We start from the raw sequence: 288,358 nt of genomic DNA, 5'->3' as shown, positions 1-288,358 counted from the left end.
ATAGGACAAATGGCATTCACAATTTAAATACCGGTATATCCTTACTTCCAAATTTGGTAACAATTTTTCTGTCACTCCACCTTCTATTAATAGTCTTCACCTCTATCATCTAGAAGTGGGCACCCAACTTAAACCTAGCCAGTCATGAAATGGCACGGCCAAATTCAAAGGGATTGACCCAGAGATAAGCTCATGGTCCAAGCTGGGCCAACTAGCTTTCTTCTCTGAGATTTTTTTGCTGGAACAAGAAAGGAAAAACCTCATATTCCTTTATTATCAGGGTGTTATAAGGCAATAACCCACAACTGCTGGTAGCCATGTCAACCATCTAGACAGAGAATCCTAACAGAATAAAGCAAGTACCCAAAAGAAAGTCATACAGTCAACAACTATTTATTTTTTATTTTTTAATTTTTTTTTAATTTTTATTCATTTTAGAGAGGAGAGGGAGAGACAGAGAGAGAGAGAGAGAGAGAGAGAGAGAGAGAGAGAGAGAGGAGAGACAGAGAGGGGGGGGAGGAGCTGGAAGCATCTACTCCCATATGTGCCTTGACCAGGCAAGCCCAGGGTTTATGAACCGGCGACCTCAGCATTTCCAGGTCGATGCTTTATCCACTGCGCCACCACAGGTCAGGCAACAACTATTTATTAAAACACCTATGTGTGTCACAAACTGTATCAGGAGAAGCTGGAGATACCGAAGCGAGCAAGATTAATACTATAGAGGAGAGTCTTGGTGGCATCAAGTCTCTGGAGTTGCTGAAGCTAATGGCCTCTCTGGATTGTATGAACTACTATACCTGAAACTGTCACTTTGCAGTTCATATCCTCTAGGTACCTCTCCAGGTCTAAGGCAGTTTACTGCTCATCAGTAATTCTTTGCTTAAGGGCTTTTTTCTGGCTATGGAAACACATTGGGCAAGCCAAAACCCTATAATCAACCCTCAAGAGATGATGGATGGGGAGATGGGAGATGAATGCCCCAGTCCCTTAACCCAGTGGTCCTCATCCTTTTTTGGGCCACGGACCGGTTTAATGTCAGAAAATATTTTCACACACTGGCCTTTAGGGTGGGATGGATAAATGTATCACCTGACCAAGACAAGTATCAAGAGTGAGTCTTAGACGGATGTAACAGAGGGAATCTGGTCATTTTAAAAAAATAAAACATCGTTCCCTTCCGCTCAGGCCCGTGGCGTCGCCGGTATGGGCAAGTGTCGCGGCCTTCGTACTGCCAGGAAGCTCCGGAGCCACCGGCGAGATCAGAAATGGCACGATAAACAGTACAAGAAAGCCCATTTGGGCACAGCCCTGAAGGCCAATCCTTTCGGAGGCGCTTCCCATGCCAAAGGGATTGTGCTGGAGAAAGTAGGGGTTGAAGCCAAACAACCAAATTCTGCCATCAGGAAGTGTGTCCGAGTCCAGCTGATCAAGAATGGCAAGAAAATCACAGCCTTTGTGCCCAATGATGGTTGTTTGAACTTTATTGAGGAAAATGATGAAGTTTTGGTTGCTGGATTTGGTCGCAAAGGTCATGCTATTGGTGACATTCCTGGAGTTCGCTTTAAGGTTGTCAAAGTAGCCAATGTCTCTCTTTTGGCTTTATACAAAGGCAAGAAGGAAAGACCAAGATCATAAATTTTGAAGATGAAAACAAGTAATAAATTTTCATATGCCTAACGTATAAAAAAAAAAAAAAAAAAAAAAAAAAAAAAAAAACATCGTTCAGACTTAAATATAAATAAAACGGGAATAATGTAAATTATTTATTCTTTCTCTGCGGACCGGTACCGGTCCATGGCCCGGGGGTTGGGGACCACTGCCTTAACCTATTAGTTGAGATCATTCTCTCTTCCCGTGTTACCCAGCAGAATGGAGGAGCCCAGCTGCCTGATCAGTAACTGGCTTGCTCATTGCTTTATTGCCTTCCTTATTTTCTCTGTCTTACTCTTCCTTCCTTTACAAGTGTTTTCCTGAGATCACCTCCAAAATAAACTACCTCCACCCAAGCCCTCATCTCAAGGTCTGCTGCGGTGCAAACCCAAACTAAGATACCTACCAGAAATTCTTCCAGCCTGATCAGAAAGTGTCACAGTGGATAGAGCGTCACCCTGGGATGCTGAAGACCCAGGTGCGAAACCCTGGAGTTGCCAGCTTGAGTGTGGGCTCACCAGCTTTGAGTGCAGGGTCACTGGCTTGAGCGTGGGATCATAGACATGACCCAATAATGGCCGCCTTGAGCCCAAATGTTGCTGGCTTGAAGCTCAAGGTTGCTGGCTTGAGCAAGGGATCACTCGCTCTGCTATAGCCCCCACCCCAACCCCCATCAAGGCACATGTAGGTCAAATAAGTTTGTAAATATGATATATATCTTTGTTCCCTTATAGTTTGCCTTGTGTGTGGGGAACAGGCTGTAAGCAGCCAGGTCATTATAGCCTAAGGCTTAGTTTTAAGGCTAAGCTTTTCCCCACACATTTGACTGATTGTATGATGTGGGGTGGTGCACTCTTATGAGAAATCTCATTATGCCTCAGATAAGTGACTTTGTATCAGAGACTTCCTTATTTGTATATTGGATTAAAGGTTTTGATTTCTACACTATAAAATGGGGCAGACCGGGAGCTTGCTCTCTCTCAGTTCCTGAGATTAGTATTAGAGGAGACAGCAGAGAAAGGCCACGTGGAGGCAAGGAGAGGCAGCCAAAATGGTGAAATGCTGAAAGAGAAGCCAGTTAGTGCACAGTTTGTGCAGAGAGGGGAAGGTATAAAGCCAGTAGTCACAGCCACCATCACAGCCGCTTAGCCCATGCAGGTTCACATTAGATTTGGACAGATGGTAATGAAATAATGGAGCCCAAAACTGGTGAGCCATCAGCTTTAATTCTACCTTGCACCTGGCGGGCAAGCAATACACACAGTGGGAAGACACTTCCCTTTCCATTCAGGGCTCCCAAAGCCACTGACTTATCCGAGTTTCCTAGAATCAAAGGTTTCTACCTCACCAGCCTTATTCACCTCTGTTCCATCTCCTTCTCTCTGCACAAAGTCTGCACAAACTGGCTTCTCCTTCAGCACCCCACCATCTTGGCTGCTTCTCCTCTCCTCCACATGGCCTTTCTCTGCTCTCCTTTCTTTGCTCTCCCCTCTAATACTAATCTCTGGAACCGAGAGAGAGCAAGCCCTGATCTGCCCCACTTTATAGTATAGAAATCAAAACCTTTAATCCAATGTACAAACAAGGAAGTCTCTGATACAAAGTCACTTATCTGAGGCATAATGGGATTCCTCATGAGAGTGCACCACAGTACATCAAAAAGGGTGGGAAGCCTGACTAGGCTGTGGCACAGTGGATAGAGCATCAGACTGGGATGCAGAGGACCCAGGTTCGAGATCCCGAGGTCGCCAGCTTGAGTGCGGGCTCATCTGGTTTGAGCAAAAGCCCACCAGCTTGACAAGGTCGCTGGCTCCAGCAAAGGGTTACTCGGTCTGCTGAAGGCCCGCGGTCAAGGCACATATGAGAAAGCAATCAATGAACAACTAAGGTGTCACAACGTGCAATGAAAAACTAATGACTGACGCTTCTCATCTCTCTCCGTTCCTGTCTGTCTGTCCCTGTCTATCCCTCTCTCTGTCTCACTCCCTGTCTCTGTAAAAAATAAATAAATAAAATTAAAAAAAAAAAAAAGGGTGGGAAGGTAGAGTGTCGGCCTGGCGTGCAGGATTCCCGGGTTCGATTCCCGGTCAGGGCACACAGGAGAAGCGCCCATCTGCTTCTCCACCCCTCCCCCTCTCCTTCCTCTCTGTCTCTTTCTTCCCTTCCCGTAGCCGAGGCTCCATTGGAGCAAAGTTTGCCCAGGCGCTGGGGATGGCTCTGTGGCCTCTGCCTCAGGTGCTAGAGTGGCTCTGGATGCAACAGAGCAACGCCCCAGATGGGCAGAGCATCGCCCCTGGTGGGCATGCCAGGTGGATCCCGGTCGGGCGCATGCGGGAGTCTGTCTGACTGCCTCCCCGTTTCCAGCTTCGGAAAAATGAAAAAAAAAAAAAAAAAGGGTGGGAAAGGCTTAGTCCCAAAACCAAGCCCCAGGATATAAGGATCCTGCCTTCCCAGAGCCCGCCCCAACACACATTAATATAATCACACCCATCCCAAGCAAGAAGGGCAACCAATACCATCACCTGGGTGATGGGCCTCCACGTGGGCAGTGCCATTGTTAACAAAGTGAGCATAATATATTTTATCTGCCCAACAGAAGGAGATGGGGAGCAAAGGAGAATGAGGCTGGTGAGGTAGACACCTTTGATTCTAAAAAATTCGGGTAAGTCAGTAGCTTTGTGAGCACTGAATGAATGGGTTTTGGAGCCCAGTGTGTGTTTTTACTTGCCTGCCAAGTGCAAGCTAGGATTAAAGGTAATGGCCCACCAGTTCATGGCTCTGTTGTTTTATTACCAACTGTCCGAACCCAGTGTGAACCTGCATGGGCCAGGCAGCTCTGATGGTGACCGTGGATACTAGCTTTACATTCGGCCTAGTTTGTGGCAGGATTTGATGCAGATCAGTATGAAGCCACCACCACCTTTGAGCGGTGGAGTAGAGGACTGACTGCTGTCATGGTTCCCCATGGCTGTCCTTTTGGGGGCCGTAGACTGGCTAACTTTTACAGCCATGTGTGAGTCAACCGAGAGCTCTGTGGAAGAGGCTGCCCAGGACCTGCAAACCAAGCAGTGGAAGGAGCTGGAGCAAACTTGGGAGAAAGAGATGCCGACCCTGGAGCTGGAGGAAGTGCTAGAGAAGGAGGCTGACTAGGTTCGCCTGGAAATGGAGCAGCCGCTGGAGAAGGAATCACAGGTTCATGAGTTGCAGATTGCCCTGGACCTTGTGGAGAGCCAGCAGTGGCAGGAGGCGGAGGCCAGAGCTGCAAGGTCTGTGGAGAAGAAGGTGGCAGCAGCCCAGGGCTCGAGCCCGGCAGTAGGAGCTGGTGTTTTCAGTTTCTCTTTGGAGGATGAGGAGAATCGGGCTGGAGTTGCAATCTGCAGTCTCCAGAAGATGAGAGCCCAGCAGCAAGGAGTACTTGCTATGTCCCTGGTAGGTCTGCGATTTGGAGACATAGGGGTGAATGCCATAATGCTCTCTGGAGCAGAGATGAAAATGCTGACTGCCATTGCCACGTGCTCCTTCTTAGGACAGTGTAAGACCTGCCAGGATGGCAAGGATAGGGGGGTGGCTGAGGCCCCATATGCTTGGACTGATTTCTGGACTATGACCGGAGTGGGCACTGGCTCCTTTGTTGAATGGACTTATGAATTTTGGACAATGTGCAATACCCTGATGGGGGTGGGGGGCAGCTTTGCTGGAAGCCCTTCCCCTGCCCCGGGAAGCTTTTCCCATGCCTAGAAAGAAGGCCGAGGACATTTTGCGCTTTTGGCAAAGTGCTCAGAGACTGGTGAAGTGTGTCTTTGTAATTGTTGAAATTGTATGATTTGTCATGTTGTTGTAACTTGTGTAATGTGCCTAGTTTCCTTGTGCAGGAATACCTGTGCTTTAGATTGTGAAGTTAGCAAAAGGGGTGGAATGTTGGTCAAATAAATTGGTAAATATGATATGTATGTTTGCTCACTTACAGTTTGTATTGTGTGGGGGACAGGCTATAAGCAGGCAGGGTCGTTATAGCCTGAGGCTTAGTTTTAAGACTAAGCTTTTCCCCACACCCTTGATTGATTGCATGATGTGGGGTGGTGCATTCTCATGAGGAATCCCATTATGCCTCAGATAAGTGACTTTGTATCAGAGACTTCCTTATTTGTATATTGGATTAAAGGTTTTGATTTCTACACTATAAAGTGGGCAGACTGGGAGCTTGCTCTTGCTAGGTTTCTGAGATTAGTATTAGAGGAGAGAGCAGAGAAAGGCCACATGGAGGAGAAGAGAGCAGAGAAAGGCCACGTGGAGGAGAGGAGAGGTAGCCAAGATGGTGGAGTGCTGAGGAAGAAGTCAGTTTGTGCAGAGAGAAGGAGATGGAGAACAGAGGTGAATAAGTCTGTTGAGCTAGAAACCTTTGATTCTAGGAAACTCGGATAAGTCAATAGCTTTGTGAGCACTGAATGAGTGGGTTTTGGAGCCCAGTGTGTGTTTTTACTTGCCTGCTGGGTGCAAACTAGGATTAAAGGTAATGGTACACCAGTTCTTGACTTCGTTGTTTCATTACCAACTGTCTAAATCAAATGAGAACCCGCACGGGCCAGGCAGCTGTGTTGGTGGCCGTGGCTACTGGCTTTATGCTGAGCAAAGGCAGTGGCCCCAGAAGAGCAGAGCATCGCCCCCTAGTGCCTTGCTGGGTGGATCCTGGTCAGGGAAGTCTGTCTTTCTGTCTCCCCTCCTCTCACTAAAAATAAAAAATAAATCTTTTGTGCACACTTTATTCAGATGGCTGGTGACCTGAAGGAACAGGGGTTATGTTCCCAAAGCCATCTCAACCCCCTATCCAGAGCCAACCTTTCTATAAGGGGAACTAAAGGGTAGGTAAGGGTTTTGGAATTTCAGGGGAGGATTAATCAGATCATAGTAAAAGTTAATTGGATCATAGTCAGCAGGAATTCAGTCCTTGAAACACAAAGGCTGAAAGGTAGATCTTGCAGATCTCCTGGGGCACAAAAGTCGACTACTTCAGTTTCCTTATCATTTCAAAGACTTAAAATGTATGTGGTCCAAATTCAGATATTCTATTGTAAAGCCGGAAGCCACGGACACTATCAAAGCAGCCCGGCCCATGCAGGTTCGCATTGGATTCGGACAGTCGGTAAAGAAACAACAGCCAGTGACTGGGTTAGTTCAAGTGAGGCCCCAGGTGCTGACGATAATGCTATAAGAGTGCATCAGTTTGAGGTGCTAAAAGTAGCTCTGTACTTGAACATTGGCCCTAGATTGGGTTGCCAGTTGCGTCCTGGTTAGGGTGCATGCAGTAGTCTGCCTCACTATCTCCCGTCCTCTCATCTAAAATAAATAAATAAATAAGGTTTATGTTATTATATACAGAACCATCAGGGTGTTCTGATTCACAAAAAGAAGTCACCCTCAGGTTTCAGAACTTTGTTATTAGTAATGAATTACTTGTGTTACTTCTCATTCAGACCTCAAGTGCTATTTGTGTTAAAACACTATAATAGAGAGTGACTGGAATGAAAAAATATCACTCAAAAAAGAAAACTAGTCACAAAACCGATTCACAAAATTTGTGACAAAACTGGTCACAAAATTAGGGTAATTTTGAGCAACTGAGTTTGTAAAATTTCTGTTATTTGATTTTGCTCACTTTTATTATTAAAAATGGCCGCTTTCTATGTGAATTGCGCTGCCAAGTGAAACTGCTGATTACCCTCCTGCCTGAGAAGGGGCTTTGTTATGCTAATGCATGCTGGAGGAGGGGTTTTCCAGCCAAAAATTTTAAGAGAAGAAGGGGAAAGAAGGAAGCCATGTTTTTGCAGAGAGGACAAAGGAGAAGGTGTGCAGAAAAGAAACAGAGGTGAGGGCTTTTGCAGGCTCCGCTAAGACTGGTGGGGGCCTTTGATTCTAGAGAAAACAGGAAAAGATTCTCTTGGTTGTGGAACCAGAGAATTTGTGAATGGGTTTTGGAACCCTCCGTGTGTTTGTCTTTACTCGCCAGCCGGTTACAAGGCTAGAATAAAGGAATGGCCCACCAGTTTTTGGCTCTGCTGTTTCATTACTGTCTGTCCGAATCTAATGGGAACCTGCATGTGAATGGCTATGATGGCAGTGGCCCCTGGCCTTACTGGTAAATACATTTTACTTGGTCATTTTTTAAAGACATGATAATATATAGAAAGCTTGAGGGGTTTTTATTTTCAAGCTTTTGGAAACCGAGTCCATTTTTGAGATGAGTTGTCCAGAAACTGATAAAATATGATAAAGATGTCCTCAGAGAAGCCTACACATAAAAAGATGAAATCCCTGCTTTCAGTAAGCTTGTGGATGAAAAAGGAGCCACATGCTAAACCCGACAAGCTTGGGGAGGCCTGCGTGGTGGCCTTACAGACTCAGAGACCTAAAGTAACCACACAGGGTGGTCTGAAATGAACACTTTTGAACTAAAAGTAGTTCGTGGTGGGTAGTCATGGCCTAGCAGTGGTCGGCAAACTGCAGCTCTTTGGCCCCTTGAGTGTGGCTCTTGCACAAAATACCACGTGTGGGCACTACCTCGATAAAGAATATATCTACCTATATAGTTTAAGTTTAAAAAATTTGGCTCTCTCCTGACCTGTGGTGGCACAGTGGATAAACATCGACCTGGAATGCTGAGGTCGCTGGTTCGAAACCCTGGGCTTGCCTGGTCAAGGCACATATGGGAGTTGATGCTTCCTGCTCCTCCCTCCCCCTTCTCTCTCTCTCTCTCTCTCTCTCACTCACTCTCTCTCCTCTCTAAAAATTAATAAAAGTAAAAAAAAAAATTTGGCTCTCAAAAGAAATTTCAATCATTGTACTGTTGATATTTGGCTCTGTTGACTAATGAGTTTGCTGACTACTGGGGGGAGGTATTTTTACTTTTTCTCTAACAAAGCTCAGTGCTTACCTCAATCTCGCCTTGCATATACAATAACATACCTGATAACAGGCCTTTGAAATGAAGGGGTAATCTTCTTTTCCTGCCCCCCTCTGGGCAGGCATCCCTCTAGAGCAGGAGCCAACAAACACCCTTTTCATTGTTATTATCATCTGAATTAACTATTCACTATCTTTTTCCTGCTTATGTGAAAGAAGTTTCAGTATATAAGGTGAAACTTATATACTCCTGTTCTTTCCTTCAACAGTGATTTCCTCACCCCTCTCATCCGGTTTCAGGCAACAATTCTCTCAAGCTATCCCCACCTCTCCCTTCCCCCTTTGCATGGCCATTTAAACTAGTCAATCAGTTTTGGGTAAACAAATTTTTTTTAGGCTTGAATTAGGGCAGCGCCGTGTGTGTACAGTCTATGGAAGACTGTGGGTGCTTGCCCTCAGGGCGGCAGATGACAGACTGCAGGTTGCTTTCTTGCTTGGGAGGGGCCATTGTTTGCTAGAGAAGGGTTTTTTTCCCTCAGAGGAGTGCAGAGAGAATAGAGAGAGAGAGAGAGAGAGAGAAAATGCTGAGGGGTTTTAGAAGCCCTGCTGAGGCTGGTGGGGAACTGTGAGTCTGGGAAAGTCCAGACAATGAGTAGGGGCTTTGAGAGCCCTGAAGAGAGGGAAGAGGTTTGCTGTTTGCTCTTCCACTGTTACAAGACTTTAATAAATGGAATGACCCACCATTTTCTAGCTCCACTATTCCTTTACCGTCTGCCCAAATCCAATAAGAACCTGCATGGCCATGGCAGCAGCCACTGGCCTTACAATCAGGAAAGAGTAAGATTGTATAGTCACCACCCCAGCCAATGGGTCAAGACCCAGCCTAGGGCTAGGGTTAGGATTCAAAATAGAACCTAACACCTGTTATTGTTAAGCCTAATCCGGAGGGACTCGAAACATTGAAGACACGAACAAAATCCATGCATTACACACCAAAGCTTTATTGTCTAGCTTGGCCAAGCGGCAGCAACTCCGACAGAAATCAGAGGGAGAGCACGCCGGCCCTTTGTTCTACTTAGTTTTTAGAGTTTTGCAAGTGGGAAGTATAGAAGCAAAAATTGCAATTATGTGCCCTTTACCACTATTGGTTAACATGATAGGACCATGTTCAATTTGCAAGCCATACATCATTTTGGAGAAAACAAAATTTACAAGTCAACACAATGATAGAAAGATGTCTCTTTACATATTAAGAGACATTCCTATATTTTCTAATGTTTATCCGCCATCTCTTTGCCCAGAGTCACATACATTAACTATATGCATTCATGTGAGAGAGGTAGTTTCCGTGGGGACAAATGCCCGCAAATGGCTCATTACTATAAGAAAAGGTTTATTTTGGCTTTTCTCTCCCTGCACCTGGCTAGCCATTCACCCCTTTCCCCACAGGTGTGGTGGAATGTCAGGGAATCCATGTTTTCCTTCCTTTGCATTTACAATACAATGCCAAGGGCTATCCTGGTTTTATGCCAATCACACAGTACAGAGATTATTCACAAAATTTCTCTGCACACCTTAACCCAAATTAATAAAATGTTCTTTAAGCATCTCAAAATATTTTTTGTGTGTGTGTGTATTTTTCTGATGCTGGAAACGGGGAGAGACAGTCAGACAGACTCCCGCATGCGCCCGACCGGGATCCACCCGGCACGCCCACCAGGGGCCACGCTCTGCCCACCAGGGGGTGATGCTCTGCCCCTCCGGGGTGTCACTCTGCCGCGACCAGAGCCACTCTAGCGCCTGGGGCAGAGGCCAAGGAGCCATCCCCAGCGCCCAGGCCATCTTTGCTCCAATGGAGCCTTGGCTGTGGGAGGGGAAAAGAGAGACAGGAGGAAGGAGGGGGGGATGGAGAAGCAAATGGGCACTTCTCCTATGTGCCTTGGCATGGAATCGAACCCGGTTCCCCCGCATGCCAGGCCGACGCTCTACCACTGAGCCAACCGGCCAGGGCCTCTTAAAATATTAATTCTGTAGCTTTTGGTACTTTACAACACCTGCAGGTGAGGTGGCGCAGTGGCTCCTCAGGGCTCCTCATTATAAAGTACCGCACCCCAGATTCTGAAAGGCACTGTAACTCATTTCATAGAGTTCATGTAGAGACACCCAGTCCAGATAAATTTTGAAGAGTTTTATTAGAGGAGGAGATTTATTAAATATGCCAGCCCCATACGGCTGACATGGGGCATCTGCAGGCCCAAATCGTGCAGTTCCAAAAATAGTTCAGGGGCTGTTTATATACCCTTGCTCACACACAGGCAGGGGAGAGCATGACATCATAGTACGAGCTGGCAACATTTGTTTAGGGCAGGGGTCGGGAAACTTTGAACGTCACATATTTTAAAATGTAATTCCGTGAGAGCCGTACAATGACCCGTGTACGTTATGCATTATCCAATAAAAATTTGGTGTTGTCCCGGAGGACAGCTGTGATTGGCTCCAGCCACCCGCAACCATGAACATGAGTGGAAGGAAATGAATGGATTGTAATACATGAGAATGTTTTATATTTTAACGTTATTTTTTTTGTATTAAAGATTTGTCTATGAGCCAGAAGTAGCCATCAAAACAGCCACATCTGGCTCGTGAGCCATAGGTTCCTGACCCCTGGTTTAGAGGCTACACAGAAACATTAAGACCTTTAAGGCAGTGGTTCCCAACCTTTTTTGGGCCATGGACCAGTTTAATGTCAGAAAATATTTTCACGGACAGGCCTTTAGGGTGGGGCGAATAAATGTATCACGTGACTGAGACAAGCATCAAGAGTGAATCTTAGATGTAACAGAGGGTATCTGATCATTTTTTAAAAAATAAAACATTGTGCCTGACCTGTGGTGGTGCAGTGGATAAAGTGTTGACCTGGAATGCTGAGGTCGCCAGTTCGAAATCCTAGGCTTGCCTGGTCAAGGCACATATGGGAGTTGATGTTTCCTGCTTCTCCCCCTCTTCTCTCTCTCTCCTCTCTCTCTCTCTCTCTCTCTCTCTCTCCTTCTCTCTCTCTCTCTCTCTCTCTCTTACTCCAATAAAAATGAATAAATAAAAATATAAAAAAAATAGGTCTAGGGGCCAGGGGACTGGCCACTGCCCTGTCTTATAAAAAAATAAAAAATAAAACATTGTTCAGACTTAAATATAAATAAAACAGAAATAATGTAAGTTACTTATTCTTTCTCTGTGGACTGGTACCAAATGGCCCACTGACCGGTACCGGTCCACAGCTCGTGGTTGGGGACCACTGCTTTAAGGTAACACAATCAAAGATGTTTACAAATCTTTCAGGGTTCATCTTCCCTCACTAGCCTAGAGGTATTTTACCCTCAAGATTCCAGGAAGGCCTGACCTGTGGTGGTGCAGTGGATAAAGCGTCAACCTGGAAATGCTGAGGTTGCCGGTTCAAAACCCTGGGCTTGCCTGGTCAAAGCACATATGGGAGTTGATGCTTCCTGCTCCTGCCCCCCCCCTTCTCTCTCTCTCTCCTCTCTATAATGAATAAATAAAATCTTAAAAAAAAAAAAAAAAAGATTCCAGGAAGGGGGAGGAACCACAATCAATGCAAGGTGGTATATAAATTCTGGCTCCTATTGAAAGAGAAGAAGTTTCTAGGTTAACCTTTATTTTAGTTTTAAAACTGAATGAACTATTGTTCTTGAAAGCCAGAAACTTCTTAATTCTTCTCCCTCTGCTCCCTAAAGGAAGGACAATACAGGAAAGCCTGACCTTTTCTCTCAGAATTTCAAAATCAATTTTCAGCTTTTTGGTACCTTACAACACACCCTGCCCGTGCACTTGCTGGCTGGCTTCCAATAGCGGCAGCACGCCGTTCTGCAGAAATTATTAAAGTTGCCTTGCTGAGATATTTTGTCTCCATGAGTTTTGCTTAATTGTAACTCTAACATAGACAATTGTCGATAGTTTGGCTGAAATAAAGTCATAAAAATGAGAAGCATCAAATCTTCTATGCAGCACTGTTGGTCAAATAAGTTTTAAAATATAATATATATGTTTGCTCCCTTATAGTTTGTATTGGGTGTGGGGGACAGGTTGTAAGCACGTGGAGTGGTTATAGCCTAAGGCTTAGGGTTTTTTTTGTTTTTTTTAATTTTTATTTTTTACAGAGACAGAGAGAGTCAGAGAAAGTGATAGACAGGGACAGACAGACAGGAACAAAGAGAGATGAGAAGCATCAATCGCCAGTGTTTCATTGTGACACCTTAGTTGTTCATTGATTGCTTTCTCATATGTGCCTTGACTGTGGGGCTACAGCAACCAAGTAACCCCTTGCCCAAGCCAGTGACCTTGGCTGCAAGCTGGTGAGCCTCACTCGAACCAGATAAACCCATGCTCAAGCTAGTGACCTCGGGGTCTCAAACCTGGGTCCTCCGCATCCAGTTCGACTCTCTATCCACTGCGCAACCACCTGGTCAGGACTAAGGCTCAGTTTTAAGACTAAGCTTTTTTCCCACACCCTTGACTGATCACATCAAGTGAGGTGGTGCACTCTTATGAGGAATCCCATTAAGCCCCAGATAAGTGACTTTGTATTGGAGACTTCTTTATTTGTATTTTGGATTAATGGTTTTGATTTCTACACTATAAAATGCGGGCAGACTGGGAGCTTGCTCTCTCTCAATTCCTGAGATTAGCATTAGAGAAAGGAGAGCAGAAAAAGGCCACAAGGAGGAAAGGAGAGACAGCTAAGATGGCGGATTGCTGAGGGAGAAGCCAGTTTGTGCAGAGTTTCTGCAGAGAAAAGGAGATGGAGAACAGAGGTTGTAAAACCAGTATCCACGGCCACTATCACAGCCCCCTGGCCCATGCAGGTTCGCATTGGATTCAGACAGTCAGTAAAGAAACAACAGAGCCAAAAACTGGTGGGCCATCATCTTTAATCCTAGTTTGCACCTGGCGGGCAAGTAAAAACACACTCTGGGCTCCAAAACCCACTCACATTCAGTGCTCACAAAGCTACTGACTTATCCAAGTTTCCTAGAATCAAAGGTTTCTAGCTCACCAGACTTATTCACCTCTGTTCCTGTTGGGCAGATAAAATGTATTATGCTCACTTTGTTAAAGAGGCCGTTGCCCAGGTGATATTAATGTGTGTTGAGAATTGTTGTAGCCTGAGGCTTGGTTTTGGGATTAAGCCTGTCCCACCCTTTTTGGTGTGAGGTGGTACAATCCTATCATGCCTCATAGAGGTGATTTTGTATTAGAGACTTCCCCATTATGTATATTGGATTGAGGGTTTGGATTTCTACACTATAAAATGGGAACGGAGTGGGAGTTTGCGCTCTTGGTTCCTGAGGTTAGCATGAGAGAGCAGAGAGAATAGAGCCAGCAGCGGGAGGAGGCCACGTGGAGAAGGCCAGGAAAAGCAGCCAAGATGGCGGAGTACTGAGTGAGATGCCAGTTTGTACAGAGTTTGTATCTGGGATAAGGAAGGAAATGGGGAACTGAGGAGAATAAGGCTGTTGAGCTAGAAACCTTTGATTCTAGGAAACTCGGATAAATCAGTAGCTTTGTGAGCACTGAATGTGACTGGGTTTTGGAGCCCAGTGTGTATTTTTACTTGCCCGCCGGGTGCAAGCTAGATTAAAGACTATGGCCCACCAGTTTTTGGCTCCATGGTTTCTTTACCGACTGTCCGAATCCAATGCGAACCTGCATGAGCCAGGCAGCTCTGATGCTGGCCATGGCCCTGCCTCTTGGCTTTACAGTTCCCCATCTCCTTCCTTCTCCCTGCACAAACTCTGCACAAACTGGCTTCTCACTCAGCACTCCGCCATCTTGGCTGCTTCTCCTGGCCTACTCCACATGGCCTCTTTCTGCTCCCCTCTCTGCTCTCCTCTAATGATAATTTCAGGAACCAAGAGAGAGAGAGAGAGAGAGAGAGAGAGAGCAAACTCCTGGTCTGCCCCCATTTTATAGTATAGAAATCAAAACCTTTAATCCAATATACAAAATAGGGAAGTCTCTAATACAAAGTCACTTATCTGGGGCATGATGGGATTGTACCACCCCACTTCAAAAAGGGTGGGAAAGGTTTAATCCTAAAACCAAGCCCCAGGCTACAAGAATCCTGCCTGCCCACAGCCCGCCCCTAACACACATTAGTATCACCTGGGCAACAGGCTTCCATGTGGGCAGTGCTATCTTTAACAAAATGAGCATAATATATTTTATCTGCCCAACAGAGGTGAATAAGGCTGGTGAGGTAGAAATCTTTGATTCTAGGAAACTTGGATAAGTCAGTGGCCTTGGGATCCCTGAATGGAAAGGAAAGTGTTTTCACACTGTGTGTATTTCTTGCCCGCCAGCTGCAAGATAAAGATGATGGCCCACCAGGTCTTGGCTTCGTTGTTTCATTACCATCTGTCTGAAACAAATGCGAACCTGCATGGGACAGGCAGCTGTGATGGTGGCCATGGCTACTGGCTTTCCAAGTGTTGGGCAGATAAAATAAATTATGCTCACTTTGTTAAAGATAGCGCTGTCCATGTGGAGGCTGTTGCCCAGGTGATATTAATGTGTGTCTCTGTGGGCTGTTAGCAGACAGGATCCTTGTAGTCTGGGGCTTGGTTTTAGAATTAAGCCTTTCCGGCCCTGGCCGGTTGGCTCAGTGGTAGAGCGTTGGCCTGGCGTGCAGAGGTCCCAGGTTCGATTCCCGGCCAGGGAACACAGGAGAAGCGCCCATCTGCTTCCTCACCCCTCTCCCTCGCCTTCCTCTCTGTCTCTCTCTTCCCCTCCTGCAGCCAAGGCTCCATTGGAGCAAAGATGGCCCGGGCACTGGGGATGGCTCCTTGGCCTCTGCCCCAGGCGCTGGAGTGGCTCTGGTGGCAACAGAGCGACGGCCCGGAGGGGCAGAGCATCGCCCCCTGGTGGGCAGAGCATCACCCCCTGTTGGGCATGCCGGGTGGATCCCCGCCGGGCGCATGCTGGAGTCTGACTGTCTCTCCCCGTTTCCAGCTTCAGAAAAATACAAAAACAAACAAACAAACAAAAAAAGAATTAAGCCTTTCCCACCCTTTTTGATGTGGGGTGGTACAATCCCATCATGCCCCAGATAAGTGACTTTGTATTAGAGACTTCCCTATTTTGTATATTAGATTAAAGGTTTGAATTTCTACACTATAAAATAGGGGCAGAACGGGAGCTTGTTCTCGTAGTTCCTGAGATTAGCATTAGAGAGGAGAGAGCAGAGAGGAGAGCAGAGAAAGGGCATGTGGAGGAGGCCAGGAGAAGCAGCCAAGATGGTGGAGAGTTGAATGAGAAGCCAGTTTGTGCAGAGTTTGTGCAGAGAGAAGGAAGGAGATGGGAAACAGAGGTGAATAAGTCTGGTGAGCTAGAAACCTTTGATTCTAGGAAACTCGGATAAGTCAGTGGCTTTGTGAGCACTGAATGTGAGTGGGTTTTGGTGCCCAGTGTGTGTTTTTACTTGCCTGCCAGGTGCAAGCTAGGATTAAAGATGATGGCCCACCAGTTTTTGGCTCTGTTGTTTCTTTACCGACTGTCCGAATCCAATGCGAACCTGCATGGGCCAGGTGGCTGTGATAGTAGCCCTGGCTACTGGCTTTACAAGAAGCACCTTTAATTGTTCATTGATTGCGTTCTCATATGTGTTTTGACCAGGGGGCTCCAGCTAAACCAGTGACCCCTTGCTCAAGTCAGTGACCTTGGGATGATACCAGTGACCTTGGGTTTCAAGCCAGCAACCTTTGGGCTCATTCCAGTGACCATGAAATCATGTGTATGATCCCATGCTCAAGCTAGCAACTTTGGGGCTTTGAACATGGGTCCACCGTGACCCAGTTCGATGCTCTATCCACTGTGCCACTGCCTGCTCAGGCAAGTTGGAAGTTTATTATATTGACAGGCTCATAATCCTGAAAAAGAATAGATAAAAAGAATTTTATAGCAAAAAATACAAACAATAAATTAAATATACAAATATATTCATTCTCACCCATCAAATTAGCAAAGCTTTTTAAAAAACAATACTCCATGCTAATAAAGAAAAATTATAATAGGCACTGTAATATACTATCTTGTAAAATGTAAATTAAAATGGCCATTACTGAACACAATTTGGCAATATTAAGAGCCTTAAAATGTTCTCTTTAACTCAATAATTTTATTTATAGGAATACCACTTACAAGATTATCAAGGGAAAAATTCAGCATAGACAATAATTTATGTACAAATAAATTTTATTTATTTTACCAGAGTAGTGCTTATTCTAATTGAATTTAAAAACAACTAAAAGTTCAGCAATAGCAGAATGATTAAATAAACCATGAACAACTGTTTAAAATCATTTTTAAACAATTACTTTTTTTTTTTTTTGTATTTTTCTGAAGCTGGAAACGGGGAGAGACAGTCAGACAGACTCCCGCATGCACCCGACCGGGATCCACCCGGCACGCCCACCAGGGGCGATGCTCTGCCCACCAGGGGGCGATGCTCTGCCCCTCCGGGGTGTCGCTCTGCCGCAACCAGAGCCACTCTAGCGCCTGGGGCAGAGGCCAAGGAGCCATCCCCAGCACCCGGGCCATCTTTGCTCCAATGGAGCCTTGGCTGCGGGAGGGGAAGAGAGAGACAGAGAGGAAGGAGGGGGTGGGGGTGGAGAAGCAAATGGGCGCTTCTCCTACGTGCCCTGGCCGGGAATCGAACCTGGGTCCCCCGCACGCCAGGCCGACGCTCTACCGCTGAGCCAACCGGCCAGGGCCAAAACAATTACTTTTTGAACACCTACCATACATCGTATTCTTCAAATCATTGGGGAGCAATGGTAAACAAATTATATTGTGAAAAGGTACCAAAGAATTGCAAAAATTAATATTAATATTTTAGAATGAGGGTCAGGTTTCTTGCCCCCTCTTTTCTGTGGTGAATGTGGAAGAAGAATGTGGGAGCTCCTGGCTTACAAGGACATACTATGTACTGAAATAAGCAACCCTCTTTTACTAAGAGGCTTAAAAGGCATTTTATGATTTAGGCCAAGCATTCAGAGAGATTTTGTAAATATGATTTTTATACTTGTGTGTGATTTACACCAGCTGAAGATGGCCGATAGCATTCATGCTTAGGAAGGGTTATTATATTGTAAATAGAGATGTTTTTATATTAGGTTTTGAATGAAAAGAGGAAGAAGGTAAACAGCCAGGAATGTGGGAGAAAGAAGAAAGATTTAAGAAGCCCTTTCCTCTCCCTTTTCTTCTCCTTAATGGGCGATTTACAAACACTTATCCTCTGACATCATGTAAACCCCCTCCTTTCCCCCACAACCTGTATGTAATCAAGTGTATATAAATAACCTCAAAGCTATATTCAGGATTACATGATTTGGGTTAGCTATACCCTGTGTGTCAGGCCAGTAGCCACAGCCACCATCACAGCCACCTGGCCCATGCAGGTTCAAATTTGATTCAGACAGATGGTAATGAAACAATGGAGCCAAGAACTGGTGGGCCATTAGCTTTAATCTTAGCTTGTACCTGGCACGGAAGAAATATACACAGTGGGAAAACACTTCCTTTTCCGTTCAGGGCTCCCAAAGCCACTGACTTATTCAAGTTTCCTAGAATCAAAGGTTTCTACCTCACCAGCCTTATTCACTTCTGTTCCCCATCTCCTATCTGTACAAACTGGCTTCTCCAAATCTTGCCTGCTCCTCCTCTCCTACCTGTGGCCTTTCTCTGCTCTCTTCCAGCGTGGGCTCCTCTGCTGCATTTTATACTGTATATAAATCAAAACCTTTAATCCAATATACAAACAAGGAATTCTCTGACACAAAGTCACTTATCTGAGGCATAATGAGATTCCTCATGAGAGTACACCACCTCACATCATGCAACAGTCAAGGGTGTGGGGTAAAGTTAGTTTTTTGTGTTTTTTTTCTTTTTTCTTTTTGTTTTTTTTTAAGATTTTATTTATTCATTTTTATTGGTGAAAAAGAGAGAGTAAAGCGAGAGAGAGAACAGGGGGAGGAGCAGGAAGCATCAACTCCCGTATGTGCCTTGACCAGGCAAGCCCGGGGTCTCGAACTGGCAACCTCAGCGTACCAGGTCGACGCTTTATCCACTGCGCCACCATAGGTCAGGCTAAAGTTAGTTTTGAAAAGATCTTAGTATTAAAAGTTTGGAAAGATCTTAGTATTAAAAGTTTGGAAAGGCTTAGTCTTAAAACTAAGCCTTATGTAATAATGACCCTGCCTGCTTACAGCCTGTCCCCCACACCCAATGCAAACTATAAGCAAGTATATATATATATATCATATTTACATATATGTAATGTAAATATTACATTTATTAATGGGGAACATATTTAAATATATATATATATCATATTTACATATATATCATATTTACAAATTTATTTGACCAACACCATGTAAGTCATATGCAGCCAGTTTATTAATCTCCTCTTAAAAATTCTTCTGTATCCTGCCATGGTGTCTCTACATAACCCGTGGAATTAAGGTACTCTACATTAGGGGGCTTTTCTGGGATACCGGTGTTCTGCATCACCGGGTAGAGACACCCGGATTGGCTGGCCTCTCCAGAGGGTTGCCTGACCCCTCTGGAATCTCAAAGAGTGGTGCCACCTGAGACATTCCAGGGCTTCCATTTTCCTGTGCGGTTCGGACAACTCTTCGGCAGACACCTCCAGTTCCCAAATTTGACAATTTGGCAGAGAGATCGAGGAGTGTAAAATTTTGACCTCTGGAGGTAGGTGAGGCAAATCATTTGCTTTACTGAATTCTAGATTTTTGTCTGTTCTGAATTCTAGCTTTTCTCTTTGTGATTAGTCAATTTGGGACTAATGCGTGGGGATCAGACGCGATCTAACTCACCCAATAGGCTCTTCAAGACTGAGATGTCGGTGGAGAGTTTTGGGTCCTGCCTTGGGCTTTTCTGGGACGCATTTATTTGTGCTCTCAGGAAAAGACATTAGTGGGGACATTTGTTGGTGCTCTAGGAAGACAGTTAGTTGGTACTGAGTTAATCAGTCCTGCATCGGACTTCCAGGGACACCTTTGTGCTGTCTTGATATCTCATTCTTTGCATTTAATGTGTCTGTCTAAAACCCCTGAGTGATTGGTGTGTGAATGGGGATCTCTGGTGCCTGATCCTAAGCTCCCATAAGGAACGTGGCTAGGTGAACACCTGAGAAGCCCCTGGCGGGGAACCCCTTCCTTTTGTCTGTTGAACTGTGTGCCTAAAAGTCAAGTGTAAATGTAAATAGTAAATTGTCTGTTTTGTCAGTTCTCTTTGTCTCTCAGGAAAAACTGTGGTGTAATTTCAGTTGGAAATTTTTGGCTTTAAACCAGAGGACAAAAGTAAAGGAAAATTTGTAAACTTTATATGGTTTAGCAGCTGTCTGCCAGAGCCTGCAAATTATAAAACTAGCAAAATTTATGGAAGTATTAAAAATTCTTCAATGGTGAATTGTCTGTACTGTAAATTCTCTCTGTTTGTCTGAGAAATTTCTCGTGATATTTTGTGGTATGGGCCTCTTTCCCTGGACCCACTAAAATCTTTTTTTTTTAAATAAATAAAATTTTATTTTAATGGGGTGACATCAATATATCAGGGTACATATATTCAAAGAAAACATATCCAGGTTATCTTGTCATTCAATTCTGTTGCATACCCATCACCCAAAGATCAGATTGTCCTCCATCATCTTCTATCTAGTTTTCTTTGTGCCCCTCTCCCACCCCTCCCCCTCTTCCTCCTTCCCTCCCCGCACCTCCTATAACCACCACACTCTTGTCCATGTCTCTTAGTCTCGTTTTTATGTCCCACCAATATATGGAATCCTGCAGTTCTTGTTTTTTTCTGATTTACTTATTTCACTCCATATAATGTTATCAAGATCCCACCATTTTGTTGTAAGTGATCCAATGTCATCTTTTCTTATGGCTGAATAGTATACCATGGTGTATATATGCCACATCTTCTTTATCTAGTCTTTTATTTTTTTTACAGTGATTAAAACCTTTAAGCAAACTCTTGGCCAATACAGCAAGAATCCATAAAAGAGTAGTGTCCTTAATATGTTCACCAAGTCCAAGTTGGCTCCAACACCATGCCAAATCCCTGAAAAATGCAACCCAACCCCAGTTCAGTCTGTTAGGAGCTGTCACAAGGAGAAGGAGTCCAGGAAAAGTCCACCTCCAGGAAAAGTTTGCATGGCACTGGAATTGTTGTCACAATTCTATACTTTGCAGCTCACGTCCATATCCCAATGACCGCTGCTTCTAGCTGGTAATGATTCAGGTAGACTGGAAAAGCCATCTGCAGCATGTGTGGATATGGAGCTTCTGTTCTCTCTGCCTGGAGAGATGAGACCAGGTTGCTTTTCCCTGGAGCTCTGCAACTGTGGCTTGGTAAAGAGAACCTTGGGATACACTAAGTTCCCGCCATGCGAGTTTCTCCCGGCTGCCGTTCGCTCCGGGGAGCTGGGCAGCCCTCTCCACATTTCTGCTTTTCCTACCAGTCTCAGTGTGGCTTCTTCAGTGTTCCTTGGTTGAAGAGTCCTCTTAGTTTAGTCCAAAGTTGGTTTTTCCAGATGATAGTTCTTAAAATTAGTTTGTAATTCACTTTGGTTCTGGGAGGTGGATGTTGGTATGTTCGCTTACTCCAGCGCCATCTTGTCTTCCTAAAATCTCTTTTCTTGAATCCAAGACCTCTGACTTCAGGGCACTCCATCTGACTTCTCTCCTGAAGAAACTGTTTTCTTCAGCCAGCTCCTGCCTCTATTCTTGTGTGATGATTGACACCTCTATAGTCAAACATCCTTTATTCTGAGAGCTAGTTATATCTGTCTTATCTTTCTTGCCTTTTATTGGTGTGCTGATTCCTATATTCTCCCGGACAGTTGCAATTTTATAGATCAGTGCCCCAGACATTAAATATAGGAGGAGGGCCCAGTACACAAAAACCCTGTTGGGCAGATAAAATGTATTATGCTCACTTTGTTAAAGAGGCCGTTGCCCAGGTGATATTAATGTGTGTTGAGAATCATTGTAGCCTGAGGCTTGGTTTTGGGATTAAGCCTTTCCCACCCTTTTTGATGTGGGGTGGTACAATCCAATCATGCCTCGGAGAAGTGACTCTACTAGAGACATCCCTATTTTGTATATTGGATTAGAGGTTGTGAAGCTACAATATAAAATGGGGGCAGAACAGAGTTTGGGCTCTTGGTTCCTGAGATTATCATTAGAAGAGAGAGCAGAGCCAGCAGCGGAAGGAGGCCACGTGGAGGAGGCCAGGAGAGGCAGCCAAGATGGCGGAGTGCTGAGTGAGGTGCCAGTTTGTGTAGAGTTTGTATCTGGGATAAGGAAGGAGATGGGGAACTGAGGAGAATAAGGCTGGTGAGCTAGAAACCTTTGATTCTAGGAAACTCGGATAAGTCAGTGGCTTTGTGAGCACTGAATGTGACTGGGTTTTTGGAGCCCAGTGTGTATTTTTTACTTGCCCGTCGGGTGCAAGCTAGGATTAAAGGCTATGGCCCACCAGTTTTTGGCTCCTTTGTTTCTTTACTGACTGTCCGAATCCAATGCGAACCTGCATGGGCCAGGCTGCTCTGATGGTGGCCCTGGCCCCTGGCTTCTGGCTTTACAGACCCCATTAGCTTGTCTCCTAAAGCACTTCCAAGAAGCCTATGGAGACGACCGTGGGTATGAAATTAAATGGTCCAAAGGAAGACTTCACACTCTGTGAATCAGAATGTCCCACCTTTGGTGTTGGATGGCCACAAGCTGGGAATTTTAATCCCTGGTTGGTAAGGGTAGTCTGAAATACTGTGATCAGGGATCCAGGCTACCCTGACCAGTTCCCCTACATTAATCAATGGCTAAACTTAACAATGAACTAGCCACAATGGCTAAAAGCATGCTCAATACAGAAAGGGTGCTATGTCTTCCTAGTCTGGCCAGATCTACATCTAGGACAAAAAGGGAATGTTGGTCAAATAAGTTTTTAAATATGATATATATGTTTTCTTGCTTATAGTTTGTATTGGGTGTGGGGGACAGGCTATAAGCAGGCCAGGTCATTATAGCCTAAGGCTTAGTTTTAAGACTAAGCTTTTCCCCACACCCTTGATTGATTGCATGATAGGGGTGGTGCATTCTCATGAGGAATCCCATCATGCCCCAAATAAGTGACTTTGTATCAGAGACTTCCTTATTTGTATATTGGATTAAAAGTTTGGATTTCTACATTGTTGGGCAGATAAAATGTATTATGCTCACTTTGTTAAAGAGGCCGTTGCCCAGGTGATATTAATGTGTGTTGAGAATTGTAGCCTGGGGCTTGGTTTTGGGATTAAGCCTTTCCCACCCTTTTTTGATGTAGGGTGGTACAATCCAATCATGCCTCAGAAAGTGACTTTGTATTAGAGACTTCCCTATTTTGTATATTGGATTAAGGGTTTTGAATCTACACTATAAAATAGGGGTAGAATGGGAGCTTGGGCTCTTGGTTCCTGAGATTAGCATGAGAGAGCAGAGAAAGTAGAGCCAGCAGCAGAAGGAGGCCACATGGAGTAGGCCAGGAGAAGCAGCCAAGATAGTGGAGTGCTGAGTGAGATGCCAGTTTGTGTAGAGTTTGTATCTGGGATAAGGAAGGAGATGGGGAACAGAGGTGAATAAGTCTGGTGAGCTAGAAACCTTTGATTCTAGGAAACTCGGATAAGTCAGTAGCTTTGTGAGCACTGAATGTGACTGGGTTTTGGAGCCCAGTGTGTATTTTTACTTGCCCGCCGGGTGCAAAGCTAGAATTAAAGACTATGGCCCACCAGTTTTTGGCTCCGCTGTTTCTTTGCTGACTGTCCGAATCCAATGCGAACCTGCATGGGCCAGGCTGCTGTGATAGTGGCCCTGGCCGTGGCTTCTGGCTTTACATACATTATAAAATGGGGCAGACCGAAGGCTTGCTCTCTCTTGGTTCCTGAGATTAGCATTAGAAGAGTGATTACATTCTAGGAGGACCCATGCTGTAAGAGAGCATAGAAAGGCCACATGGAGGAGAGGAGAGGCAGCCAAGATGGCAGAGTGCTGAAGGAGAAGCCAGTTTGTGCAGAGAGAAGGAGATGGGGAACAGAGGTGAATAAGGTTAGTGAGCTAGAAACCTTTGATTCTAGGAAACTCGGATAAGTCAGTAGCTTTGTGAGCACTGAATGAGTGGGTTTTGGAGCCCATTGTGTGTTTTTACTTGCCTGCTGGGTACAAGGTAGGATTAAAGGTAATGGCCCACTAGTTCTTGGCTCCATTGTTTCATTACCGTCTGTCCGAATCTAATGCGAACCTGCATGGACCAGGCGGCTGTGATGGTGGCCGTGGCTACTGGCTTTACAGGGGATTTGAGAAAAAAGGACTAGGACTCTGCTAGGAAAGAATCAATGTGCATATTGCAAAGAGGAGAGGATGCGCTCCAGGAAATGTTTCTCTAGCCTTTGGGGGCGAAGGGCTGGCAAGTAAGTGGTTTGGGTGAGGGAAGAGCGGGAGGCTGAGCAGGAACACGCTGTGTGCACAGTGGTGGGGGAAGGGTGCTGGAGTAAGGTGGCGGGGATGACTACGAGTGGGGTGACTGGAGGAAGTATAGAATAAAAACTAGTATCAGATATTCAGATATCCACCTACTGACCCAAAGAAGTTTTACCCATTTGGAAAATACAGGATAGGAATAGTATTTTAAAAAAGTATTAGAACTTTTCTTTAGAATCTTAGAAAAAGAAAAGGAAACAGGGCCAGATGGAAATGTTTGGAAAATAACAAACCACAGGTGTGGCACTTGTTGATTATCAGTTTCTTGAAATGAATTACAGCTCCACAAGGAGAATGAGTGATAGGATTATGAGGGAAGGGCTAATGTCTTACTAATGTTTTGCAGAGAGAGCAGAGAGAATGCAGAGTGCTGAAGGAGAAACCAGTTTTGCAGAGAAAAAAAAATCCATGTTTGCAAAAAGAAAAAATATTTTCTATGTTAGAAATGTACATCTTATTTTAAGAGTCTTTTGTTAATTCTTCTTTTTTATTTGCTATTTCATAGCCCTGTGATGTTGAAGTCTTGGTTTAAATGTTAGGGGATATATAATAATGTAAAGCCAGTAGCCACGGCCACCATCATAGCCACCTGGCCCATGCAGGTTTGCATTGAATTCGGACAGATGGTAATGATACAATGAAGCCAAGAACTGGTGGGCCATTAGCTTTAATCCTAGCTTGCACCAGGCAGGCAAGTAAAAACACATACTGGGCTCCAAAACCCACTCATTCAGTGCTCACAAAGCTACTGACTTATCCGAGTTTCCTAGAATCAAAGGTTTCTAGCTCACTAACCTTATTCACCTCTGTTCCCCATCTCCTTCTCTCTGCACAAACTGGCTTCTCCTTCAGCACTCTGCCATCTTGGCTCCTTCTCCTCTCCTTCACGTGGACTTCCTCTGCTCTCCTTTCTTTAATGCTAATCTCAGGAACTGAGAGAGCAAGCTCCCATTCTGCCCCCATTTTATAGTGTAGAAATCCAAACCTTTAATCCAATATACAAATAAGGAAGTCTCTGATACAAAGTCACTCATCTGAGGCATGATGGGATTCCTCATGAGAGTGCACCACCTCACATCATGCAATCATTCAAGGGTGTAGGGAAATGCTTAGTCTTAAAACTAAGCCTTAGGCTATAAGTACCCTGCCCGCTTACAGCCTGTCCCCCACACCCAATAAAAACTATAAGCGAGCAAACATATATATCATATTTTAAAACTTTTTTGACCAACAAATAATTGTTAACGTAATGATTATTAATGAAATATTTTTATATGGTATATAAATGTTTAGCTTATCATAATTGTTGAAACAATATTGTTCAATGTTAGGTCACCAACCCAGAGTAACAAATATTACTATTGATTGGCTTAACAGTAGAATTCTCAACATAATAGATAAAAAGAAAAAATAGAAAATAGATAACTAATTGTGGTAGTAAGAGGCATTTAAATTTTTAACCCAGATTAAAAGTGCTAAAGGATGTGAACAGAAATCTCTTTCTCTTGAGCTTTTTAGACATTATCTGTTAGGGTGCATAAAATTACAGCATAAATAAGGTATATTTTCTTGGAATGTAAAAGGAATTTGTGATTAAGTAAAATATAAAATTTGTTTATGAAATATTGGTCATTTCAGTTGGTGCCTCTAACTAAATATTTAGAATTTAAGACATAAATGTAATAGAAAATAGTTTAAATCCTTTTTTCCCAAGTGCCCTATAGAATTAGAAAACTCAGAATCCTCTTTTCTCAATGTAAAGCCAGTAGGCAGGGCTACCATCACAGCTGCCTGGCCCATGCAGGTTCACATTGGATTCGGACAGTCGGTAAAGAAACAACGGAGCCAAAAACTGATGGGCCATTTTCTTTAATCCTAGCTTGCACCCGGCGGGCAAGTAAAAACACACACTGGGCTCCAAAACTCACTCACATTCAGTGCTCACAAAGCCACTGACTTATCCGAGTTTCCTAGAATCAAAGGTTTCTAGCTCACCAGACTTATTCTCCTCTGTTCCCCATCTCCTTACTTCTCCCTGCACAAACTCTGCACAAACTCGCCTCTCACTCAACACTCTGCCATCTTGGCTGCTTCTCTTGGCCTCCTCCACGTGGCCTTTCTCTGCTCTCTCATGATAATCTCAGGAACCAAGAAAGCAAGCTCCTGTTCTGCCCCCATTTTATAGTGTAGAAATCCAAACCTTTAATATACAAAATAGGAAAGTCTCTAATACAGTCACTTAACTGGGGCTTAATGGGATTGCACAACCCCACATCAAAAAGGGTGGGAAAGGCTTAATCCCAAAACCAAGCCCCAGGCTACAAGGATTCTGCCTGCCTTTAGCCCACCCCCAACACACATTAATATCACCTGGGCAACGGCCTCCTCATGGGCAGCACCATCTTTAACAAAGTGAGCATAATATATTTTATCTGCTCAACAATTCACCCCTATGCTCACTTTACTACCCACAATTTACATCACCAGCATCCCCATGCAAGGAAATTAGGCATATTACACAAATTACAACATGACAAATCATACAATTTCAACAATTACAGAGGTACACTTCACCAGTCTCTGAGCACTTTGCCCAAAGTGCAAAATGTCCTCGGCCTTTCTAGCCATGGGAAAAGCTTCCCGGGGCAGGGGAGTGCTTCCAGCAAAGCCACCCCCCACCTCCATCAGGGTATTTCACATTGTCCAAAATCCATAAGTCCATCCAACAAAGGAGTCAGTGCCCACTCCAGTCGTAGTCCAGGAAATCAGTCCACGCAATTGGGGCGTCAGCCACCCACCTCATCCCTGCCATCCTGGCAGGTCTTACACTGTCTCAAAGAGGGGCACATGGCAATGGCAGTCAGCATTTCCATCTTGGCTCTGGAGAGCATGATGGCGTCCATCCTATGTCCCCAAAATCGCAGACCTACCAGGGCCGTAGTAGGTACTCCTTCCAGCTGGGCTCTCACCTTCTGGAGACTGCGGATTGCAACTCCAGCCCGATTCTCCTCATCTTCCAAAGAGGAACTGAAAACACCAGCTCCGGCTGCCGGGCTCAAGCCCAGGGCCCCTGCCGCCTTCTGCTCCGCAGACTTTGCAACTCCGGACCCGGCCTCAGCTTCAGCCTCAGCCCTGGCCTCCTGCCACTGCTGGCTCTCCACAACATCCAGGGCAATCTGCAACTCACGAACCTGTGAATCCTCCTCCAGCAGCTGCTCCATTTCCAGGCGAATCTCGCAAACCTGGTCGGCCTCCTCCTCCAGCGCTTCCTCCAGCTCCAGGGTCCGCATCTGTTTCTCCCACATTTGCTCCAGCTCCTTCCACTGCTCAGTTTGCAGGTCCCGGGCAGCCTCTTCCACAGAGCTCTCAGTTTCCTCACGCATGGCTGTAAAAGTCAGCCAGCCTACGATCCCCAAAAGGACAGCCATGGGGAACCATGACAGAAGCCAGTCCTCTACTATGCACATCAAAGGTGGCAGCTCCATATCGATCTCCGAATCCTGCCACAGACTACGCCAAATGAAAAGCCAGAAGCCATGGCCCCCATCTCTAATGCTAATCTCAGGTACCAAGACAGCAAGCTCCTGTTCTGCCCCCATTTTAAAGTGTAGAAATCCAAACCTTTAATCTAATATACAAAATAGGGAAGTCTCTAATACAGTCACTTAACTGGGGCTTAATGGGATTGCACCACCCCACATCAAAAAGGGTGGGAAAGGCTTAATCCCAAAACCAGCCCCAGGCTACAAGGATTCTGCCTGCCTTTAGCCCACCCCCAACACACATTAATATCACCTGGGCGACGGCCTCCTCATGGGCAGCGCCATCTTTAACAAAGTGAGCATAATATATTTTATCTGCCCAACACTCAGGAAGCGTAGAGCCCTAACAGGACTGTTAGAATCTGTACTGTACTTACGCTGCCTACTTAGGATAACCAAGATCACCTCAAGAAAATGTTTCTGGTTACCTCGCTTAAAGTGGGACCCTAAGAACCAAGCAAGTGAGGAAGGTTTAGACATTTTCCACCCAGTTCTGTTAGCCAGGATCAGAGAACATACTAAGAAAAAGAACCATAAACTTGTCTAAGGTGTCAGAAGTTATTAAGAATCCTCAGAGTCTGACCAGGTGGTGCAGTGGATAGAGCGTCAGACTGGAATGTGATAGACCCAGGTTTGAGACCTTCAGGTTGCCAGCTTGAGTGCGGGCTCATCTGGTTTGAGTAAAAAACTCACCAGCTTGGACCCAAGGTCACTGGCTCGAGCAAGGGGTTACTTGGTCTGCTGAAGGACTCTGGGCAAGGCACATATAAGAAAGCAATCAATGAACAACTAAGGTGTTGCAACGAAAAACTGATGATTGATGCTTCTCATCTCTCTTTGTTTCTGTCTGTCTGTCCCTCTCTATTCCTCTTTCTGACTCTCTCTCTGTCTCTGTAAAAAAATAAAAAGAATCCTCACAAAACATCCACAGCTTTCTTAGACTACGGAAAACTTAGAGTCTATACACCTCTAGACCCAGAGGCACCAGAAAATACTAAGGCAGTAAGCTTAGCCTTTACATAGCATTCAGCTCTAGAAATTAGAAAAGAATTATAATATAAGTTTTAAAAAAGGTAACATCATCAGCTGCTAAAAATAAATAAAAGCATTTTGAAAAAAGGACTTTGCTCCTCCCTCAATCACATAACTCTGTTTGGCCCCTAAGATGGCTGGTTAGTCAAAGACGGGTATGATTCCTGAAGGCAGGAGCAACCTAAGACAGGCACAGTCGAACAGGAGCCATCAGGAAAAGGCTTAAGAACTAACAAATGTGAGGCTCAAACCCTCACCCCAACAATGTGGGAGCCTACTCCCCTGAAATAGTGGCCTTCATCCACTGTCCAGGACAGCAAAAGGGGGGGCTCCCTAGAAACTCAAGAAACACCAAGCAGCTGATAACACTACCAATAAGGTAGCCCTAAAACCAGTGGAGTTTTTAGGAAATTCTAGTGACTTTACTAGAACCCTTTTTGCCAAAGGTTTATTCACGACCAATTAAAAAAATATTTTGCCAATAGAAAAGGAATAATTAAGAATAAGAAATAATTTGAGCCCTGGCCGGTTGGCTCAGCGGTAGAGCGTCGGCCTAGCGTGCGGAGGACCCGGGTTCGATTCCCGGCCAGGGCACATAGGAGAAGCGCCCATTTGCTTCTCCACCCCTCCACCGCGCCTTCCTCTCTGTCTCTCTCTTCCCCACCCGCAGCCAAGGCTCCATTGGAGCAAAGATGGCCCGGGCACTGGGGATGGCTCTGTGGCCTCTGCCCCAGGCGCTAGAGTGGCTCTGGTCGCAACATGGCGACGCCCAGGATGGGCAGAGCATCGCCCCCTGGTGGGCAGAGCGTCGCCCCCTGGTGGGCGTGCCGGGTGGATCCCGGTCGGGCGCATGCGGGAGTCTGTCTGACTGTCTCTCCCTGTTTCTAGCTTCAGAAAAATGCAAAAAAAAAAAAAAAAAAAAAAAAAAAAAAAAAAGAAATAATTTGAAAAGCCAGACTTAGAATCTATTTATTACAGAAGGCATAATGTCCAAGTGTTTAGTCTGTGCCCAAATAAACACCAAGCAAAATGAAGAAATTATATATAGAAACAGGGGGAGAAAAACTTTCCCAGATAAACATTTAAAAATAGATTTTACTAAAGTAATTGACAATTAGGTAGAAGCTTTTCCTACTAGAAATGAGGCCACAATAACAGTTGTTAAAAAAATTGCTATATGAAATTCTTTCCAGATTTAGCTTGCCCATTCTAATGATAGGCCTACATTTATATGCAAGGTCTCATGGCTAGTGGGAAATGCACTCAATATTAATCAAAAATTACATTGTGCCTACAGGACCCAAAATTTCAGGGCAGGTAGGACGCATGAATCAAATCATAAAGAAAACTTTAAGCAAATTTGTTTTTTAAACCGGTGAAAAGTGGCCCTCCTTAGGGTGAGGTGCACCCCCTCTCACCCCTCTAGCACCAACAGCACTGCCTTTACTTCAGTCCGGCACGAGTCCTCGGCGCATTCCTAACCAGCAGCTGGGGAAGCGGTGCTGACGACCAGGACCCGGTCGTACACAGCTTGGCCCTCTTTTGTTCGCTCAGTACAGAGCCAGGCGAGGCTCTTGCAGAAGTGCAGACACAGGAGCTCAACCTACTGCACGGTGACTGAGGACAAACTTGTCACCCCCAAATGCCCCTGTCACAGCACACCCCAGCTTGCAGTCCAGCGTGAGGCAGCAGAGATGGCTCTGAGCCCAGAGCCTATAAGCAGGTCCCCTGTGCTAGCTATGACAGGCAGCCCTGTGCCCAGACCATCCAGCCGCCCCTACACACCCCTCAACAGCTCGTGGGCCAGCCTGACGGAACCCAGCTCCCTGCAGGACCTGGTGGCCACGGATGCCATTGGAACAGTGCTCTTGGTCATGGGCATGGTAAGTGTGGAAGACAACAAGTACACGCTTGTTGCCGCTTCCTGCGAACCTCAGCCTCCATGTACATCTGTGTTGTCAACCTGGTGCTGCTGGTGGTGCTGCCCATAATGCTGGCTATCCGGCTGGTGCACAGGGAACACAAGAGCCTCTGCCTGCAGGCCTGGGGCCAGAACACCTACCGTGCCTACCTGACACTGCTCTTTGGGACCAGCATTGTGGGGCCTGGCGTGCTCATCGGGCTGCTCTACGTGCACCTGGGCTGGGCCTACTGACTGTCGCAGCAGGCCTTCTTCCCACAGACACAGCAGCAGCCCAACCCCAGAGTGCTGCACTTTATCCTGGGCATTGTGCTACTCTTCTGGGCATGCTTCATGCCCTTCTAGATATAGCAGCTGCTGGCCCAGTACCTTGGCGTCCAGCCGCTCACACCCCGCATCTCACACATCATTAAATACCTGACCACTTGCCTCACCTACCGCAACAGCTGCATCAATCAACCCCTTTCTCTACACACTGCTCACCAACAACTTCTCTAACTTCTGCCAGCGCTCACCCCGTGGCAGGAGCACCAGTGGGCATGTGGGCACCCAAGAATTCTGGCAGTGCTCCACCGCTCCCAGCATGCCATTGGCAGCTTGCTATCCTCCAGCAGCCAGCTTGGTTGTCACTAATGGTTAAGATTCTTAAAATTAAAAGTTTTGACTAGCCCTGGCCAGTTGGCTCAGTGGTAGAGCATCGGCCTGACATGCAGGAGTCCCGGGTTTGATTCCCGGCCAGGGCACACAGGCAAAGTGCCTATCTGCTTCTCTACCCCTCCCCCTCTCCTTCTTCTCTGTCTCTCTCTTCCCCTCCCGCAGCCAAGGCTCCACTGGAGCAAAGATGGCCCGGGCACTGAGGATGACTCCATGGCCTCTGCCCCAGGCGCTAGAATGGCTCTGGTTGCAACAAAGCGATGTTTCATATGGGCAGAGCATCGCCCCCTGGTGGGCGTGCCGGGTGGATCCCGGTTGGGCACATGCGGGAGTCTGTCTGACTGCCTCCCCATTTCCAGCTTCAGAAAAATACAAAAAAAAAAAAGTTCTGACTAAAAAGAATTATATAATTTTAATAATAAAAGATATAAGAAGGCCCTGGCCGGTTGGCTCAGCGGTAGAGCGTCGGCCTAGCGTGTGGAGGACCCGGGTTCAATTCCTGGCCAGGGCACACAGGAGAAGCTCCCATTTGCTTCTCCACCCCTCCGCCACGCTTTCCTCTCTGTCTCTCTCTTCCCCTCCCGCAGCCGAGGCTCCGTTGGAGCAAAGATGGCCTGGGCACTGGGGATGGCTCTGTGGCCTCTGCCTCAGGCGCTAGAGTGGCTCTGGTTGCAACATGGCGATGCCCAGGATGGGCAGAGCATCGCCCCCTGGTGGGCAGAGCGTCGCCCCTGGTGGGCGTGCCGGGTGGATCCCGGTCGGGCGCATGCGGGAGTCTGTCTGACTGTCTCTCCCTGTTTCCAGCTTCAGAAAAAAGAAAAAAAAAAGATATAAGATATAAAAATACTTTTAAAAGAAAAAAGAAAGTAAGTTATAAAAGCCAGTTAATTTTACATAAGTTAAAGAAGGTTTGTACAGGTTGTAAGAAATTAATCAATAACAATTATTTCTTCAATAGACTGTATTACTGTTAATGAAAACATCAAGTCTACCTGTTAAATATCTGTTACATGTTACAGAGTGATATTCCTACTTACAGAATCTGAAAATCACTGATCCTAGCCTTAACTTCAAGGCCCTTGCCTACTCAACAGCCTCATACACCTCATTAAAATGAGTCAAAGATTTGACTCAGTATATAAAACCAGTGGGGAATGTGATAAGGTACCGAAGAATTGCAAAAATTAATATTAATATTTTAGAAGGGAGGGTCAGTTTTCTTGCCCCCTCCTTTCTGTGGAAAATGAGGGAGAAGAATGTGGGAGCTTCCTAGCTTACAAGGACATACTATGTACTGAAATAAGCAACCCCTGTGGACAAGGCCCACCAGGGGGTGAGGACAACAGAGATGCAGAGACCTGACTCTGGGGACCAGGTTCAGTGATGCAGATCCGATTTATTCAAGAAGTAAGCTATCTTATATACACAGGTTCAGACTATATAGGGTGTTACAGCGTGTCCTTCACAGCCAATGGCTGAAAAGGTCAGGGAGCTGCCTGGTTGGCACTGAGTTATCTCCTTAGAGCAGGCGAGCTCCCTCCTGGGTGTGCCTAGGAGGGTTTCAGGTGCTGGAGTATTCTCACAGCATTGCATCAGCCACAGCTGCTAGGAATGCGCTCTGCGCTCTACCAACAAACCCCTTTTACTAAGAGGCTTAAAAGGCATTTTATGATTTAGGCCAAGCATTCAGAGAGATTTTGTAAATATGATTTTTATACTTAAGTGTGATTTACACCAGCTCAAGATGGCCGATTGCATTCATGCTTAGGAAGGGCTATTATATTGTAAATAGAGATGTTTTTGTATTAGGGGTTTTTTTTTTTTTTTTTTTTTTTTTTTTTACAGAGACAAAGAATGAGTCGGAGAGCGGGACAGACAGGAATGGAGAGAGATGAGAAGCATTAGTTTTTCATTGCGACACCTTAGTTGTTCATTGATTGCTTTCTCATATGTGCCTTGACCGGGGGCCACATCAGACTGAGTGACCCCTTGCTCGAGCCAGCAACCTTGGGTACAAGCTGGTGAGCTTTGCTCAAACCAGATGAGCCCGTGCTCAAGCTGGTGACCTCAGGGTCTCGAACATGGGTCTTCGGCATCCCAGTCTGATGCTCTACCCACTGCGTCACTGCCTGGTCAGGTGGAAGAAAGATTTAAGTAGCCCTTTTCTCTCCCTTTTCTTTCTCCTTAATAGGCGATTCACAAACACTTATCCTCTGACATCATGTAAGCCCCCTCCCCCCCAACCTGTATGTAATCAAGTGTATATAACTAATCTCAAAGCTATATTCGGGACTACATGATTTGTGTTAGCTATACCCCATGTAAGTCGTATACAGCTGGCTTATTAATACATCTCCTCTTAAAAATTCTTCTGTATCCTGCCTTGGTGTCTCTACATAACCTGTGGAATTAAGATATGCTACTTTACAACAATATAAGGTTTACTTCTCACAGTGCTTACATTGAAATAGTAGGGGATAAATAGTATGTAAGTGCATAAATGAACAAAATAAGTTCAAGTTGTATGAGGGCTATGAAGAAAATAAGTACAAAGTGAAAGAGGGCTTGGAGGTGGCCTGTGAGCCCTGGCTTAAACTGGGTTGTCAGGAAGGCTGTTTTAGAGGATATTCTTGAGCTAAAATATGAAAACCAAGAAGGAGGCAGCTTTGTGCAAATCTAAGAGCAAAATAACCACCACAACAACTAAATCCATGGCATTAGATAAAACTTAGGGGGAATAGTATAGATTTCAAAAAGAAAAAGAGAAAATTCTTCTCTTATTTGTAAGTGAGGCAAGGATGCAGGGCAAACAGCCACTCCCAAAATTAGGTAGAAACACAAGTGAATACAGGGTGTCTCAGTTTCCTGGAGCAGAGAGGACCAGCAAGGGAACCTGAGCGGGGGAGGAAACCTTGAACTGTAATTATGAACTGCTAGAGGCTCAGGGTGGAAATCTCTTAGCATTAACTCCAGGGACACCCAGTCATGAGGGGTACCCCACAATATTGTGAGATTTACCTCCAGGAGCTCCATTTGGTTCCTAGAGTAAATATTGTATCAGAGAAAAGTTTCCTTGGGCTTCCTGCTGAGGGATGGGGAAAGAAACCATTTAGAAATCCAGAAGATCCTTGAATAATGTAATTTCATTATATGACACATTTTGCTTAAAGTTACAGAACTTATTCAAGAGGTTAAGTGAGGACTTTTTATATAGTTCTACAACCAGGTCTGCTCTCAGGAGAAACGAGATAAGCAAAGTCTAACCTGTTGGATTATTATCTGTGCCTTATTGACCTGGGGAAAGAAAATACTCAACTCCGGCTGGCTCTCGCCATTCCATCCCACAAATGGGAGTGGGGGAAGGAAGAATGAGAAACACTTGTGAAGTTCACAGTTAAAAGGCATAGGCTCACTAATAGACTGAGACCTAATCAAAGAGCTATAGAATTGCCTGCCCCCCTTCCTCACCAACACATCACTAAATGCCTCTTTACAGTAGTTCGTTTTATACAGTACATCATGTCTGGATATCAAGAAAAAATAACAAGGCATACCAGAGGGCAAGAAACACAATTTGAAGAGTCAGAACAAAACACAACAGGGAAAGATGTTAAAATAATTAGACAAGGAATTTAAACAACTGTAATTAACATACTAAGGGCTCTTTTTGGAGAGTAGGTAGCATGTAAGAATAGATGGGCAATGTAAGCAGAAATGGAAATCTTAAGAAAAAAATAAAGAAAAGCTAGAGATAAAAAGCACTGTAACAGAAATAAAGAATGGCATTGATGGGCTTATTAGTAGACTGGACACAAGAAGCAATTTCTGAGCTTGAGGATATATAAATAACCTCCTCGAAAAACAAGAGGTGGAGAAGAAAGACTGAAAAAAGAAAAAAATGATATCCAATGGCTGTGGGATAACTTCAAAGGGTGCAACATAGGCATAATGGAAATACCGGAGGCAGAAGAGAGAAAGGAACACAAGAAATATTTGAAACAATACTGACAGAATTTCCCTAAATGAATGTCAAACACCAAATCATAGACCTTGGAAGCTCTGAGGACATCAAGCAGGACAAAAACCTCAAAGCAAAACAAAAAACCCTACACTTAGGCATATTATTTCCAAACTACAGAAAAACACCTTGCTATTCAGGAAATACAAGCAAAAAGAAAATGAAATGAAAATTAAAGTATTGAGAGAAAGAAACTACAAGCTTACAATTCTGTACTCTGTGAAATGATCTTCCAACAGTGAGAAAAACACACTCACACAAACAAAAACTGAGGTAATTTGTTGCCAATAGGCCTGCCTTGGAAAATATATTGTCTTGAAAAAAATGTAAAAGACGTTGTTTAGAGGGAAGAAAAATAATATAGGTCAGAAACTCAGCTCAACATAAAATAAGAAGGTGCATCAAAAAAAATAATAATAACTAAAGGGACAGTTTTACAAGAGGAACTGATAAAATGTGTGGCAAGCTTTGAACAGCGGCCAGAAGGGAAGCAGAACTTCCCAAAGTCCTATTTTGAGAGTGTGATGAAAGCAACACAGAAATTGTAAATAGAGAAAGAGAGGATAATAACAATTATTCTAGCAGAGAGAGTATTACACTGTGCCTATCATTTCTGTTCTTTCACTGTCTTTCGTGACAACCATATGTTGCTCGTCACCTCACCTGTGGCCTCAGGATCAGCCAGATACTTAACCTGTATATCGACTAATTTTTTTTTTTTTTTTGTATTTTTCTGAAGCTGGAAACGGGGAGACACAGTCAGACAGACTCCCGCATGCGCCCGACCGGGATCCACCCGGCACGCCCACCAGGGGGCGACGCTCTGCCCACCAGGGGGCGTCGCTCTGTTGCGACCAAAGCCACTCTAGCGCCTGGGGCAGAGGCCAAGGAGCCATCCCCAGCACCCGGGCCATCTTTGTTCCAATGGAGCCTCGCTGTGGGAGGGGAAGAAAGAGACAGAGAGGAAGGAGAGGGGGAAGGGGTGGAGAAGCAGATGGGTGCTTCTCCTGTGTGCCCTGGCCGGGAATCGAACCCGGGACTTCTGCACGCCAGGCCGACACTCTACCACTGAGCCAACCGGCCAGGGCCTATATCGACTAATTTTTACTGCACTGATAACTAATACCTTTTATTGACTCAACTGTAAGTTCCTTCTGGACTCCTACCATTTGGCTATGCCTGATCAATGGTAATTAAGGTTATTATTTTCTACTGACTGCACTGGAATCCACTGGATTCTGCTTAGTGATGATATTTTACTGCTAACCACAGTCAACCAGATGGAGGAACCAACATAAGATGGTAGTTTTGTACAAGAAAATAAATAAATTTGTATAAGAAGCAACTGGGAAAGTGCACCTGGTCTTTGGCCCAAAGCTGGGAGCTTTGCTCAGAAAGCATGATGTGCCACCTCTTTCAATGAGCTAGTCTATAAGGATCCATTTAATCCCGTGTCACATATCTAGAGGAAGTTTAAAATTCAACTGTGTAATATAGCTTGCTAGTATCTAGTGAGAGATGCCACTTTTTAAAATTTAGACAAAATTCTGAACACAAAGTTTCCACAGCTTTTACCAACTGGTAAGTATGTGTTATTTTTCAACAGCCAAGCTACTCTAGTCTTTACTCATTTATCAAAACAGCCAGACAGGCTATTCCCAGTTCATGCCTACATGAGTGTTCTCCGGGACTTCAGTGTTTACTCTGGCTTGAGCAAGGGGTCCCTGGCTTGGCTGGAGCCCCCGGTCAAGGCACATATGTTCCAGTCAATCCAGGGACCCTTTGCTCAAGCCAGGGATCTTGGGCTCAATCCAGGAACCCTAGAATTTTATAGGCTGAAATAGCATCTGATAGAAATACAGCTTATTTCTACTCTATCAAAAAATAAGTTAGGGCCCTGGCTGGTTGGCTCAGCGGTAGAGCGTTGGCCTGGCGTGCAGGAGTCCCAGGTTCGATTCCCGGCCAGGGCACACAGGAGAAGCGCCCATCTGCTTCTTCACCCCTCCCCCTCTCCTTCCTCTCTGTCTCTCTCTTCCCCTCCCACAGCCAAGGCTCCATTGGAGCAAAGTTAGCCCGGGCACTGAGGATGGCTCTGTGGCCTCTGCCTCAGGTACTAGAATGGCTCTGGTCGTGGCAGAGCAACGCCCCCTGGTGAGCATGCCAGGTGGATCCCTGTCCGGTGCATGCGGGAGTCTGTCTAATTGCCTTCCCGTTTCCAACTTCAGAAAAAAATAAAAATTAAAAAATAAAATAAAATAAAAAAGGCCAGACTTAGCCCTTCTCCTGCCAATTTTGTTTTTTTTGTTTGTTTGTTTCATTTTGTTTTTGTGTTTTTGTTTTGAGAGAGGGAGGAAGAGGGAGGGAAATATGACATCATAGAAATGAAGAGTTCCTAAAAGAAAACACTGGAGCCTATGTTTCTGGGAGACTGATTAGTTGAAGACAGAAGACAATGATTAGATTTGGAAAGGTCAGATTTCTGGTTAATTAAAACAGTATTTTAATGAGAGGGAGATAGAAATTTTGTAAAAATGTGATGATGGGAAAATGGTATGTGAAAGTATGCAAATGGTGACTATACACAATTCTTAAGAAACTGCTTTGAGACTGACCTGTGGTGACACAGTGGATAAAGCATCGACCTGGAATGCTGAGGTGGCTGGTTCAAAACCCAGGGCTTTCCTAATCAGGGCACATAAGGGAAGCCATTTTCCCTCACCTCTTTTTCTCTCTCTCTTAAAAAAATTACTTTGAGGAGGCACAGAAAAAGAAATAATTGCAAGAGTGTGATGTTTGAGAAGGCATCATCCTTCTCAACTGTTCTATAACCAATCTTTTGAACTTTTTTTTTTTTTTTGTATTTTTCTGAAGTTGGAAACGAGGAGGCAGTCAGACAGACTCCCACATGCGCCAGACTGGGATCCACCTGGCACGCCCACCAGGGGGCAATGCTCTGCCCATCTGGGGCGTTGCTCTGTTGCAACCAGAGCCATTCTTGTGCCTGAGGCAGAGGCCACAGAGCCATCCTCAGCGTCTGGGCCAACTTTGCTCCAATACAGCCTGGCTGCAGGAGGGGAAAAGAGAGACAGAAAGAAAGGAGAGGGAGAGGGGTGGAGAAGCAGATGGGCACTTCTCCTGTGTGCCCTGGCTGGGAATCGAACCCAGGACTCCTGCACGCCAGGCCGACGCTCTACCACTGAGCCAACTGGCCAGGGCCTGAACATTTATTTTACTGATTGATTTTATTTTTATTTTTTTTTATTTTATTTTTTTTAGAGAGGAGAGAGAGAGGGAGAGAGAGAAACAGAGAAAGAGAAGGGGGAGGAGCTAGAAGCATCAACTCCCATATGTGCCTTGACCAGGCAAGCCCAGGGTTTCGAACCGGCAACCTCAGCATTTCCAGGTTGACGCTTTATCCACTGCGCCACCACAGGTCAGGCTTTACTGATTGATTTTTAGAGAGAGGGAGAGTGACAAAGAGGGGGAAGAAGCAAGAAGCATCAACTCGTAGTAGTTGCTTCCTGTATATGCCTTGACCAGGCAACCTCAGCATTTTAGGTTGACATTTTATCCACTGTGCCACTATAGATCAGGGTATAGCCAATTTTTATTTTTATTTATTTAATTAATTTATTCTTTAATTAAGTGAGAGTAGGGTAGGAAGAGAGACAGACTCCCGCATAAGCCCCAACCAGGATCCACCCAGTAAGCCCCTATAGTACGATGCTCTGCCCATCTGGGGCATTGCTCTGTTGCTCAATAACTGAGCTAAGCTATAGCCAATTTTTAAAAAAGACTTTATTAATTTTTTTTTTTTTTTGTATTTTTCTGAAGCTGGAAACGGGGAGAGACAGTCAGACAGACTCCCGCATGCACCCGACCGGGATCCACCCGGCACGCCCACCAGGGGCGACGCTCTGTCCACCAGGGGGCGATGCTCTGCCCCTCCGGGGCATTGCTCTGCCATGACCAGAGCCACTCTAGCGCCTGGGGCAGAGGCCAAGGAGCCATCCCCAGCGCCCGAGCCATCTTTGCTCCAATGGAGCCTTGGCTGCAGGAGGGGAAGAGAGAGACAGAGAGGAAGTGGGGGGGGGGGTTGGGGGGGTGGAGAAGCAAATGGGCGCTTCTCCTATGTGCCCTGGCTGGGAATCAAAAACCGGGGTCCCCTGCACACCAGGCCGACGCTCTATCGCTGAGCCAACCGGCCAGGGCGAATTATTAATTTTTTTGAGAGAGGAAAGGGGAGGGAGGAGCAGGAAGCATCAACTGTCAAATTATTTTAATGATTTTACTTACTGATTTTACAGAGAGAGGAAAAGGACAGGAACAAGAAGTATCAACTCATAGTTGCTTCAGTTTAGTTGTTCATTGCTTTGCTTGTTTGTTGTATGTGCCTTGACCAGATAACCCAGGGTTTCTAACCAATGACCTCAGTGTTCCAGGTTGACCCTCTACCTGCTGCGCCATCATAGGTCAGGCACTATAGCCAATTTTTAAGAGCATGGGTATAGTAGATGTTGTCAGGTCCTGGCCATAGCCCTGGGGCCTTATCATTTCACACTACCTGACTTCTGGCAACTCTGACTGAGGGCTTTCTCCACCACCAGAGCCAGCTCTGCCCAAGTACAAGATAGTTCAGAAGTTCCAGGGAATGTTTCCCTCCATCTTCTCCCACAGCAGTCTTCAATCAAGAGAATGACAGTGTTGGTCAAATAAGTTTATAAATATGATGTATACGTTTGCTCGCTTTGGGTATGGGAGACATGCTGTAAGCTGGCAAAGTCCTTATAGCCTAAGGCTTAATTTTAAGACAAAGCCTTTCTCTTCCTTCTAATACTAAGATCTTCTTAAAACTAAGCTTCCCCACACCCCTGACTGTTGCATGATAGGGGTGGTGCACTCTTATGAGGAATCCTATTTATGCCTCAGATAAGTGGCTTTGTATCAGAGACTTCCTTATTTGTATATTGGCTTAAAGGCTTTAATTTTCTACACTATAAAATGAAGCAGACCAGGGGCTCTCACTCTCGGTTCCTGCCATTAACATGGCAGAGGCCTCCCTGATCCTTGCCCTCCATGGGTTTTCTTACGGCTTGCCTGTCTTGGTGAGACACCAATAAACAGAATGGCCCACCATCCTCAAACTCCGTCCTTTCTTTACCGTCTGCCAGAATTCAATGAGATCCTGTATGTGAATGGCCACAATGGCAGCCCCTGGCCATACAGGCAGGAACTGGTGTATAAATACCCTAAACTCACTCACTCTTCAGGTAAATTAACTGTGAGGTTTGTGTGCTAGTGTCACCTAAATTTTCCTCATAGGTTTAATACTCAAAGTTCATACTGGGGATGTGCTTGATAACATATTCTTTTTCTCTTTCTTAAGTGAGAAGCAGGGAGGCAGAGAGAGACTCCCACATGCGCCCTGACCGGGATCCACCCAGCAAGCTCCCTACAGGGTGATCCTCTGCCCATCTGAGGCTGTTGCTCCATTGCTCAGCAACTGAGCATTTTAGTGCCTGAGATGAAGCCATGGAGTCTTCCTCAGTGCCCAGGGCCAGACTACTTCAACCGAGCCATGGCTGCAGGAGAGGAAGAAAAAGAGAGAAAGAAAGAGAGAGAGAAGGGAGAGGGGAAGTGGAGAAGCAGATGATAGCTTCCCCTGTGTGCCCTGACCAGGAATTGTACTCGGGACTTCCATACGCTGGGCCAACACTGAACCACTGAACAAACTGGCCAGAGCCTGATAATGTTTTCTTTACTGGCTTCAGTGCCATTTCTGTCTCACTATCCTTCGCCGTTACGAGTGTTTCCTGGGATCACCTCCCAAATAACCTATTTGAATTCAAATTCTTGTCTTACGGTTTAGTTTCAGGGTACACAAACTAAAACAACAGAAAATATTCATATAATTGTTACTTTGCCAAAGGAGGGACTCACAAGGCCTGGCAACTTTTATAAGAAGTTTATTTATGTATCCGCGAAGAGACAGCTGAGACCCCAGTCTCAGCAGTGACAGGATGAAAAGCCTCAGCTTGTATAGGACTGAGTTTGGGTGCATTTCTCACTGCAGGGGGAAAACTTCTGTTACCTGTGGCAGATTAAACGATGATAAAAGGAGGGTGGTGCTTGTTGGAATCCATGGGAGTCTGAAAAGACCAGAGTAACAGGCTTTATTGAAAGGAAGAAAGGAACCCTGCTGGGCTGACTCGTAAGGGAGAGTTGCTATATTTATAGGGTTCAGATTTTTCTGTTTTGCGAGGGCAGGTTTCAGGGTTAGTGTGTAGAGTTAGGTAGATTTTTCCAATTTTCTGACTGGCAAAGGTCTGCATGTGGTTCTGTAAGAAACTAGTGAACAAACATAAGAGGTAGGGTCCAAAAGTTAGAAAAATAAATAGGAGAGTTGAGTGGACTAATGAAAGGCAATAGTTAAGACACCCAGCTTGTGCAAAACCACTGATTCCATGACTTGGTTTGATTTTTATGAATTCACTGGGCTTTAGAGAGGGGGAGGGAGAATAAGACAGGGCAGTGGCCAGTCTCCCTGCCCCTAGACCTATTTTTATAGAAATTTTTAAAGCAACAAGGAGAGGAATTACCTGTATAGCTTATTTGATCCTTAAATGGATAGGTAGTGTATTAGGAACTGGCAGAGGCTCATGGGGTGGGATTAGGTTGATATTTGGGGTGAGATAGATTAGGGTACAGGTTTATGTCCAATTAGTAGGGAGACACATATAGGTGTTGGTCACACACAAGTAGAAAGTCCCTGATTGGTTGATACAGGATGAGAGGTGGATAGAGAATTGATGGATAAGGGGTTGGTTTTGTTTCTTTGTTTCTGAGCTCCAGATAGTCAGGGTGGAGGAAAGAGCTGCCCCAATAAGTGGGGAGAGTAGAGGATTGTTAGCTAGGGTGACTAATTAAACATTTTTTGAAAATTAGTTTTCTGACTGTTCAAATCCTTTTTTCTCTCTACAAACCTCCTACAACCTGCACAAACCTTCTACAACTTACATAAACCCTCAGCTTTCATGCACTTTCTTATCCAGAAATAACTGGCCTTCATAACAACTTGCTTTTTCCTTTTTCTTTCAAAAGTATTTCCATACCTTATACCTTCTATTATCAAAACCATACAATTCCTTTCTAGTCAGAACTCTTAGTTTAAAAATCTTTAACCTTTAGTGACAATTTTTAAAATATTTTTTTATTTATTCATTTTAGAGAGGAGAGAGAGTGAGAGAAAGAGGAGAGAGAGAGAAGGAGGGAGGAGCAGGAAGCATCAACTCCCATATGTGCCTTGACCAGGCAAGCCCAGGGTTTCAAACAGGTGACCTCAGCATTCCAGGTCAATGCTTTACCCACTGTGCCACCACAGGTCAGGCCGCTTTAGTGACAATTAAGTTGACTTTCTTTTTACCCTAGTTTCCCTTTCCCAAAAGTCTGATTAAAAGAGTCCTTAGTTTCTTCATATAAACGCCATACATAGACCAACCAGCTTACAGATTGTGGTTGGAGCAAGGCATGCCATTTTTCTACTTTAGCAGCAGTGGGAGTTGTCAGGATCAAGGTGTGTGTACCTGTCTATGTGAACATCAGTCCTTGGGTGATGTACTGCTGGAAGCGCCTCTTGGACAGTCTTTGAACAGTTTGTTGAGTATCTTGTAAATCCTGCAAGTAGTTAGGGGAAGGGTGGTTATATTTCTACACGTTGCAGCTAGAGTTTAAATACTAGTGACTACTGCTTTTAGCTGGAATTAGCAGCAGGTCCCAGCCTTCAATAGGCATGGGCATTGAGACAAGAGGAATAAAGGAGATACTATACATTAAATAAAGCAACAAAATTAGACAGTCAATACCCACAGTAGAGATCTTCGAGGGATAAATAAAACTAAAATATTCAGGCAAGGCATAGTAGATGGCCCTTGTGTTCACAAGAAATGAGATTAGTTTATCTGCTACTTGGAAGAAATACACTTGTAAACGATGTCCTTGGGCCTTCAGTGGCGATTCCCAACATGCTGGGCAAGGTCAGGTCACAGATAGCTAGAGCAGGGCTAGAAGAGACTGAACCCTCCCTCCATGGAGCAAGTGGGCAGCTTACCTTCTTGTGTCCCTCTTTCCACAGCAAAGACGTGTCCCCTGGTGGGACTGGGAAGCCTGGCAGGCTTCAGTTCAATGACCTTTCTTTCCACTCTTGAAGCAGGGCCCTGATGGAATTCTATGAAGCCCTTTAGGGCACTGGAGCCTTTAAGAGTGTATGCCAAAAGCTGGTATTTCCTGACCTCTTTTGGGCCTTATTTGCCTTTTCTGTTACTCCCTTAGCCATTATAGACCTTAAAAGCCATGCTCAGAAGATCTCACTGAGGGGTTTGAATAAGAGAGCAAAATTGGGAATCCAGTGTCTAAAGAAGCCTATTAGACTGAGGAAGAAAGGATTTGATTTGCGTTGGTAGGTGGTTGGAGACTGCAGAGGGTCTGAGTTCAATTTAGGGTGAGACCTCAGGTGGTGGGGGTTAAGGTGATGCCCAGATAGGCTACAGACTAAGAGTAAAGTTGAGCCTTAGCAGAGAAGATGTGATATTTCTTCATGGTGAGGAAGTTAAGAAGGGTGGCAGTGTGTCTTCTTGAGGCAGGCAGGGAGGGGCTGTAGAAGAGTAAGTTCTTTATATATTGTAAGAGAGTACTAGTTTTGAGATTGCATGCTGCTAAATCCTGAGCTAATGCCTGCCCAAACAGGTGTGAGCTGTTACTGAACCCCTGGGGTAAGACAGTTCAGGTAAGTTGCTGGGCTGCTTTAGTGTCCCGGTCAGTTCAAGTACAGGCAAACAGAAAGTAAGAGTCAGGGTGTAGAGGAATGGTAAAGAAGGCATTCTTTTTTTTTAATTTTAGAGAAGAGAGAGAGAGAGAGAGAGAGAAAGGGGGGAGGAGCAGGAAGCATCAACTCCCATATGTGCCCTGACCAGACCAGTGCAGGTTTCAAACCGGTGACCTCAGCATTCCAGGTCGACGCTCTATCCACTGCGCCACCACAGGTCAGAAGAAGGCATTCTTGAGTCTAGGATTGTGAAGTGAGTGGTGTTTGAGGGAATGTGTGACAGTAACCAGTAGAGATTAGGGACTATTGGATGGAGAAGAATTACTGCCTCATTGATTAGATGTAAGTCTTGTATGAGGCAATAAGACCCTGCAGGTTTTTGAACAGAAAGGATGGGGGTATTGTAAGGAGAGTCCATGGGGATGAGTAAGCCTTGATTTAAGAGGTGGTTAATTATTGGTTTAAGGTTTTAGAAACAGACACAGTTCACACAGCTTAATAGACAACTCTGCTTTTTTAAGCTTTTCGAGGTGGTAGGGTGTTGTCAGCATAGAGGGGAGGAAGAGAGAAGGTAGACAGATGGACAGCGTGAACAGCAGGATGGAAAGAAGGAGGGTCAGAAACTGCAGGAGGAGGAGGAGGAGTTTAAAGTGCTGATGGTGGCACCACGTGGTCAGAGGAGTCAAAAAGATTTAGAGCTCTGAGGAGAGGGTAGAGGACAAGAGGAAGTGGAAGGCACAGTCAGTCTCTGAAGAGGGGGAAGAATGGGTCAAAGAATAAAAAGAGACAGCCGAAGCTGGTGGGGAGCAGGGAGAGACAGCCAAAGCCGGTGGGGAGGGGGGAATGGGTCAAAGAATAAAAAGAGACAGAGCTGCTCATCTGTAAGGAGGGAGGAGGGGTTTAAGAACACAGTGGAGAAGTGAGGGGCCCCTGGCCAGCAGGGGAGGAGACAGAGAGACTGGTATTTGCAAGTGAATGAGAAACAGGATTTAGCAAAGAGAGGGGAGGGGGCTTTTAGAGAAAAGAGACTTAAGTGGAAGAGATCTGCAGAGGGACCAGAGAGGGGTCCCGAGAGAGGGGCGCCCCTGGGGGGTCAGGGAGGAGGATAAGAGAGTTGGGGGTTTGTGGAGAAGGAAAGATTAGGAGCGGAGGTTTTAGGTGAGGTTTCTTGGGCCAAAACAGCCTGCATGTAGAACAGGCAGCACAGAGATTAAGGACAAGAGCAAAGGCAGAAGAAAGCCTGCACGTGAGGAATTTCTGAGGCTTTTCCAGTCTGGTGGCAGAAATTATTGAGATTTTTTTAAGAGGCATGCTGAAGGAGTAGTCCTGAAGGAGTAGAGGAGTAGTCTCTGAGGCCTGAGATTGGGAGGAACCCATGTTAGGCTGAGAATAAAGAAAGAGAAGAGCATCCTCAAACTCTTTCAATTATTCTGAGTAGAGTAGAGGGTGAGGGACATGAGGAAACCGATCGTCACCGGAGACCTTAGTTCCCAAGTAGTAGAAAGCAACCTGGCTGGCTCCTAGACTTTTGAGGAAGTCCGTAGAAGCAGGCTGCTCGAAGTAGAAGCCTCCCAAACTCTGAACCTCAGAGAGTAGAGTGAGGGTGAGGGACAAATAGGGGCCTACCAGAGATGGGAAAGAGCAGAAATTCCTTACCTTCTGGTTCAGTGGGGTGGGGTGGGGTGGGGTGTCAAGACAGGGTCAGTAGCCAGCCAATCAGCCTACATTCACACAGCCAAACAGAATTAGGGAGTTAGGCCGGGACGAGCTGCCACTGCCTACTGCTTCCCTGGTAGTAAGTTTGCCTGGTGAAGGGGATCATCCAGGTGTCCAGTACCCTGTCTTGGGTTTCCACACCAAATGTTAGAATCCATGCAAGTCCGAAAAGACCAGAGTAACAGGCTTTTCTGAAAGGAAAAAAGGAACCCTGCTGGGCTGACTCAAAAGGGAGAGTTGCAGGCCAGGCACAGCCTGGGATTGGGTTTTAAGGGTTTAGGGGAGGGGGAGTGAGAAGGGTCATGGGGCATTTAGCCCATTGGCTGCTGGACCAAGGAGGGTCTTTTATGGAAGTTTGCCAGGACTTTTTGGCTTGTGACATCAGACATTCCTTTACGATTAGTCATTTGCTGCAAGCCCTGAAAGGAGACTTATTGGCAGGGTTAAAGAAATGAAACGTAAGAGTGCTGACTAAGAATATTCAAATATGGAGACCTGAAGATGGCAGCGGAGTAGGCAGATGTACAGACTCCCAGCTCACACCTCCAAACTGGATTATAAACTAATTTATGAACAATCAGCATGAAAAACCAAATCTGGACTACAAGAACAGCTTTCAAAAATCAAGGAGCAAAGAAGAAGCCACAACAAACCTGGTAGAGAGCACCTGAATCTCCCCTGCTTACAGGAACAGGGCAGGGGAGGTGAGACTGGGCTCTCAATTCCAAGGAAAAGAGCAGTAAATACTGCTCACAGCCACTTACCTGGTGACCAGGGAATGAGGTGTGTTGAAAGGGCCCGCTTGTCTTCCAAAAAGAGGAGAAAGAGAGAGACGGATGGTGAGGGGGAGAGGAATATAGGTGATGACATAAAAAGCTGACTCATTCAGTGCTGGAGGCAGCCATAACTGGGAGAGGGGCTGATCCTTCCACAAAGCAAAATACAAAAGTACTTCCAGGTCACAGAGATAAGACATCTCTCTAGGTCCAATCAGCACAACAAGACACAGCTGAAAACAAGAAGTGGGGAGGAGGGGCAGTAACTCAGGTCTCCTTAGAGATCTGAGATACATGTCCCCCTACTGAAGCTGAGAAAGCAACCCACCCCTAGAGAGATTAACTGGCAGAAGAAGACTTCAGAGCCTCAGGTCACACCCACCGCATTCCTGGATACACTTTCAAATAAGCCCCCTGCTGAGATCAGCAAACAAGACAATCACCTGTTAAGAAAACAAACAAATCAAGACTTCAAAGTGGCCCAAATCCTAAAGTGGATTACAAATAATAGCTGATGCCAACCCAAGAAGACTTAGAAACAACACAAGTAAAAACTAGAGGCAGACAACACCAAGCCTAGACTCAACCAGCTCTACAAAGAAAACACCCTGGGTAGGCACAATGAGAAGACAAAGAAGTGCAATCCAAATGAAACCACAAGAGAGACCTTCAGGAGATGAACTGAGTGATATGGAAATAATCAAACTTCCGAATGCGGAGTTTAAAATAATGATTGTAAGGATGCTTAGGGATCTTAGAACAACAATGGATGGTCATCACGAACACCTAAATAAAGAAATAGCAAGTATAAAAAAGGATATTGAAATATTAAAAAAGAATCAGTCAGAGATGACAAATAGAATATCAGAAATGAAGACCACAATGGACGGAATTAAAAAGGATGGATACAGCTGAGGATCGAATCAGTGAGTTGGAGGACAACTGGAATGAAGGCATGAAAGCAGAGAAGAAAAAAGAAAAGAGGCTCAAAAAGTCTGAGGAAACTCTTAGAGAGCTCTATGACAACATAAAGAGAAATAACATCCGCATCATAGGGGTTACTGAAGAAAAAGAGAAAGAACAAGGGATAGAGGCTTTGTTCAATCATATCATAGCTGAAAACTTCCCTAAATTAATGCAGGAGGAATTCTCACAAATTCAAGAAGCACAGAGAACTCCACTAAAAAGAAACCCAAAGAAACCTACACCAAGACACATCATAATTAAAATACCAAAGCTAAGTGATAAAGAGAAAATATTAAAAGCTGTGAGAGAAAAAAAAAACTATCACCTACAAAGGAGCCCCCATAAGGATGACATCAGACTTCTCAACAGAAACACTTGAAGCCAGAAGGGAATGGCAAGAAATATTCAAAGTAATGCAGAACAAGAACCTACAACCAAGACTACTTTATCTAGCAAGGCTATCATTTAAGATTGAAGGAGAAGACCCTGGCCGGTTGGCTCAGCGGTAGAGCGTCGGTCTGGTGTGAGGGGGACCCAGGTTCGATTCCCGGCCAGGGCACATAGGAGAAGCGCCCATTTGCTTCTCCACCCCCACCCCCTCCTTCCTCTCTGTCTCTCTCTTCCCCCCCCCCACAGCCAAGGCTCCATTGGAGCAAAGATGGCCCGGGCGCTGGGGATGGCTCCTTGGCCTCTGCCCCAGGCGCTAGAATGGCTCTGGTCGCGGCAGAGTGATATCCCGGAGGGGCAGAGCATCGCCCCCTGGTGGGCAGAGCGTCATCCCTGGTGGGCGTGCCGGGTGGATCCTGGTCGGGCGCATGCGGGAGTCTGTCTGACTGTCTCTCCCCATTTCCAGCTTCAGAAAAATACCAAAAAATAAAAAATAAAATTGAAGGAGAAATAAAAAGTTTCCCAGACAAAAAAAAAAAAACTCAAGGAATTCATTACAACCAAACCAATGCTGCAGGAAATGTTAAGGGGCATAGTGTAAACAGATCAAAGTGGGAAAAGAATATAGCAAAAGAGGAATACAGCTTTAAAGAATAAAATGGCAATAAACAACTACATGTCAATAATAACCCTAAATGTAAATGGATTAAATGATCCAATCAAAAGATATAGGGTAGCTACATGGATAAGATAACAGGACCCGTACATATGCTGTCTACAAGAGACACACCTTAAAACAAAAGATGCACATAGGTTGAAGGTAAAAGGATGGAAAAAAAAAACATTTCATGCAAATGGAAATGAAAAAAAAAAAAGCTGGGGTAGCAATACTTATATCAGACAAAATGGACTTTAAAACAAAGAATATAGTAAGAGATAAAGAAGGCCACTACATAATGATAAAGGGAGCAATCCAACAGGAAGATATAACTATTACAAATATCTACGCACCTAATATAGGAGCACCTAAATATATAAAGCAGACTTTGATGGATATAAAGAGCAAGATAACAGCAACACTATAATAGTAGGGGATTTTAATACCCCACGAACATCACTAGATAGATCCTCAAGAAAGAAAATTAACAAAGAAACAGCAGACTTAAAGGACACACTAGATCAACTCAGTTTAATAGATATTTACAGAACCTTTCACCCTAGAGCAGCAGAATATACATTCTTTTCAAGTGCTCATGGTACATTCTCTAAGATAGACCACATGTTAGGGCACAAAAGTGGTCTCAACAAATTTAAGAAGATTGAAATCATATCGAACACTTTCTCTGATCACAATGGCATGAAACTAGAAATCAACCACAACAGAAAAGCATGGATTAAGAATGAGATCAAAGAAGAAATAAAAAAATTCCTAGAAATGAATGATAATGAGCATACAACAACTCAAAATTTATGGGACACAGCAAAAGCAGTACTGAGAGGGAAGTTCATAGCACTACAGGCACACTTTAAGAAGCTAGAAAAAGCTCAAATAAACAACTTAACCCTGCATCTAAAAGAACTAGAAAAGGAACAGCAAGTAAAGCCTAAATGTAGTAGAAGGAAGAAAATAATAAAGATCAGAGCAGAAATAAATGACATAGAGACTAAAGAAACAATACAGAGGATCAATGAAACTAGGAGCTGGTTTTTTGAAAAGGTAAACAAGATTGATGAACCTTTAACTAGACTCACCAAGAAAAAGAGAGAGAGGACACAAATAAATAAAATTAGAAATGAGAGGGGAGAAATAACAACTGACACAACAGAAATACAAAATATTGTAAGAAAATACTATGAAGAACTGTATGCCAAAAAACTAGACAACCTAGATGAAATGGACAAATTCCTTGAAATATACAATCTTCCAAAAATCAGTCTGGAAGAATCAGAAAACCTAAACAGACCGATTACACCAAATGAGATCAAAACAGCTATCAAAAAACTCCCAACAAAGAAAAGTCCTGGGCCAGATGGCTTCACAGGTGAATTCTACCAACTATTCAAAGAAGAACTAACTCCTATCCTTCTCAAGCTATTTCAAAAAATTCAAGAGGAAGGAAGACTTCCAAGCTCCTTTTATGAGGCGAGCATAATTCTGATTCCAAAACCAGGCAAAGAGAACACAAAGAAAGAAAATTATAGGCCAATATCCCTGATGAATATAGATGCTAAAATCCTCAACAAAATATTAGCAAACCAGATCCAACAATATATGGAAAAAATCATATACCACGATCAAGTGGGATTTATTCTGAGGAGGCAAGGCTGGTATAATATTCACAGATCTATCAATGTTATTCATCACATAAATGAAAGGAAGGAGAAAAACCACATGATAATTTCAATAGATGCAGAAAAAGCATTTGATAAAATCCAGCACCCATTTATGATCAAAACTCTCAGCAAAGTGGGAATACAGGGAACATAACTTAACATGATAAAGGCCATTATGACAAACCCACAGCCAACATCATACTCAATGGGCAAAAATTAAAAGCAATCCCCTTAAGATCAGGAACAAGGCAGGGGTGCCCCCTTTCACCACTCTTATTCAACATAGTCCTGGAAGTCCTAGCCACAGCAATTAGACAAGAAAATGAAATAAAAGGCATTCAAGTTAGAAAAGAAGAAGTAAAGCTATCATTATTTGCAGATGATATGATATTGTATATAGAAAATCCTGAAGTCTCAAGTCAAAAAACTACTGGACCTGATAAATGAATTCAGCAAGGTGGCAGGATATAAAATTAATACTCAGAAATCAGAGGCATTTTTATATACCAACAATGAACAATCAGAAAGAGAAATTAAGAAAACAATCCCCTTCACTATTACAACCAAAAAAATAAAGTACCTAGGAGTACATTTAACCAAGGAGACTAAAGACTTGTACTCGGAAGATTATAAAACATTGATAAAAGAAATCAAGGAAGATACAAACAAGTGGAAGCATATACCATGCTCATGGTTAGGAAGAATAAACATCATTAAAATGTCTATATTACCCAAAGTAATTTATAAATTCAATGCAATACCAATTAAAATACCAGTGACATACTTTAAAGATATAGATCACATATTCCAAAAATTTATATGGAACCAAAAGAGAACACGAATAGCCTCAGCAATCTTAAAAAAGAAGAATAAAGGGGGAGGTATCACACTTCCTGATATCAAGCTATACTACAAGGCCATTGTACTCAAAACAGCTTAGTACTGGCATACGAACAGGCACATAGATCAATGGAACAGAACAGAGAACCCAGAAATAAACCCACAGCTCTATGGACAACTGATATTTGACAAAGGAGGTAAGGAAATACAATGGAGTAAAGACAGCCTCTTCAACAAATAGTGTTGGGAAAATTGGACAGCAACCTGCAAAAAAATGAAACTAGACCACCAACTTACACCATTCACAAAAATAAACTCAAAATGGATAAAAGACTTAAATGTAAGGCGTGAAACCATAAGCATTTTAGAATAAAGCATAGGCAGTAAGCTCTCCGACATCTCTCGCAGCAATATATTTGCTGATTTATCTCCTTGGGCAAAGGAAATAAAAGACATGGTAAACAAATGGGACTATATCAAACTAAAAAGCTTTTGCACGGCCAAAGACAATAAGAACAGAATAAAAAGACAAACTACACAATGGGAGAACATATTTGACAGTATGTCTGATAAGGGGTTAATAACCAAAATTTATAAAGAACTTGTAAATCTCAACACCAGAAAGACAAAAAATCCAATCAAAAAATGGGCAAAAGAAATGAATAGACACTTCTCCAAAGAGGATATACAGATGGCCAATAGGCATATGAAAAAATGCTCAACATCATTAATCATTAGAGAAATGCAAATTAAAACCACAATGAGATATCACCTCACACCAGTTAGAATGGTGCTCATCAACAAAACAACACAGAATAAGTGCTGGTGAGGATGTGGAGAAAAGGGAACCCTCCTCACTGCTGGTGGGAATGCAGACTGGTGCAGCCTCTGTGAAAAACAGTATGGAGATTCCTCAAAAAATTGAAAATCGAACTGCCTTTTGACCCAGCCATCCCACTTTTATGACTATACCCCAAGGACACCATAGAACGGTTCCAGAAGGAGAAATGCACCCCCATGTTTCTGGCAGCATTGTTCACAATAGCGAAGATCTGGAAACAGCCCAAGTGTCCGTCAGAGGACGAGTGGATTAAAAAGCTTTGGTACATATATACTATGGAATACTACTCAGCCATAAGAAATGATGACATCGGATCATTTATAATAACATGGATGGACCTCGATAACATTATACGGAGTGAAATAAGTAAATCAGAAAAAAACTAAGAACTATATAAACCCATGCATAGATGGGACATAAAAATGAGACTCAGAGACATGGACAAAAATGTGATGGTGCCTGACCAGGTGGTGGCGCAGTGGATAGCGCGTTGGATTGGGATGTGGAGGACCCAGGTTCGAGACCCCGAGGTTGCCAGCTTGAGCGCGGGCTCATCTGGTTTGAGCAAAAGCTCACCAGCTTGGACCCAAGGTTGCTGGCTTGAGCAAAGGGTTACTCCGCCTGCTGAAGGCCTGCGGTCAAGGCACATATGAGAAAGCAATCAATGAACAACTAAGGTGTCGCAATGTGCAACAAAAAAGCTAGTGATTGATGCTTATCACCTCTTCGTTCCTGTCTGTCCCTGTCTATCCCTCTCTCTGACTCTCTCTCTGTCTCTGCAAAAAAAAAAAAAAAAAAAAAAAAGGAATGTGATGGTAACAGGGAGTGCGGTGAAGGGGTGGGTGTAGGGGGTGAGGAAAGAGAGGGAGGGAGTAGGGGGGAAGGTAGAGGCACAAAGAAAACCAGATAGAAGGTGATGGAGGACGATTTGACTTTGAGTGAGGGGTATGCAGCATAATTAAAGGTCAAAATAATGTGGAGATGTTTTTTCGGAACATATGTACCCTGATTTATCAATGTCACTACATTAAAATTAATAAAAATAAGATTAAAAAAAAGAGTATTCAAATAAGTGATTTGGGGATGACTAACTGTCAGAATGCCCCTGGGTTGGGCGGGAGTAAGATATCAATCAGGACTGCTCAATCTGGCTAGTTGAGGCTTTTGGTAAGGGGCTCAGGATTCAAACCTAACAATAATGACATGGAATCATTATATCAGTTATTAACAAGGATACATGATACTAAGAAACATCAGAAAAATATATTCCAAAATGTTAACAATGACTATTTCTGTATTGAGGGATTATAAAAACCAAAACAAATTTTTTTTCCAAGAAAAAATAGTTGTTTTTCTTTTTTTATAAAGAGTGCTTCAGAGAAAGAGTAATACCATATGATCTCATTTATATGTGGAATCTAATGAACATAATAAACTCAAGAACAAAATAGAAAAAGAGGCATAAACACATGGAAAAAATGGACATCTATCAGAGGGGAGGGTTTTGAGAAGACTAGACAAAGAAGGTGAAGGAATTAATCAAAAAACTTATATACATAACACATAGATACGGATAATAGAGTGGCAGTAGCCAGAAGGAAAAGGTGGGGCAGAGGTAGGGAGTGAGGGCAAAGGGGAGGGAATGGGGAAGGAAAAACTTTGCTTGGGCCTGACCTGTGGTGGCGCAGTGGATAAAGCGTCAACCTGGAAATGCTGAGGTCGCCGGTTCGAAACCCTGGGCTTGCCTGGTCAAGGCACACTTGGGAGTTGATGCATCCAGCTCCTCCCTCCTGTCTCTCTCTCCTCTCTCTCTGTCTCTCTTCTCTCTAAAATGAATAAATAAAATAAAAAAGTTTAAAAACAAAACAAAACAAAAAAACTTTGCTTGGGGTGAAGTGTGTGTAGATGGTATTATATTGAGTTGTACATTTGAAACCTGTATGGTTTGATGAACCATGTCATCCCAATTAATTCAAATATAAATAAATAAATATTGAAGAAAAAGAGCCTGGCCAGGTGGTGGCGCAGTGGATAGAGCATCAGACTGGGATACAGAGGACCCAGGTTTGAAATCCTGAGGTTGACAGCTTGAGCACAGGCTCATCGAGTTTGAGTGCAGCCTCACCTCAACAGCTTGAGCATGGGGTCACTGGCTGTAAGGCCAGCGCCTGCCACCTTCGTGGCCATGCAGGTTCACACTGGATTCGGGAAGATGGTAAAGTAACAGTGGAGTGAAAAAATGGTGGGCCATTCCTTATTGAAGTCTCGCACCGGCCGACGAGCAAACAGGCAGGGAAAACGCTTCCCTTTCATTCAGGGCCCCTAAAGCCCTGACGCATTCTCTGTTCCACAACCAGAAAAATCTTCTCCGATTCCTCCTAGAATCAAAGGCCCTACCATCTCAGTGGAGCTCCCAAAGCCTCTCAGCTCTGGTTTCCTATCTGCACACCTTCTTCCTCTCTTCCTCTGCAAACTGGTTTCTTCTTCAGCGCTCTACATTCTCTCTGCTCTTGCTGCAAAACTGGCTGGGGCCCACAAAGACTCCTACTCCAGCAAACATTAGCAAATCAATGGCCCCTCCTAAGCTTTCCTCTTAGTCACATTGGCCTCACACTCAAATAGGCCTGGGCACACAGCATCAAAACCTCAGACGTTAACTATCTTACCTCACAAATCCAACACTTTCCAAAATACTGGCCAGCTTGAGTCTGGAATGTTCTAGAGTCAGACCAGATCAACACTCCCTCCTTCCTGCACAGCAAAGATTTGAAGCCACTCAAAAGAGAATTTTTTTTTTTTTTTTTTTTTTTTATATTTCTGAAGCTGGAAACAGGGAGAGACAGTCAGACAGACTCCCGCATGCGCCCGACCGGGATCCACCCGGCACGCCCACCATGGGGCGACGCTCTGCCCACCAGGGGGCGATGCTCTGCCCATCCTGGGCGTCACCATGTTGCGACCAGAGCCACTCTAGCGCCTGGGGCGGAGGCCACAGAGCCATCCCCAGCGCCCGGGCCATCTTTGCTCCAATGGAGCCTTGGCTGCGGGAGGGGAAGAGAGAGACAGAGAGGAAGGCGCGGCGGAGGGGTGGAGAAGCAAATGGGCGCTTCTCCTGTGTGCCCTGGCCGGGAATCGAACCCGGGTCCTCCGCACGCTAGGCCGACGCTCTACCGCTGAGCCAACCGGCCAGGGCCCTCAAAAGAGAAATTTTTTAGTTAAAGTTTACTCCCTGAAATGTGAGTCTAAACTGAGCAAAGTTACTGCAAGATAAATCATGTTACAGGATTCAGAGGCCTACTCGCAATACGTTTATATAATGAAGAGATGCAAGTCACATCACTCTTCCCTGCACAATGGAGATAATTCCAAGGTCTCCCTCCCAGGATAATGGAGCCTACTCATTTATCTAAAGAGTAACCTTTCCATGCTGGACCAAGCCACCATCAGATATCACAGACAGCCCTTGTCAGTAATCTGGAATGGAATTTATGGCCTACCTGAAACAAAAATTCCAAGAAGAAATTTAAGGGCTTAAGGCAGGGGTCCCCAAACTACGGCCCGCGGGCCACATGCGGCCCCCTGAGGCCATTTATCTGGCCCCCACCACACTTCGGGAAGGGCACCTCTTTCATTGGTGGTCAGTGAGAGGAGCATAGTTCCCATTGAAATATTAGTCAGTTTGTTGATTTAAATTTACTTGTTCTTTATTTTAAATATTGTATTTGTTCCCGTTTTGTTTTTTTACTTTAAAATAAGATATGTGTAGTGTGCATGGGAATTTGTTCATAGTTTTTTTTATAGTCCAGCCCTCCAACAGTCTGAGGGACGGTGAACTGGCCCCCTGTGTAAAAAGTTTGGGGACCCCTGGCTTAAGGAATAAATGTGCTTAAAGAGAAGATAAAATAAAGTTGACAACTCAGAGAAGAAATAAAAAACCTATGCTAAAATAATTAAAGTAGATGGCACCAATGTAGTAATGAAATAAAGGACTCCAATTTTGCACAGCAATACGCGAACAAATTTAGTGTATGAAAGAAGCAGCGATTCAAAATGTAAAAGAACGAATACAGTTTTCAATAAATGATGCTGAGGTTATAGGCTAACTATTTGGAGAAGACAAAGTTTGAGACAGACGTCACACCTTACACCAAAGGAGTACGTGTGATTCTGTCAGGGAGGAAGAAATGTTACTCTATAATTCCAGGTTCTTCTGGCTCATCTAAGAATTTAAAAAAAAGGCCCTGGCCGGTTGGCTCAGTGATAAGTCCTGGGTTCGATTCCTGGCCGGGGCACACAGGAGAGGCGTCCATCTGCTTCTCCACCCCTCCCCCTCTCCTTCCTCTATGTCTCTCTCTTCCCCTCCCGCAGCCAAGGCTCCATTGGAGCAAGGATGGCCCAGGCGCTGGGGATGGCTCTGCCTCAGGCGCTAGAGTGGCTCTGGTTGAGACATAGCGACATAGCGACGCCCCGGATAGGCAGAGCATTGCCCCCTGGTGGGCAGAGCATTGCCCCTTGGTGGGCGTGCCGGGTGGATCCTGGTCGGGTGCATGTGGGAGTCTGTCTGACTGTCTCTCCCCGGTTCCAGCTTCAGAAAAATGCAAAAAAAAAAAAAAAAAAGAATTAAAAAAAAAAAAGAAAAGTTAACCAAATTTAACTTTTTTATGTACATATATAGAGGGGTCCCATATGAATATGGGGGCCCAAGGCAGGCAGTTGAGACTTATATGCCAAAAAAGAAGGACGTCATTATTTGGGACTTCAAAAGGGAGGAAGGCAATTCACGTCAAGATTAAAAACAAATGTTTAATGAACAAATGTTTGCTGCTCTACGCTAAGCCTTCCCACCACACCTAGTTCACTTTATACTACAGTTATCTACGGTGATAACTCCCTCCCTGACACAGGCCCTCTGACTAAATTATTTGATGCAGTAAGGAGGAAGGTCACCGTATTTTCCTGAGTCTTTTGTTTCTTGAAATAATCTTCATTGCAGAAAGACACATTTTGGGTGGCAAATTTGCTTCCCTACAGAAAAAAATATATAAATATTAAAAAAAATTAATCTATAAAACTCCTAGAAATAAATATAGGTGATTTCTTTCTAGTAATCCTGGCTCAGAAGACTTTCTAAAAAAGGCATAAACCCAGACACCATGGAGGACAATTATCCATGTTAAAATGGCTTGACTCAAAATAAGTTTGTTGCTGGGCAAAATTACACTCACACAAAATCAAAATACAAATGAAAAGCCAGAAAAAAGTAACTGCAAACTAGGCTACAGAGTAAAGGGGTTATTTCTTTACTTTACAATAATATTATAAAAATCAGTAAGAAAAATACAACAACCCAAGTGAAAATTAAACAAAAGATCCAGAAGGCTGTTCATGGGGGTGGAGGTGGCGAATGCAAATTACTTATTAACTAAAGAAAGGATGCCTCACCTTGCTTATTATTAGGGGAATGCAAATTAAAACAACAATAAGATACAATTTTTCACCGCACAGAGTGCACAAGACCAAAAATGTATAGGGTTAACTGGGCTGTAGAAACAGGCACTTTTCTATGCCTTGGTGAAAATGTTTGAAAAAAATTTATCAAAATTTTAATAGACATGTTTCAACACAACAGTATACTTCAGGGATATATCTATAGATACAGTCATGTGTCAACATAGCTGAAGAAAAATGTTATCACAGAATTGGTTGCAATAGCAAAGACTGCATAAAAATATGTGTGCTTATCAATGAAGGGCTGGTTAAATAAGTATGGGGCATTAACACAATGGAATACCAGAGAAACAAAAAGAATGACGTAGATCACTATGTGCTGATATAAAAGGCTGTCCAAACTATATCATGAAGTGAAAAAAACAAGAGGGAGAATAGTATTTATGTATGTCCCCTTTGTCAAAGAAACAAAAATAATACCATACATCATCCATGCATGTATATGCACAAATAATTTATTTATTGATTTTTTTAATTGATTTTTAGAGAGAGGGGAGAGAGAGAGAAGGGGGAGGAGCAGGAAGCATCAACTCCCATATGTGCCTTGACCAGGCAAGCCCAGGGTTTCGAACCGGCAACCTCAGTGTTCCAGGTCGACGCTTTATCCCACTGCGCCACCACAGGTCAGGCCCTGCACAAATAATTTAATACTTAATAGTAACTGTCCCTCGGGAGGGAGACTAGGGGGCCTAGGATGTAAGTGAAATTTTCCTTTCCTTTAATAATTTCCTTTGATGAACTCAGAAGGTCTAAAGTAAACAATCTTTTTAATTTAGAAAGAATTGGGAATGTGTCTTTTTCTTAAACCATTTTGTATTAACTATGCAGATAAGATTATTTTTTATCGGCCCTGGCTGGCTGGCTTAGTGGTAGAGCATTGGCCCGGTATGTGGAAGTCCCAGGTTCTATTCCTAGCCAGGGCACACAGGAGAAGCACCCATCTGCTTCTCCACCCTTCCCCTCTCCTTCCTCTCTGTCTCTCTCTTCCCTTCCCACAACCAAGGCTCCACTGGAGCAAAGTTGGCCCGGGCGCTGAGGATGGCTGCATGGCCTCTGCCTCAGACCCTTGAATGGCTCTGGTTGCAACAGATCAATGCCCCAAATGGGCAAATCATCGCTCCCTAGTGGGCTTCCTGGGTGGATCCTGGTCCAGCACATGCAAGAGTCTGTCTCTCTGCCTCCCCGCTTCTCACTTCAGAAAAATAAAACCAACAACAACAAAAAAAAAACCCAATTATTTTTTATCATGCCTTTCTCAGAAATGTGTGTGTGGAGAGGGCCGGGACAGATTGAGTGGGGTGGGGTGGGTTGAAACATATGTCAAGAAGACAAAAGAAATATGTTGCAAAATAACTACAGCTAACCAGACACCAGACAATATCTTATAATTACATTTATCTGCATCCTACAAAATTTGCCATATAATATTTCTTTTTTAAATTTTTATTTATTTATTTATTTAAAAAAAATTAAAAAAAAAATTTTTTTTAATGTATTTTTTTGAAGCTGGAAATGGGGAGAGACAGTCAGACAGACAGACTCCTGCATGCACCGGACCGGGATCCACCCGGCACGCCCACCAGGGGGCGACGCTCTGCCCACCAGGGGGCGATGCTCTGCCCCTCCGGGGCGTCGCTCTGTTGTGACCAGAGCCACTCTAGCGCCTGGGGCAGAGGCCAAGGAGCCATCCCCAGCGCCCAGGCCATCTTTGCTCCAATGGAGCCTCAGCTGCGGGATGGGAAGAGAGAGACAGAGAGGAAGGAGAGGGGGTGAGGTGGAGGGATGGAGAAGCAGATGGGCGCTTCTCCTATGTGCCCTGACCAGGAATCGAACCCGGGACTTCTGCACGCCAGGCTGACGCTCTACCACTGAGCCAACTGGCCAGGGCTATTTTAAAAATATTTTTAAGACTTTATTCATGTGAGAGAGAGAGATAGAGAAGGGGGGTGGAGCAGGGAGTATCAACTCCCATATGTGCCTTGACCTGGCAAGCCCAGGGTTTTGAACTGGCAACCTTTGTGTTCCAGTTTGATGCTCTATCCACTGCATCACCACAGGTCAGGCTAATATTTCTTTAAAAAAAAATTCCACTGATTTGAGAGAAATAGAAGAAAGGAGAGGGGAGAAGAGAGAGAAAGAGAAGCATCAACTTGTTTCACTTAGTGCTTTCACTTAGTTGTGCATTCACTGATTTCTTCTCATATGTCCCCCGACCAAGGGTGGAACCCATGACCTGGACACACTGGGACAACACCTTATCCACTTAGCCACCCGACCAGGGCAATGAAATATTTCATTTTTATTCAGATGTTATTTTATTTTATTTATTTAAATTTTAAAGATTTTGTTTGAGTTTAGAGAGAGGAGTGAGAGAGAGAGAGGAGAGTGGAGGAGCGGGAAGCATCAACCCATAGTAGTTCCTTCTTGTATGTGCCTTGATTGGCTGAGACTAGGGTTTCGAGCTGGCATCCTCAGCATTCCAGGTCGTTTTATCCATTATGCCACCATAAGTCAGGCATTCAAATATTACTTTAGGGATAAAATTTTTTGTATGGCTACTGCTTTCTTTTAGGTAGTATTGCCTGGTATGTAACTACTGTTTTGTTTTGTTTTTCTTCAACCTTATGGGTCTTTATGGTTTAGTTTTGTCTCTTGTAAACAATATATGTCTTGCTTTTGTTATTCATGCAATATAACAATTTTCTTGCTCTCATTTGGTAAAATTTATCAATTTTAACTTATTATGATAATTGATGTATTTGAACGTATTCCAATCATCTTATTTTTCACTTTTTAAAACTCTGATTGTGGCCCTGGCCAGTAGTTCAGGGGATAGAGTGTCGACCTGATATATGGACATCCTGGGCTGAATTCCTGGTCAGGGAGCCCATGAGAAGCGACCATCTGTTTCTCTCTCCCTCCCTCTCCCTCCTCTCTCTTTTCTTTTCCATAGCCCGTGGCTCAGTTGGTCTGATCGCCACCCTGGGCACTGAGGATAGCTTGGTTGGTCCGAACATCAGCCTCAGGCACTAAAAATAACTTCATAACTGAGCATTGGCCCAAGACAAAGTTTGCTGGGTAGATCCTGGTTGGGGCACATTAAGAATCTTTCTCAATCTCCTCCCTCTCACTTTATTCGTTTTTAAGGGAGAAAGAGCAAGAGAGAGGGACAGACAGACAGCAAGGGAGAGAGATGAGAAGCATCAACTTGTAGTTGTGTCATTTTAGTTGTTCATTGTTTGCTTTCTCATATGTGCCTTGATAGAGGGGAGCTCCAGCTGAGCCACTGATTCCTTGCTCAAGCCAGCAACCTTTGGGCTCAAGTCAATGACCATGGGGTCACATCTATGATCCCATGCTCAAACCAGATGAGCCTGCACTCAAGCTGGCAACCTTGGGGTTTTGAACCTGGGTCTTCATCGTCCCAAACTGATACTCTATCCACTATACCACTGCTTGGTCCCCTCTCACTTAAAAAAAAATCTTGATTGTGCCTGACCAGTGGTGGTTCAGTGGATGGAGCATCAACCAAAGACGGTGATGTCTGGGTTCAAAAACCTCAAGATCACTGGCTTGAGCATAGGCTTGCCAGCTTGAGTGTAGGATCATCAACATGATTCCAAGATCATTGACTTGAGTCCAAAGATTGCTAGCTGAAGCTGAAGGTCACTGGCTTGATCAAGGGTTCACTGGCTGGGTTTGAGCCCCGGCCAAGGCATGTTAAAAAAGAATCCTACCTGAAACGCTGAGGTTGCTGGTTCGAAACCCTGGGCTCACCTGGTCAAGGTATAGGAGTTGAAGCTTCCCGATCCTCCTCTTTCTCTCTCTCTCTCTCTCTCTCTCTCTCTCACTTCTCTCTAAAAATGAATAAATAAAATTTTTTAAAAAGAATTTAACAGGCAGAGGACAGACTAGAAAAAATATCCTGATTATGCTGTGACATTTAAGTAGTAAAAGAACACAAAATTATAAACATATCCATACACACACACATATATATATGTGCCATCATGTAAAAAATAACAATATCGTGAAAAGAGAACAGAAGGAAATATATCCAATTATTAATGATGTGATGACTTTTAAAAATTAATTTTTAGAGAGAGAGATAAAGAAAAAGGGAAGAGAAGTGGGAAGCATCAACTTGTAGTAGTTGCTTCCTGTATGCTCCTTGACCCAGCAAGCCCAGGGTTTCAAACCTGAGACCTCAGCGTTTCAGGCCAACACTTTGTCCACTGTGCCACCACAGGTCAGGTATGTAATGGTTTTCCTTTAAGAAGTGGAATTATGAGTGATTTCTTCTATTTTTTTTCTTTTATTTTCTAAATCTTTCATGATGAGCAGAAATTATTTTTAGAGAAAAACTGTGGTCAAGAAAATGAAAATAACTTTTATTTAAATAATAAAATTGAGGATGATGTTGAACAACAGCGTTCCCAAGGGCTATCCTTCCCTTCAAACTTTCCAGAGAGCACTGGGGCCTTCTAGGGTGCATGTACCCACTCGCCAATCCTTAGATTGAACTTCCTTTTATGTCCACAACTGGCAATGTCCTCACCTGGCCCTTGACTCCTCAGGGCGTGGGAGGAAAGGGGAGGGTCAAGTGTTGGTATGTGCCTACCACAAACACTCAGGGCCTTATCCTGCCATTGAATCTCCTAGGATATCAGCAGGATGTGGCCCTGAGGTTTTTCCTCTCCTGGTTTCCCCAATCAAAAAACACAGTCCTTTGTCTAGACAAATCTTTGATGGATTATGGATACAACCATTTAAAACTTTATCTGAACTAGATGAAAATGTCCTGCAGCCACTTAAAACGTAATTTGTGGAGGTGATTTTTGTTCACTGTTGATTCCTATTCTAGATGCAATTTGGCATCCAATACCTTTCAAAATGCTTAGTCTGAATTTAATTTTAAAGTACTCTTTGTTTTTCGTAAATACTTGGGAGTGTATGTAACGCCTTCAGATGTTGGTCTATCTGGTTAATGGGAGTGGTTCACCTAAAACTAAGAAGCCAAAATGAGAGGCAACACACATTTATTTGGAATCAAAAAGAATTGCAATTTGGGGGTTACAGATTCAGGCAGAAACCAAGTGTCCTGATTAAAGGGTGAAGGCAAAGGATTTTATGGGAAAAGGAAGGGAAATAGTTCTATGAATAGAAGAAAGGCATTTCTGTTGGTGTTAACAAGCTGGATTACTCTTTAGGTATACATGGCCCATTACTGATTCCAAAGAATGCGCTTCATCATCAGTCTTTGTTGTCAGGATGCCTATTTTTCTGATGGCTTTACGAAAAGTTGCTTGAAAGACAATGTTAGTTTGACCCAATCCAAAGGTTATTTTACCCAGTTCAAACATTCAAAAACTTAAGGAACAAGACATGAATTCCTGGAATGCTTGCTCTGGCTTTCTTTTTTAACCATTTATTTTATTTATTTATTAATTTTTTTACAGAGACAGAGAGAGAGAGACAGAGAGAGGGATAGATAGGTACAGACAGACAGGAAGGGAGAGAGATGAGAAGCATCAATCATTCGTTTTTCGTTGCCACACCTTAGTTGTTCATTGATTGCTTTCGCATATGTGCCTTGACCTTGGAGCTACAGCAGACTGAGTAACCCTTGCTTGAGCCAGTGACCTTGGGTCCAAGCTGGTGAGCTTTGCTCAAACCAGATGAACCCACGCTTAAGCTCTGTCCTCGGGGGTCTTGAACCTGGGTCCTCCGCATCCCAGTCTGACGCTCTATCCACTGCGCCACCACCTGGTCAGGCTCTGGTTTTCTTTTTTAAAATGGCTCCACTTATGTCTCACAGAGTTTCATGGGATATAATGTTATCTTAGCTTTTAAAATTTAGGCTGTCCTGGCTGGATAGCTCAGTTGGTTAGAGCATCGGCCTGAAACTTGAAGGCTGTGGGTTTGATCCCCAGTCAGAGCACATACAGGAACAGATCAATGTTTCTTTTATTTTAAAGATATATATAATACATATATACACACATATATATATAATATATATACATTATATATACATATATATAATATATATTTATTTATATATTTATATGTATATAATATATATATTTAGATCTTTTTATTGAGTCTGACCAGGCAGTGGCACACTGGATAAAGCATAGGCCTGGGAGGCAGAAGACCTAGGTTCGAAATGTCAAGGTAACAGGCTTAAGCGCAGGCTCGTCCGGTCTGAGCACTAGCTCACCAGCGCAGGGTTGCCAGCTTGAGTGTGGGGTCAGAGACATGACCCCATGGTCGCTGGCGTTAGCACAAAGGTCGCTGGCTTGAAACCCAAAGGTCACTGGCTTGAGAAGGGGTCACTGGCTTGGCTGTAGCCTCCGGTAAAGGCACAAATGAGAAAGCAATCAATGAACAACTAGGGTGCTACAATGAAAAATTGATGCTTCTCATCTCTCTCCCTCCCTGTTGGTCTTTCCCTATCTGTCCCTTTCTCTGTTTTTCTCTCACTTAAAAAAAAAGAGTCTTACTTATTGACTTTTTTTTTTAATTTTTTTTTAATTTATTCATTTTTAGAGAGGAGAGAGAGAAACAGAGAGAGAGAGAAGGGGGGAGGAGCTGGAAGCATCAACTCCCATATGTGCCTTGACCAGGCAAGCCCAGGGTTTTGAACCGGCAAACTCAGCGTTTCTAGGTTGACACTTTATCCACTGCGCCACCACAGGTCAGGCCTTATTGACTTTTAGAGAGAGGATGGAAAGGAAAAAAAGAGAGAGAGGAGAGAGAAGCAGGAAACATCAACTTACAGTAGTTGCTTCCTGTATGTGCCTTGACCAGGCAAGCACAGAAATTCAAACCGGCAACCTCAGTGTTCCAGGTCAACACTTTATCCACTGCGCCACCACAGGTCAGGCAATCAATGTTTTTGTTTCTGTCTCTCTCTCCCTACCTCTCACTAAAATTAATAAATTTATTTTTAAAAATTAAAAATAAATAAATAAATAAAATGTAGGCTACTCTGTATGAAATACACACATCTCATACATTTTTCAAATGAATTTAACATAGAACTTAAAAACAAACCAAAGCAAAGAGAAGCAGCAGCTATGTTGTTTTAGAATGATACATAGTTACACCCAGGCATGTCTTAAGATCTTACTAAATTCTACAATCCCAGTTCTATAATTTGTAAGGCCCAGTACAAAATAAAAATGTGGGGCTCATTGTTCAAAGATGATTAAGACTTTCGAAATGATCAAGCAGAGCATTAAAACAATTACAGGGCCCTTCTAAACAAGGGGGTCTGTGCCAACGCACAGGTTGCATGCCCACAAAGCCAGCAGAGTTCCAGTGGGTCTCACCCCACATTAGATAAACGTGTTAAAATACATAAAATATGTTTTTTAGTTAGAACCATTTGTTGAAAAGATTTTGCTTTTGAAATTATGAGGCTACAAATAACTCATTTACTTTATGATTGGCTCTGATATCTCTATCTATAGATAGCTATACAAATAGTCTATGGTTAGTAATTCCTGCACAGTAAGAAAACCAGACCCATTCCTTTCAATAATGAAACATTTGTGAACACTAAAATTAGCAATTAATGGAATTGCCACCAGTGATATTGTATGAATGTTTAATTAAACAATTCATATAAATCTCCATATTGCAGTATTCTTTTGAGATTTTAAGGCTGAACATTATATTTTGGCCCCAAATATTGGTGTAGACCCTTGAAAGACTCAAGGCTCCATGTGACTAGACTACTTAATGGGGGGGAAAAGGATACTAAGCACATTGGTCCTATTCTGATACAGCCCTATGAGAGCAGACCAGCCCTCTTCTAATATATCCTCTACTACACACACACAGAAGTCATTGATAAAACACATGGGATTGCAGCCTGACCAGGAGGTCGTGCAGTGGATGGAGCATTGGACTGGGGCACAGTGGACCCAGGTTCGAAACCCTAGGTCACCAGCTTGAGTGTGAGCTCATCTGGTTTGAGCAAGGCTCATCAGCTTGAGCCCAAGGTCACTGGCTTGAGCAAGGAGTCACTCGGTCTGCTGTAGTCTCTTGGTCAAGGCACATGTGGGAAAGCAATCAATGAATAACTAAGGCCCCGCAGTGAAGAGTTGATGCTTCTAATCTCTCTCCCGTCCTGTCTGTCCCTATCTGTCTCTCTATCTGTCTCTGTGTCTCTGTCACACACACACACACACACACACACACACACACACACACACACACAAAAAGAAGAAGAAGAAGAAGAATGAAAAGCATCAATTCATAGTTTCTTTCACTGATGAGCTCACATTTAAGCCTGAGACCTCAGGATTTCCAAACAGCAACCTCAGTAGCCTGGATCATTTACTGCACCACTGCTAGTCTCACTAAGGCTGTGTTTTTAAATTTTTTTTTTTCTTTCTGTATTTTTCTGAAGCCGGAAACGGGGAGAGACAGTCAGACAGACTCCCGCATGCGCCCGACCGGGATCCACCCAGCACGCCCACCAGGGGGCGACGCTCTGCCCACCAGGGGGCAATGCTCTGCCCCTCTGGGGCGTCGCTCTGTTGCGACCAGAGCCACTCTAGCGCCTGGGGCAGAGGCCGAGGAGCCATCCCCAGCACCTGGGCCATCTTTGCTCCAATGGAGCCTCGCTGCGGGAGGAGAAGAGAGAGACAGAGAGGAAGGAGAGGGGGAGGGATGGAGAAGCAGATGGGCGCTTCTCCTGTGTGCCCTGACCGGGAATTGAACCTGGGACTTCTGCACGCCAGGCCGACGCTCTACCACTGAGCCAACTGGCCAGGGCCTGTGTTTTTAAATTTGAACGTGGGCCTGATCTGTGGTGGCGCAGTGGATAAAAGGTCAGCCTGGAATGCTGATGCCACCAGTTTGAAACCCTGGGCTTGCCTGGTCAGGGCACATAGGGGAGTTGATGCTTCTGTTCCTTTTCCCCTTCTTTCTTTCTCTCTTCTCTAAAATGAATAAATAAATAAAATCTTAAAATAAAACTATTATAAATTTGAACTTGGCCATTTTATTTAGTTACCATGACTAGGTTGCTTATTCAAAGAATATTTCTTTACCTATAAAATGGAGATCTTACTATGTACAGGCCTCTTTGAGTTATGAATGAGATAGGTTCCATAGGTTTGAAAATGTTTATGTATTTATATGCACAGAAAGGTAAAAATAAATACTATGTTAAGACAAAGATCTAAGTAAGTTGCATTTAATAGGCAAATGAACCTGTTCCAACTTATATATAATTTCAACTTAAGAACAAACTTACAGCCTGAGCAGTGAATAAAGTGTTGGCCTGGGATGCAGAAGACCCAAGTTCGAAACCCCAAGGTCACCAAATTGAGTGTGGGCTCATCTGGATTGAGTGTGGGTTTACTAACTTGGGTGTGGGGTCACCTGCTTGAGTGTGGGATCAGAGACATGACCCCATGGTCGCTGGCTTAAGCAAGGGATCACTGGCTCTCCCTTCCTTCCTGTCTGTCTATCTCTCTCACTAAAAAAAAAAAAAAAAAAGAACAAACCTACAGAATCTGTCTCTTTTATAACCCAGGGACTGTCCGTACCTCACAATCCTATTATGAGGTTTAAAAATTATATATATGTAAGTAGATATATATTTGTGTGTATCTATTCATATGTATGTATGTATACATATACACACACATATACATTTTGGCCCATAGGCATTAAATAAATAGCAGTTTCTACTATTGCTGGTGTTACTATTTTATTATTAATCATAAAGAGTATGAATTTATGGCAACTTCCCTAAAAAAAAAGGACTCTGTAGGATATTTAAAATTTTAAAGATTATCCCTAGATTGTGTCCTAGCTTCCCAGTGGTTTAACCGTTTGAGCTTGCAAAATATCTCAGGGGAGTTTGGGTGTAACAGAAAGTTGAAACAAATGGCAGCTTGTCACTCCCAGTTTTTTTTTGTTTGTTTATTTGTTTTTTACAGAGACAGAGAGAGAGTCAGAGAGAGGCATAGATAGAGACAGACAGGAATGGAGAGAGATGAGAAGCATCAATCATTAGTTTTTTGTTGGGACACCTTAGTTGTTCATTGATTGCTTTCTCATATGTGCTTTGACCATGGGGCTACAGCAGACCGAGTAACTCCTTGCTCAAGCCAGCGACCTTGGGTCCAAGCTGGTGAGCTTTTTGCTCAAACCAGATGAGCCCACGCTCAAGCTGGTGACCTCAGGGTCTTGAACCTGGGTCCTCCACATCCCAGTTCGACGCTCTATCCACTGCGCCACTGCCTGGTCAGGCGTCACTCCCAGTTCTTTGGGACTTTTTCTCTTTTTGTTATGTTTGTTTACTAAAGTAACAAATGCGAAGGAATTAAAATGTAGAATTTCATCAAAAGTATGACTTTTATGAAATGAATAAATAATACAAGCATAGTTTCATCAAAAGTTTTTCACCTATAGACGGAACGAGCATTACTATGGGTGCTTAGAATATGCTATTGTGCAGATGAACATTAAAAAAAGTAAAGAATAGCCTGACCAGGTAGTGGCTCAGTGAGTAGAGTGTTGGCCTGGGATGCTGAGGACTCAGGTACGAAACCCTGAGGTCACCAGCTTCAGCATGGGAACACAGACATGACCCTATGGGCACTAGCTTGAAGCCCAAGGTTGCTGACTTGAGTCAAAGGTCACTTGCTTTAGCAAAAGGTCACTGGTTTGGCTGAATCCCCGCCTCTCCCAGTCAAGGCACATATGAGAAAGCAATCAATGCACAACTTAAATGCTGCAGTGAAGAATTGATGCTTCTCATTTCTCTCCCTTCTTGTCTGTCTCTCTCTCTCTCACTCTCTCTCTCTCACTCTCACTCTCTGTCTTTAAAAAAACAAAACAACTTCTACTGCTGTCATCAATAAATATGTACCTTTATTATTTATAATAATTTTAAAGTTGCATAGATTTGTGTCTTGCAAGCTTTTCCTGTTTACACAAATCACCTGGGGATCTTGTTGAACTGTTGATTCTACTTCAGTATGTCTCGGTAGCTTTCTGAGAATCAGCATTTCTTACCTTTTCCCAGTTGAAGCAACTGCTGCAGGTTTGTGGGCCATGCAGAAGAGAGAGCATTTAATGTTAGCTTTAATCATTATTTCAGTTGGATTTTTAAAGAAACTCTCCAAAAATTAAAAATGGTGGCTATTAATGTTTTCCTTTGGCTACAAGGATGCCTTATTGTGTTTAGAATATGTCAAATAAATGTTTTTGTTTCTGTAGTTACCCATGTCTTGCTTAGATTAATTGTACTTATTAGCACAGGAATCTGGGAACTTTATCTGGTAAAGAAAACCTTTGTTTATTTGATCTCAGAAATTAGGCCAGGGGCCAGCATCTGGATGGCTGGTTCAGGTCTCCATGGCAATTTCAGAGTTTTGCCACAAGGACGAACAGGAACACTCCAGAGAAAGATAAACTTACCAGGTAGCTTCTGTTTTGGTGGCTTCCTCAGTCCAACCTGGTAGGACACAACAGCTGATGTCCATAGGGTGCTTATGAGCTCACACAGGGCCAAGGTGCACACTGAAGGCCCTTTCTGAGCTAAATCCTATTTGGCAGCTTTTCAACGCCCTATTGTGTGTTGCTGTATCCGAGAACTCCTCTTCCCCTTCAACAGTTTCTTTCTTTCTTTTTTTTTTTTTTTTTTTTGAGCAAGAGAGAAGGGACAGAGAGAGACAGAGTGAGGGACAGGCAGGAAGGGAGAGAGATGAGAAGCATAAATTCTTTTTTTTTTTTTTTGTATTTTTCTGAAGCTGGAAATGGGGAGAGACAGTCAGACAGACTCCCACATGCACCCGACCGGGATCCACCCGGCACGCCCACCAGGGGCAATGCTCTGCCCACCAGTAGGCGATGCTCTGCCCCTCCGGGGCGTCGCTCTGTCACAACCAGAGCCACTCTAGCGCCTGGGGCAGAGGCCAAGGAGCCATCCCCAGCGCCCGGGCCATCTTTGCTCCAATGGAGCCTTGGCTGCGGGAGGGGAAGAGAGAGACAGAGAGGAAGGGGGGGGTGGAGAAGCAAATGGGCACTTCTCCTATGTGCCCTGGCCGGGAATCGAACCCGGGTCCCCCACACGCCAGGCCGACGCTCTACCGCTGAGCTAACCGGTCAGGGCCGAGAAGCATAAATTCTTCATTGCAGCTCCTTAGTTGTTCATTGATTGCTTTCTCATATGTGCCTTGACTGGGGGCTACAGCAGAGTGAGTGACCCCTTGCTCAAGCCAGAGACTGTGGGGTCATGTCTATGATCCTGTGCTCAAGCCAGCAAGTTCATGCTCAAGCCAGCGACTTTGGGGTTTCAAACCTGGGTCCTCTGCATCCTAAGCTGCTGTTGTACCCACTGCACCACTGCCTGGTTAGGCCCCTTCACCAGTTTCTGACAGGATCTTCTGCCTCCTTGAACAATCCTTGGGCCTGTTGTCTGATCCCATGTGTCGTACACTTATCCTTATAATCTCTTTTATATTCTTGAGTGTCAGTGGGAATGGCCTCACGTCCAGACCTTTCATATTACTGAAAGGAAAGAAGCCCTAATATAACAGCACGATGTCATCTTTGCATCCCTCTAATGCATTTGTTACTAGGTCACCCTTCCTCTTCTGCCCCATGACATGGAAGAAACAGGAGGCCACACAAAGTGCAAAAAGTAGAGAAAGAATGGAATTCTTAAGTTTTTAGTTTGACAGGGACTGGTGCTGACACAAAGAGCGTAATTAGCAAGAATATTTAGTCAACATGAGAGGAATTAAGACCCACGCTGGAGGAGACGAAGGTTTGGGAATGAGAGCCAGAGAATGGGAGATTTCTGTCACCAGTGTCACCACCCCCAAGCTTCCGTGACAAGGGCAAGGAATGAGGGATATGCTAGAACCTCTCTCAAGTACAGTTTATGCTTTGCCTCCGTGGAGAGGCCAGGTAAGCTGGCAGCTTTGTAGAGGAGACCCCCATGCCATCAGCGTGTTACAAGTAAAGTAGAAAAGCCCTGATTGCCCACTTGGTATCTGGAATATTCAGAGAGGGGGAGGCAGCAGGCTTATAGAGACATGAGACTGAATAAGAGAAAGCCATTGAGAAAGATGAAACATTTACTACCCAGCGGGGGAGAAGACCCAGTTACATCCTTCCTTTAAAACTCCATCACAGAGTTGACTTTAAAAGCAAAATAAAGTTTAAAAACACCTGCTTAGAAAAGCTTAAAAACAACTTCGCTGAAGTTTAGGGGACAGTGATGGGAAGATAAATGAGAGCTCTTCTTAGATCTCAGTAATTTGATTTATAATCAGGTTAGAACTACAATTCCTAGTCTTTGTCCTCCACTTTACAAGCTTATAGGCACTGTTTCCATGCTGATGATGTCATCACTGCCCAGTACCCAGGTGCCTAGACCTGGTTCTCTATGTACCCTAATATCTAGGCCCTTTTATTTCTCCTTTAACTATTATCCAATTATGTTCTTCAAATGAAGGACACCAGGCATTACAGCTCATATCAGAAGAAACATCAAGGCTCTACCAAAAGGATAAAAGAATAACACAAAACAAGCAAGAAATATTATATCAATACCTTCCCTATATGAAACCTTCAGATATAAGGAAAGAAATTGGTCTCTTTCTCTTAATCAGGATTGTCTCCAACATTACAAAATAAGTATGTATTAAGGTAAGGGAATCCCCTTAATATTCTAGCAGGCCATGCTGTGATGGAACAGGAAAAAATCAAACCCATTTCTGCCGGATAATCAGGTGTGATATTTCCAAGAGACCTAGATAAGTGAGAAGTGCTGGGCTATTAAGTTAAGGAAATTATTTGTTTCTTAAATATGAATATAGTCTGTATTTTTCCCTTGAAAAGTGATGTCTACCATTGGAAACTTGTAGTTCACCTGCTAGAAGCCAGGAGTATTTTATAGACCTATTTGTTCTATCAGATCAAAGACGTAAAGAAACACACCCTCATAAACCTCTCAGAGATGGGATTCTTAAAGGAAACTCATCATCCTGGAGACTGAGCAGCCAACAGCAGCAGAGCATTATTTATTCAGACCCTCCTACCCTACCAACCTGTGCCGTAAGGAACACCTCACCACTCTAGACAGACGAAGAGTGAAGACTAGCAGGACTGGCTAGGGAAATGGAGAGTGATTCAGATGGCGTGAACTTCATAGAAATGAGGTTTTCCTATTAGGATGGGTTTCCCAAAGCAGATTGGTAGAGATTCATGTGAAGATTGGAGGAGGGCCCTCAATAAAATACCAGGGCAATATGAAATATTGTCAGCCCTGGGGAGTCCCCACAGAGGGACCTTTTTGCAAAGGCCTAATTTTTTTTTTAAATCTGGGAGAAGCCTGACCTGTGGTGGCGCAGTGGATAAAGCGTCAACCTGGAATGCTGAGGTCACCAGTTTGAAACCCTGGGCTTGCCTGGTCAAGGCACATATAGGAATTGATGCTTCCTGCTTTTCTCCCATTTCTCTCTCTCTCTCTCTCTCTCTCTCTCTCTCTCTCTCTCAAATGAATAAATAAAATCTAAAAATAAAAAAGAAGACAAGTTGTGAAAAACTTCAGCTATCCCCCTCCTGCACTGAAATACCCTTTTGAATTTATTCAAAACTCTTAACTAAATTAGAAGATCTCAGCTCAGTGTAGAGTTGCGGTTTTAGGGAGGCTGACAGGACAGGATGGTGAAGGCCCGTGGCTGCCGCCACTGTGGCCATGCAGGTTCTTGTTGGATTCAGGAAGATGGTAAAGAAACAGTGGAGCCAAAAAATGGTGGGTCATTTCGTTTATTAAAGTCTCGCACTGGCCGATGAGCAAATGGGCCGAGAAAACACTTCCTTTTCATTCAGGGCTCCAAGCCCTGATGCATTTTCCAATTCCACAACCAGGAGAATCTTCTCCACTTCCTCCTAGAATGAAAGGCCTCACCAGTCTCAGTGGAGCTCATAAAGTCCCTCAGCTCTGGTTCCCCATCTGCACACCTTCCTTCTCTCTTCCTCTGCCAGACTGGCTTCTTCTTCAGCACTCTGCATTCTCTCCACTCTCTCTGCAAAACTGCCTGGGCCCACAAAGACTTCTCCAGCAAACATTAGCAAAACAACACTCCCCCTCCCCCCAAGCAGGAATGCAATCTGCAATTTGCAATCAACTGCCCTGCTCTGAGGGCAAGCACACATGTGACTGCCCAGTGCCATTTTTTAACAATAAAAGTGAGCAAACTCAAAAAATACAAATTTTACAAAGTCATTTGACCAACAAATGGTGACAGAGAAAGAGAGTACAGTCTTCCTCTGTCTGCTTACTAACCTGCCTTGTGATCAGAAATTTGAGTGATACATACCTATCATAACCTACTTGCTTGAAAGGCATAGCCTAGGAAATATGACCTGAGATAAAGGTCTATGCCATTCCTCTTCTTTCCTTCCTTTCTTCCTTCCTCTCTCTTTCTCTCATTGCCTCCCTCCTTCCTTTTCCCCCCAGCTCTCTTGCTATCTATCTATCTATCTATCTATCTATCTATCTATCAATCAATTTGTCATTTACCAATGGTTGGCTAAAATTTTAGGCAGATGGTGGGAACTAATGGTTGGAAGACTAGTTATAAGGAAGAGATATATAAACGAATGAATGGATTTTTCAACACAGTCCCACAGTGAGATAATATTTTTGCCCCATGTAAATGCTCACTGGAAGTCTCTCACTGTTGCGTATGTATTCAAGTCAGGTATTTTCACTTTACAACAGCTCTTTGCCAAGCCTCTTGTAAACTTGCTCAATGAGTTCATGAATAAAGTGGCAGAGGTTCTGGGGATGGAAGACATGCTTGGACTCAATAAACAGATTTCTTGTCATCAAGTGTAGGGAAGTGGTCACGGCCGTCATGGCCATGCATGTGTAGAGATTCTCATCTAATTTGGACAGATGGTAAAGAAACAGTGGAGCCAAAATATGGTGGGCCATTCTTTTATTAAAGTCTCACATCGGCTAACGAGCAAGCACACAGGACTCCCAAAGCTACTGACACATTCTCCAGTTTCACAATCAGGAGAATCTTCTTTGGTTTCTCCTAGGATCAAAGGTCCCACTAGTTTTAGTGGAGCTCGCAAAACCCCTCACCTCTGCACACCTTCTCCTCTCTCACCAACTGGCTTCTTCTTCAGCACTCTGCATTCTTTCTGCTCTCTCTGCAGAACATGGCTTCTCTCTGCCTCTTCTCCTTATTCTTTTCAAAACTTTCTGGCATGAAAACCTCTCCTCCAGCAAACATTAGCAAAAAAATAGCCCTTCCCATGCAGGAAGGTAATATGCAATTTCACAGACCACATACACCTGGCGCTGCCCAGCCCCAATGCAAATTATAAGCAAGCAATATGAAAATCATATTTTACAAACTTATTTGACCAACATCAAGCTAAGTTGGCTGCCGTACTACTCAGTGTCTAGCTTGTTCAGAGCTTGTCCAGCATTGTACTTCAACTCGGTACCATATCTTGAGTATGCAAAGCCACCCCAACTACTTTATAGCATGTTCACAGCGTGGACCTTTCTATTATACCTAGGGCAGCAATTTGTTCTCAGTGGAATAAATACATTCTAGATATGAATTTGTCTCCCTTGTGCACCATACTTGTATGAGATTTACTAAATGCCTTATTTAAGGTCATGTATTTCATTCCAACGTTGATTGTGGTCAAGAATCTCATTGAACCTGACCAGGCAGTGGTGCAGTGGATAGAGAGTCAGACTGGGACACAGAGGACTCAGGTTCAAAACCCCGAGTCACCGGCTTGAGCATGAGCTGCTGGCTTGGGTGTGGGATCATAGACATGACCCCGTGGTCATCCTGCCTTGAGCCCAAAGGTCACTGGCTAGAAGCCCAAGGTTGCTGGCTTGATCAAGGGGTCATTGACTCAGCTGGAGCCTCTTGGTCAAGGCACATAGAAGAAAGCAATGCATGAACAACTAAGGTGCTGCAACAAAGAATTGGTGCTTCTCATCTGTTGGGCAGATAAAATATATTATGCTCACTTTGTTAAAGATGACACGAGGAGGCCATCGCCCAGGTGATATTAATGTGTGTTGGGGTGGGCTAAAGGCAGGCGGAATCCTTGTGGCCTGGGGCTTGGTTTTGGGATTAAGCCTTTCCTACCCTTTTTGATGTGGGGCGGCACAATCCAATCATGCCTCAGAGAAGTGACTCTACTAGAGACATCCCTATTTTGTATATTGGATTAGAGGTTGTGAAGCTACAATATAAAATGGGGACAGAACAGAGTTTGTCCTCTTGGTTCCTGAGGTTATCATTAGAGGAGAGAGCAGAGCAGAGAGCAGAAGGAGGCCACGTAGAGTAGGCCAGGGGAAGCAGCCAAGATGGCGGAGTGCTGAGTGAGATGCCAGTTTGTGTAGAGTTTGTATCTGGGATAAGGAAGGAGATGGGGAACTGAGGAGAATAAGGCTGGTGAGCTAGAAACCTTTGATTCTAGGAAACTCGGATAAGTCAGTAGCTTTGTGAACACTGAATGTGTGTGGGTTTTGGAGCCCAGTGTATATTTTTACTTGCCCGCCGGGTGCAAGCTAGAATTAAAGACTATGGCCCATCAGTTTTTGGCTCCGCTGTTTCTTTACCGACTGTCCGAATCCAGTGCGAACCGGCATAGGCCAGAAGGCTGCTGTGATAGTGGCCCTGGCCCCGGCTCCTGGCTTTACATCATCTCTCCCCCTTCTTGTTTGTCTGTCCCTCTCTCTGTCTCTGTCTCTTACACACACACAGAATCTCATTGATAGTGTGGATGAAAAAAATAAAAAATAAAAAAAATTTTTTTCTTTTTCTCTCAAAAAAAATTTTTTTTAAATAAATCAAGATGTGGCCACTAACTTAACCTGAAAAGCTCCGGGAAAGCCTACACAATGGCTTTGCAAACTTAGGGAACTAAGGTAAACACAGGATGGTCTAAATCAAACCTTCTAACTAAAAGCAGTTTATGGTGGGTAGTCATGTCCTAGGGAAGAACTTTTTCTGAACAAAGGTAACATTTGCTTTTACTCAAGCCTGTCTGTTGTCTTTTGCATCTATGATAATGTACCTGATAACATTCCTTTGGTATATAAAGGAGTCAGACATTCCACCAGAGAAGAAGCCAATAGACTTCTCATTGTTATTGTTATGTGAACCATTAACTATTAACTCTCTTGTTCCTGCATATGTATAGAAGATTCAGCATATACATTTTTAGTTTTTACCCAGGCCCAGAGATTTCCTTTCCCACTTTGCCTTCTTCCACTTCCCTAATCTATCACCAATCAATTTCATGTGACCCCTTTAAGTCTTCCCCTCTTATTCTGATGTATAAAATAAATGGTCAAACTGCCAGTTTTTGGAGCGCGTTCTCAACAAGTTGAGGCTACGTCCCAGCAATTGTCGACAGTTTGGCTCAAAAAAACTCATAAAAATTCTTACAGGTTTGGCAGTTGTTTGACATTGACAATAGTAAAAAAGTAATGCAATTGGTCTTAAAGAACAGATTGTTGAAAATTCAGTTCTGTCCTCAGCTGAGAGATGCCTTTACCCAATTCTGCTGCCTGTACCTTGTGCATGAGCTTTGGGCTGCAAATTCACTGTTTCACTAGATTAGATCCAGTGCCTAGGGCCATGACTGCCTTACTACATACTTTCTTCTAGTTTCAATCTACCATCACCCAGACCATTTACCCCCTCACCTGGTAGCTTTGATACCTCCTGAGAGGGTGTGGGAGAAACGTCATCCATATTTCTACCTCCCTACCCTCATGTTGAGAATTGCTGCTGCTTTGAGCCTCCAGAACTACAAGAGAATAATAACTATAAAATGAATACAATAAATAGAATAGCACCTCTTTTTATAAGGCTACCAGTCATTGGATTTAGGGTCCACCTTGATCAAGTATGACCTCAGCTTGATTACATTTGCAAAGACCTTATTTCCAAGTAAGGTCACATTCACAGGTAGGGGTAGAGGTGTTTGAACTTCAATATTCTTTTGGGGGAGATAGTATCTCTGTCAAGATAAGTAATCAAGACAGAAATGATAAACCTTGTTACACAATTGTAAGGCCAAGGGCCACCACCATTGTGGCCATTCACGTGCAAGTTCTCATTGAATTCAGGCAGATGGTAAAGAAACAGCAGAGCTGAGGATGGTGGGTCATTCTGTTTATTGGTGTCTCACCAAGACAGGCAAGATCCCCAAAATCCAAGGCCCCTGGAGGACAAGGGATCAGGGAGAAAGAAAAAATCCTACTGCACCTCTCAGTGGTGGGGGCAGAATCTCTCTTCCCCTCCTGCTCTTTCCTTTCAAAACTTTTGTTTGTCAAATAAGTTTGTAAATAGTGCTATATATGTTTGCTCGCTTATAGTTTGCATTGGATGTGGGGGGACAGGCTCTAAGCAGGCAGGATTCCTATAGCATAGGCTTAGTTTTAAGACTAAGCCTTTCCTACCCCTTTTGATGTAAGGTGGAGCACTTGCATGAGGAATCCCATTATGCCTCAGATAAGTGACTTTGTATCAGAGACTTCTTTGTTTGTATATTGATTTAAGGTTTTGATTTCTGTACTATAAAGTGGGGCAGACTGGGAGCTTGCTCTCTCTTGGTTCCCGAGATTAGCATTAGAGAGGAGAGCAGAGAAGGCCACTTGGAGGAGGCCAGGAGAAGCAGCCAAATGGCGAAGTGCTGAAGGAGAAGCCAGTTAGTGCAGAGTTTGTGCAGGGAGAAGGAGATGGGAACAGAAGTGAATAAGGCTGATGAGCTAGAAACCTTTGATTCTAGGAAACTCGGATAAGTCAGTGGCTTTGTGAGTACTGAATGTGAGTGGGTTTTGGAGCCCAGTGAGTGTTTTTACTTGCCTGCCAAGTGCAAGCTAGAATTAAAGCTAATGGTTCACCAATTCTTGGCTCCATTGTTTCATTACCGTCTGTCCAAATCTAATGTGAACCTGCATGGGCTAGTTGGCTATGATGGTGGCTGTGGCTTCTGGCTTTACATTTGGCATAGTCTGTGTCAGGATTCAATATAGTTCGGTATGGAGCCACCACCACCTTTAAGCGGTGGAGTAGAGGACTGGCTGCTGTTATGATTCCCCATGACTGTCCTTTTGGGGACCATAGGCTGACTGACTTTTATAGCCATGTGTGAGAAAACCGAGAACTCTGTGGAAGAAGCTGCCCAGGACCTGCAAACTGAGCAGTGGAAGGAGCTGGAGCAAATGCGGTTAAAAGAGATGCTGACCCTGGAGCTGGAAAAAGTACTGGAGGAGGAGGCCGACCAGGTTTGTGAGATTCACCTGGAAATGGAGCAGCCGCGGGAGGAGGAATCACAGGTTCATGAGTTGCAGATTGCCCTGGATGTTGTGGAGAGCCAGCAGCGGCAGGAGGCTGAGGCTGAGACCAGGGCCGGGGCTGCAAGGACTATGGAGCAGATGGCAGCAGTGGCCCAGGGCTCATGTCCAGCAGCAGGAGCTGAAGTTTTCAGTTCCTCCTTGGAGGATGAGGAGAATTGGGCTGGAGTTGCAATCTGCAGTCTTCAGAAGATGAGATACCCAGCAGCAAGGAGATCATACTATGCCCCTGGTAGGTCTGTGATTTTGGGACATATGGGTGAATGCCATCATGCTCTCCGGAGGACAAATGGAAATGCTGACTGCCATTGCCATATGCTCCTCTTTGGGACAGTGTAAGACCTGCCAGAACAGCAGGGATGGGGGTGGTGGTTGAGGCCCCACGTGCGTGGACTGATTCCTGGACTACGACTGGAGTGGGCACTGGCTCCTTTGTTGGATGGACTTATGGATTTTGGACAATGTGAAATACCCTGATGGGAGTGGGGGGTGGCTTTGCTGGAAGCACTCCCCTGCCCCGGGAAGCTTTTCCCATGGCTAGAAAGAAGGCCAAGGACATTTTGCGTTTTAGCAAAGTGTTCAGAGACTGGTGAAATATACCTTTGTAATTGTTTTAATTGTATGATTTGTCATGTTGTTGTAACTTGTGTAATGTGCCTAATTTCCTCGTGAAGGAATATCTGTACTTTAGATTGTGAAGTGAGTAAAGGGGTGGAATGTTAGTCAAATAAGTTTGTAAATAATGATATATATGTTTGCTTGCTTATAGTTTGCATTGGATGTGGGGGACAGGCTGTAAGCAGGCAGGATTCTTATAGCATAAGGCTTAGGCTTAAGACTAAGCCTTTCTCACCCCTTTTGATGTAGGGTGGTGCACTCTCATGAGGAATCTCATTATGCCTCAGAAAAGTGATTTTGTATAAGAGACTTCCTTGTTTGTATATTGATTTAAGGTTTTGATTTCTATACTATAAAGTGGGGCAGACCGAGGGCTTGCTCTCTCTCGGTTCCTGAGATTAGCATTAGAGAGGAGAGCAGAGAAGGCCACGTGAAAAAGGCCAGGAGAAGCAGCCAAGGTGGTGGAGTGCTGAGTGAGAAGCCAGTTTGTGCAGAGTTTATGCAGAGAGAAGGAGATGGGAACAGAGGTTGTGAAGCCAGTAGCCAGGGCCACCATCACAGCCTCCTGGCCCATGCAGGTTCGTATTGGAGTCGGTAAAGAAACAATGGAGCCAAAAACTGGTGAGCCATCATCTTTAATCCTAGCTTGCACCCAGTGGGCAAGTAAAAACACACACTGGGCTCCAAAACCCACTCACATTCAGTGCTCACAAAGCCACTGACTTATCCGAGTTTCCTAGAATCAAAGGTTTCTAGCTCACCAGACTTATTCAACTCTGTTCCCCATCTTTTCCCTTCTCCCTGCACAAACTCTGCACAAACTGGCTTCTCACTCAGCACTCCACCATCCTGGCTGCTTCTCCTGGCCTCCTCCACGTGGCCTCTCTCTGCTCTCCTCTCTGCTCTCTCCTCTAATGATAATCTCAGGAACCCAGAGAGCAAGCTCTCATTCTGCCCCCATTTTATAGTGTAGAAATCAAAACTTTTAATCCAATATACAAGATAGGTAAGTCTCTAATACAAAGTCACTCATCTGAGGCATGATGGGATTGTACCACCCACATCAAAAAGGGTGGGAAAGGCTTAATCCTAAAACCAAGCCCCAGGCTACAAGGATCCTGCCTGCCCACAGCCCACCCCCAACACACATTAATATCACCTGGGAGACAGGCTTCCATGTGGGCAGTGCCATCTTTAACAAAGTGAGCATAATATATTTTATTTGCCCAACCGAGGTGAATAAGGCTGGTGAGGTAGAAACCTTTGATTCTTGGAAACTCGGATAAGGCAGTAGCTTTGTGAGCACTGAATGAGTGAATTTTGGAGCCCCATGTGTGTTTTTACTTCCCTGCCAGGTGCAAGCTAGGATTAAAGCTAATGGCCCACCAGTTCTTGCCTCTGTTGTTTTATTACTGTCTGTCCAAATCAAATGTGGACCTGCATGGACCAGTTGGCTATGATGGTGGCCGTGACTACTGGCTTTACAACTTTCTGATGCAAAAACTTCTTCTCCAGCAAACATTAGCAAAACAATGGCCCTCCCCAAGCAGGAAGGTAATTTGCAATTTCACAGATCATATATATACCTGGTGCTGCCCAGCCCCCAATGCAAACTGTAAGCAGGCAAATATAAAAATCATATTTTACAAACTTATTTGACCAACAACAATCTACTGGCGTTTAGAAACCAAGTTGTAATAGCCCTGATAGACAAACAAATTTAATGTTAATTAATGTGTTTTCATTTGGTTAAATAAATATTTTATAATTGGCATACATGGCGCCAGAAATAGACACTCATTGATAAATCAGTGGTATTCAAACTATGTGAGTAGACTACGATATTTTAGACAGTATCCAGTATCATAGCTTATGTGAGTGGGGTATATGTAAGACTTTGAAAGATGTCTCCATTGTTCTATTGGGATGGATCCCAAGGCATGGTTCTGAAATGGGCCTGTGTGTTCATCCATTATTTCGAAGAATTTTGATTGCCAGTGGGTTTACTACATTGTGGGTCAAATAAGTTTGCAAATATGATGTATATGTTTGCTTTCTTATAGTTTGCATTGGGTGTGGGGGACAGGCTGTAAGTGTAAAGTATTTCCTCGTGGAGAAAGAAGGAAGGGCATAGCCACGAAGTGTGGAACAGCAAAAGCTTTATTTAGTAGAACACTTCCTGGATGATGTTCCCTGGAGTGCTCCCTGGGGAAACAGGGGCCAGGGAAATCATGCCGCCTCCCCTGTTTGGGGGTAATTTATAGAGTCAGTAGGGTGGTCGGGTTGATATGACATGGCAAAATTTCATTGGCTGGCAGACAGTCGTTCTTTTTCAAAGGGCTCCTGGCTGCCTTTTGGAGGGCATGGGTGTGGGCAGTTCCAGCCAAAGTTCCCGGTCCTGGTTCCTCACGTGACCTTCCCCCATTGCCAACCAACCTCACAGTAAACAGGCAGAGTTCTAGCAGGTGTCCCCAAACTACGGCCCACGGGCCGCATGCAGCCCCCTGAGGCCATTTATCCGGCCCCCACCGCACTTCTGGAAGGGCCACCTCTTTCATTGGTGGTCAGTGAGAGGAGCACTATATGTGGCAGCCCTCCAATGGTCTGAGGGATAGTGAACTGGCCCTCTGTGTAAAAAGTTTGGGGACCCATGGTAAGGCTTAGTTTTAAGACTAAGCCTTTCCCACCTTTTTAATCCTAAAATTTTCTCAACACTAAGCTTTTCCCCCACCCCACACCCTTGTCTGTTGCATGATGTGGGGTGGTGCACTCTTATGCGGAATCCCATTTATGCCTCAGATAAGTGACTTTATTTATTTATTTTTTTAATTTTTTAAAAATTTTATTTTATTTATTCATTTTTTAGAGAAGGAGAGAGAGAGAGAGAGAGAGAGAGAGAGAGAGGAGAGAGAGAGAGAGAGGGGAGGAGCTGGAAGCATCAACTCCCATATGTGCCTTGACCAAGCAAGCCCAGGGTTTCAAACCGGCGACCTCAGCATTTCCAGGTCAATGCTTTATTCACTGCGCCACCACAGGTCAGGCAGAGAAGTGATTTTATATCAGAGTCTTCCTTATTTGTATACTGGCTTAAAGGTTTTGATTTCGACACTATAAAATGAGGCAGAATGGGGGCTCATTCTCCCTCTCTTAGTTCCTGAAATTAGCATGACATAGGAGAGGCAGCCAAGATGGTGGAGTGCTGAAGGAAAAGCCAGTTTGTGCAGAGAAGGAGATGGGGAACAGTGGTGAATAAGTCTGGTGAGGTAGAAACCTTTGATTCTAGGAAACTCGGATTTAAGTCAGTGGCTTTGGGAGCCCTGAATGGAAAGGGAAGTGTTTTCCCACTGTGTGTATTTCTCGCCAGCTGGGTGCAAACTAGGATTAAAGTTAATGGCCCACCAGTTCTTGGCTCTGTTGTTTCATTACGATCTGTCCGAATCAAATGCGAACCTGCATGGACCAGGTGGCTGTGATGTTGGCCGTGGATACTGGCTTCATATATATCCTGCCTGTTAGAATCCTGTATCTGTCTCAGGTCAGCCTTTTAATTAAGGGGTAGCAAGAGCACCTACAAAGACAGAGAGCTGGGACTTCCTGGAATTATAAGTTAAGCAGACTGTTTTTATGCTTGCTGGCTCATAAGTGTTTGCCTAATAAGTTACTCTATTTGTGGCAGAATTCCATCTGAGATCAGCTGTCATTAAAATTCAATAACAAGGTTGTGGGGGAGTAGTTAGACTTTCTCTTTCTTAACTTTTGGCAGCTACAGAATCTATCAAAAAGAATCTAATAGCTGTGCACAACCAAACTGCCTTGGGCGGTTCTCAGTACCATGGGAACAGTGAAAGGCAAGGCATGTGATCTAGTGGCTCAGGGGTTCTCCACTGGCCCTGACCATAGCCTCCGTTTTGAACTCTATTATTTGGGCCTGATTGTAACCATTTCTGACCTCACCTTTGATCTACAATTTCTTTTGTTTTTCTTCTGGTCTCTTTGATTGATGTCTTGGATTGTGCTGTCTGCCCTGTCCCCTTTTAAATTTTTGTTTACTCATTTTAGAGAGGTGGGGGTAGGGAGAAAGAGAGGAGTAGTGGGAGGAGCAGGAAGCATCAGCTCCCATATGTGCCTTGACTAGGCCAGCCCAGGGTTTTGTTTTTTTTTTTTGTTTGTTTGTTTGTTTTTTGTATTTTTCTGAAGCTGGAAACGGGGAGAGACAGTCAGACAGACTCCCGCATGCACTCGGCAGGGATCCACCCGGCACGCCCACCAGGGGCGATGCTCTGCCCACCAGGGGCGATGCTCTGCCCACCAGGGGGCGATGCTCTGCCCCTCCAGGGTGTCGCTCTGCTGAGACCAGAGCCACTCTAGTGCCTGGGGCAGAAGCCAAGGAGCCATCCCCAGCTCCCGGGCCATCTTTGCTCCAATGGAGCCTTGGCTGTGGGAGGGGAAGAGAGAGACAGAGAGGAAGGAGGGGGTGGGGATGGAGAAGCAAATGGGCGCTTCTCCTATGTGCCCTGGCCGGGAATCGAACCCAGGTCCCCCGCATGCCAGGCCGATGCTCTACCGCTGAGCCAACTGGCCAGGGCCCAGCCCAGGGTTTTGAACTGGTGACCCCAGTCTTCCAGGTCGACGCTTTACCCACTGTACTTCCACAGTTTAGGCTGCCCCTTTTTTATTTCAGTTTCCTTATAGATGTTGCCTCCTGGCTCATCCTTGGCTCCAGGTGCCGCTGCTGAAATTAAGTCCTGTCCACCTAGGAGCTTAACCCAGTTCCCAGGAATCCCATCTGGGACCAGTGCCCCTACTTTACATTCTGGTCAGATCATTTGGACATTTTTTACGGAGTGACAAGAAACTGTAAGGCCAGTTTCTATTCGAGTTGTTATATATTCCACATTAGAATAGTCAGCATATTATGACACACTTATTAACTTGCAATTCAAATTGAATTGGGAAAACCAAGAGAAACTGACTTTAAATTGTAAGCATCAAAAGTTTACTGAGGAAGGGCACAGATTAAAAGGCACTGTGACCTGTGGCTACACATTAGAATCTGAATAGTTACTTTGATCTGAGCCAACAGCTCACTCTCTGAGTTACAAGACTATATTTGCCTTGAAGCTCACCCCACTTGGAATTTGGAACCAAACTAAGTAAGAAATTACAGAAAAGACTCTATGTCAGCAAGAGCTACATTATGTTTTTCTTTAAAAATTCAAAGGTAAGGGTGACTTAGCAAAAACATTTTGATGAAATACTTTCTTTTAAATAAATGATCAAGACTTATTGATTTATAATGAATTAATAGATTTAAATCACTGTCTCCTATAATATATCAGGAGAAAGCCAACACCATTTAAAGAAGACAAATTATAGCCCAATATCAAATGTGTTAACGAGGATATAAAGTAAAAAACAACATTGCTAAGATGTAGGCAAGACTATCTTGCAGATTCCATAAACTGTGAATTCTTTAATATCTGAAAATAGAACCAGGTGGTCCCATGCCACTGAAGGGGTCAGGGAGAGATCTTCAAGGCTGAGATTAACCTTGGACTGGGGACCCAGGATCTCCTCACAAGGGCCACAGAGTGAAACCTGATTCCTTCTATTGTTTAGAAAATACCCTGTACAAGCCTCCCTTAGGGAAGGAGGTTCAAAGATCTTCCCTCCAAGTCATATCAGTGAAATCAAGGACAGCCCTAGAAGTGCCAAGACTTCACAAGAAGGCGATTTGAAGGAGGATGTAGAAGGAACAAAGGCAGATCACATTTTTCCTGGGCAATAGTGGAAAGGTTTATGGAAATATTGGTTGCAATAAGGTCCCAAAGAGAGTGACCATATGGAGTCCCAGCCAAGACTTGAGTCAAGTCCTAGAATGTCTGAGAGGAGGTGATGGAGGTGACGGGAGAGGCCTGAAGGGCAGAGAACAGAGTGAGAGACATTGATCGCTGGCCCCAGAGCTAAAACGTTAAGGGGTGGCCTTAGTTTCCTGTGCATGGGGAAGTTTGCTCTTCTGGGAGAGAGAATCTAAGTGTACAAGCTGTTTCTGAATGAAGAAGGCGATGTGGAATGCAACATGGTATGGTGTTGCAATGCAGATGGTATCCTAGCCCAGCCATTAGTGCCTCTGACTGTTTTTTGGGAGATGACATTGACTAGGAAAATAAAATGCTGCACTGCCCCAAAGCACCAGGCAACCACCATCTGAGTGACCTCTGGCAGAGGCTAAGGCAGTGACAGAAGTATGGTTCCCAAACCCTGAGGTTTTCCTGGAACTGCTCAGAACTGGAATCTCTGGATCATAAAGTAGTTCCAATTTTAGTTTTTTGAGGTAACTCCATACTGCTTTCCACAGTGGCTGTACCAGTCTGCATTCCTACCATCAGTTCATGTTCATGAGGATTCTCTTTTCTTCACATCCCAGACAGCACTAGTTTGTTGATTTATTGATGAGCGCTATTTTGATTTGAGGTGTGAGGTGATATCTCATTGTGTTTTAAATTTGCATTTCTCTGATGATTAGTGACACTAAGCATCTTTTCATATGTCTATTGGCCATTTGTATGTCCTTTTAGGGAATTGTCTATTCAAGTCCTTTGCCCATTTTTCAATTGGACTGTTTGTTTTTCTGGTGTTGAGATGTATAAGTTCTTCATAAATTTTAGATATTAACCTCTTATCAGATGTGTCATTGGCAAATATGTTCTTTCATTCAGTGGATTATCTTTTCACTTGTTGATGCTTCCTCTGCTGTGCAAAGACTGCTCGGTTTGAAGCAGTCCTTTGATTGTGGAGGCCTCCACTTTGAAGAGGTATCTGCTTCAAAGTTGGCTATCTAGCCAGCCAGGTGTAGGTAATCAGCCAGGCAATCTCCCCCACTGAGGCATTTTTGTTTTCGAGATCTTGTTTAATTTCATAACTGATCATTTGGTTACTTGCTTTTTTTCTCTTCCCATGCTTTAAATTCTCACTCTTGTGTTTTAAATTCACCATTAAGGAGTAAACCCAAAAAACCCTAGGCATTAACCCTGGACCCCAATTAAAGCAGAACCCCAGGCCCAGGCCTGTTCTCATTGTTTCTCCCCCTTCCCCTCTCCCACCCTCACTCCTTGAGTCCTCACTGTATGCCCCCGGGCATGCTTTGTACACTTTAGGGCCTATAAGAACTAAAGTTTTTTTTCTTCAAAGTTTTCTAATGTTATTGCTAGAAAGAGTATGCAAAAATGATGTTTACCTAGAGGTTTAACAACTTCATCAATATTCTCAAAGAACCAACTTTGATTTCCTTTCCACTAATTTTTTTTGTTTGCTATTTCATCAATTTACACTTTGATTTTCACTATTTCCTTTATTGCTTACCCTGGGTCTGATCACTCCACTTTTTCTAGTTTTTGTTTGTTTGTTTTGTTTTATAGTGAGAAGAGGGGAAGCAGAGACTGATTACCACATGCACCCCAATTGGGATCCATCCAGCAAGCCCACCAGCAGGTGATGCTCTGCCCATCTGGCTCTGTGGCTCCATTGCAACCAGAGCTATTTTTTAGCACCTGGGGTAGAGGCCATAGAGCCATCCTCAGCGCCTGGGGGGCCAACTTGCTTCAATCTAGCCATGGCTGCAGGACGAGAGGAGGGAGAAAGAGAAAGAGAGAAGTGAGAGACAGAGAGGTGGAGAAACAGATGGGCACTTCTCCTGTGTGCCCTGACCAGGAATCGAACCAGGGACTTCCACAGGCCAGGCCTGAGCCAATGGGACAGGACTTACTTTTTCTAGTTTATTAAAGCAAAAGTTGAAACCAATGATTTAAGACCTTCCCTTTTCTTTTCTAATGTAGGCATTCAGTGCTGGAAAGCTCTCCCTAAGTACTGCTTTACTAGCATTCCACAAATTCCAATACGATTTGTTTTCATTTTCATTCAGCTCAACAGATTTTTAATTTACATTTTGATTCCTTCTTTGGCCTATATGTTATATCCTTTTTTGTTTGTGTGTTTTGTTTTTGGTTCATAGGTTATTTAAAAGTATATTATTTAAGTTCCAAATGCTTGGGCATTTTCTAGATATGTTTCCATTACTGAACTTCATTCTATAATATATTTCTTGGAAATTTGATTCTTTAAGGTCTTGCATATTTTATTAGAAAGTTCTAGCATAGTGCTTGGTCTAGAACAGGGGTCCCCAAACTTTTTACACAGGGGGCCAGTTCACTGTCCCTCAGACCGTTGGAGGGCCAGACTATAAAAAAAAAACTATAAACAAATCCCTATGCACACTGCACATGTCTTATTTTAAAGTAAAAAAACAAAATGGGAACAAATACAATATTTAAAATAAAGAACAAGTAAATTTAAATCAACAAACTGACCAGTATTTCAATGGGAACTATGGGCCTGCTTTTGGCTAATGAGATGGTCAATGTGCTCCTCTCACTGACCACCAATGAAAGAGGTGCCCCTTCCGGAAGTGAGGAGGGGGCCAGATAAATGGCCTCAGAGGGCCGCGTGCGGCCCGCGGGCCGTAGTTTGGGGACCCCTGGTCTAGAACTAATTATTCCCTAGAACTGAAGCCAGGTCTTGCTGCATACAATGCCCATGCATTATGAGTTTTCCGATCGGACCAGTAATCATAGACGTGCTTCCTCGCCCTATGTAAGTGGCAGTCCTTGTTCCTGCTCATGCGTGTGCTAATCAGTATTCTGGTGTACGTATTCTCCAGGGATTCTTTCTCTGTGCAGGTCTCTAGTCACCTTGGTCTCCCTGGGCTTTTGGCTCTATCTCCTTCTCTCAGAGAGTCCAGTGGGTTCTGCATGGATGTCCACTTTCTGCACTGTGGCCTGGAAACTATTTCAAGACAGTAAGCTGGATGAATTTGGGGGCTCAATTTCTTAGTTTTCTGCCTGACCAGGCGGTAGCACAGTGGATAGAGCGTCAGACTGGGATGCAGAGGACCCAGGTTCGAGATCCCGAGGTTGCCAGCTTGAGCGCGGGCTCATCTGGTTTGAGCAAAAGCCCACCAGCTTGAACCCAAGGTCGCTGGCTCCAGCAAGGGGTTACTCGGTCTGCTGAAGGCCCATGGTCAAGGCACATATGAGAAAGCAATCAATGAACAACTAAGGTTCATTGCGCAACACGCAATGAAAACCTGATGATTGATGCTTCTCATCTCTCTCCATTCCTGTCTGTCTGTCCCTATCTATCCCTCTCTCTGACTCACTCTCTGTCTCTGTAAAAAAAAAAAAAAAAAAAAAAAAAATTTCTTAGTTTTCTGTTTCTCAGGAGTCAGTGCCTTCATTGCCTGTGTCCAGTGTCTTTAGTCATACATACCTTTCTGATATGTTGTTCTTCTCTCAAGTGGGAGGGTAAATCCAGTCCTGTTATTCCATCTTGACTGGAAGCAGAAATCTGTCAAAGTTATGTTGTTGAAAATTAAAATTTAGTTAAAGACAATAATAATAAGCAAAAATGAAATGAAACTTCCCCAAAAACCCTTTTGGGCTTCTTTATTTAAATAATCTCCACCAATATCTGTTTCTCTAACATTAAATTAATTTCTTAGGATTGCTAGGGATCTGGATAGAAATTAGTGAGACCAAAAGGTAAATGGTAAAACAGTTTCCTCAACTAAGCATCTTTCTTTATTATTTAGAGATGATTTCTTAATCAAATATAAGATGGTTCTTGTGGGCTTGTTCTCCCTCTCCTAGAGTGTCAGAAGCAGAAAATCTTCCCCACTCCCACTCACCAGCCCCAGAAAGCACATGTGATTGAAATTCATCTATCAGAACATTCAGCTGGCCCGACCTGTGACGGCACAGTGGATAAAGCGTTGACCTGGTATGTTGAGGTGGCCAGTTCGAAATCCTGGGCTGGTCTGACCAAGGCACATATGAGAAGCAACAACTATGAGTTGATGCTTCCCACTCCTTCCCCACCATCTTTTTCTCTTTCCTCTATCTAAATCAGTAAGTAATATCTTAAAAAATAAGTGTTCCCGTTGGTTTAGGTAACATCCTACGGAGTCTCACATGGCCAAAAGAAACTTTGGCAGCTGTGTTTTCTGAAGCCTCAGGAACTGCACAGAGGAGGACAAGAAAAGAGGGAGTGATTCGCTGGTTCAGCAATGCCCTGGTTGCCTGCGTGCTAGGCTCGGAGACGGACACATATCCTTGGGGTAGTTTTTCAGGTAATTGGTTTAACCTTGGGCAAGTCATTTTCTCCCATTTCTATCTACAAACACAAATCTGCTCAGTTGCATTGCTTTGAGAATAAAACGTACAGAGGCTTGAACTTAAAATCTGTATTCTTCATCCAAGTAATTAAATCATTGCTTTGAACATTTAAAATAAATTGACACCCACTCACCTCCAAGGCTAATATTTAATATTTTTTATTGCTTCTGTTATTATAGCACTCAACTTATAAAAATTGCCTGTGTATTGGCTTAGCAAACAGCAATTTGTTACATGAAGACCAATTGTGTAATATTAATTGAAAACTGAGTAGATAACAAAAATAAACAAGGAGTGAGACTTTTCTTTCCCTAATAAACAAAAATCTCTAACTCATTTAACTTTAATAAACCACTTTAGGCTTGCTTTCTGCTAATCATTTACTACTTTCTAAGTTCTGTTACTTAATTTGTTTTAAGTCTATCCTTTCTGCTCTCTGAGATCAAAGGGATGAGCAATGGGGTGAATGACTTCACCTCTTGTCCCCTTGGACATCACTGTGCTTTAAGGTTACAGGACACGATAGGGAAATAATTCCTGGTTGTTGTCTTCAGAGCTTGAAGTTCACCATGTCACCATGGCCTCCAGTTTAGGAGACAGATCATGTAAGCCCATCAGTATGACCTGCTTCATCAAGGCCAAGGCCAAATACAGTTACTTACTTTCATTTTTCCAAGGAAACACTTGAGTACCCACTTTCCCCATTCACAAAAAATGCAGTGTACTCTCTTGTTCTTGTAGAATCACCACATACATTTCCCTCTACCCCCTGTTGCACTGTTTTTAAAACCTGGGTCTCTAGTGGGGATAAATAGTGATGGAGGGAGACTTGACTTCAGGTACTGAACACACGATACAGTGTATAGGTGATGTATGATAGAATTGTACACCTGAAACCTATATCATTTTATTAACTAATGTCACCCCAATAAATTCAATTTAAAAATAGCCTGGGTCTCACTCAGTCTTCCACAGTGCAGAAGAATGGTTTTGAAAACTCAGAGTCGTGTTTCTGGATGGGATAGTGGCTGTTGTAGTATTTGGTACAGGAATTATATCACACACACACACACACACACACACACACACACACTCTCCCTCAAGAGGGAATTTCATGACCAATCTGAGATTGGTCATGAAATTGATTGGGCTGGAATATAGTGATAACCTCACGGCCAGTGAAAAATAGGACACAGTAGTCTATGGCATGCAGTCACAAAACAGATGTTTAATTTATGGCTTGTGATTGCCTAGGTGAAGTGCTTTTTAAGACAAGGCTTTGAGACATGGAATGGTTACCACATTTAAAGTTTCTGTTGTGAATAACGATGCAAGGACCATGAAGTTGGATGGCCACTTCTGACTATACTGAAGAGCCTTATATAAAGAAAATAACAGGCCCTGGCCAGTTTGCTCAGTGGTACAGTGTTGCTCCTATGTGTGGATGTCCCAGGTTCCATTCCTGGTCAGGGCACACAGTAGAAGCACCCATCTGCTTCTCCACCCCTCCCCCTCTCGCCCTCTCACTTCTCTCTCTCTCTCTCTCTCTCTCTCTCTCTCTCATTCTCTCTTTCTTCTCTTCCCCTCCTGCAGCCATGGTTTGATTAGAGCAAGTTGGCCCAGGGCACTGAGGATGGCTCCATGGCCTCTGCCTCAGGTGCTAAAGAAATAGTGCCAGTTGCAATGGAGCAAAGTCCCCAGATGAGCAGAATATCGCCCCCTAGTGGGTTTGTGGGGTGAATGGCGGTCGAGGTGCATGCAGGAGTCTATCTCTGCCTCCCCTCCTCTCACTAAATAAAAATAAATAAATAAATAAATAAATAAACAAACAAACTAACTAACTAACTAACTCATGCCTGACCTCTGGTGGCGAGGTGGATAAAGCGTCAACCTGGAACGCTGAGGTCTCCAGTTGGAAACCTCAGGCTTGCCTGGTCAAGGCACATATGGGAGTTGATGATTCTTGCTCCTCCCCTCATCTTTCTTTCCCTTTTCTAAAATAAATAAATAAAATCTTGAAAAAGAAATAACAAACTTAAGACTTGAAACACTCACCTTAAGGTAGTCAGAGAATCTGAGAAATTTTATGATGGCCCTAACAGAGTCACTGATCCCTTCGTAGCCGCAGGACTGAATCAGACCCACATTTGGATGGTTTGGGCTACAGAATTACAAAAGAAACTGATTTAGTGGCCTCTCCAGTTTTCTGATGTGAACCTTAGGTCATTAACTGAGAAGAAGTGGGATTCTGAGAATTGAAGTAGGGACATTTGTGTAGATTTGGACAAATAAAAAACTTGTGAAACAACTTGTGTAATGTCACCATTACAAGTAGAATCACTCTGTTCTCCATATTCAAGGAAAGCAGACTGTGTTTCCTGGTTATAAACACACTGCTCGGTTGGAGTGTTGTTCTAGAGGATGAGATGTATGCTTTGAAATGTATGAAACTAGAGGTATAGTAAGAGAAAATAGGTAAATGGCAATTTTTAAACAGAAATTGGCTAAGAATTTTCCAGAATTGGATAAAATAGGAGCCTCACTCTCAAATAGAATACAAAATGATAATAAAATATAAATGTATTGTTTTCTACTTATCATATGTGTAATATATGTATTATGTTATTATATTCATCAGTCATAGATTTTCAGGTTGAACAAGAAACAGCATCTAAATATACACTGTTTATAATAAATACTCTTTAAATGTCAAAGGTTTAAAGTGAAGGTAAATGGTATATCAAGAAAATGTTTTCCCAAATAAAGTTGAAATTAAAATATTATATTAAATGTTGCCTGACCAGTGGTGGCGCATTGACCTGGGATGCTGAAATTCCAGGTTCAAAATCCCAAGATCTCTGGCTTGAGTGCAGGCTCACCAGCTTGAGCACAGGGTTGCTGGCTTGAGTGTAGGATGACCAACATGATCCCATGATCACTGGCTTGAAGCCGAAGGTCACTGGCTTGAGCCCAAGGTCGCTGGCTTAAGCAAGGGGTCATTGGCTCAGCTGGAGCCCCCTGGTTAAGGCACCTATGAGAAGCAATCAATTAACAACTAAAGTGCTGCAGCTATGAGTTGATGCTTCCCATCTTTTTTCTTTCCTGTCTCTCTCTCAATTAAAAAAAAATTAAGTGTTATGAACTAAATGTTTGTATCCCCCCAAATTCTTATGTTGAAGCACTAACACTCCATATGATTGTATTTGGAGGCAGGGCCTTTAGGGAGACAAAGTTAAATGAGGTCATAAGGGTAAGGTCTTGATCTGATTAGACAGTGTCCTTATAAGAAGAGAGAGACCAGAGCTCTCTCTCTTTCTGGGAGCATACACTAGAGAAAAAGAAAGGTCAGGTAAACTCATAGTGAGAAAGCAGCCCCTTGCAAGCCAGAAAGAATACTCACCAGAAACTAAGCACACTGGCACCCTGATCAAGAACTTCCAGCCTCCCGAACCATGAGAAAGTAAGTTCCTCTTGTTTAATACATCCAAGTTATGGTATTTTGTTATGGCAGCCCAAGCTGGCTAATACAGTAATAGTAGATGAAATAGATCCTATAGGAAATAAAAAACATTAAGAATAAAGAGTCTCAATATTACAGGATATTTTTTTTTTTTTTTTTTTTTTTTACAGAGGCAGAGATAGACAGGGACAGACAGACAGGAACGGAGAGAGATGAGAAGCATCAATCATCAGTTTCTCGTTGCGCGTTGCGACTTCTTAGTTGTTCATTGATTGCTTTCTCACATGTGCCTTGACCGCGGGCCTTCAGCAGACCGAGTAACCCCCTGCTGGAGCCAGCTACCTTGGGTCCAAGCTGGTGAGCATTTTGCTCAAGCCAGAGGAACCCGCGCTCAAGCTGGCGACCTCGGGGTCTTGAACCTGGGTCCTTCCGCATCCCAGTCTGACGCTCTATCCACTGCGCCACCACCTGGTAAGGCCAGGATATTTTTTTAAATCCCAATTTTGTACACATCTAATGATTTGACATCAACATCAAAGTATATAGAACAAAAATATCATTTGATAAATTCACACTTAATAATTAGATATTTTAACACATTCCTCTTAGAAACTCTAGATCAAATACAAAATTAATATGCATATAAATTTATCAAGTTTGATCTAATAGATATACAGTGGTACCTCGACACACGAGTTTAATTCATTTCATGGCCGAGCTCGTGACTCAATTTGCTTGTGTGTCAAATCGAATTTCCCCATTTAAATGAATGAGAATGCAATTAATCCGTTCTGGCCCCCCAAAACCACTTAAATTTTTTGTTTTATATGCTTTTAAATAAGAAAATGTAGTTTATAAATAACAAATATATATAAATATACACATAATAAGAGATAATATAAAGAAATAAACTGGTTTATGAAGTGTATTTACCTTGAAGGTCAGGTGAAGATGCTGGTGGAGGGGAAGGAGACTGCTGGAGAAGGTTTTCATTTTGTGCACTCTTGTTTAACATAGTTACTCTCTACACACTTAATGCTACATTTAATTGCAAAATTTAACTTAGACACTATGTATATGATATGTAACTTTATCACTAAACTTAAGTGCTATTTTTTTACTTTGCTTAATCATCATCATTTTCTTCACTAACTTTTGGCTTTTTCACTACACTTTTCTTGCTTTCACTTAGAGGCTGTTTCAACAAAAACCTTTCCACGAAAGCTTGTTTCTTCCTCCATTTCAGAACGTTTGGCAGGCCATCTAGTGGAGGGTGGCGGAAGCTCGTGATTCAAATATCTTCTTATGACTTAAAGCAAAAACTCCCATGAGTAAACTGCTCGTCTCTCAAATTGCTTGTGATTTAAAGTGCTCATGTGTCAAGGTACCACTGTATAAAACTCTGTCTAACAAATAAAGAATTAATTAAGAGCCTATGATACATTTTAATGAATTTATTAAGCCACAAAAGAATTAAGAGAATATCATATATTAAACTTTTTTTTACCATGATGTAGCAAAGGTAAAAACAAATTGCAAAGGAATAACCCCCAAGGCATACAGTGGGAAACTAAAACTGATTCTTTGAAAAGGATAATGGCATAAGTAAAGGTTTGGCAAAACTATTCAAGGAAAAAAACAGAAAAAGAGAGAAGGCAAAAAAATTAAGATTGAAATAAGATGTGTAAAAATCATTAAAGAATACTAAAAAACAATTCAATGAAAATGAAAATGGGCAATATATTTTAATAATGCACAGTACGTTTACTTCAATAATCAAAAGATGGTCTAATACCAGAAAATATAACTTATCATATAACAACTATAAGAAGAAAACCTACATGATTATATCAATAGATTATAGTACCATTTGTTAACATTGAGTACCAATGAACAATCAAGTCTCCTCACTCCACCCAAAAATGTAAACTATGATTACAGAGTCAATCCCTTAATCTATTTAAAAAAAAACCTATAGGAAACATATATCAACATTGGATAAATAGCTTCAGTCTTATCTTGATACCATTCCTTTTTTGTCATGGCTATGCACTAGCCTATTCAGATAGCTTTCCACTAATATTTTTTTCTTTTCTTTTTTTTTGTGGCAGAGACAGAGAGAAGGACAGATAGGGACAGACAGACAGGAAAGAAAGAGAGATGAGAAGCATCAAGTCTTCGTTGCAGCACCTTAGTTGTTCATTGATTGCTTTGTCACATGTGCCTTGACAGGGGTGGGGGGAGGGGGCTCCAGCAGAGCAAGTGACCCCTTGCTCAAGCCAGCAACCTTGGACTCAAGCCAGTGACCATGGGCTTCAAGCCAGCAACCTTTGGGTTCAAACCAGTGACCCCCACACTCAAGCTGGTGAGAACATGCTCAAGCTGGTGAGCCTGCACTTAAGCCTGAAACCTTGGGGTTTTGAACCTGGGTCTTCTGTGTCCTAGTTTGATGCTCTATCCACTGCATCACTGCCTGGTCAGGCCCACCAATATCTGAAGTTGGAATAAAAAAAACTTTATTTAGAAAATTTAATTTAATAGAATGACATTGATAAATAAGAGTACATAGATTTCAGGTAAACATTTCTTTTTCTTTTTAAAAAAAAATTCTATCCCTAGGTTTTGTTGTTGTTGCGATTGTAAAAGGAATTATTTTTTTTAGTTCATTTTCTGAAGTTTCATTGTTGGCATATAGAAAAGTAATAAATTTTTGAATATTGATTATTTTACTTTACTGTATTGGTTTATTGTTTCTAAAAGTTTTCTGGTGTAGTCTTTGGGGTTTTCTATATACAGGATCACGTTATCTGCAAAAAGTGATACCTTTACTCCTTCTTTGGTGATATAAATGCTTTTTATTTCTTTCTCTTGCCTGATTGCTCTGGCTAAAACTTCCAGAACTATGTTGAATAAGAGTGGAAAGAGTGGCAAATTTGTCTTGTTTTAGATTGTAGAGGTAAAGCCTTCATTTTTTCATCATTTAATATGACGTTAGCTGATAATTTGTTATATAGGCCTTTATTATGTTGAAGTATTTTCCTTCTGTACCCATTTTATTGAGTGTTTTAAACATAAAAGGATGTTCCATCTTATCAAATGCCTTTTCTGCATCTATAGATAGGATCACATGATTTTTGTTCTTTGTTTTGTTGATGTGGTGTATTATGTTGGATCAATTTTTATGTTGTACCATCCTTGTGCTCCTGGAATGAGTCCCACTTGATTGTGATGTATTATTTTTTTCAATGTGTTGTATTCGATTTGCTAGTATTTTGTTTAGGACTTTTGCATTTGTATTCATTAGAGATATTGGTCTGTAGTTGTTTTTTTATATATATTGATTTAAATTTATTGTGTTTGCGTAGATTCAAGATTAAGTGTCCCACTGACTATATCCCCCCACCCCCGTGTTCCCCTCAACATCCCCCTTGCTCCCCTCCCCCTAACGCCCTCCCCCCTATAAGGCTGTGTTATGTGTATATAATTTCACCAATCTCTTTCCCTTCTCTGATCCCATCCTCTCATCCCCTTTCCCTCTGTCCACTTTCTCTCTGGGCCCTTTGATTTCGCCTCTGCCTCTATTCTGTTCCTCAGTTCACATTGTTCATTGTGCTGTCTTTGCCAGGTTTTGGTATGAGGGTTATGTTGGCCTCATAAAATGTGATTGGGAGTATTGCTTTTTCTTCTATTTTTTGGAAGATCTTAAGAAAAATAAGAATCAAATCTTTGCATCTGGTCCTGAACATTTATTTTTGGGGAGGTTTTTGATAGTTGTTTCTATTTCCTCTCTGCTTATGGGTCTACTTGGGTTTTCCACTTCTTTGTGACTCAGTCTAGGAACATTGTGTAGTTCTAGAAATATATCCATTTTTTCTACGTTGTTAAATTCAGTGGCATATAATCTTTCATAGTATTCTACTGTGATCATTTGTACATCTATGCTGTTTGTGGTAATTTCTTCTCTTTCATTTCATATTTTGTTTATATGAGTCTTTTCTCCTTTTATTTTCATGAGTCTTGCCAGGGTTTTGTCAATTTTATTGATTGTTTCAAAGAACCAGCTTTTTGTTGTATTAATTTTTCTATAGTTTATTATTATTATTAATTTTAATGGAGTGACATTGATAAATCAGGGTACATATGATCAGAGAAAACATCTCCAGATTATTTTGACATTTGGTTATGTTGCATACCCCTCACCCAAAGTCAAATTGTCTTCTGTCACCTTCTATCTGGTTTTCTTTGTGCCTCTCCCCTCCCCCAACCCCTCCCTTTCCTTTCTCCTCCCCCCCCCTTACCACCAAAATTTATTTAAAAACTTGTAAAACTCAACACCAGTAAGACAAGCAATCCAATCAAAATATGAGCAAAAGAAATGAATAGACACTTCTCCAAAGAGGACATACAGATGGCCAATAGGCATATGAAAAAATGCTCAACATCACTAATCATTAGAGAAATGCAAATTAAAACCACAATGAGATATCACCTCACACCAGTCAGAATGGTGCTCATCAACAAAACAGCTCATAATAAGTGCTGGCAAGGATGTGGAGAAAAGGGAACCCTCCTGTACTGCTGATAGAAATGCAGACTGGGGCAGCCACTGTGGAAAACAGTATGGAGATTCCTCAAAAAATTAAAAATCAAACTGCCTTTTGACCCAGCTATCCTACTTTTGGGAATATACCCTAAGAACACCATAGCACTGTTCCAAAAGGAGAAATGCACCTCCATGTTTATGGCAGCGTGGTTCACAATAGCGAAGATCTGGAAACAGCCCAAGTGTCCGTTAGTGGACGAGTGAACTAAAAAGCTTTGGTATATATATACTATGGAATACTACTCAGCCATAAGAAATTATGACATCGGATCATTTACAATAACATGGATGGACCTTAAAAACATTATACTGAGTGAAATAAGTAAATCAGAAAAAACTAAGAACTATATGATTCCAAACATAGATGGGACATAAAAATGAGAATCAGAGACATGGACAAGAATCTATAGTTTTTTATTCTGTATTTCACTTAGTTCTGCTTTAATTTTTATTATTTCCTTTCTTCTGCTGACTTTAGGTTGCTTTTTTCTTATTTTTCCAGTTCCTTAAGGTGGATGTTAGGTGTTGTTTACTTGGGATCTCTCTTGTTTCTTGATATAAGCCTGAAATAATATAAACTTCCCTCTTATTACTGTTTTCGCTGGATCCCAGGAATTTTGATATGTTGTGTTGTCATTTTCATTTGTCAGTATATATCTTTTGATCTCTGTTTTTATTTCTTCTTTGACCCAGTCATTTTTTTAGAAGTATGCTACTTAATTTCCACACTTGTGTGGGTTTCTTTACTTCATTTTGCAGTTGAATTCTAATTTCAAAGCCCGTGGTCAGAAAATATGCTTGGTATAATGTTAATCTTCCTGAATTTGTTGATGTTAGTTTTGTGGCCTAACATATGGTCTATCCTTGAGAATGTTCCATGCACACTGGGAAAGAATGTATAATCTGATGTTCTGGAATGAAATGTCCTTTAAACGTCTATTATGTCTATTTGGTCTAGTGTGTCATTTAATGCTGGTATTTCTTTATTGATTTTTTTTGTTTGGATGATCTATCTAGAGCTGTCAATGGCATGTTGAAATCTCCAAGTATGATTGTGTTTTTGTCTGCTTCTATTTTTATATCAGTTAGTAGATGTTTTATATATTTTGGTGCTCCCTAATTTGGTGCATATATATATATATATATATATATATTAAGAAGTGTTATGTCTTCTTGACTCAATGTCCCCTTTATCATTGGAAAATGTCCTTCCTTGTCTCTGATTACCTTTGTTAACTTGAAGTCAGTATTGTCAGATATGAGTATGGCTACACCTGCTTTTCTTTGGGTATTATTTGCTTGAAAAATCATTTTCAAACCTTTCACTTTGAGACTATTTTTATCCTAGCAGCTTAGATGTGTCTCTTAAAATGAGCATATGGTTGGGTTTTGCTTTCTGATCTAATCTGCTACTCTGTGTCTCTTTATTGGTGAGTTCAATTCATTTATATTTAGGGTAATTATTGATCCTTGAGGATTTCCTATAGACATTTTATGTTTTGTTTTCTGGTTGCTCTGTGTCTGGTTTGGTTCTTCTCTTTTGTATTTTTGTCAGTTGTTTTTGTTTGGTGGTATTTCATACTTCTTTTCCTTGTTCATTCTTTTTTTTAGCAATGCATTTCAGTAGTGGCTTTTTTGTGGGTGGTTGCCATTAAGTTATTAAGATAAAAGTTTTCATATGTACAAGATTCCTTTGTCTTAGGAGTACTTCTGCACTCCATCCTCTTTTGCAATTGCATAACTTTATCCTCTCTCCTTTTATGTTATTGATGTCACATCTTGTTTTTTAAAATTTTTTAAGAGGGGGGACAGATAGGGACAGACAGACAGGAAGGGAGAGAGCTGAAAAGCATCAGTTCTTTATTGTGGTACCTTAGTTGTTCTTTGATTGCTGTCTCATATGTACCTTGATAGGAATCTCTAGCAGAGCTAGTGACACCTTGCTCAAGCCAGTGACCTTTGGGCTCAAGCCAAGAAACTATAGGGTCATGTCTGTGATCCTACACTTAAGCCAACAACCCTGTGCTCAAGCTGGTGAACCTATGCTCAAGCCAGATAATCACATGCTCAAGCCAGTGACCTTGGGATTTCAAACCTAAGTCCTTATCATCCCAGTCTGATGCTCTATACACTGTGCCACTACCTGTTAGGCTATTCTGGATTTTACTGTGACCTTGCTGGAGCTTTTACTTGTAGTTTTTATTTGTTTTTTTTTCTTTATATCTGATCAAATAACCCCTTTGAGTGTTTCTTGCAATGGGGTTTTCTGGTGATAAATTCCCTTAGCCTCTTATGTCTGCAAAAGCTTTTATTTCTCCTTTATACTTGAAGGGTAGCTTTAATGGATATAGTATTCTTTGCTGGTAATGCCTCTCTTTCAGTAGTTTGAATGTTTTGGTCCACTCTCTTCTAGCTTGGAGAGTTTCTGCTGAGAAGTTTGATAATAACCTAATGTGCCTTCCTTTATATATGTTCTTCTTTTCCCTATCTGCCTTGTAGATCTCTTCTTTGTCATTGATTTTTGACAATTTTATTGTTTTATGCCTTGGAGAAGGTCTGTTTGGGTTGAGGTAACTCAGCATTCTGTTTGCTTCTTGGGTCTGAATATCTAGCTCTTTCCATAGGCTTGGGTAGTTCTCATCAATTATTTGTTGGAATAGGCTCTTCATTTTGTTCTCCTTCTCTTTTTCTTTAGATATACCCATTATTCTTATATTGCTCTTTCTAATGGAGTCTAACAATTCTTGTAGAGCTCTTTCATTTTTTTTTCAGGTTGTATATCTATCTTTTTATTTTTATTTATTTTTTATCTAGGCAATTAATTTTAACAGGGTGACATCGATTAATTAGGGTACATAGATTCAAAGAAAACATCTCCAAGTCATTTTGACATTTGATTATGTTGTATACCAATCACCCAAAGTCAAAGTGCTCAGAGACTGATGAAATGTACTTTAGTAATTGTTGAAATTGTGTGATTTGTCATGTTGGTATATAAAAAAAAAAAGAAATGATGACAGGATCATTTATAACAACATGGATGGACTTTGATAACATTATACTGAGTGAAATAAGTAAATCTGAAAAAAAACTAAGAACTATATGATTCCATACATAGGTGGGACACAAAAATGAGACTCATGGACACGGACAAGAGTGTGGTGGTTACCAAGGGGAGGGGAAGGGAAGAATGGGAGTGGGTGGGGGTAGGGGAATGGCACAAAGAAAACCAAATAGAAGGTGATAGCTCTCTCATTTTTTTTTGATGCATGAGTCTCTTTCTTCTTCTCCCTGTAACATCTCTGGTTACCTGTCTTCAATGTTACTTATCTTCTCCTTTATCTGCCTGTTCTATTAGTTAAACTTGCTACCTCAGTTTTTAATTCATGTGTTGAGTTCTTCATCTCTGTATTTCTACTTGGTGAAATACTCATTTAGTTCATTAATTTTTCTTTTGAGCTCATTAAATTGCTTATCAATGTTTTCTCACATCTCATTGAATATTTTCAAAACTTCAAATTTGAATTCTCCATCATTTAACTCCAAGGTTGCCATGTAATTGAGATTGCTTTCTGGAGATTTTTTATTTTCTTTCTGAATTACTTGCCTGTCCTGATTAGCCATGGTATTTGATTTCTTCTTCCTTGATGGCATTTGAGAGTGATATTGTTAAGAACTCTAAAAAAAAACAACTAAAGGCCTTGGCCTGTTGGCTCAGTGATAGAGCCTCAGCCAGGCATATAGATGTCCTGAGTTCAATACCCAGTCATGGCACACAGAAGAAGTGATCATTTGCTTCTCCACCTTTACTCTTTACTCTCTCCCCCCACCAACACAGCTATGGGTTGATTGATTCAAGAAAGTTGGCCCTGGGTGCTGAAAATGGCCCCATGTCCTCCACCTCAGGTGCTAAAAATAGCTCAGTTGCTGAGCAACAGAGTAATGCCCCATATGAGCAGAGCAGAGCCCCATGAAGGGCTTGTCAGGTTGATTCCAGTTGGGGTGCATGTGAGAGTCTGTCTCTCTGCCTCCTCTGATCTCAATTTAAAAAATTAAAAATAAAAATTGAAAACAAAACAATGAAAAATATAAAAATTTAAAAAATAATGACAAGAAAGAAAAACCACAGAAATCAGAAAGCAAAAACTGCCTGACCAGGTGGTGGCACAGTGGATAGAGTATCAGACTGGGATGCGGAGGACCCAGGTTCGAGACTTCGAGGTCGCCAGCTTGAGCATGGGCTCATCTGGTTTGAGCAAGGCTCACCAGCTAGTACCCAAGGTTGCTGGCTCGACCAAGGGGTTACTTGGTCTGCTGTACCCCCACAGTCAAGGCACATATGAGAAAGCAATCAATGAACAACTAAGGTCTTGCAACAAAAACTTATGATTGATGTTTCTCATCTCTCTCTGTTCCTGTCTGTCTGTTCCTATCTATCCCTCTCTCTGACCCTCTCTCTGTCTCTTTAAAAAAAAAGGAAAAACTAAAAAAAAAAAAAAAACAAAGGAAACACCCACAAAAAATAAGAATAGAAAATATAAAAATCAAAGAAAATGAATTATAAAAGAGAAAAAGTAAAAAATAAAATAAGAAAAAAAGAATAGAGAAAACAATAAAGGAAATTTTGTTTTAAGAGTTTACTGTTTTCTTCCAGTAGGTGTCTCTATACTATAAGTTTTAACTCTCTGAAATTCCTGGGCTGACCTCTGCTGAGCTGTTGCTGTCTCAATGATGTAGTTGGGGCAGCCATCACGTTGGTGGGTCAGGCATCTTGTGAGGGCTTTATAGCTTTAGCAATGGCAATCTCAGGCCTCCAGGAACCCCTCCTTATGTCTCAACAGACCAGGGAATGAGATGCAGAGTTCCTCTGTTCTTCATGGGATAGAGCATCTCTGGAGAGTTAGCTATGGGGTCTGTCTCTGCCACTCTCCTGCAAGGAGAAGAAAGCAGGATCTAGGAAACTGGAGGGCTGCACTTTGGTTTTCTCTGTTTCTGTACTGATACAGGCTGCAGGCACATTGCGGGAACACTGGCCATGACACCACGCTCTGCCACTGCTTTGGTATAATATCACCATCTCTGCCCTGCTATCTCACCACTCCTTCCAGCAAAGGAGAGCCAGTCACTGTGGGTTTTCTTCTCCATATTCCCACGGACAAAACCCAGACAGCCTGAGCTTTCTAAAAAAATAGTTACTACAGCTTCTCTCCTCTCCATAGCTGACTGCGAGTACATATTATTTTCTGCCCCTTCTTTCAAACCTTCCCACCTTTAGTCAGTTTGGTGCACAGATCTTTCAGGTGCACCTGCAAGCCAGCTGGGCTTCCTTTACCATGTTATAGTTGTTCAATTTGTTAAAATTTCAAGGGGAGAAATCAGGAGTATCTCTCACACCGCCATTATTCTGTGATCATCTCTTCTGAAGTTGGAAATTAAATATAATTTTGAAGAGGGTTGTGAACTTACCAAAGGCTTGGGGTGATGGGAGGGGTTAGCAAATGGAGGTTGTGATGCCAAAGGTAATTTTTCCAATCTTTTACAATTGTAGGGGAACTAGTTCTGGTGCAAAAGCTGTAATGTATGCCATTGTTGCATGTGATATATCCTAGTTTAAAAGTTAAGAGACAGTTACTAAATTAAAAAATAAAAAGCTGAGAGAAGTAACAAATCAATATGTCAGACCCTCTTGCCATGTCCATTCTCAGCCCTTTTTCTTGCCCTTGTGAGTAAAGCCACTCAATTATCAAGGGATATATTTTTAAACAACATAAAGTTAGTTTGAGAAAGATTTAGACTCTGATTTAGAATTTTGGGGAAACCTAAGTGGATTTAAGAGGAAAGTTTAGTGCAGTTGGAGGGGTAAACTGGACTAGAAGGGTTGAGGTAAAGGCAGGGGAGGAGCAGCTGTAGGACTGGAGAATACTCAGTTCAGACTCTTTTCATCATCTTTCTTATCTCTCAGTCATGAGCTCTCTCAAAAATTAGAGGGCTGGTTATATAGAAATGGCAAGCCTTCTCTTGGCCTCAGCCCTACTCTTCTGGAGGAAATGAGTGAAGAATTCACTATGTCTCTGTTGGGAAAGCATGGTTATAATGTGTACGCAGCAATGCCTCCCTTCAAGTTAGGAATAGCCCTTGAATAGGTCTGTAGGGAGAGTTTCTTCTCTATTTTAGGTCTAGGAGGCATTCTGTGGCACCTACCAGCAATGTCAAGGATAGATTTTAGGGGGAATTTATTATGATTAATAACAATAGAAAATAATCAAGGCAAAACCAAAAGGGGCTTGAACTTATGTAACTTAAAGTAGAATAAAGGAAATAATCAACACAATAATAAGCTACACAATGTTACAAAATGGAGAAACATTAGCCTGGACTCTGGAGTAATAGCTCTACACAACATCACCAGATGGAGAACATCAGCCTGGGCTCTGGAGTAATAGTTAGTTAAAGCAATAGACTAAGAAGAAGATAATTATGAGTATGTACAAATCTCACCACACTGTGGAGGAGCACATCACCAGACCGGGAAGCCTCAGTCTGGGCTCTAAAGTCGGCCACCTGCCATGCGCATTTTAGAGGAAGAGTTCTCTAGAGCTACAGGGGAAGTCTGAGACCCTACTTATTTTATGGGAAAATTTTGACTGGGGGCTGTTACAGGAGTCCTTCAGTTACAACATAGTTGTATTCCTATGGCAGTGACATAACCTGAATTTTGGTGAAGCTGAAACACAACCTAGCGTAAGTCACTTATCTATCTTAACACAGTTGTAAAATCCTAATCTAGAACATAAAAACACAACTAAGCCACAGAAAAAGGACATAAATACACTATACTGTACACTGTACTGTAGTAACAGAAAAAATGACAAAAAATTAGTAAAAAAAAAATCCTTGTCTTTATTCCTGTGGTTGGCTTGCACACTGGAAGGGACATTGCAAGGTGGGAGAGAGTGACCTATTGTGAGGAGGAAGCTGGAGAGGCAGGAGAACCTGCAGAAGGTGCTGGAGATACTGGGTCAGGTGAATCAGGATTGCCTAAGGAACATGCAGGAGACACTGGAGATGATTCTACCTGTACTACAGGTGTTTCATCTTGAGAACCCTGATGTAGAGGGTTCAGGATCTGTTGCAGGCCTCTCTACCTTCTTAAAGAATTTTTCCAGGCTAGTCTGGAAGGTTGATGACTTCTAATCAAACTAGTTTTCCCACATAGTCCCTAAGTACAATGCTAATGGTGTACGCCGAAGCACACATCTCAATTTTTATAAGTTTTTATGGGAGTGAGTGTAGTAAACTCAAAATGTTTTATGTCAAGACTGTCATAACCCAAGGACCCCCTACACATGAGAGCCCTTCACGTATAGCCTCTTGGAACAAAGAAAGGTCATCACATTCCAGAATAATTATCTGAGCCAGTAGTCAAGTGATAAGAACATCCTCCCTGGAGCACAGGCTCACCAGCTTGAGCACAGGGTCATTGGCTTGAGTGTGAGATCATAGATATGACCCTATGGTCTCTGGCTCAAGCCCAAAAGTCACTAGCTTGAGTTCAAGGTCAGTGGCCTGAGAAAGGGGTCACTCGCTCTGCTGGAGCCCCCCAGTCAAGTATATGTGAGAAAGCAATCAATGGACAACTAAGGAGCCATAATGAAAAATTGAGGCTTCTTGTCCCTGACTTTCTCACTCTCACTAAAAAAACCCAAAACATTCCTCTTGACTTCAGGGGAAATTGCACACCTGAGCAGCCCTGGGAAAAGCAGGATGTTTTATCCCATCCTGAGCACATGACTCAGTCCTTCCTGTAACCATTTTTGTGACCCTTATTGTTCATGTTCAGTTGAGTTCAAATTCATATTTCTCTATGTAGTGTTCCTCCACACATGTTCCCCTGTGACCTCTAGGGAAAGTTTTTAATTCATTTCATCTGCTTCCCCAGGAGGCTGCCCTGAATGGCTTTTTGTCTAACCTGTGTTCTTCAAGAGATGTATTTCTATCTTGACAAACATTCCTGAAGCCAACTTAGGCTGAAGCCAAAGGGGACTTCAATTAATTCCATCTTTCTAATGTCTTGGCTTTATCATAGAAATCAAAACCTCTTTTCCACAGGGAAATCGGAAACTCTGTTTATTATGAATGAAAACAGAAGTCTTGTTAATGGCACCAGTTCTTAATTACCTGTTCTTTGCTTTGTGGGTTGGGAAGTTTTCCTGACCTGAAAGAGAAGGAAAAAAATAGACATCTTTGTAAAGACAAAAAAAAGAAAGAAAAAAAAAGGAAATAAATAAATAAATATAGAAATAAAAAGGAAAAAAGGACTGTGCTCTTAATAGTTCTTTGATACACAATTGTTGTTAATGCTCGCCTTCTCGGGTGTGGAACCCAGCTTTGTGGGCCTTTTAGTATTGGACTGAATAAACTCGAGGTCAGGAACTATTGGGATGCAGTAGTGATTTGAATGAATAAAACGAGGGCTTATAACTTGTATTCTTACTGCTCTTTGGTATTTAATCTGCCATCTAGAAAAATGTTTTGAATAACTGGGCTAGAAATGTTAGAACTCACATCCTAGAGTCCCTCTGGCACAGCAAGACACACAAATGTCATCTCCAAACTGCCTAGTACATCCTTTGATGTGACCTAATTCCTCTCATCGCTTTAAATCCATTCATTGAGTCCCCTCAATACATCTGCTCTGTATTCCAGGAATGTTCACACAATTCCACCTTTTCTTCCCCAGACACCCCCTGCCCCCTGCCCGCACCTCCTTTCCCCAACAGGCACTTCCCCCATAATTTCCAGCAAAGATTCTCTGTGTTTCTATACACACCATTCATCTGAGATTCTAATCTGGGTTCTATGCCTTTTCCCAGACCTTTTCCCTTTTCCTTCTTGCCAAATGATCTCAGCTATTCTGATGCTCAGACCACCGCTCTCTCTTCCACTTTCTGCTATCAAGTAACCTACTCACCACCCCCAAGTCACTTAAAAGGAAAGTCCTGACTCAGGCTTTTCACTCCAGTTATCATCAGCATTTACAGGCTGCCCTCTCCTGTCCTTAGCAATCTCATCTACAGGAGCCTTTCCTCCAGTCCCCTTTTTTAGTCTCCTGATTGCAACACCAAACCCTAGATCTTGTCATCACCAGAAAGCATGCCACCAAATCTCAAATTCAGAATTCCCTTCTCCAAACCCATCTCCTATTCTTTCTGCTTATTGGCTCCATGATGCCCCTGGGAACAATTCTGGCCTCCCTGAGACCCCTATCTGTGAGTCCTGTCACCCCTGGTCTCCCGTGTCCCCCCAGGATTCCACAGCCCAGAATCATAGTCACTCCCTGGAAAACAACCATGACTTTCTCTATTTCTTTCAGCTATAGCATCTGGAAAAAAACCAACTCAAGGTAGTGGCGGCCACACCTCCTCCATGCTTGCAGCTGGGCATTACTGAAGAATTCACCCACCTCGGCACACTGATCTAATTTGAGATGTTATCACAAACTTTAAATGGATTTTAAGGAGCCAGAAATTGTACTCTGTTTCACTCCCTAAAATAACTACCTCAGGCCCTTTCTTCTCAAGCTGTCAAACACACACACACACACACACACACACGCGCGCGCGCGCCTGCCTCCCAAGTTATAATATCTGCAATTCACTTTTTAAACTTCAGTATAATTATTTGTGTATTTGTCAGTTTAAGCTTTTACTCTAAGTATGGTCAAGAACATGCCATCTCATGGTCAAGGGCCCCAGTTTTGGGTATGGTAGGCATGGGGATCCCGTGACGGGATGTGGCAGAGGGGAGGACACATGCAGGGGCCAAGATACACAGTCATGTGGTTTGCTGGAAGCATGTAGGGCCTCGGGCTTCAAAGCCCTGCCAGAGTCATTACCTCTCCCCTTATGCTGCCTATGTTTACAGTGGCACGGATTCATCCATCCCTGACCTGGAGAATTTTTATGTATGAGGCTTCCCACTCTCTCTCTCTCTTTCTCTTCCTTACCATGAGACTCTCTCTCTCTGTATGTCCTACTGATCAAAAGGTTTAAGAGAAATGTACCAAAACTTGGATGGCTTAAAACAATAGAAATTTATTTTCTCACAGCTCTGGAGACCAGAAATCTGAACATGAGGTGACAGTAGGGCCATGCTCCCTCTGAAGCTGCTGGGGACAGCCTTTCTTACCTCTCCTCATTTCTGGTGACCCCTGGTGCTCCCTGACTCACAGATGCCTCACCTCAGTCCCTGTCTTCATCTTCCCATGTGTCTTTACACCATCTTCCTTCTGTGCTTGTAGGTATCCAGATTTCCCTCTTTTTGTAAGGACACTGGTCATATTGGATTAGGTCTCCCTACCTCTCATTAACCAATAATATCTACAACTATCTTGTTTTCAAATAAGGTCACATTTTGAGGTAATGGGAATTTGGACTTCAACATATCTTTTGGAGTACACAAATTAAACCCATTACAAAGGCAAACACACTGTTGAAGTGCATTTTCTTCCTCAGCTAAAGCCATGGGAAAGATGCAGGGATGGATTTACCCTTATTTCTGTACTGGGTGGAGCTCAGCAAGAATCAGAGGAGTAGGATTTATGAAAGTCTTCAGTAATTCTCTGGAGATCCTAATAAGCTTGTTGAGGTTTCTTCTGATATTTGCCACTGAGGTCAAACATTCCTCACAGTTAGAGGATCAGACCCAGGGAGAGAGTGAAAGATGCATTGAACATCTAGGTAAAATGAATAATGGAACAGTAAGGTTCTGTATTATTCAACGATTACTTAAAAACATACCAAATATAATTTGTGGAAGGAATCCAATGGAGATGTTATTAAATGCTATCATGGAAATCCAGTAGAAATAGATGCACACAAGTTTCTGTTTCTTGAGTTACGCCAGGCAAGTCCGTGGAGAAACTGGTTAGACAGCTCTGTGGGTTGTGCAGAAGAAGCAGAGTCCATGGAGGCTCTGGTCCCTCCAGGATGCCACCTGAACATCCTCACACTAAGACTAGGACCCCAGCACAGCCCTCATAGGACAGCAGTCCTGCTTTTGGAGAATGCCCAAACCTTAATAAAATGGATATACTATTAGGCACTTAATTTTTTCTTTCTTTTTTTGTGTGTGTGACAGAGACAGAGAGAGACAGAGAGAGAGACAGATGGAGACAGACAGACAGGAATGAAGAGACATGAGAAGCATCAGTCCTTTGTTGTAGCTCTTTAGATGTTCATTGGTTGCTTTCTCATATGTGCTTGACTGGGGGCTCCAGCAGAGCAAGTAACACCTTGCTCAAGCCAGTAATGACCTTGGGCTTTAAGCCACTGACCTTTGGGCTCAAGCCAGCAACTATGGAGTCATCTCCATGATCCCATGCTCAAGCCAATGATCCCACACTCCAGCTAGTGAGTTCGTGCTCAAGCTGGATGAGCCTGAGCTCAAACTGGTGACCTCGGTGTTTCAAACCTGAGTCATCTGTGTCCCAGATCAATGCTCTCTCCACTGCACCACCACCTGGTCAGGCGAGCAGTTATTCTTTTCAAGGCGTAATCCTTTTTAAATGTCAACTCCTTAAAAAATGCTGCATAATTTAAGACAGAGAGAGGAAGACAGGCATCAAAATGTTTTGATTTTTAAAGTAATGGATGGCTTAATCTGTGGTGGAGCAGGGGATGAAGTGTCAACTTGGAACACTGAGGTCACCAGTTTGAAACCCTGGACTTGCCTGGTTAAGGCACATACAGGAAGTAACTACTACAAGTTGATGCTTTCAGCTTCTACCCTCCCCTCTCTTTCTCTCTTTTTTTCTCTCTCTCTCATCTCTCTAAAAAAATCAATAAATAAAATCTAAATAAATAAATAAAATAATGGATGAAAAGCTTCAGCTGTGACAGATAGTCTTTTGAATGGAACTTTTAAAGAATTTATCACATCCCATATTTGTATTATTAGAGACTTAGGAATAATATATTTTTATAAAGAAATTACATTTTAAAAATTATCTGTGTCAAAATATAGAGTAATAAATCTAAAGTATTGTCAATTACTATGCAAGATATACAATAGAGACTTCTATTTTTGTTACTGATAAAGGGTTATAGAACTCAAAAATAAAAAAGTCTGGTCCAGGATGTCCAGCATTATATTAGAGAGGATTATACTCCAAGACACGATAAATCTTTATATTGTCTCTATCTTAATCCAGAACTGGTCTTTCACTTATTAGTATATTGGATGTCAAGAAATTGGTTTTTATTAGCAAAACTATTGGCCTATTAATTAGAGTTAAATAAATTAGAAAGGGCTGCTTCTTGGGGACATTAAAGGTATTTGAGATGTGTGGATCAGTTAAAATAGTTGTAAAACACCCTTTCTCTCTCTTTCTCTCTCTCTTTCACACACACACACACACAAACACACACACACACACCTCTGACTTCTGTATCCACTGAAGCCCCTAGTCTGTGCCACTGACAAATGGGGCTTGTGGCTTCCTCTGTCCAGTCATTGGTTTAGAAGGATTTCTGATACCAAAGAGAATCCACAGAATGTTTCCTGGGGAAAACAAATCCTCTACAGAGTTGAAAATGTAGGTTGGGGTTTCTATGTATATCAAACATAGCTAGCTTATGCTGTGGTAACAAAGTTCCCTGACTCTCAGTGACTAACAACAAACAAAGCTTATTGCACACTGGTTGCAGGTCAGCTGAGGCCTTGCTCCACATCTTTCTCACTCTATGAGGCTGAGTGAGCAGCCCCTCTCTGGTATATGCTGGTTTCAAGGTAGAGGGCAAAGAATGATAGTGGAACCAAGGGAAGGACCTTAAAGCTCTACTTTAGAAGGGAACACACATCATTTCCAGTCACATTTCATTGGCCAAAGAAACTATATGGTCAAGGCTGAGGCTGCCAGGACAGTAGCAAGAAACATGGGCAAATATACACCTATCAAACCTACAAAGTGATAGATAAAATGGCTACTCAGTTGCTAATCCGAGAATAGAGCAGGCCCAAAGGAGGAGGAAGGGCTTGAAACAGAACAGTCTCATCCCCCACTGTAATTTTGTAGTTAATTTGCTTGTTATTCTCTCTTTTAATGGCTTCCTGGCCTTTACGTTGAAATGTAGTAAAAAGTTTACCTTTGCAAGAATGCCAGGAAAAGCTCACATTGGGGAGGGACCTGACAATTAGGGGAGTTTAAATCACAATGCTTGTTTGTAAAAGCCTAGCCACTGGCTCTGGGGCATCAGGACCCAGTTGTTCCTGGGAGACACCTGACCTTAGCTATCTTGAAAATTTACCAAGGATACCAGATAGTACCATACTGATTAGGCCTGTGCTACATCAAAAGAACTTGCAAAGGAGGTGTTTCTGCAGCTGAATCCCCTCTTCCTTCTGCTCATCATCAGGTCAGTGACCAAAACCATAAACCAAGATATACTAATCCACCCCTAGTTCCTATATCTACGGTCCCTCCCACACCCAGGGGCTGACACCCTTTGCTAATTTCTGCTCTTCTGTACCCAGGCATTTTTTAAAATAATATTTTCTTCTTGGAACACACTAGCTTTGTGTTTTTGGTTCGGCCTGCAGTTTCTGCCTTTCACCAGGTTGGAGAGGTAGGAGTGGGTTGAGTTTGCAGAACGGGTTCATATAAATTATGTTGTACCTTCTTTTTAAATAACTGTTTGCACTGCAAATAGAACTGCCTTATGACCCAGCAATCCCTCTACTGGGTATATACCCCAAAACCTCAGAAACATTGATACGTAAAGACACATGTAGCCCCATGTTCATTGCAGCACTGTTCACAGTGGCCAAGACATGGAAACAACCAAAAAGCCCTTCAATAGAAGACTGGATAAAGAAGATGTGGCACATATACACTATGGAATACTACTCAGCCATAAGAAATGATGACATCAGATCATTTACAGCAAAATGGTGGGATCTTGATAACATTATAAGGAGTGAAATAAGTAAATCAGAAAAAAACAAGAACTACATGATTCCATACATTGGTGGAACATAAAAACGAGACTAAGACACATGGACAAGAGTGTGGTGGTTACCAGGGGTGGGGGGAGGGAGGGAGAGAGTTAGGGGGAGGGGGAGGGGCACAGAGAAACTAGATAGAGGGTGACGGAGGACAATCTGTCTCTGGGCGAGGGCTATGCAACATAATTTAATGACAAGATAAACTGGACATGTTTTCTTTGAATATATGTACCCTGATTTATTAATGTCATCCCATTAACATTAATAAAAATTTATTTAAAAATAAATAAATAAATAAATAACTGTTTGCCTAATAAATATCTTCATGCAATACTTGTATCATTCTGAGAACCAAGATGGCAGCGAAGAAGGCAGACGCACAGACTCCCAGCTCATACCTCCAAACTGGATTACAAATTAATTTAGGAACAATCAGTGTGAAAAACCAATTTTTTTTTTTTGTATTTTTCTGAAGCTGGAAACAGGGAGAGACAGTCAGACAGACTCCCGCATGTGCCCGACCGGGATCCACCCGGCACGCCCACCATGGGGCGATGCTCTGCCCACCAGGGGGTGATGCTCTGCCCATCCTGGGCATTGCCATGTTGCAACCAGAGCCACTCTAGCACCTGAGGCAGTGGCCACAGAGCCATCCCCAGCATCCGGGCCATCCTTGCTCCAATGGAGCCTTGGCTGCGGGAGGGGAAGAGAGAGACAGAGAGGAAGGCACGGCGGAGGGGTGGAGAAGCAAATGGGTGCTTCTCCTGTGTGCCCTGGCTGGGAATCAAACCTGGGGAAAAACCAATTTTGGATTAAAAGAACAGGTCTCAAAAACTAAGGAGCAAAGAAGAAGCCACACCGAGGCTGGTAGGGAGTGCCAAGGCATGGTGGGTCTCCCCTGCTTCCAGGAACAAATATGGGGTGAGACTGAGAGCCCAGAAGGGCTCTCATTACAAGGAGAAGAACAAAGAGTATCGCTCACAGCCACTTGCCTGGGGACCTGGGAATGAGGCTGGCTCGTCTTTCAAAAGGAAAGTAGGAAGAGAGAGACAGATGGTGATGGGCAGAGCAATGCATGGGATGACCTGAGAAGTTGACTTATCCAGTGTGGAGGTGGCCATAGCTTGGGGAGGTGTTGAATCCTCAACAAAGCACAAGACTAAAGTGGTTCTGGGTGACTCACCTCCAGAAAGTTCTCCAACTCCAATCAGAGTAACAAGACACAGCTGAAAACAGGAAGTGGGGAGAAGGGGCAGCAACTAAGGTCACCATGAAGATCTGAGATACACCTCTCCCTACTGAAATGGAGAAAGCACCCCACCCCCAGAGAGAAGCTGGCAGATTGGGCCTTCAGAGTCTCAGGTTACACTCACCGCATTTCTGGAGATAGCTCCAAATAAGTCCCCTGCTGAGATCAGTAAACAAGACTACCACTGAGTTAAGAAAACTGAAAAGAAAACAAACAAATCAAGACTTCAAAGAGGCTCTACTAGGTAAGGAGATCACAGCTGGAAGAAGCCTACAAGTCATAGAGAATAATGGGTAGGCAGAGAAGCATAAGTAATATGCTTCAACAAGGTAAACCCTCTGATAAAGTCTTGGACGAATAGGAAGTAATCAAATTACCAGATGCAGAGTATAAAATAATGATATTTAGAATGCTTAAAGATCTCAAAGCTACAGTGGATGGACTTAATGAACACTTCAGTAAAGAAACTGAAAGCATCAAAAAGGACGTGGAAATCATAAAGAAGAACCAGACAGAAATGACAAACACAATATTAGAAATGAAGACTACACTGGAAGGAATTAAAAGCAGGCTGGATGAAGCAGAGAATTGAATGAGCGATTTAGAGGACAAGATAAGTGAAAGCATGGAAGCAGAGCAGCAAAAAGAAAAGAGACATGGCCTGACCTGTGGTGGCGCAGCGGATAAAGCGTCCACCTGGAATGCTGAGGTCACCAGTTTAAAACCCTGGGCTTGCTTGGTCAAGGTACATATGGGAGTTGATGCTTCCTGCTCCTTCCTCCTTCTCTATCTCTTTCCCTCTCTCTCTCCCTCTAATGAATAAAAAAAGTCTTAAAAATTTTAAAAAAATAAAAGAAAGAAAAGAGACTGAAAAAATCTGAGGAAACTCTAAGACAGCTCTGTGACAACCTTAAGAGAAACAACATCTGCATCATAGGGATTCCTGAAGAAGAAGAGAAAGAACAAGGGTTAGAGACCTTGTTCCGTGAAATCATAGCTGAAAACTTTTTTAAATTGATGCAGGAAAAAGTCACACAAGTTCAAGAAGCACACAGAATTCCATTAAAGAGAAACCCGAAAGAATCTATACCAAGACCCATCATAATTAAAATAATAAAGCTAAGAGATAAAGAGAAAATATTAAAAGCTGCTAGAGAATAAAAGGCTATCACCTACAAAGGAGCCCCCAAAGGGATGACATCAACTTCTCAACAGAAACACTTGAGGCAAGAAGGCAATGGCAAGAAATATTCAAAGTAATGCAGAACAAGAGCCTACAACCAAGACTTCTTTATTCAGCAAGGTTATTGTTTAAAATTGAAGGAGAAATAAAAAGCTTCCCAGACAAAAAAAAAAACAAACCAACTCAAGAAATTCATTACAACCAAACCAATGCTGCAAGAAATGTTAAGAGGCCTGTTGTAAACAGAACAAAGGGGGGAAAGAATATAGTAAAAGAGGAATATAACTTTAAAGAATAAAATGGCAATAAACAACTACATATCAATAATAACCTTAAAGGTAAGTGGATTAAATGCTCCAATCAAAAGACATAGGGTAGCTGAATGGATAAGAAAACAAGACCCTTACATATGCTGTCTACAGGAGATGCACCTCAAAACAAAAGATACACATAGGCTGAAAGTAAAAGGTTGGAAAAAAATATTTCACACAAATGGAAATGAAAAAAAAACTGGGGTAGCAATACTTATATCTGACAAAATAGACTTTAAAACAAAGATTATAGTAAGGGATAAAGAAGGTCACTACATAATGATAAAGGGAACAATCCAACAGGAAGAGATAACATTATAAATATATATGCACCTAATATAGGAGCACCTAAATATATAAAGCAGATTTTGATGGATATAAAGGGAGAGATAAACAGCAATACAATAATAGTAGGGGATTTCAATACTCCACTAACATCACTAGATAGATCCTCAAGAAACAAAATGAACAAAGAAACAACAGAATTAAGGGATACACTAGATCAACTGGATTTAATAGATATCTTCAGAACCTTCCACCCTAAAGCAGCAGAATATACATTCTTTTCAAGTGCACATGGTACATTCTCTAGGATAGACCACAAACTAGGGCATAAAATGAGTCTCAACAAATTGAAGAATATTGAAACCATATCAAGCATCTTCTCTGACCACAATGTCATGAAACTAGAAATCAACTACAATAGGAAAACTGAAAAACACTCAGACTCTTGGAAACTAAACAACATCTTATTAAACAATGACTGGGTCAACAATGAGATCAAAGAAAAAATAAAAAATTTCCTTGAAACAAATGAAAATGAGCATACAACTCAAAATCTGTGGGACACAGCAAAAGCAGTCCCGAGAGGGAAGTTCATAGCATTACAAGCATACTTTAAGAAGCTAGAAAAAGCTAAAAAAAAAACCAAAAAAACTTAATCCTGCAACTAAAAGAACTAGAAAAAGTATAGCAAGTAAAGCCTAGAGGAAGTAGAAGGAAGAAAATAATCAAGATCAGAGCAGAAACAAATGACATAGAGACTAAAAAAACAATATAGAGGATCAATAAAACCAAGAGCTAGTTCTTTGAAAAAGTAAACAAGATCAATAAACCCTTAGCCAGACTCACCAAAAAAAAAAAAGAAAAAGGACTCAAATAAATAAAATTAGAAATGAAAGTGGAGAAGTAACAATGGACACAGTAGAAATACAAAATATTGTAAGAAAATACTATGAAGAACTGTATGCCAAAAAATCAGACAACCTATGTGAAATGGACAAATTCCTTGAAAAATGTAATCTTTCAAAAATCAATCTGGAAGAATCAGAAAACCTAAATAGACCGATTACAACAAATGAGATCAAAACAGTTATCAATAAACTCCCAACAAACAAAAGTCCTGGGCCAGATGGCTTCACAGGTGAATTCTACCAAACATTCAAAGAAGAACTAACTCCTATCCTTCTCAAGCTATTTCAAAAAATTCAAGAGGAAGGAAAACTTCCAAGCTCCTTTTATGAGGTGAGCATAATTCTGATTCCAAAACCAGGCAAAGACAACACAAAGAAAGAAAACTATTGGCCAATATCCCTGATAAATTTAGATGCTAAAATTCTCAACAAAATATTAGCAAACCAGATCCAGCAATACATGAAAAAAATCATACACTATGATCAAGTAGGATTTATTTTGGGGAGGTATAGCTCCAAATCAATCAATGTGATTCATCACATAAGCAAAAGAAAGAAGAAAAACCACACGATAATATCAATTGATACAGAAAAAGAATTCGATAAAATCCAGCACCCATTTATGATCAAAACTCTCAGCAAAGTAGTAATACATGAAACATACCTCAACATGATAAAGGCCATCTATGACAGGCCTACAGCCAACATCATACTCAATGGGCAAAAGTTAAAAGCAATCTCCTTAAGATCAGGAACAAGGCAAGGGTACCCCCTTTCACCACTCTTATTCAATATAGTCCTGGAAGTCCTAGCCACAGCAATTCAGACAAGAAGAAGAAATAAAAGGCACTCAAATTGGAAAAGAAGAAGTAAAACAATCATTATTTTCTGATGATATGATACTGTACCTATAACACCTTAAAGTCGCAGTAAAAAAACTACTGAACCTGATAAATGAATTCAGCAAGGTGCAGGATATAAAATTAATACTCAGAAATCAGAGGTATTTTTATACACCAACAAGGATCTGTCTGAAAGAGAAATTAAAAAAACAATCCCCTTTACTATTGCAACAAAAAAAATAAAATAAAATACCTAGGAGTAAATTTAACCAAAGAGGTTAAAAACTTGTACTCAGAAAATTAAAAAGCATTGATAAAAGAAATTAAGGAAGATACAAACAAGTGGAAGCATATACTGTATTCATGGCCAGGTAGAATAAACATTATTAAAATGTCCATATTACCCAAAGAAATTTATAAATTCAATGCAATTCTTATTAAAATACCAAGAACAGCCCTGGCCGGTTGGCTCAGCGGTAGAGCGTTGGCCTAGCGTGCGGAGGACCCGGGTTCGATTCCCGGCCAGGGCACATAGGAGAAGCGCCCATTTGCTTCTCCACCCCTCCGCCGCGCTTTCCTCCCTGTCTCTCTCTTCCCCTCCCGCAGCCGAGGCTCCATTGGAGCAAAGATGGCCCGGGCGCTGGGGATGGCTCTGTGGCCTCTGCCTCAGGCGCTAGAGTGGCTCTGGTCGCAATATGGCGACGCCCAGGATGGGCCGAGCATCGCCCCCTGGGGGGCAGAGCACCACCCCTGGTGGGCGTGCCGGGTGGATCCCGGTCGGGCGCATGCGGGAGTCTGTCTGACTGTCTCTCCCTGTTTCCAGCTTCAGAAAAATGGAAAAAAAAAAACCCCCCCAAAAAAAACCAAGAACATACTTCAAAGAAATAGAACAAATATTTCAAAAATTCATATGGAACCAAAAAAGAACACAAATAGCCTCAGCAATCTTGAAAAAGAAGAAGAAAGTGGGTGGTATCACACTTCTGGACATCAGGTTATACTACAAGACCATTGTACTCAAAATAGCTTGGTACCGGCATAAGAACAGGCATATAGATCAATGGAACAGAACCCAGAACCCAGAAATAAACCTACACCTTTATGAACAATTGATATTTGACAAGGGTGGTGATAGCATACAATGGAGTAAAGACAGTCTCTTTAACAAATAGTGTTGGGAAAATTGGCAGCTACCTGCAAAAAAAATGAAACTAGACCACCAACTTACACCATTCACAAAAATAAACTCAAAATGGATAATAGACTTAAATGTAAGTCATGAAACCATAAGCATCCTAGAGGAAAACAGAGGCAATAAGCTCTCCGACATCACTCGCAACAACATATTTGCTGATTTATCTCCATGAGCAAGGAAATAAAGGACAGGATAAACAAATGGTACTATATCAAACTAAAAAGCTTTTGCACAGTTAAAGACAATATGAACAGAATAAAAAGGCAAAGCACACAATGGGAGAACATACTCGACAATATGTCTGATAAGAGGTTAATAACCAAAATTTATAAAGAACTTATAAAACTCAACACCAGGAAGATAAATAGTCCAATCAAAAAATGGGCAAAAGAGATGAATAGACACTTCTCCAAAGAGGACATACAGATGGCCAATAGGCATATGAAAAAATGCTCAACATCACTAATCATTAGAGAAATGCAAATTAAAACCACAATGAGATATCACCTCACACCAGTCAGAATGGAGCTCATCAACAAAACAACACAGAGTAAGTGCTGGCGAGGATGTGGAGAAAAGGGAACCCTCCTGCACTGCTGGTGGGAATGCAGACTGGTGCAGCCACTGTGGAAAACAGTATGGAGATTCCTCAAAAAATTAAAAATCGAACTGCCTTTTGACCCAGCCATTCCACTTTTAGGAATATACCCCAAGAATACCATAGCACAGTTTGAAAATGAGAAATGCACCCCTCTGTTTATGGCAGCATTATTCACAATAACCAAGACCTGGAAACAGCCCAAGTGTCCTCAGAGGACGAATGGATTAAAAAGCTTTGATACATATACACAATGGAAATCTTTGGGGCCATGAAAAAGAAGGAAATATTATTTTTTGCGACAATCTGGATGGAACTGGAAACTTATGTTAAGTGAAATAAGCCAGGCAGAGAAAGAAAAATATCATATGATCTCACTCATATGAGGAATCCGACGAACAATATGAACTGAGGAGTGGATAGAGACAGAGGCGGGATCAAAGGATCCAGAAGGAAAGCGGACAGAGGGAAAGGGGATGATAGAGTGATAGGATGGGATGAGAGCAGAAAAGCAAATCCTGGAGGGAAGGGGGAGGGCGTTATGGGGAGGGAGACAGGGGAGATGTACTGGGGAACATGGGTGACATTAGAATCTATGTGAACACAATAAATTAATTAAAAAGTACTTGTATCATTCTAACAGTAGCAAGAGTGTGTGTGTGTGTGTGTGTGTGTGTGTGTGTGTGTGTGTGTGTTTGGGGCTGGGGTGGAAGACATCTGGTTAACCCTGATCTTGTGTAATTTTTTTGACAGCTACACTTATCCAACACTAAACAACCTAAACTGTGCATACCTTTTCCCCAGATTCCTTGACAGAGGCCTATGGCTCCACAAATGCTCCCAAGGTGAATCTCATCTCTTCAAGACTTTCCAAATCTTGGCTTCTATAGTTTTCCTTAATCTCTCTTCTGCACCATCAAATTCTTCCTTTTTACTGACTCTTTGCCATTAGCACATAAACATGGAGAAGTTTTTCTCCTCTTAAAATCTAAACTTTTAATCTAAATTTAGATTAAATCTAAATTTAATCTCCTATTAAAATCTAATACCTTGAGGGTATTATGCTAAGTGAAATAAGTCAGACAAAGAAAGACAAATATCATATGATCTCACTTGTATATGGAATATTTTAAAAAAAGAAAAAGCTCTTCCCAGAAAAGGATTTTAAAGAAATTGTTCACACTTACTCTTTGTAAAAAGTAATGACTAAGCCTGACCTGTGATGGCGCAGTGGATAAAGCGTTGACCTGGAATGCTGAAGTGGCCAATTCAAAACCCCTGGTCAAGGCACATAGGAGAAGTAATTATGAGTTGATGTATCCCACTCCTCCCACCTGACCCTCCTTACCTTTCTCTCTTTCTCCTTTCCTAAAAATATATATATATAGTGACTAAAAGTTGAAAGACTTTTGGTCTTTCAACTTTTAGTCATTTTTTTCTCTTGAGCAAGCTCATGACAAGTGTGTTAGGCTTGCTCGCTTATACTCTGCCTGAGTGGAGCGTGAGCACAGGGCAGCACCATGGTGTGTATAGTCTATATAAGGCTGCAAGTGCTTTCTCTCAGGGCAGCAGAGTGTACGTTGTGGATTGCCTGCTACTGCAGGAGGGACCATTGTTTGCTATTGTCTGCCAGAGAAGGGGTTTTTCTCCTGGCTTGTTTGCTCGTGAGTCCTGGGGGGCGGGAGGGAGAAGCAGTTTTTCCCTGCCTGCTTGCTCATTGGCCATTGTGAGACTCTAATAAATGGAATGGCCCACCATTTTCCAGCTACACAGTTCCTTTACTGTCTTCCTGAATCCAGTGTGAATCTGCATGGCCACAGTACTTGGCCTTACAGTTACCAACTCACCTCAGTCTACCTTCTATCTCCACAAAATGCCACAAAACCCACAATTGAAGAGATCACCAGGAATCTTCATGTTCTAAATCCAGTAGCCATTTTCTAGTCCTTACTTTTTTTTTACAGTGAGAGGAGGGGAGGCAGAGACAGACTACCACATGTGCTCTAACAGGATCCACCAGGCAAGAAGCCCACTAGGAGGTGATGCTCTGCCCATCTGGGGCGTTGCTTCGTTGCTCAACAACTGAACTCTTCATAGTGTCTGAGGCAGAGGCCATGGAGCTATCCTCAGCACCCAGGGCCAACTCGCTCCAATCAAAGCCAGGGCTGCAGGAGAGGGGGAGGGAGAGAGAGAGAGGGAGAGAGAGAGAGAGAGAAAGGGAGAGGGAGAAGCGAGAGGAGGAGAGGTGGAGAAGCAGATGGGCGCTTCTCCAGAGTGCCTTGACTAGGAATTGAACCCGGGACATCCACATGCTGGGCTGACACTCTACCACTGAGCCAACTGGCCAGGGCCTTTTCTAGTCCTCATATGTTGGGCTCTTCATGGCGTTCAACACAGTTGCCCACAGTCTGCTGAAACACCCTCCTCCTCTAGCTTCCTTAACATGGTCTCTTGCCTTTCCCTCTTGTCTCTGGTCAATATCTTAAAAAGGAAACCCTGACATCTTTTTAGAGTTCTGCACATTTATATCCAACTGAGCATTTGACCTGTCCCGGGACATAGCACAGGCATGTCACACTTCTTAGGTCCAAATTTATGTACTTGGTCTCCACTCCAAAATGTGTTCTCTGTCATTTTTCCTCTTATCAGTAAGTGGCACTGCTATGCGCCCGAATATGCATTCCCAAAACATTGTAACTATTATTGACATTGGCTTCTCTAGTCCATTTCCAAATGCAAAAGTTTCCACCACTAAGCAATGTCTTGACTTTGTCTGTCTTTCTAGTGCCACCACATAGTCTAGACTACAGAACTACACAGGCCTTCTCCAAAAGGGCTTATTTAACTATTAGTTAAAGAGGATTTAAAAAACCCTAAGAGGTTTGTTTTGGCCAGAATTTGAAGAGCTTACGATAATAGCACTCTTTGGAATTTGAAAGAAGGAAAGATTAAATACAGTTGTACTTTATTCAACAATTCCTAGTTAAGCTCCTTTAAAACACATCTTGAACACACATACACCCACAAAGATGCATACAAACAGCTGTGTGTTACAGGTATGGTTTTCACTGAAACACAAGAGGAAGAATTCTGGGTGTGCTGGACTGGAAGGAAGAGAAAGTAGTTCAGGTCTTCCCCAGGTGATGGGGGCACACCTCCATCCCAGCAGGGGTCTTGGGGTTCTAGCTTCAGGTATTTAGTGTCAGGCCCAAGGGCAAACTAGAGGATAGAGTTCTTGCCTCCATCTGCGCCCTGACCATCATGTGAGTCTCGGACAAAACCCAGAGCACGCGTGGAGATACCAGTGCAGTATAGGAGGGAAAGATTTATTTTTCTTCCTACATATATTATTATAATTTGATACACTTTCCTATTGCCTCCACCTGACAAAAAAAGTGTCAAGCACTCTAGTCAGCCCAGCAGAACTTACAATTGAGCAAGTAAGTATCTTGAAGTATAAAAATTGGTACTTTTTATTTTTTTAATTAAAAAAAATTTTTTTTTATTGGTTTTAGCCAAGAGGAAGGGGAAAACAGAGAGACAGGAACGTCAATCTGTTCCAGCAGTGGTCCCTAACCTTTTTTGGGCCATTGACCGGTTTAATGTCAGAAAATATTTTCACAGACTGGCCTTTAGGGTGGGACGGATAAATGTATCATGTGACCGAGACAAGCATCAAGAGTGAGTCTTAGACAGATGTAACAGAGGGAATCTGGTCATTTTTTAAAAATAAAAATGACCAGATTCATTCAGACTTAAATATAAATAAAACAGAAATAATGTAGGTTCTTTATTCTTTCTCTGCGGACCGGTACCAAATGACCCACGGACTGGTACTAGTCCACGGCCCGGTACTAGTCCGCGGCCCGGGGGTTGGGGACCACTGTGTTCCAGTATGTGCCCTGACCAGGGATCGAACCGGCAACCTCTGCACTTTGGGCTGACGCTTCACCCAACAGAGTTATCCGGCCAGGACTGTACTTTTTATTTTTGAAAAAATGTAATATCATTCCTAAATGACAGCTTTCATTCAAAATAATTGACATCTCAGCATGTCCACCAAATTACAGCTCCAACTAGTTTTTCTTATGAGTCTCTGCTTCTGATTGTTATTACAGCCTATGATACTATTCAATTTTTAAGGGGAAAGAAAAATATTTTAAACTTAATTTTAAAATGGGAAAAGACTATAAATGATCCAATTATTTCTTTGCTTTTATGTACATATATAAAGGAAAAAACAAGTAAGAATAGTCACACCTGGGGCATGGACTTTCTTTTCCTAACTCTTCTTAAAAATAAATGAATCACGAACTGCTGCCCTGAAACAATGTTCCTGGAGCAACTCTCTATTGTCTTTAATAAGAGATGAATCGGTGTGGCATGCTGGCTGGGGAGAGAGGAGCGAAACCCAGTCTTCAGCAATTTGGGGCTGACCCTGAGGAATAAGCATCTCATCTTGGCAGTATTTTCTCCAGCAGTGTTGCCGACAGATGGAGAGAGAGAAGAGGGATACATTTCAAGAGCTTTATGAAATGAGTATGGGTAAATCCGATGGATGGATTAGGTTTCATTTCCCTTTTATACAAAATGAGAAATAATAGAGATAACTGAGTTAAAAGAAAAGTCTTTTGTGTATACCATATCTCACTGGTGTTTTCCCATCAACAAATATAATATATAGTTTCAAAGTTCTACTATGTCCTAGGTCCCCAGAGGAGTACTGTGTGCTTAGTGCATTCAGGGTGCTGTGCTTGGTGCTGACCAGCATCAGTCTGTTTATTTTCCACCAAAAGATCTACCTTGAATAAGGTCTTTTACTTTCTCATAAGAAAACTAAAGTTTCAAGTGCCTAAGGCCCTGGGGGCTAGGAAGGTGGTAGACTTGAGATTGGAAAGCAAGCTATTTGATCCCAAAGTCAACATTCTTAACCACTCCCTGTTCTCAGCCCTCATTTAGTTGCTTGGGTTTATCATTAAGGTTGTGTTCCTTTTCAGAGTCACTACCCCTCCACCTGACCTGCCTGCAACAGACCCTCGCTCGAGGAATAGCCTGACTCTGCGCAGCCAGTGTTTTCTAGTGCATGGTGCCATCTCGTGGCTAAATTAGGCAATGGTAAGGATCAATATTACAGCTATTTGGAACAAGTCAGTGCTTTATTTTGGGTGGCAACAGAACTCTGTTATGTTTGTTTTGTCTGTTTTTGTTTAAACAGATAACATTAATTCACATCTGATTATCGAATTTCATGTTTCTGTTTTAACTGACTCGTGGCAGGAACAAGAAGTGCACATGCCAATAGAAATAGAAAAGGGGAAGATCGCAGGAACAACGAGCTGCAAGGAGCATTTTATTATTAATGTATTTCAGGTGGCTCCTTTTCAGTGTTATTCAAAGACACAGAAGTACAAGCATGCATGAATGAAGTACTGTGATAGTAGTACTTTTCAGAAGTATATAGCATTGTAAAAACAAATCCTCTCATTTACAAATGGAGCACAAGTAGGTTTTTGGTTGTGAGCATGCAAAACAGTTTATTTATTTATTTATTTTGAGAGAGAGACAGATAGATAGGGACAGACAGGGACAAACGGACAAAAAGGGAGAGAGATGAGATGCACCAGTTCTTCACTGTGACACCTTAGTTATTCATTGATTGCTTTCTCATATGTGCCTTGACCAGGGGTCTCCAGCCTAGCCATGACCTCTTGCTCAAGCCAGAGACCATGGGCTTCAAGCCAGAGACCATGGGGTCATGGCTATGATCCCACACACAAGCCGGTGACCTCAGGACTTCAAACCTGGGTCCTCAGTGTTTCAGGTTGACACTATCTACTGCGCTATCACCTGGTCAGGCAAAACACAGTTTATTCTTGTATTATTGTTTGTTAATTATCATATTACTTTTCATATGAACAACTGTAAATCTACTTTGGCTTGATCCTGTGTGTATATATATATATTTATTAAAATACATATGCATATATTTCAATAAATGTACAATGTAAGACAGTAATATCAAAACCATATTATATATTGTTCATCCTTACTTGAACATCTGATAATGTGACTCTTCTTTGGAAATTATGATTGACTCTCTTGCCTGGGATGAATTCATGAGAATATGAAAATGCCTTTTCTTCCCCAAACCTCTGTTACGTGATTGTGAACTCTGGGAATTTATTTGATAGAGACTAAAGCCTGTCTGTCAATTATTATAACGTGTGCTTGCTGTATCATTCGGCACTAGTCAATTTTGCTAGAGAAGACAAGAAAAATAGGCAGAATTGTTGGAACTCATAAATGTTATTGTGCTCTCTGTCCAAGAAAAGGAGAGAAAGCACAGAGCTGCTCAGCAGGCTAACTGGAAGCTGCAGCTGTGGCCAGATGTGCATGTCTCTCTGATAGAGCAGGTGATATGTTGGCCTTCTGTTAGGCCCCCATGCTTGAACTTCAACACTGGTCCTCACATCCATGTGCCAGGAGGCTGATGCTGGAGAGAGAGAGAGGGAGAGAGGGAGAGAAAAAGAGAGAGGGAACATATGAACTTTGCATGATTCACGCATTGTGGTCCTTATAATCCCCTTATACCCCAATCTAAGCCTGTGCACCTTTTGGACCTTGAGTCTTTCTATTCCATGGTCCCTGGAGTATCTTGCTTCAGTAGTGCTCTTAGAGGCTAACATTGCATCCAAGAAATTTTCTACACAACAAGTATATAAGGGTGAGTCATTGGGGTGCCAGAATTTCTATGTAGGGTTGGCTAAGGGACAGTTTGTTGCAAAAGATGCTAGGGTACTATCTTGAAGCTGCATTAACTGCAAAATACTTAAAAACTTTTAAAAAATTATTTTATTGATTTTTAGAGAGAAGAGGGGAGAGAGAGAGACAGAGAGACAGGAACATCTTTCTGTTCCTGTATGTGCCCTGACCAGGGATTGAACTGGCAACCTCCTGTTTCAGGATGATGCTACAACCAACTGAGCTATCCAGTCAGGCCACAAAACACTTAATTTAGAATGATAGAGGGGCCTGACCTGTGGTGGCGCAGTGGATAAAGCATCAACCTGGAAATGCTGAGGTCGCTGGTTCGAAACCCTGGGCTTGCCTGGTCAAGGCACATATGGGAGTTGATGCTTCCAGCTCCTCCCCCCTTCTCTCTCTCTCTCTCTCTCTGTCTCTCTCTCTCCCGCTCTCTCTCTCCTCTTTAAAAAAAAATGAATAAAGAATGATAGAGGTAAGCCAAGTGGCTTTAAACCATTAGTCACTGAGCTGAAAATATTCATCCCTGAGAGGTACACACAAAACATAAATCCACACTAATCTACAGATGATAACAGCACCCCCTCCCTTGAGAGCAGCTTGGGGTTGGGGGAGGAGGAGCGAAGGGAGTTAGGGAGGGAGCTGCCAGCAGGAAGGAAAGGGTAAGGAAAAGATGGTCATAGACTGGGAACTCAGGAAATGCAAAAATCAGAAGCTAAATCACAACCTGGACTCGGGCGGGTCCTGCTGCTACACATCTGGCAAGTTTTATAAAAGAAAACTGTTCTGGGCCTCTGAGTTAGCAGTTTAAAAATGTAAACCTCTCCCAGGTTGTAACAGACATCTTCCATAGTTGTTGATGGACATCACCTATGGCAGCTTTATTATGTATCTCACTCGCCAGGTTCCTGGAAGGGGCCTGCTTTGCTCACCCTACCAGCGGTCCCCAAACTTTTTACACAGGGGGCCAGTTCACTGTCCCTCAGACCATTGGAGGGCTGCCACATACAGTGCTCCTCTCACTGACCACCAATGAAAGAGGTGCCCCTTCCGGAAGTGCAGCAGGGGTGGGTAAATGGCCTCAGGGGGGCCGCATGCAGCCCACAGGGGCCATAGTTTGGGGACGACTGCTAGGCTCTGCTCTGTGCCAGGTGGCTGGTATGCTTCGTCTTCAGAGGTCCAACAAACTTCCCTGCACAGGATCCACACTGGTTAAAAATCCAGCACTCCTTGGTTCAGCATGAGAAGTCCTGGACACCAGAAAGCTGTTAGACAGTGTTTAAAGAGAGGAATCTCCCAGAGAGCATTTTTTTTAAAAATTAAACTTATTGGTGTGACATTGGTTAATAGATTATATAGGTTTCCAGGGTACAGTTCTATGATACATCATTTGTATACTGCACTGTGTGCTCACGACTTAAAGTCAAATCTTCAGTCACCTTATATTGACCCCTTTTCCCTTTACTACCCCGCCCCTTCCCTCTCATAACCACCATACTGTTGTCTGTGTCTATGAGGTTTTGTTTGTTTTTCTTGTTTGTTGCTTTCAGTTTTATATCTCAGCTAAGAGTGAAAGCATATGGTTCTTGACTTTTTTCTGTCTGACTTATTTTGCTTCGCATGATAGTCTCAAGATCCATCCATGTTGTCAGAGATGGCAGTATTTCATCTTTTCTTATGGCTGAGTAGTATTCTATTGTATATATATATACCACATTTCCTTTTTCTTTTTTCTTTTTTTTTTTAGCGAGCAAGAGAGCGAGACAGATAGGAAGAGAGAGAGATGAAAAGCATCAATTTGTTGTTGTGGCAATTTAGTTGTTCATTGATTATTTTTTCATATGTGCCTTAACCGGGGAGCTCCAGTTGAGCCAGTGACCTCTTGTTCAAGCCAGCGACCACTGGTCATGTCTATGATCCCACACTCAAGCAAGCAACCTCACGTTCAAGCTGGCAACCTCAAAGTTTTGAACCTGGGTCTTCAGCATCTCAGGTCAATGCTATATCCACTGTGCCACTACCTGGTCAGGCATATCTAATTCTCTATCAAGGGATACTTTGGTCATTTGCATGTCTTGACCACCGTGAAAATTGCTGCAATGAACATAAGGTACATATATCTTTGCAAATAAATGTTTTTAAATTTTTCAGGTACATGCCCAGAAGAGAGGTTTTTGGGTCATATGGTAACTCTATACTGTTTTCTATAATGGCTATAACCAGTTTACATTTTCACCAACAGTTGTTAATCCTAATCTGGAGGGACTCGTAACATTGAAGACACAAACAAAGTTCGTGGATTACACACCAAAGCTTTATTGTCTAGCTTGGCCAAGGGGCGGCAACTCCAACATTGGTCTGAGGGAGCGCGCGCTGGCCCTTGTTCTACTTAGTTTTTATAGTTTTGTAAGTGGGAAGTATAGAAGCAAAAATTGTAATTAGGAGCCCCTTACCACTATTGGTTATAGTCATATGTCCTTAACATGATAGGACCACGTTCAATTTGCAAGCCATACATTATTTTGGAGGAAACAAAATTTACAAGTCAACACAATGGCAGAAAGGTATCTTTTTACATATTAAAAAGCATTCTCATATTATCTAGTGTTCATCTGCTATCTCTCTGACCAGAATCACACATGTTAACTACACTCATTTACATAGGAGAGGTAGTTTCCGTGGGGACAAATGTCCGCAATTGGTTCATCACTATAAGAAAAGGTTTATTTTAGCTTTTCCCTCCTTGTACCTGGCTAGCCATTCACCCCTTTCCCCACAGGTGTGGTGGAATGTCTGGGAATCCATGTTTTCCTTCCCTTTGCATTTACAATACAATGCCAAGGGCCATCCTGGTCATGCCAATCACACAGTACAGAGACTATTCTCACAATTTCTCTGCACACCTTAACCCAAATTAATAAAATGTTCTTCAAGCCTCCCAAAATATTAATATTAATTCTGTAGCTTTTGGTACTTTACAACACCTGCGGGTGAGGTGGCGTAGTGGCTCCTCAACAGTGATTGAGGGTTCCTTTTTCTCCACCACCTCTCTCTAACACTTGCTATTACTTATCTTGTTGATAATGGCCATTCTTACAGGTGTGGGGTGGTATTTTACTGTGGTTTTGGTTTGTATTTCCTTAGTGAATATGAGCATCTTTTCATATATCTGTTGGCCATTTGTATGTCTTCCTGGGAGAAGTGTCTGTTCAGTTCCAACCAGACAGTATTTCTGAAGCCCTTCCACACAGGTGGGGAAAGTGCACATGCAGACCAGCCACCTAGTCTCACTGGCCCCCACAGCAGTTTCTGGTATATGACTTGGACATTTGTCACATGAGAGGTTTGCCTGGATTGCTCTGTGTTCACTGGACCCTGGTGGTATCTTTCATCTATCAGCCAAATACCACCCAATTTGAAGGTAGAGATAAGGCTGCTTATATAATACAACTAGCAGTTGTCACAAACCAGTGCAACTCATAATTTTGCAAGTCTCAGGTGGGAATGGCAGAGGATTAGAAAACAAACACAGAAAGAAAACGGGTTGGATTTGGAGGACCCATTGTCAAGCTGATGGCTTGCAAGAGTGAATTTCCACCCCCAAAATGCTTTATTTATAGGGCAGAAAGCAAAGCCATTAGCAAATCAAAGAAATCTCTGGTACAAAGTCACATTTCTGAGGCAAACCAAGAATTCTCCCTAAGTGCAGAAAACCCTCCACCATGCATAACATCTTAACTTCACAAAACAAAGGGTAAAAAGAAAACTGCCTCCAGTCTCTTTTAGGGACATGGGGGAGGGGATGAGTAGAAACCATTAGCATCACAGCTAACATGGAGGTGTGGGGAAGGGCGTGTAAATTTTCCTTTTCCAATTTAAACAGTCAGAGGTTGTGGGGAAGAGTTTAGCCTTTAGCAATTTATCAAGCAAGTGAGGTGGGGGGATGGGCAGCAAGGACCCTGTCAGTTTACTGCCAGTCCTCCACAGCTCTGCCCCCCACAGATCTAAACTGGAAGGACCCTGTCAGCTTGCAGTCTCCCACAGCAGTAGCTTGGGGAGGGGAGATAGCAAACAATGAGCATTATTGGGCATCAATTACATACCAAGCACCATACTTGCTTTTCAAATATGCTGGTTAATTATACGCCATGAGAATTGGGTGTATTTTTCTATCTTGTCTTCCAAATCACTAATTCAGTCCTCTGCTTCATCCAACCTACTGTTTATTCCTTCCAGTGTATTCATTTCAGATATTGTATTCTCCATTTTTTGACTGGTCCTTTTTTCATGCTGTTGAGCATCCTTAAAACCATTACTTTGAACGCTATATTTGATAAGTTGTTTGTCTCCATTTTATTTAGTTATTTTTCTGGAGAGTTCTCCTGCTCTTTCATTTGTCCATTTTATTTAGTTATTTTTCTGGAGAGTTCTCCTGCTCTTTCATTTGGGGCCTTTTTGTTTGTCTCCCCATTTTGACTGCCTCTTTGTGTTTGTTTCTATGTATTAAATAGATCTGCTATGGCTCCCAGTCTTTGTGAGGTGCCCTTATGTATTGTGTCCTGTGGGGTCCAGTGGTGCAATCTCCTTGATCAACTAGTTGAGTGTGCCAGGAATGTCCCTTGTGTGGGTTATGTGGGAGATCCTGTTGTAATTGAATCTTGATTGCTATTGGCCCATTCATGTGTGTAATTGACCTTCAGGCTGGCTGACTGTGAGACTCAACCCTGATCACAGTGTATAATCTGCCATGCAGGTGCTGATCACACAAAGTAGAATTCACGTCAGTGGAATTTGGTATCTTCCAAGATCTCCCTTTAGATATGCCATTTGTGAAGCTTATTGGAGCCTGCTATGATGTTGTCTGAAACTAGTCCCTGGGTATGTTGGTTCTGGGCCTCTTGGAAGAAACTCTGGTACAGGTCAATGTCAGATGCTTCCTCTGACTGGCCCTGGGCAACCTGTTTGAAGTTACAAGTGATCCACAGTTTGTGGCTGTCTCTCTGGGCCTGGGTGCCCATGGAAAGGGCTAAACTATACATCTAGGCCAGCTTTTACCAGCACCAGTCCCTGGTGTAGATCAGCAGAAGTCCCAAGGCATCCTGAGATCCTCATTTGCATGCCTCTGCTTGCTGACTGCCTATTAAGCTCAGTAACTGAAAGAGCTTTTGGTGGTATTTCAGTTGCATGAGGAAGGTTCACAGTGAGTAACTAGGTAGAAGCGAATGGTGTTCACCAGACTCGTACAGATTCAAATTTGGTGCCAGTGCTGGGTCTGAAGCCACTCAGAAATTGTCTCCAGGTATACCAATTTTATATGCCACCCTCTGGGTGCTCTCACACCTTTCTGTAGGGGTGGATCTCAGGGAATTGTCAGGGTGAGGCCAGTAGAGTTTATCAGGCCTAAACAGACCAAGATTTGGCTCTGTGAAAGTCAGATGAGTGAGGGGAAAATGGCCTCTGTGCTACAGTCACACAACTCAGTCTGTCCTCCATTCTGCTGGAAGGAGCTGGAGCTCAGCAGGGCGGGGCTGGTAGATTTCTGTGAGGTGGAGGTGCTGGCAGGCTTTGGGGGAGGTGGGGTATGGTCCTTTCCCAGAGCCACACAACTCAGTCAGTCCCAGATTTTGCTCTGACCTCAGCTGGTTGGAGCCACTAGGTGTCAGAGGCAGGTGAAGCCTTTGGAACTTGGAAGATGGGTCTGCCAGAAGTCTGGAGGGTCATTCTAGTGAATCTCCCTGTGAGGGAGAGATGCCAGTCAGGTTCATGAGAAAGTGGGGGGAATGGTCCCTATCTTAAAGCCATACAACTCAGTCACTGACACACCCTGAGACTGCACTGACCTCTACACCCTGGTCAGGTAGCTGACTTCTCAGAAGGGTATAAACTCTGCAGGGTATATAGCAAGAGGGCATCCAGAGGGTGGAACTAGTTTTCCCTCAGGCTGCTGCTGCACAGAGGGGAGTACTCCATCTGTAGTATTGGAGAATAACTCAGCACAGGGATCCTGGAGGCTATCCCTTCAGCTTTCTCCCGAGAGCCACAAACTTCAGACTCTCCTCATGTGATTCTAGTCCACTCTGCTTGCCCTCGCTGGAGCCCAGGATGAGTGGCTGCAAACAGCGTCTTGTGTGTCTCTGGCTGACTCCTGTCTCACCCTGACAGACAGAAACCACTGCTTATCACAGCTCCATGTTATTAGGTGCCTATTCCTGGCTCTGGTGCTCTAGGCTGGGGAGCTTGGCTTGATGTTTAGACCCACACTTCTCAGAGGCAATCCCCCACAGCTGATATATTCCTCTAGAACAGTGGTCCCCAACCCCCGGGCCACGGACTGGTACTGGTCTGTGGGCCATTTGGTACCGGTCCGCAGAGAAAGAATAAATAACTTACATTATTTCCATTTTATTTATATTTAAGTCTGAACGATGTTTTATTTTTAAAAAATGACCAGATTCCTTCTGTTACATCTGTCTAAGACTCACTCTTGATGCTTGTCTCGGTCACATGATACGTTTATCTGTCCCACCTTAAAGGCTGGTCTGTGAAAATATTTTCTGACATTAAACCGGTCCGCGGCCCAAAAAGGTTGGGGACCACTGGTCTAGAACCTCAGTCACCATGTGTGTGAGGCCAGACCTTTTTGTGTCTCTGCCCTTCTTACCTGGCTTGATGTGGCTTCTGTAAATCCTCGGTTATAAGACTGCACTTACCTGCTCCACCACCATCTTGGATTCCCTCAATAGTTATCATTTTAGAAGGAGCTGTCGAGTGGTACAACATATCGAAGTAGCATAAATATTTGCTTTGAAAGACCTTTAATCTTCTTAAAGAAGTCAGGACATTTCTCAAGGAAAGTAAGAGAGGCTTTCTGTGCGCTAGCAACCTGACACCAGTACACATCATGATTCACATTGTTTCTCTACCTATGCAGGAAGTGTGGACACTATATATGATTCGGGAGTAATCTTTCTAGGTTTCTGTCCTGTTGGGGTGAGTTGAGGATTCAGCCTGAAACAAGTAAGGTCCAATGATGTGTTAACAACCAATGACAATAAAGAAGGAAAAAGATCTAGAGTGTGCAAAAAGAAAAAGATTAATCCCGGACCCAGATAGAGAATCAAGGAATCAGAAACCTGAGCTAGATAACTTATGTGAAGAAGAGCAATTTGGAAATAGACTTGAAATTAGGAGGCAAATGCTAAATACCAATAGTCAGGCCATTAATGAAGATTAGAGCAAAGTAGTTCTCTGAATGAGGACAGCTGGCATTCCCCTAGTAATAAGCATGTTACCCATTCACAGTAGTGTGGTATGTTATGCTTTAGACGCTCTTCTGTATGTGTGTTATATATATTTCTCAATGAAGAGAAGGAATCGTGCATTGCATGAGCCTAAGGACTGGGGTTGGGAGTGTTTTTCTTGGGGGAGGGAAGTATGGTTTTATATATAATTCTCCCTGCTGTGTTTGATCTTCTCCATGTTGCAGCTTAACTAGGAGCTAAGATGAGGCTGGTTGCTGGTGTAATATTCCACCTGCTCTGCAGTTGAAGGTGATTGTATTAATGCTACGGTTTGGGATGAAAGTCTGAAGTATCAGCTTAGCTCCAGGCTCCCTTCCACCCACCTGGCGATGCTCAGAAAGAATGTACCTAAAGGGGATCCATACTGTACATTCCAGGGCAGATTTGGGCAGCATCAAACATCAAGAGAACCAGCACAGCTCACACTTAATGAAGGATCTTGCCTGACTTTATGCAAAAAAAGAAGTACTTGGAATAACTGCTCCTAATTCTGTTTGTTTATTTATAAGTAGAAAGACATACGTCTTTCATTGCTGGGTAAGAGCCACATCAAGCAATTTGATTCACTACTCACGGTGGCAACTGACCAACTTCAAAATAGAAGTAAGAACTGGGTGAACACATGGCTTTCTGGAAAATCCAGTTCAAATCCATAACTCTGAATTTTCTAGGTTTTGCTCTATGCATAGTATCATGCATCATATTATTTGTTGAACAAGTGACTAATGATTCAACAGCACTTTTTTTTATAACACCACAATCCTGTATTGGGTTACTTTGTTAATTTATCCCAGCACTGATTGCTCTAGAAGACTTCTATCCAATTTACTGCCTATAATGAGTTCATTATATTTGCTTTGAAAGCCAGTTTAAAATGAGTGTGCCAAAGTAAAAACTCATTTGGCAATGCAATACATTTTACAATTTCCTGCAGTAAAACTATAATTATGGCCATGCTTACCTTAGTATATCAGAGAAATAGATATGGGATAGCAATACCTCCTGAGTTTAGATAACTTTCAGTGACACAGAACAAGTAATGTAGTTGTTGTAAATGACAGTTTTCTCTAAGGGAGATGTAGAAATGTGAAAAATATCTTTTTACCCTCTTCATTTGTCTAGTGTCAACATCTTGCTATTTCTGTCTTACTTTTAAAAAAGTAGCTAATGTCTTACCCAAAGGATTTAAGAGATTAATTTTTACCTAAGTCCAAATATAATCAAGAAAATAATTTTTTTAATTAATTAATTTATTTTTTAAAATTAATTTTACTAGGGTGACATCAATAAATCAGGGTACATATGTTCAAAGAAAACATGTCCAGGTTATCTTGTCAATCAATTATGTTGCATACCCATCACCCAAAGTCAAATTGTCTTCGTCACTGTCACCTTCTATCTAGTTTTCTTTGTGCCCCTCCTCCTCCCCCTTTTCCTCCCCCCCCCTGTAACCACCATGCTCTTATCAATGTCTCTTAGTCTCATTTTTATGTCCCACCTACATATGGAATAATACAGTTCTTGTTTTTTTCTGATTTACTTATTTCACTTCGTATAATGTTATCAAGATCCCACCATTTTGTTGTAAATGATCCAATGTCATCATTTCTTATGGCTGAGTAGTATTCCATAGTGCATATGTGCCACATCTTCTTTATCCTGTCTTCTATTGAAGGGCTTTTTGGTTGTTTCCAAGTCTTGGCCACTGTGAACAATGCTGCAATGAACATGGGGCTGCATGTGTCTTTACGTATCAATGTTTCTGAGTTTTGGGGGTATATACCCAGTAGAGGGATTGCTGGGTCATAAGGTAGTTATATTTTCAGTTTTTTGAGGAACCACCATACTTTTTTCCATAATGGTTGTACTACTTTACATTCCCACCAACAGTGTATGAGGATTCCTTTTTCTCCACAGCCTCTCCAACATTTGCTATTACCTGTCTTGTTAATAATAGCTAATCTAACAGGTGTGAGGTGGTATCTCATTGCAGTTTTGATTTGCATTTCTCTAATAACTAATGAAGATAAACATCTTTCATATATCTGTTGGCCATTTGTATTTCTTCCTGAGAGAAGTGTCTGTTCATGTCCTCTTCCCATTTTTTTATTGTATTGTTTGTTTGTTTGTTGTTGAGTTTTATGAGTTCTTTGTATATTTTGGATATTAGGCCCTTATCTAAGCTGTTGTTTGAAAATATCATTTCCCATTTAGTTGGCTGTCTGTTTATTTTGTTGTCAGTTTCTCTTGCTGAGCAAAAATTTCTTAGTCTGATGTAGTCCCATTCATTAATTTTTGCCTTCACTTCTCTTGCCTTTGGAGTCAAATTCATAAAATGCTCTTTAAAACCCAGGTCCATGAGTTTAGAACCTATGTCTTATTCTATGTACTTTATTGTTTCAGGTCTTATATTTAGGTCTTTGATCCATTTTAAATTAATTTTAGTAAAAGGGGACAAAATGTAGTCGAGTTTCATTCTTTTGCATGTGGCTTTCCAGTTTTCCCAGCACCATTTATTGAAGAGGCTTTCTTTTCTCCATTGTGTATTGTTGGCCCCTTTATCAAAGATTATTTGACCATATATATGTGGTTTTATTTCTGGACTTTCTATTCTGTTCCATTGGTTTGAGTGTCTATTTTTCTGCCAATACCATGCTATTTTGATTGTCGTGGCTCTATAATGTAATTTGAAGTCAGGTATTGTAATACCCCCAGCTTCATTCTTTTTCTTTAGGATTGCTTTGGCTATTCGGGATTGAGAATAATTTTTTAATTGAATTTATTGGGGTGGCACCAGTTAACATAACTTATTTTCTTTCTTTCTTTCTTTCTTTCTTTCTTTCTTTCTTTCTTTCTTTCTTTCTTTCTTTTACTGAGAGAGGGACAGACAGATAGACAGGAAGGGAGAAAGATGAGAAACACCAACTCATAGTTGCTACAGCTTAGTTGTTGATTGATTGCTTTTTCATATGTATCTTAACTGGGGGGCTCCAGCCAAGTTGGTGACCCCTGGCTCAAGGCAGTGACCTTGGGCTCAAGTCCACGACCATGGGTCATGTCTATGACCCATGCTTAAGCTGGCAACATTGGGGTTCAAACCTGGGTCCTCAGCATTCCAGGTCGATGCTCTATCCATTGAACCACTGTCTGGTCAGGCCCAGTTAACATAATTATATGCTATGCATTTCAGGCGAACAATTCTATAACACATCTCGAAGTGCATTATATTGTGTGTACACACCCCAAGTCAAGTCTTCATCCATCACCATTTACCCCCCCGAACCCTTCTTACCTACTCCCTCCCCCCAGCAGTCACCACACTGTTGTCTGTGTTCATGACTTTTTTTGTCCTTTTCTGCTCAATCTTTCCACCCTCTCACCAAGCCCCCATAACAGTTGTCAGCCTGCTCTCTACCTATGAGTCTGTCTCTATTTTACTTATTAGTTCATTTTTTCATTTAATTCTACAAATGAATCTTTCTTACTTTCTTTTTTTTCTTTAGGTGAGAGGAGGGGAGATAGTGAGGCAGACTCCTGCATGTACCTCAACCAGGATCCACCCAGCAACCCCTGTCTGGGGCTGATGCTCAAATCAACTGAGCTATTTTTAGTGTCTGAGGCTGATGTACTCAGACCAACTAAGCTATTCTCAGCACCTGGGGCCACATTCGAACCATCTGAGCCACTGGCAGCAGGAGCGAAAGTGGGAGAGAAGGGGGAGAGGGAGAGGGAGAATAGCAGTTTCTTCTCCTGTGTGCCCTGACTGGAAATCAAAGCTGGAACGTCCATATACCAGGTCGACACTCTATCCACTGAGCCACCATATTTATTTTTCTCTGATTGGCTTATTTCACTTAGCATAAAGCTCTCCAGGTCCAAAAGGTAAGATTTTCTTCTTTTTAATGGCTCTGTAGTGTTCCATTCTGTAAATGTACCACAGCTTTTTTATCCATTCATCTATAATTGAGCACTTGGGCTGCTTCTAAATTTTGGCTACTGTAAATAATACTGCAAGAGAATAATTTTTAAAGGTAATTTAAGACCTATAAATGAAAGCATGTCTAGAGATTTATTTTCTTTCCATTTGCATAGTCTCTTTTCTCTATATTATTGATGCTTAAAAACACCAAAATTTTATTACACTATGAAGTAAAGAATTGATAAACTTACTCTAAATGGTCCCTGGCTGGTTGGCTCACTGGATAGAGCATTGGCCTGGTGTGTGGACGTCCTGGGTTCAATCCCTGGTCAGGACACACTTGTGAAGCAACCATCTGCTTCTCTCCTCCTCCCTTTCCTGTTCTCCCTCTGTTCCCCTCTTGCAGCCAGCGGCTCAGTTGGTCTGAGCATAGGCTCTGGGCACTGAGTATAGCTCAGCTGATTGGAATGTTGGCCTCAGACAGCGGTTGCCAGGTGGATCCTAGTCAGGGCACATTCAGGAGTCTCTCTATCTATCTCCCCTCCTCTCACTTAAAACAAAAAACAAACAAACAAAACTTACTCTAAATGTGTGTGAGAAATAAAAGTCCACTCAGGGTTGAATCAAGGTTTAAGTTTTGAGGGCTCTTTTGGAGAAATTCAAAATTAGGTGTGAAAGTAAATATTTATTTTAAATAAGAAAAGACATCACGGTGACGTCACGGAAATGGCGCCGTGAGCAGCGCGTCCGACAGCTCTCCCCTAAATCACAACAAATTTATCAACTAGAAACAGAAAAATTTATCCTCGGAGCATTCCGGAGTTCCACACAAACTGATAGCGAAAGGACTGTTATCACTTGAATCTGAGAGACGAGGGTGTGGAGGAATCTACCACAGGGACGTTCTTTCAAACCGCAAGGAAGTGCGCCTGTGGTGAGTCAGCCCATATACTTGGGAACCGCGAGCCGCCCGAGAGCGGCCGACGCGAGCCGCCACCGCGAGCCGCCACGAGCCCCCCGCGAGCCGCCGCGAGCGGCCGCCGTGAACCGCCACCGCGAGCGGCCGCCGTGAGCCGCCGCAAGCCGCTGCGAGCAGCCGCGCGCGCGCGCCCGGTCTGGTTGAGCACCGCTGACGTTCCCAGCGGCCCGCACACTGCGAGTGGGGGTCGCCGGCCACCGGTGCCCGGAGCGCCCCATTCGCGCGCGTGCCTTGGGCATTCCACGTGCCCAGGGCGCCCTGCTGGCCCGCACACCCAGGGGGCTCCATTATCCTGCGCCTGGTGCGGTCCAGCCGCCAGCGGCGGGGCGAGCGGGAGAGGCTTGGGAGATTCTCTCCGTGGGCGGGGCACCTCACCCAGCCATTCAAGCTAACAATCAAGCGTTGGGGGAGGGGCGCGCGCAGGCAGCCTAAAATACCTTCGGAAGCACAGCTGCGACCCAATCACTGAAATTAGCTTAACCCATAAAATCTGCGCACCCTCGGTTCTAATTGATAAGATCTCTCTCAGTTCAGCCATCCAAGACAAGAGGCGTGATATTTTTTAGTGCCTCTCGCTAAAGGGGCGGGGGCAACTTCTGATTGATAGAGCCTCCATATTCAGGGATAAACGCTAACAAGAAGGACTTGGCAGATAATAAGGTCTATACTACACTAGTCATAAGCAGAGACTAGTGCCTCTTCTTCCCTGCAAAAACAGGCTACAAAGTGTGGAAAGCCTGGGTTGAGAGGTCCAACTAAATGATAGGCGCTGAACAGTCACCTTGACAACAATTGACTCCCACCCCCGCCTGATTACACTGGAGGCCCTGACTGTCAGAGCCTTTCCCAAAGCCTTGCACTGAGTGGGGATAGAGTGGGGATTTCCCAGCTCTTTGAGCCTCTTACTCCCCAGGCAGAAGCAGTTGCAGCCTTATAGCTGGATCACCAGGCTGCTAATTCAGAAAGGGGGGACTAGGAGAGAGAATCCAGGAAAGCAAACTCTCTCATCGTTGGACCCTGCAAACGCCAACAAGCCTTTACTTCCAGTAAGACTAAAGCCAATTATATGACATTGCCATAGAATCCCATCAACTGCAAATCCCTACCTAAGAGTGACACAGGGGCAGAGCCTGGGGTACAGAGTCACCGACCAGGAAGAGGGAGAGAAAAGAAAAAGGAAGAAGTTAACCTCTCAAAATCAAGAAAAACCCACAGACTTTACAACTTGATCCACTAATTTTTTTTTGTTGTTATTGTTGTTTGTTTCTTCTATCTTTTTGCCTTTATTTCCTCCACCTCGGTCCTTCTATTCTCTGCCCATCTTATGCTTCCCCTTTCTTGAACTACACTACCCATGAGTGTTGCATTTTATTTTTCTTCTTCATCCTCACCCTCCTTTAAGGTTATACTCCAAAACACTTAACTCTCACTCTCTCCTCTTTTGTTTTTTTTTTGTTTTTTTGTCTTGCTTTATTTTGTTTTTTTCTCTTCCTATTTTATTTCTTCCTTCGTTTTTCTCTTTTTCTTATTTTTTCCTTTCTATTCGTTTTTTCTTTTCTCATTTTACTTTCCTCCTATATAATCCTCAATCACGAACAAATTAGTTAATTTGGGACTCAAGGATTTTTTTGGCTTTATTTCTCTTTTTTGCTTTTGTTTTTATTTTTTTTTCTTGTTTGTTTATTTTTGTGGCATTTTGGGTCCTTCCAACCCAAGGTCTCCATTGTATTTAGTCTTCGCTCCACTTAATACAACAGATTTTTACTTATTATTTTTATTTTTTCTTCTTTATTATTCTTTTTTGGTCCTTTTTTCTGGTTCCCTCTTATCCCTCTCATTATATCTCTTAGTTGACCATCACTTACAAGCAAATCATCTTATGCTTGTCTAAGATTTTCTTCCTTTTTTTTTTTTTTGCATTTAGTAGGTCCCTACTCCCTTTTTTTGCCCCTTGAACTCTTCACCCCAAATCAGGCCCTCCATTATAGGCACGATATTTCCCTGAGGAGGGGAGAGGAGGGAAAGAGAAGAGAGAAAAAAAGGGGGAAATAATAAATTATTACTGTTTTTTTTGTGGGGTGTTTTACCTTTTTTTTTTTTTTACTTTTTACTCTTTATTAATTCTAATTAGTGCTATCAATAAGACCACCCTCAGATGCCGATAAGAAAGAGGAAATCGAATATTATGGATACAAAAGAAAGAGAGGTAACACAAATAGATGTGGAAAAATCTATGGAGAAAAGACTTAACATATTGGAAGCCTTGGAGCCAAATGACAGAGAATTTAAAATAGAAATCTTAAAAATACTCAGAGATATACAAGAAAACACAGAAAGGCAATATAGGGAGATCAGAAAACAACTCAATGAACACAAAGAATATATTACCAAGGAAATTGAAACTATAAAAACAAATCAAACAGAAATGAAAAACTCAATTCACGAGCTGAAAAACGAGGTAAAAAGCTTAGCTAACAGAACAGCCCAGATTGAAGATAGGATTAGTGAAATAGAAGACAAACAACTTGAGGCACAACAGAGAGAAGAAGAAAGAGACTCAAAAATAATAAAAAACGAGAAAACCCTACAGGAATTGTCTGACTCCATCAGAAAGAATAACATAAGAATAATAGGTATATCAGAGGGAGAAGAGAAAGAAAATGGAATGGAGAATATACTCAAACAAATAATAGACGAGAACTTCCCAAGCCTGTGGAAGGAACTAAAGCCTCAAATTCAAGAAGCAAACAGAACACCAAGTTTTCTTAACCCCAACAAACCCACTCCAAGGCACATCATAATAAAGATGACACAAACCAATGACAAAGAAAAAATTCTCAAGGCAGCCAGGGAAAAGAAGAGTACAACATATAAAGGAAGGCCTATTAGATTATCATCAGATTTCTCAGCAGAAACTCTACAAGCTAGAAGAGAGTGGACCCCAATATTTAAAGCCCTGAAAGAGAGGAACTTTCAGCCAAGAATACTATACCCATCAAAGCTATCCTTCAAGTATGAAGGAGATATAAAAACATTCACAAATACAGAAAAGATGAGAGAATTTATCAACAGAAAGCCCCCACTCCAGGAAATACTAAGGGGGGTTTTCCAACCAGATTCAAAGAACAAAAGAAAACAACACCACAAGTAACAGCTCCACCAAGAACACAATAAAACCAAACTTAAACTGTGACAACAAAGGAAAAAAAAGGGGGAGAGGATGGAGATTAACAGTAGCAAAGGATGATGAAGTGCAGAAATACTTATAAGATAGGGTACTACAATGAATATGGTAGGTAGGTACCCTTTTCATTACTTAATGGTAACCACCACAAAAACACTTGACTTAAAAAACCACTTAAAAAACCACCACAAAAACACTTGACTTAAAAAAGGTAGCAACAGAGGAAAGAAGTATGGAACACAAACAAACAAAAACAAATGATAGAAAAACAAAAGAGAAGAATCAAACTAGATACAAAACTAACAGAAAGCAATTTATAAAATGGCAGTAGGGAACCCACAAGCGTCAATAATTACACTAAATGTAAATGGATTAAATTTACCAATAAAAAGACACAGAGTAGCAGAATGGATTAAAAAAGAAAATCCAACTATATGCTGCCTACAAGAAACACATCTAAGCAACAAGGATAAAAACAAATTCAAAGTGAAAGGCTGGAAAACAATACTCCAAGCAAACAACACTCCAAAAAAAGCAGGCGTAGCAATACTCATATCTAATAATGCTGACTACAAGACAGAAAAAGTACTCAGAGACAAAAATGGTCATTTCATAATGATTAAGGGGAAGTTGAATCAAGAAGACATAACAATCCTTAATATATATGCACCAAACCAAGGAGCACCAAAATATATAAGACAGCTACTTATTGACCTTAAAACAAAAACTAACAAAAATACAATCATACTTGGAGACCTCAATACACCGCTGACGGCTCTAGATCGGTCATCCAAACAGAGAATCAATAAAGATATAGTGGCCTTAAACGAAATACTAGAACACCTGGATATGATAGACATCTACAGGACACTTCATCCCAAAGCGACAGAGTATACATTTTTCTCTAGTGTACATGGAACATTCTCAAGAATTGACCATATGTTGGGCCACAAAGACAATATCAGCAAATTTAGAAAAATTGAAATTGTACCAAGCATATTTTCTGATCATAAAGCCTTGAAACTAGAATTCAACTGCAAAAAAGAGGAAAAAAATCCCACAAAAATGTGGAAACTAAACAACATACTTCTAAAAAATGAATGGGTCAAAGAAGAAATGAGCGCAGAGATCAAAAGATATATACAGACTAATGAAAATGAAAATACGACATATCAGAATCTCTGGGATGCAGCAAAAGCAGTAATAAGAGGAAAGTTCATATCACTTCAGGCCTATATGAACAAACAAGAGAGAGCCGAAGTAAACCACTTAACTTCACACCTTAAGGAACTAGAAAAAGAAGAACAAAGACAACCCAAAACCAGCCGAAGAAAGGAGATAATAAAAATCAGAGCAGAAATAAATGAAATAGAGAACAGAAAAACTATAGAAAAAATCAATAAAACAAGGAGCTGGTTCTTTGAAAAGATCAACAAAATTGACAAACCCTTGGCAAGACTCACCAAGGAAAAAAGACACAGGACTCAAATAAATAAAATCCAAAATGAAAGAGGAGAGATCACCACAGACATCATAGATATACAAAGAATTATTGTAGAATACTATGAAAAATTATATGCCACCAAATACAACAATCTAGAAGAAATGGATAAATTCCTAGAACAATACAACCTTCCTAGACTGAGTCATGAAGAAGCAGAAAGCCTAAACAGACCAATCAGCAGGGAGGAAATAGAAAAAACTATTAAAAATCTCCCCAAAAATAAAAGTCCAGGCCCAGACGGTTATACTAGTGAATTCTATCAAACATTCAAAGAAGACTTGGTATTCTACTCAAAGTCTTCCAAAAAATTGAAGAAGAAGCAATACTTCCAAACACACTTTATGAGGCCAACATAACCCTCATACCAAAACCAGGCAAGGATGGCACAAAGAAAGAAAACTACAGACCAATATCTCTAATGAATACAGATGCTAAAATACTAAACAAAATACTGGCAAACCGAATACAACAACATATTAAAAAAATAATACATCATGATCAAGTGGGATTCATCCCAGAATCTCAAGGATGGTTCAACATACGCAAAACGGTTAACGTAATACACCATATCAACAAAACAAAGAACAAAAACCACATGATCTTATCAATAGATGCAGAAAAGGCTTTTGATAAAATACAACACAATTTTATGTTTAAGACTCTCAACAAAATGGGTATAGAAGGAAAATATCTCAACATGATAAAGGCCATATATGATAAACCATCAGCCAACATCCTATTAAACGGCATAAAACTGAGGACTTTCTACCTTAAATCAGGAACAAGACAGGGTTGTCCACTCTCTCCACTCTTATTCAACGTGGTGCTAGAAGTTCTGGCCAGAGCAATCAGACAAGACAAAGAAATAAAAGGCATCCATATCGGAAAAGAAGAAGTAAAGCTATCACTTTTTGCTGATGATATGATCCTATACATCGAAAACCCGAAGGACTCCACAAAAAGATTATTAGAAACAATAAACCAATACAGTAAGGTCGCAGGATACAAAATTAACATACAAAAGTCCATAGCCTTTCTATATGCCAACAATGAAATATTAGAAAATGAACTCAAAAAAATAATCCCCTTCACGATTGCAACAAAAAAAATAAAATACCTAGGAATAAACATAACAAAGAACGTAAAGGACCTATATAATGAAAATTACAAAGCATTGTTAAGGGAAATCGAAAAAGATACAATGAGATGGAAAAATATTCCTTGTTCTTGGATAGGAAGAATAAATATAATCAAAATGGCCATATTACCCAAAGCAATATACAAATTTAATGCAATTCCCATCAAAATCCCTATGAGATTTTTTAAAGAAATGGAACAAAAAATCATCAGATTTATATGGAAGTATAAAAAACCCCGAATAGCCAAAACAATCCTAAGGAAAAAGAATGAAGCTGGGGGCATTACAATACCTGACTTTAAACTATATTATAGGGCCACGATAATCAAAACAGCATGGTATTGGCAAAAAAATAGACACTCAGACCAATGGAACAGAATAGAAAGCCCAGAAATAAAACCACATATATATGGTCAAATAATCTTTGATAAAGGGGCCAACAACACACAATGGAGAAAAGAAAGCCTCTTCAACAAATGGTGTTGGGAAAACTGGAAAGCCACATGCAAAAGAATGAAACTCGACTACAGCCTGTCCCCGTGTACTAAAATTAATTCAAAATGGATCAAAGACCTAAATATAAGACCTGAAACAATAAAGTACATAGAAGAAGACATAGGTACTAAAATCATGGACCTGGGTTTTAAAGAACATTTTATGAACTTGACTCCAATGGCAAGAGAAGTGAAGGCAAAGATAAATGAATGGGACTACATCAGAATTAAAAGTTTTTGCTCAGCAAGAGAAACTGATATCAAAATAAACAGACAGCCAACTATATGGGAACTGATATTTTCAAACGACAGCTCAGATAAGGGCCTAATATCCAAAATTTACAAAGAACTCATAAAACTCAACAACAAACAAACAAACAATCCAATAAAAAAATGGGAAGAGGACATGAACAGACACTTCTCCCAGGAAGAGATACAAATGGCCAACAGATATATGAAAAGATGCTCAGCTTCATTAGTTATTAGAGAAATGCAAATCAAAACTACAATGAGATACAACCTCACTCCTGTTAGATTAGCTATTATCAACAAGATGGGTAATAGCAAATGTTGGAGAGGCTGTGGAGAAAAAGGAACCCTCATTCACTGTTGGTGGGACTGTAAAGTAGTACAACCATTATGGAGGAAAGTATGGTGGTTCCTCAAAAAACTGCAAATAGAACTACCTTATGACCCAGCAATCCCTCTACTGGGTATATACCCCAAAACCTCAGAAACATTGATACGTGAAGACACATGTAGCCCCATGTTCATTGCAGCACTGTTCACAGTGGCCAAGACATGGAAACAACCAAAAAGCCCTTCAATAGAAGACTGGATAAAGAAGATGTGGCACATATACACTATGGAATACTACTCAGCCATAAGAAATAATGACATCAGATTATTTACAGCAAAATGGTGGGATCTTGATAACATTAAAAGGAGTGAAATAAGCAAATCAGAAAAAAACAAGAACTACATGATTCCATACATTGGTGGAACATAAAAATGAGACTAAGAGACATGGACAAGAGTGTGGTGGTTACCAAGGGTTGGGGGGGGAGGGAGGACATGGGAGGGAGGGAGGGAGGGAGAGAGTTAGGGGGAGGGGGAGGGGCACAGAGAACTAGATAGAGGGTGGCGGAGGACAATCTGACTTTGGGCGAGGGGTTTGCAACATAATTTGATGACAAAATAACCTAGACATGTTTTCTTTGAATATATGTACCCTGATTTATTAATGTCATCCCATTACCATTAATAAAAATTTATTAAAAAAAAAAAAAAAGAAAAAGACATCACAACAAAAATAGAGACTCAGATCTTTCTTGTGAAGATACCCTTATGCAGTTTACCAGATGTGGTTTCTTAGAAATGTTGGCTGAATGCAACCCTGTCTTTCCTTACCTAGAACATTTAGGTCTCCCAGCTATTCTCAGGAACCAGAGTGTGTGCAAATGCAGGACTTTGAAGCTTAAGCTTCTTACTCATCATAAGAAACACATCTCTCATCCATGAATAGCAAAAGCAAGTTTTACAAAGGAGGACAAGGACAATTTTTTTTTTTTTTAATAATTTTATTTTTTTAATGGGGTGACATCAATAATCAGGATACATATATTCAAAGATAACAAGTCCAGGTTATCTTGTCGTTCAATTATGTTGCATACCCACCACCCAAAGTCAGATTGTCCTCTGTCACCTTCTATCTTGTTTTCTTTGTGCCCCTCCCACCCCCTATCCCTCTCCCATTCCCCCCTCCCCCCCGTAACCACCACACTCTTATCAATGTCTCTTAGTTTCACTATTATGTCCCACCTACGTATGAAATAATACAGTTCCTGTTTTTTTCTGATTTACTTATTTCGCTTCGTATCATGTTATCAAGATCCCACCATTTTGCTGTAAATGTTCCGATGTCATCATTTCTTATGGCTGAGTAGTATTCCATAGTGTATATGTGCCACATCTTCTTTATCCAGTCATCTATTGATGGGCTTTTTGGTTGTTTCCATGTCCTGGCCACTGTGAACAATGCTGCAATAAACATGGGGCTGCATGTGTCTTTACGTATCAATGTTTCTGAGTTTTGGGGATATATACCCAGTAGAGGGATTGCTGGGTCATAAGGTAGTTCTATTTTCAGTTTTTTGAGGAACCACCATACTTTCTTCCATAATGGTGGTACTACTTTACATTCCCACCAACAGTGGATGAGGGTTCCTTTTTCTCCACAGCCTCTCCAACATTTGCTATTACCTGACTTGCTAATAACAGCTAATCGAACAGGTGTGAGGTGGTATCTCATTGCCGTTTTGATTTGCATTTCTCTAATAGCTAAAGAAGATGAGCATCTTTTCATATATCTGTTGGCCATTTGTATTTCTTCCTGGGAGAAGTGTCTATTCATATCCTCTTCCCATTTTTTTATTGGATTGTTTGTTTGTTTGTTGTTGAGTTTTATGAGTTCTTTGTATATTTTGGATATTAGGCCCTTATCTGAGCTGTTGTTTGAAAATATCATTTCCCATTTAGTTGGCTTTCTGTTTATTTTGTTATCAGTTTCCCTTGCTGAGCAAAAACTTCTTAGTCTGATGTAGTCCCATTCATTAATTTTTGCCTTCACTTCTCTTGCCATTGGAGTCAAATTCATAAAATGCTCTTTAAAACCCAGGTCCATGAGTTGAGTACCTATGTCTTCTTCTATGTACTTAATTGTTTCAGGTCTTATGTTTAGATCTTTGATCCATTTTGAGTTAATTTTTGTACAGGGGGAGAGACTGTAGTCCAGTTTCATTCTTTTGCATGTGGCTTTCCAGTTTTCCCAGCACCATTTATTGAAGAGGCTTTCTTTTCTCCATTGTGTGTTGTTGGCCCCTTTATCAAAAATTATTTGACTATATATATGTGGTTTTATTTCTGGACTTTCTATTCTGTTCCATTGGTCTGAGTGTCTATTTTTCTGCCAATACCATGCTGTTTTGATTATCGTGGCCCTATAATAGAGTTTGAAGTCAGGTATTGTTATGCCCCCAGCTTCATTCTTTTTCTTTAGAATTGCTTTGGCTATTCGGGGTTTTTTATAGTTCCATATAAATCTGATGATTTTTTGCTCTATTTCTTTAAAAAATGTCATTGGAAGTTTGATGGGAATTGCATTAAATTTGTATATTGCTTTGGGTAATATAGCCATCTTGATTATATTTATTCTTCCTAGCCAAGAACAAGGTATATTCTTCCATCTCATTATATCTTTTTCGATTTCCCTTAACAATGGTTTATAGTTTTCATTATATAAGTCCTTTACATTCTTTGTTATGTTTATTCCTAAGTATTTTATTTTTTTTGTTGCAATCGTGAAGGGGATTATTCTTTTGAGTTCCTTCTCAGTTGTTTCATTGTTGGCATATAGAAAGGCTATTGACTTCTGTATGTTAATTTTGTATCCTGCGACCTTACTGTATTGGCTTATTGTTTCTAGTAGTCTTTTTGTGGATTCTTTGGGGTTTTCGATGTATAGGATCATATCATCTGCAAAAAGTGATACCTTTACTTCTTCTTTTCCGATATGGATGCCTTTTATTTCTTTGTCTTGTCTGATTGCTCTGGCTAGAACCTCTAGTACCACATTAAATAAGAGTGGAGAGAGTGGACAACCCTGTCTTGTTCCTGATTTAAGGGGGAAAGCCTTCAGTTTAGTGCCATTTAGTATGATGTTAGCTGATGGTTTATCATATATGGCCTTTATCATGTTGAGATATTTTCCTTCTATACCCATTTTGTTGAGAGTCTTAAACATAAAATTGTGTTGTATTTTATCGAAAGCCTTTTCTGCGTCTATTGATAAGATCATGTGGTTTTTGTTCTTTGTTTTGTTGATATGGTGTATTACATTAACCGTTTTACGTATGTTGAACCATCCTTGAGATTCTGGGATGAATCCCACTTGATCATGATGTATTATTTTTTTAATATGTTGTTGTATTCGATTTGCTAGTATTTTGTTTAGTATTTTAGCATCTGTATTCATTAGAGATATTGGTCTGTAGTTTTCTTTTTTTGTGCCATCCTTGCCTGGTTTTGGTATGAGGGTTATGTTGGCCTCATAAAATGTGTTTGGAAGTATTGCTTCTTCTTCAATTTTTTGGAAGACTTTGAGTAGAATAGGAACCAAGTCTTCTTTGAATGTTTGATAAAATTCGCTGGTATAGCCGTCAGGGCCTGGACTTTTATTTTTGGGGAGGTTTTTAATGTTTTTTTCTATTTCTTCTCTACTGATAGGTCTGTTTAGGCTTTCTGCTTCTTCTTGACTCAGTCTAGGAAGGTTGTATTGTTCTAGGAATTTATCCATTTCTTCTAGGTTGTTGAATTTAGTGGCATAAAGTTTTTCATAGTATTCTACAATAATTCTTTGTATATCTACGGTGTCCGTGGTGATTTCTCCTCTTTCATTTTGTATTTTGTTTATATGAGTTCTTTCTCTTTTTTCCTTGGTAAGTCTTGCCAAGGGTTTGTCAATTTTGTTGATCTTTTCAAAGAACCAGCTCCTTGTTCTATTAATTTTTTCTATAGTTTTTCTGTTCTCTAATTCATTTATTTCTGCTCTGATTTTTATTATCTCCTTTCTTCGGCTGGTTTTGGGTTGTCTTTGTTCTTCTTTTTCTAGTTCCTTAAGGTGGGAAGTTAAGTGGTTCACTTGGGCTCTCTCTTGTTTGTTCATATATGCCTGAAGCGATATGAACTTCCCTCTTATCACTGCTTTTGCTGCATCCCATAGATTCTGATATGTCGTATTTTCATTTTCATTAGTCTGTATATATCTTTTGATCTCTGCACTTATTTCTTCTTTGACCCATTCATTTTTTAAAAGTATGTTGTTTAGTTTCCACATTTTTGTGGGATTTTTTTCCTCTTTTTTGCAGTTGAATTCTAGTTTCAAGGCTTTATGATCAGAAAATATGCTTGGTACAACTTCAATTTTTCTGAATTTGCTGATATTGTTTTTGTGGCCCAACATATGGTCAATTCTTGAGAATGATCCATGTACACTGGAGAAAAATGTATACTCAGTCACTTTGGGATGAAATGTCCTGTAGATGTCTATCATATCCAGGTGCTCTAGTGTTTTGTTTAAGGCCACTATGTCTTTGTTGATTCTCTGTTTGGATGACCGATCTAGAGCCATCAGCGGTGTATTGAGGTCTCCAAGTATGATTGTATTTTTGTCAGTTTTTGTTTTAAGATCAATAAGTAGCTGTCTTATATATTTTGGTGCTCCTTGGTTTGGTGCATATATATTAAGAATTGTTATGTCTTCTTGATTCAGTGTCCCCTTAGCCATTATGAAATGGCCATTTTTGTCTCTAAGTACTTTTCCTGTCTTGTAGTCAGCATTATCCGATATGAGTATTGCTACACCTGCTTTTTTTTGGATGTTATTTGCTTGGAGTATTGTTTTCCAGCCTTTCACTTTGAATTTGTTTTTATCCTTGTTACTTAGATGAGTTTCCTGTAGGCAGCATACAGTTGGATTTTCTTTTTTAATCCATTCTGCTACTCTGTGCCTTTTTATTGGTGAGTTTAATCCATTTACATTTAGTGTAATTATTGATACTTGTGAGTTCCCTATTGCCATTTTATATCTTGCTTTCTGTTAGTTTTGTGTCTTGTTTGATCCTTCTCTTTCGTTTTTCTATCTTTTGTTTTTATTTGGTTGTATTCCATACATCTTTCCTCTGTTGCTATCTTTTTTATCTCATGTGCTTCTGTGATGGTTTTTTCAATGGTGGTTACCTTTGAGTAATGAAAAAGGTCCCTACCCTGTTCATTGTAGTGAACTATTTTGTGAGTACTTTTGCACTCCATCATCCTTTGCTACTGTTAATCTCCATCTTCTCCCCCTCTTTCTTTTTGTTGTTGTCACAGTTTAAATTTGGTTTTATTGTGTTCTTCTTGGAGCTTTTACTTGTGGCTCTGTTTTTTTTTGTTCTTTGTATCTGATTGGAGAACCCCCTTTAGTAATTCCTGGAGTGGGGGTTTTCTGATGATAAATTCCCTCATCTTTTCTGTATCTGTGAATGTTTTTATTTCTCCTTCGTATTTGAAGGATAGCTTTGATGGGTATAGTATTCGTGGCTGAAAGTTCCTCTCTTTCAGGACTTTAAATATTGGGGTCCACTCTCTTCTAGCTTGTAGAGTTTCTGCTGAGAAATCTGATGATAATCTAATGGGCCTTCCTTTATATGTTGTATTCTTCTTTTCCCTGGCTGCCTTGAGAATTTTTTCTTTGCTGTTGGTTTGTGTCAATTTCATTATGATATGCCTTGGAGTAGGTTTGTTGGGGTTAAGAAAACTTGGAGTTCTGTTTGCTTCTTGAACTTGAGGCTTTAGTTCTTTCCACAGGCTTGGGAAGTTCTCATCAATTATTTGTTTAAGTATGTTCTCCATTCCATTTTCTCTCTCTTCTCCCTCTGATATACCTATTATTCTTATGTTATTCTTTTTGATGGAGTCAGATAATTCTTGTAGGGCTATCTCATTTTTTTTAATTTTTGAGTCTCTTTCTTCTTCTCTCTGTTGTGCCTCAAGTTGCTAGGACAAGGACAATTTAAGCCACCAAGGAGTACTACTTGAGTTTCTTCACCATGAATATTACTGGCTTTCAGAATTGTGAACAAGGGATTATGGACTGTAAAAGAAAATAAGGAAGACATCTTTGTGTCCTACAGCAATGAAGGATTTCTAAAGCAGAACTTGAAACACACAGAATACTAAGAAATTTGATTATATTAAAATGAAATATGTCTATTTCACAAAAAACACCCTAGAGAAATCAACAGATGCCAGGTTGGGAGAAGATATTTGAAGTGCCTAAAACTGACAAGGGACTAATATCTAGCATATGCTAGAAATGTCCCCAAATTAATAAGGGATCTTAAATAAAAAATTGGCAAATTTAGAAGAGAAAAGGCTAAAAGGTTAAAAAGCATGTAAAAAGATGCTCAAATTCAAGTTTTCATCTAAATGGAAATTAAAGCAATGATATTACTTTATATCTATTAGTATGACAAAAATTTGGAAGTTACATAATGCTCGGTGTTGGCAGGGATCTAAGGATACATAGAAATCCCTGTGCTCCAAGGAGGGAGCATAGATCAGTGCTGCCATTGTGAAAAGCAATATGGCAGCACTCTGGCAAATTGAGCACTGGGAATGCAGACTCTATGGCCCATTTCACTCATATATGGAATCTAATGAGCAAAATGAACTAACAAGCAAAATAGAAACAGACTCATACATAGAGAGCAGGCTGACAACTATGGGGAAAGGAATGGACCGAGCAAAAAGGGACAAAAAAGGAAAAGAGGTCATGTGTATGGACAACGGTACGGTGACTGTGGATTGGGAATGATGGAAGAGGGTATAGGAAGGGTACACTGTAATTGACAGAGACTTGACTTGAGGGTGAACACACAGTATGGCATACAGAAGATGTGCTGTAGAACTGTGTATCTAAAGCTGTATAACTTTGTTAACCAGTGTCTCCTCAATAAAGTCAATTAAAAATAAAAAGAAAACAGATAAAAATAAAATATTGATGAAAATAAATAAATATTAAAAAAATAAATCTAAAAAAAACTGTAACAAGACTTTTTGTGTGTGTGACAGAGACAGAAAGGAAAGAGATGAGAAACATCAATTCTTTGTTGCAGCACCTTAGTTGTTCAATGATTGCTTTCTCATATGTGCCTTGACCAGGGGGCTACAGCAGACTGAGTGACCCCTTGCTCAAACCGGTGACCTTGGACTCAAGCTGGTGAGCCTTGCTCAAACAGATGAGTCCACGCTCAAAGCTGACAACCTCGGGCTTTCAAACCTGGGTCCTCCCCATCCCAGTCAGATGCTCTATCCACTGTGCCACTGCCTGGTCAGTCCTGTAATAAGACCTTTAATTAAAGTATATAACTTTAGTGAAAAACATGGTTAAGTAAGTGAAAAGAGATATGATGTTCATTAACAAGAAGACTTAATTTTACAAAGTTCACTTTCCTCAAATTGATTAATAGATACAATTCTTTTTTTTATTTTTTAATTAAAAATTTAAATTTATTGTGTTAACATGAATTCAAGTGTCCCACTCAATATAACACCCTCAACCACCACCAACATACCCTCAATTCACCCTCTTCCTCCCGTCTCCCTACCTGCCCTGCTCTCCTTGCCTCTGGGACTTGTTGTTCTGTTATATGTATCTATGTGTTATGTATATATAATTTGGCTAATGCCTTCACCTTCTCTGATCCTGTCCCCGCATCCCCCTTCTCTCTGATAGCTGTCCCTCTGCTCCCAGTGACCCTACTTCTGCCTCTGCTCCATTCCTCAGTTCACTGTGTTCATTAGATTCCACATATAAATGAGATAATATGATATTTGTCTTTCTCTGCTTGGCTCATTTCACTTAGCGCAGTGGTCAGCAAACTCATTAGTCAACAAAGCCAAATATCAACAGTACAACGATTGAAATTTCTTTTGAGAATCAAATTTTTAAACTTAAACTATATAGGTAGGTACATTCCTTATCGAGGTAGCACCCACACATGGTATTTTGTAGAGCATGTGGCTTGCGAGCTGCAGTTTGCAGATCAGGGACTTAGCGTAATAATCTCGAGGTCCATCTATGCCATCGCAAAAGTTTAAGATTTCCTTCTTTTTGTGGCTATGTAGTATTCCATTGTGTATATATACCACACCTTTTTTTATCTACCCATCCACTGATGGACAGGTATCAGTCTGTTCAGACTTTTTTCACAGACGTCAGTGGAGTGTTGCCACTAGACTGCTAGGGCCTTTGAGACCCAGAGATTTGGTCTGCCTACAATCTGGACAAGTTCTACTGAGTATCCTGTGAGGCAGAAGCACCAGTCATATTCTTAGTAGAGTGCAGGAGAAAGTTCTGTCCTGAAGCCAGAAAACTGACTCACTGCTACACCCCCTGCTTCCTGGCTTACTTCTCAGAACTTTCAGTCACCAAAGGATGGGTCAGGAGGGATTCCCAAGGGTGGGGCAGTTGCTTTCCCCTAGGCCAGCGGTTCTCAACCTGTGGGTCGCGACCCCGGTGGGGATCGAACGACCAAAACACAGGGGTCACCTAAAGCCATCGGAAATACATATTTATAATGTAACATTATAATGTAAATTATACATTTATATGTAACTCCTGGCACTGTTGGAGAATGACTCAGCACAGAGGTTCCAGTGGCCGTACCCCACCGTATCTCTCCCTGGGTCACCAACTTCACACTTTCCTCATGCAACTCTCGTCCTCCCAACCCTCCCTCACCAGAGCTCCAGGTAAGTGGCTGTGAATAAGGTTTTCTGTGCTGGCTCTTTAAGACAGAGACTGCATCTCTGAGAGCTCCATCACTTTCTCACAGACAGAAACCTCCGGCTCTTTTCACTGCCAAATGCTATATGGGCACCTCTTCTAGGCTCTGGGGCTCTAGGCTGGGGCACCGTCCTGGGGCATTGGACCTTCCCCTCTCAGGGCGACCCTCCCCGCAGTGAGAGTCCCTCCAGACCCTCAGCCCCACTAGCTCCTGGAGCAGGGCAGCCCTTTTTGCTTGTCTGCCCTTCCTACCAGTCTTGATGTGGCTTCTTCTGTGATCCTTGGTTATGGACATCTTTTCATTTAGTCCAAAGTTGGTTTTTCAAGGTGATTGTTCTTAAATTTCGTTGTAATCCAGTTTGGTCCTGGGAGGTGGCAGTTGGAACATTCACCTACTCTGTTGCTATCTTAGAATCCCCTAGATACAATTCTAACAAACATCCCAATAAACATGTATGTGTGTAGCTTAATTAACTTATTCTAAAATATATAAGAAAGAGCAAACAGCTTTAAAAAATTTCCCAGACATTTTCTCTCTCTTTTTTTCAAGAGAGACAGTAATGGAGAGAGATGAGAAGCATTAACTCATAGTTATATCATTTTAGTTGTTCATTGATTGCTTCTGATAGGTGCCTTGATCAGGGGGCTTAAGCCAAACCCCTGGCTCAAGCCAGCAACCTTTTTGCTCAAGCCAATGGCCTTGGGATCATGTCAATGAGCCCACACTCAAGCCGTCAATCTTGTGGTTTCAAACTTGGGACCTCAGCATCTCAAGTCTATCTGTCTACTGTGCCACCAGGGTCCCCCCCCCCCCCAAAAAAAGAGCATGATAGGACATCAACAAGATCTCAAGATATATTTATAATATTAGAGTAATTAAGATATTTGTATTGGCATGGGAACAGACAAGCCCATAGATGGAAGAGAGTAGAGAATTCAGAAGCAGACTATGCAAATATTGAAACTTGATATGACAGAGGTAACTTTGAAGATTAATGGGGAAACAAGGGAACAAGTAAAGATTAAAAAAAAAAAAGGTTTCCATATTTAAAAATGAAATAGTTACCAAATCATAAAACACACAAGAAAGTAATTTCGGATGATTTAGAACTTAAGCTAAAAACATTGAAATAGGAGTGAAGGGAAGTGTATTTATTATATCTGTGGAAGAATTTCCTCATCTATATCCCAGAAGCACAAATCATTTAGTAGAAGTTTGATAAATTTGGTTACATTAAAATTGAGACACTTGATCAAATGGCCACATAAAGACAAATCACAGCCTAAGGGAAAATCTTTGCAACATATATATAGTAATCAACAAAAGATTTCTATCCGGAATCTATAGGTAACTAATTGAAATTATAAAAAGTCAGAAACTCAATGGATAAAATGAACAAAAGCTACAAATGTCTTTGTAGGCAAAAACACATTGAGGCAATAAACACGTGAAAAGATGTTCAACCCCTTTAATAATCAGGAAAATACAAATTAATAATTAAATGTAAGCCTTTACATCTTACAGAGTGGCTAAAAGAAAAAAAAAATTCTGCCTGACCAGGCAGTGGCACAGTGGATAGAGTGTTGGCGTGGGATGCAGAGGACCCAGGTTTGAAATCCCGAGATGGCCAGCTTGAGGCAGGCTCATCCAGTTGGAGCACAGGCTCACCAGCTTGAGCACTGGGGTGCTGGCTTGAGTGTGGGATCATAGACATGACCCCATGGTCGCTGGCTTGAGTGTGGGATCATAGACATGACCCCATGGTCGCTGGCTTGAGTGTGGGATCATAGACATGACCCCATGGTCGCTGGCTTGAGCCCAAAGGTTGCTGGCTGGAGCAAGGGGTCACTGGTTTGGCTATAGTCTCCCCACTCCCATCACGGCACATATGAGAAAGCAATGAATGAAGGTACCACAACAAAGAATTGACACTTCTCATCTCTCTCCTTCCTGTCTGTTCTGTCCCTATCTGTCCCTCTCTCTGTCTCTCTCACTAAAAGAAGAAAAAAGAAAGAAAAATATTCTGACAACACCAGAGTACCAAATACTGTGAAGTAGGGAGATCAGGACTCACCCATTGAGAGTGGGAAATAAACTACAATAAGTACTTAGTAAAGCAATTCAGTATGAGCTGTAAAGTTGAAGGTATTTCCTACATACTAACATTCCTGTTTCTCAGATATACCTTGGAGAAAGTCTTGCACAAAGGCACAAGGATACATTTATGAGAATGTTTATAGCTGTACCACTTGCTGTGGGGGGAAAACACAAATGTTCATCTCCAGAAAAATGGATAAATTGAAGTACATTCACTTAATAAAATATTATATTCATGTTATATTTAATGAACAATTGCTATATTCCCAAACAGAGATAAATCTCACAAACATAATATTTTGTGGAAAACACAGGTTGTAGAAAGATACCCACAATGCTTCCGTTTATAAAAAGATTCAGAAGCATGCAAGACAATAGTAATTGGTCAAAAAAGCCCCAACTGTTACTGTATAATTTGTACTTTGTAATATCTGGTAGTGGCATAGTTTGTTAAGTTTCAGGTTAACAGAAAATTAAGCATTAACTATGGTGCCAGGAAAAAAAAATTATGAAGTGAGACCTTTAAAATCCATCTACAAAAGTTTAGTAGAATGTCTATGTAGGATATTAGAAAGTTCATCTTAAGGCTGTCTTTAAAATGCCAACGGTAAATCAGACTTTATCCAAAATTCTGGAACTTCCTCAGGCCATTTGAGCATGACATACTGCCACCTACCCACATTAACTTGCTGTGACACTTGTCTAAGTGCTACTCGTGGGCTGCATGCCTAGACCACCAAAGTGTTCTGTCTGGACGGCGTCGCTGGAGAAGTCTGAGCGACATGTTTAGGGCACAGATTTCAGCTCTGCTGTTTGGTGTTGGAGGGTTTGGAGCTCTCATTGCTGCCACTGTGTCCAACGAGTGGAAGGTAACCACGCGAGCCTCATCGGTGATAACCGCCACTTGGGTTTACCAGGGTCTGTGGATGAACTGCGCAGGGAATGCGTTGGGTTCTTTCCATTGCCGACCGCACTTTACTATCTTCAGAGTAGAAGGTAAATATAATAGTTTTGTTTGGGGTTGAAGTAAAATGTCACCTTTCCCTCCACTATGCTGAGCTAGCTGTATACAGTCAGCTGTTCACTCTGTAAAGACAAAGTGCTTAATTGAAGTGTCATGATTTGCTCAGGATGGATGGGTATGATGGCTGAAACAATTAAATCATGTATTTTATATGGCAAGGGAAAGTTAGAATAGCTCTATAGATCTTTTAAAAATACATAATGCAAATGATAGATTCATAAGAAAAGGCAGAAGTGACTGACTTGTTTTAAAAGCTAGTTTTAATTTGTCTCCTGTCTTAAATCCTGGAGGAATTATTCATATATAATCAATCATGTTATGCTTCCTCAGGCCACCTGTACATGAAATACATACCTACATATATGCATATGCATATGTAGGTATATATATTCATATACAGAGTGATAGAAGCATCTGACAAGAAGGACAGTGTGGAGAGAAGAAGAAATCCTGTTTTCAAAAGGGTTTCCATATATCATGTTTAGTGATAAAATAGCAGAACAAGAAGAATTTTAAAAATAACTAAGTGAAGAACAATTCCCATGAACTATCCCTTTTTGTTACTTGGTTTTATTTTTTAAAATATGTAGGCAAGCTTTCATGGTTATCCATATTAGAAATTCTATTACAAGTGTATGTATTCTAAAGAGGGAACTTTTTTTTTTAAAGAAAGGCACTTTCACACATCTAGGGAAACAATTATTTGCTTTTCTGTCATTTGGAGAATCACTGTCTGTCTCTGTTTTCTGCCTATTTTATACACTTACAAATATGTCACAAGTTGTGGGTTTATTATATTAAAAATTGGCCCTGGTATTTTATAAAATATAGACTTTTCACAATCAAATGGCAAAACTGTACCTTGGCCCCAGTAAAGAAAATGAAATAAATTTTTAACTAGGAGGTTACTAAAGCATAATATTTTATGGGATTTTGTGTCAAGTATTCACGTCATTAGTCCACAGTGCATGTCAAAGGATTAAGAGAGAATAGTTAAAGCCAGGAGATTTCTAACAACAATCAATGGAAATGTTCAAGCTTGGATACCAGTTAGGGTGTCCAATAACATGGACTTTCCTAAGCACGCATTTTAGGAATCAATGTTATGTCTCTCTGCAGTCCCAACTTCTAAACTTACTTTGGGGTATTTCAAAGTTGGTACAAGGGAGGCTTTTAGAAGGAGAAGAAAAGTGCTGTGGAGACACTTGTCATTCTGTATACCTCTTGTGGTTCTTCTTTCTCCCTGGTCCCCTTCTGCCCATTCCTACCCTAGGCAGCAAGTAAAAGATGTCATGCGGGTAAGTCTTTTTCTTTGTTCTTTACTAGGTTCATCTTTTTAAAAGACAATGTTTTCCCGTATGACCTTCCATTTTTTTTAATTTTCTTTTTTTCATTTTTTAAATTAAAGTTTTAATTTAGTATGTTAACATGGCTTCAAGCATCCCACTCAGTATAACACCCTCATCCCCCAACAACATGCCTCTCATTATACCCCTTTTGCCCCCCCCTTTCCTCTGGAACTTCCTGTCCTGTTATCTGTATCTATGTGTTATGTGTATACAATTTCACTAATCCCTTCACCTTCTCTGATCCCATCCTCTCATCCCCCTTCCCTCTGACAGCTGTCCCTCTGCTCCCTGTGACTCCACTTCTGCATCTGTTCTGTTCTTCCATTCACTGTGTTTATTAGGTTCTACATATAATGAGATCATATGATATTTGTCTTTCTCTACCTGGTTTATTTCACTTAGCATAATAGTCTCCAGGTTTATCCATGCCATGGCAAAAGGTAAGATTTCCTTCTTTTTCATGGCCACATAGTATTCCACTGTGTAACCATACCACAGCTTTATCCACTCATCCACTGATGGGCACTTGGGCTGTTTCCAGATCTTGGCTATTGTAAACAATGCTGCAATAAACATGGAGGTGCATATCTTCTTTTGAATCAGTGTTTTGGGATTCTAGTGCAGTGTTCATTTCTGATGTTGTGTTTGTCATTTCTGAATGGTTTTTTTTTTTATGATTTCAATGTCCTTTTTAATGCTTAGTATCTCTTTAAGTTCTCACTGTGATCTTCCATTATTACTCTAAGATCCTTGAGCCTCCTAATAACCATTATTTTAAACTCTATGTCTGGCAGTTTGGTTACTCCCCTTTTGTCCCAGTAGAACCCAAGCTCTACATCAATCAGGCATCCTCAATTTGACTTACCCGCACACTGGGGCACTCCTGCTTAACAGCAGAGCTGGTAGCCTCTTTGAGACTACTCTTGAGGCAGCTATGAAGATTCTGCTTATCAGTGCTCAGATTAACTGCCACTGGAGGAAAGACACGACTGACACACAAGTTAGTTTCAAGAATCACACGGGCAGTTTATTACTCACAAATCCTTTTGGCATACCTGGGTACAGCTTAAGGGGGCCCCATTGGCGTGCTCCTCTCGGTTGTCCTTGGTCAGAGTGGCATGGACACAGTCCATAACATTGGAGTCTGGGAGACTACCATAGCAGGGGGCCCCTTAGCTTTAGTACCTTTCAGGCCAATGCCTCCTAACAGGTATCAGTCTACAGGATTATCACCTCAAACCACCCTTTTAGGAATTCCTCACAGGAAGCCCTTTTTATGTTAATCTACCAAAATGTCACATCAAGCAACTTTTAAGGTGTTCTTAGGGAAGCTTCTTGTTTATGTTAACATACAGAATTATCACATCAAGGCATTTTTTATCAATATATGTATAACTTCATACACACACTAAGTGGGCCCTGTGAGAAAGGCAGAGTCTGCCTATCATATCTGTACACACTAGATTAATTCCTATCCAGACAGCATAGCCTTAATCACTTGCCTTAATGGCTTTTAATATTATATCCTAACTTATTTCTATATGTCATCCATATTTTTTATATTTCTATATATTTAATTATTATAACATTATATTACTGTAACACACTTCATTTAGGTTTTTTTCTGGAGATTTCTTCTGTTGATTCATCTGGGTCATATTTCTTTGTCTGCCCATTTTGTCTGTGTATTAGGTAGCTCTGTCTGACTTTGAAATTAGTTGTGGCATCTTTATGAGGAAAATATTCTCAGTGGTCCTGACCTCCAGGCCACCTGAGTTCCTTGCTCTAGGAATGCTTCTTGAGGGTAGTATTTACACTCCTGTTGTATATAAATATTGAATGCTATTGGCCCTTTTGGGAGTGGGGTTATCCCTACAGGCTGGCTGGCTCTAAGGGTCAACCTTGATCATGTGTATTAGATGCTGTGCAGTGTCTGTCCTGTTGGGTGTATTTATTCTCCTCAGTGTCTGGTGCCTGCTGGACTCTTCCTTTGGCATGCGGCTTTTGTACCTAGCTGAGTCTAGTGTTGGTGCTGTCTGCCACCCACTACTGGTTGTGTTAGTTTGGGGTCCTCTTCAGCAGGGTTTGGGTATGGGTTGGCTTCAGCAGTCATTTGTAACCCGCCATGGACTACCTGTCTGGAGAGACTGCTCTGTTCACTGTTTATGTCTGAATTTTTTGTGCCTGGGTAGTGTGGGAGGGGCTAACCTTTGTACAAGGATCAGCTTCCTCCTGCTTAGAGATGACAGCAGATTCGTAAAAACCCCAAGCTCTGTAAGATTTATCTCCACTTTTCAGCTGCTCCACCTCCTCTTGCAGCTGCCTGTTCTTCCCACAGAGTCTTCTATAGAAAGACAGTAGTCTGGGCTCAGACTGGCCTCACCTACCAACCTCTCTACAGGTTTTATGCTTGGTGGGTTAGGGCAGCTGAGACTGGGACAATGTTAGTGGGACCCTTACTTCAAGAGTCTCTTGGTCAGGAGCTCAGTATGGGGAAAGTGACCACTACTCCAGAGCCTAATTCTCCAGCCACTGCTGGATATTCCAATTCTATTTCTCCCCAGTGTGAACATCAGATTGGGTGGGGTTGACAGTCCCCTCTACAGAAGTGTTTCCAGCTGGGATGCCCCAGTTCTCAGGGAGAAAGACTGAGAGAGTCCTCCCTTGGGGCTGATTGTGTTCCCCCCCCCCCCAGAAAGTGGCTAAGCCCCTTGACCAGTCCCAACAATAGGTGCCAGGGAACCCACAGCTTGAATGACCGTGATCTCTTTCCCTTCCCCTGAGGAAGCTAGCCTAGCAGGGCAGGATACTTGGGACCTGGGCTGGCAGACTGTGAAGCTCCACCTTATCCAGTGCATGTATGAGCTGCTCTGCTGGTGCTGACCACAGAAAGTGAAACTTGTTGCAGCTGGGCCCAGTGATTGATGAGCCCTCCCTTTGGACACACCACCAGCAAGGGTCATTAAGTCCTGAAACAATGCTATCTACAGCTACTACTGGATGTGCCAGCTATGAGCCTCCCTGGAGGGAACCCAGTGTAGACCTGTGCAGGACCCTGCCTGTGACTGGTCCTCAGCAACCTTTGTGGAGCTATAAGCAAACCAGAGTCTGTGGCTGCTTCTGCTGGGCCCAGGTACACAGGGAAATACCAAGCTGCACTCCTAGGCTGGCTTTTATCCACACTGGGCCTGGGGGAAGTCAGCAAAAGGCCTAAAATTTCTTGAGTCCTGTCTCCTGAAGCCTCTGTCTGCTGACTGATTGTTGGGCTCAGCCCCTGAAAAAACCTGTAGTAGAGTCTAGACCAGTGGTAGTCAACCTGGTCCCTACCACCCACTAGTGGGCGTTCCAGCTTTCATGGTGGGTGGTAGCGGAGCAACCAAAGTATAAATAAAAAGATAGATTTAACTATAGTAAGTTGTTTTATAAAGATTTATTCTGCTAAACTTAGTGAAAATCTGACATAAAGTACTTGGTGAGTAATTATTATTATATGCTTTAACTTGCTGTAACTCTACTTTATAAATTTTATAAAGTAAAGTTACTTCCCTACTTTATAAATCACCATTACTGTGGATCCGGTGGGTGGTTAGAAAAGTTTACTACTAACAGAGATACAAAAGTGGGTGGTAGGTATAAAAAGGTTGACTACCCCTGGTCTAGAGCCTGACTGAGGCAGTTCAGGGGTTAGGAAGGGTGGTGGGTGTGGCTCCTGCCTTTTGGCCCAGGTGTCAGTCTGTCCAGACTTTTTCACAGACCTCAGTAGGGTGTGGGCTCCAGGAGTCTGGTGGGTGTGGCTTCTGAAACCCAGAGATGTGGTCTTCCCACAGACTGGGCAGTTTCTACTGAATCTCCCATGAGGCAGAAGCACCTGTCAGTCATATTCTCAAAAGAATGTGGGAAAAATTCCAGCCTCAACACTAGAAAACTGAATCACTAACGTGCCTCCTGCTTCCTGGCTCCTCAGAATGACTCAGGCTCCACAGGGTGGGGCAATATGGATTCCTAAGGATAAGACACTCCCTTTCCCCCAGGATGCACACGGAGGGGACTGCTCCACCCAAGAAAGAGGGTGACTCCCACACTGGGAAATGACTCAGCACAGGGTTTCCAGTGGCCGTCCCCTACCATGTCTCTCCCTGGGCCACCAACTTCACACTCTCCTCACACAACTCTAGTCCTTTCAGGCCTCCCTTCTCTGGAGCCCCCGGTAGTGGCTGTGAATCAAATTTTCTACATTGGCTTTTGAGATGGTGCCTGCATCTTTGAGAGCTCCTGTCTGTTTCTTGCAGATGGAAACCTCAGCATTTTTCACTGCCAGATGCTATGTGGGCACCTCGTCTAGGTTCTAGTGCTCTAGGCTGGGGTACCCGGCTTGAGTCTTAGGACCCACATCTCTCAGGGCAAAGCTCTTCACAGTGAGAGTCCCTTTGGATCCTCAACCGCCGCTTACTCCGAGGAGTGGGGCAGCCCTTTTGCATCTCGCCCTTCCTACCTGTCTCAATGTGGCTTCTTCTGTGATCCTAAATTATGTATTTATCTTCATTTAGTCCAAGTTGGTTTTCCAAGGTAATTGTTCTTAAATTTAGTTGTCTTCCAATTGGGTCCATGGGGGGGGGTGGCAGTTGTGACGTCCGCCTACTCCATCACCATCTTGGAATTCTTATTCCCTTAATTTTTCTACTTGATAGTAAAAATAACGTGTTCTATATCTGCTGTGTATCTTACACATAAGAGGTAAATTGAAAAATATTTCCACTGACAAAGCTTCAATTAGAATATGCAAAATTTAATTTGACATATTCTCTCCACTATCTTCACCCTGAATTGAAATCTTTATACAAGGTCATTACCACAGAAATGTATTTTCAACATTAGGAACACTGATTCATATTTCCAAAAGAAATGAGAACTCACAAATTTGGATTTCCTATTCATGTGGAATCATTGCTGATATAGCTGGTTGCGTTTCCTTTATTCTCATTCAGAAATATATCAGTGGAAGCATTGGGAAACCTTTTTATGCCAATAAACTCACAAACATTGCAATGATTCTAAATTGAGAAAAGAACTCTGAAGCCAGTGAGGAGTGCAAATGGTTATCTCACATTTTAAAATAATAAACTATTAATCCTACGTTGTCAATTTGGGAAGAATCTTCTTATATTGAAGCCAGATGAAGCCTCTTCTAAGAAAGAAAAACAGAAAACCTTTTAAAGCTGCAGGCTTTTGTTTGTTTGTTTGTTTTTAATGGTTTTATTTATTGATTTTAGAAGAAGGAAAGAGAAAGAGAAAAATGCAAGGGGAGAGCAGGAAGCATCAGCTTGTAGCAGTTGCTTCTTGTATGTGCTTTGATTGGGTGAGCCTGGGTTGTAAATCAGCAACCTCGGCATTCCAGGCCAATCTATATCCGCTGTGCCGCCACAGGTCAGGCTGTTTGTTTCTCATTGCCAGTGGCATACCTTCTTTTTCCTAGCCCTCTTACATGCCCTATTATAATCATGTATTTTTAAAAACTCCTTTAGATTAATAGTGACTGTACCCTTTAAAGATTTGATGTGAGCTTTTTGGACAAGGAGCATTTACAGTTATTAGGAAAAGTACAGGCTTCCTTCAATTACAGTTCTTTGGAATCAATTGCAGGAAAACACCATAGGGGCATTTGTGATTCAATCTTCATTGCATCCTGGAAGCTTCCTGACTCAATTTCAAAAGCACTTCACTTGTTTTAGATGCAATATCCACTATAGTCTGTGTTAAAAAACTAAAATTCAATTGAGAAAATTTATTTTATTATTTTTTTTTATTAAGTGAGAGGCATGGAGGCAGAGAGACAGACTCCCACATGTGCCCCAACTGGAATACACCTAACCAGCCCACTAGGGGGAAATACTCTGCTCATCTAGGGCTGTTGCTCCATTGTTCAACAACCGAACTATTTTAGTGCCTGAGGTGAGGCCATAGTGCCATCCTCAGGTCCTGGGGCCAACTTGCTCGAATGAGCCATGACTGCAGGAGGTGGACAGAAAGACAGTGAGTGAGAGAGAAGGGGGAGGCAGAGGGGTGGAGAAGCAGATGGTTACTTCTCCTGTGTGCCCTGATCAGGAATTAAACCTGGGACCTCCACACGCTGGAGTGACGCTCCACTGCTGAGCCAACTGGCCAGGGCCAACTGAGGAAATTTGAACATCTAATTGACTTTATTGAGTGATTCATAAAGCATCACATCCAGCAAGTGAAAAGAAGCCCTGAAAAGCTGTACAATATGGAAGGTTTTAAAGGCAGAAACTGGGTGGGATAAGAAAGTAACTAGCAAAAGAGAAGGATGGATTATTTCAGGCAAGATTACCTCAGGCCAATTGCCTCAATTTCTTTTGGAAAGAATGGAGGAAGCCCATGTGACAAATTACCTCATTGGTACTGACCAGAGAATTCCAGACTGAGCAATTAATATTACATTGCTGGAGAAGGTTGAAACTGCAATTGGGTTAGGCGTCATGGGCTTTAGTGGAAGTAAGTCCATTTGGGGCTTGTGATTTTCTCTTTAACAGCCGCATCTTCTGTTTTACTGTGTTTTACTTTTCTCTCGTGTCAATGTTAATAGGCATGCTTTAATAGGCATCAAAGTAAAGCATTTCTCATGGGGAGAGAAGCAGTGATTTCTGGTGGAGAAGACTGAATCCAGAAGGCATTGTTACAAGTAGGTATTCATGCTAAAATGTGGTCATCTTGAGGACAAGGACCACACTAACGTGATCTGTTGTGCTCTCTTCTGGCATATAGTGAGCTTTGGATATATATTTGAAAAATGACTGAATGAAAAAAATAATGAGTGCAACTGATAGTTTATCATGAGAGCAAGTTGTATTCCTGGAGGAAGGGTGGCGTGTCATGAATTGAGGAGTACTTTAGGACACGTACTGAGGCAACAAAAAGGAAGCTCAGTGGATTGCAATTCAGCAGATGGAGCTTCAGACTCTGACTCTTCTGTTTAACCAGCCATGAGACCTTGACTTTAGCAATGAAACTCTCTGTTCTTCGTTCATAAATTTCCTCCTCCATAAGTGGAGAGATCCTCAAAGTATCTTTCAACCTAAAGTTTAATTCAAGAGCATCACAATGCTTCACCACCTGGCAGTAGAAATTCACCAAAGAATTATGGCTATAAAAGGCTCCTCTGTGATAATTGCTTATGAGATTAGTCCTTCTTTTTCTACCCTTATCTATTAGTATCTTGGCTGGCTGGCTTCCTGTGTTCCTGACTGTTTGCAATCTTATCTGTATCTGGGTGGAGACAGGTTTAAATGGCCTCAAATGAACATATGACCCAAGTGAAGGTGCCAGAACTTCAGTGGAATGAAACCAAATGTTATTCTGGAAGCTGGCATTCAGCTGATGCTGGCTGCTTACAGGATAAAGCTGCTCTCCTCACTTCCCAACTCCCTCGTCTCTCTTTTCCCATTTCCTTCTCCATCAAGCCATAAGAATGAAAGTAAAGATGTGGCGTTTGCTAGGAAAAAATGGGTTTTCTAGGGGTGTTTATTGACATACAGGAAGTAGCTATGAGTTAGCTGATGTCATAATTTTATTTCTTGCTATTTAAAATGTGTGCCTTAATTCATAAATAAATAAGTCATAAATAAATCTCAAACAACAGTCATGAATAAATAAAAACTATGGTGTCAATGAGAAAAAATTATCTTTAATAATTTAGTAGCTTCAAAAACATTTCAAAAATAATACATTCACCACACTTCTACATCTTTGGAAGACATTTACCGTTAATCTCAGGAGAAGCTTCCATTTGCTAAGATTTTGACTCTGCTTTCTGAGACTTAATTTTAGTATATAAGCTTAAAGTTAATTTCTTTTTCCTTGTGACAGAGACAGAGAGGGACAGCTAGGGACAGACAGACAGGAAGGGAGAACGATGAGAAGCATCAATTCTTCAATTTGGCACCTTAGTTGTTCACTGATTGCTTTCTCATATGTGCCTTGACTGTGGGGCTACAGCAGATTGAGTGACCCCTTGCTCAAGCCAGCGACCTTGGGTTCAAGCTGATGAGCCTTGCTCAAACCAGATGAGCCTGCACTCAAGCCGGAGATCTCGGGGTTTTCTACCTGGGTCCTCTGCATCCCAGTCTGATGCTCTGTCCACTGTGCCACTGCCTGGTCACCTGGTCAGGCAGCCTAAAGTTAATTTTACTTTTAGATTTATTCTCTTACTGTTTTCCAAATGCATTTAAGGTTATTTAAAAGATATAGAGCTTAACCAGGTGGTGACACAGTAGAAAGAGCATTTGCCTGGGATGCTGGGATGCTGAGGACCCAGGTTCTAACCCCAAGGTCATTGGCTTGAGTGCAGGTTCATCCAGCTTGAGCACAGGGTCACTGGCTCGAACATGGGATCTTAGACATGACCCCATGGTCTCTGGCTTGAGGCCCCCAAGACCACTGGCTTGGAGCCCAAGGTGACTGGCTTGAGCAAGGGGTCACTAGCTCGGCTGGGGCATCCCGGTCAAGGCACATATGAGAAAGCAATCAATGAACAACTAAGGTGCCACAACTATGAATTGATGCTTTTATTCTCTCTCCTTCCTGTCTGTCTGTTCCTCTCTCTCTCTCTCCCTCTCTCTCTTTCTCTCTCTGTCTTGCTAAAAATACTAATAACAATAATTAAATTAAAAAAAATTAAAAGCAGATAGAAAAACTCAAGTTTTGTCCTTGGCATTTATCACCACAAAAATATAAGCTTCAGGAACATCTATATGTTCATGTCCCATCAAAAAGGTGTCATAATTTTATGTTTACTGACACACTCATGGACACCGTAGAATTTGGACAGGATGAGCCAAGAAAAAATCGTCTCTGTGCCAAGAATGCACAATGCTAAAATGTGTCCAGGCCTTGTGGTGGTGAAGGTGGTGCTGAAACCAAAGCAGCCCACGACTGGACTTGAAATCCTGTCAGTATGATGCAAGGATGCCTTTTTATGGAAACATCAGAGACATTCAGGACAGCTTGGCTCCATTAATAGTTCCTCTCTTAAACACCGGGTCCTTATCTTATTTATCCTCAGATATCATTCACCTCATTTCATCTCACAGTGGCATTGTAACATATCATATCATCACAGGAAGGAGGACGAGTACCGTACGATAAGAAAATTTGAGAGAGACGACATTCACATAACTTTTATTACAACTATAATGCTGTAATTGTTTTACTTTATTATTTTTGTTGTCAGTCTCATACTGTGCCTAATTTATAAGTTAAAGTTTGTCATAGCTATGTATATATATGAAAAACACAGTTATACCTAAGGGTTGGTACTGTTTGCGGTATCGGACAAGTTCCTCTTGGAGTTTAACCCCTATGGATAAGGGGATACTACTATACATTTGGTATTTAATGCTGGTCTTTTGGGGCAAGGAATTTATCTCCTAGCATTGAGCTGGATAAACTCATGACCGGGAACTACTGCAGAGGAAAGTATGGGCAAGAGCCTTTATTGTGGTTTTTGTGGAAAGGAATGACCTAGGCAGAGTTACCAGCCTAACCAGGTATAAGGCTGACTAGACTGAATAGTTTCATCAGGCTCTGGGGTGTTGTGGCTGTCTCAGTGTCCTGGCCTTGGGTTGACTAAGGCAGAGGAATATTGACTTGAAGTGTGAAAGCTTGACAAAAAAGAAGTAGTTGGGGATGTGGGCTTTAAATTTGCTTATGAAAGGTGCACTTTCTTGTTATATCTAAGAATCGGCTGGCCTTGGGTAGGCAGCTTCCCCTCCTGTGATCACTGAGGCCTTAGATGTCAGAGCAATGCAAATACAGAAACTAAGAAAATATAGTTAATATAGTATTGATACTAGAGCCTTAGGTGCTGTTTGCATTGGGGTTCAGAGGACAAGTGCTTTGCTATTGACAGGGGTCCCCAAACTACGGCCCTCGGTCCACATGCAGCCCCCTGAGGCCATTTATCCGCGCCCCCCCACCACCACACTTCCAGAAGGGGCACCTCTTTCATTGGTGGTCAGTGAGAGGAGCACTGTATGTGGCGGCCCTCCAACGGTCTGAGGGACAGTGAACTGGCCCCCTGTGTAAAAAGTTTGGGGAGCCCTTTCCTTTACAGCTTCACCTGCTTATCTGATTTTCACTATTTGTTTTCTTCTGGAGGATATTTTGTGTAGAAAAGGTTCAGAATTTATTTCCCAGGGCTCCTTGCTTCTCTCTCTGCTTGTCGCCCATCTGACAGTATGTGACAAGTGGGCTTGACTGCGTTTCCTTGGCACAGGTTCCGTTCCTCACTCTTAGATTAACTCTCAACCTAAAGGAACTAGAAACTCAAAGGACATCTTTCTGAAGGGCATTTGGAATTAGTAATGTATTTTTTAATTGTTTCAAAATTGAAGTTGAATTTATTGGGGTGACATTGATTAATAAGATTACATAAGTTTCAGGTGTACCGTTCCATAATACATCATTTGTGCATTGCACTGCATGGCCTTTGTAATTTAAAAACTTCCTGTCACTGGAAGGTAATTTTTAGGTAATTACAGAGCACTTCAGAAAGCTATATTGTTCTCAAATGAACTCAAGATAATTGAGCTGATGTGCAGTAGACAGCTAGTCTATAGTTACGCTTTGGTCATATTTTTGGTAGTCATTACAGAAAAAAATGGACAATTTGACAAATTGCTATAATGCCATCTTATAACCGCCAAAGGAAATCTGTAAGTGGTTAATTCACTTATCCGTTAATGAGTCCTTTCATCAAAGCATTTATTAGATTCCTGGCACAGAACACAGGTTCCGGGGACTCAGTGAGGAGTAGGTTATGTGCGCATTCTCAGTGGACACGCCGCTGAGAGAAAGACAATCAGTTAGCAAGTGAACCCAGAATGACAAGTTCTACCTCCTAGTTAAGTAAGTTCAGCGATAGGCAGATTTCTCAGAAGCATTAGTGCTCGAACTCCCTTGAAAGATGGGTAGAAGTTTGCCAAGGAGAAAGAAAGAGAGGGCATTTAAGGCTATGAGACTTCATCCAGCTGTACAATTTATTAACTGCATGACTGGGCAAAATGCTTAATATATGAGCTCCTTCCCCACCCCCAGTAAAACAGGAACAATATTATCTACTTCAGAGGGTGGTGGGAAGGATTAAGTGAGTTAATTTGTGTAGAGCATTTAGGATGATGCCTGGCCTGCAAGCAAAGGCCCCAAAGCAGAAGAGAGCCAGTGCATCGGAACCATGAGCACACTGAAGTGACTGCAGTGTGAAATGTGCAGGAGGACGTTAAAAATTGGGCTGCAATGCGGAAAACAGGGCTCTTGAAAGGGGCCCTTTAAACTCTTTGAAGGGTAAATTTAGACTCTGTCTTGGAGCTGGAAAGCTATTGAAACATTTTGATCCGAGAACACCCGAAGGGACTTGCATTTTAGAAAGATCCTGCAGTATTTCATGTTAGAACCTGAATCAAAAAAAAAAAAATAGTAGCGGGAACAGACAGGAAGATAGTTAGGCATAACACTGATAAGACTTAGAAACTTGACTCGTGAGGGGTGAGAGGGACCAAGGATCCTCTGGGGATGCCTTCCTGGAGACTTGGGGGGAAGTGAAAGAGAAAGCTGGTCAAGAGCAGGTCCCAACATATGTTCCAATCCCTCCCCTAGTACAGTGTTTTCCAATACACACCAAAATTTCAAGTGATAAGATTCGAAACTTAATGTTTGACTTTTTTTAAAGATTCAATTATATAGAATGAGAAGGCATAGTTTGATTGAATTTAATTTTTTTTGAAAAAATATGCCTTTTAAATGTTTAATAAAAAACAGTGGGAAATGTTGCAGTGATAAAGTTTATTAATGCAATCTAAAGTGCCATTGATAGTATAATAATACCAGAATGGGGAGGTAATAGCCACCCTCTGCTCCCAGTGTACTCTGTAGTCAAATTGCGGAGTACTAGTCTTGAGTGCCACCTTTTAAAGTCATGGACATAAACCACACTCATTGATTCCTGAATAGGGTAACTAGGAAGAGGAGAGATCTTAAATAACTTCACATAGTAAATTGCTTCACATAGAAAAATAAAGGAACAAAATATGGTGGCAGGGACAAGGGAAGTAGAAAGAAGACAAGTAGGAACACTGAGAGATGTTCCTAGGGAACGAGGTTCAGGGGCACTATGAATAAGAAATTTCTGTTGCCCAGCAATGGAACAGGCTGTCTCACAACGAACTGGCTAGAAGTATCCAGAGGAGGCTAACGATCTGCTAAAAAGGTGGTAGAAATAATGCCTGCATTGGCTGGGAAGACAGACGAGATCATCTCCAAAGTCGTTTCCAATTTGAGAGATGTGAGATTCTATGAACATGTAAAAACAAAGAGAAATATTTAAAAATGGAAACTTCTGATTTGCATATTGACTTCAACATTTTAGACTCTGTGCTGCACACCTCAGAACACAGCAAGAAAAGGACCGTGTCTCTGCCCTGGAGATGTGCAGAGCTCAGAAGGAACCATGAGTTAAAGCAGTGAATGTTATAATATATGTATTACATTAATGTTATTTTATTCAAAACGATCTATTGATACATGTTGGAATTCATATAATAAATATATAATTCCCTATCTCTGATATTATAAACTGTCTTAAGCAAACCCAGGGGTGTGACATCTAAACCTTGCTGGGGGAAGGAATGACTCTTTCTAAATCCAGGCACTGAGCTGAGTGACAGGGGCTGAGTGATTCAGGAAGGTAAGTCCTGCCTTTAACTGAATTGCTTTGGGTCAGTGTTTTTGATTTGTATATACCAAACATAGCCCGTGCATAATACCCAGACCAGTCATCCGACTGGGACACTGATTTTCTCTAGAACACAAAATGTGGGCTTTTGGCAAGGTGGGCAGGTGGGGAATGGAGAGCTGTTTTCTCTCTATCTTACTACAGCCAGATGTTCTCATCTACTTCCACCAGCAAACCTTGAATCAGTTTTACCCGGGGCCTTCAGCCAAATCTGTAAGACTCCTATAAATGTCCCCACTAAACTGATTCTCTCTGCTGCAATGGTTGAGATCCTTCCTTGGCTCCGTGCCCTGGCTCTGTGCTCTTCCCCCTTTGCTTAGCCTCCTAGTTCTTGGAGGTCAGCTGATACCCACTCTCCTGTTGAAACCTGGGCCTCAGACCTGTCACTTTGTTCTGGCAGCTGATATCCAGGTTCCACGCGGTCGGTCCGTTTTATGAATGGTCTACCACCTAATTCCAGCCTGTCTGACTACTCAGTCCTGACCCAACTGCCTGCTTTGTGCTCTAAATTTGGCTGATTGGTCTGGTAACTTACCCCATTGTCCACGGTTCTGCTCCCTTACCAGAATGTGTTCTTCTCCCACCCTGTGCCTTGGGAAGAGCTATTGGAGCATGTCTCCAAGCTGTGAGAATTCAGAGGGGAAGGATAAGGGGGTAGGGAAGAGTGGAGCAGAAATTACATCAACCCTCTCATTCTCCTCGCTGGGAGATTTGTGTTGTCTCTGACTCCACCTCCCTGCTGACTTAGATTGGCATCAAATATTAGAGAGACATTTTCTACATTCTGACTTGCTCTAATCACGGCTCTCCAATACTGCCAGATAAAACGTGCAAAGGCAAGGCTTCTCTCCAGTTTAATTCTGGGCTTTATTCAGCTGCATTTAGAGAGCATTTACTTCGTGTCAGGTCCCACTTGACAGAGTCTTATTTAATCTGAGTTAGACACTATAATCATGCTCATTCTATAGTTCTGAGGCAACTAGAACTTGGAGAAGTCCCATAACTTGCTCAATTTCATGGCTCCGCTGGTGGCCATGGCAAGATTCAAATGCCAGACTGTGTGACTCTTGACCCTAAACAATTGATTGCCTGCCCATCAAAGACCCCCCATGGCTAATTTCCAGCAAGAGGAATGTGTCACCACCATCCTGACTCTCCTTTCTAGTTCCCCTGCTTCCACCTGATTGGTCTATTTCTCTGCTCTGTGCCCCTGCTCACGCTCCTGCGGCAAATGCCTTTCTTCATTCTTTCCATCTCTCTCTTTTTTTAAAAAAAAAACTCTACCTCGAAAGCCACTTCCCATGCTAAAAAACTATTTAACCTTATAGCTGGAAGAAATCTTTGTCTTCATCTGTGCTCCATGGCATTTGGTACTTTTCTTACTCTGATTGTGCCACTCTGGCTTGTGTTGTGGTTATTTGTGTATTTGTCCTTTCCCACTACTAGATTATAAGCCCCTTGAGGACAAGGTTTGGGCAACTTCTTTCTATCACTTGCCTAGAAGACTGCCCTGCATTAAATCCATGCTCTATAGTTGTATGTTGAACTAGGTGAATTATTTGTTCAGTTAAATGAGTAACACTGGGGAACAAAAGTTTTGTTGCATCCACAAAAACACTTGTTTTTACCTAATTCGAGTGTGCTGATCTCAAACCTGACATTAGTTTTTCTCTGTAAGCTACAGGTTTTTTGCAATTCAAGATTTTAGGTTTTCATTTTATTGTAAAATTTCAACATTTAGTTTAATGTAATGAAGTGGAATGTCTTCTTCGGCATCATCTTTGTGAAAATATAATAATTTATATAACACAGAGAATACACTAAGACACTAAAAGATATGATTGCATCAGAATTTGTCTACAATTTCAAAATAGAACATATTAAAACACTTATTTTAATTATAAAGTTTGCACAAAACTTATTTAAATTCTATTCAGGCAAAAATTTGCGTTGTAGCTCTTGCGTTTGTGTACTTGTTGAGGACATTCTCGTTTGAGGCTCCAGCAGTAGTCTGCTCATCACTAACAGCTCCAAGATTTTCGGGAAACTTATCAAGGTGACTGTTCAGAAAGTGAATCTTTTTTTTTTTTTAAGGACAGAGAGAGTCAGAGAGATGGATAGATAGGGACAGACAGACAGGTACAGAGAGAGAGATGAGAAGCATCAATCATCAGCTTTTCATTGCGACACCTTTTGTTCATTGATTGCTTTCTTATATGTGCCTTGACTGTGGGCCTTCAGCAGACCGAGTAACCCCTTGCTCAAACCAGCAACCTGGGGTCCAAGCTGGTGAGCTTTTCGCTCAAGCCAGATGAGCCCACGCTCAAGGTGGTGACCTCGGAGTCTCGAACCTGGGTCCTCTGCATCCCAGTCCAATGCTCTATTCACTGCGCCACCACCTGGTCAGGCTCAGGAAGTGAATCGTAATGCTCATGTTACATCCAATGTTGTGGAAAGCCAACAGCATCCTTTGAACCAGAAGTTCATAGTTTTCTGCTTTTTTGTTGCCAAGGAAGTTGTTTGTAACTGCCACAAAAGACTAGCATGCTGCTTTCGCCTCCTTATTCATGTTCCTGGCAAATTCTTCATCATGTATGCAGGTTCGAATTTGAGGTTCATCGAATACACTTGCTTTTATCTTCTCGAAAGACAAGTTAGGAAAAGCAGAAATAATATGTTGAAAGCATTCACTTTCTCTATTCAAAGCCTGAACAAACTGCTTCATTAAGCCAACTTTGATGTGAAGTGGGGGGGAAGTGAGCCTGTCTCGATTAACTACAGGTTCATTCACAATATTTGCATCCCTACTTCCAGAGCTTCACGTTTTGGCCACTCCTTCTGTGTCCAGTGTTTCTCCTAAGCTCAGCTGTCCCTCAAACACAGAAAGCAATGATACTTCGTGAAACCTCTCTGTTGTCCTAGCAGGAAATTTCCCATTTTAAGATCCACACAAATGATCCAGTTATGCTCCTCATACTTCAGAAAATCAAGGACAATTTTTATGTCATTATAATCTTCTCACAGATGAGTTGAATAACCAATTGGAACCGCTGCATAAACATTACCATTGTGTAGGAGAACACATTTTAGACTCCATTTAGAGCTGTCAAGAAATAGCCGCCATTCTGTTGGACTGTAAGTGGTAACATCTAGCTGGCTGAAAAGTCTACTAATATCATGACAGTAAACAAAGTATTTGTTTTCGGAAAAAAAGTCCACAAAAATTTGTTCACGCTTCCTGAAATAGGATACTTAGATGACTGGTGAAGTATATTCTTTTCTTGAAGCCTGGAGGCTAATAACTCGGCTGCTTTCTTTGATAGGCCCAAATCTCTTACTAAGTCATTCAATTCAGGTTGGCTAAACTCCTGAGGGGTTAATGACTTCTTGGCATCAGAAGAAGACCCTTCAGATTGTACAACCATTTCCTCATGCATCTTATCAAAATATACTTGATCACCATGTTCACTTTCTTTGTCCTTAGAAGAAAGAAAACCATTGAAAACTGGAACCAGGAGCGTCTCAGAGTGTGGGATAGGTCATATTGCTGAAGGAATATTAGGATATGTGATCATATGCTGTTTTTTCTTGCCAATGCCCTTTGTATGGACCAGACAGAAATAACAGTCACTGCTGTGGTCCTTAGGTTCACGCCAAACCATGGGAATACCAAAAGGCATACCTTTGTGTTTTCCTTTTGTCCAGTCACGAAGCATTTCCTTACAATGATGACACACAATATGAGGAGCCCAATTCTTGTCTTGATCACCAAGGGGAACTTGAAAATGTCACAAATGATGTCACAAATGATGAGATATTGCACCTTTGACGTTGAAGTGTGTAACAGCCACATATATAACAGGAGGTGTCAGGTCTATTCCTACATTTACACCTACTCGAAGAAGCCGTGATTCAATCTTAAAACAAAATAAGGGGATGTTTTTATCAGATAATAATTTTTTACATTTAAAAACAACTACAATTATCTAAAAGTGATGTTTCTAAAACATTAATTGCCTTGTGGTTATGTTCAATCCAAGAGTCGTTGCCCCTTTAACTCCAATTAAAAAACCAATGCATGCCATTAACTATAACAAAAAGAAATTAAAATTGCATAAAAACTAGAGCATGCACCAAAAAATGGATTTCATATTTGGAATCAGTGATGCAGAAATATATAGAAACAATTCTAAAACCTCATGCAAACGAAAATGAAAAAAATTGTTCCTCAGTGTAATAGGAGGAAAGACAGGACATGGACACTTTTTTTTACTTTTACCATCTTTAGTGCCATTAACGAATCTATTTGGAAAGGTGCAGCCCCACGCAGTTGGCTCAGTGGATAGAGTGTCAGCCTGGCATATGGGCATCCTGGGTTGGATTTCTGGTGAGGGCACATAAAAACAATCACCTGCTTATCTCCCCTTTCCTCCCCTCCCTCTTCTCTCCCTCTTCCCCTCTCATAGCCAGTGGCTCAGCTCGACTGGTCTGAACATCAGCGGCGGTGTTGAGAATAGCTAGGTTGGTCTGAGCGTCAGCCTCAGGAATTAAAAATAGCTCAGTTGATTCGAGCATTGGCCCTGGACAGGGGTTGCCAGGTGGATTTCAGTCCAGGTGCATGTGGGAATCTGTCTCACTATCTCTCCTCTTCTCACTTAAAAAAAATATAGAAGTTTCCAGTACCATATTTCTTTTTCTTGACCAAGAGTGTAACATGATAGAAATTGCAAAGCATCCCAGTGAACTCATCAAAAGAGAGTATCTGAGGTGGCATTTCTTGCTTATGGGGAATAAGGCTGGCTCTCATTAGGAGTTTTTGTTTTGTTTTGTTTTAATTAAGAGCTCTAAAACCCTCTCTTTAATTATCTGTCCTAAAATTTATCTGGGGTTTGCTACCAAGCTTACCAATAACAGTACCCTTTTGAAATTTGGGACATTTTCTTGACTTTCTTTCTGGTCTTGTTTGCCTTCATTGTAAGATCACTTCTGGTCTATTCATTCAGATATTATCATCATGAAAAGTCTTGGCACCATTCAAAATGTCCCCTTTGGGCCATAGAAAACAACTTGTATTTAAAAGGTGCAGCTGATAAATCAGAACATGATAAAAATGGCTCTGATTGTTCTGATTATTCAAACAAACTCACTCTCAATGGATATTTTTTTCCTCTGAGTGATTCTGGGATGAGTCCTTCTCTTGGTAGTTAATGACTCTAAGATATGGATGTGGCTGTTGGGCTTGTCCATAAATCATCCAGTCATGCATGAACACAGTCAGCAGAAAAATGTAACCTCTTCAGCTTTTCATCTGCTGGATTCTGAAGAGTGACTGAACTACAAGACCATTTCTGTGAGTTGCAAGTTTCTGCATGTTATGAGCAACTTGGCAAAAAGTGCAAGGTAAACATATAGTGTCATTCACTGACAGAAGACTAAATTACCAACCATAGCCTCCTCTAGAAAGTCTGGTCCCATTTAGGTTATCTATATTACAAAACATGTCTGAGGATGATTGCTTTGGAAATAGTTGTTTTTTCATGTCTTACTTTATATTAATTAAAATGGTTGAGATAAGGAGTGGAAATTATTTCCAATAATAAAGTATTTCCTTTCTGAATTATTTTCTTGTCAGGATTTTCTCATGGTTACCCTGTTCCCTGACCATATATACCCCACAACTCATCTGGACTTCCTTAGCTTTTTAAAATATTTGTAATTACTATTTTATTAACTTAATTGATGGGTCTTCTCTTCTGGTTTATAAATCTTGATTCTTCCCTAATCAAAAGCATTTTTAACTTTTTAACCCCTTGCATATCTCATCTATTTTTTCCCATGTGTAGAAATGATGCTCTACACACAAGCCTATGGGAACAAGTGCTTTTATCTTTACATTTATGCCACATTTCAAATGGAATACAGGCTGAAACTTGAGAGTTTTCCAGGAGCTCCTGCCCTAAATATCTCTGAGCTCCCTAGCAATGCTTGGAATGATCTCTTACCTATTACTTTCTTCAGGGGAGATCTCAGACTCTACTCAACAGGGCTGTGGCTTGGCTCAAGTCCCACCACGAGCACTGCTTCACCCTCAAATTCCATCAGCCTTTTGTCTCAATAAACAAGTATACATTTCTATGATACATGATCTGTATATTGCATTGGTTTTTAGTCGGAATAGGAGGAAATGACAGGAGTACAATGGGCTGAATATTTGTGTCCCCCTCCCAAATTTATATGCTGAAATTCTAAGCCCCAATGTGATGGTTTCAGGAGGTGGGGCCTTTGGGAGGTAATGCCTTTATAAAAGAAACCCCAGAAAGCTCTCTTGCTCTCTCCACCATGGGGGAGATAGAACAAGAAGTCTGCCACCTAGCAGAGGATCCTCACCAGAATCCAGCTATGCCAGCACCCTGATCTCAGACTTCCAGCGCACAGAACTGTAAGAAACAAACTTTTGTTGTCTATAAGCCAGTCAGTCTGTGGTACTTTGTAATAACAGCCTGAACTGACTAAGACACAGGGGCAGTGGGGAACAGTCCTCAAATGCCATATGGGTGATAATCACCCTTTCTGTATGAATGTTCATCTGCCTCACCTTCTTGGCCTTTTCAATAACACCCCATCATGGTATTTCTAATGCTTTCCATACTTCGTTTCATCGAAGAATGGGGAGCTACAGTTTGGCAATTAGCCAAGGTTGGGGCATAGATGGATTAAATGGAATTACCAATATACTTCAGAGCTATATGAACATTTGGTCCTACTCGACAATTTGTTTTTGTGAAAGATAATTCGTTTTAAAGCTACATAGGCTTATGTCAATGCTCAGAGAAAAAAAGTTTACCTGATATATTGTACCAAGAATTATTTCCTACAATCCCTAATGGAAAACTATATTTAAAAAATTCTCTTCCTGTAGCCCACTGATTAGTAGCCATGGGATTCAACCTAACCAAAACACAGATATCCTAACCAATGGAGCAATGTGATTTTGTTTTGGCTTTTCCCACAAAGAATGTTCAACTTTTTTTTTTTTTTAAGTGAGAAGACAGGTGATAGACAAACTCCTGCATGTGCCCTGACCCATCTGGGGCCAATGCTCGAATCAACCAAGCTAGCCTCAGAGCCCAGGGTCAACAACCAATCGAGCCACTGGCTGTGAGAGGAGAAGAGGGAGAGGGACGGGAGACAAGCAGATGGTTGCTTATCCTGTGTGCTCTGACTGGAGATCGAACCCAGGACATCTGCACACTGGGTCAATGCTCTATCCACTGAGCCACCAGCCAGAGCTCAACATCTTTTAAAATATGTAAGCAAGTTGTTCATGGCCATTTCTTTCTTTCTTTCTTTCTTTCTTTCTTTCTTTCTTTCTTTCTTTCTTTCTTTCTTTCTTTCTTTCTTTCTCCCTTTCTTTCTTTCTTTCTTTTTTTATAGAGACAGAGAGAGAGAGTCAGAGAGAGGGATAGATAGGGACAGACAGACAGGAACGGAGAGAGATGAGAAGCATCAATCATCAGTTTTTCGTTGCAACACCTTAGTTGTTCATTGATCGCTTTCTCTCTCATATATGCCTTGACCATGGGGCTATAGCAGACCGAGCAACCCCTTGCTTGAGCCAGCGACCTTGGGTCCAAGCTGGTGAGCTTTGCTCAAACCAGATGAGCCCACACTCAAGCTGGCAACCTCAGAGTCTTGAACCTGGGTCCTCCATGTCCCAGTCCAGCGCTCTATCCACTGCGCCACTGCCCGGTTAGGCTCATGGCCATTTCTTTGTGAAGTTTTTGATTGGATTAAAATACCAGTGTAAATTAAATGTCAATTGTCCAGTGGCAAATTTTTAATAAAGTAAAATTCTAAACTTCTGGAGAATGGAAGCAGGGGCTTACTTATAGTTTTCTCTATATTACACAGTACTTACCAAGCTAAGTGCATGCTATAAATAAGAACTCTGTAAGTTCATTTGTTGGATGGGTGAATTTATTTATTCATGAATAAATTTTTTATTCATGAATGAACTTTTATTTATTTGCTCATTACTTTTCTTCCTTTTCTTGCATTTTATCTGCTATTTTTTTTTATTCTTTCCACTTAGTAATACTTTTCATATTATTCTCAATAAGAGAGCTGAATAAATGCATATTGACCTGAATTGAAAAGAGAAATGGAAATAGACAGAAAATCGTTAGGAAATTGGACCCAAAATCTCCCAGTAAGTTGCAAATTAACCCAGTGAAACGTCCGGATGTTTTGGATGAGGAAATTCAGACAGGTCACACTCTCTTACTAACCTTGGATCTGGTTGAAGGAAGATTCCTCTAATCCAAAACATCCTGCCATTTTAATTTAATTATGAAACCGCATGTTGTGCAAGTCAGGTTAGGCTTCAGGATGACTTAGCAGAAAGTCTCTGTTTTGATAACAAAAACAAACACTATCTAATGCAGTAAAAATAATTGTATTAGCATTAGGCCTAACAGTCAGAGATAAGTACAAACAAGCAAGAAGAGGCTTTTACATAACATGATGTTGGGAGCAATAAAATTGTGTCATTTGAGGTAAGACTATAATTTCATACCCTTTAAATGTACAACTACATTTGCTATCTGTGCACCCAGTCGGTCATCTAGCCATCCCAACTCTCATTCCTTGCTATCCAAAACACAACTTATTTTAGGTTCTCCCAGTTCTTTATATATGTCAGTTTGTTTTCCCTGTAAATCTCGCCACCCCTTTCCGTCCTCCGCTCTTCTATACTGCTTCACTTCGCTCTAAGGAATTCCGAGAAACAAAGATAAAATCTCTGCTCAAGGACATCTGAACATGCTCTATCCATCCCTCCATCCACCTATTCATCCACCCATCTGTTCATACATCCATCTAACAAATATTTATTAAGCATCTTCTATGTGTAAGGCATTTTTCTTGGTTTGTGGGGGCAGATCAAAGAAAACCAAGTTACGGTTTCTATTCTTCACAGGAGATTCAAATTTGAAGGCAATTTGAATCAGAAGGGGGGGGTAGGAGAAAGACAGACCTTTTGTACATATAGGCCATGTAGCCGTCCTACCACATTATTAATAGAATAGGTCCCAAACCAATGTTCCATTATGTTCCCCCACAAAACCACTTCCTTTTTTGTATTGTCCGGTCCCACAACTACTCCTCTGTCTTTCAGAAGCATTTTATTGTACTTATCCTGTGTCCACCTCTATTGTTGTCATGTATGCATTTGCCTATTTCTTTCTTTTCTCTTTTTTAATTTAAAGAGAGGAAGGGACAGAGAGAGAGAGAGAGAGAGAGAGAGAGAGAGAGAGAAACATGTATCTGCCTGTGTGTGCCCTGACCTGGGATTGAACCTGCAACCTTTGTGTATTAGGACAATGCTCTAATGAACTGAGCTATCTGGCCAGGACTGCCTACTTCTTGAGGAGAATTATACCTTAAACCTGAAATATGAGAGCAGATCTGAATCCTAATCACCTTCACATCTCCGGCAATTACTTGTTTTCAGAAAACAGAGGTACTTCATACTATAAAATCTGCTCCCAGTGAAACAACCATCTTCTACATTGCACGGTTAGGTTGGATGGAAATGGATCTTGTTGTTTTAAGAAGCCAGGTGTATGGCTCAGGCAAAACCAAAACAAAGGCTCGTGGGATTCTCTGCTCTGCACATGCTTAATAACTGACAGGAGGGTCTTGATTCTCTGGCCACGTACTTGGTGAATTACATACTGCTTTAGGGGGATTTCCTATAATGCAACGGATTGTTCCATTCTCTAGTCTTTTACACTAGCTTCAAATACATACTCTGCAGCTAGAAATTCCTTTGGTTTCTCCCAGTTACCAGACAGTATTTGCTAGTCCTCAGTTTCCTTGGGGATGCCACTGCCTAGCACTTGAATGACTTACAAATAAGGATTCCTTCCAAATAGAAAAGGCAGCTCAGATTTGTGGATATGGTCTCTGACCCTTTTCCCTTCTAATGACCCCACAGGAAGCTCAAGCTCCAAAAACTAAATCACTGTTAAGTGGGAGTGTCCAGAGACCTCTCATCTCATAAGCATATGATAAAAATGGGTTGGTATATGAGTTAGCAATTGTCAGAAAAATGGCTGTGTAACAAACACAGATCCTCATACTCAGCAACAACAATAAATACTCATTTTTTGTACCTGTGAAGCCTAACCAATCTAGTTTGGGGTAGGTTGGGTGGCTCTGCTGATCTCAGGTAGGTATCTCAGTCAGGCATCTGGGGATCTGATGGGGACTGGCTGATTTCAGGTGGGACTGGTTTCTACAGGTTTCTTTTTTTTTTTTTTTTAAAGATTTTATTTATTGATTTTACAAAGAGAGGAAGGGGTCAGGGGATAGAGTGAGAAATATTAACTCATAGTTGCTCACTTTAGTTGCTTGTTGCTTGCTCGAGTATGTGTCTTTTTTTTTTTTTTTTTTTTTTAATTTTTCTGAAGCTGGAAACAGGGAGAGACAGTCAGACAGACTCCCGCATGCGCCCGACCGGGATCCACCCGGCACGCCCACCAGGGGCGATGCTCTGCCCATCCTGGGCGTCGCCATGTTGCGACCAGAGCCACTCCAGCGCCTGAGGCAGAGGCCACAGAGCCATCCCCAGCGCCCGGGCCATCTCCGCTCCAATGGAGCCCTGGCTGTGGGAGGGGAAGAGAGAGACAGAGAGGAAAGCGCGGCGGAGGGGTGGAGAAGCAAATGTGCGCTTCTCCTGCGTGCCCTGGCCGGGAATCGAACCAGGGTCCTCCGCATGCTAGGCCGACGCTCTACCGCTGAGCCAACCAGTCAGGGCCTCTACAGGTTTCTTATAAAATTTTTTAGTTGTTTTGTTCAAATCATGATCCAAATAAGTCCCCTACATTGTATTTGGTTGATAAGTCTCTTAAGTCTTTTTTACTCTATCAGTTACCCCTTTCCCTTTTTTGTGTAGTTTATTGAAGAACAATAATTTCTATAGATCTATAGAATGTCTCATAATCTGTTTTTTGTTGATCATATCCTTATGGGGATGTAGCTCCTATAAGCTGGTAGTTAGATCTAGAGGTTGATTTTATCACATTCAGGTTTCATTCTGTTGTTGCTAAAGGAATACTATATAGACAGCATTGTGTACTCTCATTGCATCACATCAAGAGGTTCCTGAGCCTGGTTGTCTTTTTTGCCATATGAAGAATCATTGGAGGGCTCAGATATCACAGCCTGGTTCATTTATTATAAAGTTTCTTATAGTGTTTCACCTAATCCTTTAGCAGCCACTGAAAACCATTTGCCTCGATTTATTATTTTATTAAAGGTTACAAATATTCTAATTGTATTATTCTAGTGATATTCTAATTAAATTATTTCTTCTGCTTTTATTAGCTGGAATTTTTCTAATGGTTACCCTTCAATAACAACTTCAGAATAACTCTGAAGAAGAAAGAATTGAACTATTGTTTTGTCCCCAGGTTTTCGGAATATTGAGTTGGATTCCTAGCTTCCTTCAAAGAGATGCATGTGTGTTATAACTGTATAACACATTCAAAGGTTTTTAGTCCTTTGTAACTATACTTTTTGTTGCTGAAATTGTATAATCTCTGGCCTACAGGTTCTTCAACTTGGTTCTTAAGTCTTTTGGGTATGACCTTGAGGTCTCAATAGATTCCTTGCTTACTGGTATAACAAGATGTTTCCGTCACATCTTTGACCTTGAATCAGCCATTCCTCCAATGAACGCTATTCCTTTTAATGGGAAATGTCATTTAGAAAGAACAGTTTGGGTGCTAAAGTTGCTCATTTCTATAAATCTGTATAGGTGTGGACCTTTTCAACAGACATAGCTAGAAAGACTTTTTAAAAAACTAAATACCATATATATATATGTATTTTTTACCATATATATATTTTACTATTATTTTTATTTCAAACTTGGATCATAGGTTTCTGTTTAATCTCTTTAAATTTTTTTTTCAAATTTTCCATTGATTTGAGAGAGAGAGAGAGAGAGAGGAAGGGAAAGAGAGAGAAAGCAGCATCAACTCAGTGTTCCACTTAGTTGTTACATTTAGTTGTGCCCTTGCTGGTTGCTTCTCTTATGTGCCCTGACTGAGGATCATACCGGCAAGCTTGACACACTGGGACAACATTCTATTTCCTGAGCCACCCAGCCAGCACTCTATTTAGCCTCTTTGATTTGATATTTATATCTCCTTTTTTTTTACAGTGAAATCTTGGTTCCTAATAAAAATGTATACTTAACTTCCTTTGCTACTAAATATATTATAATTTCATAATAATTGTATTTTACTATCAGAAGATATCATAATATTAATGAAAAAAATCATGCCAAAAATTTCAGTAATTTACTGAAAACCATTTGAGATTTCTTTACAGTTTTTGGATTGTTTCATTTTTTTTCTTTGTTTCTTTGGTATACAGCCCACTAGGAAGAGCTGTGTAGTCCAGTTACTGTGGTTTAATAATAGAAGCACTTAACAAGTCCAGATTTAGCAGACCCCCAGAGAGTTTTAGCCAACTTTGAACGTAGCAATGATGCACTCGGAAAGATTATGATGTGAGTGCTGTAGCCACCTGTTTATTAACTCAAGTTTCTGCTCATTCAGGGAAGGATGTGGACACAGTTAGATTCATAATAATTGCTTTAACTTAACCATCCATATTTAGTAGGAGTTAGATCAGGCATGGCCAATATATGGCCCGCGGGCTGGATCCGGCCTGCATAATGAGTTTATGCGGCCCGCGATTAAATTTTTAATATTCTCCGCTACTTTAAAATCTCAGCTACTCAGAAGCAGAAGCATCTTTGATTATTGGAAATCGAGATGTTTAAAAAGATAGTGATACGCGGAAAAGAATTGTGCGTGTGACTAATCTAGGGTTAATTTCCAATGATTGGTAGAATGGATTCGCGATACTTATTTTTTTAAAAATTCCATTATAAAGATTTACAACTTTTGTACTCATCTGTACTCAATATGAACTGTTTGACATTTAGTGGCGATGTGAAACCCACATTCATTTAGGCGGAGTTTGCCAGTGCGCACCCAAGGTCAAACAATTCGTTATTTTTGTGGTCAAGTGTGCTGAATCAAGTGGCATTGTAGCATAGACAATAGCTGCAGTTGATAACTGAAAACGTGTCCAGGCTGTTTGTAAAACAAAATAATTGTTTTATTTGTGATATAACCCCTTCAAGCTCATTCTATTAATTAAATATTGTTTCGATTGATTGCGATACAGTTTGGATATTTATACGGTATGTAATTATATTTTTATTAAAATATATTTTTATTGCCCTGGCCGGTTGGCTCAGTGGTAGAGCATCGGCCTGGCGTGCAGAAGTCCTGGGTTCGATTCCCGGCCAGGGCACATAGGAGAAGCACCCATCTGCTTCTCCACCCCTCCCCCTCTCCTTCCTCTCTGTCTCTCTCTTCCCCTCCTGCAGTGAGGCTCCATTGGAGCAAAGATGGCCCGGGCGCTGGGGATGGCTCCTTGGCTTCTGCCCCAGGCGCTAAAATGGCTCTGGTTGCAACAGAGCGACACCCCAGAGGGGCAGAGCATTGCCCCCTGGTGGGCAGAGCATCGCCCCCTGGTGGGCAGAGCGTCTCCCCCGGTGGGCGTGCCGGGTGGATCCCGGTCGGGCGCATGCGGGAGTCTGTCTGACTGTCTCTCCCCGTTTCCAGCTTCAGAAAAATACAAAAAAATATATTTTTTTTATTAAAATAATAGTATATATTGACATTTTTCCACTCACATTTATTCATAAACAAATTACATACAAAATTTTGTTTACTTAAACAAATCATTTTTGTATTTAACATTTTTTAATTTTAATATTTTCTCTGGCCCGTGAAAGAAGTTTTCTTTCTAATCTGGCCCGGGGGCAAAAACTGTTGACCAAGCCTGAGTTAGACCCTTGCTAATGATCAATTACTCAACTGGTTGAGGGTTAATTTCATTATAAAGCTTTAGTCTTTAGGAGGAAAGTTCAAAGTCCTCTAGCCATAGTTGGTTAAAGTGCTAATGAATCTTACAGGTTACCTGATTTAATAAACTCAGTTTGCAGAAGAGGAACTAAGATCCAGAAGAGTCTAATAACTTGTCTAACATCACACAGATAGTAGCAGGGGAAGAAGTGGAAAAGAATTTGCCATCTCCCTTTCATTATCCTGCACTCTGCTCCCTTAGTCTCCTTGTGTGAATGCTGAAAGCGATTGTCATCTTTGCAATGAGCACAGGAGGTCTTATCTGAAAGTTTAATCTCAAGACTCAAGATACTCAATAAATGTTTATGAGAATTTGCTCAGTCATTTGGTAAATATTTGGTAATTGGTTGATTATATACCAAGAAAGAATTGATTGACTACTTTTGTTTTTTATTGGTCCAGGTAATAGATGAAGAAGAATATGTATCTGGTACAATGTGAAGACTAGAGACTCCATTTCAAACATTTAAGACCATTTTCTGTAATCTTTTATCAAAAAAAAAAAAAACACACAACAAAACAAACAAAAAACCCCCTGAAAAACAGCACATTACTTTAAAATAATGTCTACTGTCCTGATTTTAAATGTTTTCTGTTTGTTTATCTAATTCAATAAACCACAACTGTGTAAAAAGGCACTGAGCTAAAGGGAATTTTCCAAATATTAGAACTCTCCAAACATGGAACTGGCTGCTTTGTAAATTAGTGATGTGGGGAACTGAGGGCTAGTGCGTTTTTATCAGATGTCTACAGAGAGGATTCTTGCAGGGGTCAAAGGATTGGGACTCGGTGACACCCAATGTCCCTTCTCATCCTGAGAGTGGATAAAAGATTTTTATTGTATGATTTCTGTGATGTCCTAATTAAAATGACTTGTTTATTTTAAAGGGTAGCAACCATTTATACAGAGACACAACATGTGTTTCCCTTCTGGTTTTCTTCCAAGTTCAGTTTCTATTTACAGCCTTGCCCCCAGAGACTTGACATGTCAGAGATGATATTCCTTTACAAATGAAAGGGACAGGCTTTGGTGGAATTACGGCAATTTCCTATTGGCCATGCACTTCCTGCACTGCCAAATTCTTTTCTTCCTTTTCTTTCCAACTGTGTTCTGCTTAAATCACATACACTTGCCTAATCTTCTGATATGCACCTTCCACCCAAGGTTAATTAGCAGCAGAGTTCCTAGACAAAAGATAAAAAAGAAGTAGAAAAATTTGGGAGTTATTTGTAAGGTATTTTTCCCTGCCGAGAAGGAAGGAAGAGGCCAGAGCCACAAAGTGTGGAATAGCAAATGGCTTTATTGAGTACAGAGTGCGCATCCCGCCCGGCAAGGTTCCCTGGCCCCGAGGAAAAAAAGATGGAGGTCAGGGAAGTTGCACGGATTAAACCGCGTGGGAGATATTTAAAGGGTCCCTCTAGGGAAGTGGAGCTACTATGACATGGTGAAATTTCACTGGCTGGCAGATGATCGCTTCTCTCCAAATGGTTCCTGAGAGCTTCCCCTGGCGCACCTGGTTGTGGGCAGTTCTAGCCAAAGTTCGCGGGTCTGAGTTCCCCACGTGACCATCCCCCATTATCCACTGACCTTACATTCTGAACTTTTGTGTGAAATAGAAAAAGGGGCGCCGTTTATTCGTCTGGCTACTCCCTGCTGAATAGGGGCATCATGGGGAGGGGGAGATCAGAAGGTGGTGGTTTTGAGGGGTGTCAGGAGGAACATCTGTGTGGCTGTGACTGGAGAAACTTCGCAATGCGGTCCTGTAAGGATTAAAAAAAAAAGGAGTAATAGGGGGATTTGCAGGGTCCAGCCTTTTGGTGAGCTGGAAATGGATGGAGTCCAGTGGTTCCGACTGCCAGTGGTCCTGTAAGGAGGCAAGCTTGAGGCAAAACTGCATGTCAGGAGTGGCGTAAAAAGGGGAAAGGAAGAGGGTCCCATCTATTCCCATAACCAAAACCTGTGAGGGAACTAGAGGTCCAGAATGTGATGGTAAAACAGAGAAGGCAGCCCCTGTGTCCACAAGAAATGAGATGGACTTACCCACTTGTTGCAGAACCCTGGGTTCTCCGAGTCCAGGCCATGTCCTAGGAGTTCGAGCGATGCACCCACCTGGCTGGATTGGCCTTCCCATTTGGGCAGCTTGTCTTCCACGTAGAGGCGCTGAGGAAAAACCTGTTGCCCAAAGGGGCAATCACTCCATCAGTGACTGGGCTGCTTGCAGTCAGGGCAGGGCTCAGTGGGCAGCCGCCGGCAGGGGCCCTGCCGGGACCAGTGGTCCTGCTTGCCACACTTAAAGCAAGCTGCTGGTGGCTCTGCTGGCCTCAGGGTTGCCACAAGAGTTTGGGTTTGGAGCGTTACCTTCTGCTGCATGCAGGCCTGGCGAACAGCCTTGGCCTGTTTCTACTAGTTGGGACCATTAAAAACTTTAAATGCCGTGTTCACAGGTTCCGGATAGGGGTTTGGGGGGGGTTGAGAATAAAAGGGGGGGGGCTCATGCAGAGCCCGGCACCCAGATCCTGCAGGAAAAACGTTGGAGCCAAAGAAAGGACAGGGGAGAAACTTCCTGCAAGAAAATTGGGGTTGGACTTCCTGAAAACTGGTGTAAGAGCCAATGCCAGGCTGAGAATAGCCTGACGGAGGAGGGACTTAAGAACACAATGAAGGGAGGGGCCCCTGGCCAGCAGGGGAGAAGAAAAGAGAGATGATAGTAGATGGTGAATAAGAAACAGGTTCTTGTGAAGGGAGGGGAAGAGGCTTTCAGAGGGAATAGACCCGAGCACAAAAGAGGTCTGCTGAGGGACCAGAGAAAAGTCCTGATAGAGGTGGAGAGAGAGAGAGGCGCCCCTGGGGGTCAGACAGGAGGGAGAGAGGGTTGGAGTCTGCAGAGAAGGAAAGATCAGGAGTGGAGGTTTTAGGTGAGGTTTCTCTGGCCAGAAAAAGGCCTGCGCAGTGGAACAGGCAGCACAGAGATTAAGGACAGGTGCGCGAATAATTAGAAGCCGTGAATGTAAGAGATCTCCACTCAGCTCCCAGCTTTTTTGGCGATAGTTAAATTGGTGAGGGTGTTAACACCGAAAGTCCCTTCAGGAAGCTAATTGAGTGGGTTCTGTGGCCTGGCCACAGCGGAGAAGAAGAACAGTTTCTTCTTCTTTAGGGAGGGAGATTCCTGTGCCCCCTCAGCCACCCTCAGTCCTCGGAGTGGTCATATTTGAGTATTAGCGTCCTAAAAACTCAAGGTCCAGCCACGGATGAAAAAGGTAAAGTGGATATGCTCCGGACGTCTCCAAAGCACACGCTCACTCGGACGGAAAAGAGTTCCCTGATGTAGCTACAATTTCGGACAGGGAGTCTCGGAGTAAAGAACTGAAAGGAAGGCTGGAGACAGGGGACTTACTGCACCGTGTGCCGAAGTGGGTGTAAGGTTGGAGATCCTGGTTCTTTCTCGGAGGGGATGGGAAAGGAGCAGTCCTTGCAGACTTCTAACTCCTTCTGGGTTTTCGGCACCAAAATGTAAGGTATTTTTTCCCGCCAAGAAGGAAGGAAGAAGCCAGAGCCACAAAGTGTGGAATAGCAAACGGCTTTATTGAGTACAGAGCGCGCATCCCGCCCAGCAAGGTTCCCTGGCCCCGAGGAAAAAAAGATGGAGGTCAGGAAAGTTGCACGGATTAAACCACGTGGGAGATATTTAAAGGGTCCCTCTAGGGAAGTGGAGCTACTATGACGTGGTGAAATTTCACTGGCTGGCAGACAATCGCTTCTTTCCAAATGGTTCCTGGGAAGCTTCCCTTGGTGCACCTGGTTGTGGGCGGTTCTAGCCAAAGTTCGCAGGTCTGAGTTCCCCACGTGACCATCCCCCATTATCCACCGACCTTACATTATTCACCAAATGCCTGTGCACTTTGAAGCCATCCAACAAATACTTGAGCCCCATACTGTGTGTCAGGCTCTGAAATTGGTGCTGGGGGTAATGAAAGAAACACAGTTGTTGCTCTTCCAGGCAAAAAGAAGAAGGGAGTAAGAAAGGATCAAATACAGCAAAGTTGATGAGTGTGAGGACAGATAAGAGTAGAATTTTAATCTCATGGAGGAGGAAGAAGAGTCTTGCTGGTCAAAGTAATATTTCACTTTTGACCTGAAGAAGGAGTAAGAGTTAGTTAATAGAAGACAGGAGTAAAGTTTCTAGACAACAGAAAGACAGGTCCAAAGGTCCAGAACCAAAGAGAGTTTGGTGAATTCAAGAAATGAAAAAGCTTGACCAGGTGGTGGCACAGTGGGTAGAGCCTCAGCCTATCTCTATGAGTTTTGTTTTGTTTTTGATGCAGAGCACCTAGGTTCGAAGCCCCAAGGTCACTGGCTTGAGCCCAATGCCACTGGCTTGAGCAAGAGGTCAATGGCTCAGCTATAGTCCCCCAGTCAAGGCATGTATGAGAAAGCAATTAATTAACAACCAAGGGGCTGCAACAAAGAATTGATGCTTCTCATTTCTTTTCCTTCCTGTCTGTCTGTCCCTATCTGTCCCTCTCTCTGTCTATCTTGCTTAAAAAAAAAAGAGGTTAAGACATGTTGGAGCATGGGTTGGAGAGAGACAATTGGAGATGAAGCAAAAGAAAAAGGCAGGAATCAAATGGTGGAGGGGCTTGTCATGGCACCCTCAGAAAGTGTTCATTAATAATGTCCAAAGCAATCTACAGATAGTCTTTAGTCTGAAGGTGTTCTTGCCCAGCTTCTTAAGGCCTATCAGAGTTTTTCACAGGGTATTCGAAAACCAATTTTTTTTAGGTGAGAGGAGGGGATACAGTGAGGCAGACTTCCACATGCGCCCCAACCAGGATCCACCCAGGCACTTTGTCTGGGGTTGATGCTCGAATACCGAGCTATATTTAGTATCTCTTAGTAACTTTCAAATATATGATACACTATTATTAACTACAGTTACCCTACTGAACACTACATCCCCTGGTATATTTACTTTATAACTGGAAGTTTGTAAGTCTTGACCCCTTTCACCCACCCCTCTTCCCTACTTTTGACCACCACCAAACTGTTCTCTGTATGTATGAGTTTATTTTGTTTTTGACAAAATGATTTTAACTCTTTGAGTAGTATGAACGTTCATGTACGTCTTTGTGCCTTCTGACCATCCAGAGTACGATCGTACATGTACGTCTTTAAACTTTGAGCTGGAGCAGTAAATATATGTTCTTCTTGTTTCCATAAATTATCAAACAAACATGCTTTTAAGTTAATAAAACTAGAACTAGAACTAATTTCATTTTTGGAAAAAGAATTCACTCTCGGGGGGCAGCGAGCATGAAAAAAACTCATTACTCAAAGGGTTAATATGAGAATGTGGGATCAGAAACCTGTCGCCATGACCACACAGTTGAGCCTGACTGTACCGACCATGGCACTTAGAATCCAGAGCTTCCTCTGATCCCTGTGTTTCTTCTCTGGATATTCTTGAGAACTTTGTGTGTATTAACACCCTCAGGAGGGGATTCAATGTCATATGACAACAGCAGGCCCTCAGGCAGCCATAGTGCTCATTGCTTTTTAGTGACAACGGCCAGTTCCCACCCCTGTGATGATTCAGCCTAAACTGAAAAATAATACAAAATTTCATTTACATTTCATTGAGGTGTCATTTATTTAATTCAGCTGATCTCAAACTTGAGCATTAATCAGAATCACATGGAGAGTTTGTGAAAGCTAAATCCTAGAGATTCTGACTCAGCAGGTCCAGGAAAGGGCCAGAAACTTGAATTTCTAACATGTTCCCAGATAATGCCGATGCTGTTGGTCGAAGGACCACACTTTGAGAATTAGTGAACTCATTCCACAAAAACTGCTCAAGGGCTAGAGGACACAAATCTCTGCCATCAAGGGGCTTGCCCACTAGTGGAGGAAACTGAAATAGAAAGAAAGTATAACCCAATGCAATGTCACAGGGTTCTAATGGAGAGAGAAGAGGTTTTGATGAGTGCAGAGAAGAGGAATAGCCTACTGTCAGGGTCAAGAGGTCCCTTGGGAGGTGAGGCAGTGCTGAGGGAAAAGAATGCACGAGGAGTTGACATGGGAGAAAGAAAGTTATAGAGGCTGCTACACACTTATTTCCCAAGGCCAGTTTTATACTGTGCAGAAGAATTCATGCATGCATGATCCCCCTTCTGCTGAAGTCAACTATAGGTAAGGCAGCAGGTTATATAACTGTGGGAGCAACGGCGCATGCGCTCCCACTTCCAGGTTGTGTCCTTTGGCATAGCTACCGCACAGGCGCTCCAGGCTCTAGCTCATAGCTGGGCTCTCACACCCACATGAGCCTCGGGTTGGTGAGAACAGGTTAGCCTCTGCTCCAGTCAGGAGGGGAGTGGGTACAAGGCCAGGAAGAAGAAGCCATGTGTTTAAAAAGGCAAAGGTCTACTAGCAATGGCTCAGTGGTGGTACCTGCTTGTTCTTCTTAGGGTTACCATAGTGAGACTGAGCATCTTCAACAATGGAAATTTATCCTCTCATAGTGCCAGAGTCCAGAAGTTCGAAATCAAGGTATAGACAAGGTTGGTTTCTTCTGTGGGCTGTGAGGACAATCTGTTCTGTGCCTCTGTCCTAGTTTCTGGTGGTTTGTTGACAATCTTTGGTGTTCTTTGGCTTCTAGACACAGCACCAAGTTCACTGCCTTTATCTTCACATGGTGTTCTCCCCATGCCCAGATTTCCCCTTCAAATAAGGACAGTGGTCACCCTAATGATGTCATCTTAACTAATTACATCTACAGTGACTTAAGGTCACATTCTGCAGTACTGAGGATTAGGAATTCAACATATAGATTTGGGGATGGGAGACAGAGTGCAACCCGTAACAGGAACGACCAAATCTGCTGATCCAGCTCTCTGTTGAGTTACTAAAAGTTGGCAGGAGATGAGCCTCCATGGCCCCCATCAGGTCCTCTAGCCATTGGCTGAGAAAGAGTGCCAGAACCTGTGCCGCCATCTTTACTGCCCCCAAGTACTGTCACCTCGGGGCATCTCTACTCCTCTCATAAGTCAGTAGGGTTTGAAAGAGTTTGGGTGTTCTCTTCCCAGAGGGTCTCATGGCCTCTGATGAGATTGTGTCCCTTCGCTGTAGGGCAGGGGTGCCCATATTGGAGCTCTAGGAATTGGCTCTCTAAAGCCATTTCTGTGGGTATGGTCTCAGCTAAACCATCCTGGGTTAGTTACCTCTTGTGCTCCCACAATCCCATGCCCGCTTGCACAGATCAAAGCCCCTTGGGTTTAATTTTCTTTCTTTCTTTCTTCTTATTGAAACTGGGATGTCCTAACCCTTGATTGACTTATGACTGACAGCTGCCTCGCTGAGGATGTTGGGTGGTCTTCTATGCTCATCCCAAATTTCTTCCAGTGTATTCCACTGCACTGCCACTCACCTCTTCTCTCTCCATGGGCCATTCTTCTGAGAGTTAATGGCGATGAGATATATAAGAGAAGAAGGTGTTTGGGGAGATACAAAGAAATATAAACTTGATTTTGGATTGTTAAATATGACATACGAGTGGGTTGACAAGATGGAGAAGTTCTGCAGGCATTTGGTTAGGTGTATGGAACTCGAGAGGGAAGTCTGAATTGGGGATGGAAATGTGGGGCCTTGGGAATAAATAGGTCCTCTCAGGGAGCATGTGAAGGGCAAGACTGGAACCATGGTGGTGACAAGTGAAAGAGAGAAAAGATGATGCCACCATGTTGATGAAAAAAATCTGTTCGTTTGTTTTTTAATTTTTTTATTTATTGATCTTAGTGAGAGAGGAAGAGAGAGAGAGAGAGAGAGGAACATCCATCTGTTCCTATATGTGCCCTGATTCGGGATTGAATCAGCAACCTCTGTGCTTTGGGACAATGCTCTAACCAACTGAGCTATCCAGCCAGGGTGAAAAGGATCTCTAATAAAATGATTTCATTTGGTCTTTACAATGAGATTATGAAATAAATTACCCAGAGGAAGTAACTGAGTCTCAGAGAGATTGTCACTTGATTAAATTATCATAGCCTATAGGTGGCCGAGCCAGGTCTCAAACTGCAAGTTCAGAGCTTTTCTCACTACATGTATTCATTTCTTGACTCAACAGTCATTGAGGTCTGCTCTGTGTTTGCACAGGGTCTCGTGTTCACATAATGGCAATGTAGTAAGGACCTGAGTGGGAGTGGGATGAGAAGTAGGATATGAAAGAGTTGAAAGCCAACCACTCTTCCCATTGTAGCAAGGAAGGCAGAAAAGTAACACTAAACAGCTAGAACAATCACAAAGGCACGTGTGCAGAATCAGAGGACACTATCCTATAAACCCTGCTAGGTGTGGTGCATGGACCGGCAGCAAGGCAGCATCTGGGAGCTTAGTAGACGTGCAGAGTCTCAGTGCCACCTGGATCCACCGAGTCTGAATCTGCATGTTAACAATATTCTCAGCTGATCCTAGGTACATTCAAATGTGAAAAGCACTGGCACCAGCTACAGACAAACTCATGGAGAGATGGAGAACGAGAATATGTGATTAGTTAGGGAGGTTTCTTGGAGGAGGCCTTTAGCAAGGAATGCCAGCTGCCATTTGGGAAGAGATAAGATCTTTCCCTGACCAGTGGTTCTCAAATGTGGCTGCAAGGTGGGATCACGTGCGGTGTTTCAGAAACTGTTGACGCCTCCTCCTCCCAGAGATTCTCATTTAACTGCGGTAAGGCGTTGACACTGGGATTTTACAGAGACCCCAGGTGATTCAAACTTGAAGCTGAGCTTGTGAACCACTGGTTTTTGTTGTATTTGGGATGAAGTAGAGTGTACCTCTATGAGGAAACAGAGTAAACTGCGATCAGGTGATTCAAATCAGGGCCAGGAGTGTGCATTTATGGGTATGGAGGGCGGGGAGGACCTGAGGCTAGGGCTTGCTACATCCCTCTTGTCCCCAGTGTGGCCTTCCTGGTTTGGCATATCACAGTCTTTCCACTCTCCTCACGTGGATGCTTGAATTCTGCTTCCTCCTAGTGGTGGTTTTCAGTACTGCCCAGCTCTCACAGGTCCCACAGAGGCCAGCGTTCATCACAAACCCAGGAGGAAAGTGAGTCCCAAGTGATGGTCTTGATAGGTGGGATATCCTTGGAATTGTACACAACGAGCAGCTTAGCAGCGATTTCAGGAGTTGCTCCTTCACGGGGCAGCTCAGGGAGTTCCAGGTCACTAGTCAAGCACTGATCTGGCGCAAGGCCTTTACTGGAGCCTAAGTGACTTTCTATGCTTGGGGTTTGAGGAAATTCATCTTACCAACTAGTGGCAAATGCCTATAATATGAAGCATCAGGAAGCGCCAAGGAATAATAAAATAGCAAGCTTCATGGTAAACAGCAGCCACCCTTATTCAGCTCCGTGTGGCAAGGGTGTGTTTGTATTTATCACACCTAATTCTAATACAAGCCTAGAAGAGGTTGGATCTCCATCCTACAGACAAGGAAACAAACCTACAAAGCTTATGTAACTTGCTCAAGATCATACAGTTCGTAAGAGACAGAGGCAGAATGTGCAGCCAGGCAGGTGGGACAGCACAGCCGGGCCCAGCTCTCCATGTCTCCTGCGGGACCCAGGAGGTCTCGCCTGCCCAAAGATCTGCACAACAGCTTCAGCATCAGTGCCCGACTGAGTCCCCCCTGGTGCCCACAGCTCCTTCTTCTCCCTATGGTGTGTTGAGTCAGATACTTCCTTCGGCAGGGAAGCCCCCGAGAGCCCTGCATTGACAGGAGACACCTTGCCCCATTCTGACAAAAAGCTTCTGCATTCAACCTCCAGAAGTGGGTCCAGGTCAGATTATAAAAAGTACTGAGAGAAGCTGGAAGTATCTTAAGATTCCTGTCAGCATCTTCCTTTGCCCTGGCTACCAACCTCACTTCTCCCCTGGTAAGCAGGCAGATTCTTCGGCTCCATCCTCTAAGATTTTGATTTAAGGGGTTGCAAGCAGGGCTGGAAATTTGCATTTTAAACAGATAACCTGTAAGAATTCTGATGCAGGTGGTTTGGAACACACATTGAAAAGCATTCAACAGACCCACCATTAATATTTGTGGGTCCCAGGTCAAGAGTATAAATGGACGCTCATACTATATGCTTAAATGTTTAAAAGTTGTAAATCAAGCTTAACAAACTATCAAATATCTCTTCATAACTAATACCTGCAGGCTAGGATTCCTAGTTTCTGGGTTCCAAGCCCAAAGGCACAGCATAAGGAACCTACTCCCAGCCCCCAGCCCTCTCCCCTCGCTCCCTGCCTCTGCCTCTTGCCCCTCTTTGTGCCATGAGGAATCTGCCACTCAATCCAGAGGCACCCAGCCTGCAAGTCCAAGCCCGGGTTCCTCTCTTTCCACCCCATCAACAGCTGTATCTGGACCACCTGTAAAGCTAGGAGACAGACCCCACAAAGGAGGCCTGCATTGGCACTGGCAGTGGGAATTCTAGGGTTCTAGGTATTCAGAGCACGGCCTAGAGGGGAGATGAGGGCGCTAGGTAGACACATTCCCTTGTCCTTGCTGGCCGCCTGCACCATGAAAAGGGTGCAGCCAGAGGATGACCCAAGCAGGGTCCACTAAACCAGTGCTTCTCCAACTTTAATGTGAGTAGGAATCACCTGGGATCTGAAGGTTATGAATCAGTAGGTCTGAAGTAGAGACCAATGTTCTACGTGCCTAATAGCCTCACAGCAAAGCCAATGCTGCAGGTCCACAGGCCCCACTTAGAATAGCAATGTTCGAAGGCAGGGTCAGCATAGTTATTCTGCAAAAAGCCAGGGAATACATTTTCAGGCTTTGCAGGCCATATAGTCCCCATGGAACTCCCTAGCTCTGCTGGTGTTGCGTGGAAGTGGCCGTAGATGAAACATGAATGAATGAGAGTGGCTATGTTCCAATAAAATCTTATTGAAGGATGTGGGAATTTGAATTGCATATCATTTTCTTATGACACAATCTATTCTTATTTTGTATCTTTCAACCACTGTAAAAACTATTCTTAGCTCACAGATTATACAGAAAGAGATAACGGACTGAAGTTGGCCTGTAGGCCAAATCTCTAAAATATAAAAAATGTTTTAATATAAGCATAATTCCAACATCACCTCTAAAAATAATTAGCAATAATTCTTTAATATCATCAAATACCCATTCAGTGTTTGAATTCCTAATTGTCTCCTAAAGTTAGATTAATTATCATTCTTCAATACAGAATTCCTGTAGAATTCCTGTTTAATATGTTCTTTAACTCACTTTCCTGTCCCCACAGTAGTTCAGTGTCTTGTGCCCAGTAAAGTTTTAACCAATAGATGGCACTACTGATCATGACATTTGCTAATTCCACTTGATATTGACATGAGAAACTATCATTTGTATGCAGTTCTCAATTCCAGGTGAATATATGAGCAAAAAAATTGAAAATAGACTGTGCTCTATATAATATGCATAAAACCTCAGCACATTCCAATCCCAAGGAAAACTCTTCATTTCGAACAAATTTCAATTTATTTGGAATAAAGAGTATGGTCAGCCCATTTCTCTGTATTAAGGTTTACCTCTTCTAGGTCAACATTTACAGTGTTAAATGATTGAGGCCACTTATGTTTTTAAATTTTTTGGCTTAGGACATAAAGCAAATTGAATCTATTTGCACAGTTGATCTATGTGTTAAATACCCATCACAAACATACTGTCTGAATTGTATTAAGTGTGCCTACCTCTGAATTAAACTTTCCTTTGCAAATTGTGCCTACCTCTGAATTAAACTTTCCTTTGCAAATTTCCTCTAGCACAGTGGTCCCCAACCCCCAGGCCGCGGACCGGTAGTGGTCCGTGGGCCATTTGGTACCCGGTCCGCAGAGAAAGAATAAATAACTTACATTATTTCTGTTTTATTTATATTTAAGTCTAAACGATGTTTTATTTTTTAAAAATGACCAGATTCCCTCTGTTACATCCGTCTAAGACTCACTCTTGACACTTGTCTCGGTCATGTGATACATTTATCCGTCCCATTCTAAAGGCCGGTCCGTGAAAATATTTTCTGACATTAAACCGGTCCGTGGCCCAGAAAAGGTTGGGGACCACTGCTCTAGCACATTCTGAAGAACAAGAAATCAGGATGTGCGACTGGGATGGAATCTTTAAGGTTATCTAGTGGAGCCCTCCAGTTGACAGCAGAAATGAAGTCTCATTATGCAATCACACAGCAATTTGATGGTTTTCTGTGCATATTTACCACCTTTTTGCCAGTGAGCTCTCCTTCTTCCCCCACGCCTACTCTACAACAACAATACACTGTTAAAAATGTCTAACTACTAAATAATAATTAATATTTCATTTTAAAGACATAAAACCCAAATTATGTAATTAATCCTTTTTTATGTTTTTTCAGTATAATTCAGCAAACATTTACTGGGTACTGCTAAGACCAAGCAGGGTCTTCTTACTCTCTTGCTCAACTAGGTCTTTTATTTGAGTTTACATTTTTAAATTCTCTAGAAAGAAATTAAGACACTTTGGGAAATTAGCCTGTATTAAGTTTCTGAAGAGCAGCATATGTGGCTCTGTCCAGTACAAGATAATAATTCTGAGAGTCATTTGTTATCCTCTCCTCCTATATTCAAATTAACACAATACCAGAACACCCTTTCTCTTTTTAAAATCAAACCTCCATCCAGGGCAGGCCCTAAATGTTGCTCTTGAAAGTGAGGTCTTGTCTGACCAGGCAATGGCACAGTGGGTAGAGCATTGGACTGGGACATGGAGGACCCAGGTTTGAAACTCTGAGGTTGCTGACTTGAGCGTGGGCACAGCTCACCAGTTTGAACCCAAGGTCTCTGGCTTGAGCAAGGGGTCACTCGGTCTGCTGTAGCCCCCCAGGCAAGGCACTTATGAGAAAGCAATCAATGAACAAATAAGGTGCCACAATGAAAAATTGGTGTTTCTCATCTCTCTTCCTTTCTGTCTCTCTGTCCCTGTCTGTCTCTCTCTCTGTTTCTGTCACACATACACACAAAAAGAAAGTGAGTTCTCACCAAGTTTTCCCCAAGAATAACTTTCTTATAGTAAGTAGATCTTCCCCCTTTATCTTCTCAAACATTCCTGAATCTGGGCCACTAGCCATCTTGCATACAGCCATCTGCTTGCCCTGTCATTCTCAGGGTCTGCCTGCATTGCTTCCTCCTCCTGGTCTCACCGACTAAACCTTCCACAATAGAACCTTCTGACCTCACTGGGCAGTTACATTCCACCTGGGAAACAGGCACACAGTCGTACCTGAGGCATTCTATTCACTCCCTGTAACATCATTCAAGTGTGTTCTATGAAGTATTCATACACAAGGGATGTTTCATAGTCAAATTAAGAAGCAATTGCTGGCCCTGGAAGATTGGTTCAATGGATAGAGCATTGTCCCGGCATGCAGACATCCTGGGATCAATCCCTGATCAGGTCACACATGGGAAGCAACCATCTGCTTCTCTTCCCCTCCTTCTCCTCCTTCATTCTCTCCACCCCTCTCCCAGCCAGTGGCTCAATTGGTTTGAGCATCAGCCTCAGGCACTTAGGATAGCTCAGTTGATTCAAGCATCGGCCCCAGATGGGGGTTGCTAGGTGGATCCCGGTCTGGGCGTATATGGGAGTCTATCTCTCTATTTCCCCTCCTCTCACTTAAAAAAAAAAAGAAGTAATTGCTTAACCAAATTTAAACAGCTTTCTTTACTGCAGGACTTTTCAGAGCCTTTGATTTCCTAACAGACATTCTGAGTCCTTTCAGATAGGGAGCACATATAGCACATTTTCCAAATTGATTTGATTAAAGAACACTCTCCTGCCTTAGTTAGCTTGGGCTATTACAATAAAATAACGTAGACTGGTGGCATAAAGCACAGACATTTATTTCCTATAATTCTGGAGGCTGAGAAACCCAAAATCAGGCTGCTGGAAGGTTTGATTCTGGGTGAGGGCCCACTTCCTGGCTTGTGGACAGCCACTCACTTGCTGTGTCCTCATATGACAGAGAGAGAGAAAGCCAGCCTCATCTAACTCTAGTTCCCTTCCAAAGATACCATCTCCAAAAACCATCACATTGAGGGTTAGGGCTCCAACATATGAATTTTGAGGAGACACAAACATTCAGCTCATAACACCCCCTTTCACTCTTCTCTTGCATTGTCTGCAGTGTGTTGTACAGAATGAACCTTGGGACACATACTCCAGTGCTGGCTTTGGAGTCAGACTGCCTGATTCGGAAAACAAACCACCCAAATTTAGTCCTGGCTCCACCACTTTCTCACTGTGGGAGTTTGAACTCGTGTCTTGATCTCTCCTTGCCCCCATTTCCTCATCTGATAAAATAGGGATACAATGGTACTTACTTCATAGAGTTGCTGTGAGGATTAAATGAGTTGATACAGAGCAATAGAGTGCAACGCAGAGTAAACATTCAAAAAAGTTAGCTATATTCATGAAATGTTATGATTGACAATGAATTATATAATTGAACTATTTCTTTTATCAATTTTCAATAAACATTGATAATTAATAACACTTAAAATAAGGCACTATTTCATTTCTGTTTAGAATATTGAATTTTGCCACTGGGTCAGGGTTAAGCGTCTATTTTCTATTGCAGACTCCTAGAGGGCAGTCTACAATAGAGTAGCATTGAAAGACACAGCAAGCCGAGATGTCTCCAACATGTGCCAGGAAGCCAACATTTTGTGGCTGGATTTAAGGGAGAAAGGCCACTGACCTCGGTGCCAAGATGCTGTGCCAACCACCACAGCCTGGGCAGGAAACAGAGTGTGATTCTATAAAGGACAGAGCAGTCACATCATGAGGGTGGCAGACTTGCCTATCACCTCGTGCTCCTTGTAGACACATTAGTATTCATGCAAATGATACCACTGTTCACGCCCTCTTTAAACATGCATCGCCATTGTACCTTTATATCTCTCTTGTCCAATAATCTTAGAGCACAAATGTTCTCTTGGAACTTCAAGGGTATATGGGGTTCCTTTATGTAACCAGGCAAAGGCAAAGGATTAGTGCCAGCTGGGAAATCCAAGTGTTTAAAACCTAGGCAGCAGTTTTGCAGCCAAAAAGTAAGTTGCCAAACATTTCTCTTTCTCTCTCTCTCTCTCTCTCTCTCTCTCTCTCAAATATCAAGCTTCTGAATGAATACTAGATGGAGAAATTCTGCAAAAAATCAAAGAAAGTAGGGAAGACTTAAGAAAATTAAAAGCCCTGACCTGTGGTGGTGCAGTGGGTAAAAGCGTCGACCTGGAACACTGAGGTTGCCAGTTTGAAACTCCAGGCTTGCCCGGTCAAGGCACATAAGAGAAGCAACTACTACTATGAGTTGATGCTTCCCTCTCCTCTCTCACTACCTTTCTCTCTCTCTCCTGTCTCTCTAAAATTAATAACTAAAATCTTTAAATAAAATAAAAATTAAAATGATACTGAACTTTCATTGAAATAATATTAAACTTGAGAATATTCAAAAACTACACAAAGAGAAAAAACAGAATACAAGCGATTTTTAAAAGCCAACCAGGAGAAAAGTTTTACAATCCACTAACTTCTGCATATAATCAAACAAAACAGAGCTTCTTTGTTAGAAATCTTTTGAGCCTTCAGAGTTATGAAGTGAGGCTCTGCCTCTGAGAAATGATCTAAAAGGTCAAAGTCATAGTCTGAGACGAGGATTTCTTCGGGACCCACAATTCAGCTCTCATCTCCTAACATCATTAGCATCCCTATGCGCCCACCCTGGTCCACAATGCTGAACTCCAGATCCTTACTTTAGATATTCTTCAGGTAGAATCAGGGTAGAAAACGTTCCAAAGAGAATTTAGGCTTCCAGTACGAGTACATATACAATATGTGTACTCGTGATACTTTTCTCCTAAAAAATTAATTGTAGTAAAATATACATAACATTTACCACTTTCAACATTTTTCATGTTTAATTAAACTGCAGTAAAAGAACATATAAAACTTACCTTCTTAACCATTGTTCAAATGTACCCTCAGTAGTGCTAAGTACATTCACACAGTTGTGCAATCAATCCCCAGAATTCTTTTCACCTTGCAAAATTGAAACTCTAGACTCTACACAACCGCTCTCCAGCCCTGGAATTTCCTCCAGCCCTGGGAAATGCCATTTACCTTCTATATCAATGCACTTGAGAACTCTAGGTATAAGTGGAATCATACAGAATTTTTCTTTTTGTGACTGGCTTGTTTTACTTAGCATAATGTTCTCAAAGTTCATCCATGTTGTAGCATGCATGTGTCATGGTTTCTTTCCTTATTCTTTTTTATTTTTATTTTTTTAAAGAGAGACAGACAAGGACAGAAATGAGAAGCATCAAATCATAGTTGAGGCACCTTAGTTGTTCACTGATTGCTTTCTCATATGTGTCTTGACGGGGGGCATGGGGCTCTAGCTGAGTCAGTGACGCCTTGCTCAAGCTGGTGACCTTGGGCTTCAAGCCAAAGACCATAAGGTCGTGTCTATGATCCCATGTTCAAGCCAGAAACCCTGTGCTCAAGCTTGTGACCTCGGGGTTTCAAACATGGGTCTTCAGCATCCCAGGCCGACGCTCTATCCACTGCGCCACCGCCTGGTCAGGCTCGGTTTCCTTCCTTTTTAAGTCTGAATAATATTCCATTGTGTGTACTACATTTTGTTAATCCAGTCATCTGTCAATGGACCAGGCAGTACACTTTAAAAGAGGCCATGAAAATATGTGGTGTCATGCTTAAAATGGTTTCACAATTCATGATCAGTAGCAATTATCAAGCACCTTTCTGTGCCTCTCTGACAGGCACTGAGAACAGACAGGATGTGGGTGATTTAGGCTGCCGCCTCGCAGTCAGGCAGACAGAGGCGCTGATGCAGACCTAACCAGCCCCGCTGCTGGTCAGGCAGACGTTTTCAGGAAGGCTTGAAGGTCAGAGTAGGAAACTGCCAAAGGGGCAGCAAATGGAATCAGCAGCTGGAGCCACCTCACTGAATATGCTTATTGGAAGGCACTGACAGAGCATGTCTGAAACCCAAGAAAGGAATTGAACTTTAGTAAAAAGTTCCTCTACACCAAATATCTCCTTATCTACTTAACATTTATTCATTGTTATCGACTCCCTACTATCTACCAGGCACAGTTCTAGGAACTAAGAATATATCAGTGAATAAAACCCATAAGATCCTCAGTCTCATAGAGTCTACATTCTAGTGGGGTGAGGATACAAATAAATAAATGAACAGGGTATTTGAGACAATGATAAGCAGTGTGGGGGCAATAAAATAGCCTGATGCATACATAGTGAGTGAGGGGGTGGCTGCTGCTTAAGGATGACAGGTTAGGGAAGGATCCTGTATGGAGCAACCATTAGATCTGAGGCCAGAATGGCTCAAAGGGGTTAGTTACCATGCGATGATCAAAGAGGAGAGCACGCCTCGAATAGGGTACAGTAAATGCAGAGACCCTAAAGTGGGGCCTAGTGTGGTATATATTAGGCCAGTGTGGCTGCAGTATACTGGGGGGGGTGGGGGTGGAGGTAAAATAGGTGCCAGTTCATATACAGCTTGTAGCCAAGTATGAAAGGATGCTTAACTACTGTGTGGAGGAAATAAAAGGAGGATATCTCTGGTAAGTGCAAGAAGTGTGCACAGAGAGAATCATTGTTTTGGTACAGCAGTTACTGCCATGATGTGTTCAAGGATAAGCAATGATCAATGAGCAACAAAGCTAGATAGTTGGTTGGGACAAGCCTGAGAAATGCCTACAGCAAGCTAAGGACAGGATCTGAACTTTATCCAGCTAATGACTGGGAACCATTAGAGGAATGATCCTATTTTTGTTTTAAAAATGGACTTATAGCTGGATGGATTAAAACAGGGCAGAGACATCATTCTTCCCAGAAATCAGGAGTCCTGAACTGAGCTAAGGGATAAGACAGAACAGAGAGGAGGTGGCATATGAGGGAGATACTATCAAGAGCAGATTTACTTGGTCTTCTTGATGAATTGACCTTTTATCATTATGAAATGATGACTATTTCTACTAATTCTTGTTGTCTTGAAGTCTTCTTTGTCTGCAATCAATAAAGCTACCCTACCTTTCCTATGATGAGTGTTGCATGAATATCTTTTCCACATTTATACGTAAAGTGCTTCTCTTATAAACCCCATATAATTGGGTCTTGATTTAAAAAAATCTAATTTAGGCGCTGGCCGATGGCTAAGTGGATAGAGCATCAGCCTGGCAACAAAAAGCTGATGATTAATGCCTCTCATCTCTCTCCGTTCTTGTTTGCCCCTATCTATCCCTCTCTCTGACTCTCTCTCTCTCTCTCTCTCTCTCTCTCTCTCTCTCTGTAAAAGAAAAAAAAAAGCTTGGGACTTGAGCATCAGCCCCAAATGGAATTGCCAGGTGGATCATGGTTGGGACACATGCAGGAGTCTGCCTTACTATCTCCCTTCTTCACACCTAAAAAACAAACAAACAAACAAAAAACTAATCTGATAATCTCAAATTTTAATTGAAATGTAAGGCTCACTTACATTTAATATAACCTTAATATGACTGAGTTTGAGTCTACATAGTCTTTGGTTTTTTTATTCTATCTTTTTTTTGTTCTTTTCTTTTTGGTTAATTGAATAAATTTTAATATTTCATTCTATTACCTCTACTGACTTTTTTAAACTATATTTCTTGGGGTTTTTTTTTAAGTAGTGGTTTTAAAGATTCTATGTATACTCTTACCATAGGCTATTTTGAATTGACATCACCTAACGTAAGGACTTTACAGTGTTGCTCCCTTTACACCCCCACCCCATCCTTGATCATTTGTGCTATAGTATTTTACCTCTGCACACGTTCTAAAGGACAAATTTACAGGAAACTCATTAGATTTCACAGGAAAGGAAAAAGGAAGAGTTTAGCTCAATTCTTAGGTTCCTGAATTGGGAATATTGTCTGCAATTCATCTAGGAAAAAAAAAGCTGTAAAAATTATATCTAAGAGTACAAATGAGACCAAATTTACAGTCATACCTCAAATCTTGATGTTTTATCCTCCCACCTGCTTGATACCAGGAAGTCTAGTCTTTTGGGATTTCCCTCATCTCTAATGTCTGAGAAGCCTCAGGGGGTAGTTATGTGAATGTCTGAATCAACCAGTCACTTTTTCTCTGAAATTTGTCCTGATGCTCACAGCGTGGATCAGTTTAGGAGCACGTTCTGAGTGAAGGGGATACAGACACCTTCAGTGCATAATACTTAGTAAAAGGGTCTCTCAACAAAGATGCCTGTCTCTGGAGTCACCACCCTTTCTTTCTTTCTTTCTTTCTTTCTTTCTTTCTTTCTTTCTTTCTTTCTTTCTTTCTTTCTTTCTTTCTTTCGACAGACAGGGACAGACAGACAGGAAGGGAGAGAGATGAGAAGTATCAACTTGTTGTTGTGGCACTTTAGTTGTTCTTGGTTGCTTTCTCATATGTGCCTTGACCATGGGGGCTACAGTTGAGCCCATGACCCCTTGCTCAAGTCAGCGACCTTGGGCTCAAGTCAGCAACCATGGGGTCATATTTATGATCTCACACTGAAGCCAGTGACCCCATGCTCAAACTGGTGAACCTGCACTCAAGCCAGATGAGCTCTCTCGCTCAAGCCAGCAACCTCCTGGTTTTGAACTTTGGTCCTCAGCATCCCAGATCGATGCTTTCTTTATCCACTGCACCACCACCTGGTCAGGCTGGAGTCTTTCTAATGAACATAATTGTAGGTGATTAAAAGAGTGGGAAGGAAAACTCAGAGCCACAATGCATTCCCAGTGCTCACCCAAACATACCGGCTTCTTGTGTGCCTTGCCTTGTGGTGGGAATGAACTTGTTGAAATACTTCCTGTCCAGATCAGAAGAGATGGACTCACAAATGGGGCTTGTTGGGGGCCTGAATTTTGGGTGTTTTCCCCACTGGAGATAGCCAATATGCATCTAAAGATGTTGATCTCAGGACAGAAGTCAGAACTGAACATGTGGCTTCACATCGATGATAGATGTATTCACCAAAAGAGAGACTCTAAAAGAAGAGAAACAGAGCCAATGACTAATGATAGAAAGTAGCCTATATTGGGGGTTGAGGGTCATTAATAAAAATACAGACACAAGATTCTAACAGATTTATTTTTATGTAAGGCCAAAGGAAAGAATGATGTAAAAAAGGAGTGGCTGTGGATGCTCCATGGTATTGCAGAAAAATGCACATCAGTATATGTCCTGGGTCTGAAAATTAAGAAACAGTCTGAAGTAGAGAGGATATCAAGAAAACCAATAAATTAAACAAAAACTGTTACTGAAGAAGTATGCTGGCCCTGGCCAGGTAACTTAGCAGTATAGCATCGACCCAGTGTGTGGAAGTCCCAGATTCGATTCTGGTCAGGGCACACAAAAGAAGCAACCATCTGCTTCTCCACCCCTTCTCCTTCTCTCTCTCTCTGTCTCTCTCTCTCTCTCTTTCTCTCTCTTTTTCTCTCTCTCCTCTCTCTTTTTTCACCTCCCACAGCCATGGCTCAAAAAATTTGAGCAAGTTGACCCCAGGTGCTGAGGATAGCTCCATGGCCTCACCTCAGGTGCTAAAATAGTTTGGCTGCCAAGCAACAGAGCACCAGCCCCAGATGGACAGAGCATCGTCTAGTAGGGGCTTTCCATGTGGATCCTAGTCAGGGTGCATGCAGGGGTCTCTCTCTGCCTCCCCCCCTCTCACTTAATAAAATAAAGAAAAAGAAGTATGGTAAGTAAAGGAAAGGGAGAAATTGTTAAAAATGGGAGTAGAGGACTTCTGGTTTCTGGTTTGTGTGTAAAGAACTTGAAAATTATCACTCTGTCCCACTAACAAGTAAAAACCTGAACAGACTGAAAAGTCAACAACTCTTCTTGGATCAGTAAGAGACAGGAAGACACAGGGCAAATTCTATGTCCTCCAAGACTAGAGAAATAGACAGAGAGTCCTGGGTTATTGGAGCCCACTCAGGAGCAGAAACTCCCTCGGGAAACACTGTCTGGGTCAGAAAACGGTAACTAGAACTAACAATGGCTACAGGCTAAGTGTGGAGGAGTTGAGAGTTCAACTTCAAGGGAGTCAGTCCTAATGGGAGCCCCAGAATATTGTGGGATTTACTTCCAGGAATTTGACCAGGTTCTCACAGTAGGTATTGGAGAAAAACCTCCTCATGCTTCTAGCAACAAGAGGGGGAAAGGAACCATTTTTATTTTTATTTTTTTTTAATAAATTTTTATTAATGGTAATGGGATGACATTAATAAATCAGGGTACATATATTCAAAGAAAACATGTCTAGGTTATTTTGTCATTAAATTATGTTGCATACGCCTCGCCCAAAGTCAGATTGTCCTCCGCCACCCTCTATCTAGTTCTCTGTGCCCCTCCCCCTCCCCCTCTCTCCCTCCCTCCCTCCCTCCCATGTCCTCCCTCCCCCCACCCCTGGTAACCACCACACTCTTGTCCATGTGTCTTAGTCTCGTTTTTATGTTCCACCAATGTATGGAATCATGTAGTTCTTGTTTTTTTCTGATTTACTTATTTCACTCCGTATAATGTTATCAAGATCCCACCATTTTGCTGTAAATGATCTGATGTCATCATTTCTTATGGCTGAGTAGTATTCCATAGTGTATATGTGCCACATCTCCTTTATCCAGTCTTCTATTGAAGGGCTTTTTGGTTGTTTCCATGTCTTGGCCACTGTGAACAGTGCTGCAATGAACATGGGGCTACATGTGTCTTTACGTATCAATGTTTCTGAGGTTTTGGGGTATATACCCAGTAGAGGGATTGCTGGGTCATAAGGTAGTTCTATTTGCAGTTTTTTGAGGAACCACCATACTTTCCTCCATAATAGTTGTACTACTTTACAGTCCCACCAACAGTGAATGAGGGTAGAAAGGAACCATTTTTAAATACACCAGAGCAGTCTGTTCTTAGCAAAGCCTGTCCTCAGGGGAAACTAGTTAAGCAGACCCTAACCTGCCGGTTATTATCAGAAAGGGGAATAAAGCAAAGTGTATATTTTGTTAAGATATGGAAGACCATACATAGACATCTTTATAGGCAAGAAAAAAGGAACATTCTGATGTCCCTGCCTATGTATATATATTTAGTTCTCCCACAAATCTTCTGCAAGAAACACTAATCACATTCACCAAAACATGATGTGACCTTTACACATACTTTAAAAGCATCCATTTGTTTATGTATAAATCATCACTGAATGTTACTTCATTGAAAATTTTCACTAATTTCAAGGTGCTAAAAATCTAAAATCAGGTCTTCTGACTCAATTTCTCTGGAAAGTTAGCGGAACATACGAACAGGCAAGCGTTGTTATAGCCACATGGTTCACTCATTGTTCACCTGCAGAGAGCCATATGCGAGGAGTATCTTGCAATGAGCCCAGGGAGGTCTTGGCTGTTGACTGACTGACTCGCTTTCTTCACTGCACAGTTATTTGCTCTCATTAGCATAAATACTATGGTCTTTGAAAGTTGATTTTGGTTCCAACCCAGGCCAACAGTCTCTTTGTGGCTTATCTGAAGGATATTTTTGGCTTCCTGAGAGAAGCCAGAATGGCCGTTGGCAGCAAGAGAAGCAAGTACAATTCAAAAGCTCTCTTCTATTTTTCAGATTACTGCCACAACCTATTTAACTGCATTACTGAGGTGGGCAAAGCAGATGTTTGCAAAGTGAGGCTGATGTGGACTAATGCATAAATAAAATAAAATAGACACATTTGTCACTTTGCTGGTGCCAAGGCACCTTCTTTTAAAGGCCCTATCTTAAAAGGGGGATTAATTAATCCTTGGTAGGGGAGAGGATAAAGAACTCAGCCTCACCGCCCAGTGTCTCAAAGAGTGTTCTCCACTGCTAATCAACCTGGGGGGGCGGGTCTCTGCAGCTGCTCATGTGTGTATGGGGGACATAGGGTGGACTAGTGGGGAGAGGCTACTCAGCTCTTTCTCCTCTCGAACCCTGCAAAATGATCAACACGTAGCCTCTTTCTTCCACGTCCCTCTGCCACATCTACCTTCTCTTTCCAAACACATAATGAACTGTGATGCTTTCTTCAGAAGAGTCAGTAGGAGCTCAAAAGAGCAGCCCAGTCAGTGTAGGGAAAAAAAAAGGTGGAACATCATCATTGAAGACTCAGGCCTCCAGGACAGAGGGTGCCCCCCTTTTATTTCCTATCCCTTCTTTTTAGTGCTCTCTTGCAATGTTCAACTTACTTCTGAAATCTCAGCTTTTATTTACTAGTTAACAAAATTATACAGGTTGCAGGTGCACAATTCCACCACACATCATTCATAACGCTGTATTGTGCGTTCACCACCCCAAGTCAAGTCTTCATCTTATCTCCGTCGCCATTTATACCCACTATGTCCTGCTACACTTCTCCCCACCACCTCCTCCCGGCAATCACCACACTGTTGTTCATGTTTATGCATTTTTTAATCTTTTTTTATTTTTTGCTCAATTCTTCCACCCTGCCCCCCAACTCAGCCCCCTAAATGTCCCGACAGCTGTCAGCTTGCTCTCTATCTTTGAGTCTATCTCTACTTTGCTTGTTGGTTCATTTTGTTCATTAGATTCCACATATAAGTGAAATCATATGGCAGCTGTCTTTATCTGACTGACTTATTTCATTTAGCATAATGCTGTCTAGGTCCATCCATACTGCCCCAAAAGGTAAGATTATCTTCTCTTTTTAAAGCCAAGTAGTATTTCATTGTGTAAATGTACCACAGCATTTTTATCTACTCATCTGCTGATTGGCACTTGGATGCTTCAAATCTTGACTATTGTAAATAACACTGCAATAACATAGAGGTGTATATATTCTTCAAATTAGTGTTTCGGGTTTGTTTGGATATATTCCCAGAAGTGGAATCACTGGGTCACAAGGCAGATCCTTTATTTATTTATTTATTTATTTATTTATTTATTTTGTCTTTTTCTGAAGTGAGTAGCGGGGGGGGGGGCAGACAGACTCTTGCATGCCCCCTGACCAAGATCTACCTGGCATGCCCACCAGGGGGAGATGCTCCACCCATCTGGGGTGTTGCTCCATTGAAACCAGTGCCATTCCAGCGCCTGATGCACAGGCCATGGAGCCATCCTCAGAACCTGGGCCAACTTTACTCCAATGGAGCCTTGGCTGCAGGAGGGGAAGAGAGAGACAGAGAGAAAGGAGAGGGAGAGGGGTAGAGAAGCAGATGGGCCTTTCTCCTGTGTGCCCTGGCCAGGAATCAAACCAGGGACTTGACATGCTGGGTCAACACTATACTGCTGAGCTAAATGGCCAGAGTCCATTTTTAATTTTTTGAGAAATCTCCATACTGCTTTCCACAATGCATGCGCCAATCTGCATTCGTGCAAACAGTGCACAAGTGTTTCCTTTTCTCCACACCCTCGCCAACACTTGTTGTTTATTGATTTATTGTTGATAGTCATTCTGATAGGTGTGAGGTGATAAAAGAAAACATAGTCAGCAAAATCTCGGACATTTCTCATAGGAATATTTTTTTCTGATATATCGCCCGGGCAAGGAAAACAAAAGAAAAAAATAAACATATGGGACTACATTAAAGTAGTATGCTTTTGCAGAACAAAGGAAACATCAACAAAATGAAAAGACAACCCTCTGAGTTGGAGAACATATTCACTGAAACATCTGATAAGGGGTTAGTACCCAAAATGTAGGAAGAACTTATAAAACTCAACACCAAAGCAATCCAATTAAAAAACAGGCAAAGGACCTATATAAATGTCCAAAGTGGACCTGCAGATGGCTAAACTACATATGAAAATACGCTCAGTGTCACTAGTCATCAGAGAAATGCATATTAAAACCACAAAGCAATCTCAGCTTTTAAACCCCATCTTTAGGCCCTGGCCGGTTGGCTCAGCGGTAGAGCGTCGGCCTGGCGTGCGGGGGACCCGGGTTCGATTCCTGGCCAGGGCACATGGGAGAGGCGCCCATTTGCTTCTCCACCCCTCTCCCCCCCCCCCCCCCCCCCCCCGCCTTCCTCTCTGTCTCTCTCTTCCCCTCCTGCAGCCGAGGCTCCATTGGAGCAGAGATGGCCCGGGCGCTGGGGATGGCTCCTTGGCCTCTGCCCCAGGCGCTAGAGTGGCTCTGGTCGCGGCAGAGCGATGTCCCAGAGGGGCGGAGCATCGCCCCCTGGTGGGCAGAGCGTCGCCCCTGGTGGGCGTGCCGGGTGGATCCCGGTCGGGCGCATGCGGGAGTCTGTCTGACTGTCTCTCCCCGTTTCCAGCTTCAGAAAAAATAAGAAAAATAAATAAATAAATAAAATAAAAATAAACCCCATCTTTAAATGCCTCACTCAGGAGACCCTGCTCCCTTTGCCTCAGGGAAGTTCTGCCTTCTGGGTCCCATCTGGTATCTGCAAACCCCAGCACCTCAAGCTTCAGCCCCTCACTAATGACACCCCTATTCTGTTCAAGAAGGGGGAAGATGGACCTGGGCCTCCCACTGAAGATAAGGGTCAGTGTACCATATCTAGTTCACTCTCCTCAGCAACACAGTTGATTTCTCTAGGATTTTATCCAGAAAGAAGAATACCTTGCTAAAGTGAACTTTTTTTTTTGAGGGGAAGAAACTGTGCATTTTACTCAGAGGGCCCACAGGAAACACACATTGCTTGGCCACCCCAGTCTAAAGCACTGGGGCAGTCTGCAGTCATACACTCCTCCAGAGCCACGCTGTTTCTTTATCCCCCGCAGCATTAGACAGACAGCCCATCCAGTGCTCAGCAACATTCTGATAAGAGATGATCCTCAGTCTTGTCTTGATGAGAGACATAAACTGGGTTCCATCAACCTTGTAAGAAAATTGCTGGAGAAACTAGCTGAAATCCCTTTCTCCCTTCTACCCAAAAAGGTGAGGAGAAAGGGAGGGTTACTGTTCCACAAATTTAGCACCCCCCAAAAGGTGACTTGCCTTCTCTCTCCGAGTCCTCCTCTCACACATAGGTCGGAAGTTTGGGGACAGCAAAACTCTTCAAATGGAGTTTTTCAGCAGGCCATGAGGAACGAGGTCCAATCTGAACAGAGAACCACAGGTATTTGGCTCCTTATTTTCTCGCATGGAGCCTTAGAACCCAATGCTATTATGTAACGTGTACTTGCAAAGCTTCAATCTAAAGCGTTAGAGTTATCTCAATGAACACAATTTTTCATGGAAATTAAAAACAGGTTCGATTCCCGGCCAGGGCACACAGGAGAAGCGCCCATTTGCTTCTCCACCCCTCCGCCGCGCTTTCCTCTCTGTCTCTCTCTTCCCCTCCCGCAGCCAAGGCTCCATTGGAGCAAAGATGGCCCGGGCGCTGGGGATGGCTCTGTGGCCTCTGCCTCAGGCGCTAGAGTGGCTCTGGTCGCAATATGGCGACGCCCAGGATGGGCAGAGCATCGCCCCCTGGTGGGCAGAGCCTCGCCCCTGGTGGGCGTGCCGGGTGGATCCCGGTCGGGCGCATGCGGGAGTCTGTCTGACTGTCTCTCCCTGTTTCCAGCTTCAGAAAAATGGAAAAAAAAAAAAAAAAAAAAGAAATTAAAAACAAATATAGAAAGATGTGTTTGTCTTGGAAAACATCCAAGTTTCTCCACTGGAAGAAAATATTTCACCAATCCAGTTGTGAATTTTAGCTATTATTCTAACTTCCTGCCACTTTTCATGGATAAATGTGATTGAGCTGAAGGCAATGTGGAGTTGAGGCTCAAGGTGAATTTTACTGCTTTTGTTCCCACATCCTTTTCTGCTTCAGTACGGAGTGTGGTGCAAGGGGAGGCATGCGTGTTAGGAGGGAATAAACCGGACTTTGAACCCAGACCGAGCACTGAGGAGGCACGACTCTACATCTGTCAGTTGAACCTCTGGGTTCCAGCTTCCTTGTTGGTCATTACTTTTATTTAACTTTTTAAAGAGTAAACCTATTTCATAGAGTAGCTGTGAGGATGATGTGAAATTATATATGTAGAGCGTTTGGCACACCCAGGACTAACAACTGTTCATCAGCTTCCTTCTGAACTTCCTAACTCTCTGTGCCGTTCATACTATTCCTCTAAAACCACCTGACTGAGGCCACATTAATGTTCTTGTGGCCAAGTCCAACCATTCATTTACTCTAAAGCTCTTCTCTGTATCAGTATTGTTAATAAGTTGATCATCATGAAATGTTTCATTTTTGTTTTTCCAGCCCTTAAATTTTGGCAGCACTTGATAAAGCCAAGCACACATCACTTCCGGTATTGTAGTACTCCCTGCATCACATGTAACCTCTACATTCTCAAGCTGCATGGCCAGCCACAAGGAAAATCAAGCCCATGACAAACAGTTATGCAAACATGTTATCAAGCATCACCTAAGTGTCAAAGCAGACACAGGCCAAAGAGGACACGGTTCCTGGGGTGTAGTAAGAAAGGCAGGCAGCCTGACCAGGCAGTGGCGCAGTGGATAGAGTATCGAACTGGGATGCCGAGGACCCAGGTTCGAAACCGCAAGGTCGCCAGCTTGAGTGCGGGCTCATCTGATTTGAGCAAAAGCTCACCAGCTTGAGCCCAAGGTCACTGGCTCAGGCAAGGGGTCACTGGGTCTGCTGAAGGCCAGTGGTCAAGGCACATATGAGAAAGCAATCAATGAACAACTAAGGTGTTGCAACGCGCAATGAAAAACTAATGATTGATGCTTCTCATATCTCCATTCCTGTCTGTCTGTCCCTGCCTATCCCTCTCTCTGACTCTCTGTCTCTGAAAAAAAAAAAAAAAAAAAAAGAAAGGCGGACAGATACCTGTCTGTGTGACAAAACAGTAATTAACCCTTTGAGTAGTACGAACTTCATGTACGTCCTCGTGCCTCCTGACCGTCCAGAATATGATTGTACAAAAATTTTCATTTTAAAAATGTGTAAGGCAACACTTAAAAAAGCCAAATGTATGTTATTTTTGTTTCCATAAATTGGTTATCAAAAAAACATGATTTTAAGTTAATAAAACTGTAACTGAAATTAATTTTTTTTTGTATTTTTCTGAAACTGGAAATGGGGAGAGACAGTCAGACAGACTCCCACATGCGCCCGACTGGGATCCACCCGGCACGCCCCTGGCGAAGCTCTGCCCCTCCGGGGCGTCGCTCTGCCGCGACCAGAGCCACTCTAGCACCTGGGGCAGAGGCCAAGGAGCCATCCCCAGCACCCGGGCCATCTTTGCTCCAATGGAGCCTTGGCTGCGGGAGGGGAAGAGAGAGACAGAGAGGAAGGAGGAGGGGGGTGGAGAAGCAAATGGGCGCCTCTCCTTTGTGCCCTGGCCGGGAATCGAACCCGGGTCCCCCCCCCCACGCCAGGCCGACGCTCTACCGCTGAGCCAACCAGCCAGGGCCTGAAATTAATTTCATTTTTTTAAAAAAAAACAAACCCAAAACACCTCATTCCCAGGGGTCAGCGAGCATGAAAAAAACTCACTTCTCAAAGAGTTAAAATGTATACAGGTGCCATAAAAGCAGAGAGCTCAAGAAGGGTGTGGCAGGGAGACTTCTGCATCAATCTGGATGTCATGAAAGATATGCTTTTAGAGGTCATTTTAAGCTACATTCTGAAGGGTAAGTAGGAGTTAGATAAATAATGAAATAAGTAGAGGGGTTAGTGGAGTCAGGTAGGAACTCCAGGCTGAAAACAAAGAATGTGCAAATGCACTGAGGTCTGGACTGAAGGTTGCCTGTGGAGGAGTCCAGAGAAATGGGACTAGAGCAGTGGTCCTCAACCTTTTTTGGGCCACAGACCGGTTTAATGTCCAAAAATATTTTCATGGACTGGCCTCTAGAGTGGGATGAATAAATGTATCACATGACTGAAACAAGCGTCAAGAGTGAGTCTTAGACAGATGTAACAGAGGGAATCTGGTCATTTTTTAAAAATAAAACATCGTTCAGACTTAAATATAAATAAAATGGAAATAATGTAAGTTATTTATTCTTTCTCTGCGAACCGGTTCCAAATGGCCCACAGATCGGTACCAGTCCATGGCCTGGGGGTTGGGGGCCACTGGAGTAGAGGAGTAGATAAGCCTTGTTTGTGAGTTGATGTGAGGAGTTTGAACTGTATCTTGAAAATTCTAGAAAACTTTTGAAAAAACAGGGAAGTGACATGATCACATTTGTGGTTTCCAAATCTGACTGTAATATGGAGCATAGATTGGAGGGTGGGGAGGTTAAAGGCACAGAGACAGGTAATTAGGAAGTTTTTGTGGACTCTAGAGAAAAAGTGACTAGAACTTGACACAAGGCAGTGGCAGCAGCAGTGGCCATTGGGAACAGATACCAAAGACCATGAGCCAGCTGGTTACATGTGGGTGGTGAGGGAGAGAGAGAAACCAGAGATGATGCCCAGGTTTTTATTTTGTGTAACTTAGATGGTGATAAGCAAGTTTGGGGGTGTAGAAGAAGAGGCCCATTTGAGGGGAGAGATCATGAATGTGGTGTTGGACATGCTAGATCTGTTCAACAATGTCGAGTATATGAAGGTCAGCCACACTATGTGACCATTCAAATAGGAAGTTATCTATATACCCTACAGCAAGTGGTCCCCAACCCCCGAGCTGCGGACCGGTACCAGGCCATGGGCCATTTGGTACCGGTCTGCAGAGAAAGAATAAATATTTATAACTTACATTATTTCCATTTTATTTATATTTAAGTCTGAATGATGTTTTATTTTTTAAAAATGACCAGATTCCCTCTGTTACATCCGTCTAAGACTCACTCTTGACGCTTGTCTCGGTCACGTGATACATTTATCCGTCCCACCCTAAAGGCCGGTCCAGGAAAATATTTTCTGACATTAAACCAGTCTGTGGCCCAAAAAAGGTTGGGACCACTGCCCTACAGAAAGTCGGGTCAGAGGGACAGAGCTGATATTCTTCCATGGAAACTGAGTGTAATGAGAACATCACTACCTTAATACAGAGGTGAGCAACAGGAGTATTTACAGAGAGGGCCAAAATTTTTTAAGAATTGTTCCAGATTTGCCCAATGAACACAGAAAAAAGTGGTCAGGTCATACAGCAAAGCCACAATAATTTTAGTTTCATAAAAATGTTAGGAGTGGAGCAGAAAATAACAAGTTATTTTTTTTTAAATCTCCATTTATCCCTCACACAATATAAAGTTCTAAGCTACTCGGCTTTTACCTAAAGATGTAAAGGAAGTGATTCCTCTGCTTTTTTAGACACATTCCTATCCTGTTAATGCTCAAATCCCTCCCTCACTCTTTTTGAAGGTCATTGGTGGTTTCTTGCCACCTTTGTCTCTGTTGCTTAACCCCGGATGCCTTTCTACCCCCTCTGGTCTATCTCTTTTCTCTTCCTCACACACAACTTTCTAGAATATATAATAGTTCCCTGATTGTAAACTGCCCACCTTACGGGTGTGCTGGTAAATGTTTAACACCTGGTGGGCAGGGTGGGCATGGAGGGCTGATTTATAGTATTTGCTCATTTCTGTGGTATAAATATTCTCACCTTGGCAGGTTGCAAACTACTGACATGTTGTCAATGGCCTCTCAAAATTCCTAAGATTTTAACAATGGGAAAGCTCAACTTAGCCTTTGCAAGTTGGTTCCAGAACAGCACTGCTTCTGAACTGGAGTCACACTGAGTGTGGTGGTATTCCTGACCCTTCCCTTGGAGGGGAAAGCTGGAATGAAATGGATGGTCTGGTTTACAAGGGAGGGCCTTTCTCAAGGGATGAAATTTGGAAGTTTCTACCCCTGAGTTTTGCTCAGGCCAATCTTCCCCTTCCCTGTCAAGGCACATAGTCACTATCCTCCTTTTAGAAAACTTCTGTGATTTTTCTGAGCACACCTTCATGTTTATGAATTCATTTCTTCTTTGCTATTTTGTAGACCTTTGTCACACAAAGTCAATAGTTTTTTGTGCTAGTGTCAATTAGAGAATGTTTGTTCTGCCTTTTCAGGTTGATAGTAAATTTGTTAAGGGTAAGGATCTTACCTCTATGCACAAGTGATGTGTGAACAGTTGATTGCCTGTGTATTTGTTAAGCCCTTCCCTGATTTGCCTTACCTTAATCTTTATTAGGCCCTGGAGTTGAGAAATCATTTTTATTTTTATGGTGATTATATATATAATCTTTTATATACAATGAAAATTTAACTATATTATAATCATGTAAAGTGTCCATGCATGGTAAAAATATCTTTCAATATCAGTAAATTAATAAATTATGTTGCCAGGCTCTGGCCAATTGGCTCAGTGGTAGAGCATCAGCCCCGCATGTGGAAGTCTCAGGTTTGATGCCTGGCCAAGGCACACAGGAGAAGCATCCATCTGCTTCCTCACCCTTCCCCCTTTCCTTTCTTTCTCTCTCTCTCTTCCCCTCTCACAGCCAAGGCTCCATTGGAGCAAAGTTGACCTGGGTGCTGAAGATGGTTTCATGGCCTCCACCTCAGGAGCTAGAATGGCTCCGGTTGCAATGGAGCGATGCCCCAGATAGGCAGAGTACTGCCCCCTAGTGGGTTTGCCAAGTGGATCTCGGTTGGGCACATGCAGGAGTCTTCTCTCTGCCTCTCTGCTTCTCACTTCAGAAAAATACCAAAAAAAAACAAAAACAAAACTATGTTGCCAGAAATTAAAGTGATAAGATCTGGTGGTTCATTGGAGACTTATCTCTGTTATGAACTGCCTTACTATCTGAGGCAAATGATTAAGGCCTCAGGCCTCCAGGTATGCAACAAGGATAATGAGCCCTGGTCAGTTAGCTCAGAGTGTCATTCTGAAATGCCAAAGTTGTGTGTTTGATCCTTGATCAAGGCACATATGGGAAGCAACCAATGATTGAACAATTAAGTAGAACAACAAATGATTGCATCTCCCTCTCTCTGCTCCCCTGTCCCTCTCTCTGTCTCTCTAATATCAATCATTAAAACAAAAATACTCATCATGCTTGAACAGGTTGTGGCGCAGTGGATAAAGCATCAACCTGGGACAGAGGACCCAGGTTTGAAACCTTGAGGTCACCAGCTTGAGTGCAGGCTTATCTGGCTTGAGCACAGTTTCACCAGCTTGAGCCTGGGATCATAGACATGACCCCGTTGTCACTGGCTTGAACCCAAGGTTCCGGGATTGAGCAAGGGTCACTGGCTCAGCTGTAGCCCCCACGATCAAGGCACATATGAGTAAGCAATCGATGAACAACTCAAGTTCTGCAACAAGTTGATGCTTCTCATCTCTTTCTCTCTCTCTCTCTCTCTCTCTCTCTCTCTCTCAAAAAAGTACTTATCATAAAAAAATAAATAAGGGCATAAAGAAACCTTTCAAGGTGTTAGAAAGGCTGAGTTGGCTAAATGGAAATGTAGTTGAACTCTAATAACTAGTATGCTATGAATATGATGTATTGGTTAAGCATAAGAATTTTATAGAAAATAAAACATTTTGCACTGCAGGGTTTTTTTTTAACTCAAAGATTCTTGAAACATCTACAAAATTTGAGACTTGGCAACCAGTTTTGCAAGAACCTTATCCAATCTTTTTATACATCCAAAAGTCAGTTGGCTCTAAGAACCAAAATAGCATTAAGTAAAGTGAGATATTACAAATACAGATTAGTATCATTTGTCTAAGCCATTGTGGGATTTTCTTTAGGTGAAAAAAGCAAACCCTATGATAGAATGGCAGAGAACAAAAAGAAATGAGAAAAAAAGATGCCTGTAAACAAGGAGAACTTTCAAACCTACGACTGTTTGTTAACAGAAACAAGTGTTGAGAAACCTGGGTGATGGGAACAAACTGGTTTCACAGAAAAGCGTTCCTTTCTGCAAAAATTTCTACAATAGTCATTATTGAGAGAAAGTCATGCCCTGGCCGGTTGGCTCAGTGGTAGAGCGTCGGCCTAGCGTGCGGAGGACCCGGGTTCGATTCCCGGCCAGGGCACACAGGAGAAGCGCCCATTTGCTTCTCCACCCCTCCGCCGCACTTTCCTCTCTGTCTCTCTCTTCCCCTCCCGCAGCCAAGGCTCCATTGGAGCAAAGATGGCCCGGGCGCTGGGGATGGATGGCTCTGTGGCCTCTGCCCTGGGCGCTAGAGTGGCTCTGGTCGCAACATGGCGACGCCCAGGATGGGCAGAGCATCGCCCCCTGGTGGGCAGAGCGTCGCCCCTGGTGGGCGTGCCAGGTGGATCCCGGTCGGGCGCATGCGGGAGTCTGTCTGACTGTCTCTCCCTGTTTCCAGCTTAAGAAAAATGAAAAAAAAAAAAAAAAAAAAAGAGAGAAAGTCATTATGAGGACTCCCTCTTGGTGGTGTTTCAGACCCAGGCCAATGTTATAACTAGGAAAAACCATTTAACACAAAAATTTACTCATCTGTCTTCCTTTCTTTCTTCTTTTCTCTCTTTCTTGTAAATGGGAACATGTTTGGCCAACCCACAACAAGGTTTGGAAGGGAGAAATGGGTGAAGACAGCTGTAGTGAATGTTTTAACTCCCTTTGAGGTAGGGGAATTAACCTGAGAATAACAGCTTTGTTTCTGCCACACAGAATGCTGTCTTGTGAATTTCCCAGGGGCACAGGGCCACCTCTACCACCTGTGCTTTCAGGTGAGCCGGGAGGGGTTCAGTCTCCGCCTGGACTTCATATCCCTACAGGCTTACTTGGGGGAATGGACTGAACCAGAATGCAGAAACTTCAGCTTTCCGTACACAGAAAGTATCTAAAGTTTTTGTTTGTTTGTTTGTTTGTTTTTACCAATACCTGGCACATACTCAATAAACGTTTTATTAACTTAAATTTGAAATTTTCCTACCATTGTAGCATGGTCCTTAAATCCAAAGTCAAAACCTTCTGCAATATTTATTACTCAATAAATATTTGAGTACCAACCATCTGCCAGGCACCATGCTAGGCAATGGACACACAGTGGTGAAGGAGACATTTTACATTTTATATAACAAAAGGCAATGCATGTGCTATACTGAAGATAGGCTTGTTTTCTAATTAACATAAAGACAAAGTAGTTTCACTTAAGAGGTTTAAAGTCATTCCACTTCAAACCAGATGGCACCCTTCTAACTCGTATTACACTTTGAACCTTTCTCCTTCCACGCCCTCCCCACCCTATCTCCTTCCTGGTCTTCTGGATTTTAAAAGCAGTAAACAGAGTCCCCCTCCCCAAATAGGAAACTATATATTTTTAAAATTTAGGAAAGCCTAACAAAAAAAAATGTCTGTGAAAAAGAAAAGCCTTGTGTGTAGAAGATTATCTTTTTTTGTTTTTTGGTTTTTTTGTGAGAGAGATAAAGACAGAGAGAGGGACAGATAGGGAGAGACAGAGGGGAAGGGAGAGATAAGCATCAATTCTTTGTTGCAGCACCTTAGTTGTTCATTGATTCCTTTCTCATATGTACCTTGACAGGAGAGCTCTAGTTGAGCCATTGACATTGGGCTCAAGGCAGTGATTATGGGGTCATGTCGATGATCCCATGTTCAAGCTAGCAACCCCACACTCAGACTGGTGAGCCTGTGCTCAAGCTGGCGACCTTGGGGTTTCAAACCTGGGTCCTCTGCATCCCAGGCTGATACTCTATCCATTGAGCCACTGCCTGGTCAGGCTGTAGATTAGTTCTTAACATCAATTCATACATATCAATTTATTATATTGATCTAGGATCAATATAATATGACCCTCCCTCATAGACCCTGCATTCTAATCTCTGTCTATAAACTTCAAAGACCAACAACAAAAGATAATAAGTGTACAAACAGATATTTTTATTTATTACAGCTTTTCACGGGTGCGGTAAGGAAACAGGCAGTCACGTGTGTTGAGGATAACACAGTAGTGTGCTGGAGGCAGCCCATAAGAGCTGAATGTTACATTTCAGAAATTTTGCCAACTCATGGGTGTCACATTGGTAGGTTGCAAGCAGTCAAGGCAGTAGTATTTATGCAACAGAAATAAACAAACACTAGAAATCGGGGATTCTCTCCTTTCCCCCACATCACCTCAGGCCTTCGGGCTAGCCCATCACTTTAACATTCATTCCTCACACAGCAGCCAGTGGGAGCCTCTCAACATAAAAATCGGATCACATCACAACACCCTGGTACCTGCTTAAAACTCTTCAATGGCTTTCCACTTCCCTTGAAAAAACACCTAAATGCTTTGCGATGACTTACAAAGCCCCATGTTATATGGTCTATAGCTCATCATGGGCTCTACCTCCCTCCCTCACTGCTCTCCAACCACCCTCTTCAGCTTGATTCCTTTGATGGTGCTTGTCCAGCGCTGGCCCAAGGGAGGAGTGCCACCTGCCACCCGAGGAAACCTTGGACCTTGACTGGCTAGATAACAGTGAGTTTCTTCCCAGTCCTCTACTGAACTTGAACTTATTTGGTTCCAAATTGGCTTAAAAGTCTTCTTTCCTTTGTGTGTGTGTCAGTAACAGAGAGAGAGACAGAGACAGGACAGATAGGGACAGACACACAAGAAGGGAAAGAGATGAGAAACATCAATTCTTCATTGTGTCTCCTTAGTTGTTCACTGATTGCTTTCTCATATGTGCCTTGAAGAGGGGCTACAGCAGAGTGAGTGAGCCCTTGTTCAAGCCAACAACCTTTGGGCTCAAGCCAGCGACCATGGGGTCATGTCTATAATCCCACGCTCAAGCCAACAACCCTGCGCTTAAACTGGTGAGCCCATGCTCAAGCCAGTGACCTTGAGGCTTTAAACCTGGGTCCTCTGCAACACAGTCTAACGCTCTATCCACTGTGCCACTGCCTAGTCAGGCAAAAAGACTTCTTTCCTTTAAGCACACTTTTCTGAAAGAAACTGTTCTTTTAATTCTTTGAAATGTAAGAGTTAAATGAGGTCTTATGAAATTCTTAAACTGAGAAAACTTACTTATGAAAATATTAAGCTCCTTGCTCCAATAACCAAAGTTTATTTATTTATTTATTTATTTGTTTGTTTGTTTATTTTACTACAGAGACAGAGAAAGAGTCAGAGAGAGGGATAGATAGGGACAGACAGACAGGAATGGAGAGAGATAAGAAGCATCAATCATTAGCTTTTCGTTGTGACACCTTAGTTGTTCATTGACCGCGGGCCTTCAGCAGACTGAGTAGCCCCCTGCTCGAGCCAGCGACCTTGGGTCCAAGCTGGTGAGCTTTTGCTCAAACCAGATGAGCCGGCGCTCAAGCTGGCAACCTCGGGGTCTCGAACCTGGGTCCTCTGCATCCCAGTCCGACGCTCTATCTACTGCACCACTGCCTGGGTCAGGCACCGAAGTTATTTATTTGACAATTTAACTCTTGTGGTCTTTGGTGGCCACAATGCAGACAACAGGTCCAATATTGTTATGTGACATTTTTTTTCTTTAGGTCAGAGCAGGAAAAATAGTGAAATAGACTCCCACATGTGCCCTGACTGGGATCCATCCAACAACCCCATCTGAGGCCATTGCTCAAGTACCGAGCTATTTTTAGTATCTAAAGCTGATATGCTCAGACTAACCAAGCTATCCTCAGCACCTGGGCAATGCTCAAATCAAGTCACTGGCTGCCGGAGTGGAAGAAGGAGAGAAGGGGAGAGGAAGGGGGAGAGAAGCAGATGATCATTTCTCCTGTGTGCCTTGACCAGGAATAGAACTCAGGATGTCCATATACCAGGTTGGCACTCTATCCACTGAACCATCAGCCAGGGCCTATGTGACACATTTTAAGAACATTTGACTCATCAAAGGAAAAGTGTGTAAAGGAGAACCTAGAGTTTGCTGTTTGTTTGTATGGGTAAGAAGAGTTTGACAGGATAGTTTGGGGTAAATTTTGTAGTAGTGGTGTTATTATAAGGCTTCTCCTTTCAGAAATAATAGGGACTTTTCTAAGAGATAAGTGTGTATTTTTGTGTTTGTTTTTTTGTGATGGAGGCAGAGAGAGACAGAGAGAGGGACAGGTAGGGACAGACAGAACAAAAGGGAGAGAGATGAGAAGCATCAATTCTTCGTAGCAGCACCTTAGTTTCTCATCAATTGCTTTCTCATATGTGCCTTGACTGTGGGGCTACAGCAGACTGAGTGATCCCTTGCTCAAGCCAACGACCTTTGGCTCAAGCTGGTGAACCTTGCTCAAACCAGATGAGCCTGTGCCCAGGGGTTTCAAACCTGGGTCCTCTGCATCCCAGTCCAACGTTCTATCCACTGTGCCACCACCTGGTCAGCCTGATAAGTGTGTTCTTAATAATCATTGAATGGAGCAAAATGGCAGGAATTTCAGGCCAGCTGGCTTTTGAAAGATTTTTAAACATGAAGAACTGTTTTATAATTTAAATATAATATATTAAAATATCCAAATAAATATTGTTATAAATGTATACTAACTAAAAATTTGAAAAGCACTAGCACTTCAAAGTAATAGAGTATTTCTCATCTGTATCAGTTGGCCCATAGCCATGATATCTTGACAGTATTATCACATTCTAAATCTTCAGACAGATTAAAGAGTATTATAAAATATAAAAAATAACATGCAAGTCCAAAGCCTCTGAGAACATTTAAGATCATGCCTTAAGGCAGAAAAGATTCACAGGGAAGTAGCAGTAAACTTAAGGTTTATGTTGACTGGAGGATTTGGATTCAGACTAAAGAGACACATTTTCAAATGAATGTTTCCATTCGAAAAATACATTACTTTGTGAATGCTCTCAAACTTGTTCTTTTTTAAAATTCCTCTGAAATCGAAGAAGATAATGTTTTTTATCAAAAATATTTACAAGGAAATAAGAAAGTTAAATGATTCCTAAAGAAAACCAATTGGACAGCAATCAGGCAAGAAAAAGAAATAAAAGGCATCCAAATTGGAAAAGAAGAAGTAAAACTATTATTATTTAACGATGATAAGATATTGTATATAGAAAACCCTAAAGTCTCAGTCAAAAAACTACTAGACCTGATAAATGAATTCAGCAAGGTGGCAGGATATAAAATCAATACTCAGAAATCAGAGGCATTTTTATACACCAACAATGAACTGTCAGAAAGAGAAATCAAGGAATCAATCCCCTTTACCATTGCAACCAAAAAAATAAAGTACCTAGGAATAAATCTAACCAAGGAGATTAAAGACTTGTACTCAGAAAATTATAAAACATTGATAAAAGAAATCAGGGAAGATATGAATAAGTGGAGGCATATACCATGCTCATGGTTAGGAAGAATAAACATCATTAAAATGTCTATATTACCCAAAGCAATTTATAACTTCAATGCAATACCGATTAAAATACCGATGACTTACTTCAAAGATATAGAACACATATTCCAAAAATTTATATGGAACCAAAAGAGAACACGAATAGCCTCAGCAATCTTGAAAAGGAAGAATAAAGTGGGAGGTATCACACTTCCAGATATCAAGTTATATTATAAGGCCATTGTACTCAAAACAGCATGGTACTGGCATAAGAACAGGCACATAGATCAATGGAACAGAACAGAGAAACCAGAAATAAACCCACAGTTCTATAGATAACTGATATTTGACAAAGGAGGTAAGGAAATACAATGGACAGCCTCTTCAACAAATGGTGTTGGGAAAATTGGACAACTATCTGCAAAAAAATGAAACTAGACCACCAACTTACACCATTCACAAAAATAAACTCAAAATGGATAAAAGACTTAAATGTAAGCTGTAAAACCATAAGCATCTTAGAAGAAAACATAGGCAGTAAGCTCTCGGACATCTCTCGGAGCAATATATTTGCTGACTTATCTCCATGGGGAAGTGAAATAAAAGACAGGATAAACAAATGGGACTTTATCAAACTAAAAAGCTTCTGCACAGCTAAAGACAATAAGAACAGAATAAAAAGACAAACTACACAATGGGAGAACATTTTTGACAATATGTCTGATAAGGGGTTAATAACCAAAATTTATAAAGAACTTGTAAAACTCAACACCAGGAAGACAAACAATCCAATCAAAAATGAGCAAAAGAAATGAATAGACACTTCTCCAAACAGAACATATAGATGGCCAATAGGCATATGAAAAAATGGTCAACATCACTAATCATTTTAGAGAAATGCAAATTAAAACCACAATGATATATCACTTCACACCAGTCAGAATAGCGCTCATCAATAAAACAACACAGAATAAGTGCTGGCGAGGATGTGGAGAAAAGGAAACCCTCCTGTACTGCTAGTGGGAATGCAGACTGGTGCAGCCACTGTGGAAAACAGTATAGAGATTTCTCAAAAACTTAAAAATCGAACTGTCTTTTGACCTAGCTATTCCACTTTTAGTAATATACCCCAAGTACACCATAGCACTGTTTCAAAAGAAGAAATGCACCCCCATGTTTACGGCAGCATTGTTCACAAATGATGACATGGGATCATTTACAACAACATGGATGGACCTTGATAACATTATACGGAGTGAAATAAGTAAATCAGAAAAAACTAAGAACTATATGATTCCATACATAGGTGGGACATAAAAATGAGACCCAGAGACATGGACAAGAGTGTGGAGGTTACGGAGTGGGGGGGAGAAGAGGGAGGGGGTTGGGGGAGGGGAGGGGCACAAAGAAAATTAGTTAGAAGGTGACAGAAGACAATTGGACTTTGGGTGATGGGAATGCAGCATAATCAAATGTCAAAATAACCTGGAGATGTTTTCTCTGAACATATGTGTCCTGATTTATCAATGTCCCCCCATTAAAATAATTAAAAAAAAAGAAAACCAATTGGCAAAAACCTTAAAGGGCCCCTGTTACTAGACAAACAAATACCTCACAGCGATCCTGGTCCCTCTGCCATTCTCAAGGGCCTCTTTGGGGCAGCAAGAAACCTGTCAGGCAACTAAGGAAATATCTTTGGATCTTTGTGATGCATAGAAGGGCATGAAGGGGAATTTCATCTTTTTAAGATCTTCATATCATATTATGAATCCTTATCATATAAATTAAGAAATTAATCAGACGTTATGATGGGGAAGAGTTTTTTTCCTGCCAGATACACAAATAGCCACCTCCATTAACCATAAGCAATGCTACCCGCAGTCACCTGTGATGAAGCCATTCACCTAGTCCTAGGGTAATAGATTTTCTTCCTTTATTTCCTCCTTCCTTCCTTTCTCTTTTTTCATTCTCTCTTTCCCTCCTTCTCTCTGTTCTTCCCTCTCTTCCTTCCTTCCTTCCTTCCTTCCTTCCTTCCTTCCTTCCTTCCTTCCTTCCTTCCTTCTTCCCTTTTCTTTCTTCCAAACTGTTTTCCTTTCTTCAAAACATTTTTCTTTTTTTCTTTTGCTTCCTTCTTTCATGGAATTTAGTAAGATGCCCTCCTGCACTGTGCTCAGAGATAGAGATGCTGACATATGAGTAAGGCAACCCTTGCATTCTGCAAGCTCTTCCCACAGACAGACAAATAATAGGAGCCTGAAGGGGTGAACACCTACAACCTTAGGGATCTGGCAATGAGGGGAGGGGGAGTCAAGGTACGAAAGCTGGGAGTTAAATTGAATATTAAAAACAAAGAGACTTGTCAGTGAAACAAGTAGAGAATAGTTAGTAATGATTTTGAAAAAAACTAAAAATTTTCTGTTTTTTTCTGGTAGAAATATAAATACGGCCACAGGTGGTGGCACAGTGGATAGAGAATATGTCTGGAATGCTGAGGACCCAGGTTGAAAACCCTGAGGTCACCGGGTTGAGTGTGGCCTCATTCTGCTTGAGCATGAGCTCACCAGCTTAAGCACAGGGTTGCCGGTTTGAGTGTGGGATCATAGACATGACCCCATGGTCTCTGACTTGAACCCAAAGTCACTGGCTTGAAGCCCAAGGTTGCTGGTTTGAGCCCAAGGTCACTGGCTTGAGCAAGGGGTCACTGGCTCAGCTGGAGTCCCCCTGTCAAGGCACCTATGGGAAAGCAATCAATGAGTAACCAAGGTGCCACCACTATGAGTTGATGCTTTTCATTTCTCTCCCTTCCTGTCTGTCTGTCCCTGTCTGTCCCCCAGCCCCCACTATAGTATATATATGGGAATCATATTATTTGTGCTAATCACTTCTGGGAAGATATTAGCTATTGTAACTTTTTTTTAGCAAAATTTCCAACTAATTGAAGGGAGTAAACACGCTTCTTTCAAAAGAATGTGCCATGTTACATAGAAAACAAGGTTTGAAAGGAATTGTTAAGAACCATTAAGTTTATTAATATGTTATTTTTTGGTACCGTCAAGGGCACTGGGAACTCTAGCCTTTCGCAGTAGAATTTTTAGCTTCCTAGGTGAGCCTGCCTCCAGGCTGGAATAATTTAGTCACCTGACTCTCCTGTAACTCATTATTTTTGGCTTCATGAAGCAGCATTCATGTACAAGTAGTCCCTTTTCATTCCCCAAGAGTCTTTTGTAGGACACTGATCATCTTTCTTTTTTTTTCCCTCTAGTTCTCTGGGTGAAGTGTGCAAAAATTCCTGGTCATACCCAGGGTTCATATGCAACTAATAGATACAATTAGGATTTTGATTTTGCTAATATTTGTTTCAAATAGTTTTGGGTTTAAGACTGCTATTTCTTTGTTTAGCAACAGATAAGCTCTCCTTTAAAACCAGCTTATAAAATTTCATTTGGTACTGTTTCTAATAATTATGGTGAAAAAAAAACATAAATTATTCTAGAGTTAAACCCAATGTAATTGTTATGAAAAGTCACTTTCATTATTCTTTTTAAAAAACACTGAGTTTGTTATACTGAAATTAAAAAGAGATAGTAGGAGTGCATAAATTTTGTATACTAGAATATCAGGCCACACTCATGTAGTGATTTTTCACGCCCACCAACACCAACTAGAAAATGTGTTATTAGGTTCATACTTCCCAGCACTTATATTTGTTTGTTCTTGAAAACTGGAGGAAGGGAAGAGCAACAGAAAGTTTTCACTGTGAATTATTTAAGTCCACTTCCTGTTAAATGAAAGCTCTATGACATTTTCAGAGCTGCTGTTTATTTTGGGATATGAAGGATGTTAAAATTCTTTGTGTTTAAACCACAACATTTGTGAATGGCGTGAGACAAAGACCCATAGCAGGCTGTAAGTGGTCAAGCAATCTCTACCGGAAGGAAAGAGACTATTGAATTACCAAAGTCAAAAGCAGGCAAATCCACCTGGGTTGGCAAGTTTAGGGGAAGCTGCTAAGAAAAACTGACATCCACTGTTCCCTCTCAGCTGCTTGAGTCTATTCAAGCTGAAGGAGTAGCATGTTTCTACCTTTATTAGTGCAAAGATAACAAACTCCAAATTACATAAAGGAGAAGGTTCATACACTGTTATAAGCTTTTACACAAAGGGAAATACCTGATACACATATGTCCAATAGAAACACCTTGTTTTTTTTAGTCAACTGTCTCATGAACTTATTTTTCATTTTTTATCCAGATGTTTCATTAAAATATTTTCCTGAAACGCACTGGTCTTTACAATACCCTATTGTAGTAGAAATAGTTTAAGGGTTACTTTTCTCCATTTTTCTTTTTTTGTTGAAGTATAACTGACATGTAACATTATATTAGTTTTAGGTATATAACATTATGATTCAATATTTGTATATATTGCAAAATGATCACCAAAATATATCTATTTAACATCTGTCCCCATACACAGTTTTATTTTCTTCCATGCTTTTTCTTTCTTTACAAATAAAAAATAAAAGAAGGAAGTCAGCTATCTAAGTTTATACTCTAAATTCATAGGAACACCCCCTGCTATTCAACCACATGAGAATCCAATAAGAGGAAACTAGTGGTCTTTATTAAATAACAAAATATGGTGAATTTTATTTTTAAGACTTTATTCATTTTAGAGAGGGGGGGGAGAGAGAGAGAGAGAGAAGGGAGGAGGAGCAGGAAGCATCAACTCCCATAAGCACCTTGACCAAGCAAGCCCAGGGTTTCAAATTGGTCACCTCAGTGTTCCAGGTGGATACTCTAACTGCGCCACCGCAGGTCAGGTTAAAATACGGTGAATTTGATTTTTCAACAAAGGCACCAAAGTAATCCGGAAGAAATTTTTTTAAACGGTGCTGATATAACTAGAGATTTATGAAAAATTAACCTTGATCCCAACTCACACCAAACACAGCAACATTAATTAGAGGCAATCATGGATGTAAGCAAAAAATAAAAGAAAAAGAAAATATGTACATGGACAACAATGCGGTGATTGCTGGGGGAGGGAGAAGGTTGGGGAGGGTAAATGGAGGGTAAATGATGATGCAGAAGGACTTGACCGGCGAAGGGGAGTGATCCACACAATATGGTGTACAGAGATGTGTTGTAGAATTGGGTCCTGAAATCTATATAATTATGTTAACCAGTGTCACCCCAATAAAAAAGAAATGTTAAAATCATAATTTTTAGAGGAAAATACAGAAGCAGATCTTCATGACTTGGAGGTAGGCAAAGGTATTTCAAACAAGTCAGAAAAGTAATAAGCATAAGAGAGATGGGAGAAATGTATAAGTTATATATACATAATATAACACATAAATGTTATATATATTAGACTTCATCAAAATTTAAAATTTCTGCTTATCAAAAGATGACTTTAAGAAAATACACAAGCTGGCCCTGCCCGGTTGGCTCAGTTGTAGAGTGTCACCCTGGCGTGTGGAAGTCCCAGGTTTGATTCCTGGTCAGGGCTTACAGGAGAAGCACCCATCTGCTTCTCCACCCTTCCCCTTCCTCTCCTTTCTCTCTATCCTTTTCTTCACCTCCTGCAGCCAAAGCTCCATTGGAGCAAAGTTGGCCCGGGTACTGAGTATGGCTACATGGCCTCCACCTCAGAGGAGGCCACTAGAATGTCTCTGCTTTCAACAAAGCAATGCCCCAAGTGGGCAGAGCATCACCCCCTAGTGGGCATGCCGGGTGGATCCTGGTTGGGTGCATGTGAAAGTCTCTCTGCCTCCCTGCTTCTCATTTCAGAAAAATTAAATAAATAAATAAATACACAAGCTATACACTGAAAATGTATATTCACTAAATATATATCTGACAATGATAGCTCCTAGACTATATTTTAAAAACCTTCTACATTAATACAGAAATAACCCAACGAAAAATGAGCAGAATATTTTCACAGACATTTTACAAAAGACATATTTGAACAGGTAATAAGCACACAAAGCTAGGCTCAACATCATTAGTCATCAGAAAAATGAAAATTAAAATTACAGTGAGATGCCGTTACACATTCATTAAAATAGGTAAAATAAAAACTAACATCAAATGTTGACAAAGATGTAGAGAAACTAGAATTCCCATAAATTGAGAGTGGAAATGTGAAGTAGTATACTACTTTGGAAAAGAGTCAGGCTGTTTTTGGGTTTTTTTTTTACAAAACTAAACATACACTTACTATATAACCCAACAATTCTGATCCTAGATACATATTTTCCCATGATAACATATATTCACAGAAAGAGTTGTGCAAGAATGTTTACAGCAGCCTTATTTGTAATTATTTAAAACTAGAAACAGCCCAAATGTTCATCTGAAAAAAAAGAAACCATTGACCTTCAGATAATAGAATGCTACTCTGAGGGAAAAAAAAAAGAGAGAAGGAAAAAAAGAAAAGAAAAATGAATACTAGTCATACATGCAACAACATGAATAAATCTTTAAAATATACCAAATGAAGAAAGACTTATACGAAAGAGCACATGCTAGTTTATTCCATTTAGACAAAACATTCTAAGAAAATTTTGGCATGGGGATTGACTAGAAAGAGGTGTGAGGGAACTTTCTGAAGAAAAAGTAATATTTTGTATCTTGATAGAGGTTTGTTTTGTTTACAAAGGTGTATACATTGTCAAAGGTCAGTAAGTGCACACTTAAGATTTATGTATTTCATTATATATAACTTTTACATCAAAGAAAAAACTATTAATCTCTAGCTAATTATATGCATGATGAAGTATCTAGAAGAAAATGTATTGATGCTTATAATTCATTCTAAAAGGCTCCAAAAAATAAGATGGGCTGAAGGATGGATAGAGGGACAGAAGGAGAGATGGGAAGAGAGAGAAATTGAGAGAGAGGAAAGCAAGTAAAATATTAATGGTAATATCTAGGTGGTATATATGATATATAGGTATATACCATAGACTGGTTGGCTTAAACCACCAAAATATATTTTCTTTCAGCTCTAGAGACTACAAGACCAAGATCAAGTGCCAGCATGATTGATTAGTCTCTGGTGAGGACTCTATGCTTGGGTTGTTGATAGCTGCCTTCACACTGTGTCCTCACATGACAGAAAGATTGCTTTTACTGATTTTATAAAGCCACCAATTCTATCAGGTTAGGGCCTATATTTATGACCTCATTTAACATAATTGCCATCTAAAAGCCCTTTCTCCAAATAGTTACATCAAGGGTTAGGATTTCAACATATAAATGTGAGTGGGAGGAATGACATAATTCAATTCATAACAATGGGTAATCACTGTAAAATTCTTTCAGCATTACTATATATTTATACAATTTCATAAGAAAATATTAAGAACAAAGAAGGTAGATTTTTAAGAGAAAAAAAATTTGTTCTTTCAGTGGTCTTTAGATACACCACCACCTTCCTGGTACTATTTTGCAGAACTGCTTTCTGATGAGTCTATTTAACAATAAATAATTGATTATGTATTCAAGCCATTAAAAGATAAAATAAATCAGGTTAACATCTTTTAGTATCTTCCAGTAATTATAGAGGTATAAGAATGGGAGGGAAAACCCTTAGGTCAGTAAATGAAGAAGTATTCATTGAGCATTCACTACCTGCACATCCTATGGGATAGCGAGACATGGAAGATCTAGAATCATCTTACCTGCAGGGGCCACAGTCTCATTGGGCAGCCTGAAAAAAATGGAGCAAAGTTAGGCCTACAGGCAATGCAGGTGAAGGATAAATACTCAAACGCTCAGAAGAGCCTTCAAGGCCAGCTAACCCGAGCACAATTCTTCCCTCCTTACTGATCTTCCTCTGATTTCCTCTCACCCCAGGTCCCTACACAGACTGTTGGCTCTGTCTGCAAGGCTCTTCTCCTATACCACGCTTGAGTATTCCACCTCATTCATCAAGCCTCAGACCCAGCCCAGTCCTCAGGGACTCTCTCCCTGACCCCAAGCACAGACCAGGTTCTTTCGTTTTCACAGCTTCAGAGTACAGTAGTCCTTTATTCTAGAGGATTGATTCAGTACATAATTTACGTGGTCCCTGGAGGAATCACTTGAGTTATGTGTGTCTCATTTTCTAGATTTTGAACTCCATGATAAATAAACAGTATTTCCTCTTAAATTCCAATTATATACCCAGCAATTAGTAGCATCTGTTGCATAGACAGCTATGTAGGAAAGCACATGAAAAGAATATGTGCTTTCAATAAGAAAAAAAAATCCACATTGTTATAACCATATAAATTTACTGCCAGAATAGATTTTTAATCAAATAAATTCAAGAAAAGATTTATTTTAAGTCAAAAGAAGGAAAAAGTGTGTAGACTCATAGAATCTAAGTTGGAAGAGACATTCTGGTTATCTGGTCCAGCTATGTTTCACTATGCTCCTGGCAAATCTATGAATGCCCTAAGTAAAATTTTTTTTTTTTTTTGTATTTTTCTGAAGCTGGAAATGGGGAGAGACAGTCAGACAGACTCCCGCATGCGCCGGACCGGGATCCACCCGGCACGCCCACCAGGGGCGATGCTCTGTCCACCAGGGGGCGATGCTCTGCCCCTCCGGGGCATCGCTCTGCCGCGACCAGAGCCACTCTAGCGCCTGGGGCAGCGGCCAAGGAGCCATCCCCAGCGCCCGGGCCATCTTTGCTCCAATGGAGCCCTGGCTGCGGGAGGGGAAGAGAGAGACAGAGAGGAAGGGGGGGGGTGGAGAAGCAAATGGGCGCTTCTCCTATGTGCCCTGGCCGGGAATCGAACCCGGGACTTCTGCACGCCAGGCCGATGCTCTACCGCTGAGTCAACCGGCCAGGGCCGCCCTAAGTAAATTTTTTAAAATTTTATTTAGAAAATTAAATTTAACAGGGTAACATTGGTCAATTAACTAAGTAAAATTTTTAAACAAAGCTATTTATATCAAAGTGTAAAATAATTGAAACCAAATCAATCCTCAATATTTCAGTAACTGATCATTATATAAAGCTTTTAAAAGGCGAAAGATTTATGCGATCTGAAGAGAAACGAGAGCATGATATATAAAGCTTTTAATACAATGCTTGATTCACAATAATAGTCATAAAAATTATTATTAGTAGTAGCAATATTACCAGGAAATCTCTAAGTTGTAGTGTATTATTTTAAAAAGAATACAGGGTTTTTAAAATTTTTTTTAACTAAATTTTTAATTTATTGTGTTAACATAGATTCGAGTCAAAAGAACACAGGTTTTGAACCATAAAAACTCCAGGATTAAATGACAACTCTGCCTCTAACAGCATATGGCTTTGAAGGGTTCACTTAATATCTCCAAATCTCAGTGTGTTTTTTTTCTCCTGGCATTCAATAAATGTAGCTAACATAATTATAATATAACAGCCACAATATGCATGGATAAAAATCTGTGTTTACTCTCAAATACTCACACTTTAGCAGAAAAATAGATATAAATTCCAATTCTGTGTAGTAGACGCAACAATGGAAGAATGTCACCAAGAGGAATATGGTAGAGTAACTCTCAGACCTGGCCTTCTGTAGGATGAAAGAGATTTGTTTACAAAGTGAATAAAAAGAAATTCTCTAGGCTGATTAAGAAAAACATTCTGGGTAGAGAGACACTGTGAAGTGTTTCTGTATGATCCCAGCAGAATACCCCAAAGCTGGGTGTGGCAGGAGAGGGCAGATCCTAGCATATCTTATATCGTATGATAAAATACATGGATTTCACACTGTAAGTGATGGAGAAGCAGTAAAGGTTAATTTTTTTTAAAAAAAGAAAGAGACATAACAAGACTTATCTTTTAGAAAAATATCCTGGGAAGTCATATAGTGGATGGTTAAGAAGGGGGTGAGCCTAAAGACAGGGTGACCAGTCAAGAGGCCATTGTGACATTTGATGAAGACGAGTTGAGAGCCTGAATCAAGAAGAGCGGAGTGGACATAGTGGTGAGAATGATTCAGGGGGTAGTTCGGGAGTAGAACCAGCCAGCCAGGGTGATATGGAGTACAGACGGAAGTAACAGGTCCAAGAAGACTCACGATGGAATCATGACTTATTTGAGGGAGTTAGTGCATTGACAAATCAGTGCAGAGATTACAGAAGGAAAAAGAGAGGAGGTGAAAATCAGAGGAAAGCTGAGGTGAAGACAAGAAGTTTGATTTTAGACATAATTGAGTTTGCAGTATCTATGAGCCATCGGGAGATGGAGATGTCTGTTAGGGACTAGAAAGCAGAAGAACTGGGTCAGGGAATCTCATTTGGGGGCTACCAGTTGGCCTGGGGAAAAAGTGTAATGTGAAAAATGGTAAGTCCTAACCACGGAATGACAGAGATTCTACCCCATAAAGAGGAGATAGAGAATAAAGGAACAGGCAGAGAAAAAGAAGTGAGAATAGGATCCTGGAAGCTAAAGGAGGAAAGTATTTCACAAAGGAAGGACTGAGAAATTCTGTTAAAAGTGGGAGAGATCAAACACAATAAGGAATGGGAAATATCCAGTTAGTCAGATAGCATGAAGCCACTTACCACCTTTGCCTGAGGTGTGTCAGTGGAGAAAGATAGGAAACTAGACTGCAGTGGGCTGAGGAGTGAGTGGGATGGTGGAAACAGAGGTTGTGATAATAGACAATTCTTTGAAGATGTTTGGTTAAAAAAAGAAAAATGAAGATAAAATGTGGTAGTATATTTACACAATGGATTACTACACAGCCATAAAAAGAAGGAAACCTTACCTTTCCCAACAGCATGAATGGACCCGGAGAGCATTATGCTGAGTGAAATAAGACAGTCAGAGAAAGATAAGGACCATATGATTTCACTCATATGTGAAATCTAATGAGCAAAATGAACTAATAAGCAAAATAGAGACAGACTCATGCATAGAGATCAGGCTAACAGCTATGATGAGGGTGCTGGGTGAGAGGGGTGGAAGGGTTGAGCAAAAAAGGACAAAAAAACCCAACAACTCATGGACACAGACAATACTTGGTGATTGCCAGGGTGGGGAGAGGTGGAGGAGGGTATAGGGGGACAGATGGTGGTGGACAGAGATCTGATTTGGGGGGTTGAACACACAATACAGTGTACAGAGATGTGTTGTAGAACTGGGCGCCTGAAACCTGTATAACTATGCTAACCAGTGTCATTGCAATAAATTCAATTTTTAAAAAAGAAAAAGGAAACAAAAGAAAATTTTCAAAACATCCCACAAGATATCTTTAAATATATTTGTGTATTTTCCGAAATCTGAAAGAAACCATTCCTTGAGCTCTGCTTCTTCCAGGCAGAAAGATCACCCATGGGATAATTTGTCCCAGCCCATACAAAAGTGACAGTCTCAAGAGGAAGACAAGTGCTTACCACTGTTTTCTAGAAAATATTGGCCCTAAGAAACATTACTTTGTAATTTAACATAAGGCAAAATTTCTCAACACAATTATGGTTAGAAGAAAACGATGGGTACCTAGTTCTGGGTCCTTCTCATGACCATTTTGTCTTGCAGTCTCAGAATCTTTGCCTTGCAGTCTTCTTAACCCTGTCTTTGTAATGTCTCTTGCATCTGTTCTTTCCCCTCTTTTCCCATGGTCTTTAAAGCAAAGCTGTGTTTATTTTGAAACCATTGACTGCATTTTAAAATTCACATTTAAATGTCTTAACAATTTTATCCAAAAGAGGGCGCAAATTTTTCATGATATATTAAATAATTCTGTATTTCACAAAATTCACTTGCTCCTAATAGTACTTAAATTTCACAGCTGTGTAATTGAATGCAGAAATATTATTTCAGTGGCATGTGCATATGAATTGAGTCTTATTGTATGAATGTTAATTCCTTTTGCTTCTTCAAGGCAGTTTCAGAAAAGACCCAGACTATTTTTGTTAAATTACAAAAATAAGTCAAAGCTAATGTGGAGTCAAATCAAATTAAGATAGACATTTTAAAATTAATCATTAAATAGGATTTTTTTAAAAACAGTTTATTTAAAGTCACCTAATTTTAGGGTGCATTTTATTCTACCATGGTGTAAAGAATAACTAATGAAGTAATATAGTTTGTACCTTCTGTGTGCTTGGTTAATAGCTAATAGTTTATTTTGGTTTTGCCGTAGTTGAAATTGTTCGTATTTCAAATACCTACTATGTATGGCTCTTCTCACATACAAAAAGTAGTATGAATAGTTAACAGAGGGGATGACATGAATTCCAATCTCAGTTATTTTTTTCTTCTAAAGTGAATTTGTTGGCTTGACATTGGTCATTAAAACTAAAGAGGTGTCAGGTGTCCCATTCCATAGCACATCATCTGTACGCTGCACTGTATATTCACCACCCTAACTCCAGTCTCCTTCCATCACTATCCCTCCTTTACACTTTCCTATTTCCTCCCACCCTCCTTTTGCTCCAGTAACCACTACACTGTGGTCTGTGTCTATTAGCTTTTTTTCAGCTCTTTCACTAGGTCAAATCTCTCTGTGATTTGCATATATTTTCTTAGGGGAATGGTGTACCAAATAGATGCTGAAGTGGGCTTCCTAAATGCAACTTATAGAAATAGAAGGACAATGCAAAGAAGTCATTTTATCAATGATAGTAATGTCCTACAAGTATCCCTTACTTAACAGAAAAAATCTGTTTAAACAGATTCAGTATTTCAAATGTATAGATTAAGGCACAACCTCACTCTACAAATGATAGTTCCAAATTTGCAGGTCCTATGCGTTTATTAGCTCATTCTTGCTTCTGTAACTGTCTTGCATTCCAAATTCCAGCTTCTTTATCATACATAATTGCCTGGTAATTTGCTGGTGGGTGGTCACAATGAACACTTACCCAGGGAAAACAACACCATTTTGTGTGGCTTCTAGCCCCTAAAAATGAAACCAACCATCAGTAGAGAATCACTGAAACTTTATTTGCTACCTCACATCATGTAATGGCAACATACAAGGAGCACTTATGATGGCAAAAACTAAATTCATAGTCCCTCTTAATGCACCAGTCTAAAAACAATATTGCCAAAATCTGCATACATTTTTGATAGGGAACTAACAGGAAAACAATAACTAAGCATTATTTTCCATTTTTATTTAGTGACAAATCTACAATCCATTTCCAAGAAATTCAAAGAAGTGCTCCTGCCTACCGTTGTAAGAATTCCAAAAAAGTGTTCCTACCTACCCTCCTTATGTGGCCATAGAGCACAGTAATTTGGTTCATCACACTGACAGATATTTTCTTGTGACTAAAACTTCCCTTCATCATACAAGGTCAATGTATAAGTTCACCTTGAAATTCTCACACTGCATCTGTCCAGCTTCCTCCTTTCCTGAATATAAAATGTTATCTGCTCTTCTGTAGGACATAGCCTGGATCACATTTTCTTTTTGGCTTTTGGGGCCTCATGGCTCTTCCTCTTTCTCTGCCCCCTGCCACAGCCAACACCGTTTGTTCCGCTGTACCCCTTATGGCCACACTCCTAACCCCCTTAATTTGTTTGATGATGCCAAACCCTGTTACATTTCTGAAACTTTCTAATTGCTCTCCAAAAATAGAGACCAGGTCACTCAACTACCAAAACGTTTGAGGACAGCAATGTGACAGTGGAGGGTATAAAGGAGTCAAAGACACAAATACATTTTCCAAATATACAGAAGAATGACCGAGAAGGCTGGTGATAAGACTGGATTTTGAAACTGTTTTCACAGACTTTGTGTCTGTATTGAGATGTTTGGAAATAGAGCATTCTTTCAATATATTGTCTGGAATGTCTATTTGCCAGTTGGTACATGACTTTAAAAGGTTCGTCACATACAGGTGAGCAAAACTCAAAATCTGAAATCAATTTGTTTAGAAAATGAATTTGGTTTTATAATAAAAGTTCAAAAAAAAAGGTGCAGTTATCAATGTGCAGCTAGAAGAAAGCTATTACATTGTTTAAGAGCATTAATAATATGTAAAAGTAAATGGATAATAAAAGCTAATTACAAAATGGCTTCATTTCTTACTGAAGTTATATTTACTACCTTTCCAGAATATTGTCATGAGAACACTAGCACATTCTCTTTTTTGTTTCTGTTTTGCTTTGTTTTGAGAAAAAACTGTAGGACTTAAGAAGATACTCCTTAGTTTGAGCTCAAATGATTATGATTCTTTTCCTTCTTACCCAGCTTTCAAAGAATAATGTTGATCCTTTAACAAATGTTTACCTCTAAGAACTGTTTGCCACTAAAATCCAGCAGAACATATATTAAATTACAAAACACTACTCTTTAGATTTTAGTCTGAATTAGACAAACAAATGGCATATAGGTATCTTTTGAAAATATCAGAAAAAATAAGCTGGTTAATGGCTCTGATTGAGAAATGATACTAATTCTTAAATTTGGTTCTCTTTGTTACCTGTAAAAACATGATTCAAACTTATATGATCTTTTATATATATATTTTTGTATTTTTCTGAAGCTGGAAATGGGGAGAGACAGTCAGACAGACTCCCGCATGTGCCCGACCGGGATCCACCCGGCACGCCCACCAGGAGGCGACGCTCTGCCCACCAGGGGGCGATGCTCTGCCCCTCCGGGGCGTCGCTCTGTCCCGACCAGAGCCACTCTAGCGCCTGGGACAGAGGCCAAGGAGCCATCCCCAGCGCCCGGGCCATCTCTGCTCCAATGGAGCCTTGGCTGCGGGAGGGGATGAAGAGACAGAGAGGAAGGGGGGGGGGGTGGAGAAGCAAATGGGCGCCTCTCCTATGTGCCCTGGCCGTGAATCGAACCCGGGTCCCCCGCACGCCAGGCCGACGCTCTACCGCTGAGCCAACCGGCCAGGACCTATATGATCTTTATAACCAATGTCACCTCAATAAATTTACTTTAGAAATATGGTCAAACTTCTAAATTAAAAGCTTGAGTCATCAGAGTAAAGTCTCATGTTTGTTGGAATATTGCTTCTTGCAACTGACACAGACAATACCGGTTTACTAACTACAATTTTTTATTTAGAACTTTAAAAGTTATGTACTATAGTATTTTTAAGGTTTCAAGGCTTGGGAAGTTAGAGTGTTTTGGACGTGTTCTGTTTAAGAAAGCTTGTCCACAGCACTGAGCATAGGGAGTTCCTTGCAGTTGACAAGTGATTTGGAGCAACATGTGGAACAGCTACGTGGCCTAGGGCCCTTTACAGAGAAATCAGCCACTGTGCATGCTAGATCTAGCTTCGTCATCAACCTGCTGTGGGACTGTCTACAAATTGCTTAATTCCAGCTGTGGAAATAAACATAGGCACCAATGCCCTAGAATAGAACTAAGGGAATCAGGCTGTACGCACACAGAACTGAAACTCTCTCTGCCTTTCCTTTCTCATACTTGTTGGGGACAGGGAGGAATTTGGAATGACCAGGCTGAGGCGACTATTCTTTGCTCAATTGAAAGAGACAAGCATAAATAAGTGAACATAATCGGGAGAAAGTGGACAGTGGAGGTAAGGATGAATAAAATTGAGAACTGAAGGGTACATCCCTGGAGTGGTGAGAAAGATTTTGCAATGATTCTAATTCTCCTGTTGCTTCCATATGAGTACATGGCTCCATCACACTCTTAACACTTTTGCTCTGTGAATGAACCTTTCTTTCACTCCTATTTCTCTTTTCCTTTTTCTCCTCATTCCTTCTTGTTTTTCCTTTGTCAGCACTTTGAAGGGGAGAAGGAAACAGTATTCTTCCACTGCATTTTTTATTTCCTCCCTCTATTGTTAGAGCTAGGCAGAATTTTACAGACTTTTTTCAACATTCACTTTTTAGGTGGGAAAAATGGGTCCAAGTAATTATAAATTAACAAAGTAGTGACAGCATTAGAACTAGATGCCAGGTCTTTTATGTATGCGTGTATGTATTTGAATTTTTTACTAAATTTATCAGTGTGATATTGGTCAATAAAATATCGGTTTCAAGTGTACAATGCTATAATACATCATCTGTATATTGCGACATGTGTTCACTACCGAAAGTCAAATCTCCTTCCATCACCAAATATACAATCCCCTTGACTCTACTACCTCCCACCCTCTCCTCTAGTAACTATATTGTTGTCTGTGTCTATGAGTTTTTGTTTGTTTGTTAACTTGTTGCTTTCAGTTTTATATCCCACATATGAGTGAAATCATATGGTTCTTGACTTTTTTGTCACACTTATTTTGCTTAGCATAATATTCTCAAGGTCCATCTATGTTGTTGCAAATGGAAGTATTTCATCTTTTCTTACGGCTGAGTAGTATTCCGTTGTATATATGTACTGCATCTTCTTTATCTAATAATTTAGCAAGACAACAACACTGTATTGTCTCCATGTCTTAGCCACTGTGAATAATGGTGCAATGAACATAGGGGTACGTATATCCTTACAGATAAATGTTTTCAAATGTTTGGGGTAGACACTCAGAAGACAGGTTGCTGGGTGAGATGGTAACTCTTTTGTTAATATTTTGAGGTGCCACCATACTGTTTTTCATAATGGCTGTACCAATTTACATTCCTACAAGCAGTGAATGGAGATTCATTTTTCTCCACAATCTCTCTCTTGTCCTGTTGATAATAGCCATTCTCACAGGTGCGAGGTAGATCTCGTAGTTTTGGTTCGTGTTTCCCTAATAGCTATTGAAGTTGAACATCTTTTCATGTATCTGTTGTCAGGTTATTTTAATGGCACTCCAGGGCTATTTCTATACATTACATACACATAAGTATATGATAAAAAAGATTTCAATGCTTTATTGACCTTATATATTTATATTTAAAAGTGGTACTCTATGTTCATGACTTAAAATAATAAGAATTAGGGCTGGATGGCATTTAAAGTTCATTATTTTATGTATGCAAATATTATTTTATTTAGACAATGAAGTATATGTATTTCAAAGTCAATGTGATTTTGAAATGTAGTCACAAATGTGGTTCTTCTTTGTTCCTTTATGACCAGAAATAAAATATTGCAGTGGAAATATGTATGTTACATGCAGGAAATAATAAAAAAAATGTTATAAAGTCAAAGTCATTGTCACAATCATAGTAGAACAGAAGTTATAATCAGTAAAGAGCCACATTCACAATTTTCTGTTGATTAGGTAGAGGGAACGTTAGTATAGATGTGGGGTCTAAAATCCACCTATTAAGAAGTCTTGTGTCCTGAGACTAAGAGCCAGCTGGAACTTTCAAGGTGATGAAGAAAAAAGAGAATTGCCATTTTAAGTACACAGGTAGAATTGTAGAATTGTGGAGGTGCATACTACTTAGAACTGAGCCTGGCTTTCTTTAAATCAGTGGAATACCAGCATCTGGAAAGTCAAAATTAATTCACTGTTAGGAAAAAAGATACAGGAAACTGATATTCCTAATCTGTGATCTAATTTACCATGTAGCTATTCCCGGTAGATTATAGATACAGGCATACTTCTGAATATTGCAGGTTTGGGTCTAGACCACGACAATAAAGCAAATCATACAACCATTGCTGGTGGAGGGTCTTGCTCTGATTCATAAAAAGCACAGTACCTGTGAAGCTCAGGAACACAAAGCACGATGAAATAAGGTATGCTACTAGTCGGCTCTGTTTACAAATGGAAAAAAAATTTAAAAATTATATTGCACTTTTCTAAATACATATCATGTGATTGCAAGCCATCTGTAAAAAATTCTTTGGTGATAAATATATTATTTATATATGTATACACAGTGGGTTTTCACAGATAAAAAGGAGTAATTATTTGAGGATTAATTTGATCATTTGGAGTATAAAATAAGACCCCGTATTTGTTGCAAATTTATATGACTTTTCTTTATTTAAGAGATTATCTAGTTGAAAGAGTAACTAAAAATTAGACATTTGCAGATGGATTTTGAGAGTTTATGCTTAATAGTATGTTCAATATTTTGTCATTTATCCTTTCTGATTTGTAAAATTAAATCCAACAACTATTTATCAAATGTGCATAAATATACTCAGTTTTATAACATCTGTGCTTTATTTCATCCTATCTCTCCATCTGGAAATTAACATAAAAATAATGGAATTTTATTATTTGCTTTTCTCCTCTCCAGTATATAAACTTAGAAACTAACAAGAGAAACATCATTCAGGTTGCTTACCCAAATTTTATTGGCTCCTTCATTTACCATGTCAAAAGTTACAACATTGGCCCTGGCTGGTTGGCTCAGCAGTGGAGCATCGGCCTGGTGTGCGGGGGACCCGGGTTTGATTCCCGGCCAGGGCACATAGGAGAAGCGCCCATTTGCTTCTCCACCCCCCCCTCCTTCCTCTCTCTCTGTCTCTCTTTTCTCCTCCTGCAGCCAAGGCTCCAATGGAGCAAAGATGGCCCGGGCACTGGGGATGGCTCCTTGGCCTCTGCCCCAGGTGCTAGAGTGGCTCTGGTCGCAACAGAGCAACCCCCCCCCCGAGGGGCAGAGCATCGCCCCCTGGTGGGCAGAGCATGGCCCCTGGTGGGTGTGCCAGGTGGATCCCGGTCAGGGGCATGCGGGAGTCTGTCTGACTGTCTCTCCCCGTTTCCAGCTTCAGAAAAAAAAAAAAGTTACAACATTAATCATCAGATCATATTTTGACTGGAAAACAAAACATTACTTAACTCTATAGAATTACATATGTGGGTGAATTGTATGGTAAGGAAGTAATTGACTTAGGACATATTTGTTTGCCAGAAAAATTTATGTCCCAAATTCGAGCAGTGTGGCAGTCATAATAATGACTGACCAAACATAACATCAATTTCTTTAGATCTTTTTTATTAATTCTTTCCACAAACCCTAAATCAAACATAGAAACAGCAATTGCTTTGAACCACAAAAAGAGGTGTGCCTGCTATCTGTCTACCCTATTACTAGCGTACAATTCCATTGTTACTTCCTTTCTTTTATGTAACTATTCAAAAGCCATTTATACAGTTGATTCTGCATTAACCAGAAACAAAAAACCTCCTAGAAACATACTTGTAAATATTTCATTGGCACAAATATATCATTGAGAAGAACCTGTATGAAATATTACAGTTTTCAACTTTTAAATATTCAAACCTTGCTTGTAATTCAAATTCTTCTTCAGCACTCCATTCAAATAATTTTTTCAAATTCACACACGTTTGAAGTAAACATACACAAAATGCAATTCTAAGCAATACAATACTTCAACATACACTTTATAACTTAATATACATTAAGAAGTCACTTGTGGACTCTAGTTTCCTCCTCTGTAAAATAATGAATTAAATAATTTTGAAGTACTTTCTGACTTTAATATTCTAGAACTATAAAACATGTATGCCATATAACCTTTAAACAGCATCAAACTAAAATGTGTATTTCAGTACAAAGTCCAATAGACATAAATGCAGATGGAAAGCTGCATCTGAACTACTGTCTTATAGCATTTAGCCACATGGTGATGCAGTGGGGCAGAGGATGATAATGGATGGAGCGGTTTCGGGGCGTGGCTGCACATGGTTTGGGCCCTGCCCACCTCCGCTGTCCGAGCTGTCCGAGCTGTGTGCCCTGGCGTGGGACCTCGACCACACAGAGAAAAGGGCGCCTTTCTTGAATGGGCACAAAGGCACCATACAGACCAGGCAGGCCGAAAATGTGGTTATTTCTATCATCTTAAAAAATAAAAATTAAATTAAAAAAGCTTTTCATGATCCTACTTTCCGTGAGCTGCACACTTATATATTCTAGCCCCCCCACACATACACATTCAGAAACACACATGAAAAGTATGGGCACACACACAGACACCCAAGCAAAGACATGGATACACACAGACAGATACACACAGTGACACATATAGATGCACAGGTAGAAACGAACACACAGATACATACGCAGACACAACTATACAAACAGATATGCACAAACACATGCTGACACACACAGACAGATCACACAGACACTCAGATACACCCACAGACACTCATGGAATCATATTAGACACACTCAGATAGAGAGCACATTACCTGTCCTCATCTCTCACTGCTGTCCCCTTCACTCCCTCTGTAACAGTCACACTAGCTTCTCCAGGGTGGCTCAGACAAGTTGGATACACTCGGCCACTCTGGGACTGCTCTGCCTGAAACCGTCCACATGGCTAACTCACTCGCTTGTTCATGTCTCAACCCAAAAGTCATCTTCACAGGGAGGGAAGGCTCCACTGTTTATCACACACAAACACTCACACACACGTTATAACATCCCCCTTCCTCACTGGCTTAAATTTTTCTCCTTAGTCCAGCGATGGGCAATCTTTTGAGCTCGGTGTGTCAAAATTCGCCAAAAAACTGAGCATAACTCAGGTGGTGTGTCACTTCGAGAAAAAAAACCCCATAATTTTGCAATATTTATAGTTTAAATAACAAAAATGTATAATTATATTATATAACTGCATTTAATAAACCAAAAACTATTGATAATTATTTAACTTACCTGCTTAGTGACTTCTTTGTTCATCTGTCAGTCAGTTTCTTTTGTTGGTCCTGATATTATTTAACTTGTGTGGGGTGCCGTGAACTAAGATAAGTGAGGGGTAGGGGAAATTCTTTAACACCTGCCTATTAGTGACTTTTTTGTTGCGGAATTTCATTGGCTAAATCTTCAGTTGAAGGTTAGTATTTTGTATACTTCAAGCCCAAGCAAACGCTACTAACTTCATCTGTCAATCTGTTTTTTTTGTTGGTTTTGATATTATTTAACGCTGAGAATAAGGTCTCACAAAAGTTCGTAAAGGGAAAAATTGTGAGTAAAGCCATTGCTCTATTTTTCAGGGTGCTAAAAGTGTCTGGTAATCGGTTCCAGGCACTCCAAATTTCCTGTTCGTAGTGGCACTCCTCCTGATTCTCCAAGCTGCCCCTTTCCAGATTCTCAAGCTTTGACCTTAAATCGACAAACACCTGAGCCCAGATGCTGTCTAGAAATTCTGCAAGGTGCATCATATGTAAATTAAGATGTCTGCTGCTATTTCTGATGGTGGGAAACGGCACCCATAGCACAGGCCCTCACCTCTCCCAGCCTCCCCCTCACTTATCTTAGTAATGATGGTCAATTAGAAATCCACAACACCCCAGAACAATAGATTGAATGATGATTGCTGTGGTTATGTGGTTGCTGGTAACGGCGATCACAGGGCCCCCAGAGATGCGTCCCCCTGTGGCATTCTGCTGCTCCCTGCTCCGCTGGCTGGAAGTGAGGTCAAAGATCCCCTAACGGCCTAACTGGAAGTCCCAGAACTAGATGCTCTGGGCCGGAGTTCTATTGTTTTGGCCTACAGACCTCCGGCACAGAGTGTCTACACTACAGCAAATGTTTTATCCTCAGCTACTGCACCTGGCCATGCAGGAGCCAAGGATGAAACATCCTTCTACTCATGCGGCTGTGTGTCATCGAAAATGGCTATGCGTGTCAGTGCTGACACGTGTGTCATAGGTTCGCCATCAAGGCCTAGTCTATATTGTCTGATACACTAAATATTTTTCTTGCCTTCTCCAGTAGAATTGTAAGCTGTATTAGGGAAGAGACTTTGTCTGTTTTGTTTGTCATATCTATAATGTGTGGAAGGAAGCATGCAGCATAATAGGCACCCAATAAATGTATTCCAAATAGTTTCAGTGAATAAATCATGCTATTCTCAGACTGGGAGGAAAACCTTAGGGAACTAAAAGGGCTTTCTGAACATCTCATGGCGATAAATCCCCTCTTCTTACACTGTCTTCCCTAATCTCTTTGAATCACCAAGAATCAAAACAACTGCCTGGGTGTAGCTTTTTGAGGCCACTATTCTCCTAATAATTGGTCATTCTTCCCAGGTTTCAGTGATGTCCAACAGTCTCTGATCACCCCTGTTTTCTCAATCATTTTCTTAAAGGCATCCCAGCAAGTTCCATGACATATGCAACTGCATTTAACAATATGGTAAAGAAAATGGAAGCAAAAATTATGGCCAAGAAAACTTGCATTTTTGGCACACCTAGTAGCACATAATATTTGGTGATGAAGAGATTCTGGTCACAAGTTTCTTTTCCAACACTTGAACAATTGAACTTTAAAGGAGAAAAGCAAAGAAGTAATTGGTCATGCTGATATACAGTCATTGTATTCTGCCTTTTCCTCATCTCTCCAAACATACAAGAACAACAGCACTAATTATCATTGTTTGGATGCATTAAATCTCTAGTGCTCAGATATGTATAGATATACTGTGGACAGATATCTATATCAGCTATCAGCCATCTAGCTATCTATTACCTACCGAGATGGCTAAAGCAACCCAATGAAGCAGAAATTGGTCAATGGTCCTGCCTCTCCCTTCACTCTACACATACATACAAGCTCACATTAAACATCCCCTTCATCGTCTCCTACCCTTATCACCTTCACTCTCAATCAATGTTTTATCAATTAGAGAAAACATCCTCCTTGAATACACATCCCTCCTGTTTCCTTTTTACTCTCATGTCTTAACCTCTATTTCTTTGCTCTGTGTGTGTGTTTCATAATCAGGTAAGAGGAGGTTGCTGGAGAACAACAAACAGTAACAGACTCCAAAATGTTCAGACAATGACCTTTTTTTTTCTTTTCTTTTCTTCTTTTCCGAGTGAGAGAAGGGGAGATAGAGAGACAGACCCCCAGATGCACTTTGACTGAGATCCAGCAGGCAATCTCCATCTGGGGCCATGCTCTCAAACAAGATATTTTTAGTGCCTGAGGCAGCGACTCCGCAGAGCCATCTTCAGTGCCCAGGGCCAATGTGCTCAAACCAATTAAGCTATGGCTGCAAAAGGAGAAGAGAGAGAGAGAGAGTGAGAAAGAGAAGGGGAAAGGAGTGGAGAAGCAGATGGTTGCTTCTCCTGTGTGCCCTGATTGGGAATCACACTCAGGACAGCCACACGCTGGCTGACACTCTATCACTTAGCCAACCAGCCAGAGCCATGACCTGACTTTTTTTTTTTTTTTCTGAAGCTGGAAACGGGGAGAGACAGTCAGACAGACTCCCGCATGCGCCCAACTGGGATCCACCCGGCACGCCCACCAGGGGGCGATGCTCTGCACCTCCGGGGCATCGCTCTGTTGCAACCAGAGCCACTCTAGCTCTTGGGGCAGAGGCCAAGGAGCCATCCCAGCGCCCGGGCCATCTTTGCTCCAATGGAGCCTTGGCTGCAGGAGGGGAAGAGAGAGACAGAGAGGAAGGGGGGGGGTGGAGAAGCAAATGGGCGCTTCTCCTATGTTCCCTGGCCGGGAATCGAATCCGGGTCCCCCGCACGCCAGGCCGACGCTCTATCGCTGAGCCAACCGGCCAGGGCCATGACCTGACTTTTAACTTTGGGATACAGTAATATTTGGAACTTTTGTGTATTTTTTATTTTTTATCTTAAAAAAATATATTTTTTTAATGTCTTCAGCACATGCTGAATAGATATCATTTAAATATAATAAGATGAATTTTGGAGCTGGAATAGTTTTGGTTTTAAAATAGTAATATAACAATTATATATAGTCTGGTTAAACAAGTATTGCAAGGATATAAGAAAACAAGAAACACGGGGGTGGGGAGGAGGGAGATATATTCGGTGGGACACTTGAATCTATGTAAGCACAATAAGTTAAAATCAATAAAAAATTAAATAAAAAAAGAGGAAAACAAGAAACATTTTGCACTGTTGTGGACATACCATGGAGTATAGCCATTCCAGAAACAAGCAGGCAGTAGTACCTGGTGAAAAAGGAAAAAAAAAAAACCCACCTAGCATTTTAACATTGGAATGGGACACTTTTCCTTTGTTTCATTGTAGCAAACATTTTTCTCAGCTAATATGGGTCAAATTTCTTCAGAAAACAGGCATAAAAGCCTGACCAGGCAGTAGCACAGTGGATAGAGTGTCAATCTGGGATGCTGAGGACCCAGGTACAAAACTCCAAGATCACTGGCTTGAGCACAGGGTCCCCAGCTTGAGCGTGGGATTATAGACATGACCTCATAGTCTCTGACTTGAGCCCAAAGGTCCCTGGGTTGAAGTCCAAATTTGCTGGCTTAAGTCCAAGATCTCTGGCTTGAGAAAGGGGTCACTTGCTCTGCTGGAGCCCCCCAATCAAGGCACATATGAGAAAGCAATCTATGAACAACTAAAGTGCTGCAACTATGAGTTGATGCTTTTTATCTCTCTCCCTTCCTATCAGTCTGTCCCTGTCTGTCTTTCTCTGTCTCATTAAAAAGAAAAAAAAAGATAGTAACCACAAGAAAGACAGGCACAGCACAGTAAACAACACACACTGAAGAACACACCCAATTCAGGATAAGAAGATGGAAAGGTGAGTGCTCATTATTTTCTAACTGGCTGAGAGTACAGTATAGAATGCAAAGTATGGAAAAGACAACGTTAACAAAGACCTGTAATGAACTGGGTATAACGTGTGTGTGTCTTTACACACATATATACAGACATGTGCACATACATACATATATCTACACACACATCCTTCCAGACACAAATTATGATATAATGAATCAGCCTTGCCCAGGGTATTGTTAAACAGCATATTAATGAACTTCAATCCACCTATTACATACATAATAGTCAAACAATGGAATTAAATGAAGAAATTAGGTACCCTGTTCAAATCTGATTATAAAAGCCATTTTCCTGTGTTATAAAGATAAATATAAATTATCTAGAAATGTTTAAATTTATTCTGTGTGTGTGTTTCTACTGAGTGGATATTAACTGAATACTCTGTACAAACTACAGACTTGTCTTGATAGGAAGCAATTTCCTACAAAGGAGTGTAGACTCTAGCACTAAACTGGCTAACTTGAAACCCCGCTTTCTTCTAGAACAAGTTAATTCATCTCTCTGTGGTTTGGTTGTACAGATGAGTATCTCTGTACAATGGCAATGAAAATACTACCTACTTTGTAAGGTTGTTATTAAATGAGTTAAGTATTTAGAATGATGACTGGGCCTGACCATGTGGTGGCGCAGTGGATAGAGCGTTGACCTGGGATGCAGAGGACCCAGGTTTGAAACTCCAAGGTCACCAGCTTGAGAGTAAGCTCATCTGGCTTGAGCAGGGGTTCACCAGTTTGCGTGTGGGGTCACCGGCTTGAGCATGGGATCATAGACATGACTCCATGGTCCCTGGCTTTGAGCCCAAAGCTTGCTGGCTTGAAGCCCAAGGTCACTGGCTTGAGCAAGAGGTCACTGGCTTAGCTGGAGCCCCCCCCCCCCCCCCGCATCAAAGCACCTATGAGAAAGCAATCAGTGAACCAAGGGGCCATTACTACTAGTTGATGCTTCTCATCTCTCTTCTTTCTTGTCTCTCTCTCTCTTTTACTAAAAAAAAAGAAAGAAAAAAGAATGATGACTGATATCTAAAAGGTACCCATATGTGTTTATATTAAATAAAAATAGAAGAAAATCTACATTTTGAAAAAGAGCACTCATAATCATTTGCCTATGGGTATATTTCTGTAAGGACTTGAATTTCAAAAAAAAATGATTTATTGATTGTAAAGAGAGAGAAAAGAAGAGAGAGATTTGTTGTCCCACTTATTTATGAATTCATTGGTTGTTTCTTGCATGTGCCCTGACCTGGGATTGAACCCGCAACATTGTCATTTTGGGTTGACACTCTATCCAACTGAGCTATAGGGCCAGGGCAAGGACTTGCATTTTTGACCCTTAAAGACTTCATTTTAAACCTCCAATAATTTTTCCCATGAAGTGAACCAAATGGTAAACATGCAACTTTTGGTTACTTTTAAATAAATAAACCTCTCTGATTTACTTATTGAAATAAGTAAATCAGAAAAAACTAAGAACTATATGAACCCATGCATAGATGGGACATAAAAATGAGACTCAGAGACATGGACAAAAATGTGATGGTAACAGGGAGTGGGGTGGAGGGGTGGGGAGAGGGCGAGGAAGGAGAGGGAGGGGTGGGGGGAGGGTAGGGGCACAAAGAAAACCAGATAGAAGGTGACGGAGGACGATTTGACTTTGAGTGAGGGGTATGCAGCATAATCAAAGGTCAAAATAATCTGGAGATGTTTTCTCGGAACATATATACCCTGATTTATCAATGTCACTGCATTAAAATTAATAAAAATAAGATTAAAAAAATAAAAATAAATAAACCTCTCACTAGCTCTATTCTGCCAACCAGGGAGAAGAGAAAGTCTCTCCATTTATGACAGGCACTAGAAAGTGCTGTTTCCCACCTTTCACCCACAGTCATGTAGAAAGGTGAGGACTGTGAAAACAATCCTCCATTTTCCCACAGTGCCACCATCTTTCCTCAGTGCTACCTCACTCCTTCCATCCACCGTTTAGCAGGTCCCTGTATCCCTTCCCATCTCTTTTATTTTTAAAGCCCTTTCTTTCTCCTTTCCTTTCTCCTGGCATTTCTCCTTATTCTTTCTTGTAGTTGTCTTCCCCTTTGTACATTACCATTCAATAGTTTATTTCTCACTGTTGCCACATTTCCCTTTGGAAAACCCTCTCTCTCTCTCTCTCTCTCTCTCTCTCTCACACACACACACACACACACACACACTTTCTTTCCCCTGGACTAATCTTGCTCTTACTTCCTGTTTTCTTATCCTCTGCTCTTAGCACCCACCTCTTTGTTGGTACTCTATGAACACTTTGTTTTTTAACTGTAAGATTTGTAATAAAGTCTATTCTCTTTCACTTACTGCATGTCAGTCTAACTCTGATTAATATCACTCTTAGGGTATAACTTTAAAGAGAGGCCAGGAAAGGAAAGAGTATGAGTGAACTGGACAATACCCATTTTTAAAATTGAATATCTACTATGTTCCAGATCCTTTATATACATCGTCTCTCTTCCTCACAATAACTTCAAAAGAAGCTATTATTCATTCCTGTTTTATAGTTAAAGAACATATGCTGAGCAATTATGTGACCTGACTAAGGGCATACAGAGCTAAAATTGTATCTGTCTTATCAGTTCCCTCTTTTGCCCTCCATCCCCTATCACCCTGTTTCCTAAGTGACTTGATCTACCATGCTATCTCGCATGTTTCTGATAAAAATAAGAATTGAAAATACACCCCCTTTAAATAGAGCTAAGGAGGTAATGTCAGAAAGTGGGCAGAAAAAAAAAGAGTGATGAGAACACCAACAGAAAACTCTTGCCTCTCTTCTCTCCTTGTAGATTTTGTCTGTGATTTGTTGAGCTTATTAAGAATCATAGACTCAGAGATTTTAAAGTTCAAAGTGTTCTTGGAGGCCATCCAAATAACTCCTTCATTTACAAATGAGGAAGCTACAACTCAAATAAAACAACTTGCCCAAAACATAGATTTACGTACTGCCCAACCTGGATGGGTAGGTTGAATCAATAATCATAAGATGCTTATTGACCAGAAAAATATAACTAACCTATCTGCAACCCCTGAGAGATTCCCAGCATCCCCCAGAGTGAGAGTCATTCCAGGATGGAAGGTGTTCACCAAGATAGCTCTGAGCTGCTGGGGCCCAAACCTTACCCATTCAGGGGTTCAAGAGGAATCTAGATGGTTCTATCTCAGAATTGAGAATAACTGTGGCCTGAGTGGTGGTTGTGCAGGGGTTAGAGCATTGACCTGTGACTCTGAGGTCCCAGGTTTGAAACCCAGAGGTCACAGGCTCATCCGGCTTAAGCACAGGCTCACCAGTTTGATTGCAGGGTTGCTGGTTTGAGCATGAGATCATTGGCATGATCCCATGGTCACTAGCTTGAGCCCAAAGGTCTCTGGCTTGAAGCCCAAGACTAGTGGCTTGAAGCCCAAGGTTGCTGGCTTGAGCAAGGGGTCACTGGCTTGGCTGGAGCCCCCCGGGAAAGGCACATATGAGAAGCAATCAATGAACAACTAAAGTGCTGCAACTACTAGTTGATGCTTCTTATCTCTCTCTATTACTGTCTCTCTCTCTTGTAAAATGACCAGTGGATAAAGTGTCAACCTAGAATGCTGAGTCGCTGGTTTGAAACCTCGAGCTTTTTCCGGTAAAAGCATATGCAAGAAGCAATTATGAGTTGATGCTTCCCGCTTCTCTGCCTCCCCCTTCTCTCTCTTTCTCTCTGCTCTCTCTAAAAATAAATACATTTTTTAAAAAAGTATTGAGAATGACTGTGTTTTAAATGATTGTATGAAAAACCAACCCACATCATACACGGCATCCACTTGTAAGACGCCCGTTGAAACACTCTGATGCAGTATAGACTGAAAGGGTACCAAGTGGCAAAATAAGGCACTGTTTGTTTTCTTATAATCTGTGCAAAAAATACATATACAGACATATGTATCATATATATGTGTATAGACAAACATATATAAAATCAGTGATGCAATGATAAGCATGAGTGTTCATTCTCAGAACTATTCGTATCACTCTGTGGCTTTCATGCTAACTAGATTACAAATAGCATAGAATTAGTGTAGAGCATTAAGATAAACTAAGAGTGTTAGGGAACATGGAAGGAAAAAGAACACGGATATGCTATTTTACTATCTTAGTATCGGTATTTAAGTCTTCTTTAACGTGGTGTAACAATATTTGGCTCCTGGGCAGTTGTTTTTTTTTAGTTAATGCTGCATTTATCAGGACTTCAGTTTCTTCCTGATTAGATGCACGCCACCTCACTGGAATCTAGGAAGGAGCTAATGTATACTGAAACCAAATTTGATGCTTAGAAAATCCTTGAGCTGTTGAAAGGCACACCTGTGTTGTTTGGCAGGTGAGTTAAATCTCAAGTAAAGAATTTCTACAAATCTCCTGTTCAGTTGGCTAAACTGGTTTCACTCCTATTGAACAGCTGCTGGGGTGGGAGAATCCTCTATTTTTCTTTAATAAGAATACTAAGGCTGAAGAAAGAACTTCCAATGCTAATCTCAGTGGCTCCGGTCTCAAGGAACGGCTCAGCATTTACTTCAGGATGTTAAATGTATTCATGTCAAATTTATTAATTGATAGATGAATTAGTTTGCATATAGGACAAAAAAATCTATAGCTTTTTTGTAAAGACCATATAATTGTTAATTAAGGTGTAACTTTGAATAATTTGAGAAGTAACTTTCTAGCTGCACTCTTATATTTAAATTAAGACTAGTTTGTTATGAATAGTTAAAAAAAAATTTTCAGCGAACTGAGTCCTAAAGAAAATAAGGAAGCATTTATCAGTTGAAAGGCACTCTGTAAATCGGTTTGCAGACTAACTGCAAAAGGATATTTTGGACAGTATAATCTTAAAGTGAAATGGGCCATTTATTCATTACTTCTTTTTAAAACCTTTATTTGATCTATTTCACTTTCTGTACATTCTTATGTTAAATTATGTGGTAGTCTGTACTATCTTTACGTTTCTTATGACTAAACTGGTTTTGAAAAGCTTTAGATAAAGACATTCTAAAATAAAAGGTTGATTCATTGCACAATATTCTTTAGGTATTAAGGAAAGTTAATATTTTTCATCCTTTGACAGGCACTTGTGGGGTCTAAAATATACTCTTTATAGTATAGATGCAGTACATGCCAAGGAATAAAATGTGTTTAGGGTTGTCCTGTCTCATAAAATGAACAAAGGATAAAAGCAAAAAATTATTCAAGTCCACAAGCATAATGACCCTCGTCTGTCTGAGCTGGCAAAGGAACTAATCTGCCACCCAGGTCTTAATATATAGGATGTTTGTGATACTTTCAATTCCTTTTAACTGTGTATTACAATCTCTATAGCAAAAGAATATTTATTTGTTTTCAACTAAGAGATTAATATTCTTTCTCCCTATGATATACACCATCTGTTCTACTAAATTAACAGGTTATACACAAATATGTGTATCTCAAACAGTTAGAGCTGTGGTTCCCAACCTGGCTGTAAGTTTGAAGCTTTGGAAAGATCACTACTGGAGCCCTTCCCAGATTCAGGCTTAAAGGATTTGATCTGGTGATGTAGCAGAGAGTGTGGAGGTGGAAGAGGTATTCTTTCTTAGAGATTCAGTTAGAATTCAGAATTTGTTTCTTCTGGAAGCTATGTTGCAGTGGTGATCTGGGTTTATGGATTTTTTTAAGTACAACAGATAGAGCTACAATCTGTTTTATATATATATCATGTAGTTGTTATCCTGTGTCACCCAAATAAATTCAATTAAAAAAAACAGAGCTACATATAATAAACATATAATTGTTATCCAGTGCCATCCAAATAAATTCAATTAAAAATAGATAGAGACACATTATCTGTTAAATAACTTTTGGGAGCAGATCTAAAACACCAAACCATTTTTCATAGTTCCTTCTTTTAACAAACAATATGCCTTTGATTCTAAACAATGGGATTGAGAGCTGATCTATTGATAAATTAGGAACCGCTTGCATCTTCAAAGTCATAATACTACACTTTTTTGTGTGTGTCAAAAGTAAGAGAGCATTTTATCTCATAAAGAAAAAGAATCAACAGTTGTAGTAAGTATCTAACATGAGGAAGACACAAACAAACAAAAACGATTGTCAAACAAGGTCAGGAAACAGAGTCCACGACTAAAATTTGTGAAATTTTTAATTTTGGAAACTCCACAGGGAATTTCTAGGTTTGTGACTTTTTGTGTTTTCTGAATAATAAAATGGATCAGAAAAAGGTTGATCATTCAGAAAGGAACATGGCATAGAAATAATTGTGGAAATATGCTGGAGGGCAAGAAACCAGATAATAAAAGCACTTTAAAAAGGCAAATCAGACAAAAGAGTAGAGGACACTTTGTAGTCAATGCTGAAAGGTGACTGTTTGTAGAGCCAGGCAGATGGGAAGGCTGAGGTTAGATAGGCTGAGGTTTGACCCACTGGTGAACCCAACATGACACACCAGGACAAGTTGGAACCAAGAGCAGTACATTAGTGTAACCATGTCTACATCCCACCAGGCAAACTGTTTTCACCCTTATTTCTATTTACACAAGGCAAGCACACGCACACATACTTCCCAAGGGCTGCTACACAGCCAAAGAGTAGGACTTACCTGTTTTGTCTCAGTGTAGATGGCATCATTTGGGTGGACGTTAAGAAGAAATAAGTTTGGTTCAATATGAAGAAAAACTTTCTAAAAGACTCTCAAAGCAAAACAAAACCGTAATACATGCCTTGCCGTGCACTGAACCTATGGCTGTGAAGGTTAGAGCATGAACTGCATATTATCTCTAAATGGAAATGATAATGTGTTTAGTGTCAGCATGTCCTAAGTCTTCAATGGCCCTAACAAATCTTAGTTCTGTAGTCCAACCTTCTCTCTTCTCCATAAGCATCTAATTACCTCAAATTTCATTCTGTAACCATTTGGTTAAAAAATAATAATAATGACAAAAGGGAATTGAGAAACTCTTCACAAAGAACCAAAGTGTTCCTGCACAAAGATTGTGAAACAGAGGGTTAGCAACTAGCTTTATTGTGTGGACTTATTTATAGGTTTTAGACCTTTGGTTACTTTTGGCAAGAAGTGAATCCTGAAAACTCATATCAAGAACGGCAAGAACTTTTAAAATAGACAAATAATAACCCCATAGTAAAACCAGTGTCTTTGTTCTTTCATTTATGCCCAGATTTGTGACCTCAGGAGCGGAAAGTACACCCTGATCTTTATGTATACCTTGAGACAGCAATGAGGAATAAATGAGACTCTTCAATTAGGCCTGAAAGGTGGAGGTGGAAAAAATAAGATACAGAGCAGTTTCCACTGTGACAGAATCATCAATTCATAGAATAGACCCAAACCTGGGAGCTGGAAGGGTCCTATAGAAAAAATGGCTTAAAGGCACGACCTATGTGTAAAGCATTAGTATCAGCAGGCCGGCACTGTGGCTGGAACATTTAAGCTCGAAACTGCAGTGAAGTCTCCACTGGAGTTTGCGCTCTCCATACAGAGCAATCTTGAATTTAGGTCTGTGCCAAGCACTTTTTTTTTCTTTCTTTTTTTTTACAGAGACAGAGAGTCAGAGAGAGGGATAGACAGGGAGAGACAAACATGAACGGAAAGATGAGAAGCATCAATCATTAGTTTTTCGTTGCACCTTGCAACACCTTAGTTGCTCATTGATTGCTTTCTAATATGTGCCTTGATTGCGGGCCATCAGCAGACCGAGTAACCCCTTGCTCGAGCCAGCGACCTTGGGTCCAAGCTGATTAGCTTTTGCTCAAACCAGATGAGCCCTCGCTCAAGCTGGCGACCTCGGGGTCTTGAATCTGGGTCCTCAGCATCCCAGTCCGATCTCTATCCACTGCATCACCGCCTGGTCAGGTTCCAAGCACCTTTTAACAATGACTTTCCCTATATCACCGAGCCATAAAGAACTGCTGAATTTTAGATCAAGACCTATTTCAAGGCCAGAACTGCCACAAATCATCCCTCCCTGACAAGCCAAACAGGGTCACCCAAACAAACAAGACACAAAAACCTATAGAGTTCAGCAAGCCATGGGCTGCGTTCCCAGGCGGTGTGCTTTCAGGGTACACAAAAGATTTCTTCTGCTCTGCTTTTACAAGGTGCTCTGAAAGTCAAGCTATTTGCCATGGGTAGGTCTGGGCAGTGGTGATATTCAAATAATTTAACAACCGGTTCTCTGCCCTAATGACCATTTTAAGTATAAAAAATATATTTACTGAACAGTAATTTATTATTTCATGCATTTAATAATTAAATAAGAACAATAAGAGGTACACAAAATCAGATTATAAGAAAGTTTTAAAATATTAATAAAATATTAAATAATACCTGACAAAAACAATAAAACTATTATTTAAGATATTTCCACTTGCTTTTTTTTAGATTTCATTTATTGATTTTTGGAGGGGGGTAGAAAGAAAAAGAGGGAGAGAGAGAAAGTGGGGGAAGCAGGAAGAACCTACTGGCAGTAGTTACTTTCTATGTAGGCCTTGACCTGGCAAGCCTAGGGATTTGAACCTGCAACCTTAGCATTCTAGGTTGATGGTTTTCCCACTGCGCCACCACAGGTCAGGATTCATATTGCTTCTTGATTGGCATCCAAATTTGCAATTTTCTTCACTTTTATCCAAGCATCATCAGCTGTGTGATTTATCCTTAACCATCTTTTCACTGTGGGCATAGGATCCCATTCCTTTAGAGGTAGACCAATTAGACTAAAATTGTGTTTGATATAATAGAAACAGGTGACTGAAGTAAGAAACACCAGGGAATTAAAATGTAGTATTTTATCAAAGGTATAATGAGTTTTAGGAAATGAAAGATAAATATTACAAGCACAGTTCCTTCAAATTATTTTTATCTATATATAGAATGAACATTAATATGAGCACTTAGAATATGCTGTTGTGCAAATGAATATTAAAAAAGAGTAAGGAATGTAAATTTGTGATTTCTACATTGGGCGGTTGCCCAGGCGCCTGCACCTCGGTGAGAACCCTGATTACAAGTGCTATGTTAACAACCGGTTTGTCAAACTCAAATTAGGTATCAGTTCTACCCAACGGTAGAAACCTGCTGAATCCCTGAATCCCACCACGGATCTGGGGAGGGGAGAGGGAGGAGGAAGGTGGGACGCAACAGGTTGTCCACATTCCACTGCCGGTCCGTCCAACAGGAGAGCCATTCTGCGCTGTTCATCGGCTTCCGAGGAGCTGGGGCAGAGGGCAGGGGGCTAGGGGGCTAGGGGGCTAGGGGGTAGGGGACTAGGGGGAAGAGAGAAGGGGAAAGAGGTTAGGGGGAAAGGAGCGCAAGCTCCCTTCAGACCTCTGGCACCAAGCCGCAAGACTGGAGAGATCCTAGGCAACGAACCTATAGGCGCCGGAAAGGCCCTCTCTGCCTCGGAGGGCTGGTCCTCAGGTCGATGCCCGCCCCCTGGCGCCGGACCGGGGGCGGACGGGGCGGACGGGGCGGATGGGGCGGATGGGGCGGGGCGCAGGAGGTCGTAGCGGAGGCAGAGTCCCGGGTTCCTGCGCGCGGGGGTCGGGGCGCCGGGTGGGAGCGGGAGCGCTAGCTCTAGTTCTGGCACCGCTGCAGCGGACGGCATGGCGAGCACGGCCTTGGAGATCATCGCTTTCGTGGTCTCTATCTCGGGCTGGTTGCTGGTCTCTTCCACGGTGCCCACCGACTACTGGAAGGTATCCACCAACGACGGCACGGTCATCACCACCGCCACCTTTTGGGCCAACCTGTGGAAGACGTGCGTTACCGACTCCACGGGCGTCTCCAGCTGCAAGGACTTCCCCTCCATGCTGGCACTGGATGGTCTGCATCCCCTCGGCCCCCGCCCCTCACTCCTTTCTGGGCAGCAGGCGGGGGCGCCCTCTGGGCTACACGACCCCCGGTGGGACCCCTGGGCCAGACAACTCTGAGGCAGGGTCCCACTCCTCCCTTAGGGTCTGAGGGAGCTGGGGTTGAGTCCCCCGGTTCCGTCATCCGCCGTCCCCGGACATCTGTCCGCCATGGGCACCTGTTCGAGCGCGGGATCTCGGGGCGGGGGAGAGGGCGTGGGGAGTGGACACGCAGACAGACCTGGCTCGGTGGGTGACTTTCGGGTGTCGGGAGTGGAGGGAAATAACTTTGCTGTCCTGGGAGTCAAGGACACAGTTGTGGGACCCCCTTCGCTTGCGGACTGTTAGGACAGAGTCACGCAGAGAGAGGTTGTCTTCTACATCCACTCCCCAGAAGAGCTTGAGTGTGATTAAAATGGTATCATTGACTTGTCAAAGCGAAATGGGCTTTGCTCCCTTTAGCCGGTTCGTGAATTCTTTTAAAAGTGGGCAGGAGAAAAGGAATATTATTTCCCCCCTTAAGGACGTTTCCCCCCTTAAAAATTCTTCTACAGACGTGTCAGCCTGGGTGTTAATGCCTCCTCCAAATTTTAGGAAAGTAAATAGCTCTTGCCTGTGCCGCAGAGGGGTAGAGAATTCTACCTAGGTAGAATCTTTGCGGGAGACTGACAAGTTCTGTGTCCGTGCCTCTTGGGTCTCCCTCCTGGTGTTCTTTTGGAAATTGTTTTCTACATTGTGTTATAGGCTTTATATTGCATTGCATTATAGCATAGATAATATATAGATAGATCTTCACATAGAAAACGGACTCTTTTAATTTCAAGAGAATGGTAGATGTCAACGTAGTCAGAGGACTGTTCAAGTTATAGGCTCTTTTACCAGGATTTTACTGCACAGGACTACATAGATGGATCCCAGCAGAAACTTAAGGAGAGTCATTTACATTATTTCTAAATTTGTGGTGTTTTCTTTTCATTAGTGCACTGCACATTTTTATTTGTATAGCTGAGTAAATACAAGACAAGATTTATTTCCCCTAAAATGGTGCTTGCCACAAAAAGCAAACTGTTGCTCAAGGTAGTATTTGATAGAACCTGTGTATAAGGGCAGAGGTGTCTGGTTTAAGATGAGTGACACACATATCTGTGTCCTGCTGTGTAAAACAAGTAGCTGGGAGACTGTCGATTCCCTAGAATTACTGTTGGAATTTCCTGTGCTCTACCGAGCACACACCCAGGCAGATGCTTTGAACAGGCAGGCTCTTGTTTCTATGGTTTATATTCAGGATTATGGGATTGACAGTTACTATCCTAAGCGCATTTTTCTGTTGTAACTGTATTGTTACCTGGGATAGCATGCCAGATAGATATGGTTCCTTCTGTAGAACAGTTGAGGGACAAGAGAGAAGAGAGACAAATAAATGCTTCCTGGATATTATCATGTGCAGAATAGTGAAGTTTTCACCTTATACATCTGAGGTGAAAGTGGACATGGTATTAAGATTTGGGGGCAGGAGGAAGGAGGACATAGCCCTCAATTATTAAGCTCTAGAGGGAGTTGAGAATAGAGCAAATGGAAGAGTGACATTTTTATACAACCCAGCTTGTAAAATAGCCTTCCGTGTATGCTCATGTGTCTAGAAAATGACTTTTAAAAACATAAATGACATCACACTACCTACTATTCTGCAGCATTCTAAAATTAATAACATAGCTTTCCCAGTCTATACATATAGAAGTAATGGTCGCATCATGTCCTTTAGTCTGGATATTTAACCATTTACCATTGTTGGACATTGGACCATTTCTAGCTTTTCATTCTTTTTTTATATATAAATAAATTTTTATTAATTTTAATGGGGTGACATCAATAAATCAGGGTACATATATTCAAAGAAAACATGTTCAGGTTATCTTGTCATTCAATTATGTTGCATACCCACCACCCAAAGTCAGATTGTCCTCCGTTACCCTCTAACTAGTTTTCTTTGTGCCCCTCCCCCTTCCCCTCTCCCTCCTTCCCTCCTGCGCCCCCCTCCCCCCACCCCTGGTAACCACCACACTTTTGTCCATGTCTCTTAGTCTCGTTTTTATGTTCCACCAATGTATGGAATCATGTAGTTCTTGTTTTTTTCTGATTTACTTATTTCACTTCGTATAATGTTATCAAGATCCCACCATTTTGTTGTAAATGATCCGATGTCATCATTTCTTATGGCTGAGTAGTATTCCATAGTGTATATGTGCCACATCTTCTTTATCCAGTCTTCTATTGAAGGGCTTTTTGGTTGTTTCCATGTCTTGGCCACTGTGAACAATGCTGCAATGAACATGGGGCTTCATGTGTCTTTACGTATCAATGTTTCTGAGTTTTGGGGGTATATACCCAGTAGAGGGATTGCTGGGTCATAAGGTAGTTCTATTTTCAGTTTTTTGAGGAACCACCATACTTTCTTCCATAATGGTTGTACTACTTTACATTCCCACCAACAGTGAATGAGGGTTCCTTTTTCTCCACCAGCTTTTCATTCTTATTAGCACTTTACTGAAAATCTTTATATTTGTCTCTTTGTATATATGTGTATTGTTACAGAGCAGATGCTGAGAAATTATTTTGTCAGGGCAGTAGAATATCCATTTTAATATTCAGTTTATACTACCAAATTCTATTCTCCCAACAGTGTTTGAGAGTACTTATTTCTACCCCTGCTCACCACTAAGTTTTTTTATCTATAATGTTATGGGTAACATATTATCATATTATTTTAATTGGCATTTCCCTGATTACCACTGATTTTGACTATTTTGTCATGTATTGTTCTTTTTTTCTCTTTTGTGAATTGCCTGTCCATGTCTCATGCCCACAGGAGTCTGTTGTTTCCGCTAGGTGTTAAATGATTTGTTGTTTTAAATATGGATGTTAATCTTTGATTTGTTATTTATATTGTAATCTCAGTCCACTGTTTGTCTTTTAAATTTATGAGTTTTCTCATACAAAATTTTGAAATATGTAGTGCAATCAAATTGATTAGAATCTTCCTGCTGGCTCTGCCTTTTGTGGCTTAAGAAGTCATTGCCTTCTCCAAAACCATAGATTCCCTTTTCTATGTCTCCCAGAATAACAGTAAGGGGATTCAGTGACACAGCTACATTTTCATACAGAGAGGAATTGATTCGCCCATCTACAAGTGGAACTTCTCCAAGAGGGCCCCTCTGCTTGTCCACTCTCTGCTGTGTGTTTCCAGGGCAGCTGTATCTGCTGGATGCTGGTCCTGAGGCAGGTCCTGCTGACAGCACGCTGCATGTGAACTACCTGACGTTGCCTTTTCAGTGGCAAGAGCAGCTACATGACCATGGGCCACGGTGGCTGCTGACTGGAGCAGACAAACCCTCTCTTTAAACCAGGCATAGGTCTAGATTGAGAAGAAAAGCCAGGAAGAGTGAGATAAAGCTCCTGGTTCTCTCACCTAGTCTTAGATGGAAGAACAAGCCTCTTGGAAGCAGATGAGCATTATTCTGAATTTCCTATGTGAGGTCAAAGCTCTGATTCCTCATCATCAGGTGGTATCACTGTCACCCCGGTTTTCCCTAGAAGGAGAATGAGGCTGAGAAAAGATAAATGTTTAGAGCTAATGTTATGCCACGTTAAGACCCGAACTCTAATTTCTGTTTAGACTGGATCTTAGTATTATGAAAGGGAAGCTGCTGTGAGTTTCTTACCCCTCACCAGACACTTTGTTCATTTTGTTCTGTCCTGTGAAGTAAAAGCTGTTATCCCTGTTTTACAGAGGAGAAAACAGAGGCTCAGAAAGATGAACATAAACAAGGGCACACACTGGGAAACTAGAAGAACCAAAGCTAAAATTCAAAGTTCACGACTTCCCCCATACAGATTTTCTTTCCAAGTATTTGCAAAGAGTACGCAAAGCTACTAGCATAAGAAAAGCACGTTTTTCTCCCTTCAATATTTAGTACATTCGCTCCTAGGAAATTGTCTCCCCAAATGGCTACTTTCATTTTTGTTAGTTTGAAATGGAAAAGGTACACATCATTTAGAAAATCACTTAACTTTTAAGGGACACCTTGAAGGTTTCCGCCATCGTAATTCATTAAAGTCACTGTTATTTTACTAATTGAAAATTTCACAGTTGAATGAGCTAGTGATTTCTATTTATTGCTAACCCATGTACGTTTGAAAAACACCACTTGAACTTCAGCTGAGAATAATTTTCAGCCAGGTTGTTTTTTTAGTATATGCCATCTGTTTTTGTTAGTGGGAGTGTTTGCCATGTTTTCCAAGAGAATTAACTATAAATTATACTTCAGAGAACTTCTAAGTAAATATGTTCATGCCTCAGCACTTTAATGTGTTAATTAGCTATTAACGGTGTCAGTAAATTAGACCTGTCAAAATAATGGCCTCCTTGACTAGTTTTTACCACCACTTCATTTGATGGTTTTACTTACAAGTTTTGCCCTGAGGAACTGTTAGAAAGCAAGGCTGTAGAGGTCTGCCTTGCAAAAGATAAACTCTGAGTGTGTTGGAAGTCACCTAAAGCCTGAGTCTGTGAGTGTTTTAAGGATTGGTAACCCCTAATTTACAAACCTCAGGCTTACCAACAACTCGATTACATTTACCGCTGACAGGGTTGCTTATCCCTAGGAACTCCAATTCCTGCTCTTGGCTCCCTGTCTTAGAAAATCTAGACAGTGATTGTGCTCGTGAAGTGCCTTCTTTGGTATGTGCTACAAGTTAGTGATTTCTTTATTAGAACTGTTTTCACGCCAGAGTGGGGTACCTTGCCCTCAAATCAGGGTTCTGACTGGTACTGAGAAAGAACTGACCACATCAGAACCTGGCTCGCCCCATCTCTGCTCTCTCATTTGTACCAAGAGACCAGTCCTGCTATAGTTAAAAGGACTGAGATGGGAGAACTGAATGAGAAACTCAGAAAAAAAGGTTATGAGTAGTAGTTAAATCAAGTTTAAACACTGCTATCAACATCAGCTATCCAAATCAACATCAGCCTGGGATTCTAACTACTGTTTATCATCTGGGAAAATGCATTTCATGACTGTTAGGACTTAACCTTATGCCAGGCTCCTGCATTTTCTCTTCATAAAGCCTATAAGGTTATTGAAGTAAATGCAACTTAAGGTGTATGATCAAGTTTTCTAGGATAGTGGGGTTTTTTGTGTGGGGAGGTTGTTTGTTTGTTTTAGAGAAAGAGAGAGAGAAAGAGACAGACAGGAAGGGAGAGAGGTGGGAAGCATCAATTCTTCGTTGCAGCACCTTAGTTGTTCATTGATTGCTTTCTCATATGTGCCTTGACCCAGGGGCTTCTGCCGAGCCAGTTGACCCCTTACTCAAACCAGCAACCTTGGGCTCAAGCCAGCTAACATGGGGTCATGTCTATGATCCCACAGCTCAAGCCAGTGACCCCACGCACAAGGTGGTGAGTCCGTGCCCAAGCCTGCAACCGTGGGGTTTCGAACCTTGGTCCTTAATGTTCCAGGCCCATGCTCTAGCCATGCGCAACTGCTTGGTCAGGCTAGGATAGTGGGGTCTTTTTTACACATATATTATAGAGGTTATATAACACACACACTGTTTTGTCTGTTTAGTGATTGCAGTCAGAGTCAGCTAAATCACCTTAACACCTTAGATTAAAATAGAGCTCAGAAAACAATGAAGGCACACACACTTTCCAAGTCCCCTCTGGTGGTAAGTGGCAAGGCAGTTGGGGTTCTGGTAGACTCTCTTGAAGCTTGCAGGGAACTAACAGCCCTCTCTCTCTTTGTGCTTCTGCCTGCTCCTTGGGCTCTTGCAGAGGGTCTGGAGGGCTGAAGTGTAAAATAGTTGGGCAGCAGTCGCCCAGAGAGCCCTGCAGCATGGTTATTGCTACCGAAATAAGCTTCTGTTGTCCTGTTTTGCTAAAAATAAGGTTTTTGTTGCTGTTTTTGGTAGTCTCATCATCAGTGAAACTATATTCTGTATGGAAGTAGTCCATGCTATAAAGTAGATTATTGTCATTGCAGTCTGAATTTATGAGGGCCTAAATTTGTTAAATTAACTAGAGCCTCTTCTGTGAACCTTTTAAAATAGATCCTAGAAATAGGATTAACACTTAAAATTTTATTCTTTCCCACAGAAATATGGACTGGAGACTACAGCCATCATTATTTTCTGAATTTATAATTATCATAGTTTTAGAATTATTATTTATTATAGCCTTTGCCTAAGGACATATAATAAATACTTTCGGTATCTTGGCATTAACAAATTTTTTAGATTAACAAGTTTAATTCCAAATGTAAACCTGATGTACATGTATGTTTATTTGCTAAGTATGGGCCATCATTATTTCAGATTGAAATATGGCATTGTTTCAGACTGAAATGAGAATATCTATATGTGGAAAACATTATTTGTTTAAATCTTATTAATTTAAAATTTGTTAGTGTTTGGATTAAAGCCAGGCTGAGGGTTACATAACCCCTGGCTGTGCAAATAAAAATTATGTGACTAAGGAAATGAATGGTGTAGGAAGAATGATCAAACAAGCCAACAGAGAACAAGCTTATAGAGTTACTTTGAGAGCATCCCTTTATATGTAGTCAATTAATTTAATAATTATAAACTTTTCTTCTAATAAATAGCCAATGCTTTTTTAAATAAAATTTTATTATATGTGCCCTGAAAATAATACATCATTAAAATAGTTTTTTGGGTTTTTTTTAGCGAGAGAGAACAAGGGACAGACAGGCAGGAAGGGAGAGAGATAAGAAGCATTAATTCTTTATTGCAGCACCTTAGTTGTTCATTGATTGATTCTCATGTGTGCCTTGACTGGGGGACTCCAGCTGAGTCAGTGACCCCTTGCTCAAGACAGCGACCTTGGGCTCAAGCCAGCAACCATGGGGTCATGTCTATGATCCCACGCTCAAGCTTGTGAGCCCGTGTTCAAGCTGGATGAACCAGCGCTCAAGCTGGCAACCTCGGGGTTTGAGCCTCTGCATCCTGGGCCAACACTCTATCCACTGCGCCACTGTCTGGTCAAGTTAAAATGCTTCTTAATTTAGACTTCTCATGGTTCATAATGATATTTTAGTTGGTCTCATTTATACACTTTCACTAATATTGGAAGATTTCACCCTTTGGGAGGTCTTGCTGCCCCAAATTTTATCAAAACCATTAAAATATCTATTTAAAAGTTGTGAGGTACAAAAACAGAGAGTTGAGACAGTGGTAGATGATGTTTCTCTTTGTGAAAGGCAGTGTGTTGCATGGAGTTTGGAGTCATATCTGTATGGAATCCATTTCTGCCCTTTACTAACTTATCTCTGACATGTCACATGTCACAACTTTGCTTACCTCAGTTTCCTCATACATGGTAGTAACACTCAGAAAGCAAATCTGAAGATTATGGGTAAGCCAAACTTAAAACTGTGTGACATAAAACAGGCACTTCATATAAACTAACTTGCTTTCCTTTCTTGTGTCTTACCATATTTATTTTAACGTTTTATTTACTGATTTTAGAAAGCAGAGAGACAGATGACAGATAGATAGATAGATAGATAGATAAGATGATAGAGAAGGGGGCAGGAGCAGGAAGCATCAAGTTGTAGTAGTTGCTTTTTGTATGTGCCGACCAGGCAAGCCTGGGGTTTTGAACTGGGGACATCAGCATTCCAGGTTGGCACTTCATCCACTGCACCACCACAGGTCCGTGTTACCATGTGTTTTAACAATTAGGATTATTTATCTATTTTTATGTTTTGGAAAACAGAATAGTCATTCAGAAGGACAATATGAAATGAGGATGTCTCCGTAAACAGCCACTTGTTTTATGTTAATGTGAATGACCTACTCTAATTGCAGGTTATATCCAGGCATGCAGAGGACTTATGATAGCTGCTGTCAGCCTGGGCTTTTTTGGTTCCATAATTGCCCTGTTTGGAATGAAGTGTACCAAAGTCGGAGGCTCAGAGAAAGCCAAAGCTAAAATAGCTTGTTTCGCTGGGGTTGTATTCATACTGTCAGGTAAATAATAACTTTCTTCCAAACAATGTACTCCCACCATGTTAGTGAAATAACACTAAACACGGTGCCTTGCCTCTGATGCCTTTTAGGGCTGTGCTCAATGACCGGTTGTTCCCTGTATGCAAACAAAATCACAACGGAATTCTTTGATCCTCTCTTTATTGATCAAAAGTAAGTACTCTTCTCAGTCTGTATGTTTCTAGCTCACAGGAAATGTGTACAGAATTATATTCTACATGAAGGTACATAAATTTCTTACATGGCTTATGAAAAGAAAGTGAGACATATGGGTATATCATATTTGATGATGTCACTCAAGAGTAAATATTTTATGTGCTGTTTGGTAAATAATGTATTTAATTATTGCACTTGTTACATGGTTGGTGTCTTGTTCCTAAATAGCTCAAGGTGTAGAATTTAGAGAGCTAAACTCCGTCCCCTGGACATCATAAAATTGAAGCTAAATGGAGGAGAAGTGGAAAAGAGCTGTAAGACGGGGGAGGAAGGTATGATGAAGTGTGACAGCATAAAATGAACCGATTTTGCCCCTCCAGAATGGTAGTTGCCTGATGCTAACTAACATCGAGGCCGGTTTCCGTCTCAGACACTGAGATGAAAACTGAGAGGAAACCGTGCTCCTGAAGGTTAGAAACGTTCAATGATATTTAAATATTATTTTTCATTTTTAACTAACCTTTTAAATTTGCTCTTGTTAACTATGGCCTTAAAGAGCTCCACGTAATGAACCTTTATATATATTTTAAAAACTGTACACGATGCAAGGTTTTTTTAAAAAAAAAAAATGCTGTAGGAGCGGCGCGGACACTCAGATATGACCTCAGTTGCAGGTGAACGCTTTGGCATTTACAGAGCAGTTTGTTTATTGTTGTTTTAACTATGGGCTGTTGCTTTTTATAGCTTCCCTAGGCTTATTTCTTTGCATTGGGAAAACCCCAGGGATACCAAATTAGAAATAATACTATATTAGGTATTTTGTCTTCCATGAGAGTGTGCCCGCATACCTCTGTGGAAAGCCACACGTGTGTGCATGTAGATTGCTGTCAACCGGGATGGTGACTCTCTTTCAGTCTTCAGATCTAATGTAGAATTAAAAAAAAATGCTAAAATGGCTGGTCAGGTTTATATTAGTTTTTTTCCAGTAGATTTAGAAATCTTCAAAAAATTGATATTCTAGTTCTTTCTTTAGTATAGTGTATGCATAAATAGTAAGTGTTTATATAATGACTTATAATGAAAATAAGAGCTAACACTTTGAGTCCCTACCATGTACCAGGCAGAACATCGCAGGTATTCTTTATTTTATTCTTACAACAACCTTATGAAATACCGTATTTTTTGCTCCATAAGATGCACCTGACCATAAGCCGCACCTAGGGTTTTAAGGAGGAAAATAAGAAATAAAATATTCTGGCCCTGGCTGGTTGGCTCAGCGGTAGAGCATCGGCCTAGCGTGTGGAGGATCTGGGTTCGATTCCCGGCCAGGGCACACAGGAGAAGCACCCATTTGCTTCTCCACCCCTCCGCCGCACCTTCCTCTCTGTCTCTCTCTTCCCCTCCCGCAGCCAGGGCTCCATTGGAGCAGAGATGGCCCGGGCGCTGGGGATGGCTCTGTGGCCTCTGCCCCAGGCGCTAGAGTGGCTCTGGTCGCAACATGGCGATGCCCAGGATGGGCAGAGCATCGCCCCCTGGTGGGCGTGCCGGGTGGATCCCGGTCGGGCGCATGCGGGAGTCTGTCTGACTGTCTCTCCCTGTTTCCAGCTTCAGAAAAAAAAAAAAAAAAAAAGAAATAAAATATTCTGAACCAAATGGTGTGTCAAAATATGTAATAAAATACCATATTTTTCACTCCATAAGATGCATAGGAATTTTCCCCTCTACCTTTGGGGGGAAAAAGTGAGTCTTATGGAGCAAAAAATAGGGTAGGTTTTCCTGGGACTTTCCTTTTTGAAAAAAATTGAGGAATGCGCTCAGGTAATGTGTCCAGAGGAACGTGGACTCATAGAACTATGTGATTCAAACCAGGCGGCCAGACTCTAGAATGTTTGCTCTAAAACGCACGATTTGTAAGATTGTACTACTTTATAATTTTTGTTACAATATGCTACATGTTTTTCATCAAGCGAGTTTCTTTTGTACATTTAAAAATGGTTTTTATTCTGAATTTTACTAAATGGTAAACAAGAACAACTCTTTTTCAGACCACAATGTAATTTTTACTCCACTGCCTATATTAGAAAAGTGTGTTCTGAATTATAAATTTTCTCTTAACTAATTTTTGATAATGAAATTTGCACAGATGTGCATGACACCAGACACTGAAATGAGAACGAAGACTGTGCTCCTGAAGATTAGGAACATTTTTTTAAATTTTTTTTAATTCATTTTAGAGAGGAGAGGGAGAGAGAGAGAGAGAAGAGAGAGAGAGAGGGGAGGGAGGAGCAGGAAGCATCAACTCCCATATGTGCCTTGACCAGGCAAGCCCAGGGTTTCGAACCGGCGACCTCAGCATTTCCAGGTCGACGCTATATCCACTGCGCCACCACAGGTCAGGCCGATTAGGAACATTTTAATGATATTTAAATGAAATATTTCCATTTAAACGATACATTTCAATTTCAGGGTTTGGTATCCTAAATATACAACAAAAGTGTATTTCTCTTGGTTTATTTTATTAAAGACATTGCTAACTTTTCTGGATTACACCACTTTTTTTCTACAACACCTTAGCTGGCATTTGCTAGTATTTGGTGATCTGTACTTCTGGTGTAGTTTGTACAGGAAATTGGAATATATTGGAGAATGAAGGCTAAAGGCAGAGCCAGCCTGAGGTGAGCTGGAATTTAGCAGGCACTGCTATAGGAAGGTTCTGACTTTCTTGGGTGTCTTCACTGACCTGCAGGAGAGTAAGTTACTTGAAGTCAGAAAACATCTATTTCATCTCTATCTTAATTGCCTAGCACAGTGCTTGGAACGTGAAATTTTTTTTAAATTTATTTGTTTTTTCATTTTTAGAGAGGAGAGGAGAGAGAGAGAGGGAGAGAGAGAAAGGGGGGGGAAGCAGGAAGCATCAACTCCCATGTGCCTTGACCAGAGAAGGGCAGGGTTTCGAACTGGCAACCTCAGTGTTCCAGGTCGATTCTTTATCCACTGCGCCACCAACAGGTCAGGTGGTATGTGAAATTCTTAGCTGTAATGCTAGTCCTTTCACAATTAGCAGAAAAGGTTTCTGTTGTCTCAGCAGACAGAGAGCCTCTGGGTGGATGGACGTAGAAGGCACACTCTCCTCTTCCCATCCTTAGCGTACATTAAATCTTCCTAACGCTAGCTACCCCCACATAACGCCTTTCCCTCCGGCCCCAGAAGGCATGTGTGTGTTTGCATGCTTAGGAAGGACAGTGAGAGGTAGCTTCTCTCCACATGCTCTAGCTTAAATTTCTGGTGAGCATATACTTGCTCTCTCATACCCAAACCCTAAAATGAGCTGGAAAACGGTTCAGACCTCAGAACCTAGTTTTGAAGTTGGCTTACTGCTGTTGTCCTTCCTTCCTTCCCTCCATCCCTCCTTCCCTCCCTCCCTCCCTTCCTTCTTTCCAGCACTTTAGTTGTTCATTGATTGCTTTCTCATACGTGACTTGACTGAGGGGTTCCAGCTGAGCCAGTGACCCTTTGCTCAAGCCAGCAACCTTGGGTCATGTCTATGATCCCACGCTCAAGTGGGCGACCTCGGGGTTTCAAATCTGGGTCCTCCGTGTCCCAGGTCAATGCTCTATCCACTGTGCCATCACCTTGTTAGGCTGCTGCTGTTGTTCTTAAAAATTCTGTTCTAAATTAATTGAATCTTTTTTGTAGATTTCCAGGACATACTTACATAAGGCCCACCTTGGTTGTAAGGTCATCAAAAACTTCTCACTACAGTCCTACTATGTGCCAAGAACTCAGTAGCCACTTCGTTGAAAATAAAATGAGTGGCTTCTAGTGTGTAGTTGGACTAAAGATTGTGGCGGCAGCGTTGCGAACAGTAGCACACTTTAACTTCCGTGGCCTTTATTTCTGAAATCCTTCCCTTCCCACCACTTACAGGGATGATTTTCCTTCCAAGCTACAACCATTTGACAGAATTGCAGTCTAAAGGGTTTCAACTGGTTCTGGTTGTGTCCTGCATTTCCTCATTTTTTCCTTTTGTTTGCTTCTTTGCTTTTATTCAACTTACAATTGTATTTTATGACTCCAGAATGGACTCCTGCAAAACCTTAATAAATGTTTCTCAACTCTTCTCTTTGGGCTATTTCAAACCAAGTTCCTTCCTTTTATTATAATAAAACCTACACACACACACACACATACAAAAAAATCTACCCTCCTACAAGTTTAGGGTAACAGTCACGCCTTAGTGATTTACCCTATTAGGGTGTTGAAATTTAATTGCATTATTTCCACCTTTGTATTATTTCCAAACCACTAACTTCCTGAATGTCGCGCTTTGTTTTCTTTAATAAACTTTTCCAAGTAAAATTTGATTGACATAAAAAAAAAACCAAAACTTGTTTTCAAAGCATGCATAGTTAAAGTGCTGAACCAATTGCCCTAATTGAGGAAACAGGTCATGATGATCTTAAATTTATTCTCTCTTAGTATATGAGATTTATCATTAATGGCTCTGATATTTTCATGTTTAAGTCTTATCTGCAGGGTCTTCTGTTTTCAGAGTTTTTAAAACCATGGAGTTATTTATCTCTAGTATTCTTCATTCCTGGCATGTATTTAGTTTCAATTTGAGGATTTAAGCTTTACTTAGTTAAAAATCTTTTCACTACTATGGCTATTTAGTAGTTAGAAATAAACAAATGTTATTTCCCAGTATATTCTCTCATTCTTGTTATGTGTCAAGTTAAATGAACAGTAGACAATTCATGAAGTACATTTCTAGATCACACAGATTTTCCCTGGGGAAAGAAATATCAATCTCACTAAGTGACCTTGCCAAGATAGTTAACTTCTTTCTTCTGTCCTTATTATAGTTTGATGACTTAAGGATGTTTATTTAAGCATACTCCATTCATGAGGTTATTTGGAGAATGAATTAATATTGGTAAACAGCTCACAGTTCTTGGATAAGGGATTCCACAGAAGTGCCACGTGAACAAAACAACTCAACTGTTAAATATTAAGAAGGTGTTCTGTGACTTTGTTCAGCGGTTGCACCAATTGATCTGACGCTTTTGTTATGCTGGCATGACTTAGCCAAGTGTTTGGCAGCCATACTTTGTTTTACTGACCAGTACATGAAGTCACCATCCCTGCCACTATGCCATGCTTTCTGGTCACTCAGCTGTTACCACACTGCACCCCCCACCCTTTTCCTCTGCTTTTCACTTCCTGGCTAAGCCATGTGCCTCCTGCAGGAGTTGCATTCTGGGTGAGGGGCCCTCGTGGCTGCTCCTCTTGTACCTTGTGCTTCTGTCATAATCCTACTGGGCAGTTAGTGCTTGCTTGTTGGCGCATGTCCCGGACCAGACCAGGAACATCTCAAAACAGAGACTGTATCTTGCTGTTTGTTGGGAGTCTCTTGAAACTAGTCCATGCTCTGTGACATTTATAGCAAGGATAGTCAATCAGCAGTGCTATATGACTGTCTGTCTGCATTTTTCCTGGAGCAGAAATACTTGAGCATGCTTGTGGAGATTTCGGTTAGGTGAATGAGAAGAAGCAGCTTAACATACTGTTTAAGAGTGAGGACCTTGATGTCCTCACCACTTAGAAGAGCACTTGACACATAGGTGGCTCTCAAGAAGTCTTAGTTGAATCAACTACTTTTGTTTGAAGGAATAATGTTTAAAAATTATTGTGGTAAGAAAAATGTTGGCGAGGACATAGAGCAATCAGGACCCTCATGCTCTGCTGGTGGGAGCGTAAAATGGTACAATCACATTGGAAACCTGTTTAGATGGCAGCATCCAGTAAACCTGGACACATGACCCAAGAATTCCGTTCCTAGGGGTATATAATTCCGTTCCAACAGGAATGCATCCATATTTTTTACCAAAGTACATGTGCAGTGTTCATAGCAGTACTCTTTGTAATAGACTAAAATGTAAACTGCCAAATGCCCATCAGCAGCAGAGTGGATGAGCCAATTGATGTATGTTGGGACACTACAAACACATGATTATGAATCATATACAACCATTTGGATAAATCTCAGAACCAGGGATAAGCAAAAGAAGTCAGACTCAAAAGAGTACATATAGCATGGTTCCACTTATTTAAGTACAAGAACAGGCAAAACTAACCTAAGCTGTTAGAAGTCCGAGAGAGGAGCAGCGACTGCAGGCTGCATGGGGGGGCTCTGGGCTGCTAGTTCTGGCTGCACAGGCGTGTTGAATTTGTGAAAATTGACCTGTGCATATTTGTGCATGTATATTTATTAAAAACTTAAAAAAATTTTTTTTAAGAAAAGGTATATGGACCTTGGATCCAGGCTACCTGGGAGTAAACCCCAGCTCTGCCACTTATTAGTTGTATAACTTGGATAAGTTACTTGTCCTTTCTGTGGTCTGTGTTCCTCATCTGTAAAAAGAGGCAGTAGATACTATGAGGTTATTGTAAGGATTAAATGACAGTATATTTCAGCTGTTTAGAACTGTGCCTAGCACATAGCATACACTCAGTAAATCTTTGCTATTGTTTTAAAGGGTATTGACCCTTAAGCAGAGTACATTAATGCAGCAGTTTATTACCGCTTACAGTATTTTAAGGGTAGCTATACAGAAATGTATATTGAAATGTTGAAGAAAGGATATCCTAGTAGAAAGGATAATTGTAAGATGTTGTCTCTCAAGTAGAAGGCAGGCTTGAAAAGGGCCTAGCATGAAGCAGTTTAAAAGAAGCAAGGCTTGTATAATTTCTTCTGTTTATGTCTAAATACCTGTGTCATAGCATTGCATTACAGATACACAACACATTGACGTTGTCAATGGACGGATGGTCCTGAGACTCTTCTCAGAGAACCCTCTCCACCAACAGCCTTCCCGACACCTGGTTTGGTTCTGAAATGTTTTCAGGTTGGCTGTTGAGGATTCTGAAGGAAATGCAATATGCTTTTAATTGACCCAAGGTTTTTGTTTTTTTCTTTCCTGCAAGTCCATCTGTGTGTTTTTCCCTCAACACGAACAGACATGCACACCCATCTCCACACACAGATCCCCCCCCCCCCGTGCTCGCTCTCCAGTGTCTGGTGTTGCCCTCCAGTGTCTCAGTACCGTGTTAGCTATCTTCAGAATTTCCAGTCTTGAAGCATATTCCCCTCTGCAGTGTCAGTTTACTCAGACTTCGGAAATTTCACATAAACACGTTACTGTGCCTACATTGAGTATGAGGGGTCAGCACATCCTTTCTCTCTTCAAAAATACAGGCCTAGTAAACCCCCCATTTCCACATGAATGGAGGAGATCAAGGGCATGGACCTTGCTAGACAACAGCTTTGTTTTTTAATTGAACTATGTAGTTTGGGGACGTGAGATCTTCCTTTTCTATTATAATTTACCTTGGCTAATAGTATACTGGGGATGGTTTCTTAAATTCCCACGAATAATTGGCAAGAATTTGAGCTCCTGTGGAGAGAGCCGCTGAGCACCTTGCACACAGAGAAGGAAAGAGGCAGGTTTTAGAGTCAGACCTCTGCACAGACCCCGCCCCCGCTCCTGGCCCTGGCTCAGCTGCTGTGTGGTTTCGGGGAAGATGCAGTCATCTAGTCTGAGGGACTGAAACAGCACCTCCTGCTTCTGAACGTTCAGGAATAAAGAAAATCACGTATGTAAAACACCCACCAGTGTGGCACATGGTATGTGATCAAAACATTGAAACAGCACCTCCTGCTTCTGAACGTTCAAGATTAAAGAAAATCACGTATGTAAAACACCCACCAGTGTGGCACATGGTGTGTGATCAAAACGTGTCACCTGTTATTCATACATGCAGTTTGTAGAATTCTGAACTACCCTAATGATAAATCACAACACAGGGAAGGATACTATGCATGTCTGCCATAAACTAGCCACAGAAAAGCAATTTAGAATCTGCACTCCTCCAAAAAAAAAAAAAAAATCAGTCTTTATTTTGAGTTTCCTAAATTTGGTAAGTCTCCATGAAATTTCCATGTGTAAGTAGACTTATTATTATTTAAATTACCCCATTCTACTTGAGTCACTATTTGGGAGGCAGTTGTCCTGTGGAGCCTTCCAGGTGGTGGGAGAGAACTGGTAACTGACGCGAATTGCAGGAGACTAGACTGCCACAGCCTCAGGGTGTTGCACAGGGTTGTGGGCACTAACGCCCTGCTTCTACAATGTAGAGTATATATTTGGGGGGAAATGTGTATTTGTAGAAAATCTTCAGAGTCCTTATTTAATATAAAATCCTTCCATGCAGTTAGATAGACCCTGGATTTAATAAGCCTCTGAGTTAAGTCGTTTATTTGAAATGGTAATCTTTAATAGAAGGCAAACCAATAGAATTCAATTTTAAAATGTTAACATTGATGATATGTAAGTGTACTTTCCACACTTTAAATATTTATTTTACATATTCAGTTGTTTTAAGGAATATTTATTTTAGCTCCTACTTTTTTTTTTTTTTTTTTAAGAGAGAGAGAGGGACAGACAGGAAGGGAAAGAGATGAGAAGTATCAGTTTATAGTTACGGTACCTTAGTTGTTCATTGATTGTCTTGTCCCAAGTGGGGCACTCCAGCGAGCAGTGACCCCTTGCTCAAGCTAGTGACCATGGGGTCATGTCTGTGATCCCACGCTCAAGCTGGTGAGCCATACTCAAGCCGGATGAGCCCACACACTCAAGCTGGTAACCTCAGGGTTTCGAATCTGGGTCCTCAGCATCCCAGTTTGAAGCTTTATCCCCTGTGCCACTGCCTGGTCAGGCTTCTACTACTCTTGATTAAAATGAGAAGTAGGACAATATGTTTGAAAAAACACTATCCTGAATGTCAAAGACCTGGCTCCTGGTCTTATGACTTTGAGCAAGGTCACATCACATCTCTGGAGTTCTTAAAAGGATGATGTTTTTTCATTCACTAAACAGTTTTTGTTTTGTGTTTATTGGAGCTGATTTTCTCTTTTTCAAGTCCAACGGTCCTGATTTTAATTACTGCACTCACCGGTTTTTGTGTGCTGGGTGAGAAGGTATCCTGAGGGAATCGGGAAAACCTTCCATACCCGAGCACTTGAGCCAGTGGGAATGGAATGAGCCAGGGAGAGAGAAAACGCACAGCCTTCTGAAATGACAACTAAAACTACAGTGCAGTGATTGTATTTTTTTTTATATTAATGAAATCTGTTTCTTAGCTGAGGTATACATGAAGGAAGAAGTGATGACCAAGAGCTCAGGATTTGGATTATATAAGGTCTACCAGAAAGTTCTGTCCGTTTCTATCACAACAAGTTTCGACACGTTTATTTGGCGCATGTGTGCCTCTCTATTTTTATCACTTAATGAATACATACTGACGTAGCAAATTAACTAAAACAAAGTTGATTCACGTTAGTCTTATGTGTGAAGCCATAGTGTACCCATGGCTACTGATAAAGTTCATTTACGCCACTGTAATTTTTACGAATTTTAACAAGGAAGAAATGCTACAGAAGCATGTCTGTTGCATCCACCATATTCCCCGGATTTAGCACCCTCCGACTATCACTTGTTTTTGTCCTTACAAAATTTTTTGAAGGGCAAAAAAATTCAAAAATGAAGAAGATATCAAACAAGCACTGGTTCAATTTTTTGCATCAAAAGATAAAACATTTTTCAAAAATGGGATATACAAATTGCCCTCACGCTGGCAAGAAATCATTAATAATAATGGCAATTATATTATTTAATAAAGTTTATTGACGGTAAGAAAAATTTGTATTTTGTTTTATTCCAAAAACGGACAGAACTTTCCGGTAGACTTTATAGTTGTGGATTTAAAACCCTGGTTCTGCCATTTACTTAGCAAGTCATGTAATCTCCCTGAGTTTCAATCTCCTCATTTGTAAAACCCATCTCTCAGAATTGCAATGAAGATCGAATATGATAATATGTGTAAAATAAAAAAAAAATCGTGTCATACAAAAGAATCCTAGTACTTTGAACTGACTATAATAGTAGATTTTGTACCGTGGACATGTACTTGAACCACACCTATTATGGATTTGGGAGAGCAGATAATGTTTACTTTGCAAAAAATGTACTTCTGATTCTCTTGTTACATTTCATCATACTTTACTACAATTATTTGCTTAATGCCTGAGTATTCCTACTGGACTATAAGATCCTTGAAAAAGGAGCTATGTCTCTCTCATCCACCCCTAAACACATGATTAGCATGAGGCTTAGCTTCTTGTTTCTGTGCTAGTGACCAGGATAGGCTCCCCAGCTTCCCCATGCATGGCAAATCAAGTGGTAACAGGGCTTTGGGTACAAGGAAGACAAAAATAGGAGGTGAAAATAAATAGGTGTTCCTCAGTCCATTCCCTCCGGATCACTGTAAAGGTTAAAGCGCTAAAATCTGAGGTGACATGTGAAAGTTATCAGAATTAAGGTCACCAAAGGTGTTTCTGGTTCTGGTTCTCTCAACAAGAAATGAGAGACAGGAATAACAGCCTGGAGCCCAGGCACAGCCAGGCAGATGAGAATGACTTCATCCAAAAGTTCAGAGCACATTTTAATGCCTTTGATGTTTATGGTTCTTTTTGGGAACATTTTAAATGAGTAATCTGTGTTTTAATGTCTCTGTATACAAGTACATTTCCCCCCATTACTCATTTACTGAATTTGTATTCAATTATGTACACAAATTAAAGTCATACAGGCACTTTTTGATTTGTCCTAACAACTGAGCACAATAGCTGAGAAGTGCTCCAAAAAACAATATTCTGATCTATAAAACAAGGTTCTGTCCCCAACCTGATGATCATGGATCCGTCCAGTATGAAGCAGATTTATAGCCTTTCAGAATAATGAAGACACTTTGGCGATTGTAACAGCTCAATAAAGAGGCCATGCAGAGAATGGGAAGGCTGGTCTAGGGCAGGAGAACATTGTTAATAAAAGAAAGACCTGCAACAGATGACCTGAAATTTGGTTAGTGTTGTAAGATACTGAGGTCAGCTTTCCAGCATTACCAAAAATGAAGAAATATTTTCAGGTAGGGACAAAGTTTCCCAATTAGTTTCAAGGAGATGTGCTACATGACAAATCTGAACGGATGTTACATTGCTCTCTCTGAAACCTGTCTTTCAATAATGCAAGTCCATTTTTGCCAGATCACCCACAGGTAGGTGTGAATTCAAGTAACTGTTGAGTAGGTCTGCTATATGTATCTTTTAACAACAAAGAAAAAGTCTCTGAAAGAGAAAAAACCATGTCAAAAAAGCTGTCACATTCGAATTGTTAAAAATTATTGGTATAGCCCTGGCCTAGTAGCTCACTGAGCGTCATTGTGATACACCAAGGTTGTGGGTTCTATCCCCAGTCAGGGCACATACAAAAATCAACCAATGAATACATAAATAAGGGGAACAACAAATCTATATTTCTCTTTCTCATTCCTTTCCTCTCTCATGCTCTCTCTAAAATCAATAAATAAAATAAAAATTAAAAAATTATTGGTATAGATGTAGGATCTTAAAGGCTTCAACTCTAAACTAGTACTACTATTTAAATGTTTGTCTCTGATGTCTTCAACAAAAATCACAAAGAATTCAAATAGAAATGATATTTTCCTGGGAATAGAGTCTATATTTAGTAACTTAAAGAAAATTAAAATATATTTAAAACAAGAATAAACCAATTTTTAATATAAGCCAAACTCATGATTTTTAAATCCCTTCAGAAAGTTTCAAGTTACTTAAATAAGTATAAAGATATAACTGCCGATGTTGAGCTGCCTGGATAATTTATCCTCTGATTTGTAACAACACTGTGTACATGTTTGCATGCTCTTTTGAATGCATAATGCTGAGCTGTGGTGTATGATTTCTACCACCTTCACTTCTGACAACTAGTAATTGGAGACTTTTTTTTGGTATTTTTCTGAAGTGAGAAGCAGAGAGGCAGAGAGACAGACTCCCGCATCCACCCACCTGCATACACCCGGCAAGCCCACTAGGGGGCAACACTCTTCCCATCTGGGGCATGCTCGGTTGCAACCAGAGCCATTCTAGCACCTGAGATGGAGGCCATGGAGCCATCCTCAGTGCCTGGGCCAACTTTGCTCCAATGGAGCCTTGGCTGTGGGAGGGGAAGAGAGAGATGGAAAGAAGAGGGGGAAGGGTGGAGAAGCAGATGGGCACTTCTCCTGTGTGCTCTGGCCAGGAATTGAACCCAGTACATTCACACACCAGACTGATGCTCTACCACTGAGCCAACCAGCCATGGAGGAGACTTATTTTTAATCAACCGTGGTACCTGGCACAGACATTCTATTTTAGAAAACTAAATAGTTTAAGAAAAATTCCAGGTTGTTTCTTCCAGGGGTATTTATGCTAAGTTATACTAAAACATAATTTCAGCAACGAAGACAGTCTAGATTCCAGGGATGGGGGATAGAGAAAAATAGAAACTATCATTAAATTGTAATCTTATAATAATTTCCTTCAAGTAGATATTTTCAGTATGCACATTCCTTTAGTTGTCTTTGCAGTAAAAGAAAGAGAATGGATGAGTCTGATACTGGCTTACTATAGGACTTTTAGATGTTTTAAAGGTCAAAAGATATGTATCAACAGCTTGCATTCTGCTTATTTTATTTGCATAATCTTGTTCAAACATCATCAAGCAGGGCTGATGTGGAAATCCAGGACATCCTTTTTAGATGTATAACACGTTTAAGGAAGGTTATCATTTATAAAACTGCCAGTTCAACACTCTTGATTTGGCCAGCTCGCTTCTTTTTCACCTGTGCACATCTCTCTTCAGTCCTCTCCTGGACTGTTTATTCTGGGCAAACTGAAGAGATTTTTCTCTACTTACACCACCCTTCTCTTTCTGTCGCTGTCTCTAATGGTACCAGTTGAAGTTTCTCAGTTCCCACAGCCTAACCGGTGTAGGTGAGATGCTTGCAGCTGTTCCTCGCTTCAGCTGTCACCTTAATTTCCCAGGAAAAGCAACACAGGAGTGAGAAAGAGAGGGATCACAGGGTAGCATGTATTATGTACATCACTCCCTCCCAGTTGCAAATGCAGGCTATGAAATTGCCTCTACATTCAGATCTGAAAATAAACAAGTGGACCAGAAGTCCCTACTCTTCTGTCAGTGTTGCTTTCTGCTCCAGTTAGCTGTTGGCTGGGGCCATGCTATTACACTACCTGCCACTCCTGTGACTCAACCCACACTAGAAAGTCTGCTCAGTCTGGATAGTTGCCCAACATGTAGAATGACGGGAGACAAAGCTCAGGACAGACACAAGCCAGCTGCTCTCATCTTGGTGTGACACTGGTACCAAATTCTGGACTTGGCCCTGCATCTGGGTTAGAGGGTTAGGTTGGGGAGGGAGCCAACCTTGGCATGTCTTTCTTATCCTTACTTTAAAAATTTTTTTTATTGACTTTAGAGAAGAGGGAAGGAGGAGAGAGAGAGAGCGCGCATCATTTTGTTGTTCCACTTATTTACGCATTCATTGGTTGATTCTAGTAGTGTGTGCCCTGACTGGGGATCAAACTCACAACCTTGGTGCATAGGGATGAAACTCTAACTAACTGAGCTACCCGGCTAGGGCTTTACCCTTATTTCTTACTTTCCTTTCTCAGCTTCTCTGTGGATTCTGTATGATCAGATCCTTCTTACTGTGACTTCATTACAATGAAAAGCACCCTTAGATAGGAAATTACAATCATCATTTTTTCCCTGGAAATGCCAGTTTATAGGCCAAAAAAGTTTGAGAACCACATCTTTAAAAAGAAAAAACTCCATTATGGACCTGGCCAGCTTGCTCAATGGTAGCATATTAACCAACATGTGGAAGTCCTGGGTTTGATTCCCAGCCAGGGCATTCCCTCTCCCTCTCCCTCTCCCTCTCCCTCTCCCTCTCCCTCTCCCTCTCCCTCTCCCTCTTTCTCTCTCTCTCTCTCTCTCTCTCCTCCTCCTCCTCCTCCTCCTCCTCCCACAGTCATGGCTTGATTGATTTGAGCACATTGGCCTGGACACTGAGGATGGCATTGTGGATGGAGCCTCTGCCCCAGGAGCTAAAAATAGCTCAGTTGTGAGCATCAGCCCCAGATGGGCAGAACAACCCCAGATGGGGGTTGCTGGGTGGATATTGGGGTGCATGCAGGAGTCTGTCTTATCTCCCTTCCTCTAACTTAAAAAAACAAAACCCACTATTCTACAAGAATCAGATAGGCAAACATGAGGAAACGCATAGCCCCTGAAATTTGGGTATACATTTCGCATTCTTTGTTCTTCTGGGCAGATGTTCCTCCCCTAGAAGGATTTCCCCTAGCTCTTCACGGTGACTTCCCTTTTCATTTCAGTAGCATTTTGTGACCCCCCCCCAAAGCAGAGGCTGTCTTGCTTGTTTTTGCATCTATTCCAGTCATCAGCAGAGGTGACCTGCCATCTATGAGACTTAATAGCAATCTGTCACTAAATGATAATTATTTTTTATTCATTTCCCCCTAAGTTGTAATGATGAGCAAGGTAATGCCCTATCAATCACTGACTTTTTATGGGCACTGTAGAGGAGGGAAAACTTTTATTTTTCTCTCATCTCCTACGTTCTCCACAGGGGTCCTATAAATATGACTGACAATAGACATTAACAAGAGAAAATAAACAGAAGCTTATTAACATGTGCATCACACATATACATGAAAGTACTCAATGATGAGTTACTCAAAGAAGTGGTGAGAACTTAGGCGTGTATATATAACCTAAACAGAATAATAAATTTGTAGAGAAGTGACAAGATAAAAGACTTTGAGCTTCTCCAGTGGGCAATTGTGCAAAAGCAGATATATGGGAAACTAATGGAAGATGAGTGTTAGTCAAGTTTGTTATATCAATTCCTCTGGTGCCATCTCCAGGCTGATTAACTTCTGTTCTTCCTTATACGAGAGGGAGGGGGGACACCTTTACATATTTATGTCCTGCTTTTAGGCAAATAGGGGAGGGCAGAGAGCTTCTCCTGTGTCTGCTTCTTTTCAGTTGTCTTCAGCTCAAAATAACCCTTATGCCAAAGTGGTATGTTTGGGGCGGTACAATCGGCCTCCCTTCAGCACCTTGCACATGATTTGCGCACAGCAAGTGCTTAGTAAACATTTAATGAACTCCCGTGAAAGTAAAGGCAGTCTCCCCTCTTCTAACTGGATCTGCCTAAATAATTTATCCTGCACAACAGAGTAAATATGTAGATGGAAAGCTTTGTGAGGTTCAGGCAGAGCCCAGAGGAAGATGCTGTCTGAGCCAGGGAGCCCGGGCTCTATTCAGCCAGCTTTGCTTCTACTTTGCCTGCAGGGATCCCTTTATCTTCCTTCTGGATGTTGGGGATATATAATCAAGTGATGGCTATAAAAACACTTTGAGAAAAGTTTAAAGCAACATATGGATACAAGGTGTTATTTCTGGTACAAGCTCTAGTAGCAAACTATTATAATTAGCATTCAGTAAATATTGACTGGAGGTGTTACTGTTTATTCTCCCCCCCTTAATAAGTAAGCTCTAAACTCATACTTGTGTAATACTTCCTCACAGGTATGAATTAGGAGCCGCTCTGTTTATTGGATGGTCAGGAGCCTCACTCTGCATAATTGGTGGTGTCCTATTTTGCTTTTCAATATATGACAACAACAAAACACCCAGGTATGAAAACCAAACAAACTGACCTGTTAAAAAGTACAGTACTAAGCCCTGGCCGGTTGGCTCAGCGGTAGAGCATCGGCCTAGCGTGCGGAGGACCCGGGTTCGATTCCTGGCCAGGGCATACAGGAGAAGCGCCCATTTGCTTCTCCACCCCTCCGCCGCGCTTTCCTCTCTGTCTCTCTCTTCCCCTCCCGCAGCCGAGGCTCCATTGGAGCAAAGATGGCCCGGGCGCTGGAGATGGCTCTGTGGCCTCTGCCTCAGGCGCTAGAGTGGCTCTGGTCGCAACATGGCGACGCCCAGGATGGGCAGAGCACCGCCCCCTGGTGGGCAGAGCGTCGCCCCATGGTGGGCGTGCCGGGTGGATCCCGGTCAGGCGCATGCGGGAGTCTGTCTGACTGTCTCTCCCTGTTTCCAGCTTCAGAAAAATGAAAAAAAAAAAAAAAAAAAAGTACAGTACTATTCTGAATTACTACGTGTGGAATAAATTATAGTTTAAGATTCTTAGAAACTTCAAAAACCCAGATTTGAGAAAGGTCAGGAATATATGGTAAATATTAAACATAGTAAATATTGTATGAATAGAATATAGTCATCATCCTTATACCCCAAAGCTATTTCTGAAAGTGAAAATATGGGTCTGGCTACAGGGGCCTCCTCATAATTTTCACATAGAAATTGCTGATGGTCACTACAGTCTCCTAGGGTCCAGGAAGATGCGTTTTAAATAATAGTTTTGAAGGAGAATCACTGAACAAATGAAAAAGCCCGGACTTCCTTCTACAGAGATTCTTTATCACAGTAGCATTTCAGAAATAACGGAAATATTTCTCGGGGAAAAAAGCTAACTAAAAGTGATCAGGGAGACAAAGAGCTATGACAGAAACAGGGGGAAATGATTTCTTCCTATTTTTGTTTGCCCTGCGTGTAAAACTGAATCTACTGAACTGTTTTGCCTTTCAGAATGGGATACGCATATAATGGGGCCACATCTGCCATGTCTTCCCGGACAAAGCATCATGGTGGAGAAGGAAATATTAAAACCACAAACCCTTCAAAACAGTTTGATAAGAACGCTTATGTCTAAAAAGAGTACTTCTGCAAGCTGTATCTTGAGTTTGTTACAGAGGTGAACCATTCACCCACCAAGGTCCAAAATCATCCCACCAAGGTCCTCCTGTAATTAATACTCAAACTATTTTTAAAATATGAATTTGTTGATTGTATGGATGTAAATGTTCTTACATAGTTATATACTAATCATTTTCTGTTGTAGCTTTCTATAAAAAAAAATAAACAGGTTATTTACAGGATTTGTATATATTTTATACATTTATATCACATGTATTTAGCACCAAAGGGGTGTCAAGAAGTATTTTGTAAAGTAACCTTAATTATATAGATCTTACAGTCTTTGTCTCCATTCCTTATGTTTATTTCTTCATATATTTAACAGAAAGTGTATAAGGAGTTGTGTCTTATAAACAGTATGGGGGTAAACTGAGACTTTTTCTCAAAAGATATGTTGGTTGAATGGACATGTACCTGGCTCTGTGTAGTGACTTTAATTTCTTAACACTTGTCCACAATTACTTAAGGAAGGGCTTATGGGACCAAGATGTTATGGCCCGTTACCTGGCTCGTTTGCCTTACATAAATGCTTAGGATTCTCTGATACAGAAACTATATATCAATAGATTCTGAGGCATCAGCAAGAGCTGAGCTGGAAATGCTGGTCATAGCTGACTGGGAGCCAACCAAGGAAGTCCTGGAGCCCACATCGTACCTGCTTTATACAGAGCCAACAGGCCAAGTTTTGATGCCCCTTAGGTCCTGTGTATGGAACTAACTGGGTAATGGAGAGACCATTTGTCAGATATATAGGTTGCCACAGTGGTTTCCGAACAAAGACAATGATTTATTCCTAGAATCGGCCCTGTTGCCACATGGCCAGCACTGTGTGAATGAACACTTTACGTGCCCTGACTCACTTCATCCGCATGGCCGCCCGCTTAGGTAAAATACTATTAAGATCCTGAATTGACAGAGGAGGAAATGAAAGAAGGTAACTTGCCACAGTGAGTGACAAAACAAGGACTTATCACTGAGGCAGTCTCGGGTAAAACATGTAGTTTACTTAGCAAGCTTTGGCTAAGAGTTGGAATCCATGTTACCAGTGAGCAAGACACTTCTGATACTAATCAGAACATGGGTGAAAATAACACTTTTCTGAAGCCTGAAGACCAAAAAGGAAAAATCACATTATTTGGAAGTGCTCAATGGAAAGAAAAGGAAATGAACACACTTGTTATATATATTTCAGACCATGATAATACTTGAAATATCTTTTTCAGGGATACAAGTGAACAGAAAACAATAAAGGAAAGTTAAGTGCTACAGGCCAGCGTAAGGGCAGGGTTTTGTAGTCTATGTTGAAAACAAATCTTAAGATTTCAGAGCTGTGCTAGTGAAGATACTATTTAGATTGTACTGAGGAATTCAGGGAGAAGAGGGAGGGAAAGTACAGAGAAGCTGCCAGTAACCAGAAACGCGTGTGGTGTGCCCCACTGCGGGAAATACAGGCGATGGGCCAGCCACAAGTGGGCAAAGCAGATGTGGTTGGACAAAATGATAGGACTAGACAGATAAGGACTGGCCTTTACAACACAGATGTAGCAACTTAATTTAAATGTTGGGTCTACTTAGCAGAAGTTCATCACATTTCCCCAAACACTTCCATGGCAGGCACAGAAAATGAAACTGACACCTGGTTTAAAGCCTATTCTTCACTGTTTAGTTGTATGGCCTTTAGCAAGTTACTTAGTAACTGTTTCTCACCTTTTTTAGGATGAGGATTATAATAATAACTATGTCTATGTCTCAAAGTTTATCTAATTAAGTGAACTAATAATGCAGTTTAAAAAAGTTCAATGAACCAATAATACATGTTAAAAAAAACAACAAACCGGCCCTTGCCAGTTGGCTCAGCGGTAGAGCGTCGGCCTGGCGTGCGGGGGACCCAGGTTCGATTCCCGGCCAGGGCACATAGGAGAAGCGCCCATTTGCTTCTCCACCCCCACCCCCCCTCCTTCCTCTCTGTCTCTCTCTTCCCCTCCCGCAGCCGAGGCTCCATTGGAGCAAAGATGGCCCGGGCGCTGGGGATGGCTCCTTGGCCTCTGCCCCAGGCGCTAGAGTGGCTCTGGTCTCAGCAGAGCGACGCCCCGGAGGGGCAGAGCATCGCCCCCTGGTGGGCAGAGCATCGCCCCTGGTGGGCGTGCCAGGTGGATCCCGGTTGGGCGCATGCGGGAGTCTGTCTGTCTCTCCCTGTTTCCAGCTTCAGAAAAATACAAAAAACAAAACAAAAAAAAACAAAAAAAACAAACCCAACCCACATAGCTCAATATCTGTTGACTAAATGAATGAACGCAGCGGCCCATGTTCCTCTGTGCCTTCTTAGTATGTTTTTGTAGGTTGCTTATCTCTGCCCTACTGAATGAAAATGTGATTCGGCTTTTATTAAAACTTTTAGAAACTTACATATAAAGTATGTACATTTGCATAAAACGGCCCCTGTGGCAAGTTTTTGAAAGGATGACAGTGAACTTCAGTTAAAAAGGATGGGAGGAGGGGAGATAGAAACATAACTTGTTCTAACTTCAGATCAGGAATGTTATATGGCAGAGCCAACACGGCAAGCTTGAATCCCCTAACAAGATTAAATTTAGCTCAGAAACTATCTCTAATAACTCAGCCACAGTCACAATTATGTAATGGAGGGCTTTACTCAAAAGGCTGACAAAATGAAAGGAGATCCAAAACCCAGCAAACCATTTAGTTAAAATACAGTGGTACCTTGAGATACGAACAGACCAACATACGAATTTTTTTTTTTTTAAGATACAAGCTGCAACTTGGTCCGTATTTTTGTTTGAGATCTGAGCAAAATTCCAATGCAAGTCGTGATTCAGGAAGCTGCCACTAGTTGGTGTGTTGGCGCATGGGTCCAGTATCGGCAGTTTGATATACGAGTTGACTGACTTACAAGCTCAGTTACAGAACAAATTAAATTTGTATCTCAAGGTACCACTGTATTACTTTTGGAGAAGAGTACAGATAATACCACAAAGTATAAAAAATGCAAAAACACTGTTTATGAACTTTCTGCCAATTGACAATGCTATTAAGAACAGGACTAAATTAGTTTTGAGTTATTTTGTAGTATGGATTGGGCATTTATAAAAAGTGGAAAAAGAACTACATACACATATCACTAGTAATAACTCAGTCTTTTCTATTCCTATTCTGATAAATTGACACTTAAGTAGCTATAGCTACTTTAAAAAAAAAAAACAAGGAAAGGTTTATTGATCAAGCTAATTCACAAATCTTCCTTGAGAGTCTGGAATCCAGGCATCTTTTGTTGTTAAGGGAAGGAAGGATGTGTGCTGGCACAGACAGGTGAGGCTGGGAAGGGATCCAAGTGTGAAATTTCTCAACCCCTTTGTTCCAGGTGGCAGGACATTGACCCCCACTGATCTGAGTCATTATGGAGACTCCTATGAATCTCTGAAGAACAGTCTTTTTGTGCATATTTCCTCACCTCTACTGAAGCATCTGGCAAACCCACTAATTAATTAGGGTATCCACAGCAGGCGCGATTAGCCTGGAGGCCATCAGAGAGAGGAAGAATTTCTTACAATTCCCCCATTTTCTGTTCATCCCTTAATCTTGAGGGGATATAGCAGCCTCTCAACATCCAGGTTCAATGTAGAGGGAGGATTAGCTTGTAAAATGGAGTCAAATTTATCTACCCATCTGGCTCTGTTTTCTGGCTTTTACAATCTCACCCACCTCTTTCCAGATGGTCCCTGAACCTTAATACATGGAGCATTTTGGGGTTCAATTTACAAACAGAGACCACGGTAATGATATTAGAAACAGTAGGCTAGGCCACATGTACTCTAAGTCAGTGTTTTTCAACCATTGTGGACCAGTTTGCCAGAAATTTTGTGCCAGCCCATGAAAGAGTTAACCACCCTGAGGTTGTATGACAATTATAGACCCAATGATCTTCATCGAATTTGCTTATGCTCAGGGCGATTTCTGCCTTAGTGGAATAATTCTATTTTCACTAGTCCCCAAGTATAAAAAGATTGAAAACCACTGCCCTAAGTAACAATCAGAGCAGACCATAAACCCATTTCTGAGTATGTGAGGCTGCCAGCTGAGAGGACCTCCATGAAAAGCTCAAAGCTTCATTTTTGCTGGAATGAAGTCCAGCAGTGAGAATCCGGCAGATTCCACTGGTCTAGATCAAACATCCGGAAGATGTCGTCAGGTGGTCAAGTAAGCTCTGTGTGGCTTACACAGCATCAGTCACCTAAACCGTCCAAACCAGAGCTGCCGGGATGATTTCTCTGAAGTTTCCAACATGTCATCTACCTACGGTCAGCAATTGCACAGCTCAGGAAAAAGGTTTTAATTCTTAATAATTTCAAGGCAAAAAATAGGAGAAAAATGAAACAACAGTTCAAAGAACTACAGTCTAACATTTTCACTACAAAAATTCAGTCCACAGGTGAAAAAATAAAACTTTAAAGACAGTCAAAGAACTATAATCTAATATCCACAACTGTACATTATGGTTTCTATTCAAACATTTTTTCTCTCTAGAATCACCCTCATTTTATCAAAGATAGCCAAGCTAAGACATTCACTGCATAAGTCTAGTTTCAATATACCATATTTTTTGCTACATAAAACACACCCATGGCTTTAAGGAGGAAAATAAGAAAAAAATATTCTGAACCAAATGGTGTTAAAATATTTAATAAAATATACCACAAAAATATTTCAACAATGTAAACTCAACAGCAGTATTAACAACGATTAGCACTGTTATTAACAAATGAGAAGACACTTTAAAGTTCAAATACTCTTCTGGTTGTCCGGGAACCCCAGGAACTCATCATTGCTTGTGTCAGAATTTAAGACGCTCAGTTGCTCACAATCACTGGTATCACTTTCTTTGCTATTTTCATATATGATACCATCTTTAGTGCCATCTAAGGTATTGCTAATGCCACATTTTTTGAATGACTGTACCATAGTTTCATTCTTCACTGACTGCCATGATGCTTTCACCCATTCACAAACTTGAGTGATAGTGGGTCTCTTCATTCATCCAGTTGGTGTCAGATCATGATTACCAGCAGCCACCCATTTGTTCCACTCACTCTTCTCGCATAAAGACTTTAAGTGGTTTGTTGATGGAAATGTCAAGAGGTTGCAACTGGCTGGTAAGACCCCCAATAATTATAGCTAGATGAGTCTTCACTTCTTTAAAGTTTTTTATTTTTGTGGTTTCGCTAATAATGTGCTCTAAACTGGTCAAGCACTAATAGGGCAGCACATGACATCACCACTTCACACAGCTCCAGCAGCTGCAGCGCAGCCCTCCACCTCTGCAGTGCGCCTCTTACGTCTGCCCTTGATGATGTCAGATGAATGAGCCGCACAACGTCTCTTGCCTTCCCTCCTGTGCTGCATGCCACTGTGGAAACTGGAACCAGGAGATCACTCAGCAGATGCCGGGGTTCCACACGCCACCGTAGTGGGTATGATTATGCTCCCGCTGGTGCTCATTCTACATATGTTTACAGGCGCAGCACCCCGCAGCAGCTAAAAAAATAAACGTTCACTCCATAAGATGCACGAGCATTTTCCCCTCCACTTTTGGGGAGGGGGGAGTGCATCTTATGGAGCAAAAAATATGGTATTTGGTCTGTTGTGTGTTTAAGTACGACAAGAAGAGCAGTTGACTATGTAAGCTCTTTTAAATGTGCTTTGCTAGAATTTCATAAGGGATTTCCAGACTGAAACTCAATTAGCCTTTCAGGGCTGAGAAGCCAAGCCACATACTTGCCATCAACATTTGCCTGCAATACCTATAGATTTGGTTGAATGCCTCAGGTTCTTGAGGTCCTCCTAAATGTCTTCAGGTTCTTCTTTTGCCATTTCCAAGGTAAGCAACCTTCATTCCGTACCTGGAAAGACTGCTGTGAACCATGTAAGCCAGGTCTCAGGCTGTGTTCCAAGGGGCTTTTATCAGTCTCCAAAGGCAACCTCACTCCTTTCGTGCTTCCCAGTGACATCCAGAGTCAGCGCATGTCTCTCTTAAATATGACATTCTAATCAAAGCCTCATCAAGAGTTTCCAATTTGGATCCAATTTTGTATAAAGAAAACAGATTCCTATAGAATTTTATACAAATAAGTATATTGCCATAAAAATAATACTCATTCAGAGCTTCCAACCTTGAAGGATCAGGTAAGGACAAAAATATAAATGCTTACCTGCTCTAAGGGAAAAAAAAAGAAAACAAAGTTCTTTATATTTCACAGACGGCTGACCAAAGTCCAAAGATGTTTCCTTACTTCAAATGTGACGTGTCCCAGAGGGGACAGAAGGATAGGGATACGACGTGATACAGGAAGACGGCACAGTGCGGCCCAGTCCACCAGGAACGCTGGCTCCTGGCTGGCTCGCTATGTTACAGGCCCAAGGTTCATGTGCCCGATGCTTCAAAAGAAAGGCCAATACTCAGTAAGTAAGAGTTTGGAGCAAGGAAAGGTTTATTGATTGAGAAGGCCTAGCCCAGGAAGACGGGAGAACTAATTCTCTAATCCAATTAAAAATAACATTTAATTCATAAAATATCCAAGGTAAAGATTATGCTTACAGAAATCGTATTTAAAGGTCTAAAATAATTGTTTTATAACAACATGCTTACAATGGCTCAAAGCTGCATATGGTAAAGGTACAGAATATGTATTTAACATGGGCCTTTCTTTTTTCTGTTTTAGAGACGGGGGGGGGGGGGAAGATGAGAAGCATCAACTCATAATTGCTTCAGTTTAATTATATATTGATTGCTTCTCATTCGTGCCCTGACTGGGGGGCTCAAGCCGAGCCAGTGACCCCTTGCTCAAGCCAGCAACCTTGGGATCATGTTGATGATCCCTCACTCAAGCCAGCGAGCCCACGCTCCAGCCGGCGAGCCCATGCTCCAGCTGGCGAGCCCACACTCCAGCCTCCAGCCAGCGAGCCCACACTCCAGCCTCCAGCCAGCGAGCCCATGCTCCAGCCGGCGAGCCCATGCTCCAGCTGGGGAGCCCACACTCCAGCCTCCAGCCGGCAAGCCCATGCTCCAGCCGGCAAGCCCACGCTCCAGCTGGTGAGTCCACACTCCAGCCTCCAGCCAGCGAGCCCATGCTCCAGCCGGTGAGCCCACGCTCCAGCTGGGAGCCCACACTCCAGCCTCCAGCCAGCGAGCCCATGCTCCAGCTGGGAGCCCACACTCCAGCCTCCAGCCAGCGAGCCCATGCTCCAGCCGGTGAGCCCACGCTCCAGCTGGGAGCC

The 288,358-nt window shown here is 41.8% G+C and overlaps 2 protein-coding genes and 1 pseudogene across 3 annotated transcripts; all 3 read left to right on the top strand.

Moving 5' to 3' along the window:
• The first annotated feature begins 1,180 nt into the window (after positions 1-1,180).
• On the top strand, positions 1,181-1,680 carry LOC136308053 (small ribosomal subunit protein uS12-like). The gene has a single exon (XM_066235195.1). It carries the CDS (start codon positions 1,207-1,209, stop codon positions 1,636-1,638), a length of 432 nt encoding a protein of 143 aa, XP_066091292.1. The 5' UTR covers positions 1,181-1,206; the 3' UTR covers positions 1,639-1,680.
• Positions 1,681-27,542: 25,862 nt separating this feature from the next.
• On the top strand, positions 27,543-31,296 carry LOC136309296 (urotensin-2 receptor-like; annotated as a pseudogene).
• Positions 31,297-154,714: 123,418 nt separating this feature from the next.
• On the top strand, positions 154,715-281,247 carry CLDN10 (claudin 10). 2 transcript variants are annotated; one of them, XM_066235148.1, is made up of 5 exons: positions 154,715-155,163; positions 263,907-264,068; positions 264,158-264,239; positions 279,833-279,940; positions 280,901-281,247. In XM_066235148.1, exons 1-5 carry the CDS (start codon positions 154,950-154,952, stop codon positions 281,022-281,024), a joined length of 690 nt encoding a protein of 229 aa, XP_066091245.1. In that variant the 5' UTR covers positions 154,715-154,949; the 3' UTR covers positions 281,025-281,247. The 2 variants fall into 2 exon arrangements, with proteins under 2 accessions (XP_066091245.1, XP_066091244.1); XM_066235147.1 differs by lacking the exon at positions 154,715-155,163 and adding an exon at positions 255,670-255,996.
• The last annotated feature ends 7,111 nt before the right edge of the window (positions 281,248-288,358 follow it).

Source organism: Saccopteryx bilineata, chromosome 6 (genome assembly GCF_036850765.1).
Source record: "Saccopteryx bilineata isolate mSacBil1 chromosome 6, mSacBil1_pri_phased_curated, whole genome shotgun sequence".
Taxonomy (NCBI): Eukaryota; Metazoa; Chordata; class Mammalia; order Chiroptera; family Emballonuridae; genus Saccopteryx; species Saccopteryx bilineata.
The sequence above is the reverse complement of the archived record's forward strand: the minus strand, read 5'-3'. Positions and strand labels throughout refer to the sequence as shown.

Bases quoted from the DNA above. Each gene is read 5' to 3' on its own strand.
- LOC136308053 (XM_066235195.1), top strand. From the start codon at position 1,207: ATGGGCAAGTGTCGCGGCCTTCGTACTGCCAGGAAGCTCCGGAGCCAC.
- CLDN10 (XM_066235147.1), top strand. From the start codon at position 255,777: ATGGCGAGCACGGCCTTGGAGATCATCGCTTTCGTGGTCTCTATCTCG. The intron at 264,069-264,157 runs GTAAATAATAAC...GATGCCTTTTAG, and splicing joins GGTTGTATTCATACTGTCAG to GGCTGTGCTCAATGACCGGT. The intron at 279,941-280,900 runs GTATGAAAACCA...TTTGCCTTTCAG, and splicing joins GACAACAACAAAACACCCAG to AATGGGATACGCATATAATG.